Source organism: Cydia pomonella, chromosome 13 (genome assembly GCF_033807575.1).
Source record: "Cydia pomonella isolate Wapato2018A chromosome 13, ilCydPomo1, whole genome shotgun sequence".
NCBI classification, from domain to species: Eukaryota; Metazoa; Arthropoda; class Insecta; order Lepidoptera; family Tortricidae; genus Cydia; species Cydia pomonella.
This window is the reverse complement of record NC_084715.1, coordinates 9,686,568-9,942,137: the sequence shown is the minus strand read 5'-3', so window position 1 is coordinate 9,942,137 and position 255,570 is coordinate 9,686,568. Positions and strand designations below refer to the sequence as shown.

Sequence of the window (255,570 nt, the reverse complement as noted above, 5' to 3'; positions counted from 1 at the left end):
CCCCAGCATTTTCCTCCAGCACCATATTTCTAGGGCGTCTATCGTCTTTTCCTCTGTCTTTCGGATAGTCCAGGTCTCCGCAGCGTGTAAGAATATAGGAAAAACGACGGCCCGTACAAGCCGAACCTTCGTGGTGTTTGTGACGTTTCGGTGATACGTAGCCTATACGTAAAAACTAGCCAAGACAAATCTTTTATAATTTCAGGATTTTCTACACAGCACAGAACATGGGACCCATATAGATCTCAATTCCGTTGTCGGCGAATCAACAACGACTCATATTCTTAATATTGAACTTAACTGGCTCTCATTTCACATTTATGTTTTAAATTAATTATAGGCATAGACATACCATATCATATTATAAGTACAAAGTTTCAGAGCAATCTAGCAAGTCATTTTAAAATGAGAGCGTAACTACATTTGTATGGAGAACCGAATTTGCTGCGGACGCACTATGTAGCATAATCGGATTAGGACCAACCTCGAAATCTCTGTAACAGTCATGAAATTTATTATGTATATAAATTAAAGGCCCCTTTTTCATGCCCAAACCATTTAACATTTGGGGATCTCGAGGAATCCGTGCCATCTTGGAAAATGTGTACCATCAACACAACAGTCAACATTAAAACTTATTAAATTCTACACAAAAAAGTCCTCGATATCTTTGCAGAACAATACATCTTGTTATAGAGAATACTTGCTGAATCTAAGTTTAACGCTTATACACTTCCAGGGGACATTCTCTTAAAAGGAAACTCGGAGGAATATGAATTCTATTTTTAACTATACATTTGTACGTGGTCTACCCCAATATTAACATTTTACTCTACTGTGACTATACCAGAAAGAAGGGTTATGGGTGTACGTACTGATGATTCAGTACACCCAGTAGCTAGGTATTAGGATACTGGACGGATTTTTTTAAATGACGTATCGTTAGATTTCTCTTGCCATTCACAACCTACTTTTACTTGTTCTATTAAAGAAAAATCAATACAGCCGCCTTGAGAGGACTCCGAATATTAAATCATATTTTTTCTTCTAGCGCCTAAACTATTGAGCGGAGTACAGTAAAACAGACATCAGTAGATCCACAGTTAGTATACAAGTGCTATGCAATACAAAGTTACTAAAATTAACGGAAGAAAAAAGTTTAGGGCTAAATAATACGTCATTTAAAAAATCCGTCCAGTATCCTAAGGTACAGGGTGTCCTGAATCCTCAGTACTTATACCCATAACCCTACTTTCTGGTTAAGTTGCAGTCAAGTAAAATATTGATATTGGGGTAGATTATGTACAAATGTATAGTTAAAAGTGGAATTTTTATTGTTCCAAGTTTCCTATTAAGAGAATATCCCATGAAAGGGTATAAGGGCTAAATCTGGGTTTAGCAAGTATTTTTTACAACAAGATCATTTTTTTTCGCAAAGATGTCTAAAACTATTTTATGTAGAATTTTATAAGCTTGAATGTTGCCTTACACGATTATTGAATAAAGAACGTAGATTTAGAGTAAAACGCGAATTTCTCCTGGATGGTCCACATTTTCCAAGATGGCTGCGGTTCCTCGAGGTCCCCAAATGTCAAATGGTGTGGGCATGAAAAAGGGGTCTTTAAGGGGCGTATATACATACCAAATTTCATGACTGTTCAGACATTTCGAGTTTGGTCCTAATCCGACTGTGCTAATGCCACTATGTACGTAAACTGTAACTGTACTGCGGACTCAACCTTCACGTTATAATTTTTTAAGTATTAACGTTGACATAGTAATAATAATAACAGGCCTTTTCATCTGCGTGAGATGTTTTAAGCAGCATCCTGGTAACGACACTTGCGTTCGTGGCTGTATAGCCCTATGCGAGAGAGGATCCCACGTCCACACACGCGGCAGGTGTATGCTTGCCCAGGTGGGCGAGGGTTGGAGGCCTGCTCGTGGCGCCTCATACGTTTCTCTCTTAAAGAGGTAAACCAGGCATCGTCGTGTGTGGCTTGACCATCGTGAATAGCACGACGCCATACGGGTCGGTCTTCGGCCAGTTTTTGCCATTGGTTACATGTGATATTAAAAGTAACCATATCACGCTTGACGCAATCTTTGAAGCGCAGCATTGGCCGCCCGACCAGTCTTTTTGCGTCTGCAACCTCCCCTAGCAGAATTTGACGTGGCAAACGAGTCCGTTCCATTCGATACACATGCCCAAGCCACCTCAGTCGTCTCTTCTTTAGTATGGCTGTGATACTATGGAGCTGTGCCTCGCTTAGAACAGACTCATTTGTCACGCGATCCTTCCATGTGAAGCCAAGTATGCTCCGCAGACAGCGCATATGAAAGGAGTTCAGCCGGCGTTCTTGTTTTGCGTAAGTTGTCCAGGATTCCGCTCCATACAGAAGAGTGCTTAGGACACACGCTTGGTAAATAAGCATTTTCGTTTTTACCGTAAGATGTTTGTTGTCCCAAGCCCTTGCACGGAGTCTTCCGAACGTAGTGGCCGCTTTGCCGATGCGGGAGTCGATCTCCACGTCGAGCGAGAGATTGCTCGACACAAGCGAACCAAGGTAGCAAAACTTGCTGACCACCTCGAGAGGTGCGCCGTTAAGTATAATCGTTGGCTGTTCTGAACATCCTTGCGCTAGTATCACGGTTTTTCTGGCGTTAATGGACATGGAAAAGAGGTCACATGCTCTTGCAAATTTGTCCAAGATGGTCTGCAGCTGAGTCTGACTGTGAGCGACGAGAGCAGCGTCGTCAGCAAAGAGAAGGCTGTCTACAAATAAGTCCTCCCTATGACGTTTGGACTTGAGTCTCGTAAGATTATACATCTGACCATCGGATCTTGTGTACAGGTGAACGCCCTGTAGATCGTCTCCAAAAGCAACCTTCAAGAGTACAGAAAAGAAAATTCCAAAGAGAGTAGGTGCCAATACACAACCTTGTCGAACGCCTCGGCGTACGTCAAAGGGGGCAGATGTTTCTCCGTTGTGGAGGATTGTGGCTTCCATACCCTCGTGGAATGATCGTACTATCTTCAGGAGCTTAGGAGGACAACCAATACTGACAAGAACCGAGTATAGCCCCGCTCTGCTCACAGTATCCTAAGGTACAGGGTGTCCTGAATCCTCAGTACTTATACCCATAACCCTACTTTCTGGTTAAGTTGCAGTCAAGTAAAATATTGATATTGGGGTAGATTATGTACAAATGTATAGTTAAAAGTGGAATTTTTATTGTTCCAAGTTTCCTATTAAGAGAATATCCCATGAAAGGGTATAAGGGCTAAATCTGGGTTTAGCAAGTATTTTTTACAGCAAGATCATTTTTTTCGCAAAGATATTTTATGTAGAATTTTATAAGCTTGAATGTTGCCTTACACGATTATTGAATAAAGAACGTAGATTTAGAGTAAAACGCGAATTTCTCCTGGATGGTCCACATTTTCCAAGATGGCTGCGGTTCCTCGAGGTCCCCAAATGTCAAATGGTGTGGGCATGAAAAAGGGGTCTTTAAGGGGCGTATATACATACCAAATTTCATGACTGTTCAGACATTTCGAGTTTGGTCCTAATCCGACTGTGCTAATGCCACTATGTACGTAAACTGTAACTGTACTGCGGACTCAACCTTCACGTTATAATTTTTTAAGTATTAACGTTGACATAGTAACGAAAATAATAAACACGTCAATTGAAGTAAACAATATTATTATATGCAAGAAAATTTTGCAAAATAGGTACATTAAACATTAATGATTAATATGTAAAACACCATTAATTATTGAATTAAAATTATGATTTTGTGTTAAAAAATATGAGACCAATTATACAGCCCGATTACACGGGCTACATATTAAAAATGATTATCATGGAAACAGTAAATATACACAGGTGAACAAAGTTATAGTAAAATAGGTGCATAATTTCAGAGCTTGCCTGGCCCACCTGTACCACCTACCATGACCACGGCCGTCTCCTACTATTATTTTTTTCTAATACCTATGGCCTTACTAGCGAATAGTATTCCATGTTCTTGATCCAGAATTTAAACCCTTAACTACATATTTGTGGCACTTGGGGTTGAATTTGAAACTGTAGGGCACTAGCGTGGCTCTATGAGAGCGCCTTATTTAGGCTTCTGGTGACCAGAGGATCAGCATTGTTAACCAGCGCGGAAATGCACCCAGCCTTCTGGGCACCCTACCGAGCGACCAGAATATAGGGCAAATATTTTATGTATACGTTTTTGACTTAAGTGTTTTTATCATGTTTTATATTTAAACTTACAGATGTCGAACTACCAGCAAAGTTTTTGAAGAGGTGTAGTTTTTATATTTCCTGGTACCAAACTGATACAGGAAATTGGAACATCAGTAAATAATCTACACCGAAGACAATGAAATATAGTCACATAATACTTTAATGTTTTATTTTATTAAAGAAATCGGTAAAAAAATGTGTTAACTGAAAAAGATAAATTTTATTTTATTTGTAGTTGAATAACAAAATATGTATTTAATCTCCTTTTAACATAGGAATTCTCTTTGTGTAGGTACATATAAATAATAGGTACTTAGGTCTTGGTAAGTAATATAGACAGGACAGTAGGTCTTATCTTAATAATTTGAGATCTCATACATGCGTTCCGATATATCTGATGGCGACTGTACATACAATGGGGTCGCGTATACGAGTACAAAGAGCATTAAAATAGTTGTTGATAGACCAAGTGAGCGAGCTACTATGGTACCTATCTTTATATCAATTTTATGCATTATGTAATAGCGCAATACAGAATTTTTTTTTGACAAATGTAGTATTATTTTTATAGTAATAAAGGTTATTCATGAACCATCTCGTAATTTAAAAAAAACGGACTTTATCTCTAAATCATATGCCTTATATTTACAGATGTGTTAGGTTACAACTTGGTTCGTGAACGTGGTTTAGAAGCAACTTGAGACTGGGTGCGGAGTAAATTGCATCAATTTTTTTTACAATTTTGAGCGTTTCTAGGAGAATATGTGGAGCGAGCATTATTCGACGTGTAGGTGTGGGTTCAACAAAAAGATCGCATGTCAATAGTGCTTTATTGTCGTTAAAATTCAATTAATAATCGCCTTTATCGACCATCAACTGTGTGGTCACTTTTTAATTGATTGACATTGTCAGGTATAGTTTCACTACTCGCCGCCGCATTATTCATAGCGCATTACTTATACTATCGGATACAAGATGTCGCTGATTCTTGTAAAGTTATGTTTTAAAAAAAAAAGACGCCTTACTCTATGCCATATATTGTATGAAAGGAAGGGTATTCCCTGTCGTACGTCAAAAAATCCAAGATGGTGCCCAAGCCCATAGACAATAAAGTCTAGCAATAAAATCAACACTTGTCAAAATTTGACATTAGCAATCCACAGTCAGGTGACAATCAAATCAAACCGATCCACTTCGAGTTCAGAGCCATTACAAACTGTATAGTAGTAATAAACAAAGTTGATTTTAGTTTGATTATTTTTTCTATGAATGAGTTTTGATTGTTCCAAATGATAATATCCACAGTTGATAGAATCAACACTTGATACAATCAACATGCGATAGAATCAAGTGTTGATTTGATGTGGACGCGAAATTTGACAGTTGTGCATGTCGAATAAGGCCCCTGGTATCATTGACATATACAATTGACATTGACATATTACTTTGTAAAATCGGAGTCAAAAACATTTACTGCGAACATATTACAGTAGTGATTATATGCTACACAGACATTAAATGGGACAGCAATTTTATAAATAATAAATATAAACCGACGCAAAATACCTCGGATACTAACATAAAGCAATAACGGTTCTTTAAGTTCCACTTTAACCGTCGTAGTAGATTGTATTCATCTCCTCAAATTTAAAGAAGAAAGATTTACTCAGTATTTACTCAAAGCACCCGATAAATACTCGTATTTACTCATTTAGGTTAGTACCAGTAAAAACTATCAAACCGGTAAAGTGCGAGTTCGTCTTACTCGCGCACCGAGGGTTACGTACAAACTTTGTACGGTTTATATTTGCGCAAGCCAAATATAAACCTTATACAGAGATTCTGGAGGCGCTCAAGCTTATTCAGCTGATCCTGCGTAAGGTCGAAATGGCAAATGTCAGCATAATCTAATATGGGCAGTAAGAGACTTCCCTTATCCTGTTCTTGGTTTACATCAACGACCTCTGTGACATGGTCATCCCACATGCAAAAATATTTTCCTATGCAGATGACACAGCCGTCGTCTTCACTGCTAAATCATGGAATGAGGCTAAATCCAATGCTGAATCAGGAATGGCTCAAATCTCTACATGGTTAAGGATAAATTTGCTAACACTTAATGCCAATAAAACAAAATATATGTTTTTCCATCACAAATTCCACACAGCCAAATTTTGACATGATCCTTAAGATCCACTCTTGCAATCTGAATGATTCCACAACCTGCAGCTGCCCAATCATAGAAAAAGTTGTCCAAATAAAATATCTGGGAGTAATTCTTGACGAGCATCTAAATTGGTACTCTCACCTCGAGCAAGTTATCGGTAGAGTCAGGAAATTGGTTTGGATTTTCAGGGCGCTAAGACATATTGTACCAGGTAGAGATAACTTGACCCCTTCTAAACCACGGAACATTTTAAATGAAATTTACATATCCCTGGTACAGTCTGTATTGGCGTACTGCATATCTGTCTGGGGTGGTTCCGCTAAGAGTCGATTTATTGATCTTGAACGTGCACAGAGCCCACAGAGGGCGCTAGTGAAGGTCATGTATTTCAAAAAATTAAGATACTCGACGGAGAAACTATACCAGATTAGCGACCTCGATCAGTCAGAAAACTCTATACTGTGCAGACTATACTAAAGAAACACAAGACCCTTACCTACAATCCTAACTACAACACAAAACGAACTATAACGAATGTAGCGAGATCTTCTCATAATAGAACCATCCTTTGCGAATTCACAACTCAATGCAAAATCTGCTCACATATATAATAAAATCCTAAACATTTACCCTAAACAGTCCCAGGAATGTAAGTCTACTGTAATCAAATGGCTCACAAATAAAACATATGAGGAAACAGAGTGCCTATTACGATGAGTACCATTACACACACACACACACACACGCGCACACACGCGCGCACACACACACAGACACACACACACACACACACAGACACGCACACACACGCAGTCAGGCTTACTGGAAATTAAATGAAATTAAATTAATTAATTTTAATATAGTTTATGTCATTCTTGTATCGTTTATAATTAATGTATTGCTTGTTAGTAGTATATTTTGTTTGTAAATAGTACTTATAGGATGGCAACACTCAAAAAGCACTATTGCGTTGGTATTGCGCTAAGAAAAGCAGCAATGTACATCGAACCAAAACATGTAATTATCATAACCTATAATTTTACAAATATTTACGATCAACGAGCGTGATTGTATATTGTAGGTACCTTGACTTCGCTTAAGTTCATGCCTAAGCTTATTTAATATATTGGTATTTAATCGTGACGGCAGAAAATTATCTTGAAATAGCAACGATTCAGAATGTAAACAAAACATGATGGCTGTCATGCACTATCCACACAAAGAGCATATAATCACTACGTTTTAAGAGACGGGACTTCCATACTAGCGAGTGGAATCCCTTTGTTTCGCAAATCATTACCAAAATGTACGACAAAGAACTGTCAAAGAACCATAGTACCAACATAAGCAATTTAAATAGTGTAGTACGCTACACGCTTGCGTTTCTTATCGATATCGATAAAATGGGGAGGGTTGAAATATAGACTCTTGTCTACAAATTTTGTACTCGAAATCAAGTTAGGATCGAGTCCACATTTAAGTTGTATGTTATATAGTGGATAGTTCTATGAGTGGACTAATACGTGGTCGAGCTTAATGTGGACTCGATTTTTTTTTTAGAACACCTTGTTGTTCTTCGCCACTAGGAAGGATCAAAGTAGCACTTTTTTTCCCTACTAGGAGGGATCACTTTTTTCCTCTTTTTGCATACTTCTTAGGTTAAATTATTTAATTTAATTACCATTAATTAAATTTATTTATTTAATTGTACCATAATAATTTCCTCATAGGTGATGTGAAAAGCAGTATGTAAATTTATCACGTGGTAGCAAAAATATTTCCACCTTAGGGTGGTATTCCACCTATCCAATTTCTTGGTCCAATGTCATTGCGTTTCACTCTGTCATTAATCAAAATGTGAGATGCAATACACATTGGACAAAGAAATTGCATAGGTGGAATACCACCCATAGGCGTTAACAATTGAATCCCTCACTACGCTAGGATTCTATTTTAGAATACCTCGTTACACTCAGATTGTAATTATAAAATCCTTCACTATTTCATTTCTTAATTTTTTTTAATTAAAAGCACTATTTTCAAAATGATCTGCAGATACATGTTTCAATAAATGTAACTTTTCTATGGGAAGATGTATCAGGTCTTCGTTCCCAAACAAATTTAACCCACTGCCTGCATCTGAAAACATACAGCCTTGGTTATGTACAGTTTATATTCCAAGTGTTTGCTAATGAGATGATCAACTGATTATTTAGCGCTAATATGCATCTATAAATCAAATCAAATATGTTAAATAATGACCATTAATGCATAGATGATAGATAATTTTCCACTGAAAATCTTCGACGAATTAATTTTGTGTCATATTGCATGCAAGTTCTCAGGAAATTTCACATATTTTATTTAATTACTTACACTAATATACAAATAAACATACAATTATCGATAGTTTTAGTACATCCCTAGTTCACCCCTAAAAATAATATAAAATATCAAATTTTCGATGTGTTTAAAGCCTGCTGCACCAAAATAAGGTCAAAAGTATCTAAAGCAATACGTACCGGTCTTTATCCAAGGGAAATATCGCCATAAAATCCCTTTTTTCGTGATTTTCTCGAGTGGCTCGCTTGCCACATATTTCACACTTAGTAAACCGTTTTCTCGGTGGCATTGTAACAAACTCGTTCTTTACTCTGATCACGGTTCACTATTTTCGATATTTTCACTAAATAATAAAGAAATTGCACGAAATACCCGAACAAAACATTGAAGCCTTCATAACAAACAAAACAATTAGGCTGACAGTTGACTTGATGTAAACTTGACAGAATAAATAGCACTGACGTTTTATTTTTCTTCGTTGGCAAAGATTTGCGAAACAAGTTCCATACAAAACTTATTTTGTTCCTAGTTGCGTCAGCCTGTATCCACATTCCACAGATAAAACACATGACACGCGATTTTGGAATTATTCGAAAGCAGTGTTGCTAACCCGTGATTTTTTTAAATTTGCCGCCTTTTACTGCTGACAAGATTTGTTTGACCAAGTATATTTACTTTAATTTGCAATTAATCAAATAAAGACTTGGCTTAAAAATTTCGGAGCCAGGCCACACAAATAAAAAAAGTAGTATGGCAGTTCAGTGTCACTGTCATTTGTCACTAATAATACTTCAATTTAGTTTAGTTTTTGTACACAACAGAATCGTAATCTAGATCATTTCGAGGCTTATAATCAATTATGCAATTAAACAAACATATATGACAGCAATGACGAAAGTAGAAAGATCATTAAAATCTACTAATCACGTTCCATCGTGATAAGTCTTTAAAAATGGTAGTGCGCACGCTAAGTGTCAACACAGTTTCTTGTTTCAAATCTCATTTAGAAGATTTAAGATGTGGTACGCGGCTTTAGTTAGGTTTATCCGAAGACGGCTCGTCTTAGGGATAATATTTGTATCCTCACTGACTTACTGCATCGTCAGTTTTTGGAGAGAGGTTAGTTTTTGTCACTCCGTAATTGCACATAAATTCTTCACGTTTGTATAATTTTGTGTAATGCTGCTACTTTAGTTTTATCGTTGATTAGTCTATAAGCTTTGTGCCAGTTTCTAATTTACATTTGATATTTTTAAGTTTTCCTAATGAAGAAAAATACAATAAAAATACATGACTAAATTGACAACAAATTTGTGAGTTACTTGTAGCCTAACACTCACACTCGTGTTTTTAAATAGTTGAAACCACCATTGAAACGGATCCTAATTTTTTGCAGGGAGGAAGCAGGAACATGGCATACCAGGACATCATGATTGAGAGGAAGCCATTTGTGTGGCGAACGCTACAGGAGCACAATGATACAGTAGATAATATTGTGTGCAGGAACTCTGTGCAGGGGAAAACCTTCATAGTTGATGATAGAGGTAAGCATATTATGATAAAATTTAAAATAAACTTTTTACCTTTTTTTATGTTAGTATAGTCAGCAAATGAGCAGACGAGCCACCTGATGGGAAGTGGTCATCGTCGCCCATGGACATAAGCAACACTATAGGAGCCATTTAAGCGTTGCCGACCCTTGAGAACCCTAAATCATCAAAACCTCTGGGCCATTCTATCTGATTCCAACAAATTTGAAATAAACAGTGTGCCGCATGAATTTTGATATAACGTCGGGGATAGTGCAATACCGCGTAACTAACAAATGCAGTAAAGTCCAATTACCTTGTACATTGTTTGAATTTCGAACTCTTACGACTTTGTTAGTTACGCGGTATTGCACTATCCCCGACGATAACTGAAAACTTCAGGATAACCTTTATGATACCAGGGCTGTAACCGCGAAAATCGAAGTTCGTCAATTGCGGGCATTTTTCTCTGTCACTCTAATTATGTCTTAGTGAGAATAAAAGAGAAAGATCCCCGCAATTTGCGAATTTCGGTTTTCGCGGTAGGCCCACAGAAGTGTTAAACTACCCCCTTTTTTTTCATTCCCGAGTGCCCATTTGAAGGAAAAAATTTGAGTCAAATTCCTGCTTGTACATAATGTGCTCTAACTTTTAATTTAGAATAGGTAACCAAATAAATTTTTATTTATTTGATTAGGTATGAAATTAGCATTTTATATTGTATGACAAAAGTTAGCTAAAATAAACAAAATGGTGGCCATCTAAAATGTTCATGTTTTACAGTCAATCTTTACAATTTTTAAACATTTTCTGTGGCAACCCTATTGCACATCAGGGGTTATGTTTTCATAAAAGCAACCATCTTTTTAATCCCCTTTATTAAAGGAAACTAAATTAATACCACAAACATCATCTAAATCCACAGCTCAGGCTTTGTAATAACATAAGAACTAAACAGAATCCGCAACAAACTTCCTGGTTGTAGTGGAAACTGTTGGGCCCTGGAATTCTGAGGCAAAAACTTTTATTAAAAATCTGGGGCGGTGGTTCAGAGAGGTTTGTGGATTCAGATGATGGTTGTGGTTTTAATTTAGTTTCATTTAATAAAGGGGATTAAAAAGATGGTTGCTTTTATGACAAAATAACCCTTGATGTGCAATAGGGTTGCCACAGAAAATGTTCGAAAATCGTAAAAATTTACCGAAAGTGTGAACAATTTAGATGGCCACCACTTTGTACTTTTGTTATGCAGTATAAAATGCTAATTTCGTACCTAATCAAATAAATAATATTTATTTGGTTACCTACTCTAAATCAAAAGTTAGAGCACATTATGTACAAGGCCGTCCCCTATCTTCCCTATCGTCCCCTTCCTCGTTTGTCACCTTAACAACTTGAATCTGCACAAGCAAAGAAATTATAGCGTCCCTTCGCTCACTTAAAACTCACTCACTCACTTTAAACTTAAACAAACAGTATCCTGTCACTCAAAATTGTAGGCGCGTCGCATCGAGTGACACAGGTTACCCGTCCAAAGGCCAAGCGGTGACTGCCCCTTGTCGCCCGCGCAGAAACACGTGCACCGCGGCAATGCACGAAGTTGAATAGTATAGATTTTTCGAAAACTATTGATATCATTGAAAAATCGGTAGACAAAATTGAAATGTACATCATTATTTACTATTGATTAAAGTTTCATGTCTAAGCCTTGTATAATAAGGGAGTTTATACGGATTTTAACTCGAGAAAAGGGTTCACGGAAAAAATATTTACTTGTGGTATGGTTTTTTTTTTTAACTATCAGTATACATGATTAAAGAAATTGTTCTTTAATAACCAAACTAAAATATTGTGTTTATACAACGTGCAAGCATGCTATAGCGTCGTAAAAACAGCGCATTTGACCTGATACCTAGCCCATTAAATTAAAAGATAAAAAAATAATGGTGGCTTGTCTTTCCTGACAACGTAAGGATAGTTCTCAATTAGAGTATATCTTATTTCATCGATTCCATATTTGTAATTGTATTTGTAATTTTTATAGTTTGTAAAAAATTACAGGTAAAAGTGCCCCTGGGCCTATTTGCTGAATAAATATTTGATATTTGAGAATGAAATGTCAATAAAAAAAACAAACCTTGATTTTTCCTTCCTTGTTTTTACATTGTAAATATCTTGTAAATTCCAGGCTATGTTTGCAAAAGAAACCACATGAACAAGAATGGCTGCTGTGACCCAGATGCAGAGTCGACCAAGAGATATGGCTGTGACAGCTGCAAAGAGAACCACTGCTGTGCTATCTACGAATTCTGTGTCTCATGTTGCTTAGACCCGGGCAAGGTAATGTGCCTACCAATTAATTGTTACCAAACAGCTATTTGTAATAAGTATGATGACACATGTTGAATTTGAATTGCGGCAGAAATGCTGCAGCACATGCTGAGTCGGCGCCTTTTCTCAACTACACAGTCGTGACAAAAAATCCTAGTACTACTTAGTAGTTAGTTTCTACCTTAGTTTTAGTTTTATTTTTATTATAAGTTTTTTTTTTTGTGACGAAAAGTTTTAGAAATAAAGTATTTATCTATCTATAGCGTCGCTCGTGAGGTCTTTGAAATCCATTGGTGACCCGTCATACTTGGTTATGGGGCATTCGAAAACAATGTGGTGCACATTTTGTTTTGGGTCTCCGCAGTCGCATTTCTCAGCGTCAGTCTATTATAGTCCCATTAACAGTGCCGGATTAAGACATTTTGATGCCCTAAGCATTTTTAGACCATGGTGCCCCCTCAACCCCTCATCAAGATTACATTGAATTTTCTTGGTAAATTGAGTGACGTTTATTGCCGCATTACTGCTGAGAATAGAATTTTCAATCCAACACATCATTTTATCACGTAAATTGACAGTACTGCAGCAGTAATATTCCAACAGTATGTAAGGTCAAGTGTTAGCAAATTGAAGATCGTGCTTCGCATAAGGCCGGAGGCGAGCCAACCAATGTCCAAGTGTGAGAAGACATAAAAGGCATAGGCCGTACTCCGCACAGGGTTTTGCAACCTCTACAGCTTTCCTGCGAAGCTCATTCATGTGAGGGCAAAGGCAGAGCTTCAGTAGGAGCTTCTTGTTCTGACAAGAACCAATGGCCGCAAGTGTCTAAAATAGCAAATTATTGTTTACGAAAACGGGACTTAATAGGGTAAGTTTTAAAATTACCACTGACCCGACGTTTCAAAAACGGCGTTTTCCCCATGGTCTCGGAGAAGACTGTGTAAAGTCGACATCATTATCTTGACGTTGGAGGTAATTTTAGAACTTAATCAAACGCGATTAAGTCCCGTTTTCTTAAATAATAATGTGTCACAATTAGGCCCATAAAATTAGATTTTTTCGAATTTGGTCCTAAAAATGCGTGTAATCCGAGTTTGCTCCATTCCAGGAGGTATGCATAAATGTTTCCTCTTTTTCAGTTTTTTTTGCTTGAAAATCGAAAATGGTACGTCCGGCGGAAAATTTGTTCTAATTATGATTAAAACTGATATCTGAGGATCCAAAATGTAATTTAATTATGTTCTTGCAATAAAACATATTGATTTATTGAAGGTACCCTAATATGTATTCCTAGTCTAAATTGTATAAAAAGGTCGACATTTTTTTATTTTTGGTAAAATCATGTTAAAAATCCAAAAACGCCTTCTTACCAGTGTATAATCCACGAACTGTCCTATGTCCTTCAAAATCAAGTGGTTTCGAAAGGAAAAAAATATCTCCAAAGGATCCCAAAATGTATGCATACCCCCCGGGATGGAGCAAACTTGGATTACACGCATTTAGAATGAAATGAAAGTATCAAAACATTTTCCAGCTTTCTGGGAATTAATTCCTCAAAACGCTATTTTTGGATCTAATTTGATTGGCCTAAATCGTGAAAGTTTAAATCAGTGTTTTTAAAGACAAAGTCTAAGGCTGAGCTTTTCATAAGGCTGAACGCGCGGAGCGTTCGATCGGCGCTTACGGATGAGGCATGGATGAGGCCAAAGGTCGAGATGGAAGAAAGCATTTGAATTTGACCACTGGCGAGGTATGAATGGCTGAACGTCCAGAGCGTCCGATCGCGGTGGGTTATCATACAATACAACTGATGGCGAGGTGTGAGCAAGGCAGAAGGCCCAGCTTCGAGAGAGGACAGCTTAGATTTGGATCCATGTTAAGTGAAAGTAAGGCAGTTTGCACAAAGTAGAAGGCCTAGCGTCGCATAAGACCTAACGCCGAACTGCAATAGAGTGGCTTGAAATCGAACCTATGTAATCACGGTTCTCCTACTGCTCGGCCTTTGGCTTAAGTGGAAACCGAAACTTAATAAGTTGCTTTTGGTTTTGTGCTTTCGCGGGGCCCTTTATAACAGTTTGACAATTAGGTCGCAGGATCGTGGTTCTGCAGCAACTCGGCCAGGCCGACACATCTGGCGTGCAAGAGAACAAAATTCGCTACAAAATCGGTAATCTACGTCGAGAAAATCGGTTGGCCACAAGCCCGACGGTAAGATATTTTGGCTATGAGCTTTGAGGGCCTCCGCGAAGGGTTGGAGATGTGCTTACGTGCCCTCACTCTATTACGACCCTTTCGTTATTAGATGGGTACTTGCACACGTCAAAGTCGACAAAAAGTTTCGTGTACATAAGTACTACGACTGCGATGCAGTGCAGCCTGCGCGTTTTTTTCCTACGATTTTGGTGCCCCCCTAAACGTGGTGCCCTAAGCAAGTGCTTATTTTGCTTAATGGTTAATCCGGCACTGCCCATTAAAGAGTGGCAAGACTATAAGCAGCTAAAATAACACTACAAATACCAATATGTACCGTTATCCGGGGTGAATATGGATATTAAGGATGGGGGGGGGTGAATTATCAGGTAAATGTCATACCCCGTTTTTATAACTATTCACCCGGTTGATGCTGTGTAAGTGTGTATATTGTTTTCTTATGGATTGACATTTGACCCTTGATCATTTAATGTTTTTTTTTTTTCAGAGAGACATGTTAGAATTGGTGCTATCAAAACTATCAGCAGAAGAAAATGTTTTATTCCGCTCACTATCAGATGACTATGAATTGTGCTTGACCAAATGCCGCACCAGCTCGCACAGCGTGCAGCACGAGAACTCTTACAAGGACCCAACACACAAACACTGCTTTGGGGATGAACCTCCGGGGACGAGAAGCCCTGATTAACAGTTGCTTACTTTTCCGGTAGTGGTTCCTTTTGCTGTATTTTACTCATAAAGATTTTTTGACTCGGTTTTCTATGACAGTATCAAAAGCTACAAAGTTCAGTAACTAAGAGAAGTTCAAAATGAGCTTTGAGCTATAGCTATGGGGATAACTTGACCCTCAATCTAGGTGGCAACACCAATATGCCTAGTCTTTACATCGGTTAGAGGTGACAAGTTCTTGAAAAACCTCAGGAGATGCCTGGAATGTGTTTAGAAACGTCTAAGATAATATATATGAACTTAGAATCTGCATTTTTTTTTCTAAGTGCAGCAATACAATGAGCGACACTAATAAGAGTATTTATAGAGTTACCATTAATCAGAATGTGTTGTGTCAGTGCTGGAATTTTGCAATAGATATTACGCTGAAACGTTATATGCATATTGGTTAAATATATATAAATATGTGTGGTACCAATATATAGCGACATTAGCGGCTTAACGCACGCCGCTGCCGCGCGTACTTATTAGGCGGGCCAGGCGGGGCCTCTAACATCTTTACAGTTTGACTTGACGTTATGCCTGATGTTGCTTATACCCTCCACTTGTGCATATCTCTTTTACTATAAATTGTAAAATGATACTGCTGCTTTCATGGCGTAAACGCAACGTGAGGGTTAACACAATGAATTTATAATAATTATAGTACTAAGAGACATAGTTAATAACGTTTAACACTTAAATGTCCTTGCCAAAGTTAGACTGCGGGGTGGTTTTCACTGGTAAAAATGCAGTTTAAAATACTTAAAGCATTAGTAACTAAGAGATTATTTACTTATTAAGCTTAACTAAGACAATTTAACAATAAAGACAGTACAATTCTGTACAAAGTCGCGGTCTGTGCAATTGTTGTAGATGGCGCCACTACATATTTTGTCATTAGATATTCATTGATTGCACTTGTAAAGTCGCAAGACAAATTCTTGCGTAGAATTTGGCACCTAATTTACTAACATTATTCGGTAATTCTGGTTGTCAAACGTTGGTTTTTGACATCTGACGCACCACAGAACATATGGTGCCGTTGATACATCTTCCTCAGCTGTCAAAAACTTTACCCGTGAAATTAATGAATCTTTGTTTGTAATACATGTATGGAACTGAGACTGAGACGTGGCTGAGATGTCACACCTACCACTTTTTGCATTGAAAACAATTGTTTTGTCTTTATTATCAATTTGTCTCTGGTAAGAGTATGTATACGTAATGTCCATTAAATTAGTTATTTTTTTATACATGAAAGTTAGTATGTCGTAAATTATAAGCAAGAGCAAAAAACAAGAGGCAAACGTGAATATATAAATATGGACATTACATCTGTTTCGATATTTCAGGGATTCTTTGCTTGATAGAATTTTTAAAAGGTGCAATATGTAATAACACACATGTATAGTCACTGTAATAACTGATATTGACGAATAACACTCCACCAGTGAAATAAAACAAGAGATGTAGTTAAGTATTTCTTATAAATTACAGAATACAGTCTATCTTAGGAACTACTTACCCTATGCCTTATCGACGCGCTAGATTCAGTTTAGCGACCAGAGATTCCAACTAGATATATTATTAGATATTCAGCTGTTATAAATCAATTTGTTAAAGAGAATAGAGTTATATATTAAAAAATAATCCTTCATTTGGTAGTAACCTGCACAAGTACATATACTGCTTTTACAATTATTGACAAAACCTTATTAACTTTTACAATTCGGACTACGGATTCTTAAAGTGACAATCTACTTACACTCGTAGATATGAACAACCTAATGATCATATTTAAAAAAAAAACGTTTAGACCACATGAATTTAATTAGGTACCAATTGACAAAATAATTTACGAATTATTTTTTGTACGACAGGCCACAAACAACCTGTATATCTATTTAGCCAAATACCTACCCAGACCAATAAAATTATGTACATACATAAGTAGGTAAATGACTAGGCGCACGTGTTAAGTTTTTCCCGGTAATTACAGGGTGGACAAATAAGAAGTATACATTTTGTTTTTAAATTTTAACTGTATTAAGTTCAAAAATTATTAATTATTGTTTTAAAAATATATTCTTCAGGGTTGGCAAATTCATGCGAAACATAATGTCTGACATATGTCCACCTCTAACAGCAGGCAAATGTAAGCCCTTATCATCCCAATGTTTAGCATCTATTCGCACATTTTTGGCATTATCTTAGTACATTTGTGTCGAATACTCGGTTTTAACTGTTTAAATTTCATCAGCTCGTTAGCATAGACACGTAATTTTAGATAGCCCCACAGAAATAAGTCAAGAGCTGCAACATTTGGGGAATTTGGGTGCCAATCACTGTCACTTTTTTTCAAAATTAATCGAGCAAACAACGTGTTTTAAACAACAGAAACATTTGAGATAAAATTGCTTGCTGCTAGTGGTAGACATTTGGCAGAAATTATCTTCCGTATACAATTGCCAACCCTGAATAATATATTTATGAAAAAAATATTTAATAAAATTTCCACTTCTTGTAATTAAAATTTAAAAACAAAGTGTATCATTCTTATTTGTCCACCCTGTATATTTATTTCGACAGTAGTTTGTATAGCACAATTACTATTTTAATGTTAGGTATTTGTTACGTTTAAAACATGTGAGAAATAAGGTAGATGTCAAAATGGTGGTCCTGACGCGTAGCGACCAAGTGATGTTGTAATTTCGCACAACTTGCGGTTTTTCACTATTATTCGCTAAATGGCAAGTAATTTCACCATTTTTCAAATGGCTTTTTTCATAATTCATATGGATAATATTTTGGTATCTTATTCTACTTTTGCAAAGACAAAGGAACATATTATCCAAATATCAAGGATTTCATTGCAGATAATCGATACACCTACGGACGGAGAATGAAGGCCAAGAAAGTTGTGTGAAATTCAGACAAATACATCCACCTTAAGGACGTTAAAGAAATTACAATAAATGAGAACACCAAAATATTTTAGTATTTAAGTAAGTGTGGGATTATCGTTTTTAGGCAAAAGCAAATGTCTTTATAAAAGCGATTATAAAGTGTATTTAAATAGAGAGTATACCAGGTTAATTGCAATAAAAATGTACATTGTGAAGGCCTTTTGAGTCTTAATTCATCCATATTAAATTCATTATAATGTATCGAAAATTACTCATATAAATTGTAATGTCAGTCATACCAAAGAGAATTTGAAATAGAGGTGGATTGTCGAAAAAATTTTGTAGCCGCAGTAAATTTACTGCTATCTTTTGACACACGACATGATTAAAACTTTTAGAACGCCATTTGACTTTGATCCTTATTCTTTCACTGATATGTGTTAAATTTGTTAAATATCAAAAAGTGGCGCCTTCTAATAAAACAAAGGCCAAAGGTATCGTTTCGAGCGATGGCGCCACAACCTTCAGCCGATGCCCGGTAACAATCCACCTCTATTTCAAATTCTCTTTAGTCATACACAAGTTTAAAGCGCGCGCGTTTAGTAGCGTAAAAACAATACTAGTTTTCGTAACAATCGAATCAATTAAATTAAGACTAATTGCAAAAAATGTCATAGTTAAGTTCTTAACTGTGAATTTTTTTGCAATTCACCTACCGACTTGCTTTATGCTACAAAGTCTTACAGTAAAGTACCTCCTTAAAATTGAAGAGTGAACTGTAAATATAGCACTAGCTGATCGAAGATATAGATTGTAAGTTTGACCTAGAATAGTATTTTTTTACTATAAAATTAAGTTTAAGAAATCTATTTGAAACACATCACAAATCGTGCATGTTTATATGCAGTTTGAGTTTCTATGTAATGTAATGAATGATCTTTAAGGGCTTATTTAGAGTGTAACAGAACTCGCGAATGCGAGTTTCATTACATTGCGGTATTTGATAGGTCGGCTGAAATGGATGTAACCTCAATAGTCCGCAACGTAACTAAAATTGCATGTCAGTTCGCGCGCCGTCTAAATGAGCCCTAAATCAGAACAATGATTGATGGATCTTCGAAGTGACATGTACATATGTAATTTGAAAATAAATCCTCTTCAATCGTTTATCAATTTATTTTCATTTAGGAGTCCTAATATATATTGGCTAATACAATTAATAATTCAAGGATAGGCTACGTTGATAAAAGGAAAGGCAGCCTCGATACTAACTATAAGTTAACCCTTTTCCAGGCATAACTTAGTACGATTTATCGACCACATACGCGCCATTAGAATTTCAACTTTAGCATTCCGATTTAAGGTTCAAATTAGATTACTTTCAGGAAATGTTACTTGTCTTCAAATGAATCATCAAAGCTTGATTAATTGGAATGCATTTGGATTTTTTGTGAAAACCTTGTAGATTTGTGCGGCCTGGAAAAGGGTTAAGCTAGTAGTGACAAGCTAAACCTACGGAACTTCTTGAAATATATGTAGGAAAGAATGGGGTACAGTGGATCGTGGGTCACATCTATTCCAATAACCTAGCTAATATTACTTGTAACAGAGGTAAGCCCTAGCGACGTTACACACTTTTGTTTGTGTTTGTCATTCATTCACCGTTACTTCTGTTTTACTCATTTCCTCAAAGGTTAACTGGAAGAGATCCCATACAGGGATAAGTTCGCCTTTGTTGTATTTAATTTACTCTGTAACTGTGTTTTTCGTGTTTTTATTTCTATGTACAATAAAGTATATACATACATACATACGTTACCTCTTTTCCGCTCCTTCATGCGCCTACTGCAAGTTACTGTCTCAGATTCAGAACAAAAGTTTCAGTGGTGAGCATCAGCCATCAAAAAACGGTAATAAAAATTACATGATTAAAAAACGGTTTCTTCATGCCTTGTGATTAGAAAATCTTTCATTATTCAAAGATTTTTAAATGTATGAAACATTGATTAATTGTCATTCATTTCATTGATTAATTTGTTTAATAATGTCCTATTTGAAGATTTATGTAATAATAAATTTATTCATTCAATTCAATGTTCACTAAAGATGCACCATTTGCGTTAAGTTTATTACCATACCTATGTTATTTTATAACTCGGGATCCATTGGCGATGTCAACAGCGATTTTTAACCAAATATTTGTAAACTCAATAATGTAAATAGCCTTGGATCTTTTTTTATACTACGTCGGTGGCAAACAAACATACGACCCGCCTCATCAGGCAAGTAGTCTACGTATCCTATGGACGTCTGCAACTCCAGAGGTGTTACATGCGCGTTGCCGACCCTAACATTCGCACTCTCTTTGAGCTCTGGCAACCTTACTCGCCGGCAGGAACACAACAATTGATTTATCAAGAATTCCTAAGTACCTATGTATCTACATACCTTATATAACTGTTTACCCGTAACCCCGATAGATGTAGGTTAGGTTACGTAAAAAATAGCTACCCATGGGATATCGACTGGTTCCGGCTCGCATTAAGCGGCTGTGATTATAGTTTTCAGTTCAAGTTGATTATTTTGGTCCTGATAGGTTAACTACCTATAGGTGCCTATGCTACTGCTTTAATATGCTACTCATAGAAATACATTAGTAGTTTGTAAGTAGCGTCCTGGGAACTTAACACATTCAATGCCAGGAACCCACCTGGTGGGCGGTCGTGAACATTGTTCAGATGCCGGACAACCCGCTGGGCGGATTGTTTTGTACGCAGCTATAGACCACCGGTTTCTGGGGTAGTGCGCCGTTTTTTGTCTGGCAGTGCAACAATAGCAACTGAACTATCATCTGACAAATCTGATTTTTTTACGTGTTTCGGTGGCTGCCTCCTCCTCTTCCTTTTCTCTATTCCTCAATCCACCAATGGAGCAGCAATTAACATCGCCGGTAACCACTAAGTATACGAGTTTTCGCACGGGACGCGATTGGTCATGGAAATCTGTTCCTGGCTCGCGGTCTATAAGCGGTAACTGACCAGGGTATCTAGCCAAGGTGACAATCGCTTTGTGTCTCTATCACTCTTCCATATTAGTGCGGCAGCGACAGTTGCGTTTGGTTCGCTACGGAGCGTAAACGATCGGCATGTTGGCTAGGCACCCTGCTAAAACTGTATTAACTTAAGTACCTTAATAATTACGTATTGATGCAAACTCAATTGTTCATTTACAGTACATATCAGTCAGTAGTATGTACAGTATGATATCGGCACTCTTTTGCAATTTATAATAAAATTCTAGGAATATCAAGTCCAAAACACCATTTTATTTGTTTAGGCAATCCTATTTATATGCCTACGTTCAGGAACATATTTTATTTCATAAGATATAAGTTTCATCTAGTAGGCAGATCGATGAATGTCGGCTTTTAATTTCGACTGTATTTTTTTATACTACTATAATACCTATTGCTAATCCTTAGTGGCACCCAGTTACAAAATGACTCACAATTTAATGATATAATTGTTATTTTTTTAGATCGGGGATTGCTAATACAACATTAGGTTATATACAGCGTGGGCCAATTAAGCCCGACAGATTTTAAAGGTGCATTCATGACCGCACTTAGAGACAAAAATGTCATACAAAGTTTCCTGAAATCGATCTTGTTTTAGAGACAATGTTTTGTGAAAATTTGTTTCTGTTATAACTTAGTGAAAAACGCCTTTTTAGCTGTGACCGTGCCATTATATAACTTGGTTTAGACATACCTACTTTGAAACAAGTTTAAAAGTAAACTTATCAATTTTTATCTGTAAAAAAAAGAAAACTTACTTATTCTTTGTAATGATTTTTATCACTAAAGAGTAAAAATAAATAACGCCTCGTGTGCAGAAAATGCAAAAAAAATTGTGTTCGACGAAAAAAAATGTTTTTTGGTAATTTGGCCAAAACTCGTATAACATTTTTTGCTCCTTATGACCTCAGGAATGCGTGGTTAAAATCTGTGGGGTTTCATTGGCCCACGGTGTATTAATACTTAGTACTTTTCAAGATATAAATGATGCACTTTCAAACAAATCAAAGTCGCCCTTCTCTTTTTTTATAAAAATCTTGCTAATACGTTTGCGTTAGTATTACATTCTAGAGATCTTGGTCAATTACGATAGAGATATCCTTGTATCGCGATCTACCATTCAGTCAGTCGGCACGACCGCGGTACACCTGACGCATTATTTGCAAACCACTATGCTTAGGTGAGATTACAATTTGTGTGTTTTCAATTGTTTTGTGCATGTGGTGTGTCCAGGAAAATTGTGAATAAGAGAAGTATTTTTTGGCAACATTAATTTAATTAATCATTAAATATATCAGTGTTCGCTAGCGTTAAAATTGAAAAATTAGTACTGTAATTGGTATTATAAAGAGTGATTGGTTGCTTTAAAATCTCACTGTATGATAACATTAAATAAATAAATGCATTTATGTGAGTATTAGGACTTCATTATTATTAAGCAGCTATCATTACAATATAAAGTCAATAAATTTAGACTTTATCTTGTCGAATTTAATGAGAAAAGGCGAATGAGGTATTTAAAAAGATTTGATCAAAAAACTACATACTTTCGTCTCGTAGGCTTTAATGTTATAGGTGTACTGCCTATAACAATTATCTCTGCAAAAACTGCTGAACCGACTTTCGTCATTTGACACATCTTTCGAACTTTTCCTCGTTTTCAATAACACAGGCACGATTTTCAAAATTATTATTTATTTTAAACTTTATTGCACATAACAAAGTACAACAGGTAGACTTATCTAATGCTTAAGCAAATTGCAAATTGCTTTCTTTAAATAGTTTGAAATATTAGGCAACTGTATGACTTAGTTTTCCTTATGTAACTAGTAGGGGGAGTCCAAGAGAATTGCCCAGGTGGGAGATTTTAAGCATACCTATCATCAAAAGTGCCAATATATACTCGGGCATGACACTTGCATGCCAAAAAATAAATATTTTTCGTTTGGCACTTTTTTAAATAAAATGTTTCAGTCTCCCACGTAGGCAAGTCTTCCGGACTCCCCCAGCTATCTACGGTTAGTTTATGGCGAATGTCGATTGCTTTGTAATGAGCCCATAACAGTTTTTTTGCCACTTAGAGCGTGACCGTCAGCGAATTTATCGGCCACAGGAAGTTTATTGGTGGCTTAATTTAATATGCTGTCGCATCGTTAGAGATTATTATGTCTATGATATAACTATGGAAATTAAACTGCGGTTCCGCTAACTTTCGGGAGATTAGGTGATGATTAATGTGTGATTTCATCGATTTACATAAATAGAAGTTTGGAGGGCAAAAATGGTAGTCGCTTTTGTAAAAAAAAAATATTTAGCGCATGGTTCAATATTTATAATTAGCCCAGTGGACCTCAGGCACCTTTAGCGAGTCTAGGCTCACTTTGTAAAGATAAATATCGTTTATTCTTCAATTTAGACATATAGGTACAATGCACTTTTGAATGTCAAAAAGGAAAACTACCACCGGTTCTAATTCGAACTCTACACGTCTGACCCAAGAAGATACTGGCGCAATGAAACTTTACGGTTTTTTTAAACACTTATACTTAAGTAATGAACATGTATTACACTATATGGATTCAGATTCAGATATTATAATAGGAAGTCGACATCTTAACTAACGTATTTACTATTCTATAGCATTTACGTCGTTAGCGGAAGGAAATACGGCACCTTTATTATGATTTTATGGTGCTGGTGTTTAGCCATGACGACGTAAGCTGGCCTTAGTCGAATCCTTGATGTTACGTCTTATGAGATGAATCTCCCAAACTACGCCCAATCAGTGTTCACTGATGCACTGAAACATAATTAGTGGTTGTGATGTTTACCTTCGCGGTTCGCTGTCATACATATAGAGAATGCCGAAAATGTCACGTTTCTTGTTTAGGTAGGTACAGTCAGCGTCAAATACTTTGTAGCAACCAAAGTACCTAGCCAAATAGTTCGGTACACCATATATTTAGTATGGTGTACCGAACTATTTGGCCACTTTGACTGCTACGAAGTATTTGACGCTGACTGTACAGTCAGCGTCAAATACTTCGTAGATCGATAATAAGACCCGTAAATACAGCCCGTTGACAGTGAGAGACAAATGGACGGCAGGATAGGTCTTGTAATAGAAACCTAAGAAATGGTATTTAAGGAGCTTTTGATCGTGGACAGAAATGGAATCGATTGGCATCAACTTTTTTGGCATAACAATTTTGTCTCTGGCTGTAATTTTTCAAAATCATCGGTGATTAAAAAGTTAGGGAAACTAATTTCGATTAGCAGCACGAGATCAGATAGCTTAGCTGTCCTCAGTGTCTCTAACTATAAAGGCGAAAAACTTTTGATCAGTAGTACCTATACAAAGTATATTTGTGTGCAGCGCCATCTATCGGCAAATTGTCTAACTAATTCGCGCGATGTAAAGCACGTATGTTAGTTTCTCGAGGATAATTTCTTTATCAAGTGAACCGATTTCAAAAATTGTAATTTTTCTTTGGTTAACTTCGGAGTTAAGGGGGGAATGGTTTTTTTTTCACATTTTCCTCCAATAATCAATTTCAGAAAAAAAAGAAAAAGCTCTTTCAAATAATACCCCACTTGACCTAGTCACTAGACTTTGAAATTTTGCCCCCTCTGCATATTGGACATTTCCCATATTTAATAAAAATTAAATAAATAAAAAAATACTTTCAATGTGTCCGGGTTAGCGTTGTTCATAACAGTACCCCTAGTGTAAATAAATTCGATTTCGAAACGTGACGTACGCGTTTGCGTTTATTCTCATTTTGTACCTATTGGATTTAGAAAGAGCGCGCCAAGCGGGACGTTTTGGAAACTCAAAATCCTATACAAAATGAGACTTAACGCAAACGCGTTCGTCACGTTATGATGTCGATCAAATTTACACTAGGGGTACAGTTTCAAATTTCAAATTGATAGCTTAAGTGGTTCTCGAGATATTTAGTGTTGTGACAGAGAGTCGGACAGAGTCGCACCATAAGGGTTCCTTTTGAAGCTTTTCGGTACGAAACCCTAAAAATCGACTGTGTATAAAATAAATAGGATCTCAGTACTCTCAGTGCTCTGCAGCGCAGTGTGCAACTCTCGCTGGACATCAGGCATAATCAAATCAGTAATACTGATAATAGAGTACCATTTTGTACCATTTGGTGTTTGGTCCATGGGGTCCCAGCGCGCACAAGTTTTTTGACGTTGACGTAACTGGTGACCGAAGAGCTGGCGGCTTCCTCGCACAACATATCAGTATTGCGATATAACGAGGAAATGCCGCCAGCGTCCTTGGTACAATGCCTCAAGGGCCTATTTTAGATATAAGCTAGTTATAGTAATCATCTGTATATATCCATTATGTATAGTAATACTTAGAGTAAATGCAAACAAATTGTTCATACTTAAGGACCTGTATAATTAGACTAAAGTTATTGATTCCATTGTGTTCCAACGCGAGGAAAATACTTTCACACCACGCGAGGAAAATACTAACTATGAAATACCCAAAAAAATTAAACCAAAAAAATCCAAATGAACGTAATAAGAAATGTATTATTCAAAATCGTCATTAAAAAGTCAATTCTACCAGCTAACATAAGGAAACCACTCAAAAATAGCATCTGATTACTTTGCTTCACATGTGGATAAAATGAAACATTCTCATTCGTTTTTGAACAATCAAGACTATCAAGAGGGCCTTTATCAGTAGGTGTAGTGAAAAATTAATTACAAATACCCCACCATCTTCATTTAGATATGTACTAACCTAAATTTTAATATCCTAATTTACATAAGTAATAGATATATATCTACAGAGGTATTACTATAACTTACTTAGCTTACTCGTAATTCTAAAAGAGGCCCTTGAGGCATTGTACCAAGGATGCTGGAGATATTTCCTCGTTTTATCCCAATGCTATTACGTTGTGCGAGGAAGCCGCCAGCTCTTCGGTCACCAATTACGTCAACCAGACCAGACGATTCACGATTTTTGCAAAGAACTTGTGCGCGCTGGGAGCTGGGACTCCATGAACCTAGAACCCCTGACCTAAATTACATAGGTACATATACCAAAACGGTATCACTTATCTCGGCAATATTAGGCATAACGTTAGCGCAGTCTGCCAAGAATGCACATTTTTGTACCGACCATCTATCGATTACCTATTGATTAGAACTTTATAACAGAAGTGATATCGCTTTGGTATTAATAAATATTTAAAAGGAAAAATGATTAACTTCTTCTACCCTCCTTCTTATCTTCTTTACGGTTTTCTTGAAAACTAAAAAAACCCTCGACTTCTATATGAAATTATGACGTATAGAATAACACTTGCACAGTCAGTGTTATCAAAATCGCTGCAAAGTTAGCTTAGCCTGACTCTACTTCGCTCTAGTCCGTATACCTACATACATGTATAACATATGAGTTCTACATTAATATTTGTTTAAAATTCCTGGATCATATTATAATCAAGACGCGATAACACTCATATCGCATAATTATAACGCAGGCGGCATCTAGATAGAGATTTACGCAATAAAACTAAAACTCGGTAACTCCTATAACAATAAACCGTATATTTGCTCTTTTTAATGCAATACAATATATATTGTACTGTAAAGATTAGGTAGGTAGCTACTCAGCTCTCAGGAAACAACATATATTGTGGATACTTATATTAAGGTCAGGTGGGGTAAGAGAAACATACTTTATTTCGCTCGGGATAAGGGAAACAGTATGAGAAAAGTCCTTCTAGGTAAGTATTTTTAAGTAACGCATAAATCACATTGACTGGATTTTTGATAATATAACATTTCATTTATTTTTTAATACTTTAAGTAGGTACCTCTGCTTATTTTCCCTGCACGTGTCCCTCTTGCCCCATAGTTCTTCTTATCCCACCTAACCTTAAGTATGTATTTACATCCCTAGTAAATAATTACGAAAGTAACACTGTCTGTCTGTTTCCTACCTCTTCACGCTTATAGCGCTGAACCAATTTAGATAGATTTTGCTATGGAAATAGTTTGAGGGTCGAGGCATGACATAGGATAATTTTATTAATCATCATCACGAAGTCGCGGGCAGAAGCTAGTAGTGTAGCGCTGTAGTCAACTATATTTAAAAAAAAAACCAATCACGTGCCGCCGCGCTCCCATAGAAAAGACTAAACGGGCGCGGGGCGCGGAGTCGCGCATTTATGTCTTTTCTACTACATTTTTGTCTAATGAGATACTTACTCGTACTAATTTTCAGTATTTAGGTTTTATAGTAAAAAAAGTATTATTTTAGAAAACTAGTTGTAAAAGTAATGTATACAATAGTGATATAATCAAGCTTTTCAAGCTTCACTCAGCAAGCTTCGTTGCCTAACATGGTACTCAAATGAAAAGCTGTCTATTATATCACGATTGAATAAAATACTATTAACAAACTTCACTCGATATGAAATAACACAAGTTGATTATGTAATAGCATCAGAGAACAATACCTTACCAAGACCTATAAAACAAAGATACATTGATTGAGTAAGATTTATCGCACGTTCGTGCTTTTAATTTGAGAGCTAAACAATGAGATGGCGCTGTACGGTTCCGTACATTATACCTAGTCATACGCTGATTGTCAAAAGTTGCCCTTTCACAATTTCAATGACCACAAAACATTACATTTAACTCAACTAAACACTTGAAAACTGAGACATATCAATGTCATTTCGAACAACGATCGTCCGAGATAATACTTATCTTATCTTATCTTATCTTATCTTCTAATTACCGGGGGCCCTTGCGGATACACTTCGACCCATAGGGATCTTTTGTGTAGTTGCCCCCTAAGGAAAGATCCATTAGCTACTCAAGAGCCTTTTTGATCATTTCCATGTGTCGGATGATGGAGCTTATGGGTAGCCTTTTGAATTCCTTTGGTTCCAGATAGCCTGCTCCAAAGTCCTTCATTCTTTGTCTGGCGAGGGCGTGACATTCACACATTAGGTGTGTTACTGTCTCTTCCTCTTCACCACACATTCGACAATCGGTGTTGTCAGAGTGTCCCATCCTGGCCAAAACCCCTTTGACCCCATAATGGCCCGTAAACACCCCTGTTATAATTTGGAGTTGTCTCCTGCTAAGTTTCCATAGCTTTTTGCTCCAACCGGAGTCTACTTCTTGTATGAAGAGGTTTGAGTGCTTTAGACTGCTTTAGACTGTCCCATTCTTTTTGGTGTCTGGTCCTAGTGTGGTCTTTGATAGCCGTTATAATGGTTCCCTGTGAGAGCCCCACGAATGGTTCCGGACCTATGTGGTTACTTGCGGATCCGGCTCTGGCAAGTTCATCTGCATTTTCATTGCCTATGAATCCCTCGTGCCCTGGAATCCATACCAGTTGCACTCTATTTTGTCTTCCAAGCTTGTTCAGAGCTTGGACACCATTGTACACCAGTCTAGAGTCCACTCTGGGCGCCCTGAGCGCCTTGAGTGCAGCCTGACTGTCACTGAGTATATAGATATTCTTCCCTTGGGTTTGCCTAACTATATTCTCATGCACACAGGCAATTATAGCGTACGTTTCAGCTTGGAAGACAGTAGCGTAATTACCCATGCTTATGCTACAACTAAAGTCATTTGCATATATGCCTGCCCCCGTACCAGATACTGTCTTGGACCCGTCTGTGTACCATATGATGTCGTTTTCATCCGAATTTGGTGCTTGAGGACCTTCGGTCCATTCAGCCCTTGTTGGAACTTTAACTTCAAAATTCTTACGGAACACAAACTTGGGTTGCATCTTATCGCAGCCCATATTCGTTATCCTTTCCATGAAATTGTCACATTCCATGTTTGTGTGTTTAGTCTTTGGCTTGCTATCGCTCCATAGGCCTGTTAGAGCCAGCCTGTGTAGCGATTTCCGCGCCTCAGATTGTATCACCAGATGTAGCGGCGGGAGGTCTAGCAGTACCTCCATCGCCGCTGTTGGCGTTGTTCTAAACGCCCCGGTAATAGCCATGCATGCTGTTCTCTGTATTTTCATAAGGGTCTCCCTGCATGTGCTCTGTGCTCGTTAGTGTAGATAATACTTACGTTTAGTAGCAAATGTATTAACTCGTACACACTAATCAATATGTAAACAGGCCCTAAGGCAATAGTACACGCTCGTAAGGGCCTTATGAGATAAAATAAAATTACTGATTATCTCCGAAATGGAGTTATTTAGAATACCCGTGTCTTTGAGAAAGTTAATTTAAGCTCAGTGATGCACCCTTGAAATTAACGGAAATAAAAAAATACGGTTTATAATAAAGACACGCCTCCGAGAGGATAAAGTAGATGACGTTGCAACAGACTTTAATTGTTGAGCCATTTAGGGTTCACTTTACATTGGAGATGTCATAACTCATAGCTTTATTGTCAGTTAATTCTTGTTGGATATGGAAGGTGGAGGTAAGGAATAGAATCTCCATATAAGACACGCCTCCTAGAGGATAAAGTAGATGACGTTGCAACAGACTTTAATTGTTGAGCCATTTAGGGTTCACTTTACATTGGAGATGTCATAACTCATAGCTTTATTGTCAGTTAATTCTTGTTGGATATGGAAGGTGGAGGTAAGGAATATAATCTCCATATACCAAAAAGTGTCCGTCAAAAAACCTTAAATAGGTGGCGCTACAATACCTAGAATACATACATACATACATATAATCACGCCTATTTCCCGAAGGGGTAGGCAGAGACCACCTAAAAAAATACCTACCTAGAATATTTGAAGAAAAAATTCAAATCATAGACAGCACAGCGCACTTCACTCCGTCAATAACGCCTAGGTTCTACTACTCTACTCGGTAGCTACTCTAGCGCTACTCTGGAGAGATTTGGAACTATTATTTATAGCTGATAACTGGGCACTTTTGCAACAGTTCTGCCTATGGAGATTGTATTCCTTACCTCCACCTTCCATAATATTCCATATTGTTGGAATTAGGTATGTCAGCCAGGAGACAGTTTGTAAGAAGAAATGTTACGCATTCTCTATTGTCGTCCAGCATACAGTGTCCGCGTATGAAGGCGTAATTTTACCTAAAAGCATTATTCCACTTAAGTATCTGTATCTGATTTTTTGATTTTTTTTTTTTTGATTTTCTGTTTTTTTGATTTTGTGATTTGGCATATCATTTATCAGAATATATTTATAAATTTATTCTATATTTAATAGAATTGTTCCGTGACAATGCGACATTATGATGACTTCGCTGAACTGATCTGATGATGGAGATCGAAGGCAACGTGGAACTCAATGAAATCTCAAATAACGAAAACTTTATAATTATCTGGATAAGTAGAACATGATTTTTTTGATTTTAGAGATTTTAAAGATAATCACAGTCGGTGATAAAAGATTGTATCGAAAATTAAATTTCAAAAAATCTGCGAAGGCTTTCGACGACTGCCGTCATCAGTCTCCTGTCTAGGGTGCGCAGTCAACGTGCCAACGAAACGCAACTGTCACTGTCGCACTAATATGGAAGAAAGATCGAGAGAGACGACAACGCTACGCTACGGGGCGTTAACGAATGGCACCTTGGCTAAGCACCCAGAAGTTATCTACTCAGTTTTGTAGACCACAAAGAAATACGATCTCTAGAAATACGATCCACACTTGCTTACTTGGCCAGTGATTCACAGATTTCGTAATCGACTTCTAGAAAGGTTCCGGGATATTAGTTAATAGGATTACATGAGGTTATATTATTCGTTTGAGAAACTCTGGGCTATGGAATACCATACCTACTAACTACTATTTTTTCAAATAACCTAAATGGCGTCGCTAAAAACAAGCTAGCTATTCAGTGTGTAACAAAAGCAACTGAAAATAATGTCTAGCTTCTAATCCAGGTGATACAAAAATGCACGACATGGACATTGTTGTAGAAATGAATTCATTTATCCTATTTATCGTCAGCAAAAAAAATTGGTGATAAGTCACCACACACACATAGGTTTTGTCACACAAAATGTTTCTGTTTACCTGCCGTTACGCTTAACTTGATACCATGAAAAACTTCAAGCGTCTGGACGGTAAAACTAATTTTACTTCGTGATGTCTTCAGCAAGTAAATGTGTACTTTAGGATGACATCTATCATCTATTATTCCTTTAAGTTTGTCACCGCTGAAAACAGTATAAAAAACATACTTATTATTATTACTTAGCTAAACAATCCTCATTGCGGAGTTGAGAACGAAATAAGGAAAGTTAGTAGGTACTTGTTTACACCGTTGTATATTATATAATAAGATATTCTGTCATATCATGACAATGAAACGATAAATTAACTAATTAATATCTTCAACGTTCAGGTTGACAATACCTACTAGGTACTTTGCCTGCTCTTCCCGCGTAATTAACTTACAACGTAGTTTGGCGGGGGATTTGCTTGATATCCCATCCTCGTCGCCAGTGAGGAGTACGAGGACACGAGTGAAACCACGGGCTGCTCTAATCGCACTGGTTTATTGTAGCGGTAACTGTTAAGGTGGGCGCAGCCACACACACAAACATGCATACATAACATTATGAGCTACTTATCTAAGGTATGAGAATTACGATAACGTACTTCAAAACATAGCACGTGCGAGACAATTAATATTCTCATTGTTAGCGCGGGCTATTTTCTTATTCGACATCTAGCGTCAAGTAGCGAATTTATCAGAACTGCTAGGTACTTGAAAATAGATGTCGCGACGAACGAAAAGTCTAATGCTCAACAATTAGCTAATATTATAACCGAATTAACCGAAACTCTATTTTCAACTCCTACAACCCAATACTAATATTAGTTGTAAATTGTTTTAGCAATACATTTTTCGTCAGTCGCATCGCAACTCTTGTGACATCTGCGGGCTAAACACGGTCACATTTTTATCGTCTGTCACCATGCCTGTCACGTTCTAACAAGTATGTAAGTGTGAAAGTGACAGGGATAGTGACAAGTAATAAAAATACAACCATGCCGCCACCGCTGGTGTCAAGTAGCGGTACTGATAAATCCACTACTTGACGCTAGATGCTACGCTAGATGTCGACTACGAAATAACCCGCGTTTTGGTAAGAGAACTGATGTATGGAGTTAGCTCTCTATGCTTACATATTTCTCAATGATTGAAACAGAGGCCGCTGGGTGACTGTCATTGTACCTACTTGGGCTACTTGTTCACTTGTCTTGGTAGGTGTACATTTAGCACTCATCTAGGGAAAGTGTGCTGTAGAGTAATCGTTTCAAATATTAGTATGTAGTGTAGTTACGCCTAATAATATCGATTCGATACCGACAAAGTGCCAAAAATATGTATACATGACCTTATTGCCCATATATTAAGGTAGTGTATTTATGGCACTTTGTCCGTATCGATATTTTTAGATGGGACTGTAAGGACTGTACTTACCCGATTAGTGATTTATAATGTGGGGCAGATACACTTATTATAACTGACCTTAGAAATCTTTGGAGGTACCTAGGATTCCCTAGTATCGATGGCAAAACAAACGAATTTATTTTAGGTGGCTTGCCATCGGAGAAGGGTCCTTAGGCTTTTTGTTCTCTGACGGAAAGAGTACATAGAGTTAACTAATGTATTAGCACACATAAAACATACCTACCTACAGATTAAACAGTTGTAATGGTACTTACATATTTATACTTATGTCACGTCTCCGACATTCTTAAATTGATATTAGTAAACATCGCTTCGGAACAAAGTACCTTTCTAAGTATATTAGTATACAATACAATAAGGAAAATGACGACAACACCAGAATACCGCACGTGCCTGAGGGCGCTCCCGTACCTACTAATTTAGTGTATTAGCACCACCGCTTACAACCTGCAAACACTGTATTATAACTGACCTTAGAAAAAAATGTTGTCATATCTTTTTTATTGAACGTTCACGGTAGGACAACTCCCGCCTTCCCTTGCTCATTAATGCATCCTGTATGGTTAGGAAAAAAGGTAGTATGTACACATCGTCTCTCTAATTCAAAATTGCAGCAGCAGCCTAATCAATTTATAAACTTACCGAAAATATGTACTTACCCGATTTATGAATGATGATTAGATTAAATTACTTATCACGTGCCAATACCAATACCTTATCTTATACACATCATCATGTGTAGGTAAGACAGTGGCATTAATAATCGGATCAATTGTATGAAAATGTTATCTATAAACTACTTAAGTCTCCCAACGAACATAAATAAAATATTCATTAAACAAACTTAACTAGAAAATAAATAATACCTACTCTCTTTACAATCATTCGTTGCAAATCAAGTCATTGTTCATAGGCGGTTTTTAATTTAACCCTTATTCATAAAACTTTACGAGCCTGAATTAGTTAAATTATGTTTTATCCCTTTCTTATAAATACATACTAAAGTTAAAATGACTTCGGGCTTGTAATGTGTTTATGAATAACGCCATCATTGTCAGTGCTTGCTATTTAGTATTGAATCAAGGGGTAAAGTTGAAAAAGCATACAATACTTAACTGGCAACTTGACGCCACGAAGAGGCGCCTGTGCACGTAGCTTAACAAGAATAAAAAACAAATATATTTTTCGAAGGTATATAAAATATACCAAAAGGTATTTAGCGCCAAAATTACAAACATATTGGTTTCCGTGCTCCAACCTATAGAACACGAACTGCATCCCTGTTCGCGGTGCCTGCTGCGTCGAGTAACGCCGGAGTCCGTGCCCCGCTTCGCAGAATGTGTCAAATGTACAATAACGACCTAGTCTCGGTTGACATTTTTAACAATAGTCGTGCAAATTTCAAACTTAAAGTAAATTTACTGTTATGAAGCATTACGTACTTCCGAAGTTCATCTTAATTTAAGTAGGAACTTTTGGCCTAATATAAACTTAGTCTTATATTTAACATTGTATATGTGTAGTCCCTCGTTTTGCTTTTTAATGTTATATATGTTTGAATCTTGTCAGCACTGTAACTACTAATATTATCGTCAGTGTAATAATATTAGTTTAGTACCTATTTTACTAACATTTTATACCTCAATCCGAAGGCAATGCCACTTATAAATTATTAGTTTATAAATCCTAGTGGGAATTGTCTCAGGATGTAGGTTGCACTTTTATAATGTAAAAACCAATATCCTCTTTTCTGTATCATCTGCCTATGTCTGTTTTTTTCCCCAATAAAGAAAATAAAATAAAATAAAAGCCGCCGGCTGGAAAAGTTTCGCGATGACAATTATATAAAAGCGTCAATATGCTAACCTTTTTTAGCAACTGTCAGAAATAGCCATTTAGTTTGACATATATATATTTTCGGTTATGTCAGTTGTATATAAATAAAATAGCTAGTTTATATTATCGATAAACCAGCAACACGAAATTGAAACCAAATTTGCAGTTAATAGTGTAAGGCCACAAGGCGATGCTGTCAAATTTCTTGAACAGCTGACGCCACAATCACTTGCTAAACTACAATTTATAGTAAACGTAAGTATGATGATATCAAGGTCGATGTGGTGAATACCCGCTTCTAAGAAAGAACGTCGTAGGACTCGCAGGGCAAGAACTCACGTATTTGTATAGTAGGTCGCTCAGACATAGTCAGAAAGGAACAGCTTCCCTCTATCTGCTGTACCGACATCCTGAACGGGAGTGTTGTACGTATTATAAGTAATATAAGTAATAGTAAGCAAAGTGTGATATTGTGAACTACTTACCTTTTATTTTGCTACACCCTTCCCAGGGTCCATGTATGTAACATATATTGGTATGCAAATAAAAATCTCTATCTCTCTATCTATCTAATAAATATGGGAACAAAGTACAAAGGAAAAGCGATGAGCTTGTACACGGTCTTCCTTACATTGACCTTGGAAATTATTGTAGTCTACCCAGCTTCTAGCTCAGCGGTTCCTAACCTGGGGATAATTACCCCCGAAGGGGTAAAACTGGTATTTACGGGGGTAATAAGCTCAATTAAATATAACAGAAATTAGACCTGTAAGAAAGAATATAGGTATTGATATATATTGGGAGTAGGGGTAAAATCGGGTTTCCTAGTTAGTCATAGGGGTGGCAGAACTGAAAAGGTTAGGAACCACTGTCTAGCTCTATTGATATATTTTTAAAATGCACACTACACTACTACTGATGGGTTTAAATTAGGCCGAAAAGTAGTATTCGGGGTATAAAAATGTGTTTAAAAGTGCTGAAATTCATGAATCAGCTTAACAGCATTTTAGTTTTAAAACCTGATCTTTATGTAAGTATTTTTTTTTTTTTTAAGTATTATATTAATAATCTCGTCGTTATATATCGATACTCAAATATAAATTCAAGTCAAATGTAGGTAACGTAAATTCAAATCGGAATTTCTTCACAACCTTTCATTTCAAAAATGGCCTTCTATCGAGTTGAATTGCTATTTGTTCCCTCTCCTAATTTTTCAGGTGTATTAAAGTTTTAGCAATTTGTAAAACAGTTTGTATATTAAGACACCTCACGGGACTAGTCATATCCGTATTAGCCATAGATGATTGGACAAAACCATTACGTTACTGCTGAAAACTACACGATATCGTCCCCTATGTGTATGACAAAGGCATAACAATGTAAAAAAACCCTAGAATTGACGCATTTACCTTAGTCAGCTCCTAAGGTAAAGAAATATGAAGACAATAAATTCAGCCACCTACAGTGCATACAACCAGTTTGATGTCACGTTTTCGAGCGAACTCTCGTTTTTTTTTGTACCTCAGGGTATTTCCCATACAATTATGTGTTTTATTAAGTTTTTAATTTGCGTTTAGCCAAATACAAGGCGGATTTTATTTTTGTCTAAAAGTTTTCCATTGTAGCAAATTGTTTGTGTAGTAATTAAGTGAAGATTTATCCGACACAATGTTAATAAACAGGTAAACTTGCACTTTAACACTGCGGCCTTGGCCTCCATTACTTTTTGTCCGATGTTAAGTCACAAAGATCATACTTATAAAACCTAATAAAATACTTGTGCGTTGTAGTCAACTAAATACATCATTATGCTGAGACAAGCTGCTATTTAATATTTTTTGTTTCTAAAAACATATTCAAATATTGTATTTTTTTTATTCATCAAGATTACTTTCTATTTTTTACATTACCTAGGTATTTGATGATTTTCTAATAATGTGTTTCTAATTGATGGTGAATAAAACTTTTGTTATTTATAATGTCTATTTTAAATTATCGTCAAGTAGTCGAGTTGGTAAAGCTCTACAATTTCTAGTGAATTAATGAAATTATTTAAGATACATTAGTTATGCACAGTGCTGGACAGCGGACAGCTTCCTAGCGAAAAATACTTATTCAGATCCGTAACATCCAATCTAAACGCCGTTTTGCCTACACAAAATTCATAACTTGGCAAGTGTGCTGCGTCTTACACAATGCAAAATTAATGGTTCCATAAAAAATAGAGTCGTAAATTATTGTGCATCCATAAACAGTAAGTTGCTTGTTGCACAGTTGTCGAAATCAGCGCTGTTGGATTGGCGTCGTGATCGCGGCGGTGGTCGTGGCCGCGCTGGTGGCCGTGCTAGTGGTGCAGCCGTGGGCAGAGGACGGCAGCCACGCACGGTTCGCGCGCGCCGCCGTCGCCGCCAATGGACACGAGTGCGCCGCTATCGGACGGTGAGACCTGCTTGTGGGCTTATGTGGTAGTGATGCAGAAGACGGGAGCCACACACGGTTCGCGAACGCCGCCGTCGCCGCCAACGAACACGCACGAGTGCGCCGCTATCGGACGGTGAGACCTGTTTGTGAGCTGCTTATGTGTTAATGATGCAGAAGACGGGAGCCACGCACGGTTCATGCGCGCCGCCGTCGCCGCCAATGGACATGAGTGCGTTGCTATCGGACGGTGAGACCTGTTTGAGGGCTTGTGTGCTAATGATGCAGAAGACGGGAGCCACGCACGGTTCACGCGCGCCGCCGTCGCCGCCAATGGACACGAGTGCGCCACACTCGGACGGTGAGTTACTGCTTGTAAAAAAAAAACAGCCAAGAGCATGGCGGGCCATGCTCAATGTCCCTACATTGAGGCCATTGAGGTATATGATACCTACTTAATAATAGCCCCCGTTTATTGGCTATTATTAAGTAGGTATCATATTATACATTACAAGTTTACAAGCATAAGGGACAAAATGACTAAGGGAATACCTTCGCAGCGCTTCGCTTTGTACGTCTTTTGCCTAAGAAGAGAAGATTGACCGATCTAGATGGACCGATATGTTCGCTGTAGTTTTAATTGAATGTATTTATTAAGCTTTTGTTTCACGACTTTTTTCATATTTTTTGGACTCATGGTTCAAAAGTTAGAGGAGGTTAAATTTTTTTCGGAGCGATTATATCCGAAAGTTTTTACTTTATCGGAAAATGGTTTTTGGAGACCTTTATTTTAAAATACCTATATCCAAGATGCCCCACACTATTGGAACAATTTTTTTTTATGAGAGGTACCCTAAAATGAAACTAAGGGTTTCTAGGTGACTACCTTGGGTGTCTAGGTGGGTTTCTTGCGAGCCAAATATCATCCTCGTCGAAATAGAAATATAAACCAAACAGTTACCAATAGGCAATAATTTGCGTTATATCACTCGTAAACATACAAACACAGCTAAACATAGGTACAATCAGCACCTCTGTTTATCTCATGGAGCATCTGTACCTAAATAGGTATGTGTCTAGCCTTCGAATGTCTTCTCTAAAATTACAATGCCAGTAACGCGATCATGTTTATGTCGGATTAATAGCAATCGTAGTCTTATGTACCGAAAGATAAATATATGCCAGCAAATAACGACCGCTTCATGTACTATTTAGAACATTACAACTCGCCACGGTACCAGCCTCTTTAAACCATTTTTCCAGCTCGATACTTGAGAAGAACGGGAGCGCCGTCGACGCAGCAATCGCAACACTCTTCTGCGAGGGTCTAGGCTGCGCACAATGTATGGGCTTGGGCGGTGGCTTCTTGGCCACTGTGTACGACGCGAACACGCGACGGGTGCGGGTCATCAACGCGCGCGAGCGGGCGCCGCTCGCCACTACGCTCAACATGTACGACAACGCGTCCTCCACAGTCGGCGGTCTCGCGATCGCCGTTCCGGGAGAGCTGCGAGGGTAAGCATAAGCTGTGATCTTATACCTTAGTTATGTGATCTTATACGTCGCAAATTAGATACGTAACGTAGTACTTACGGAGTAGATACGTAAGCTAGCTATAGGGAGCGCATGAACTGTAGGAGGCAGCACAGGAGCCGTCAGATTTTTGGCGCGAGGCGTAAATTTGATGTTTATTGTTCCGATGTAGCCCACAAGATGGCAGAGCCTACTATGCACAAGAAAACACGTGACGTGTAAATGTACATGTTTATGATTCCGATTCAGGCCACAAGATGGCAGACCCTCCAACGCGCACGGTCCCTATCCTCCGATAAGCGACAACTTTGATGAGATGGGTTTGTTGCTTTGTCTTGTTGAACTGGTCCGACTAACATAACAATAAAAAAGTTATATTCTAGTGTGCGTTTACCTACATAGTGGTCAAACAATGCCGTGCAAGGCTACATATTTTCATTGCATGTCACACTCTGATTGAAGCAAACATTAGCGAACAAACTATATCAATTATGTCGTGTTGTCACAATTCTGTACAAAAGGGAAAATGCAACTATAGGCATCCTCCTCATCGTAGCGCTTTTCTCGGTTGCATCCTAAAGAAGCCCATGTTTTATAAGAATTCGCACAAGCACAACTTTTTACGAACCTAGAGGAACAACTAGTCCTTATTGCAATTTATTCTTGTTTCCTCACAATGTTTAACTTTACCGATAAAGTTCCAAAAAACTCATTGTTGGTACGTCCCTAGGTTTGACTCACGACAACATCCTATTGGGAAGCCTTGTCACGAAGAGGCTCACTTTACAGCTCAGCTAACAACACTTTAAATACGCCTTGGCATATACATATAACTGGGATAAACAATTACGTTTAGGTGTGTCCGTAAAATCCGTCCATGTTGATTCAAATTAGAATGAACACCCACGTTAAGACATTTAAAACGGCATTGACCTGTCGAACGTCTTCATCTGATTTGTGATTTAGATTCCTACAAATATATAGTAAGTAGGTAACACAGGTAACAAAATTAAGATTAAATTGCCGTAAGTACTAACGAGAACCTGGTATTTCAAGAACACCAAAGAAATAAATAATCATAGGTTTTAATTTTTCATCCACATTAGATTATTCCAATTAATATTTCTCGTTGGTCTCTCTTATTTATTTATATAAACATTATTGCACAAAATACGAAAAATAACATTATTTTTCGTATTTTGTGCATACAAATGGCGGACTTAATTATTAACTTATATGTAACTATGGTTAAGCCTTGTCATAGATACTAGATAAAACAGTTGAAGATGAGACGTTAAATCAAAGCGCGGCGCGGTCACTGTAAATAGACTTGGACTTTTACTTATGAAGTGTATTTTTTCAGCTACGGCGAATTATATCGAGTATACGGCCGCTTGCCTTGGGCGGAGCTGGTCCGTCCAACAGCCGAGCTTTGCCGGAAGGGCCACCGCGTGACCGAATACATGGGCCGAGTGCTGGGGACCTACAGCGACAGGATCAAGGCGCAGCCGTCCATGAGGTGAGACAACAGAACTTGCCGTGCTGGCACGTCCACAGCCGAACTCATCGGCAGGGTAATGGAGCGAGTGCTAACCTACAGCGACAATTCCGTATGAAGGGCCACTGAGTGACTGAATACATGGGCTGCGTGCTGGGGACCTACAGCGACAACGCGTAGCCAGCCATACATACCTATAAGTCGAGACAATTGAATAGGCAATATACCGTCTACATGAGCTCTTAAGTTATCTTACACGCAATCGATCTCTCAATCGCATTAAAAAAGCATGGTACTTTATTTACCTATAATGAATATCTCCCAATTATTTATTTTAGCATGTGTAGGTAATATATAAGTATTATAACAATAAAATACCGCGGTGTATCTGTACCACTATCAAGGGAACTCTGAACTACGCTGCGGACGGACCGACAATCAAACATAGAACTATAATGGTTCCTTATTGACTATAGAGGATACAATTAAAAAAAACCGGGTAAGTGCGAGTCGGACTCACGCACCGAGGGTTTCGTACAAACCTGTAGGTATATATTATTATATGATTTAACTAAAAATTTACGGTTTTAGCAATTTTGCCTTTATCTGGGCTATAAGACGTTGCTTCGTACCAAATTTCAAGATTCTGAGTTCACGGGAAGTACTCTGTAGGTTTTGATTCCCTTGAGAGTGTCGAAAATCTGCGGAAATTTGCGGTGCGGCATAAACGGCTGTATCTTTTGATTGCGTTGCCTTAGAAGTTTCATTTTTTCACATTTCCAAGGGACAGTGGACCTGAGTATTTGATATAAATTCCAGCTTGATACCTCTACGCGTTCTTGAGAAAAAGGGTCTTGACAGACAGACAGACGGACGGACGGACAACAAAGTGATCCTATAAGGGTTCCGTTTTTTTCCTTTTGAGGTACGGAACCTTAAAAAGTAGCCAGCTTGTTATGACCTAAACATTTTCGTCTCGCAGCGAATTGTACGTGAATCCAGCGACGAACGAAGTATACAAGGAGGGCGACACGATCGTGGAGCCGACGCTGGCGCGGACGCTAGACGTGATCGCGGCGGAGGGTCCGGAGGCGATGCACAACGGCTCGCTCACCGCCGCGCTCGTCCGCGACATCGAGCGCTTCGGCGGCATTATCACGGAGGAGGACATGAGGGAATACAGGTACCAGTTTGTAATTTAACCTCCTCTCTTCTCTCCTTATATTGTTGTTACAGTCCTTATTCTCAAGCGAAATGTACCTGCATGAGAATTGACCACGAAAATTGAAAATCGAAATTTCGTTATCTACATTTCTTTCATACTTGTGTATTCGTGCGATAGAGAGGCAAACAGATGAACAAACGAAATACACGAAGAACGAAGTGTACAAAGAGCGACACGCTGGCGCGGACGCTAAGCGTGATCGCGGAGGAGGGTCCAGCCAGAGGCGATTCACTAAGATAAAAAGATAATATTTACTTCATTTAAAAATATCCAAAATGATGACAATCATAATTCATAATACACTTTAATAGTACTTAAATACAGTAAATATACAAATATATACATATGGTTTTAAAAACCAAACTATGTTTAGGTAGGTACGTAACATTACATATAAAAATCTTGTAAGCAATAATTGTAACTCTAACAAATTTTACTTAACTTAATACTTGTATCTTAGGCATTTCGTGTTATTAGGTTAATGTATTATAACTTAGGTGCTCATTGGGCAAAAACAATAAAGATTATATTAGTAACAAAAACGTATGTCATTATTTAAATACCTAACTTTGTAGCTCAAGCAATAAGCGGGACAACCAAATGCTACCCTAAGTAACAGAATGATTATTTATAACAAACAATAGGTAGGTAAAGTGAGTGAACTATGTTATACAAATAGCATCTGGTGACATAACTATTTTTAGGGAAAAAGTGACTTCAAATATTTTTTAATACTATTGCTATACTTACCGCTCTAGGCACCTTCATAAGTTCATAGTCTATAGAACTTAAATATCTATATAGTTTACACATTTTTCCTCGCTTAGCAGTGCTCGTCTCCGGTTTTATGGTTGGGCGGTTTCTTAAAGCGCTGACATGAGGCTCACTCCTTGCACACTCCTTGATGCTGTGCCCTCTGCCCTGACGATCCACGATATCCACATGTGGGCTCTGTATCTCTGCAGAACTTTGCCGAATGTCCATATTGCTGACAAAAATAGCATAAAGTCAAAAGGGTAAAGTCTAGTACAGGGCAGCAAGGCCAATTGATTATACACGCTGTAGCTATATAAGCATTCTCCTGATTCATTGTCGCTTTCATACCGCGAACATGTAGTTTGCGGGCTTCGGGCTTGATTAGGTTTTGGACCAATTTTATAGCACAATTAACGGCTCTGAGGCCAATCCAAAAAAGTTACATTGTGACATCATACGAGTAGCATTTCGCCTGTGTCCGTACATGCATTGGCGCGAGCGTGACGCACGGGCGATTGACATCATTTTGATATCACAATGTTAGTTTGAGTTGGCCTCTCGCTCTCTGCTGCGCTCGTCCGCAACATCGATCGCTACGGCGGCATCATCAGAAGGACATGAGGAGACAGGTAAAGTTAAAACAATTTCGAACTTAAATTTCTTAATCCCTCCTTAATTTCTTAGAATCGAAATTAACTCTGATACTGAAATTCGAGTCCTTGTTTTATCGTGGTATGCAACTGCATAATTGAGAATGGTGTACGAGAAGTACCTAAGATGTAAACTGGAGTTGTATACTTACTATGGATACGATGGGTCCACGGAAGAACCAAAAAGTAAATTTTTGACTAGGGTTTCTGCTCGAGAATGTGAGGCGAGAAATCTCGAGAAATTTGTCCTTTGTCGAGACGGGAAGAAAAACTCAATTTCTCGAGAATGCTCGAGAAATGAATCTCTTGCAATAAGTAAAATAAAAACATCTCATTTGTCTGTCCGTCCGTTCGTCCGTTTGTCTGTCAAGACCCTTTACCTCGGGAACGCGCATGGAGGTATCGAGTTTAAATTAAAATCATATTCTCAGGTCTACAGTTCCTTAAACCTGTGAAAAAATCTTACTTCCAAGTTACAATGTAAAAAAAGATACGGACGCGATTGTGATTTGATTGTGAGCGGTGCTACAATTACAACAGCAAAAAAAAACAAACATAAACATGCTATACTATGTCTAAAATAAAATTAAAAAAAAAAGACGATACATACATATTTTATGAAGCTAATAAATAAATACATTAAGAATCTTTCATTCTGCTAGTAAAGAAAGCACGTAATGATTTTTTGAAAGCGAACTTATTTGGCGCATTTTTGATGTTAAAAGGCTATCCACCACATATTTCCAAAGAATTTTGGTCTTACTTTAAGATAAGATAAAATAAAATGTATTATTTTAAACTTATGCCGCTAAAATTTATTCTTTTAAACTTTGGCACAGTCGCCGTCAGGTATACTGGAGCTGCCTCCAGTGCCTTGATAATAGAGGCGTGTTCAGATATTTCTGAGCACCTTGGCCGCTCCGATGTATCTGTCGGTGATTGTACATATTTTGTAAATAATCCCGAAAAGTTATATTTGATCGGCCTAGACGAAACTCGAAATAAGTTAACCGCCCCTTAGTTCCACACTGTTCTTCGTATTCGCCTCGAAGACTATATGTATTCAATAAAGTAGCGTAAACTTCTCATAACAGTTCGTCAGTCATTAAGCATTGAAGAATAACGAGGAAGAAAATAATTGGCATTGAAATATGTGTCGTTTCCAAGCAAAAAGTCCCACTTTGTCGCTTGCCATAAGGACGCGTTGACAGTTTATTCGTATAAAGATTCTCGTCCTTATTGTAAGCGAAAAAGTGGCACCTTAATACATAATTTTTTCACGTTAGGAAACATTGTGGGACCTTTAACTAGACTTCAACACATATAGCTGATTAAAATGATTAATGAAAACAACCATGGTGGCATTTGACAACAACCATTAAACCTTGTCAAACGATCATGCAATCTAATCTATATTTATTAGGTCAGCTTTCAATTCTAGTATTTATCACAATTTAATTAACAATGGTCTGTCCATAGGGTGCAGTGGCAAGAGCCAATATCGGTGAAGCTGTCCGATCAGCACACGCTGTATTCGGTGCCGCTGCCCGGCTCCGGCTCCGTGCTAGCGTTCATCCTCAACATGCTGGCCGGGTGGGTCGGTGGCGAGGCCGCGCCGCAGGCCTCCGGCCTCTACTACCATCGCGTCATCGAGGCCTTCAAGTACGCGTACGCCAAGCGCACTGGCCTCGGGGACGCTTCACGATCCGACCTCACCTATTCCGTCACTGAGGTAACATACAAAAAACATATTTGACAGAGAAAATGACGTAGTAGGTTAAAACGTAGTGATTATATGCTCTTTGTAGTAGGTCTTTGTTTTCTGCCTACAGTATTTATATCTCCAGCCTTCGAGAATTCTTCGATTAATTTTGTATGATTTTCACGCGCTGGTATTTCTACGTGGATAATACCTACTTAGATCTGCTGATTTTTGACATATTACCTGATGTACCTACCTGGGGTACCTATGTATAAAAGAACGACTATATAAATTATTTAATTATTCACTGAGAATCCAAACTTTTGGATATTTTGGATATAACCTCAAATGAAGTACCTATGTCTGACCGAATATGTAGCATGTACTTAAAGATGTTTATTATTCTTACCTGCATCATGCAAAAAATGCCAGGAACCGTGTGAGACTTCATTAAAACATTAAGTTCGAACGTCAGAGATATGAATGACATAAAATAAACTGGTATCTATTTCATTTCAGCTGGAACGCAACCTGTCCGATGCCGACTGGGCCCGCGCCTTCCGCGACCAAGTGAACGACGATCACACTTTCAACGACTGGAGGCACTACGGTGCGCTGTTCGAGGGCGCCGACGACCACGGCACTGCGCAGATCGTCGTTATAGCTCCGGATGGCAGCGCCGTCGCTGCCACAAGCACCATCAACTACATGTGAGTTATATGAATGACACACGTTCTTTCGACTTGAGACACTATGGCGCGCTGTTCGATGGCGCGAACAATAGCACTCTTAATTACATGTGAGCTAGAACTGATAAATAAGATTAACTTGCATATCAAAAGCAAAAAGACAGGAGGGAGCTCGGCATGGTGTAGATCTGCATACTGCCCGATGTTAGAGCAATGTCTAGAATAGAATAAGTTTAGAAAAATTGAATATTGTGGAAAGAAGTAAGTATTACCACAAATATTCTTATGACTATGGCTGGCAGACAAGCAGACACAGAGTTAATCCCATAAGTGTTCTAATATAACTAATTTTCCGAACAGAGAAGAAATATCAAACTGTCCTAATAATGCATTTCTCCTGCACAGTTGGGGCAGCCAGCGCCGATCAACAAGCCTCGGCATAATGCTGAACAATGAGATGGACGACTTCGCGATCCCAAGCCACGAGTCGGCGTACGGCATGCCGCCGTCGCCCGCCAACATGTTAGCGCCGGGTCTGCAGCCCCTGAGTTCCATGGTGCCCAGCATCGTGCTCAATCAGCGAGGTGAAGTCGATCTGATACTGGGGGCCGCAGGTGGAACCAAGATAACTACCCAAGTTGCGATGGTAAGTGACTTAATAGCTAATGCCACGTTAACGCCGGGGCTACATCCCCTGCATTGTGCTGAAACAGCGAGGGGAAATTGATTTGGTATTGGGGCTGCCGGTGGAAGCAAGATCACGACCCAAGTTGCGATGGTAAATAACTATTAGCTACGTTAGCGCCGGGGCTACAGCCCCTGAGTTCCATGGTGCCCAGTATCGTGCTGAAATAGCCAGGGGAGTTGATTTGGTACTGGGGGCCGCCGGCGGAAGTAGTGATTTTCTACTATACGCAAGTTGCTTTAGAGCCAAACTTCGCGTACGGCATGCCGCCGTCCCCTGCCAACGTTAGTTGCCAAGCGGACCCCAGGATCCCATGAGCCTTGGCAAAACGCCGGGACAACGCGAGGAAGATGTACCTACTCTCTCTCATCTTAGCGTTTATACGGTACATCTAGACATTTGAATAACTTTCCTTCCATATTGATAAACCACCGGACATATTTAGCACGCTACATCAAACAAGGTTATTCACCTACTTACAATAACTACCATTGCATGAATGGAGATCTCACCATGAAATTTGTAAATAAAGCGTGAAGCAAAATGTATTCTTATATTCGGTAACATCGGATTACGTGTACGACGTAAATGAAATACTTAACATTTGAATTGTTCGGATTTAGTATGTTATGAATTTCATGCTGCTATTGTGACTTGTGTATCCACTAGTACTTATTATGTGTTACAATAATAATTATTGTTCCTAATTTAAGACGTACTATTCTCGACCATAGTTATATAAACTAGTCAATGATACTTAGTTTGCTAAGCCTGAGTATAATACCTATATCACGTAGTAATAATGGGAACTATGATATCTAATGATCTTACTTTTTCCTATTTCAGACAGTGATAAACACCATCCTCGAGGGCAGCTCTCTCCCTGAAGTCATGAACCGGCCGCGCCTTCATCATCAGCTCATGCCCATGGAAGTTGAGCATGAACATGATTTCAATGCGGTAACTGTCTAATTTATTTACCTTATCCGACAGACAATATTATTAGGCTGTAGGTATATCGCGATAAAGGACTCAACCAGGGCTCGGAACCGGTATTGAAATACCTGTTAATATCGTTCCAAAACAGTTATATTTTATCTTTCATTAAAAACCAGTTAATTGATGGAACGCGAACTAAAAAAATCGTTTAAGGCCCTAACCGGTAAAAAGAGAGAACGAAATTTTATGGTGGCGATATAATATCGGTTACTCTCATCTCTCGGAGACTCTCGGTTAAACTCATTGCCATAGATGAAAGAGACAGCAATACTTACTCGTTCTATCTTGCTACGATAAATTGAATAGGTACAGCCAGCATCAAAAGTAGCGGATCAAACAAGGTCTCAAAAGTATCTACCATTCTGTAATAACTTAACAAACAGTGATGGTTTTATATCTAGAACAATCAAGACTGTAAAATATATACTTTTGAATGAAAATTTTAGGGATTTATCTATATTTGGAAAAGTTATCCGGGATGTCAGATACTTTTGGCGCGTTATTTCATCCCCTAATATTGATTAAATTGAATATGAATTGAATTAAATTTAACGAAATGAGAACATGTTTGTCATAAACCGTTATCACAAAAGCTCCTTAACCGGAAACCGAAAACGAAATCCTTGTCGGGAGCGAAAAAAAAACGGGGTTGAATGAACGAAACCCGTTTTTTTTTTTTTTTACTCTCATCTGCCATCGGCTTTCTTACCCATAATCAGGTTGTATGTATGTGTCTATAAATGTCTTTTTCCAGGTGGTGGTCCATTAACCACCATTCCTTTATGTGAAGACAGGGGGTGGGTTATTTTCTCTGGTCTAGTTCCAAGATCTGCCATCTTTTGAGTCTTGTGATGTTACTGTTGTCGTTTTCATAGGTCTCTGGCAAGTTCGTTCTCATGATTTGTGAGCCTTTCCTTATATTTCTTTGAGCTATTTACTTCCTCTTTGATGGTTGGTATATGTAGGTATTCATGTATTTTTTTATTACGGATAAACCAAGGTGCACAAGATATTGTTCTGAGAGCAATATTCTGGAATCTTTGCAGGATCTCGAGGTTAGAATTGCTCGCTGAACCCCAGAGTTGTATACCATACGTCCATGATAGGTTTTATAATACATTTGTATACCAAAAGTTTGTTACTGAGCGTCAGAGGGGACTGTCTTCCTATTAGCCATAGTAAGCGCTTAAATTGTATGCTAGCTTCATTTTTCTATACTTTGGTGTGATTGGCCCAAGTGAGCCTCCTATCTAGGTGGAGTCTCGTTTTCGTAAGGTAAATGTTATTTGGAGTAACTTTGATGTGCTAGCCTTGATTCTCCATTTTTCAAGGCACTGGTCGATTTTTTGCAGGTGTCTTTGCTGTCTTTATATATAACATTTACATTTACATTAACACTGTCATAGGCACAAAAGTAAGATGCAAGGCACGTGGCGTTATATAGTATCGAGTTTAATTCTCTTAAAATAGCATGCATTTTCATTGTATTTCATTAGAACTATTACAAAACAAAGCTATCCGAGCAAAACAACGTATCTGTATATCTTACCTAAGATCGCAGTCGACTCTACTATGCCAACGATCAAGGTTAGGCGTCGTGACATTAATTCTTTTTTTAACAAGTAGGCCTAGGTCGGGACCTTTTAAACAGACACGGTTCACCTATGTGTCGCGCGTCCCCATTGCAATTGCTCTAACAATAGCAGTCATCTACATACCTACAAACCTATGTAAACCTACATATTATATGTACCTCAGACGTCAGAATCCGAAAAGAGAAGTATACCACGATTACCACGTGATCGTCCATGCAAAAAGAGAAAACATGTTTCCACTTTTAAATATTTTCCATTCTCCATGATTTGTAGTATGTTATTGATACAATGGTTTATAGGATTTTTCTTTTTTTAAGTTTGAAACCATAAACTGATTTCATCAAAGTGATTTGTTAAGATTTAGTTAGTGGATACCGTCGTAGAAAAATTATTGTTATTTCGTTACGTTAAAAACGCCATTCTTCCCTCTTAAATTCTACCAATTTAAGAGGGAATGTCTACTTCTGTTAATGCAATTTTCATCACACTTGCTCGAAAAAGATCTTATTTCAAGCAGGTGTACTGAAGGACAAAGGCCTATATTGTGGATTGTGAAAAAAAAAAGCTATAACTCCCTAGGGAGTTAGATAGATAGATAGAAGATAGAATACTCTTTATTGGCACACCTCAGTAAAAATATACAAGAAAAATAAACAATTGATTAAATTTAGAGGCAGACAACAGGCGGTCTTATCGCTATAACTTTATAGCTAGTTATAACTTTTTTTTTAATTATGTCACGAATTCATAGAAACCACATAGTGTAAATGAGTTTTACTTTAAAAATACTGCCGTTAATAATTTAATATGTTTGTTTATGTTTAAAAATATTTAATTTGATTAATTTAACAGCAGTTTAAAATATTTTTTCAATCGTGGCTGAATGCCAAATAGGTCTGTGCCTTCGATACCTAACCAGTCAAAGAATGACAATATGGCGGACGAATGTTTGGAATGTCACCGTATTTAAGAATTATTTCGCTTTAAATTTAGTTTTTTCTTCGCAAGTGTGATGAAAAACATTGTGTGTAACTCCGGGGGTAAGAATATTGCATCCAAAATATCACTTACCTCCCTCGTTGCACAATTTACTATTGTATGACCTAGTCCACGGGTGCGGATCCGAACCGCCGACCTATTTTGTGCGGGCCTTGAGTAAATAATGTAATTAACTTGTAGGTATTACTGAAACTGAGTACATAAATTAAGAAATGTAGCGCTGTGTCTTTGCTGTCGTCAATTCAACAACGAACGAGCGAAGTAACGTGCGAGAGACACGCAGTTGTCGCAGTTCGCGGAGTACGAATTCGTCAGTCGTTGCGGTACAGTCTGTCCGGAAAGAGTCCTGAGGTGTATGGAGACCAATACATTCCAAGACTCTTCTCTTTCCGAACAGACTCTAAACTCAAGTAGAAGCGGACCGCGATGGTCATTTTATTGTAGAAGCCGGACCTCTGAAGAAATTAATTGGTGATCCCTGATCTTTTCCCTCGGACCCCTAGGCAACATAAATAATACGCCGTATCGCTTTGTAATAAAGGCGAAAAATGCATATATTATGTCACTTGTACTGTCATGTGGGACTTATACAGTTGGTGTCAGAGACGAGTTAGTAATAAGTAAATATGCACCACAACAGAAAACAAATAAACAAATTACAATGTACCTAAATAAACTTAAAAAATAAAGGTAGCAACAGGCGGTCTTATCGCTGTAAGCAATCTCTTCCAGAAAACCTTAGGGTAGGGGTAACGAGTAGTATACTACAGCTTATTTTAATATAATTGAGTGTACTTATTGAATGGAGGGAGAATAAAGTACTCTATCTAGAGATTTCTGGGTTTCAAAGCACCTAAGCTCTAATAAAAAGCTAGGTACCTAGTTATTGAGATTTCATTACCTATACAGTAACTTTTTATTTTTTGGATAGCCTCAAGCAATCTAACACAGTGCATTGGATATTATTAGCAGTCTTTACTTATCTGTGGTTAACCAATCCTACTTGCAAATAAATAATAGTGTATTCGCATGTCATGTGTGACGACTATTGCGATGAGGCTACGACCAACAATAAGGCATTGTTATAATATGAATAGGAAAATCGCATTGTAATTGCTGAGTAATAATAAGTGATAAAATGTTCATGTTATGACACTTCTTCCGAGGATAATTGCGCATGAAAATGAGAAGGTTATTACATGACCGAGTATAACTTATCATCTTTTTCATTCAGTAAACAATAATATGTAAAAAAAAAACGATATAATATCCTGTCAGCAAACCACCTAACTACTATTTTATAGCGCTTTCTGCAAAGTTAGGACTTATATGTTCTTTTTACATTAGCGGCACCTGTAACTATACTTTAAAGTTATGCCATTGATGATTAACGGTCATCGACAGGTCAATTTCGTTTGTCTTTATTCGTTATATATTTATTAGGAATAATCAAAATGCACGTTTTCACATTGTCCGATCTTTGTAGAAAAACATCTGCTATAAAATGCCCTATGACATCAAGTCCTTTTGGTTTTGCATTAACTTTTTTTTGTAGACCAACAAATTAAAAGTACCTGCGTAAGCGATGGAATGAGACAATATCTGGCGGTGGTGATCGACGGGAATACCATATATCTATTATACGTATATACAATAAAAATTCTGCACGAGGAAGCGCGCAAACATATGTATAGTTCAAATGGCTGCACAAATAAGATATTGTCCCATGTTTTTGCTTTTTTGTTATCAAATGTACGATTCCCACCGACCGGCTGGAGCCAGGCTGCGCCGGTGCCTACTGCCTATACATTATGTATGGCAGAAGCGATGGAATCTGTCCGGGGCCGTCTGCATCCGCGAACGGACGGCTGCTCAAATGTGAAATGTGAAATACGCTCCGACTACCCCCGTTTGGTGGGAATCATATGTAAGATTTTCTTGCAGGGGTGTAGGTACATACTTCTTAATGTCAGAGATTGAACGTACCTAATCAATTATTTTCCGCAGGACATAATAAAAGCGCTCCGATCGAAGAATCACTCGACGACGGAGCTCGGCCGGACAGCCGGCTTTGCCGCCATGGTAGGCGCCCAGCGAGACGGAGACGGCTACTTCGTGCCCAACACAGACAGGCGGAGAGTTGGCAGCATCGACGGTTTCTAATACCTACTATAATTGATTCAACTAATCATAATAAAACTTGTGGCTATTTATGCGCTGTAAACCTCGCGAACCCCCATGGCTCAAAAACTTAATCGACATAAAATTCATATATTTATCGATACTGCTCACAAAATTTCACGTGAATCGGTTAAGAAGTGTTGAGGAAAACCAGACAGCTGGACAGGCATACAAAAGCATTTTTGCCCAAGCTAATAACGGAGGCTTTGCGCTCGCTCGTTCAAAAATAAACACCCATAAATACCCTTATAGAAAGGTAGGTCTCCGACCAAATGCTTGGTAGGTGTAACTGGTGTGTGGCTTTCATTTGTGCCGCTAGCGGTTAATATTGGATAGAAGACGAGACGGATGCCAAACTTAGACAAGCGAAGTCAAACACGCTACAAGCTTTCAGTCCCTGGCGTCACCAAACTTTGAAGAAGAACCAACCGCAATAGAAGTAACCTTTTCCAGTATTTTAAGGAGCCACTAAATGTTCAAGCCCACCTCTGTACCTACTCGTTAAGTACCTACCTCCAAGGTAATGTGTAAACACTTGCTATGCCTTGGGTCTTTGTCGCTCTATTCTAATATGGAAAAGTGATAGAAAGAGATGACAGAGCGTAAACGATTGGTTTGTTGGCTGGGCACCCTGGGCTTGCCCTTTGTGATGTAAATCAAAATAGGATAAGTTTCTTATTATTACCAAGTCCTTTGCAAATCTTTGGATTCGTAGAAATTCGTATTGAAGTTTCTTTAACACGCGAAATGTTTTATTATACGTTTCGCACACCCATGCCTAATTCATATGTTAGGTATTTCATATGATATTAATTAAACTACCTATAGGTACAAAGCTATTAGAAAACCGTTAATTTAAAACAAAGCTCGCAAATATGTTATTCTGGTATCAACTTAAGAGTTTACTTAGGTAGTTTACCTTCCACAGAAATAATATATGCGTAAGATCTCAAATAGATACCTAAAAGATATACTTGTTTCTATAAATATTTCAAAAATAGCCAATGTTAATAATATAACAAAATAATATTGTTGTAAATAAAACCTCTTAAAATACTGAGTTGTATTATAAGCTGGTAAGCGTATGTAATTTGCATGTGTACTTACACGTACAGTATTTTTTTTGAAATACATATGTACAAAAATGTACTCAGAAATGCTAAGATAATACTTTTGCAGCAGGTACAGTCAGCGTCAAATACTTTGTAGCAACCAAAGTAGCCAAATAGTTCGGTACACCATATATTTAGTATGGTGTACCGAACTATTTGGCAACTTTAACTGCTACAAAGTATTTGACGCTGACTGTACATACATAGCCAAAGGAATAATAAAACGTACAGTGGTACATTATATTGTAGGCGGAATTTGGTTCGCTACGTTGGTTTCATAAACGTATAGTTTGTGTCATCCACGATGACGCGCAGATTTGTCAAATCTAACCTTTAATTACATGACAATACGAGTCAAGGCACGCGTAGTCGTGAATGACACGATCTGGTAACTTGTTTTTTAATTCTTAGAAGTTGACCGCATAATAGGCATTTTATTCGGCTGTCTAATACGTGTAAGTACAATATTTTGCACCTCTTTGTTCAACTCTTTTTATTTGTCTCTTGCATGTATAAATTATGAAGTTTATATTTATGCATGTTATCTCATAATGTTCGTATAACTTTATTATTGGTTTTGTATTGCATAGACAGAGTGGTTTGTCAAATACGCCCTTATATTATGAGGTGCATTTTTTCGATAAAGTACGAGTAAGTATCGATAAAGTTTCGATAAATTTCTTGAATTGTATCCGGGTGTACCTCTTATACTTTATCATTCAAATATATGCATGCTTACGTAATGGCCCCATATTTGAGGAAATTTATGTAATACTCGCTTTATGTAATAGTATTATTAAAAGCGGCTGATTATGCAAACTCTCTACGCAAAGTGTTGTAGATATTTCTTGGAGGCCTAAAATTCTTGTTATAATAACGACGGGTTGACTATAACGTAAACGCTCGATTCCACTGTAGGTAACCTTTTCTAAAGTCAGTCACCCTCCCTCCATAATATTTGCTTTAGTTACTTGGTAATAAGTTACTTGGCACTTTGGTAGATTTTATGGTGACCGAATTTAGGGTAGTCTACCCTACAAAAACTACCGCCCATGATAATTATTTATAAGGGTATCCACCTTTTCTTCGTTTGCAAGCAAAACATGTGATGTGATGTTAATTTAGTTACCTGCCTATGTAATATACTGTGATGTGATATTAATTGTTGCTTATAAAATAATAATGGAATAATATGTTATGTTAATAAAAATAATTATGAATAAACTATAAAACTTTTCATTTTTCTCAATAGGTAAGGTATATATAACCTTTTATACCTCTTAGAGGCAACTTAAAGGTAAACTGGTGAATTCCTTTCTCTTTGGCATAAAGCATTTGTGATTCCACTGCCTAAAATTAGTAATCCCACCACTCTCAGTAAGTTTCGGCCCATTTCAATTCTCCCTTTCCTTTCGAAAATCGCTGAGGCAGTTGTTCATGAACAACTCCCGGTCTTCGTTTACTCGTTTTTAGCCCTTTGCAGTCAGGTTTCCGACCTTTTAAGCCCTTTGCAGTCACGTTTCCGACCAACTCATAACACCAGTACTGCGCTTCTCAAGGTAACAGAAGACATCAGGCGAGGCATGGAGAGGCAAATGGTGACGGTGCTTATTCTTATTGACTTTTCTAAAGCGTTTAATACCGTTGACCATGACATTCTCCTTCCCTTGCTCAAACATATATATGAGTGTCTCTGAAACAGCCCTTAATTGGTTTGCTACCTACTTGCGAGGCCGCCAGCAGACATTCCGATTTGACCGATCTTTGTCTGACTGGTGTGATCTGGCGACTGGCGTGCCTCAAGGAGGTATCTTATCTCCACTTCTTTTTTCTACCTTTATTAATTTTAACTCACCTGACCTTCGCTGTTCCTACCATCTGTATGCTGACGACTTGCAACTTTACGACCAGTGCTTCGTGACTGACGTTCCAACTTGCATTGGTCAACTAAACTTGGACCTTTTACATATCCATCAGTGGTCCGAGAGGTTTGGCCTCTTTGTAAATCGGTCAAGTGCCAAGCTATTATTGTTATAGGTAATTCCAGACAGCTTACAAAACTAGACTTGGAAGCACTTGCACCAGTAAACTTTAACGGCTCCCCAATAATATTTAGTCAAATTGTTAAAGACCTGGGTGTTCTTTTAGACAGTACCTTGAGTTGGAAAGCACAGGTCACTGAAATCAGCCGTAAGGTCATGGGCTCACATCATTCTCTCAACAAACTGTAGCACTTCTTACCGATCAAAACTAAAGTTGCATTAATTAACACCCGTATACTGCCCATTCGATTATGGCAATGTGTGTTATCCGGACTTAAACAAAGAGCTTCTCAATAAATTGGACCGCCTGCTTATAATGAATGCATTCGCTTCGTTTTTTGCCTCCGCAAATATGATCACGTTTCTTCTTTTCGCTCACAACTGCCAGCCCGGCTTCCCATTCGTCAACGACGCAATATTCGCTTGCTTTCCACTCCTTTTCTGTGCTTAGCGATCCACATTCTCCTGAATACCTCAAATCCTTCTTTCAATATTATGGCGTTACCCGCGACCGTCAACTTCGCTCTTCTGGTAATATGTCTATGTCCATTCCTCTTCACCGAACCGGGTTCATATCAAATTTTTTCACCGTGCAGTTCTTTGGAATGGACTTCCTTTTAACATCAAAAATGCGCCACATATGTTCGCTTTCAAAAAACTATTACGTGTTTTCTTTGCTAGCAGAATGAAAGATTCTTAATGTATTTATTAAGAAATAAATATTTATGTATGTATGTATGTATACACTCTTTATTGTACAAAAGACAAAATATAAATATGGCACAGGATAAGCAGTACAAAGGCGAACTTATCCCTTTAAGGGATTTCTTCCAGTTAACCTTTGAGTAAATGAGAATTGATGAAGAATGGTAGACAAATATAGCACTGAGTACAATAGACTAGAGGAAAATCAATAAAATTATAAAAGAGGGCGAAAAAAAAAACAATTAAATGAAAAAAAAAATAGAAGTAATAGTATAACAAATAAAATATGTATCGTCTGTTTTAAAATTTTATTTGATATATAGTTTATGTGTATATTATATTTGTATGTATATGTTATTACATGTATTTTTGTTTGATTTGCTTTTGCTGTTTTGTATTGTTGTGTTGATTTTGTAATTGTAGCACCGCTCACAATCTCTCTGCTTAGCCTTAAGGTTGACTCGCCTCGTGGCATTAAGTCCGCCTTTTGTACTGTAAGATTTTTTTTCTTTTGTGCAATAAAGATTAAATAAATAAATAAATGGTTGAATTAATGTGAAAATGCAAATCAAAAGGGACCTTATGGCGGTCGGCGCTTGCGCCATTATTAGCGGCGCGCCAATACTATAATGCAACGTAAGCGCCAACCGCTTTAAGGTCCCTTTTGATATGGATTATGACAAATACTTAAGACTTAAGTAAGCAAGTGTTGTTTAAGTTCCCGATTTTGGCCACAAGGTGCCAGAACTACGACTGGCAACAGAACGTGTGTGAAGTTTAAAGAGAAAGAGCAATAAGAAGGTATAGTATAGAGGGAAATGCTTGGAACACAATTTTTGACTCCGAAACTGGAAGGGATGACTTTTGAGATATTATTTATCTTATGTCCTGTCTCGGGATTCAAAATATCTTTATACAAAATTTCAACTAAATTGGTTCACCGGTTTAAGCGTGAAGAAGAGTTTTAAAAAGTGGTATTTACCTATTGTTTAAAGTTTATATAATGATATGAAACACGGCCTAGCAGCTACACTGATGTAGATATCAAGATAAAATTGAGAGCCCTAAATAAACTTTCAAGTCATATCTGAAAAACTATATAATTTATTGAAAAACTTGACAAATAACACTTGTAACAAATTTAATTAACATTCATTCTGTAAAAGTGCTCATGTCGCTAACGTCTGAGTCCGGGGAAATTTCACCGGAATGTTTATAAAATTCCTAAACGAATCACCAACGAACAAAGGCATGCGGTGACAGTGACAGCTGTCAAATTTACCAAAATCGCGCGAAGTATTGTAGAAATTGTAGATTACCCAAAGCTGCGGTGGATGTTTTTCGATTAAAATTATTATTACGCTTTCTTTTGTTTGATACTGGTACTAAGTTGTTTTAAAATTGATCAATGATTGGTGATATCTCTGTCAGACTTTAACTTTATTGTGCAACATTGTAGGAGTGATTAATACAATTGTTCAAAAATGAATCCACTCTCGCAAGGATCCCTTGAGGTACATATTTACCATAGAATCAAGATTTTGGTTACTAAATTCCGTAATTCAAATGTTTGACTATATATTTATTGTATTTGTAGGTTATTATGAATGGCGGTCACTATGACAAGCCAATAATGCAAGTGCTAGGTAGCAAGAAGATTCAAGGCAGTGGTGCGAACGAAAGGTTCCGGCTGCTGGTGTCGGATGGCAAGCATTCGCACAGCTTCGCCATGCTGGCGACGCAGCTCAACGACAAGTTGATCACTGGGGAACTGTCAGACTATTCAGTTGTTCAGATTGACCGGTTTGTCACGTCTTTGCTGAAGAATACGGGGAAGGGAGAGAAGTAAGCTAATTCTTTGGTTTCACTGTACTGTTTGAGTATCTAAACTTTTGGTGCACAATGATTTTGTTTATATTATGATCATATGATGTAATTTGAAAAGTATTGAAACTGGTTGTGACAGGTTTGCAGTATACTTATCTATTAGGCCGCGGGCTGAACGCAGGTGGCGCGCGGCGCGGTGAGAGGCAAATCAAAGCCATTCATTCTTACATCACACTCAATCAAATATATAAATGGCCTTAATATCCTGCTGGTCATGTGCATCCAATCAGCAGCCTCTAACTTGCAATTAAAATATACATGCTAGGCGATTTATTGATAAAGATATTTACTTAGGATACAATCAATACAATGATATCAAGATTCTAGCCACATTATCTTAATGACTGCCATACATTCATAACATTAAACCATTGACATATATCTAAGGATGGGCCTTCTAGACACTAAGAATGTTCAGCTGTGTCACTCACGAATTCGAGCCAATCATGTTGTGGTGTTAGACTGCATGATTGGCTCAAATTCGTGTGCATGACACCACTATACTAGCCCCATTCTTATTGCCCGTAAGGCCCGTCCTTAGATATATGTCAATGCATTGAACATACACAAATCAAGGTAGAATGTAACTTGCGATTTACATTGTTTATATTCTTTAAGGTTTTAAATTTGATTGTTTAGGTAACTTATAATTTTTCTGCCACAAGGTAATCTTTGTAGATGTGGGATTCAATCTGTACCTTTTATCCTTAACAAAATGGAAGGATTTTATACACTCAACAGATATATTTCTATAAGGCTAAGGGTTAATAAAGTTAATTCTACCTGCCAAATGTTGTAAAAAGATAATAGGAAAGTTTCCTTCTGTATAATAAATCCTATTCCTCATACTTAATTTATTTTTAGCTGATATTTTGCAACTTTCTGTAACTTTCCCTGTACAAATTTCAGGAGAGTCATGATTATCCTAGACTTGACTATACTAACCCCAGGCTCAGAAGTAGGCAAGAAGCTGGGTAACCCTCAAACCTGGACAGAAGACAGTGCAGTATCTGCCCCACAGTCGACTATGCAGCCTGTGCCTCGACCAGCACCTGCCCCGGCTCCCATGGCCGTGTCTAAGCCAATGGCTGCTCCTTCCATGGACTCTAGCATGCTGTCTTCACAGATGACACATCCTATTTCAAGTCTCAGCCCTTATCAAAACAAGTAAATATGTATTACATTCTATTAAATCATGATAGTTTTCTGTTTAAGAAGTAATCTATTGCCATATATGTAATGACCGGTTTGGCCTAGTGGGTAGTGACCCTTCCTACGAAGCTGATGGTCCCGGGTTCAAATCCTGGTAAGGGCATTTATTAGTGTGATGAGCATGGATATTTGTTCCTGAGTTATGCGTGTTTCCTATGTATTTAAGTATTTCTAAATATTTATATATTATTTAAATCATTGTCTAAGTACCCTCAACACAGGCCTTATTGAGCTTACTGTGGGACTTAGTCAATTTGTGTAATAATGTCCTATAATATTTTAAAAAATATGTATATATATTTAAAAAAAAATATGTATATATATTAAAAAAAAAATATGTATTATATATTTCTTCCTTAAACCACATACAAAGTACATTTGCAAAGTGCCGCCTTTCCACCCTGTACTTAGCAGAAAAGTGTGTATCGTCAGGTGACAAGTAAAACTCACTAGTTACCACCACAAGTTCATAGCCATAATGAACCATATAACTACTAAAATAAGGTTGACTTTTGTATAATAATTTTTGGTAATTAGGCGGGTCCGCACAGCGAGCAGCCTCGCGTGGAAAGTTCCTGGCGCGGCAAACGACGGGCCTCGCGCGGCCGCGTGCTCGTGTAACTTTTGCCTCAGCCGAGCCAATTTGCTCGGCAAGATGGCGTCCCTCAGTAAGCTGTTCAAAATGGTGCTGCACATATTTGCTTTTCAAAGCAATCCAAAAGAAAAAACGAAAACGAACAAGTTGCAGAAGATTTTTGGTACAACAAATCTATAAATATCAATCACGATACGGAAATCGGCTCTTTCGAGGTTAGAAAATGGAGTCAAGACTAATTTTAAACGCATTTAAAAAAAGGAGTGATTTGACTTGCTGTGTTACGTAAAAATTAAATGGCAAGACACAAATTGAAGAAAGGTATCACTTTTAGGGAGATGGTGTTTCCCACGCAGCTATATTTAGCGATAGAAGACACGTACACCAATCTCCGGCTATTATTTAATTTACAATCAAATTAAACATCAATCCTCTCTAATTCCCCTTTTCATATAGTTGGGATCTCAAGCATCCCATATCATGTATTTGATACGTAAAACGATATTCATTTACAACATTGGTCTTTATTCAATTTTCCAATTTGATGTACAGAACAAAATAACCACGCGCACCAAAGAAACACGTCCCGACCGGCGCGCGGCAAACGACTGAGGCGCCTTTGAGCATACCGAAAAACCGACTCGGCCAAGGTCGCGCTCGCCCATGGAAAACGTGCGCTCTACCTCGGCCGAGGCACGTCTACATTGGCCGTTTTGTGCGCGAGGAAATTGCCTCGCGCGTATGCTCGCTCAGTGTGGACCCGCCTAATAATTGTGGACGTGTAACCTTAGGACAAAGCTTTTTTACAATTTACAGTACAAGAATATTTCTACATAATATTACATTCCTATTTTATAAAAAAAAATAGGATATACTGGAAAGGATTGGAGGAGGCCTATACCCAAAAGGGGTCCTTAAATTAGAAAAAAAAAACGTAGTTTATATATTTAAGGAATAAAAGGCTTAATAAAAAAATATTATATTACTTTTAGATGGGTGATAAAAGCGCGCGTGATGAGCAAGTCTCCTATCCGCACATGGAGCAATGCCAAAGGTGAAGGCAAACTCTTCAGCATGGATCTGTGCGATGAGAGTGGCGAGATTCGCGCCACTGCCTTCCGGAATGAAGTCGACCGGTTCTATGACATGCTGCAGGTAGATTTGGTACCCCAAACTAAAGCAAACAAGCTTACTTGAGCTCGCCTGATCATAATCATACTTTTTAAAATGGAAACTTCCAATACTGCAGTTTTCTCGGATTTTTTGAAATTGTAATTTTTGCATGTGAGAGTAGGTTGTGAGAGATTATCCTCATTCTAAATTGTCCTCTACCCAAAACTTGCCTGGAAGAGATCGCTCTTTAGAGACAAGAACCCACCGGTTGAGTTACCTATCTCTACTTTAAGTTTAGTCGTAAGATTTATACCATTTTCTTTTATTGAGATGTGCAATAAAGAGTACTTATTGTTATTTTGAAGAGACATTTTACAATATTTATAACCGATTGTTTTAGGTCGACAAAGTGTATTACATCAGCCGCTGCCAATTAAAGACCGCCAACAAGCAATACACGAGCCTGAAGAACGACTACGAGATGACCTTCTCCGCCGACACAGTCATCTCCGAGTGCATGGAGGACGCGTCTTCAGTGCCAACCATCAAATACGACTTCGTTCCCATCAATGAGATTGGAAACAAGAATACGGATTCCTTACTCGGTAACTGAATAAAGAACATATTTGTCCATTGTTATACTTTATGTCGTTGCAATAAGGTTTACAATGTTTACATATATATATATATATATATATATATATATATACACGCCTAAAGAATGTACTACAAAATGACGGTCTCTGCCGACATTGTCATCTCTCATGGAGGACGGGTCCTTGATGGAATCATGAAAAGCGACTCCCATCAATGAGATCGGAAACCAGAAGTGAGGATTCCTCACTTGGTTGGTAGCAAAACAACACACTTATCTGAACGGGCAGATACTGCAATCATATATCGTTGTCTGTACCCACAACACAAGCCTTCTTGAGCTTACCATGGGACTTATTGTTAGTCAATTTGTGTAAGAATGTCCCTATAATAATATTTATTTACAATAATTTATTTATCTGATCATGGATGGACCTTGTGATATTGGAGTAAAGTCTACAAATGGTCCTTTTCATAAACACTTAGTTGTATGCGGTAATCACACTGATGCGGTTCCCGAGGTATGAGCAAGGTAGCGCTATGCACGCATATTGCGGTGTCCTGCTCGCACAGCGGAGAGGCATAACGGATCCGTGTCCAATCTGAAGGCTGCCTTTCCTGTTTTTTTTTTTAGGTTTGGCAACAGTTGTTATCATGTATTGTATTGTTGTAGACGTGATCGGCGTATGCCGCGCTGCCTCGGATGTGCAAGAACTCACAGCTAGAAGCACAGGCAAGCTTCTCAAGAAAAGAGAAGTTACCCTCGTTGATTCCACCGGTGGCGCAGTAAGTACAATACTACAGTAAAATCAACAAATATTAGATTACTAAATTACAAAAATGAAACAAAAAGCACTTTTATGATATATAGGATGCTTGAATAGGATCTATCTGACTAACTAGTCAGATACCTGCATGTATTCATAGAATCTTTTTTATCTTTACCATTTGTTCCTAATTTATTATCGAATCCCCTTATTCATAAACGTCTACTAAAGTTAACAAGCCGCTAATAATCGTTTGTCCCTTTCCATCCTACCAATACGTTGGAAAGGGACAAACAATTATTAGCGGCTTGTCAACTTTAGTAGACGTTTATGAATAAGGGGTGAATTGGTATTTATTTAAATTCTCCCGGAACTCACCTGCCAGTGGGATCCTATTGCAGCGCCATCTGCACGCGAGATGATAGACTACCAGTCCCACTCCATTTAGTATAGTTAGAAAAGACGGGTAGTTTATATCGCGCGCAAGATTATGTCGCGGCGTTCCTGTGCTAAGCCCACTGATGTTACACTATTATGCGAACTAAAAAAAAAAACTGGTTTATCTTCTATTTCAGGTGGTCCTGACGTTGTGGGGTGGCGAAGCGGAAAGCTTTGATGGCAGCTCTAACCCTGTCGTGTCTGCTAAGGTAAAACAATTATTTTTCACAACACCAGCTTATAAAGGCTCTGTTTGTACTTCAGAAACTAATAAGATGCATTTTATCCACATGTGAGGCAAAGTAATTTCATGCAAATTTTGAGTTGTTTGGTCATGTTGGCTGATAGAATTGACTTTTAAATGATGATTTTGATTGATAATGTTTAATAACGTTCATTTAAAAAATATGAATCGTAATGTTTTACAGTTAGTATTTTCCTCGGTATTAACATCATCATTCAAAATCATCATTTAAAAGTTGCGAGTTGCGAGTTGTCGCGAGCGTTGTCGTGGTGTTTAACTCTTGTGCCTTATTAAAACTCTCGCAACGCTCAAGATTCCACTTTTCGAACTACTCGCTACGTTCATGGTTCAATTTTGGAATCTTTCGTTGGCTCAGGTATTAATATTAGCAAGAGGGTTAACCCCTTTCCCAGGTATAGTACGAGTCCGATTTATCGACAACATACGCGCCATTAGAATTTCAACTTTAGCATTCCGATTTAAGGTTCAACTGATTACACTTTCAGGAAATGTTACTTGTCTTCAAATGAATCATCAAAGCTGGATTAATTGGAATATATTTTTCTTTTTTGGGAAAACCTTGTAGATTGGTGCGGCCTGGAAAAGGGTTAAACAACAACTTTGCCCGCTTGTAAAACCAATAACTATTTCACCACGCTTATTCGTAAATAATCTTTCATGCAGACACACTTACAAACAACTAAATTTTCAACATTGACCACGCGCTCTGCTGTAAAACTGGAGGTCTAATCACAAGGCGGCATAAATGAGATTAGAGACTTATTCTGTGAACTCTGCCAACACGCGTGGGGCAACGTAACAAAAGAACCAATCATTGCTGCTTACGTGCAGATTTATCCTGTCGCGGCGTTTGGGACGCACATAGGGAAGCGTTGTTTGATATCCGTGTCGCCGACACTGACGCTCCTTCTTACCTCTCACGGCCCGTCACATCTGTACTAAAATCAGCCGAAGACGAAAAGCAGAGAAAATATTCCAAGGCCTGCGAAATGCGACATGCAACTTTCACCCCAGTTGTAACTTCTGTTGACATCGTCTATGCTCCCCAAATGTGCTCCTTTATCAAACATATGGTAGAAACAATATCTCAACTATGAAACCGCGCACTAAGCACCATACTGGGCTGGCCGAGATGAGGATCAGATCATACTACAAAGAGTGGGGAAGTAGGTTATCTTCATACAAACGCACCGCGTGCGGCTTGTATGTGTGCGCCATAGTATTATGGCGCACTGAGAAACGGGTCGAGATTTTGTTTGAGTGTGCGTGCGGCGACGCTTAGATACTATAGCGCACACATACAAGCCGCGCGCGGTGCGTTTGTTTGTATGAATAAATCTTATACCTTTAAACGAGCAATTCTTGTATATACCGGGTGTTTCCTGTAACACGAGCAATAAATTAAACTGTAGGCTGTACTCCTCAAACTCACCAACATTTGTTCAGCAACTTTTAAAAATAACTTATGTTTTAATTTTTATTACACATTCAAGTTAATTCTAAGACGCAATGTATTGCGAATTTTGTTACGTTTAAAGCGTGACAAGCAACGTCAAACACACTGATGTCAGCGTACATTGAAAATAATATTAAATTTGTATGAAAAAGATAAAATCTTAAGATTTCATAATTTTAAAAAGTTGTTAGTCAAAAGTTATATCGTTTTAGGAGTACAATATATGGTTTAATTATTTGCTCGTGTTACAGGAAACACCCGGTATATATATATTTATTTTTGTGATCTCGGAAACGGCTCTAACGATTTCGCTGAAATTTGGTATATGGGGGTTTTTGGGGGTATACAATCTATCTAGATTAGTCTTATGTTTGGGAAAACGCGTGTTTTCGAGTTTTCATGCGTTTTTCTTTCGACGCAGAATATGGTCGCTAATTTCGTATTGCCGGCTACTGTCCGTCTGGTCCAGCGGGTTAAGACGCGGACTGCTAAACGAGTGTTACGGGTTCGAATCTCGCCCGGTGACTAACTTTTGTATTTTTTTATATGTTCAAGTTTATATATATATATTTTTAATTTTTATTGTTTTAGACAAGTTTAATTTAGCAAAAAAATGTAATTAAGATTATCACCTATATACCACCATATTGCAATAAATAGTTATAACCGAGCAAAGCTTGGTCGCCCAGGTACTAAATAAATATTATAGGACATTATTACACAAATTGACTAAGTCCCACAGTAAGCTCAATAAGGCTTGTATTGAGGGTACTTAGACAACGATATATATAATATTTATAAATACTTAAATACATAGAAGAATGAAGATAACCTACTTCCTTCCCCACTCTTTGTACTATGTCGGTATCGCCGTTATACACGCCACCAGCATGTGCATCCGAGGCACGCGCCACCATTTAAGTCCGCTGCCAGGTGGCTTGGGTTCGACGACGGTGCCGCCCTTCCACAAATGGATTGAAACCCCCCTTTCTACCCTAAAATTTTTCAATTTGTATTTTAACCTTATTGATTATAATGTAAAATTTATGCCAATTAAAAGTAAAAAAACTAAATTTTGAATCTCTAATTTTTTTTGTACGTAGAAGTAGTTTGTGAGATGGCACACACTGCTGCAGTCAGTTGTAAGATCCAGCAATTGGCAGGCAGTTTCGTAATGATTTATATTGTAAAACGTTACAGGGGGCTCGCTTGGCGGAGTTCAATGGCAGCAAATCCCTATCTTGTCTAGCGAGCACCATGATTCGGCTCAACCCAGATTTGCCCGAAGCGCATAAGCTGCGCGGCTGGTACGACAACGGCGGCGCGAACATGGACATCGTCAACATCTCTGCCAGGTAAATAGGGGGCTTGTCTACGGCCTCTATATTTCATTTCAACTATGAGGAAAGTCAAACACAAGATATGTAGTTTTATTATACGTATGTTTCTTAAGAACAAATTATTAAAAGTTTATTTAGTACCGATACCTATTCTCGCCTTTTCCTAATTCGTTTTATGTTTGTCATAAAAATAAAAATGTAGCTACTGACAATTTTTTTTTGTGTAAGTATAAAAATTATTCTACTAGTATGAAATAAACATAAATATGTGTTAATAAATCAATATAAATGACGATGAATGTTTAAAATATTATCATTTCATTACATTCATTCATTTAGTTTTACTTTTTTTAAGGCCCGTATACATTAAGACCGTTTCAGACACACCAATTTAAGATCGGACTGTCTATGGGTTTAATTTTTTTTAGGCTCAAAATGAACTAATGGAAAAATAATTCCCTCTACGGTTACTGAGTGCCGGCGAGTCGAACGCTACAGAACGAGTCTAAAAGGTGTCCTCGAGATGCGTAACAAAGGCGCGTTATTGGAGAGCACACCTACACTGGTTTTTTGAGCGTTGGACTAGCCGTTAGAATTATACCCTTTTTTTGCAAGTAGTGGCACGTGTCGTTTTACTTAACAATAGACAAAGGATTAGCTCGCCAGCTACAAATCGAACGACTATAAGTCGTTGGACAGGCGTTCAACCTGATCCGGTTTCTAACCAATACGTGCACCATACTTGATATAACTCCCGTTCGGCACAGGTCCGGCGCTTACGGCGGCGGCAGCGGCGAATGGATCACGTTCTCCGAAGCCGAGGCCAAGCAGCTGGGCTCTGGCGATAAGGGCGACTACTACAGGTATGATTCAAGCGTAAATTGAGGCCACCTGGTATGTGGCCAGTTCGAACGAACATTGACATCAGAATGGAATTTAATTGTCGTGCGTCTCGCTCTCGCACGATAACTAAAAGACATTAGTGAGATGTAATTTTGATATCAGTGTACGTTCGATTGGGCCTGCAAGTGGTTAACCCTAAGACCGCCAAAACCGGCCACAGACGGGCAAGGTTACGGTTGAATATTAACCTTTGTGCAAAAGCTCAAATATCACGACAACTTCGTTTTTTTGCTCTGGGGTGTGGGTAGACAAAGGAACTATGATTAAATTAAAGCAAAATATTGTAGCCGCAAAATTTACTGCTGAAATAAATGTAAAATGTGTTTCGCTTTATCTAGATTGTTAAAAGTTATTACTGCTTCATCTGCTTCAGCTGCAATAGGCTGATAAATCATTACTAATTAAGGCCAGGCCACACCGGTTGCGTGTGCGTAGACGTGCACGTGCGCGTGCGCGTCCCGTTGCGTTGTAAACTAAGAATTCTCATAAGATATGACACACCGCTTGCGTGACGTACGCGTGCGCGTGAGCTGCACGCATTGCAGCTCCGACGAGACAAACCGGCTGCGTGCTGCGTGCACGCATGCACGCAGCGGAGCGGCAACGTCGCTTCGTTGCGTGCAGTGATGACGTTGTATTTACCGGCGTTCCCTATGAGAGGGCGAACCGAGCAGGTTCGGACACGCACAGCTCAGTGCTGCATCGGTGCTGCGCGTGTACACGCGCAGCTCCCTTGTATTTATTTACAAGTCGGCCGGTGCCTGTGGTGGATTTTATAATGGATTAAGAAAGAATGGTCGCATTAAGAATGTTTGCAGGGCAAAACCTTCGTCGCCGATCAAAATATCTTTTTCCATTGATTTCGTGAACTCACACCCTTTTAGATTTCGCAGTAGTATTTTGTGATAAAAAGTAAGAGGAGTGCTTCCTCTTCATCCGACTAACTACTATCGAACATTGTTAGTTGTCTAGAGGCTAGGGCATCATAGTACGCAAATGGCGGCGGATCTGCACGCAGAGCTGCAGCGTGCGCTTGCGTGACGTGTACAGCACCCTGCGTGGCGTGCGCTGCGTGACGTGCGCGTTACCCGGTGTGACAGGGGTGCTGTGCACGTCTACGCTTACGTCGACGCACACGTGCTGCGCACGCAAGCGGTGTGGCTCGGCCTTTTTATTGTCAATAACAAACATGTATTTTCTTGTACCACTTACCGGGCACCAGCATTGGTGCTGGTCATGCGGCTTCAACGGCCGAGGATAGCAAACGTCGCAAATGCAGTACGCTCGGCAGTGGCTACATGTTTGAGCCTTTTGGGGTCGAAACGTTAGGGCCATGGGGGCCCAGCGCTCGATGTTTATATAAGGATTTAGCGTCGTGTTTGGTGGATGCCGCGGGTGACCAATGGGCTGGTCAGTATTTTGCCCAAAGAATTCAACGGGGAAATGCGGCTAGGCACACTGCATGCTGGTTGTGAGTTAGAGGTGTTTTTATTTGTAGTGTTTTAAATGTATACTCTTAGTGTAAGTAAATTGAGGAAGCCTGTAGCTGATTGTGAGTTTGTGATCACCTGAAGAAGCCTGCATTGCGGATATAAAACTGGTCCCTGAATAAAATTTAATATTATTATTTTGTTCATATAGCCTTCTCGGCGTCCTAACGTTCACGTTCGCTGACAACGCCGTGTACAAGGCCTGTCCTCAGGAACAGTGCAACAAGAAGCTGGTGGACCAAGAAAATGGACTGTTCAGATGCGAAAAGTGTAACAGAGAATATCCTAACTACAAGTACCGGCTGCTTTTGGGGGTAAGTTAATACAAGACGACGATAGAGTAATTACGATTAAGGAGAAGCATGACCGGACCGGATTTGTAATTTTCTATTATAATCGAATAATTATCGCGTAACCATCTAGTATTGTCCCTAGTTGAAGTTCCAAAAGACTACCAAATCCCTACATGACTAAGCAAAATAATCAGGTAGATCGATAGAGAATCGTAATATAATTAAACTAATTGGCCTGGACATACTTCTCCCTATGTTCTGACAACAGTAATAGGTAATTTATACGCAAATGGTTTCAAACGAGTATATCTATGTAAAGTTGATGAGAGAGGTCATCTGTATACGAGCATTGGTAGTCGGTCAAACAAGTTTGTCAGTAGAAAAAGGGGCGAATTTAAAATTTTCTATGAGACGATAACGCCTACATTTTTTAAATTTGCCGCTTTTTTTCTACTGACGGAAATGGCTTGAACTATAAAAACTTAAGGCGGCTTTTACATGGGATCCTCACCCCGCTCCGGTGTGCCAGTGGGACATCTATATACACGCGGCGCTGTTTCGCTCACATTGAAAATCAGTGTGATAACCGTATACAACGGGTAAAACTGCTATTCACATTCACACACGGTCGTGTTACGACAAAACAGTGTATTTATTCTTATTTTAAAAATGGAACAATTTTCGAAACTAAACGCAATGACTTTGCAGGCCAACGTGTCCGACCCGACCGGCGACCAGCGCATCACAGCCTTCAACGAGGCGGCGGAAGCCATGATAGGCAAAAGCGCCGCTGACGTCGGACGTATGTTCGAGTACGACAAGGCTGGCTATACGGCCGTGTTTGAGGACATCAAGTTTAAGACCTTTGTCTTCAAGTTCAGGACTAAGATGGAGACTTACAGCGTAAGTATAAGTGGTTATATGATAGGCAGGAGCGCCGTCGACGTCGGACGCATGTTCGAGTACGATAAAGCCGGCTACTCGGACGTGTTTGAGACATAAAATTTATGGCTGGAAAGACCGACACAGGGCAAGAACTCTCATATTAAAGGTTCACTCCTACTGCTCTACCGATCTTCTGTAAGTGCAGCAAGTGTAAAAGGTCTTGTCCACATTGAGCTTATTTTAATTGTCCGAGTCTCACGACAATGTTGTTGAACATACTTGAGCAATTACCATAACCTTCACAGGACGAAGCCCGTCTCAAGACCACGGTGATGAACGCCGCGCCCGTGGACTATAAGGACGCGAACGCCCGACTCATCAAAAGCATTAAGGCCGTCACGGGCGTCGAAGTTTAGGACTCTTACTTTAGGCTAGTTTTAACACTAATTTTAATAGTATTAGAATTACTTTTTGATCGACATGACCTTGTCTAACATAAATTGTTTTTTTTTTTAATTAATGCTTTGAGACAATATAAAAAAAAGATTATAAAATATATACATTTACAGTCGACATCAAATATATCAGAGCGGCCGAAGTGCTCAAAAATATCTGAACACTAGCGCCTTGACAATAGAGGCGTGTTCGGATATTTGAGAGCACCTTGGCCGCTCCGATATATCTGTTGGCAATTGTACTATTAAATTAGGATGTTGTTTTTAAAATATGTTCCATTTCCTTGAGAAAATGCTCATAAATATATTTTTTGGAAGAACCATATTTATATATATGAAGGGACTCATGTTGTTGGGTAAGTTCACGTCGACTGAAAAGTATAAATTGTTGCAAATCCCGTTTGTTAAGTCGAGAATTCCTACTCATCAAGTTTTAATTGAAATACATTTAAATTTAAATTGTCATTAGATCCCAATGACACACGAATGATCGTCATAATGTTACTGTTTCGTTTTAATTTGTGTAACACGAAAGACTGTTGTGGTATTAAATAATGTTACAAGTATTTTTAAACCAATGCTGGCATTGTTATTGTAATAAAATTATGCGATTCCAATCTTACAATTCCACTAAGTGTATCTATTAAACTATTTTGATAATAAATTTTGTTTTATTTTTTGATGTGCTATAATAGTAGTTTATGTAACTGCTACATAATAAAAGGCATTAAAATACACGAGTGTGGGTTTAAGAAACGAACGAAGTGAGTTTCATAAAAAGATCACACGAGTGTTTTAATGCCTAATTATATACAGTTACATACACTATTTTATCTACACACATATTATAAACTTTCCATGAAATATTCACTAACTAAATTACAGCCTCCGTTTGGGCATCGTTGCCAAATCGTTGCTCTCTTGGCGGAATTCGCGGATATGTGGTGGCGTCACTGAAATATTTTTATCGCTTATTTTACACGAAATTTTTGCTATAGTTACCTTAAAAACAACAAAACATATTCATTTTATACTTAAAACTAATTAAAAGATAAACTGTACGTCAAATGGCGGTAAATGAAAACTTTTTTCACGCATCTAGTTTTTTTTAATTCAGAGACGAACTATAGTCGGGGGCCTATTTCCGTATTATTAGATCCAAACTAGCATGCGCGATATGTCAAAATTGTATGCGATTAACATTTTTCATTTCGAACAAAAAGGCATCTCGACTGATATTAGAATAGAGGTCAAATCGAATTGCTTTTTTTTTCAGAGATGTTCCAAATTGGAATGCATAACCAAATCGATTTTGATGTAGTTATGAAGCTATAACTACATTATCACAGATAAGAAATTTATTGTAACAAAACAGTTTATGAAGGCATCATAGAGGGTTTATGATATGTGTGTAGATAAAACTATTTAGCTTTCATTTATTGAAAAACAACAGTGAAGTATAATATATTTCTGAACTATGCTATACTACAAATGTTTTTTTTTATATATTTACATAATCGTAGGCTAGTACATTTTTTTATACCACGTCGGTGGCAAACAAGCATACGGCCCGCCTGATGGTAAGCAGTCACCGTAGCCTATGAACGCCTGCAACACCAGAGGTAATACATGCACGTTGCCGACACTTTGAAAACCTGTACACTCCTTTTTTGAAGAACCCCATACTGTAGCCACACGGGAAAACCTCGGCAGGGAGCTCATTCCACAGCCGAAGCGTTCGCGGGAGGCAATTCCTCTTAAACCGCACAGTAAGCGACCATTTAGGTTCTAAGGTGTGAGGATGAACACCCTACCGACGGCGAGCGGTGCGGTGATAGAAAGCGGCCGTTGGTATCTTGTCAAACAATTCTTCAGAGCACAGCCCTTTAAGTACCTACATATTCAAGACGGACAACTTCCATATAACTCCGCGTTCCTCGCCGCCTGCCTTTGTTTTCATTTTTAGGTCTTCCTATATAGGGAGCGTGCATGAACTGTAGACGGCAGCACAGAAGCCCCCTATTAATTGGCGCAGAGCATTATGTCATGTTTCCATTCCTAGATTTAACACATTAAATGCCAGACAAAAAACGGCGCACTACCCCAGAAACCGGTGGTCTATAGCTGCGTACAAAACAACCCGCCCAGCGGGTTGTCCGGCATCTGAACAAAGTTCACGAGCGCCCATCAGGTGGGTTCCCGGCAGTGAATGTGTTAAGCCACTAGATGGCAGACCCTACTATGCGAAATAGACCCAGCATGAAGTTTAGGGCAGGGCCTGCATCTAAACGCGAGTTGTTTTCACTTTCGATTCAGCGGTGGCAGCACTAAGCCCGTCACTTTCGCACTTACATACTTGTTAGACACGTGAAAGACCATAAAAATGTGGTCGTGCTACAGCCGCTGGTCACGAGGTGGCAGACCCTCCAAAATTCACGGTCTCTATACGTATAAAGTGTCACCTACTGTTATAATGACTTCCAAACGTAAAATATGACTTCGCCGCATGGACAAAAGTAGAATTAAACTAATAAAAGCATTTTAGGCATATTACTTAATGGCGCCAACTATTTATTTAAATCTTTTGCTGTCAGGCTAGTCCAATTTTACGTTTTTAATGATGAATAGCAGTAAGGTGGCAGTTTTCAATTTTTGATACGCAAATAATAAAAATTTAAAAACAATATTAAGTGTCGCCTACTATATTGACGATTCTCGCGGCGTTGTATGGGGGTTGTCACTCTTCTTTACTTGTCAGTCTACTCTGATATAATATCATATTATGATACATGATACCACTTTCAGTAAATTGCGTGCGGTCTGGGGCATGCTGGACTGTACGAGTATATATTGTAAGTACATAAATGAAAACATTTTATTCTTCACTAGGTACTTTATTCAATCTCATTGATATGACTTGTAATTTGGCTAAGAAAATGGACATTGTAATATGGTCATACATGGGCAATTTCGTAGAGTAGGTACAATATGTACCTTAAACACGTCAAGATATCTGTAAAAGAACAACAGAATTCTAGTTCATCTTATTATTGGCTTTCCTTCGACCATCACTTGTTATCATTCAGTACCTACATTTGCGTGTTCTTTTACAGTAATTTGTTTTGATATAAGTCTACATTGTTGTACTCATAAGCCAGGTATTCACTAGGGGACACAGATTCTCTCGACTTCGCTTTTCGAATATAAATATAGTTCGTGTCATCCACGATGACGCGCAGATTTGTCAATCTATCCTGTAATAACATGACAATACGAGTCAAGTTACGCGTCGTCGTGAATGACACGATCTATATCTATATTTCGTGACTTGTGTCCACAGCGATATTAAGGCGGGATTCCACAAGTATGCGGCACAAGCATTTTTGTACTGAATATGCTTGTGCCGCACACTGGTGCTGCCTTTAGGAGCACTTGACCAACATGACGTCGTGATACATCGCCTAACATACTGTGCCGCGCCGCGCGCATGCCTTTTCGAGGGAAATCTGGCAATGTTTGCGAGATATCACCTGACGTTGCTGGCGGCGTGCCTCGGGATGTATCGTTTGTCCCCTAATGAATTATTGTCTTTAGCACTGGATAACTACAAACACAACAACAAAGGAACAAGTAAAATTACATAATAGAGATTACAAAGACTTAATACCAAGATTTTCGTAAGATAAAGTTAACATACAGAATTTTTAAACAATTATTCGTCAAAACCTTTTGAAGTCCTTACAGTTACCCACTTCTGACTCAGATGCCTGCCAAGTTTCATATGCACACTTATAGGTTAGGTACTGGTACAATGTATACTTAAACTTTGTTTTTGCCGGGTAGGCTAATTAAACCAAGCTGTAATATAAAAAAATCTTGGACGCGTAAAACATGTTTTCTTCATGTGTTACATATTATTTTAAGTATTAACATCGTGCGAATATGTAACCAAGCAAGCATGCTGCATGGGCACTTTAAGAGAACTGCTCTAGCAAATTGCCCAAGTACAAGTTACGAAAATAACTGGTTAGTTACTTGACGTTAAAAGGGATTAGGGATACCATATTATGTAAAATGTACACTTACAGTAAATACAATAATTTATCACACTAATATAATTAAAATGACTCGGGAAAGAAAAATAATTTAAGTTAAATGGCAGTGTGGATATAAAACATTTCGATAGTATCGAGTGAGTGTTAGAACAGATCTTATTTAATCTAAGTTAAAAAATATGATTAAATTTTATTGGCCTTATACAAAATAGAAGATCATCCTACAAAACTACTTAAATAAAATGTAAATTGACAATTTTTCAACGGGCCATCTGTTACGTCATGTGTTCCGTTAAGGCCTCAAGAAAAGCTACCAAATTATCACAAAATAAATGTTATTTTATGGAATTAAAGCCACAACCAAGGACTACAAATCAGCGTAGATGGCGACACAGTCGCCTGTTAACTAGTAAATTCATCGCCAGACCGAACGACAGCACTGAGTAAATGCTCTAACAATGCTCTTACAATATCTTAATCTTAACAGCTAGATTACACTTATACGTAACCGTTATGCTTAATACAAACAACACTTTAGTAAGATGTATTTGATAATTATTTCGTTAAACATTCCTTTTATATAAACATTAATAAAAAAATATTATGATTTTTAAAATAATATTCAATTCCAAAAAAGCTTTAGTAAATATTGCAAATTCAGATCAAAAGTAATCGAATGAGATTCTAAATTTTATAAGGTCGAAACTAATTCGAGAGAAAAAAACCGGTACATCGTTTTCGGGACAAACATTAAATGTATAAATATTAATAAAATAGATTTTACACAACAGCGAGTATATCGTACTAAAAGGTAACTATAATCAAAACATACATTTAATTCCTTTAGATATCTCAGTAGTATCATAGCCGGTCACCGGATCCCGTCCAGGGAAGTTTACAGCATCGCACGCTGTACATTGCGTCCGTTATAAATACACTAACATATACGAATGTCAGAAGAACCGGGGCTCGCTACTTTACGGCGTAGCTCGCCGCCGCCACGGCCCGTCCGCGTCACTAGTGCACGTCACTACACTACCGAGCACTAGCACTGGGCTGTCCGTGTCGCGTCCCGGTGGCGCTCCTGTCGCCTGTCGGCGCCTGTCGCCTGTCGCCAGTCGGCGCCTGTCGCCTGTCGCCTGTCGGCGCCTGCCCTGTCGCCGCCCCGCGCTCGCCAGCGGTGAGACACTCGAGCGCGCGCCACTAACTAAACCTAACTCAACGTCTACCAACGTAGGACGAATAAATTAAAGCCAATAAATAAGGGAACGCTCTTTGGAACAGATTACGTTCTAGGTACGGCGTCCGCCCGGCGCGTCAGCGCGGGACTTCCTAACGAAACTTACAACTAAAAACTTACCAATAAAGTATGGCTAAAATAAAACGCGTTAATAACACGTAGCGAATCACAAAGTAAAAAAAAGTTTGATAAATTTGATTGTTTGTCAAACATGTTATAAGCTATGTGTAGCTTGAGATTTATCAAAAAATATACTTCAAAAACAAATAAATACAAATGATTAAAAAATAAGTATAATCATAGCACTCACACTGACTATGGTCCAAAATAGCCTAAGCTAACATTTGAGTTTCTTTGCAATATCATTATTATTTCAATAATTGAGATTCGATACAGATCCTAATCTTATATATAATTTAGTATCAGCGCAAGTACTACGAAATGAGCCTAAGAAAATATGACGCGAGTCATCGAGGGCTATCGATGCTAAGTAGACCTTGTCACCACACTGTAAGGTCTACATCGGCATGACAGATTTACTCGGGTAAACACTTCCGTACCGATTAAATATATTGAAGCACATAACGTCATCATTTCTTTAAAATGCCATCATCAAAGAACTTTACATAAATTAGATCAATAAGAGATTCCAACACGTATTTCACAACAGACGTTTTAATATGCTCAATATGTTTAACACCTTTCCGTAAATATTACATAGATAAAAATATATTACGTAAGTTACGTCTCCATAGGTTTTATTTAGGAAATCAAATATATTTCGTTCCTTACGCAATTAATATTTTGTTTATAATTACGGAATTGACAATGCGATATAACAATTGAAAAACTGCACGACATATTCAAAGTGAAAGAGAGCGTTTCTGAACAAATCTGTTCCAAAATAGAACTAGATTTAATTTTTTTTATTAAAACCGGCGGTTGACCCTAGTCATACCCGATGGAAAGTGAAGACAGAGTCTAAGATGGAGCTCACCGGTTCAGTAATATAGTTACTAATTGTCTCATGTGTACCAAAAACCCACCAGGTAAAAGTAGTAAAAAAGGTTTTTGTTTATAGATGTCATTTATGCAACATTTAATAGCTGGTTTTGGACGGTAAGCATATCCATGTTCAGATTTTCTTTTTGTTAAAAATTATAAAAATATTCATTTTATGCAAATGAGGAATATTTAAACGGAGGGCGCAATTTTAGGTTAAATGTTTGGTGCCGTTTAAAAATATATTGTTTGTATTGTAATGATGTAGGTACAGTCAGCGCCAAAGTTGCACAGTGGTAAAACAAGCCTCAAGTATTTAAAAATATGCTATAAATTGTTAGTAAAATTAGGCCTCAGAACTGGAAGAAGTATGAACATAACAAATCATTTTTTAATGGAAGATCTATGATGTTAAATAGAGAACATGTCAAAACTCATATTCACCTTTCTTGTTCTACCGTAAAATAATGGCTGTTCTATTTAATGTTAACATGCTTAAGTTGAATGTCGGGATGCACTCATCAGTGCTTATTGCTAAAGCATACAAAAGGCTTAACAAAACATGTTAAACGAAGCGAAAATCTGCGAGAACAAGTTACTGTCAAAAATGTTTGTAACGCACTTTTTTGTTGACCGTATTCCTTCCTTTTTGCATTTCTATCACTTAATAGTACTTCTCAAGACTTTTCTAATGAGCCTAAACTCAACGTTTTTGTTTTCCATCGAGAAATTCCTTTAGTTACCTTCCGATTGCATCATCAGATCAGCTCCATGTTAGTATATTATTGCATTGTCATCGGACTTCGAAATTTCAACCGAGTAAGACATCGGTAGGGGTTCAACTTTAAGTTATAAGATTTGAGGCACACATATATACATGTATAGGGAATGAAGCCAACTGTGAAACAATAGAATATGTCGTGTGTCGTTATGTTATAACCGCATGGTCGGGTGAGTCAGGCACCGGCACGGGATGTTACCTCGGTGTCACACCCAGCGGGCGTGCGCGTCGGTGCTAGCGAGGCGGTGCTCACGGCACCAGGTCGGGCAGGCGCGGGCGGCCCTAGGGGCGCCCCGGGCGCTCCGTGTGGACCACCTGCAACGGGGACGTGGGTTACAGGGGATACTCGTTACATTTGTAGCTGGCCCTCAACGGCTTATCCAGTGTCTATTGTTAACTAAAACGGCGCGTAGGCTTATTTTACGAAATTTTTGCTATAGTTGCCTTAAAAACCACAAAACATATTTATTTTATACTTAAAACTAATTAAACGATAAACTGTACGTCAAATGGCGGTAAATGAAAACTTTTTTCACGCATGTTGTTTTTTTTTTTAATTCAGAGACAAACTAGAGTCGGGGGCCTATTTCCGTATTATTCGATACAAACTAACATGCGAGATATGTCAAAATTGTATGCAATTGACATTTCATTTCAAACAAAAAGGCATCTCGACCGATATTAGATAGAGGTCAACTCGAATTGCTTTTTTTTCAGAGATGTCCCAAATGTGAATGCATAACCAAATCGATTTTGATGTAGTTATGAAGCTATAACTACATTATCACAGATAAGAAATTTGTTGTAACAAAACAGTTTATCGTAATGCTGGCCAATATTTTCAGATTTTGAATGCATCATAGAGGGTTTATGATATGTGTGTAGATAAATAATTAGATGCCTAAACTCAACCGACGCATTAGATCCAACCGATCGATACGAAAGGCAACTTTACAGCAAGACACAAGGATAATATTGAACCGACACATACTTTTCGTTCCTTTGTTGTAGAGCTCCTCGCACAATAAGAACACGATAGCACCGAAAAGCAAGACGGCAACGCCTCAAACTCGACGAGGTAGGCCCAGCCGGTCGGTGTGAAAGGAAAATCTACAGCCATGCCACAAAGTTCCTTGTATTGTATTAGGGTTAGTTCGCTTTGTCCAACAACAAGAGCACGACACCATGGGTCCAGTCGAACTCCCACGCCGATCTGTAGAAAGCAACCTTAGCAACATAAAGTTTACATTACATCGACACATACTTTTCGTTCCTTGTAGTAGAGCTCCTCGCTCTCCTTGTCGCAGAGCAGGAGCACGACGGCGCCGAACAGGAAGATGGCGGCGCCCCATCCGACGCCATAGGCCCAGCCGAACTCCCAAACAGATCGGTTGCCTGCAAAAGTTACCAATATGTCATTCTATAAACTGAAATAGATGTCATATACAAAATAAACAGTGACCAAGACCTAAGCAATGCCCCCTGGAATGAATGCCTGGATGCGGGACGCTTAAGGGCTGGAATCGAACCAGCGTCCTCTGCATTCGCGGCAGAGGGCTGAAACAGGTCGGCCACCCGGGACACGGAGGCATGGGTCGAATTTTCTCGAGTATATGCAAATTCTTACGGACTTACGGTGCCCTCTAGTGTTTATTGTTGAAATAATAATTGTCAGTCACTGAAGAGGGGCCAAACACGGGATTATGGTTAAAAAATCTGTTAGAATTTGATGCATAATACAATCACTCACGCTGATTGGTGCGCGACAAATGTGCTCATAGTCGCATCCCCGGGCCTCTCGCGCGCGTCAATAATTGCGAACGATAGTAACACGGAGTATCTGAAGGTCGTATTTAAGGGAGTTTTCAGAAAATTGTGTACCCATTTAGCGTGCATGCATGGCAATTACCGGAGCGTTTACAACAACGCCAACAGCGGCGATGGAGGTACTGCTAAACCTCCCGCCGCTACATCTGGTGATACAATCTGAGGCGCGGATATCGCTACACAGGCTGGCTTTAACAGGCCTATGGAGCGGTAGCAAGCCAAATACTAAACACACAAACATGGAATGTGACAATTTCATGGAAAGGATAACGAATATGGGCTGCGATAAGATGCAACCCAAGTTTGTGTTCCGTAAGAATTTTGAAGTTAAAGTTCCAACAACGGCTGAATGGACCGAAGATCTTAAATCAGCAATCTCTGATGAAAAGGACATCATATATATATGTATGGTACACAGAAGGGTCCAAGACAGTATCTACTGTCTTCCAGGCCGAGACATACGCTATAATTGCCTGTGTGCATGAGAATATAGTTAGGCAAACCCAAGGGAAGAATATCTATATACTCAGCGACAGTCAGGCTGCACTCAAAGCGCTCACAGCGCCCTGAGTGGACTCTAGACTGGTATACAATGGTCTCCAAGCTCTGTACAAGCTTGGAACACAAAACAAAGTGCAACTGGTATGGATCACAGGGCTCGAGGGATTCATAGGCAATGAAAATGCAGATGAAGTGGCCAGAGCCGGATATGTAAGTAACCGTATAGATCCGGAACCATTCGTAGGGCTCTCACAGGGAACCATTATAACGGCTATCAAAGACCACACTAAGACCAGACACCAAAAAGAATGGGACAGTCTGACGGGTCTAAACCACTCAAAGCTCTTCATACAAGGAGTAGACTCCGGTTGGAGCAAAAAGCTATGGAAACTTAGCAGAAGACAACTCCAAATTATAACAGGGGTGTTTACGGGATCAAAGGAGTTTGGCCAGGATGGGACACTCCGACAACACCGATTGTCGAATGTGTGGCGAAGAGGAAGAGACAGTAACACACCTAATGTGTGAATGTCACGCCCTCGCCAGACAAAGAATGAAGGACTTTGGAGCAGGCTATCTGGAACCAAAGGAATTCAAAAGGCCACCCATAAGCTTCATCATCCGGCACATAGAGATGGTCAAAAAAGCTCTTGAGTAGAGGCAAAAAGTTAACACGCATAAAGATTTCATGCTTAATTGTCGTTACATACATAACTGACAGCAATTAACTTTTCTTAACAACATATGCTAACTAGATACACTATTTTCTGAAAACTCCCATAACATACGTAGGTATCATAAGTTTAACGAATTGTAAAAACAAAATACCGAAAATCACATGAATTAAGTACCGCGGTTGAAAAAGCTTATAAAAAGAGAGCAAAGAGATACCGACAAAGTAATTGATATTATTAAATATTTAAAGATAGATGTATATCAATTTCGTAGAATAACCTTCATAGAATAATTTCCCAGTATTTTCATTTCGTAGAAAACGTTTTTCCCTAGAATCATAAATTATTTCTTTGTGTTGGAAATGTTAGTGAATTATGTTTAAATAGATTTGTTTTACAACAGTTACAAGTTAAACTGACTTGACATTGATAAATGTTACTAGTTTAGTTATGGGTTAAATATCAGAATTTTCGATAACAGTTACTATCTGTGCTTCCATCTAATTAGCAAATTTGTTTAATTATGGGTGGAACAACTATTACCATTTGTACTGCAATACAACTTGTAGAACAGTAGCTTAGTAAGAAGAAATATACCATACTTACAGGATTCTTCAATCAGCTTGGGTAGGTAGGTAGGTAGGTAGGTATAGGTCATATAGTCTTAAATGCAAAATTGTATTGAGATGACATATTTCGCCGTACCCAAGCTGTTTGATAAATATTATATATTCACCCGTTATGGAAAAATGGAAAGGGTTTATAACTGCCACAAAAAATGGCCCAGGGGAACATAACCATGGCAACGAGGGACAAGAAAAAGTTGATAGACCTATGTATATCTCACCTAAATTCAGTTCTGCGGCGAAGCACACCGGGTAGATGACTAGCGCTATTAAGATGCACATCACTGCAAAAAAAGTAAACATATTAATTACAACACGTCATTGACGAGATACAAACTTTTAACTTCTACGAGTAAACCTAGATTCAGCAAGTATTTTCTATAACAAGCTGTATTTTTTTCGCAAAGATATCGGGGACTTTTTTGTGTAGAATTTAATAGACTTTAATGTTGTCTTACATCATATTTTCCTAGATACCGTAGATTTTGAGTAAAACGCGAATTTCTCCAGGATGGTACACGATTTCCAAGATCGCTGCGATTTCTCGAGGCCCCTAAATGTCAAATGGTATGGACATGAATAAGGGGCATTTAATTTACATACATACCAAATTTCAGGATTGTTCAAGAAATTTCGAGGTTCTAAAATTCTGACTGTGCTAAAAGCAATATATCAGCGCCAGTGCCTTAGTGACTGGAAGCGCCCGGTTATGTAGGCAAGTTTTCTTATGCGGGAAATTAACTAATTGTTACGTGCTTCAATTTTTGAGAAGCGTTCAAATATTGTGACGTCACAACATCAGACCGATTTTTATACGACATTGTACCCTATTATTTCTAAGAAACCGACGTCAGAATATTCATTTTCCAAGACAACGGACATTCATAAAAACAAAGTAACAAAAAGCAGACAGTAGTAGTTTACATATGTAATCGGCTATAAAATATGAATGTAAATTATACACAAAAATAAAAATCAATACTGTAATTGGACGTAATAATGAGGTGAGGGGCAGTTAATTCAAGGTGTATTTGTTTTAATTGCTTGAGACCTTTAAAAACAAAAATAATATGTTTAATGTTTCCAGATTTAGATCACCTACGTGGCGGTACAATTTCATCCAATGGATATTCCATAAATTATTAAAATGTTTTTTTTTTTTCAGCTGATAGCGACTGCCTACTTGTACGAGCTACAGCTGACCAATAGGTCATATAGTTATATTTTTATGTTATCGACAAGTATATTTTTATGACATTATGTAGCCAAGTTAAGGTGGATTTTAGAATTGTATAATGACAAAATTAAGTTAACAGATTAAATTACAAGTAAGAGTAATAATAAAAATATATACAAACACACCGCACTCTGCCATTCTCGGTGCGAAGGTGCCGATGATGCTAGCAGCATTACCACGCTGGATAACTATAGACTCGACAGCCTTTGCACCAGCAATGACTCTCCCTTCTGTCTGAGTCGACGGCCTAACTCGCGTGTTTAGCTAAGCGCTTCGCGTTTTTAGGTAGTTTATACTAAATTAAGTTATTTTTTCTCGCAGTTTGAATTAAATATGAGCAAAAACTGGACATAGACGTAAATAATAAAGTTTCTGAAAGACGTAAATAATAACAAGGCACTTTTTCATAGAACGAACGCCCAGGGGAACAGAGGACAGATGATCTCCTTCTTCCAACTACACGGAGATCCTTCTCCCGATTATGATCCCGAAAGGCTTCCTAAAGGTGCCTCCATATATAACAAAAGCGCCTCCAGCGCTTCATCTGCATATAGCTCGCGCTTACATTCTGCACACGCGCTGCAAATACAAGTACCTACTAAGTAATGCACGTGAGCTCTTCGCAGACACGCAAACACACATTCGCGACGCATTTGCCAGATCTTGATCTTGGTGTCAATGACAACTTCTGGCTGAACAATGAAGACTATGAAGAGTCCGCCGCCTGCGTCGTCGCGCACAGTCCCGCCGGAGAGTCCTTTGTGACTTTTTCCTGATAGATGAATGTAAAGCGCGGGTACATACGTGCGAGCGACATGGCGAGTACCGCGAACCGGTAGTAGCGGAACTTAGTGCGGTGGTCGGCGGCGCGCAGCCCCAGCCCCGTGAGCAGCGCGCCGCACACGTCCGCCGCCAGCGTCGCCACGCACAGCCCCGCCGACGCCCTGCGAATATAATTTACACACTTAATACCCGTTCATTGTCATTGACATCGTTCTCATTTCTCTTTTTGTAGAAAGACAAAATGAAGTCAAGACGGCCTGAAGGCCTTGAAAGGTTGAATATAAAAGAATCATTTTTACAAGCCCTATTCGACCGCAACGACAGCTTTCTTTCTAGAGTTTAGAGTTCGCCCGTGCGCTCTTAGGTAACTGATGTCCATATGCTGATTGTATGCAGGGGGGGTCACTACAATCGCTGCAAGTCCGCACTCCTCCAAAATAATAATATGGTAACCGCACATCGCTGGTGGCAGCACTGGGCGGACACATCATACTAGCTAAATGTGTAGTTACTCGAGCGTCGTAGAGTCGCAAGATTTGACTTTTTTTCTTAGATAGGAAGAAAAAAAGGTTATGAAGTTTACTTTTCTAGCGAGCAGGAAAGCATCTACAGATTGTTAAAAATTCGGGGGGTTGGTGGATAGTTAAAAAAATCTTTAAGTAGATTGTGGATTTGGTCGTTATGGTCCAAGTTGATGCTTAGATTTTTCTAACGTAATCGGACAATTACTTGTACGCATTTCCTTAATCTGCCGATCAGAAATTTGACCCCCGATTTTCACATTGTAACCGTCGGATTAAGGAAATGCATACAAATAATTGTTACATTTAGGAATTGAAATTCTGTCAGTCTGCTGCCCCGGGGTGAGATAAGTCCTGCTCCGAATAGCAGTCGTTTTTGTTTGAATATAGATATTACTCATTCTGTATTGGTCTGACCTCAGCGTCGAGCCGTGTGCGGCGTCTGAGTTATAAGTCATGCAACTGTGTGTGAACTGTATGCATCGATTACAATCGACCCTCGACCTCGAGGTTAACTCGTTCGATGACACGAGAGCTTTATTAATTTTAGTAATAATTAAAGACGTCTTGCAGACGATGTTACAAATTTATAATTACTTAATGAAAAAAACATACATATTTGTCCAATATGTATGTTTTTTTCCTGGATTCGGTAAGCTCAGTTGATCTGATGCTTCGAAGGTCGGAAGTTGGAATCCTACCCAAAGCAGTATTGTTTTTTTTTTTTCAAAAAAAAACATGCTTTTGTTCGGGAGTCTGACGATTTTAAATAAAATGTTCTATTTTAGGCGACCGTTGCAACTCAAAATTTAACATTTCAAAGGCACTAAAAAGATTGATCCTTTGAGCCCACGAATTGAGTTACCAGATACATATTTTGAATAACCCGACAAAAAAAAACCGGGGTGACCGGTTGCAGCAACTAGAATTGATATCGCTAAACGAAACATCGACAGAGAACTGTGAAACTTTCTATAAAATAAAAATTTTACGAGCATAAAATCGAAATGCAATTCGCTGTGATTGAACCATAACAACTATTTCATTGCTATCTTCGGCAAATGCAATAAAATTATCGAACACGGAGTCAGTTTGAGACGTGACAAGAATTGTCGAAAAAAGTAATGTCAAGTCAATGCGCCGTTTACTACAATAGCTTTTAATAATGTTTTTTGTAATGTCATATTTAATGTACTTCAATGTACCATGTAGAGTCTAATAGCATATTTAAGTAAATGCTTTTCACGCAGTATAAGGAATAGTTGAGACGAGTATATACTGGAAAACATACTTGTATAACTGTAGTTTGGCTTTGAGAATCTGAGTGGCCGTTGGATGGCAACAAATCAACCGCTGTAGAGCTCTTGAAACAGTCAACCACAATATACTGCTCTGTGTTAGTGAACCAGGACCTTTGCTGAAGCTATACTCCACTCTATGTACATACAAGATAAGTGTGTAGTAGACAGTGGCATTTGTTCAACTGTTTATTCTTTAGCTACTAGTATCGTATGTTTACAATACAAATATTATCAAACATTTAATGAAATGTCACTAAAATTATGGTCACTGATTTTATTCTCGAGTATTTATATTTCAATGTTCAACAATTTGCTACGATTGTAACAGAAGAGTTTGCAACGCAGCTGTCATCCTATGAGAACTATTTAACTTTCTATACAATGAAACTTCACCGAACCGACAGTTGGTGCAACTGTTCGCGGTCCCGATCATATTATAATAGTTATTGAATGGATGGACAAACTTTTGACAAAACATCTCGATAGATTTAAGATTTCCCCTGAGGGCTTCCCATCTGGCACCCTCGCCAAGGTCGTACAATTTAATTTTCGGAATATGGCGCCCCTCCGTACCGTTTGTGGGGTTATACGCTTTTACGCCTTGAACCCACACAGGTCGTGTATGCAAACGTATACTTAAAATGAAAACACTGAATATAAGAGGCGCGACGGGGGTCTCGCAGACTGCGTAGTAATAGCTATTTTGTTACGCTTGAATTTATTTCAGTAAGTTGCGTCAATGCATGATAAAATAATTATGAACCTGTCGTGCCGTAAGCGAGGCTGAAACATGTCGACTCAAGCGTAGCTTAATTACAAACACACTCACTTAATATAAGAGGTAGGCCTGGCAGCGTAGCAGCCGGGCTGTGCCGTGATGTCAAATGGCAGCGGCGTGGGAGCCTCGGGGTCTATGCAGTGCATGAAGAGCCCCTGCCGCCAGCCCGCCGCCATCAGCCAGTCCGCCGACGCCAGCCCCAGCACCATGAGGATCACAACTAGCAGACCACATATTAGGGCGATGACCTGCAAAGAGAAATTGAAACTCAGTATTGCGGAAAGAATATGTTAACAGATAACGACGATTCAGACGCCATTTATCAGACCTATTAACTTATTATATAGTGTACTAAAAGTCTTCCTAAATCATACGTCTCTAGAATAATTTAGACCCCTAAACAAAGAATTAGCATATTTGTTACATACAATATGTCCACGATGCTTCTTTGTGTATATTCATAAATGGATGAAAGACGTGCCAGAGCTGAGAGTATCTACTGCACAGGCGGGAAAAGATTAGATACCTACATATACATAAGAAACTAAAGAAATAGTAACCAAAGTCTTCGAGTTTGCTAGGACGGATTCGAAATGGCGTTAAACTTTCGCGTCTAAATAATTACTAGTTAAAACAACACAAAAATATATAATAAAATAATTGATTTGTTTCTTAGTTGCACCAATCTATGTAACAATAATCTTGTAACGATAATATCGTAATAACTAGTGAAAACATTGTTATGGCAGGTGTCTGGACGACTTTGCAATAGTTTCATTGTCCACCCCTTCAATCCATAGACCGTTTTACTGTTAACTTTTTCTACAATAGTTCCAATGGCTGCTGTGACCGGTTCATGGGTGTCTATTGTCGCGCCTGTGAACGGGTTCCAGCAGGCGTTCTACATGACATTAAAGCTCTCCAAGGGGCATCTACGTGTTGGATCTATATCCCCACGCAAGCCTAGAGATCTCGTAATATATGTAAATTATATAGATAATATATATAGAGGGAGACCCGAGCTTTGCTTGGAAAACATAAAAAACTGAAAAGCGCCCGTTTTCCCAGAGATAAGACTAGCTAAATCGATTATTGGCCCCCGAAAACCCCCCTATAGCAAATTTCATCGAAATCGTTAGAGCTGTTTCCGAGATCTCCGAATATTTATATATACGAGAATTGCTCGCACACACGATAGCCACACACTTTTACACTGTGTGCGATTTTGCAATTAAAGATGATTCTCATTACAATTTCCTAGAAAGATAACAAAGAAAGATAAGAAAGAAAGGTATTAATTGGATTGGTATATACCGGCTGTAACTATTGGCATGCGTTATTCTGAGACCACAAAATCAAACAGCGAGCTTTGAAGCCGATAACAGGATTCTGATTGTTCCAGTAGGGCAGATTGATACGACGGATCTATTGTTTTCATCAGACAGAAGTGCAGAAGAGAATATGAACCATGGAGGAATTTTCAAACAAAAAAAAAATCAACTCCATTCACTACCCTAAAACGATATTCACTGGTATATATTGGTTTTTCGTCTTGTACGGCTGGGCCTTAGGAGGATATATCCTTTAAAATATTTCTAATTTGTAACGTTCGTATAGCAAATAATTTAAACTTAGACTAAGGAAAATTTGTACTGTAATTTGATTCATGAAATAAATCTAATCGAATTCTTTAGTCTTGCTTGGCCGACACTTATTGAAAATTCTTGGAAAGGACGAATCAATACAAGCAATAGGAGGACAAGAATGTTTAAGCAATTGGTGAATTTGAAACGATGTGAAATTAAAAATTCTTCGAAACCAATGAAATTAAATACAACTAATTTCTATAAAACGAGTTATATTATTCTATTCTATTTCTACAACATTTGTCAGGTCAACTGTCATATATGTACCTAACGGGTGATAACAAAAAAATAGAATTACTTCAGAGGTGTGAAAAAATACTCATATAATTTTTTTTCGATACTTTGTTATTATTAGGCAATATATACATGATAATTATTTACAATAACATTAATGGATGTTTGAATAGGGTCCGTGGTCAGCTTTTTGACGTAGTTTAGATATACAGTTCGAATAAGACCTTTGGACATCGTTTTTGTTTATCGGACATTATTTTAGTCATTTTTATTAGCTGGGCACAATTTTCAGCTCTCCAATTATTTTTATACACTCAACTACTTATACTTAAACAGCCAAAAAAACTATCAATCTGCCGACATTGTGGAAGGTTTGTGGGATTTCGGACTTTCTTACATACAAATGGTATGTTATTGGAGTCCAAGAATTGTAATGTCCATAATATTCAAACTGCTCAAACTTGTCCATAATACTCGTTTTTGATGTTGCCTGGTATTGTAGAATTATTGCTAGTATGGTATCAACCATTTCCTGGTATATCAGTTTTGCTAAAAGGAACATAACTTTCATCATCCAAACTGAATGATTTCTCTTTGTAATTTCGAGTCATTTAGCGACACTACACATAATTGTCAATTTTTACTGATCAGTGTATTCGAGGGGTCTTACCTTCTTAGCAGCATTCCAGACCTATATGTTTTAATGATCGACAAATGTACGGTTGGTAACATTTAAAAATTTTGGCGGCATCTCGATGGCTCATGGAAATTCATATAATTAAGTGCTTTGGAGTCAATTCATTTGCCTTGGTTATTATCTTCGCTGGCCCACCACTACCACTTTTGCGATTTATAGTCAAGGATGTAAGACTTCTATATATATAAAGGTACATTTTTTGTACTAAAATTACCCACTGTGTCCCTTTTCCCATGTTTAAGTTAGAATTTAAAAAATGTTGAACACGTTTTTACAGAGTTTCTTGTTTTGACTCCATTCAAACAAAAACAAATGTTTAAAAAAATAAAACACTTGACATTCAAGAATATCAAAAGACCTAGCAAGAACTTTTTGTTTATGTAGATAGTTTTGTTTATAGTTTATGTAGATAGTCTTTTTTTTGTTATAACCCGCTAATTAGTCTAATTACATACGGAGAAGATATCTAATTATATCTGATCTGAAAATCGCAAGAACCATTTACTTTCTTCTTACCAGGATATATTACATTTACAAGGTTATAATTCATTTCTTATTAAACTTAGAATTTGTTAAAAAATTGGTGAGCAGTCGATGAAGATGATCCAAGGTACTTATAGGTTTTAGAAAAAAAAAACTTTTGTTTGATAACAGTTATAATAAAATACCCAAAATTTAATTTAAAAAATAGAACACTTCAAAACATACAGAAAATATTCCTAAAATCATAATTGTGGGTATAATTATATCATATTATATTAATTGCCAAACCTTAACCATATTTAGACAAGTGCTTTTTAATCCTCCGGCTGCCTCATAGCGTGACGTCCGTACAATCGATTATAGAGCGTTCAAAGTTCCACGTAAAACGGCGTTCTATGCACGTGGACAAACATGTTAAACTGAAACGATTCATTTAGTTGCTCAAGTAGAGCTCTCCCGTGATTATACCATACGTTTTAATACTAAGTTAAGCTCACGTTTTCTGATTGTGAACGGCATGTATTTTTTTGAAAAGTTATAGATTAAAAGTAATATAATTTTCAGTCTGTAAGCCACTGGCGCTAAGACAAAATATATATGTGCTCGTATAGTCCTAATCATATACGCTTCGACAAGTGTCATCACTCGTGTGTGATGCCACGTGCCAATCTTCTTTATATTATATCTAATATCAACCCTAAACGCTTTCCGAAAGCTCGTAATTGAATTCATTATGTTATTGGAAAAGCAGCCTTTTCACGTAGCAAATACGGTTGAAAACGCTGGAGCTGACTATATTTAACGATGGCAATTTCCACCTATAACAGCACATTGTAATCAGTTAATCACTTGCGTTTGGTATCCAGTCAGTGCCACCCCTGTTTGTATAGGAACTATAACAACTCCCTTTTGGGTGTAACTTAACTGAGGCGTACACAAACTCATTACGACACTGATTTAGCTGAACAAAACGTTCTGCCTGGGAAAAGTCCTACCTATTGGTAGTTTTTACAGTACATGAAACATTTTTTAGTTCTATGAATACAGTATTTTTCGTGTATTTTCAGTAATAGTACAGAAAACATTTATAACAATTAAATTAAAAAACGCGGCTCTGGTTACGCAAGGATGATAATCATATCAAATAACTTACTTAATACCTACATACCACGGAACTTCGTCATTTAAACCGTTTAAATAAATTAAATTAAATTAATTATCATTTATTTCGACCATCTGGGATCATACAACAAACATAATACATTACAAAAAATTAAATAAATAAATAAGTTAATTAATACAATTTAACAATATTCTGTTTGATTGATTAAAAAAAGCTTTTATTTCTTTAAAAGTAGTACTAAACTCCCTAAATAGTTCCATGATAATCGTTAGTTGCCAATATTTTACGTATTTACCAAAAATATGTTAAAATAAACGACAGTTTTAGGTTTATGTTAACATATTTTAACGGCAATTTAATCAATGGGTGTTTTAATTATCGTCGACAAAATTTCATCCTATTATGAATGGTTGTTAAAGATTTGACCAAAGTCCAAAACCAACAATAACGACAATTTTTGCGTGCTATTTACAAGCCCACAAATGACATAAATGCAATAAAGCCCTTAACAGCCTTTCCTTTAGTGTTATTTCATTTTTACGGCCACGCGTGCCTCCGACGTAGGACGTTAAACAGAAAATATGAAATAATTATTGCTCAGACACACACAGCATACTCATAGGTTATTAATATGGTGAGAGTTCCTCTTCCTCGTGTCAACTACAACACCAGTACTTTTTGAATTTGTATCTTTTGTTCGTTTCTAATTTCCTGGCTTTACGCCCCCTCTGAAGTCTTTGTGCAAACAAATTGAATGCGAGAATCGTTAACGAAATAAATGTCATAACTTACAATACAAAGGAAAAAATGACCAAGGCATCCAGTGCCCGGGGCTGGAATCGAACCAGCGTCCTTCGTTAAGCGACAGATGCATTGAATTGACACTTATATGTTATATCGTTTATAGTTTAAATAGTGGTCTACTTGTAACAAACACAAATTATAATATTTTCATATAAAGTTGGTAATTTAATTTGTTCTTAGAGTGCGTCGTATTTAACACCTACGAGTATTGTATGACGTAGGGGAGGTAGGGGAGCTTTGGGCACTTTTTACAAGTCTTAATAAAACCGTTAGTTTTTTACATAACCAAATTTTTGTTTTATACATCATTAGCATTAGCCCATATACAATATTTGGCTAAAAGTATAACCCAGAACACTTACACAAATATAATCAGTCTTAACATTGCAAGGGATTTTGTAAAAGTCTGTCAAAACTGTCCAAATCTCCCCATGGGTCGGGTGGTTAGGGTACCATGGTAAATTATATCAATAGTAAATAATAAAACTATAAGAACTTGCTATACAATTGAGAAAAAAAAACCCACTGTTTCAAACTATAAGCCGTGATGGGTACGACTCTGCATAGTGCATGAATGATAATAGGTTGACACCTTATTTCAACAACTTCCTGATTACAGACTTGAATGTTTCTATTTTTGTATAAAATTGCGGTGTTGTGAATTGTGATGGATTAAGGTTCGACATAATACTGGCGAAAAAACGAAACGAAGACATTAAATACAAGATTGTAGGGTATTCAAAGTGAATTGCTCATCTTCATTCCTCGTCTCACTTTACTTATTCATAAAAATATTTTTTTGTAGTCTAATATTTTACCTCAATTAATATGTTAGTATTAGCTTTCGAAAACATAACTAGATATAAATAATAGTACATTGTGCAACGAGGGAGGTAAGATAAATTTTGCAAACGAGGGGGGTCACATCATTCACAAAAGCCGCAGGCTGGAGTTCAAAGACTCGAGTTCGCAATATTCTTACCCCCGGAGTTACACACAATATTTTTCATTAGACTTGCGAAGAAAAAACTAAATTAAAGCGAAATAATTATTAAATGCGGTGGCACTTCACACATTCGTCCGTCATTTTGTACATTTTTGACAGGTTAGGTACAAAGGCACAGACCCATCCGGCGTACAGCCAAGATTGAAAATTGTGTAAACATATTTTAAACGGCTATTAAATTAATAAAATTAAATGCTTGTAAATGGAAACTCATGTATATGATGACGTTGTTATATCGTTTGAAATCACATAAATTAGTTACTGTTGCCTTTTGCACGTGCAAAACGGTCAAACAGCATGTGATGCTGACAAGTAACAAAATGATACTTAGATGATATTTGTCTGAGTGGTCAGGGCCAGATTTAGGGGAGGGCAACCGAGGCTACAGCCCCGGAGCCCCCACAATAGACTTCGGAAAATTTACCATTTTATTTGGAACATAATTTGGGGCCAGGGGGCCTCCACTCCTTTATTGCCCGAGGCCTCCAGACCTCTAAATCCGGCATTGTGAGTGGTGTTGCTAGTTAGTAAGCCAAACTACCACAGGATACAAAATTAGGTATCAACAACAAGTATCGAGTTATGATCGAAGAGTGATATAATATATTATGCAAAATAAAGATATTTTGATTTGATTTGATTTATGTTATGAGGCGGTGCACGAACCTCCCGACTGCCCAATGCTCACCTACCTCCCCTAATCGCAGGCGAATTGTGTATATCAAATTATATAAAAAGGGCAATAACGACGATTTATACGACAATATAAGGGCAATGACGTTTAATACGCGTATACCGTTAACGGCTTCTGTTACAATTATAAACAATAAACACCAGTACAATTGGACATATTTCATACTTGTAGTATATAATGGCGCTTTGTAACGCCCGTATTAAACTAGGAGTAGTGGCACGCTCGGATAACGCCGGCTCCATTTATAACAATGCTTTGACGTGAAATGTGGACTGGAATCGAGTAATGATGCATATTCTGCTCTCGTCCGCCAAAACTTGGGGTTAGATATGGTAGAATAATAATAGCTAACAGGTATATTAGGTATTAAGAATATTAACATTCATACTTTAGAACTACTATTCTTAGAAACAATTGCTATGTAATGCCGAGATGGGTCAAGAACGTTCCGGAAAATGGGCATTTTCCTGTGGTGTAGTGGAACATTTTACTAAGGCTTTTATCCTACAGGTTATAAGAATTAGGTTTGAAGTAGTTTGAACAAGCACATAAGGGTCCAGCACAAGAAAATTGGGCTTTTAAAGTCCATTATCTGAATTGTTCCCAATTTTACAGATTTCTTTTACAGATGTCTACAGGATCCCAATTCTATAAAATCATGATTCTACGGATTCCCAATTCAACAGAATCCCAACCTTGCAGGTGTTACAGGAATGTGAAAACGAGTTTTTTCATACGGGTTCCCATCTCCGTAGAGTCCCAACTATACAGATTTCCAGCACAATAGATTCCCAATCCATCTTAACAGATTTTTTATTTTAAGTGATGAAAAATTATTAAGATAAACTAAAAAAGGGATGATCGACCCTCCCCAGTCTCCCCTACTGCGTTTACATTTGTGTATGTGTACAGAACATCATTAAATACGTAAATAAATTATATTTTTTTTCAATTGTTTATACAGGATGGCAAACAAGCACACAAGCCACATGATGGTAATAGCGGTTCAAATATTTTCAAGCCATTTTTGAGGAACCCGATATATATGCGGTAGAATACACAAAGGGAGGCAAAGAAGAAATTGGGTGATAAAGAGGGATGTATATGTGGAATCTGTAGTACTGATAATCTGGTAGAAATGGGAAGCCGTAGAAATGAAAATTTGTAAGTAGTACTGATATGTTCGTCTACTTTTTTCTGAGACTACTTTTGGCTAGGCTACGTAAAGATAAGCGTGCACAGCTCCGCAGGCCAGCATCGCACGCATCGCATTAATCGGATTTTTGTATTCTTTGTATAGGCAATCACACAAGTGCGTCCACTGATTCGCACCGTACGGATCGCTTAACGGCAAGGACAACACCGATGCTCCCAGAGGCAACTTCTGCGATGCGTGCCGATGACGTCATTAAAAATTATTTATTCAGTTTCGTAATTAAATTACATAGTCTGATCTGGTGCCTCTATTTAAGTATTGTAAATACTTTTGTCATACGCATATATGTATATTCTTACTCTTCTGTAGGCAATAACGACAAATAGTTCTTCTTCGCTTTCCTCCATTCTGACAAACATATTCTACACGTACATATTCTAATCGCTACGAAAAAACGAAGTGGCATCAGCAATCCGAGGGTAAGGTCGGCAAGTGCCAACTTGCGTCGGCAAATCCATGGATGCATTATGAAACATTAATCCGTTTAATGCGATACGTCCGAGGCCTGCGATGCGGGCTTGTGGACGCTTACCTTAAGAGCCCTTAATCCTTGGAGCGTTCTCCGATTTCACGAAATAACGCTCGATAGATGGCGTTGGCGCTCGGTACGCGAGCGCCGGCAACGCGACGCGCGTTTCAATGCAGACTAGAATAATCTTGATAGTTTTCAATATAATTTCAAGCAACATTAATTTTAGTGTCATATGATATCATATGGGCACTCTTTATTTTATTGTATATGCACAGTAGTTTTTTTTTATGTACACTACTACTAAGTGTACAGACTACAGAGTGTACTATAACCCTTGCTCTTTATTCTGTCTCTTTCACACCAATGGAAAATGAAGAAGTTACTAAATGACTGCAGGTATAAATAAAGTATATTAGTGCGATAGAGAGACAGATAGTGTTTCGTTGTCGTATCGTAAACGATTGGCATGTTGGCCACACACTTGCTTAGTGCCTAGCCAAAATACCAATCGTTTGCGTATATTAGTGCGATAGAGAGAGAGTAGTGTTTCGTTGTCGTATCGTAAACGATTGGCATGTTGGCTACGCACCCATGATACCTAGCCAAGAAGCCAATCGATTGCGCATATTAGTGCGATAGATAGACAGATAGTGTTTCCTTGTCGTATCGTAAACGTTTGGCATGTTGGCTACGCACCCATGCTGCCCAGCCAAGATGCCAATCGTTTGTGCATATTAGTACGAGAGAGAGACAAATGTTTCGTTGTCGTATCGATTGGCATGGTGGCTACGCACCCATGCTGCGTAGTCAAGATGCCAATCGTTTGCGCACATTAGTGCTATAGAGTTTCAGTGTTATTTGAAATCACGTTAGGGTTTGTATTATTATTTTTGACCCGAATGAAGTCCATCCAGGTTCTTATGATGGAGTCAGGAGTTGGTCACCAGAACTCCTAATCTACTCATTATAATTCCATCGTGCTTGGGCTCAAAAGATTTGCCCTGACGAACACCATCGATCTAGATGAGGTCCAGGGTCTCATGACGGAGTCAGGAGTTGGTCACCAGAACTCCCCAGAACTCCTAATCTACTCATCATAACTCCATCGAGTTTGGGCTCAATAGATTTACCCTGATGAGCACCATCAATCTAGATGAAGTCCAGGGTCTCATGATGGAGTCAGGAGTAGGTCACTAGAACTCCTAATCTACTCATTATAATTCCATCGTATTCGAGCTCAATAGATTTGCCCTGACGAGTACCATCGATCTAAATGAAGTCCAGGGTCTCATGATGGAGTCAGGAGTTGGTCACCAGAACTCCTAATCTACTCATTATAATTCCATCGTGTTTGGGCTCAAAAGATTTGCCCTGACGAGTACCATCGATCTAGATGAAGTCCAGGGTCTCATGATGGAGTCAGGAGTTGGTCACCATAATTCCTAATCTACTCATCATAACTCCATCGTGTTTGGGCTCAATAGATTTGCCCTCACGAGCACCATCAATCTAGATGATGTTCAGGGTCTCATGATGGAGTCAGGAGTTGGTCACTAGAAATCCTAATCTACTCATTATAATTCCATCGTGTTTGGGCTCAAAAGATTTGCCCTGACGAGTACCATCGATCTAGATGAAGTCCAGGGTCTCATGATGGAGTCAGGAGTTGGTCACCAGAACTCCTAATCTACTCATTATAATTCCATCGTGTTTGGGCTCAAAAGATTTGCCCTGACGAGTACCATCGATCTAGATGAAGTCCAGGGTCCCATGATGGAGTCAGGAGTTGGTCACCATAATTCCTAATCTACTCATCATAACTCCATCGTGTTTGGGCTCAATAGATTTGCCCTCACGACCACCATCAATCTAGATGATGTTCAGGGTCTCATGATGGAGTCAGGAGTTGGTCACTAGAACTCCTAATCTACTCATTAAAATTCCATCGTGTTTGGGCTCAAAAGATTTGCCCTGACGAGTACCATCGATCTAGATGAAGTCCAGGGTCTCATGATGGAGTCAGGAGTTGGTCACCAGAACTCGTAATCTATTTATCATAACTCCATCGTGTTTGGGCTCAATAGATATACTCCGACAAGCACCATCAAATTACCATTATGATGAATAGATTAGGAGTTCTGGTGACCAACTACTGAGTCCATCATGAGACCCTCGACTTAATCTAGATCGATGGTACTCGTCAGGGCAAATCTTTTGAGCCCAAACACGATGGAGTTATGATGAATAGACTAGGAGTTCTGGTGATCAACTCCTGAGTCCATCATGAGACCCTGGACCTGATCTAGATTGATGGTGCTCGTTAGGGCAACTCTATTGAGCCCATACACGATGGAGTTATGATGAGTAGATTAGGAGTTCTGGTGACCAACTCCTGACTCCATCATGAGACCCTGGACCTCATCTAGATCGATGGTGCTCGTCAGGGCAAATCTTTTGAGCCCAAACACGTTGAAATTATAATGAGTAGATTAGGAGTTCTAGTGACCAACTCCTGACTCCATCATGAGACCCTGGACTTTATCTAGATTGATGATGCTCGTCAGGGCAAATCTATTGAGCCCAAACACGATGAGGTTATGATGAGTAGTTTAGGAGTTCTGGTGACCAACTCCTGACTCCATCATGAGACCCTGGACCTCATCTAGATCGATGGTGTTCATCAGGGCAAATCTATTGAGCCCAAACACGATGGAGTTATGATGAGTAGATTAGGAGTTCTGGTGACCAACTCCTGACTCCATCATGAGACCCTGGACCTCATCTAGATCGATGGTGCTCATCAGGGCAAATCTTTTGAGCCCAAACACGTTGGAATTATAATGAGTAGATTAGGAGTTCTAGTGACCAACTCCTGACTCCATCATGAGACCCTGGACTTTATCTAGATTGATGATGCTCGTCAGGGCAAATCTATTGAGCCCGAACACGATGAGGTTATGATGAGTAGATTAGGAGTTCTGGTGACCAACTCCTGACTCCATCATGAGACCCTGGGCCTCATCAAGATCGATGGTGTTCATCAGGGCAAATCTATTGAGCCCAAACACGATGGAGTTATGATGAGTAGATTAGGAGTTCTGGTAACCAGCTCCTGACTCCATCATGAGACCCTGGACCTCATCTAGATTGATGGTGCTCGTCAGGGCAACTCTATTGAACCCAAACACGATGGAGTTATGATGAGTAGATTAGGAGTTCTGGTGACCAGCTCCTGACTCCATCATGAGACCCTGGACCTCATCTAGATTGAAGGTGCTCGTCAGGGCAACTCTATTGAGCCCAAACACGATGGAGTTATGATGAGTAGAGTAGGAGTTCTGGTGACCAACTCCTGACTCCATCATGAGACCCTGGACCTCATCTAGATCGATGGTGCTCATCAGGGCAAATCTTTTGAGCCCAAACACGTTGGAATTATAATGAGTAGATTAGGAGTTCTAGTGACCAACTCCTGACTCCATCATGAGACCCTGGACTTTATCTAGATTGATGATTCTCGTCAGGGCAAATCTATTGAGCCCGAACACGATGAGGTTATGATGAGTAGTTTAGGAGTTCTGGTGACCAACTCCTGACTCCATCATGAGACCCTGGGCCTCATCTAGATCGATGGTGTTCATCAGGGCAAATCTATTGAGCCCAAACACGATGGAGTTATGATGAGTAGATTAGGAGTTCTGGTGACCAGCTCCTGACTCCATCATGAGACCCTGGACCTCATCTAGATTGATGGTGCTCGTCAGGGCAACTCTATTGAACCCAAACACGATGGAGTTATGATGAGTAGATTAGGAGTTCTGGTGACCAGCTCCTGACTCCATCATGAGACCCTGGACCTCATCTAGATTGAAGGTGCTCATCAGGGCAACTCTGTTGAGCCCAAACACGATGGAATTATAATGAGTAGATTAGGAGCTCTAGTGACCAACTCCTGACTCCATCATGAGACCCTGGACCTCATCTAGATCGATGGTGTTCGTCAGGGCAAATCTTTTGAGCCCAAACACGATGGGATTATAATTAGTAGATTAGGAGTTCTGGTGACCAACTCCTGACTCCATCATGAGAACTTGGACTTCATCCGGGTCAAAAATAATAATGCAAACCCTAACGTAATTTCAAGTGAAAATGCGTTTTTCAGAAAATCGCAGCCAAATAACACTAGACCTTACTCATAGTGTTGTGTTCCTGCCGGTGAGTAAGGTTGCCAGAGCTCAACGAGGGGTGGGAGGGGGTTAGGGTCGGCAACGCGCATGTAACTCCTCTGGAGTTGCAGGCGTACATATGCGGGCCGTATGCTTGTTTGCCACCGACTTAGTATTAAAAAAAAAGTAACACTGAAAATCCATCAATAAGCGAGTCTGTTAGGCATACTGTAAAAAATGAACTTTTATTAAGATTTTCTAATCGCAGTATATAGCACTTCTCGGAACTCCGTAGCTGATTACGATCGCAACGAATGCCTGACAATCGAGCACAGGTCCGTCCTCTAAGCGCGCTCCGCGCGGACTGAGAGCGGGGCGTCGCTGCTGCGTGATTTATACGTGTTTTAAAAAAATATAAATTTACGGCAATGTAGGTCCCATAGTTACGATTTTTTTTTTATAGGTTAACATAAAGTTACAGTTTGCTATAATATTATTTTTAAAGCAAAATATGCGTACAATTTGCGGAAAAAATATATAATAAAACCCTGTTTTCGCCAAAAAAATGAAGAAAACTCGGAAGGTATTTTATCAGTTTTTTCAAATGAATCTTCGATTGTTAATCATTCCAGCCCCTCGTACGAGATATGTTGAATCAAATTGTAGTCATTCATGTACCAAATGATTCTTGTTTATAGCAAAATTGAGAACCGAAACGCCACATCTCACTGCAAAATTTGGAAAAGACTCCCAAAAAACCTCATTAAAAAAGAGGTTTAAAAGAGAAAATGAAAATTTGAACTGTTGGAGCCCCTAGTTTAGGAAACGATTATTTAAGTACGTTATCAGTTTTTGAATAAATACTAATAGTTACGTCGTAATCTTGAATGAAAAAGGAAGCATTTTACAAAATACGCTCGTCTGTAGGAATAAGGACTCTTAAATCGCTAAAATACCCGCAGTGACGCAGCGCACGTACCTACCGGCAAGCCGTACGTTTTGTAATTGGAAAGGTAGACAGATATTTCAGAATCCAATTTTAAAGCCCGCTTGGGCGATAGGCGCGTGTTAAAGTTTGAGGTAGGTCACACAGAGCATCGAGAATACTATGGGAACTTTCCAAATACTCTAGTTATCATCATGAAGATAATATTAATAACACAGAACATGTCAAAATAAAATGCAGAGAGCCTCCAGATTAGTTACACGCGAAAAATACGATAATATAAACATTAAACAACAATATAAACATTCCAACAACTTAGAGAAATAAACTATAAAACAGATCCAAGTGATACAACCATTCATTAATATTATTAATCGTTAGATAGGACAGATAATACGTCTTAGTACCATCACTACAAACATCAATACTATTAGATGTCCATTTGTCAAATGTAAGCAATCAAACAAACCTACTACCAACTTGAGTACGTTATGTGTTTATTTCACCTCATAGGTACAGTTTGGGTTTTGCAAATGGCTATACATACATATGATATGTTACATATACTGTTTTCAGGCATTAAATAAGTAGACCGTTTATCTGCAAAACCCATCAATTTGCGTTTTGAAACAGATAAACATTTACATAATAAATTTAGTAGATTTTAGTATTCGTGAAAACTACGCTTTAGTGGTGCAAATAAAATTATGCAGCGCAAGCTTTCAATTCCATGCAATCTAGAAAAGTAATGTAATTCCGAATCTTATACCCAGGGAACAAACCGGTAGATGTCTACAGCTATCACAATTTAATCCACTAGTTTTAAGTAAACGAGTCAGGATTTGCCTTTGCCTTTTCTGCAGACTCCTTTGATGGCTGTTTCCATTTTAAATCTGGGAAACATCCACAGACTATCAGGATTGAAGTTTAATTGCAAAGCTCTCTTCCTACTGTAATGCGGCTGGATATTAAAAAGGCAAAGCACTCACGGCTTGGTTATTGACTAGAATAACTTATTAGTCGAATTTACGAAGGTGTTCAGCTACATCTAAAACATATCTACGGGGTACGTAATAAAAGCTTAATCCCTACTAAGAGTTTTAAAAATAGTATCTACTCTACGAGTACCTATGTTATATTTTCCGAGCGAAAGCGGGAAAAAAATCTACAGACGAAAAAAATGTTCCTTTCGCTTTGTTCCTGAAAAACTCACTAACTTCAAAGGCGTTAATTTTAATTACTTATCTTATAAGGCACTTCACACCCACTGGTCAATTTCCACTGGTTATTTGCAGGCTTTCCTAATATTTTCACTATTTTCAGTCTTCTGCCTATCTTCTCTCATAAAAACAATTATTTTTAGGTGTCAGTAAGTAGAACAAGGGCAGCTTTATTGAATAAGGCGCCACGCAGAAATAGTGCCTATCCGCGATGAATGATTACTCAAATATGAAAAGGAGACGGAGACAAAAGGAAACCTCCATCGCAAAGTAATGAACGTCATCAAAGAGAAAGGAGTAGTGTTTCTGTGACGTCGCATAAGACTCGTCATCCATCATGGCTGGGGTGCAAATAAGAAGCAAGTACAAATCCGAACACGAGTCCGTGTATTTCCATTTCTTTAAGAATCCAACGCACAAGCAAACCAGTGTGACTGTGCTTCGTAACGTTGCGTAATGGGAGGGCAAGTTAAGGCTGGTTCGTGTCAAATGTCTCACTTGGTAAGCGATTGTGGTGTAATTCGCCAGCACGTACTGAGGGAAAGAAAGCGGGAAAGTGAGGTGGGTGTCTCGGGGTGAGGGGAGCGGTCATCGATCGAGCGTCGGGCCGGGAGTCGCGGCATCAGCTGTTAGCGCCCCGCCGCTCTTGAGCCCGACGTCTCCGAAAAGGGTGTCTGTCTCACGTAAAGTGATCCGTAACACTTCAACAAAGTTTACAATGATGTGATAACTGCATTTGCGTTCACTCGTGCTTACTGCAGCTTCCTGAAATCTTATTTATTATATAACGTTTTTCTCAGAATAGATGGTTCATTGCTAGAAGGGTGATACATTAGGCTGTTCATAAAGAGCAATCACAATAGAGAATCGACCGGAAACGTGTGTCAGCGAGAGGGATTTCATTCATTGGATTATAAAGGAACCGTCCACGTGCAGACTTCCTGGCAAATGGGAAGGGTCACTCGGAGCGACAAATAAAGTCTGGATTACGCTATGATTTATAAAACTAATATTGGGTTAGATTAAGGTATATTTCTAGTCTATTTCAATTGAGAATGTTCTTCTCATAGACATACTCGTACATCCTCAATTGACGGATATATCAAATCGAACATACCGTGTGAACTTTTAGAAAGTGTTCGTGGAAAATGGGTAACCTGAAGAAGTATTATTGTTGTTACTTCCAAGAACAACATGAACAATGGATATCGCGTCGCGAGTAATGTATCCGTACGTATACTTACATAGGTAAACTTATGTACCAAGACTATTCTAAATATCTTCAGTAAATTCAATTCGACTATACCGACTGGGTAACTTCGTGCTGCAAGGCTCGATTCAAAGGTGGCATATTATATACATTATTTCATCGTCTAAAATTAAATGTATTGAAACCATTTCTCATCTCGAACTAGAAGTAAGTACTTCTGAAGCTTAGAGCTTAGGTACATTCTGACTACCTATATACCGATCTAACCTAGTCGGTAGTAGTGATAGTGACCATGCCTACGGAGCAGGGGGTCCCGGGTTCAAAACCTGGTAAGGGCATTTGTGTGTTAATTGGGTACTTGACACATGTTGAATATTATAACAAAATTTAGTTAAATGGATAGAAAATGAGCTATCCATTATAAAAAAGTGGAATTTAAAAAAATTATACTGAGATTATAAAAAAATACAAGGCTCCAAAGTGTCAAAAAAAAATTTTTTTGTCGTTCAAATATAGAAAAAAAAATGGTACCATTCGATTCCATACATTTTATTGAAAAATAAATTGTATGACAGCTATACAAATAAACGCAATATTTTAGGGTCAAAATGGCAATTTTCTTTGATCTTCCATACATTTAGGACAGACTTATATGTATAATGTCACGTCATGTTATCATTTTGTTAGAGGCGTTTCAATCTTCGAGTGCGAGCGTCAGACTTTAACTCTAATTTCTGACCTTTGTGTTGCTTAAATGACATGAGTCCGATATAGACATTTGATCCTCAGGAAAATCAAGATCGTTTGACATTATTTACAAAAAACTGTCAAGTAGCCAATTGCAAATATTTATTCCTGAATTATGGATGTTTTCTATGTAAGTATTTGTATATACCTATGCTATGTATTATATTTAGTATTGTCGTCTTAGTACCCACAACACAAGCCTTATTTTATTACTGTAGAACTAGGTCGATCTGTGTAAAATTGCCCTATAATATTTATTATTCTCATTACCGACGACCGGTCTGGTCCTGGCCTAGTGGATAGTGACTCTGCCTATGAAACCTATGTTCCTGGGTTCTAATCCCGGTAAGGGCATTTATTGTGCGATAAGCACAGATACCCAGATCGTCGCCTGTGTACCCACAACACAAGCCTTCTTAGCTTACCGTGGGACTTAGTCAATTTGTGTAAGAATGTCCCTATTATATTTGTTTATTTATTACTTACCACTTATTTTAGTTATTTCCCGCTTTCTTATTACCATGCTGGTCACATGCTAATTGGACTTGTATATTTACAGGCAGTTCGTAAAGCGCCTAATGGAACGCTATGGATATTAAAAGAACATACAACTTAGAAAAATGCTTATTAAGTAATATACCGTGTTAACCGTGTTTATGTTCGCATTACCATCACAGCATGTTAGTTACCGCTCCTAATTACCATGCTGCTCACACGCTAGTTGAACTTCCATGTTCCATGTTACGTACGAGTAACTAGCAGTTCGTAAATCCGAGCCGAATGAAGCGCTTTTGAATTTTATGAGAATACATTAACCTAGAAAAATGGGGCTCCGCCCGCCAACCTGCAGAATTTGCATCAATAATGGAACAAAGCACGGAATATTCAACGCTTGATTTGAACTTCAAATGAAGTCGGACTTTTGGTTGTGCCCCTCATTAACACTGGATGGATAATGGAAACAAATTGGCCATTTAAAGAGTGTTGTTTTCATTGTGTATTCAAAATTCAGTAGGTAACCACTCGTGTCAATACCAAGCGAAAGATTCTTGATCGTTGCGATGGTTCAAGGCACGAGGGTTAAACAAATTTTGCCACTGAGTGAAACAAAATTTTTCACCACACCAACGCAAGGAAAATTCTAACTGTAAAATATCAAATCAAATCAAATCCAAATAAACGTTATTAAATATTTATCATTGAAAATCATCATTTAAAAGTTAATTCTACCCGTTCAATAGCGAGAGAGTGGACTGTAATTCGAAAAAGGGGGGCGATAGGGAATGAAATTTAGGGGCTGGTTGAGCAAGAAAGTTGTGATATATTAAAAGTAGATTATTAAATTTAACTAAAGTGCAAAATAGTGTAGGGCGAAGTTGCCTTTCAGTCCGGGAGTTGTGAGGCTGAATCGTTGGTCACCGTTGAAGACCGCTGGTGGTGATTCTGGCTGTCCTTGTCGCCAGCTAAGCTCAGAACCGTTACCTTGAGTCGTCCAACTTAGACTTAGGATTTTTCCACTTCGCACGGTGTTCTTCGTCCACACAACACTGATACTAGATACTAGAGATGTGATTGGCAGTAGTGCTTTCAATAAGTTGTGAAAATTAGCGAGAACGGCGAAATATGATGTTAACTAGTGATATGTTTATGACACCCTGACTCTGACATGTCTATGACAGAGCACTATTCAAATATCAACTGTGAGCTGGTGATGCCACAGTAAATACGAAAAAATCTTATAAAATACAAAGCCAAAGCTGGACACTACCAGCAAACACAAGGAAACAACTCAAAATTCACATCCGATTACTTTGCCACACATGTGGATAAAATTAAACTTTCTCATCCGTTTTTTTTATATCAATCAATAGAGCGTTTACCGGCTGGTATGGTGAAAAATAATTAATGAGTCCTTTTATAACATAGCCGAAAAACAAATTCTAAATTAAATACTAATAGCATGACGTTACCGATGATGGTAAGTGATGCGAGGAAATTCAAAACTATCTAAGGAAGATACACGACGCGACGCGTCTCAAAATGTGAGGCGTTAGAAACGCGATGTCCAATGTAGTCTATAAGAGCAGTAACATAAAAAGTGATATTTCTGCGTACCTGTGATAAATTACATTTTATCATGTTCAAATGGATAGGTACTAGGTATAGTTAGTATCGATATACGTGTTTATTTAAAGCCTCTAACATCAATAAAACCTATTTCAACATCAAAAGGTTCAAAAGCTTGCCTAATATCCGCTTTGTAATTCGACCTGCGAAATAAATTGGATCACGTGTGGCAAAACGTACAGGGCCGAAACAAAGTAAAATTATACACAGTAGTCCACAGCAGTGTATTTTCATTTTATCTTTTCATTCGACCTAATTTGAAGATAAATAGTATTGTATAGAGCAAATCTTGTTTAATACTTGCTATTTTGAAGTGCCGAGTGAAGATTTATGTTTAACGACACCGAGAAAAATATGTAGTAGATATTTTTAAAGTATGTAGTGATTACATTAATTAAGTAGTTAATAAGAGACGAGCAGTCATTTTATCCAAGGTTTGAACATGGAACGTAAATATTAGAATATAACTTACTGTCTTTAGTCCTTATACTGTGTGACCCTTAGATCGATGAGCTTCAAATGAAAGAGCAAATTGGATGTAACTTTATATTTTTTGCAAACCAAATATTTACATGCTGATGCGGATGGTTTGATGTATCTATTTGAAAGCAGTAAGCACCTATACATTTTTCATACCTTAGATATAAAGTGGTTTGTGGCAATACAGAAAGAGTGACATTTCCAAAAATAGACTGATGAAAAAAAAATATAGCAGTAATGGGTGATGAGCGGATATGATGACATATTAGATTTAAGTATAGTATTTTGATCACTAGGCAATGCCTTTTCATTTACATTTTCTTTTCCAGATTAACGAAAGTATTTTATGCAACATTCTGAAGCACCTGACGTACTTATTGTACATAAGCATGTAGTATATTATAAAACTAATAATCGCCACAAAAAATAGATAGTAGACACTAGACACTCTGTCCACATTAAAAAAGATTCCGTCTGTAGTAATATAAGTAAATAACTAGGATCGGACTTCAAAGAGTACCTACTACTTTTTTTTTGACCGTTACGTCATTGTTTTGACCGTTCGAAAAATGAAACTGTTTTCACATGTCCGTCAACACAACTTCAGAGCGTGCCAAGGAAATACATAACTAGTAAGAGACTTAAGTATGTACATATTGCAAACACACAATAGAAGTACGAAAGAATAGAGATCACAATAGATAAAACAACACAAAGCCAGAAATAAACAAAGCTTCTTCATGAAGCTTGGAAAAATCCAATTCCGCCTCGGCCGCAGTGGCTTGAAACAGTTGAAACAATGTCAGAAGTTATACTACAGTCGCTTTGGAGTGAAGGACGGAGAGTCAAACATCCAAAAAAGCCAGTCTTCACACTCAGTTTCAGTACTGTGTGTAAAACTTTGGTGGCTATGGAACACATGAAACATTATAACTAATGTTAGAATGTGTCGTCTGTTGACAGTTGTCAAACAGCGTGAAAATTTGGGCCCACGAATCACCGCTTTTAGTTTCCCCACGACGCACTTCACATAACTAATACAACCAAGTAGAAAATGAGACTAAATACCTGACTCCACAGTCAAACTAAATGTATTGTGGAGCTTTGTTAACTTGTAATTGTACATTTAATTATATAAAATAATAAAACCGTTTTTCGTTTGCGTATATGCTTGCTACTAGTGCAGTTGGTAAAGGGACTGCAGTGTTTTAAAATTTAAAGTGCACATCGTATGTACATTTCGTCGTGTATTTAATACTCTAATCAGTTTTACGATGTGCACTTTAAACTTAAAAGTCTTGCTAATTATGTTGAGTGGTGAGTTGAAAACCTTTTTCGAATCTTAAATCGATCACATCAATCTTTAGATACATATCTACGAGTAACACAATACATACATAAATATACATATACATATGTAAACATTACATAAGCGATGAAAACGGTTGCTAATGTTGCTATTCGTGCTTCTTTAATTTCGTCTCTAGAGATTTCTTGTCTTTATCACGTTTCTAAGCTTCGATGCAACATGAGCAACGGATTTCCGTCTTAAGTAGTTCCTTGCCTCTAACACTCAATTTCCTCAATGTAGAACCGATGTAGAACCTCAGCTTACACATCTATTACAGACCACCTTACAATATTTCTGGCCCTGTCAAAGATAGTTAAAAATAAACACCCTAGCCTAGCGTAGCCATTTCAACTCAAACTGACAGTACACAAGTGTGACCAGACTGCAATGCACCTCAATGTAAAAGGTAGCCACTGTCAAATACCTTGGTATAGTCCTGGACCAAAGCCGTATAGGTAATCTACTGCTGAACTATACAATGAATGCGGTCTTCTCTCAATGCGTAAACTGTATACAGTAAGCTCTGTTGTCAAAGTGCATAAGACTCTGAATTATAACCCAGCCATTGCGGGACGTAGAAGACGAAACAGTGTGGCGCCTAGACTTTCAACTAAATCTAAATTTGCTCAGACAATTCGCTGCACAATCTGCCTATTAACACAACACTATAAATAAAATCACTAATATATATCCGCTACAACTATTTGATTTATTTTGATTGCAAAAAAGCAACCATAGACTGGCTAAAAACTCAATCCTATGAAATTACTGAGGCGTTACTTCCCTACACTACCTAGTTGCTCAGAACTGAATCATAATATGACAAACTATTTAATATCGTATTGCATTCAAGCTTTTGCTTTCTCGCGCACGCATACACATATACACGCGCGCACACACACACACACACACACACACGCACGCACGCACGCACGCACGCACGCACGCACGCACGCACGCAAACGCGCACACACACACACACACACACACACACGCACGCACGCACGCACGCACGCACGCACGCACGCACGCACGCACGCACGCACGCACGCACGCACGCACGCACGCACGCACGCACGCACGCACGCACGCACGCACGCACGCAGGTTTCGAGAACACACTGACATAGACTAGAAGGACCATTCGACTCAAGCTCAGTGCACAATGGGAATACTCGGCCTGCACTTCTCTAAGGCGGCAACCGCAGCATTAAATTCAAGTTAGTGCGCTCTAAATCTCAGTAAATAATAGCGAGTACATTTGGGTCACACTACCCTGGAACACAAAGGTAAGTCGGAATAGGCACAAACTCCGACGGTAAGCTACCCTCGGCAAACTTTCGTGTATTGGAAATTGCAACTTCCTACAATGACATGCTCGCCACCATTATCACAGACATGTGAACTGCTAGATGTCGCAAACGCACCTGCTCGTAAGAGAACCTGATCGATCAGTGATTCAATAATTATATTTTTTCCGACCTTTAAATAAATAAATATCTTATAATCTCCACTCAACAACTACTTATAAAGGTTTTTAATTAGATATTTATTAACAAATATTTAGGGCCTCTGCAAACTTTACAGATAATTTCATACGATGCGTAACATTGCGGTATTTGGTAGATCGATTTAATTCGTTGCACCTACTTAACCGGCAATTATCAAAACCAGATGCAATATGTTGGAAGATCTATAGAGGCCCTACATGTGTTCAGTGAACTTAAGCAATAGAATTACAAGGTCTTGTAGGTACGGTACATTTAACGTATTCTTTATTACTTGTATGTATCTGCTAAACATTCGATATAACAATGTCATTATTTCTCTGTTTCATCTACTTTACAGACGTCAGTATTTTCCTTTGTGAAAATCATAAAAGGCGATTTAAGGCGCGTGTGTTTTAACGAAGAGATAGAATGCAATTTCTCACATGTCAGTACCTACTGTTAGAAAAGCCAGAGAAACATATTAAACGAGGCAACGTAAGAAATTAATTAAAGTTATTAAGCCGACAATGAATTCCATGACATTATAAGACTTTAACAATTAATAAGAATACAAATAGAATAGAGAACCCCTAAAGTTAATTAAGAAGTCATTACACGTAATTTCAATGGAGTCATCCAACCATCCATGCAATGCACCTATTCAAACATCGACGCGATGCGATATCGCGCAAAAACTACAAAAGTATAGGTTGGCAACCCCAAAATTATATATATAAATACTCCTTATATTGTTATTGTATCATTCCTTATATTGTTATGTTTATGTGCATTTTACCATACAATCTCCAATCTCAAATACATATAGGTAAGTATACCCAAACAACCCTCACCCCTACTCCAATCATTTCTCCGCTGAACTCGTCAAGCAAATACACAAGCTATTTTTCCCTTGGTTGAGTAATGTGCAGACTGACTAAATACTGGATTAATAATACGCCTTTCCGTTCATATGTTGTCCCCTCTACCAAATCTCAGCTAAGGGTACCTATAACTACCTATACCTAACCGTTTATAAGAAAAACTATTAAACGGTTGTTCGCAGTCTTGAAATCGTTTTTGGCGCGTGATGAGAAAATCATTGGTGGGATGGGAGATTTTGACGTTTTACATATAAGATATTATTATATTACGCCTATATCTATTATACTCGTAGAGTATGTGCGGAACCAATACATTCTAGGACTGTTCTCTTTCCGCAACTTATTTATGCATTTTCGATTTTCGTCTTAAAATATGTTACTGTTAATGATATGTTATTTCGTCACTTTTCTGTCGCAAAGTGCAAATTAATTAATTCAATTAACATAATTTCCTGCTATTTATTCTTTTAATACTTTTTAAATTTTAGTTACATTTTATTTATTAATAGCTTAAGTCTAAATGTCTTACTGTAAGTACCTATATTGTTTGTCCTAAGATACTGGAATAAGCTGTGATTACCTATAATTGTACAAACATATACCCTTAATGTTATGTAAGCTACAGATTATTTTTTCATAATGTATTGTCTGTTGGTGATCCTAAAGAAATAAATAAATAAATGTTATTGACAGACATACTTTTTACATCACTTTTTTGAATTTAGTGTTTTTGTATGGTTTTAGTATGGATGTGTACCTAATAATGAGAGTAATTTTAGTATTCGTGCGTATTTTCTTTTTTTTATACCTATGTGTGCTGCATTGTCCTTCTCGTAAAACCGTTATTTGGAAAGATGTACTGATGACGTGTACTCCTGTAGTATTTCCTCCGTGTGTGCAGAACATCAAACATTCACCGCAGATCAGATTTTCGGTGGAAATATTATCCGCGGATTATTCTTTGTAACGTCTGTCTAAACAAATCAAATAATAATAAGACTGCTAAAATCCCGGGTGGATTAGTTACGAGGTAACTTCCTTTCTTTTTGCCTTGTTCAATTAATCACACGACCATTTTCGCACGTTTTCGCAGTTCAGTTACCGTGAAAAATACCTATTTTTACATATCTACGTACGTTTTGGCACGTGCAATAGTACAGTGAGCTGCAGAGATAGTTCACCCTCCTGCAACTTTTTTTTATGCAGGAGAGGTCAGTTATCTCTACAGCTAACTGTACACCTTACAAGGATATAACCTAATACAGCAAAGGATTATTATATCGTATGGCTTTTCCTGAATAAGGATTTACAATGTAATTTACACAAAAAAAAAAAAAATATATATATATATATATATACACCGTGTTTTTATTGAATTCCGTTCGGGGCATGAGTAAGTTCGTTTAAGGAAACTAAATGGCAGAGGTAATTTTGTAATGTGTTTGTTTTTTTTTATATAAAAAGTAATTAAATGTTGCATATAGCGTTGTTGTAACACGGGCATTACATGTAACTCAACCAAACAATTGAAAACTATGACATATCAATGACATTTCAAACATCGACCGTCCGAGATAGTACTTACGTTTAGTAGCAAATGTATTAACTCGTACTAAACACTAATCAATATGTAAACAGACCCTAAGGCAAAGGTACACGATCGTAGGGGCCTTATAAGCAGCAGGGTGGAAAAAAATCTAATGGCATAGGAGTTGCGCTTCATGAAAAGTTTGGAAAATCACAGCCATATGGGATGATTTCCGGGATAAAAATACTATTTCATTCAGGATATAAAGTAAATATACGTATAGTACATATGTCGTAAATTTAATAAGTACAAATCTATTTAGCCGTCTCTGAGAGTGATTAAATAACTAATATCCATCCGAAGACAAAATAATGAACTGTTTAGCTTTTAAATGTTTTAGTGTAAGAACACTTCTCGATGTGTATTATTGAGCGGCATCGTCTTTTAGACTAAGCTCGTTAAATAAAGATAAAAAAAAAACATATTTATATTATTATATTATTAGGTACATGCTTTGTAGGATTAACAATCATGGTCATGAAAACCCATGAAATATATGCAATATTCCGCTTATACCGTTTTAATATCTGGCGCACTATTTCATAACAGCATGAGAGATAACAAAGCGTTGGCAGTTCGCGCGAATATTCTCGTTTATCGGTTTTTTGTCTGTGAAGCTACGGTAATAATCCTGCTAACGCAAAATAATGCTTTTTGGAGAATACTGGACGACCCGAGTATTCACTCTCAGATATATAGGAATGGCCAAGGCGCTCACGAGAACGAGCACATTTCTTTTGTCAAGGCGTTAGAATGCATGTTCAGACGACAGACATATTTGTGGCATTATCTATGAAAAGGGACCTAATTGTCGATAGCGCTTACGCCGCATTGCGTCGCGCAGCGTTGTATTTGTATCGGAACATCGTTTATGACGGCGGAAGCGCCATCGACAATAAGGTCCCTTTTCATAGATAACGTCACATTTGATCACCTTGGTCATTTCAATATATCCTTATGATGACTGTACTCTGACGTTTACTGGACTGAAGTGACTTCTTGTGGTGTGATTGAGGTCGAGCTTCTCGCAGATGAAGACCCGTGCAACAATAGGTATCACTCTTGAGACGGATGAAACAGTATATAAAATGAAATCCTCATCCACTTTGAAATAAAAAAAGAAAACCCATTCAGTGATTTTAACGGAATTGTGTCAAGTGTAAGCCCGGTAAGTACCACAAGGTAAACTTTCGGAGCTTTTGTCTTCCACGTGGCCCTACACAACCTGACAAACCAGTGTGAGATAGTTATTTTTGGTGTTTAATACTGATGATCCCCCAAATACCCCATGTAATCTCAAAGTTGACATCAGGAAACTGACTTACAACAGTCAAAGCAATACGTTTTCAAAGAAGTGTCTAAATGTTGTCAAATAATAAACACCCAATTCGACGTTTCAGTTTCTTAGTGTGGCACCTGGGCTATCTGGTTGGCCGGCATCGCTTCCTGGTCGCTCGCGAACTGGGGCGGCGGCGGCAGCACCGGCGGAAGGGCGCGCGGGTTGGAGCGGAGCCCGCCCGGGCCTGCGGCCGCGCGCCCCTGCATGAAGCGCTACCGACCCGCCACTCCGCTACACCCAACCGTTCACGGTCAGCTCAACACATTACACAAACACTTGCTAATCACAACACTTTGGACACAACTGTTTGGGGTTTATTTTTCAATCACAGAAATCGAGCTGAGCGAGTCTGCAAATAAGCGGATTATGACAGTATGGTCTACGCAACGCCCAGCTCTAAAAGTTAACTTAAATTCAGGGATCGGAAAAGGGGAAAGGTTAAAACGATAAGATTGAAACAATTTGTAATCGATTATCTGACAAAGGAAGGAACTGAACAGATGGAGGCGAGAAGAAAGGCGGGCGTGTCTAATAAACTCATTCTTACAGGCCTGTCTAATGTAAGGATAACATTACCTATATTAGACAAATACGGAATTTGTCCCTTCGGGTACGGATTACGGATCTCGAGTAGGGCCCGAGGGATAGCTTATGTTTCACGTTACGTCACCCATGTCTAGCGATTACAGTTAAGTACATATTGGTTCTGAGCTAGTCGCCTTACGCTGTCTGTAATTGCGAGCTTGTGTACAGTTTGCACTAAGAATATTGAGCGAAGGGATCATCGTTAAATGGCATCGGCAGCTGCCATCCAATACAAATAGTTACGTCAAAATTTCCATATTTACAATTGGACCATATATAAGATTGCTGCGGGTTTAAGATAAGATAAGATAAAGATATTTTATTTTATTATTCAAGTAGGCATATTACAATGCGATTATGAACGTCAAATAAAGCTACACCGGTTCTAACCCTACACCCGACCCGAGTCTGACCCGAGTAGATTTAAATCCCCCCTCAATTGGAGGAGGTTACCCCAATATGGACCGACAAGAAACTCGACGGGACACATCTTTTCAAAACATTTGAAACAACCCGCCCCAAAACAAGAACAACTCAACTCGTGTCCAATATATCAAAGCAAAGTTTAGCCTCCTAATCGAATATCCAACAAACTTATTTACTTCTAAATTCAAAGCCATAATTTAGGATTATGCAAAACGAAGGGACAATAAAGTCCATTAGTATATTTCCCTATCACAGCCGAAGTGGCCCACGAAAGCCGTTGAGCGATAGAACTTAATTTGTCACTGTCGATTGAGCCAGGCACAACAGAAAAATGCGGCCTGAGTTAAGTAAATCACTGATTGAAAGGTGATTGATGACACCAATAAAAAGAAAGCCCAGGAAGCTTTGAAAACATTGCTAATAGATGTTGACACCGGCGCAGTCAGTTTTATGTCGACAACCCTTTAATGAAGTTAAATGGTCTGACATTTTTACCAAAACATTTCATTTCGATCCTTAATTCTTTTGATATAAATGCGATTTTATTTAAACATACTTTGTGTACAAGTTTTACCTTTTTATATTCACACGAACTAATAACATCGCGCATATATTTTACTTCAGTCAATTATAGTAAGACGATTACAGTACATTTTCTATCTTCATTTTCCAAATTATGTGAAACCTGCACGCTTTACACGCATTAAAATATGAAATTATAAACCATTTTTTCTGCCATGCTAAATATTATTTATAACATATAACGCATGTTGAATCGCTATTAGTGTGAGTGGAGACTCTGGGGACTAATATCAAAATCAGCTTTCATTATACCTGTATAAAACAGAGAAGTCAGAAACTATGAGAGATTGCCATACTGACCGTTTTGGATTGATCAGCCTGTATATGTGGCATTATCTATGAAAAGGGACCTAATTGTCGATGGCGCTTACGCCGCATTGCGTCGCAGCGTTATATTTGTATCGGAGCATCGTTTATGACGGCGGAAGCGCCCTCGACAATAAGGTCCCTTTTCATAGATAACATCACATATCACTCCTATAATTGAGTATCATTTCATTGTACTAGGTGTACGAGGATTGCTTCGATAGCTGCTCCGGCTTTACTCATGCGATTAAAATATTATTTATACCATTGAGAGAGATATTTCAATGCTAATTATGGCCATGGTTTTTTTTAACTAATGCGTATATTTTTTATATTATATATTTTATACTGAAAGCTGTTTTGTATTATTAGAAATGACTAAGAAAATAAAAACCGGTCAAGTGCGAGTTCGTTTTACTCGCGCACCGAGGGTTCCGTACAAACTCTGATTATTTATTTCCTGTAAAAATTATAGTAATGTTAATATTATGTAAACTTCGGAGATAAGGGGGAGAATGACATTTTTTTCACACTTTCCTTGATAAATCATTTTTATCACTATAAGAAACAAGAAAAAAACAGTTTTGGAATGTCCAATTTGAGTTCTTTCAAATGATACCCCACTTGACCTAGTCACTATACTTTGAAATTTTGCCCCCTCTTCATATTGGGCATTTTCCATAGTTAATAAAAAATAGAAATACTTTTAATGTGTCTGGGTTAGCGTTGTTCACAATTATTCTAAATTTCAAATCGATAACTTAAGTGGCTCTCGTGATATTTAGCGATGAACCTTAAAAACGGAAATTTCGTCATTAATGAATTTCGTATTGAAATCTTTGAAAATCGAACTTAAATTTATCCGGCACTAATTATTCGGTTCGTTTTGCTATTCCTAATGTATAATTGATAAATAGTTTTATATGGTAAAGCAATTTTTTTTTCATATCTGAAAAGATACTTTGATGAAATGACTCATAGTCATAATTATGTTTACTCAATCAAAATGATTTATACGTAAAAACGGTCGAGATACGCAATTAGAAGCACAAAAAATCTAATATGTTTATACTCGTAAAATGATAACATATAATGGAGTCTCAATTACTGATGATTTAGGCTTCGGCACGTCGAAGTAAAAAATAAATAAATAAATCTATGCGTTTTTAGGGTTCCGTAGCCAAATGGCAAAAAACGGAACCCTTATGGATTCGTCATGTCTGTCTGTCTGTCCGTCCGTATGTCACAGCCACTTTTTTTCTAAAACTATACTGTTGAAACTTGGTAAGTAGATGTATTCTGTGAACCGCATTAAGATTTTCATACAAAAATAGATAAAAAAAAAAACAAAAACTTTTGGGGGTTCCCCATACTTTGAACTGAAACTCAATTTTTAAGTGGTAAAATGTCTCCCCCCTCCCCCCCTGTAACTTCTAAAATAAGAGAATGATAAAACTAAAAAGAATATATGATGTACATTACCATGCAAACTTCCACCGAAAATTGGTTTGAACGAGATCTAGTAAGTAGTTTTTTGAATACGTCATAAATGGTACGGAACCCTTAATGGGCGAGTCCGACTCGCACTAGGCCGCTTTTTTTTTAATATGATCGCATGAGCATAGAGCCGGAGCAGCAGTAAAATACGGTGGAGGCACTGTGATAAACATGTGAAACTACATATTTTCACCTTATTCCAAAGCCACAAAAAGTGTGTGAGTTGGACCGTAACTGTAACACAGGTTAAATTACTGACAGCTTAGCCACCCTTTCCGCACGACTTTCCTAGAAATTTAGGTCACAGAAAGGAGCACACGTGTTGTGGGGGAAGGCTGGTCACCGAATGAGGTCGCCCGTGGCGTCACAACGCCGCGGCGCTGGACAAAAATTACCCTAGCGATACCAATATTGGAATAAAACACGAACGCGCGATGAAAAAATACGAATGTCGTGACAAAAAGACTTAACGTTGATAGAGTTGCGTTGCCAAACTGTTGTAGAAGCGTTGTTGTAAATTTCATGACTATTATTTCAGTTACGACGAATTGTGTCGTGCTAATGTTTTGCTTTTTTTATTGTTTTTTGTATGTCTGTTAAGCACGCAAACTAATCACTATGTAAGGTTAACTGGAAGTAATACTATTTCTATCGTTTTATTGATATTTCGACAAAAGAACCATCCGCTCGGTAGTCAGCTAAGTAAACAAACGATTTTACTATTCTAAGCATTCATTTCATTTGTTTGAACTGATACTACTAAACGATTTCTTTAAGCAAACTGTTTACATAGCAGCGTTTATGTATGTAGCGCGCTTCCGAACATCCGGACGACTATACAGCTCGTACGAATATACAACTTAGACGTCTACGTTTGTGTTTTGTTACTTTCTTGTTATTAAGTATGTTCGACTAGCAAGTCTAAATCGTGTATTTCTAGCAACGAATAGGTACAGTGTTCACATAAAAATTTGTTCGATAGTTATTGGCCTGGTCCTAAATAATCCTTATAAATTCGGTAAAGTTGTAGTGTACAAGTAAATTACTAGTAGTTTCTGATGGATAGTTGGTTTTTATATATACTTAACCAAATAGGTACCTATTTCAAGTCGCGAGTGTGTCAAGAATGTCAAGATAGACAAGTCTCAGCTAACCGCGGCCCGCGAGCCGCATGCGGCTCATTCGGGTTACATTAGCGGCTTCTCTTTTAGTACCCCGAAAATGACAATTTAGACAGACCAATTAGTAGTACAGTCAGCAACCAAGTAGCGGATCAAACGACGCTTTAAAAGTATCTGTAACCGTAAAAGATATACTTTTGAAGTAACTGCTTTATTGTATAATCAGTCCATGCAGGAGGGGTGGGGGGGGAGGGTCACCTGTCTCTGCAGCTGACTGTACATAAAACGGGCTAAAGGCATTAAGACCGCCATTTGTACTTATTTTTAATGTACAATAAAGTATAGGTAAATAAATAAACAGGTTCATATAAAATTTACAGAAATTGAGGTACAAAGGCGAACTTATCCCTATTCGTAATCTTTTTCAGCTAACCTAATTCCAATGAATATTTGAGCCTCTTTGAATTTTTTCCTGTTGCTGGCTCTTTTTTTTAACTTTTGCTGGCCCATGAGATTAGTGACTGCATCGGTAAAGTTCTCACTGAATCAGACAAAATGTCTAATAGGTAAGCTCGTTCTTGGCGATTCGATGGAAAAGATTCAGGTAGGCAACTATCGAGCATATAGTAATATACAGATTGATTCACAAAAACTCACACTGAATTTCTATGCACGTAATTGAACGTATTAAATCTTACGCCAGCTCGTAGACACGTATGTACGTGAGAAAGTATATATTATTACAAATACGGAGCACAAGCATATGAGAGAAAGCTTCAGACGGTGTGAATGACGCGGGGCATGACTGCCGGCCATTATATTTTTGTATGTATAAGCACTGTCTCAGAACGTCCGTCGATGAAAGTGAAACGATCGCGATGCTGTCTCACGTGTATCAACCGTTTCGCTTTCTTTGCTTATGAACGCTATCAGGTAACTGTATTAGCTGTTCATTCTTGAGGTATCGCCGTAATCTCTGGGCTTATTTGCAAACTTTTTATCTAACGCTGTAAAACTTTGAACCTACGCTTTATAACAGATTATTTCATACCGCTACAATAGTTGGAACCAAAGTTTACAAGCACCGTAATATTATAGAACCTGTGTACCAACAATTGTGCCATCAATTTCAGAGTCAAATTCTGTGGGTATAAATATACAGCCCTTCTACATAGACCCACCACCTAACGGAAAATTACGATCCTCAATATTTATTAAGAAAAGGTAAAAATAATATGAATAATCTTATGCCGTTATAGTTTTCTTCTTTTAACAAACAGGCAGCAAGCTAGTCATCCAGGAGTACCTTAAAATATAGACAAAGAAATAGAGAAACCCTGCTCTATTAGAAACGTGCTACGACTACAACTTCTTGCAATGCTACTATAAAAGCTTTAGTAAACTTTAAGTTCAAGTTCTAAATACATAATTGTTTACTAAAACCAGGTCACGCCTTGAATTAATTAGCGATTGATTTTAGTCAAACGATTAGTGATGACTGATGAGACGATCACTGCTATAATATATCTTAACTATGTGATTACGGTAAATAATCTTAAAGGATTAATAAATTAATTAGGTGTATTAAATTCGACTTCATGTATGTCGCTACAGTATTTTTTCAGCTTGATGCTGAATTTCAACAAACAAGCCAATCAGCCTGAATTTTTTACGATTTAATTGCACAAAACTACAAGAAACTTCTATTCCGTCGTGAAAATTAAATATTTTAAAGCGAAAACTCTCGTTTCACAAAATAACGAAGTCCAATTCGATAAAAAAAATTGAACATATTATTGTAGATGAAAAAATCTACCAGAAAATTCCGAGTTCTGTCGTCTGATTTGCGCATTGGATCGCGTCGGTTCAGTGATTCTATACTTAAATCACATTTACCACAAAGAGAACTTAACAATAACGCTACCGTGCAGTTTCCTATGCAGTATGTTTATGACGGGAGAGATAAGGAAGGGGTGTCTGGGACTCGGCTTTGTGTGGGTACGCAGGGCGGGCCTCGGCGCTGGGCGGGCGGACCGGGCGACTCGACGCCTGACACGGGACTGCCGCCCGCCCTGCCGCCGCGGCCCGCGCCCCGCCCGCCCCGAGCCCCACCCGCGCCAACAAAACACAGTTTACTGAGACACATTTATTAGCCAAAACGCTACTAAACTTCAATCATACTACAACACAAACATTGTTTAGCCATAAGCAATAAGCCATGGTAACATGACAAGTAGTAGCAGCAACTTTTACTTCACACTTCTGACTGGAAAGTTCCAAGGCGATTTCTATCTTCTGCTCATCAGACCTGGGTAATCTGTAGCCGAGGTGGATGCGACTGTCTTCGTGGCGGACGGCGCGGTCTACGGGAACACCAGTCTCCTATAGTACGGAGTCGCCGCTGACACTCAGCTCCCGAAAGCAGCTTACACCAACTCCTTGACTCTCTAGCTCCAAAGGTCGTGGTCATTCTATCTCCCGGTTTCGGCATCTCGTATGATATTTTAGGGCTATCTACAGTCTCCGATCCTGGAGCTATTTTGTACTTTGCACCGGAGAGTGCCTTTTTGAGACCGTTGAACGCTTTTATAGCTGGATTTTCTTCTTCTTTTCCGTCTATAGCGGTTTCTCGGACGGCGGTTAGGCGGCCAGTAGAGTGAGCGACAACGACATCGTCCTGTTTACGTTTGAGCAATATCCACATCCTGTCGAGTAAATTCGGCGCGGGTTCGGTATTAGTGCCCACATTGCATACTCGAGGTCCGTGCTCGTACTCAACAGGGATTGTGGTTGGTACGTATGGTTGTGGGGGGAGTGTCGAAGCCCGTCTCGCGTAGGGCTCATCTTGGAGATAAGCGACGTGTAGAGTGCTGATGCTGATGGGCTGCTGCGGCGGAGGCCAGAGCTCTCTTGTCGGAGGTACAGGGGAAGGTCGCTCGCCCAGCATCCGCCTGGCGAACTCCCCCGGTTGCCACAAATAGCTCGCAGTCAAGTTGCCGTGTGTCTGCATCACACCTCCTAGCTCCACTAACGTCGTTCCCGCGTTACTAATCCAATAGCTACTCGGCTTCGCACTTGACGGTTTTCTCGCAGATTGCACACGTAAAAGGCTTTTTAAATTGGATCAAGGAGAGGCAATATTAAATAAATAAGCCCTCGCAACTAATCCATTTGTTATCTAAGTAGCTGCTCGCTACAGAAGGTACTTTAGTGCGCCATGAATAATACTACGACGCGTGTGAGACGTGACATAATAAACTGATAAGGGGAGTAATAAAATACGAAGCATAGGTAGTTAAATTAATTATGCTCTCAAGTAACAATGTTTCTGTTCTGCGTTGGTTCTATACCATAATATAATAAGCTGCTCATCTAAATACTAGTTAAGCACCTGTACCTAACACAACTGGCAAACATTTTAGTTAATCAGTAAATAATCAAAGTAAACTGGGTTAGTCAATTAGGTTAGGTCACAGTTAAATTAAGGTTTCAACTAGCAATATCTGGTACTTTGGGTATAATAGGGATGTTGAAAAATGTAGAATGTTCATAATATCACATTATTTAGTCAAAAAACAACTAATATGAAAATAAAAATAACAATATATTTATTTTTAATATTTAAAAAAAACGAAAGTTTGATTCAAAAACATCAACAGTACCATTAGATTCTCAACATTAAAATGAAAAATAAATAGTAGGCATAAACTTATTAAAGTAACCAAAAACCTTACCTTGAGCGGTCTTGTAATAGTCACAGTCTCGATCATTGTAGTTGAAGCCATTTTCGTATCCTATACAAAAATATAAATATTTGTTATTTTGCAAATAAATACCAAGTGGGATGATAAAAAAGTTCAGATTATGTCTTTGACGCATTATTAACTGATACTCGCAAATGATTAGCATTAATTTTGACAGACAAGGTTTTTGACAGAGGAGTGCGCTCTTAAAGGCAACTGCAGTTGTTAAATACTCCAAGCATTTGCAGACATATCTACTCCATTTACAACTTTCATTTGCCTTTGCACTATTATTAAACCTAAATTGCCCCTGTCTGTCCACAGTAGGATGATGAGGTTTTTATTTCTTCCTATAGTATTGAAATGGTGGTTGTACAAACAAAAACAATGCATGTACAATATGTAGTGGGAATTGTGGGGTATTACCAAAATTTATTGTTTTAATAAATATAAATTGACTTTCAAAATAAAATTAAATGTTATCAATATCCTATTCAGTGTTAATAGTTGCATTTATCTACTTATAGACCCTTGGGTACTGTTGTAACCAATGATTTATTTAGGAATTTTTAAAGAATACAATCAATAAGTACCAGCAGCATTAGCAATTTTATCATAAATAAATAATGCAATCTAAATTCATTCCTTACCTCAAAATAATAAATAATTCATAAATAACATACCCATAACTTTCAAAATTAAAGACTAAAATATTACTCAAATCATATAGTTTTTAATGCAACATTTAATTGTATATTAAGGTTAACACTGACACAGAATTGAAGGTTTTAGTGACCATGACAATGTTTGTTGTGGTAACTGAATAATGAAAATGCATACATAATGTTGTTAAACTAGGTATTAAGCTTTGAACCGTTATTTGAAGCCTAACATAAATGAATAATTTGAGAGTAGCGAACTTGATTTCCTGTAACAGATCGGTCAAACCACGAATACGCCCCACTCCATCCCTACCTTGTGACGTCAGGTCCTGTGCACCAGGTGGGGCAACGAGGCAGGTAGCGCTCGGAGCCCTCGTCATTGGCGTCTTGTTTGCCGTAGCAATCGGTCGTTTTATAAAAACTTAAATTATTGAGTGGTTTTTAAAATATTCAAAACGGTGTTACCGTTCGGTATTTAATTAATTATTTCCAAAATGGACCACGATACAGGTGAGTCATCTGATTCATCAGATTCTACCAGTAGTTCTTCCACGGATACTGCCCCTATGGAAAATACCCCGAGGCCACCCGCGGAGGCACGGGAGCCCGGACCTTCGCAAGTTGGAGGCAAGAGGAAGGCTGCGAAACGCACAAAGCGACGCAAGAATAAGCGCCGTCGCATGGAGTCTACAATAAGGTATTTAAGTGAGCAAGTAAGTGGAATATCAAATTTCATCACGAATAGCACTACCTTTCAGCCTACCCACCAACCTGTGTTTCACTCCACACCTACTGTAGAGGAATTTTATGATTCTGACGGCGTTAGTGCAAATGTTAGCGGAGATCTTTTTGATAATGGTACTGCGGGCACAGCGCCCGCGCCCCCGCCCCCGGCTCGCACCGAGCAGCCTGCACCAGGGTGCTCATTTCAATTACCGCTTAATACTGTTTTGAAAGAACCGACTATTCCTAAGTCGAGGCCAGACTTAGTTAACTTAATTAACAACATTCAGCGATTTAATTCGGAGGACTGGGATAGTGTGCGCTATGCAGACGTACAAAAACAATACTGTTCTTCGCCAGGTTTCACTTATCTAGAAACGAATGATGAGCTCAAGCCATTTGATAAGTCTAACTCGCTAGCACTTATTGAACGTGGGTTTGCTACTATTACGCAAGCCCTTATTAGACAAAATGAAGCGGCTCAGAGCGGTTTTAAAGATTTAGTTGATTGGTCGAATTCAGGGGCCCAGATTACTCCCAAATTACTGGAGGAGAAATTAAACGACATTTTTGTGCAAGGTAGCTTTCAGAAAATTAGTAACGATGTTTTGCAAATAGCTTGTGGCCATAGGGCCGAATTAATACAACAAAGGCGCGATAATATGTTACGATCAGTCAAGGACAATTTTCTGAAATCTAGCTTGAAGAAAATTCCACCCACTTGCGAGAATTTATTTCATAAAGAACAGTTGGCCAACGCAATTGAAAAGGCCGGTGGGTCCTCTAAAATATTTTGGCCGCCCAGGGCGCCTTCCAGTCATAAGGCTGCTGCGCAAGCTCAGCCACAACAGCAAGCTCAGGCCATGCCTAGTTATGCTAATACCTATCCAAACAAAGCACCTCCTTTGTTTAATACTAATTACGCATACCCTGATTACACAAATCGGATGCCATTGCCCAATCCATTTGTGAACTATCAATCACAACCTCGCGGCTACCCTCGCTTTAACCAAAAATATAACCAACAGACAAAGCCGTCTCGACAAAGGGCTAATAAAGGTTTTCAAAGTAACGACGCCTTTACCAATAGCTACCGCGGAGGTAGGTTCTCAGGCCCATCCTCATCGCGAGGGCAAGGTAGACGGAAGTTGTGACTCGAGCAATTTTCGGGCTGGCCGTTTAATGGATTTTGTAAAACATTGGAAGGATTTACAGGCTCCAAATACCTTAATCCAAATAATTCAAAATTTTCGGATCCCTTTTATAGCCAAACCCCCTTTAATGGTGCCAAATGTAGTCACTCATCCCTTGATGACTCCCAAAAGTTGCGAAATGGATCTCATTATAAATCAAATGTTGCAAATGAGCGTGTTGGAACCTGTAGATCCCAGCCCCAGCTTCGTATCCCCAATGTTCATAATACCGAAGAGCGACGGGTCGGCCCGCCCGATATTCAATTTAAGAAATCTAAACGAGTACGTTTTAGTGAAACCTTTTCGCTTAATGAACATGCACAAAATACCAACTTTCTTGCAACCGCGCGACTGGCTTGTAAAAATCGATTTATCAAATGCATATTTCCATCTGCCGGTTGCCAAAGCACATCGATGTTTCCTACGGTTACTTTACGACAATCAATTAATGCAAATGACCTGTTTACCTTTCGGCATAGCCTGTGCCCCAAAAGTCTTTGCATCCCTTACAAATTGGGTGGCTCAGTTACTCAGAGAAAAAGGTTTTCGAATAGTTGTTTACTTGGACGATTTCCTAATGGCCAATCAGGACCCCCGAACTTTAGCCAACCAAGCTTTAGAAGCAACCCGCCTATTGGAATACCTAGGCTGGCAAGTCAACTATGCCAAATCGATACTGACCCCCCAAAAGAGCCTCCAGTACTTGGGCGTGATTTGGGATACGCACAGAAACGAAAAGTCTCTACCGCTTCAAAAAATGCAAAGCTTTCTACAAAAAGCACAAAGCTTGCTAAATCGAAAAACAGGCAATCTAGTCGAAATTCAGAGTCTAGTAGGAATGGTAAATTTTGCCAGCTTTATGGTACCCAGGGGTCGTTTGAATCACAGAGCGCTATTAAATCATTGCCAAAGTCTATTGCTCAAAAATCCACGCCATCTATACCCAATTCCATCACATGCATTAAGCGAGTTAAAATGGTGGTGCGCAAATCTAATGAAGACTTCCCCAATTCATTACCCCCCTACAACCAGTTATCTAGTAACGGACGCATCGGGGCAAGCGTGGGGAGCCCAGTTAGACAATCTCAAGATGTGGGGCCTCTGGACTCCAGAGGAAGCGAAACTTCACTCGAATCAGCGCGAGATGTTGGCAATCTACTACGTTCTAAAAGGTCACGGTCGGCACCTAGCCGGTGCCTCTCTTTTAATTCAATCAGACAACAAAACGGTAGTTGCTTATTTAAGAAACGAAGGGGGCACAAAGTCACCTTATCTGATGGAGATTTCGCATCAGATATTCAGAATCCTAGACCTGTTCAAGATTCACATAGGAATCCATTATTTACCAGGCCGGTACAACGGCGAAGCCGATCACTTGTCTCGCCTTACGAGGCCTCCCGAGTGGCACCTGTGCCCCAAAATAATGAATCAGATTTTTGCAAAATTCGGCCGTCCGTCAATAGACCTATTTGCGTCGTCAGTAGCCCATGTCCTCCCAATATACGGCACTCTGGACCTGACGGACAGACAGGCCAGCCTTTACGATGCCTTCAGCCAAACGTGGGATTATCCCCTAGCGTGGGTATTCCCACCCCCGTTTCTGATACCCCGCGTGCTACAACACCTCAACAATGCGAGAGGGATATATTTGTTGGTAGCCCCACGTTGGTTGAAAGTGTTCTGGAGACCAGACCTCAAGAACAGGGCCCTGAGTCCTCCGTTCACAATTTACAACTTAGACCAAGTTCTGGTGGACGCGACAACCGGCCTTCCTCCTCCCATGATACAGGACATGACTCTGGAGGTCTGGAAATGTGGGGGTGGTCAGCCAGCTTGAAGGGGTGGTCACAGGAACATATACATTTTTTACATAAGAGTTGGCGGGATTCTTCCATTAAAACTTACAAAAATTCCTGGCAAAAGTGGTGCGTTTGGGCTAATACAAATTCTGTTAGTATGTCAAATCCACAGGGGGCCGATTTAGCTAAATTTTTAATTGATCTTCACCTTAAGCAGGGTCTGGCCTATAATACTATATTAGTATACAAATCAGCAGTTTCAACTCTATGTGATCCAAACTTAAATACCCCTCTTAGCTCACATATACTGGTACGCCAGGCATTAAAATCTATACGAAATTCGAGCATTAAAAATAACAAGGCTCCTATATGGGATACAGACGTCCTTGTACATTGGTTAAAGAACAATAATTGCAATAAGGATAGTTTATACGAATGTTCTGCTCGCGCTGCTATTTTATTATTATTATGCTCTGGTCGTCGGGTACATGACTTGACATTATTGGCTGTAGGTGATGATAGCTGTATTGAGGCTGATAATTCCATGACTTTCTGGCCAAAATATGGATCTAAAACTGATACTGTAGTAAATCGTCAATCTGGATGGCAAATTTTTCAAAATAAAGATAGTAAAGTCTTGGATCCATTATTTTGGGTAAAAAGAGTCATTTTACTATCGCAACCTAGACGTAGAGCTTGCGGTGTTGACAACTTATTTTTGACAACGTGTGGACAGCCAAAGGCTGCTTCACGTACAAATATATCTGGATGGATAAAAAAGATCCTACTGCAAGCCGGTATTAAAGCTAGTGCTGGCAGCGTCCGGCCCGCAGTAGCATCTAAAAGTTGGGTTGATAATATTCCACTAGATGAAATTCTGGCCAGAGGAAATTGGAGGTCAGAAAATACATTTCTTAAATATTATTGTCGACCAGTTCAACTTGCTAATTTGCCGTCACAATTATGTGCTAATTTATTTACACCGGTGGGTGAATGATAAATATAATTGATATTGATATGATCAATAAGTTTATTTAAAAATAATTATATCTAAATGTTAGAATGAAAACTGTGTATTTTATCTTGACAGTAAATGTACTTGCATTAAACTTGCTCACTTGGTGATTACTGTGTATTTTATCTTGACAGTAAATGTACTTGCATTAAACTTGCTCATTTGGTGATTAAAGTGTTTTTGTGTACATACATATAATTTAATTTCTTAAAGTAATACTATGATTCTATAATTTATGGTGATTCTCTTGTATACATAGTACATGATACTTCAAAGATACTTATGTAAAGAGTAATTAATTAATTTTAAGTTATGGTATAATTACATATACCTAATTAGCATTATTTTTGCTTTCATATACTTATTTGTGCTTGTCTGTAATTATTGCAAATGAATATCATTTAAATAAAAGATACAATATACATAATGTCTTTTAAAATTCTAATGTTCCCTATATTCCTAATCACATTGGCGCCATACAGTGCACCAGGCGATATCAAACAGATCTCAAATTATTCATTTATGTTAGGCTTCAAATAACGGTTCAAAGCTTAATAGCAGCGTTTTACCTACCATTAAAACGCTTATTAAGCGATAACCTTATTTGAAGCCTAACATTTAAATCCTGCCTGGTACATTCATATTTGAGAGCCAATGACGAGGGCTCCGAGCGCTACCTGCCTCGTTGCCCCACCTGGTGCACAGGACCTGACGTCACAAGGTAGGGATGGAGTGGGGCGTATTCGTGGTTTGACCGATCTGTTACAGGAAATCAAGTTCGCTACTCTCAAATTATTCATTTATGTTAGGCTTCAAATAAGGTTATCGCTTAATAAGCGTTTTAATGGTAGGTAAAACGCTGCTATTGTTAGTCATAGTAATACAAAACAATGCTACTAGTTAAAGAATGCCGATCAATGATGCACATCAAAAATTGATGTTTTGTATCACTTTTGTATGCAAAAAATGTATTGTAAAAGTACAAGCACACATTATGAATCACTTGCTTGCCTTGGCAGATGATGCATAGAAGCAAAATACAATATATCTTATACATGGTATAATCGAGCTGTGTAAGTAATAACAACGGAATGCTACACATAAATCAAAAGATAAATAAAATATTGGTCACCTACAGAAAATAATATGGTTAGTACATCGCAAATATGTATAATTACTAATTACCAAACACTTTAGTTCAAGCAAAAAATAACTCACATCGATTTGCTATTTTAAAACTTGCAATATAGATTTAACGCAGGTATTCACAATGTTTGTTTCTTCAAAAAAATGTATCAAACAATACACAAATCTCTTCTCGCGAGATGCAGCATCCGTCCAATCCGAAATCACTTCACTGTCAATCATTAGAGCTGAGCACAGACACAGACAATATAAACAAAGCAGTTTTGCCAACCTTCCGAAACAAATTCTATAGTCCAAATCAAGGCCAAGTATCCAAATTCCTTTTTAACTGCCTTGCGCTTATGGTCCGAATCGTACAAAAGCATTCAATTATAGCAAATTTAAAAAAAGAAAATACACGGAAAATACTACTAGTGTAGACATTCTATTATATTTTCTAGATTGTTTATGATCAAAGTTTTGAAAAAAAAACATTGTTCATTTGGATTTGTTGTCTGTCGGTGCCATTTCGTTGAATTTCGGTCTCTTGTGGCGCGAAAACAATATTCATTTGTATTTATTATCACGTGTAGATTATACTATTATTTTTCTTCTATTCATGGCAGGAATCAAATCGTTAGCTGTTAGAGGCATACGAAGTTTTGGGCCCGATGATGCTGATGAACAACGGATATCATTCGATAAACCGCTGACTCTTATCCTTGGACAAAATGGTTGTGGAAAAACTACAATAATTGAAAGTATTCGATATGCCATCACGGGTCAGATGCCACCAGGCAGCCGAAACGAATGTTTTGTCCACGACACGAAAATTAACAGAACAACTGAAGTTCAGGGTCAAGTTAAGCTTAAGGTAAGGTTAGAATTGTTTTCGTATAAGTACCGGTACGAAATCCACAAAACATATGAAATAGAAATAGAAAATGTTTATTAGTAACACAAAAAATTAAATTACATATATAAATAATGGAAAAAACCTAGGAAGGAAATGACACGAAATGGTCACATATCGGCATGATGATGGTGATATGTCGTTGAGACTGCACAAGATCCTTCCAAGAAACTGCACTACAAATCTTTTTAATTACTCAAAATCTCTACTTGTATGTACTTGTTGAGTTAGCGACATCATAACTCTTATTATGTACATACAAGTTAAGTCTTATATTAGATATTAATTAAAGTATTTGGTTTTTTCACTACTAATTTCAGATAGTAAATGCCAATGATAAACAACTAGAGGTGTCAAGATCTATGAGAGTAACATGTATGGCTAAAAAGAAACCAGTATTTAAAACTTTGGATTCATTTCTCTCAGTCATTGATGAACAGGGAAAAGTAAAAGATATATCGTCCAGATGCGCCGACTTGGATTCTGTTATGCATCTAGAACTTGGTAAGCCTAGCACCTACCTAGCAGTGTCTTCAGGTTGCTTACTGCCTCCTTTAGTGTGTACGGAGTCCCAAGGTATTTGTTCCTGTATACTTCTACCTGTTTACAGTCTAGGAGAATATGTTTCGCTGTTTCCTCTGCTTCCATGCATGTGCACTGTGGATGTTACTCTGTTGACAAACAATACTAATGATGATTTTTCAACTGTCGATATTTGTTTTCGCTTACTTATACTAATTACTGGATTACATGTGGATGAAATCCCCAAACCCTCTTTCCTATTGAAATTACAATGTTTTCGATTTCAATGGCTTCCCACACTTTTCTGCTGTAGAAATGGTGATTCATGGAAAGGATTTTAGGGTTTTGCAGCTTGACTCCAGTAAATGCTCAGCCACAGCAGACTTGTTCACCTGATGATTTTGGACAGCTGTGATATGTTCCTTAACTCTCTCTGCTATGGTGTGCTTTGTTTCCCCAATATAAGAACTACCGCAACTGCAATCAATTTTATAAAGGCCAGGTGACTGTAAAGGAATAACATCCTTTGGCGACCTTAGGCTCCCTGCGACTATATCATTTTAAGTTCTATTTTCAGGTGTCTCAAAAGCAATTCTAAATTCAGTAATATTCTGTCACCAAGAAGATGCCAGCTGGCCCCTGGATGAGGGCAAGAAGGTCAAGGAAAGATTTGATGAAATATTTGATGCAGACAAATACAGTGCTTGCTTTGATCGACTGAGAAAGATCCGGAAGGAGTATGCCACATCTATTAAATTACTAGGTGAGTTAAATTCTAAAAGTTATTTTATTTTTTATTTTATTTTATAAGACACACCAACAGTACATAAACAAAGCTAGCAAAGTAACAAGTATAGTGGCCACGTATAATATCTATGCACCAATAACAGGTGTGCAACAACGCTCAAACAGTTCGAGGCTTTTTACACTACATTATTAACTACAACTATACATTAATAGATTAAGTGATTGAAACATGCATAGGAAAATACTAACTACTACTAATAGTACTAATATAATACCACAAGCATTTTAAGTTTTTTTAAACATTCTGCGCTTTAAATTTTGAATAGAATCACTAAATATGTCTATTTCGAAGTTTTGTTGAAGTGACAGATTATTCCAAGTTACTTGCATTCTATGGACCGGAAGTGACTTGCCCAGTTTAGTCCTGGTAGAACCGGGGCGAAAAATAGTGCGAAGTTATAATTTGGCATATAATTATAAATCGAGGAACTATGTATTTTTTATTTTACATTTTCTCAGCTTAACGCGAGGTCTACAGCTCAGAGACACTTTTATTACTTATGTTTGATACTTACATATGACTGTATTAATAATAATGACAACAACTGATAGTAATAGTAAATCATCTCATGAGGTAAAATACACTTTATTTATCTCTGCTATTAATACATGACAATAATTTATTTTTACTTTGATTTAGAACAAAGTGTAGCCCACCTGACTGAACAAAAGGAGGAACTAGACAAGAAAAAATTAAATGTTGTCAATGATGAAAGCCGTATCTCTGATGCTGAGCTAAAGGTGTCCAAGATAACTCAGGAGCTTAACCCAATCACGGAAAAACTGAAAGCAATAGAGATACTACAGAAGAATTTAGTAGCATTTGAATCTAAGAGAGAAAAAATTAAAGCAAGGTACACAATACATTTTTTAAAACTATTCTTAAAATTAGGTTGTCAAGCGCATCTTAGGCTCCCCAAGTGAGCCATGGCAAAAAATGTTGGAATAGCACTCTGTGATTGGTTGAGTTATGCATGTGGTCTGCCTCTCCACTTGTACAGACAAACCCTCAAACCTCAATGTAATTACTAATTACTTTATGAACTTGGTAATCTTGGTATTTGTTTAAATAAAAATTAAAATAAAATACAGTCAATATTTGTTTGCAGATTGGAGCATTGCCAAACTCAAGAACAAGAGCTAAAGAAAGCTATCAAGAATATTTTTGAAGGATCAATTACAGAGTTACAGGAAAATATAAGTATGGTCTCTTAAATTTATTTTATTTTATATTCAGCTAATGAAAATGCTAATCAGTTTAGTAGTCAGCATCAAAAAAATAAAGAGAACGTTATTTCTATAGCAATAAAGGCGTGTTACGATATATTTGGCCACTTTGGCCGACACTACCTGTTTGATGCTTCTCTCGTGTCAAGGTTCCCTTAAACAGGATGCCAAGAAAGCAGCGAAGCTGACAGCCCCGACCGTGGCGTCTCTCAGGTCAGATACAGGGCTATAATCGCGAAAATCGAAGTTCGTCAATTGGGGGCATTTTTCTCTGTCACTCTAATTATGTCTTACTGAGAGTAAAAGAGAAAGATCCCCGCAATTTGCGAATTTCGGTTTTCGCGCTAGGCCCCCAGAGCACGAGTGCGGGCACGCAGGGCAATCCAGCAGGTGCGCCATGGTTAGCGGTGCTGTGTCGCAAGCACATTGGATAGAGTGACCACAAAAGCAATCTGTTTGATGCCGAATGCCGACTACTGTAGGCTGTAGGGCAGTTTTCATTTCAAAATGCCATATGTTCTAAGTGTGCTCCTTTGTTGGAAGAACTTGATGTGATTGAAATTTGGTTTTGTCTTATTACCAGGCAGTTACGGCACAACAGCTAAAGCAAAGCAAAAAGAACTGGAAGAGTCCTATAAAAAGAACTTCTCATTCAATAAGGATGAGGAGAAGATTGCCAATGAAAAAACGTCCAACGAGGTGAAGTTTAACAAGCTCATTCTGTTGGAAAGCCAAAACCAGGACCGGATTGATAGAAAGAACAACATGATTGTGGAAACAGCGAAATTGGCTGGTAAGTATTTATTTTCTTGGTATTGAAAGTTTGAAATGGTAATTATTTATTTTGGCTTGACCAGTGGTTCCCAAAGTTGACTGGGCTCCGACCCATGTAAGAAAAACCGCCAAAGTCGAGAACCACCTCCTGGCTGTCTTAAAAAAGGGGGCATAAAATGTTGTTAGGCGGGTTCACACAGAGCGATAATACGCGCGAGGCAATGGGGAAGGCGGGCTGCCAAAATTTGCTACTAAGTGGCGCCACTAGAGTTTGTGACATCATTAGTTTGGCCGCACCTTTTTTCTTTGAATAAATAAATTACCATAATAGTTAATGGAAATGCGAGTTACCACAATCAAATAAGTTTTGTATTAATTTAATGAGATATTTAGGTACCGGTCTAAATAGTATTTAATATTAGACATGATCAGAGGTGGGAGCTCTGAATCTGCATTGATATCTCTGTAAGAATTTACATCACAGGTGAATTCTGTTGGTGCCTCATAATCGACGTTTAATGCTGGATTCAATTGAAAATTATTATTTTGGTCGTAAAATATTAACTTGTTGATATTGTACATTTTCCTTGATATTTTAAGCATAATATTTTTGAGTGAAAACAGTACATAGTCTATACACTTAACCTTTCTATGGGGTCTTTTTTTTTTCTTTTAAAGTGCTTTTAACTGTGTTACAGTCAGACGTCCATTTTATTCCATTTTATTGCGTTAAACAGACGTTTATTACGTACATGAAAATATCCTACATGCTCCTGTCAAAACAAAACTTTATTTGAATGGCTTTGAAACTTTATCCGACAGTTTCTCGGCCTCAGATACAAAGTTTAATACTTATACGGAGAGTTTAATTATGAGGTTTTATTAAACATTGTTTTATTAAATACAAATATTTTTTAAAGTTACAAATTTCATACAACGAGTTGGTCGAGTTGTCTCAAACTGTAGTGGCGCCATCTACAATTAGCTTTCAGCCGCCTTCCCCATTTCGTACACTAGCCGTTTTGTGCGCGGGGAAATTGCTTCGCGCATATGCTCGCTTAGTGTGGACCCGCCTATTGATAACGTGCAGATTCCCTAGTAGTTTCAAGGCCCACTCAATATTCGCAATATTATGGTTTGGGAAATGGTGAACTAAACTATAATGATTTTATTTTCTTATATGTAACAAAATGTGACACTTTTGCACTTAGGATTTTCAAATTTTTATTTCAAACTGATAGGGTTCAATTCTAATACTTTTATACCAGTTATATGGTTAAGGTTGGGTTAAGAAACAACACATTTATTTATACCCTCTGCCAACAAACTGTCTTACAGTTTGGCAGAAGAAAATAAAATTGTAAAAACAGGGTTTTTTTTTACCAGAATAAATGATTTTTTTTTTTTTTTTTTTATATGTCAATTGCAGAAATTGAAATCCAACCTATAGAAACGAATGAGGAAGCAGATGCAGCAATTAGTACAGTAACAGATAGAATCAAATCTCTGCAGAAGGATCTTGAAGAGTTGAAGTCTATGGCTGACGCAGAAGAGAACAAACTCCAGTCACTAGTCAATGCTAGTAGAGATGCCCTTGTAAGTCATTCTTATACCTATTACCTGTATTAAGGTACCTGGGCCAAAGAAGGCTTCTTAAGCTCACCTGCTTTCAAGATTTCATAGTTTTATAAGTGCGAATGGGACAATGATATAACTATAGATAGTTTAAACCCATACATAAGGAGCATAAACAATACTTCCATATTTATTTCTATACCTACGAAGAAAACTGTTATTTTTGATTAATTTTCAATTTTCGCATTGCATTCATTCTTGTCATACTCGTTGCTACACATAAACTTATCTCTTTCTCCTTCTGTGTGCGGGAGCTCATTATCATTATATCCTTAAAATTCTCAAAATCAATTAAATATAATCAATATTATTAAGTTAAAGTTAGAGTATGGTGCCTAAGTGATAACTTTATTTCTTCTGTGCTTGGAAATCTTAAGGATTAAATATTATAATCTATAGCTGCAATGATTTATTGGGCAAGAATGTTAACTAAATGATAAATCAGTATATTATTTTAATTTAGCATCATTTTTAGTCTCGCCATGAACAAAAAATATCAAATAAAGAATCAGAAATTAAGTCTCTAAGGAATAATATTGTCAAGATTGAAAGAGAGATAATGGACGCAAATGAATCAAAGCTACGATTGGAAACGGTGGAAAAAAAAGTCAAAGCTGCAGAAGAGTAAGTTAACATTTTATTATTATGTTAATATATCCTTTAGCCCCCAGATGCTTACAAATGCATTGCAATTTGAATCTTGTTTCAAGACATTTCAAAGTTGCATTTGTCTTGGTAGCTTTTCGTTGGGCGGCATATTGTTTATTTTTTCTTACACAATCATTGTTGCAAATTTCACACTTACATATCATCAGGTGACAAGCAAAACTCACAATTTACCACCACAAGTTCATAGCCATAAAGTATTACAAATATTAAATATTTTGGGTTAACAAGATTGGTTGAGTTGAATTCATAACTTATAAAGTAATAGTTTTAACTTTATTAATCAAATACAATTATCAAACCACAAAGAGTAAAAGCCCATTTTGCAAGTGATTCACCGCCAACGCTACCGATAGTACCTCAATTATTTGCCAGAATACTTTCATAATAATCCAATAAATTATTTATATTTATAGTGAATATGAATCAGCAGTACGAGAATTAAACACAGAAGAATGTCAAAGAGAAATTAATGATGATGAAAAAGTTATAGAGCAACATGAACATGAATTAGAACAACTCAATGAAAAGGTACGTGAGCGATACAATGTATTTTGAACATTAATGCATTGAAAATAAAGTTCATATAAAACAAATTACAAATATTTCAGGTAACGAAGCTTCAAAAACAAAGCGCAAAATTAAAAGAACGAGATTTAATCGAAGAGTCGTTGAAGCAAAAGGAAAAACAACTGATGCTTTTAAAGAATAAACACAGAACTGCTATCACAGAATTGTTGGGGCGAATGCCAGAGAATGGTTTCACTATGGCGATACATAAATTTGATTTGGAACTATCGGCGGAGGTTGAATCTATGAAAAAGAAGTTGAAGGAAAAACATATTGAGGTAAGTTGATTAAAACATATGTTTAATAAAAACGTAAAATAAATGATTAATGAAATGTATAACTTTTTCGATTTAGGCCACTAGATGGCAAACCCTGTATGGCTCAATTGAGCGTACGTAAACAGTAGGGAAGAGCACCTACTTAGGGCTCATTTAGGAGGTGCTAGAACTCCTAAGAGTAAAACTAATTTCATCACATTACGGTATTTGATCGGTTACTGACTGACGGTCACGACGTGGCAGACTCTATCGACTCCATTATTTGAAAAAAAAAACCTAATAAGTTTAGTTAGAGGCATAACTGTATTTTGTTCCTTGAAAAAAAAAACTTTGCATTGGATTAAAGACAAGTGTTTTTTTTTCTTGCCAAAAACTTACCACTCCTCCATGTTTTCGGCAAAGGCGGTACTTAGTATTTTTTGTATAATCAGGTGACCAGTCAAGAAGCCGAGCGCAAGCATGTTAGAGAGATGCTAAACGACCGTCGCAGCGAATTGACTAAGGCTGAAGACCAGATGTACCAGGCTTGCGGTACCCAGTCCTATGAAGCAACCCTTGCTAAATTAAATAGTACTGTGGAGAAATTACAGGTACGTGATATTGTGATATAGCTATAGAAAAATCAATTTCGGTCGTAGTAACATTTGGCGCCCAACGTGTGACTCCGAACTTGGTAAAGCTTATTTTTGTTACAGGAAGATCAAAATTTGGCGCAATCATCAATGTACATAATCACCAAATACAAAGGACAGCTCAAAGACAACAACTGTTGTCCTTTGTGTAACCGTGGATTTGATGCGGAATCTGAAGTAAGCTATATTTTATTGCATCAAAACTGTACTATATAAAATACTATTTATGCTTATTGTTCGATCAACTTAACTTGACGTAACTTTATTACCAGGTGACCGACTTAATATCCCAATTGACAACTCAAGTAATGAATGTTCCTGCAAAATTGGAGAAAATTACAGAGGAATTACAAAGAGCCTCTGCCAAGAAAGATGAACTGCTTGGTATGCGATCCTTGAATGAAAAAATACAGTCTTTAAAAGAGAAAGAAATACCCCAATTGGAGAAAAGACTTGGTGACGTGGACAAGGTATAATTCACCATTTGTTATTTTGATGTCTATAAAAATTGTGCACCTGCTTCCCGATGCATAGATATTTGTGAATTTATTATATCTGAAACATGAATTGACATAATATAATCCCAAATATCTTCCTTGTTACGGTTAGGGTGCGTTCAAATCTGACCAATACGCTGCTAAACTCAGACCAAGATAACTTGGCAGCGATTTTGATAGCAACATCAACTTCTATTGAATTATAAAGTTTAAAACAACACTTGCACAGTGTGTGCTATGAAAATCGCTGTCGAATTAGTTTGCTCATTATTCGCGGTTCGCTCACAAACAAGTGTATTCACCAAATTCGTACTTGTAGCTTCAGAAATGCAACCTCAGACTAAAATTACAATTCTCCCTATGTAATGTCCCCATCCCAATCCCATTTCGTGGCACTTTCGATGTATTTTGTTTCGTTTATATTTACGAATAAACAATATTTCTATTCTATGTTCAAATCTGTATTTTTAGAATATTTCAACAATATCGGAGTCTGTCGAAGAAATATCGATGTCCCTGATGGAACCAGAGCAGAAGTTGCAAACAGCGAAGCAGGTCGCGGGCCACATGCCGCTCATGGACCAGATGATAACTGAAGTCAACAGTATCACTAAAAACGTAATGTAGCTTTAATATTATAGAATCCTTCTTTCGTTTTACTACTCATAGCAGTCACGGAGGGGGTGCAGCCCTCGCTCGTCGGGTGGAAACGAATGTGCGAAGCCATATGAGGCTAAAGCGATAAATTCGCGAACCTTATCTTCATACATTGTAATAGTCTAATTGTATAAGCCTTATACAAGCCTTATACTATAAGGGTAAACACCCTTGAACCTTTTATTTTTGTTTACAGTTAGAAGCCATAAAAGCTCAATGCGGCGGCCTAGAATCCGATCTCACGCTGGATGAAGCGACAGCAAAACAAACTGACTTGAGACAAAAGATCAGCACGCTTCGGTCTCGAGTGAAGAGTGCTCAGGTGAAGCTTAACGCGCACGCGAAGAAACTTCAGGCCAAGGCCGAGGCCAAAAATAAGTTGAAAGAGGAGTATCTCAACATACAGAAAAAGGTAGGCTGTCAATTCCGTTATTTTGAAATGCGGGGGAGGGAGAATCGAAGGAGGGGTAATTAAAAAAAAAGCGAATATGTACAGTCTGGTGATAAATATTACACAGTCAAGTATAAAAATATGGGTGCATACTCAAATAAGTGTTAGGCAAAAATTCCATATTTGGTACAAGCTTTTATCACTGACTAAGTCTATTACTCAGACACAGACACAGACACAGGCAACTATTACTCATCGAGCTAATTCAAAAAAACCCCAAACATAACTAGGTTGTGTTGTTTTATCACAGAGTTCCTATGGCCACCTCCTGTCTTCATCATCAGATCAGCTCGATCGTACCATAGTATTGGATTGTCACCTAACATACATATGAACGCAAATTTCCAGCTTCATCGGAAACCGGGAAGTGGGTCAAATTTAACATGCAAGATTTGACCCATACATAGGTACATTGCAAGTTAACAAAAAGCTTGTAAAATATGTTGCCTAGCTCTTATGTTAGCGAATTAAGAACTATGGGATATATTATTGAGTAAATTATATGCACCCATATTTTTTACACTTGACTGGTCATCAGTCTTTAGAAATATGCCTTGGGTGTTGCTAAAGTATGAAATGCTTCTAGTTTTATAGATATTTACCATTTTCAAAATTACCCCACTTTTGGAGTTAACCCAATGCACCTGCTGCAACCATACAAAAAAAAATGTTGAAGTGAAGAATTTTCATGTTTTTACTTTAGGTACAAGAGTTACATAATTTGCAAGAAACTCTTAAGCAATTACAAGCAAACAGCGAGAAGTGTGCCCTAGAACTGAAGCAGCTTCAGGATGCTACCGGAGCACTTAAAGCAGAACTGAAAGAGAAGGAAAATGCCAAGACTGAGACGGTAAAAAGGAATAGGTATGTTTAAGCCAGCATTTTTGTACAATATTGAATTTTATTCCCTGGAAATAAGGTCTAAAAACATGTAAATGTGCTGTATGTTTACTACCAAATGCTATAACATGAAGTTATAGAAGAAATAAAACTGGGAAAGTGTAAATTAGCAAATTTACGTTTTACCGTTTTACAATGCTTATAGATACACTTTATGTTTCGCGGTAATACTCGCACTATTTCTTTTTTAGACCATTAATCATCTTATTTACCTACCAACAACTATAGTAGATAAAATAGTTAGACCAAGACCAATATTCCAACCAAGTTATGAATTAAAGTTACTTCCGATAAGTTTAATTGTTTTATAAATTAGTAATTCTCGTTTACAGAACCGCAATCGACACTAAGCGAAGCTTTATCACGAAAATCTTAAACTCATTTGATAAAGTGAAGACCATTATAATAGAGATAAAACAACACGAAGAGAAGAACGTTCAACGCGAAATGGATAAAATAAAAGAGGCGAATGAGCGGCTGATGGAACGGCAGAAACAGATAATGACAGACAGAAATACTCTTACTAAAAGAATAGACTGTTTGAAGGATGAATTGGCAAAACAAGAGGTAACCACTGCGACCCAATTTGTAACATTTCACGGGTGAAGGTACCTTATGGCGGTTGGCGCTTAGGCTAGTATAATAACGATGCTCCAATACTAATGCGGCGCTACTTGGCATGAACGCCGACCGCTCTAATGTACCTTTTGACCATGGTATGTCACATTTTAGACTGTATTAAGATTAGGACACAATTGTGTATAAGGTTGGATCAACTATTTCTTGATGTAATTCTCACAAAAGATGGACTTATGGTTAACGTAATTTTTTTTTGTTGTATTTAAATCTATTAAAAACGGAAACCGGGTGGCCAATTCCTCTGGTACATAGATGTGCTTAAGCGGCACATGAAAAAGTGTCGTATGGGAGCAGCAGGCAGCCATACGATCGGAGTGGCAGGCTACAATAATTGCCAAAGTAGCTCAATTTGAATCGCACCGGCGCTTAGAGATGGATGCCAAGCGCGACGATATAAAAGACAGACCACCTGCGGCAATACACTATAATTACACAAATGGTGTGCTCACATGCCCGCAATGTTCACGAACTTTTGGTAACAAGGTCGGCTACGTCAGTCACTTGCGAGCACACCAGAGACAGCAACAGAGTTGATAGCAGTCGCCGTGGCCGAATCGGCCGTGGAGTTTTTTTTTATATAAAAAGTGATCGGTGATTGGCTCTAGTCACACCTGATGGAAAGTGAAGACGGAAATAAGATGGAGCTCACCGGTTCAGTAGTAGCCTATTCACTCTTGTTTTAAAGAGACCGAGGTCATATTTATCAGGGAATACAGAATGAGTTATTATTATGTTCCTATCTACTTTATCCACAAAGCTGTGAAGATATTTTAAAGTTTACTTATTGGGCATTGGTAGTTTGTGGTTTTGTGGTACCGTCAACCGGGGTGAATATGGATGGCTAGGGTGAATTGGGACAAAACTTAAAATTAGATTTACCTGTCAATTTCTTAAGATCTGTCCACACAAATTGTATCAAACAAGATCTACTATTATTTTGAATCGATTGATATAATTTGTGTGGGTGGATATTAAGAAATTGTCGGGTAAATCTCATTTTAAGTTTTGCCCCACCCCAGGCGTCCATATTCATCCCGGTTAACGGTACTAATTTCCACTTAAAAACTTAAACTAACTTTTACGCGAATAAGTGGCGTTTTAGTAAATAATAACTAATTTGACCTATTCCACAGATTTACAAACGCGACTTAGACGATAATCTCAAGCTGAGGAAAGCCCAAACGGAAATTGCTAGCTGTGATAAAGAATTAGCGGAAATCAATGAGAAGATGAGTGGCGTTAATATGGATATGATCACGGAAAAGGGACCTTTAATTAATAAACATACACAGCTGTTGAGAGAAAAGGCTCATACAGAAGGCGAATTAAACGAAATTAAGGTATGTATGATAACAGAATATGTGTAGATTACATAATCTGGTAAAATGTCGACTTGTCGTGGCGGTGGTGCCTATTCTCTGAAACCGTCACTTATTTTGTTGGTCGTTTAACCTTTCGTTGCTCATCGACACGACATCGAACCAGCAAATATCACAATTAAATTCCCAATTTAAAACATGGAATTAAGGGATCAGCGAATGCGACGTGACAGTAACTCGCGCGCGAAATTGACTACCTGCGAAACTGATCCTTTCGGGCATCCTCGGCTCCATTCGGCTAAGCATTGCCGCGAGCAATTATTAGGGTTGGCAAAACTTATCGTCCCTTTGCGTGCACAACCACAGATTAGGTAATGACTTGAATTTTGACAACCCTAAATAACCGAAAGCGCCCGTGTCATAAATTAGAAAGAGGCAACTTGATTCGCCCCTGAATCGCTGTCAGACTTCGGTTTTGTAGGAAGTTTCTTTTCTGTACGGTGTCTCTTTGTAATTATTAACACATCTTGAAACTAACATGCCGCTGGAGTGCCTTATTAATAAGTTACTGTCAAAAAAGTTTTTGTGACACATTTTTATTCCTATCAAGTTCTTCTCGAGACCTTCCTAATGAGCCTAAACTCGATGTCTTTGTGTTCCTCCATTGAGGAGTTCCTTTGGCTACCTTCCGACAGCATCATCAGATCAGCGCCATGTTAGCATATTGTTGCATTGACTTCGGAATTACAGAAGTACTCCAAATTTCAACTGGACCAGATATCAGGAAGTGGTTAACATTTAAGTTACAAGATTTGAATCAAATAAAAAAAAAGAAAAAGAAAAAAAAAAGAAAAGTGTGTAAAATAAAAACCAACAAACTCGTTGGAACAATTGGATTATCAGTTACATAATCATCTTGATTTTTACAGAAAAGACTGCAACAAAATAGGTTAGAATTAAAGAAAGCTCAGAATAAGGACGTCGAGAAGAAATACAGGGAAAAGTTCTACGAGATGAAAGTGACACAAGCATTAGACAAAGATATCAAAGAGTATTCTGTGGCTTTAGAAAAGTGTCTCATGGAGTTCCACAGAGAGAAAATGGAGAACATCAATCTTATCATAAGGTATGGAAACCATCTGTATTTTTTTATAGCCAAAAATTTCATTTTTGATACCAGCACTGACTGTATTGTTTCAACAAACAAAATTAGGTTGGGTTGTTTTATCATAGAATCCTGTGTGTCCATCATCTCCATGTAATATAAAGTTTCAGCTCAATCGAGTAATGGAAAGTGTTTTTTTTAGCTTGCAAGATTTGACCCAAATAACAAACCTTGAAAGTTAAATAAAAGCTTGTAAAAAGGGGATTTGTGTGTGGCAAATTGTCCAATCCAACAGTCATTTTAATATCTAGGATATGAAAAAAGTGCTTAGACTAGACCTTAACATCATTGCAATAAGGTTCACAATTGAACACTCGTGATTTTTTATCGATATTAAAATTAAAGTTAACTTTCAGGGAAATGTGGCGGAAGATATACAGAGGAAACGACATTGACTATATAGAGATAAAGACTGAATCAAGCATGTCCGCTGATATGGAAAGACGGAAATACGATTATAGGTAAGCAATAACCATTTTCTATTTTTTAAATATCAAATAATAAAATAATTTATGTAGTGCACGCTGCACGCTGATTGCACGCCAACTGCAACGTCAGGTCCCAAAACCAATAGAGTTGAGAATTAGGTCATTAGATAGGTATTTCTATGTACTTCATTTCGTTCTATAGGCACCAAGCGGAATTCCATTGCGGAACTGAGATATTTGTATTTTAGTCAAAATGTCATCACCCTTATTACCTAAGGCAATAGAGTCCACCGCTGGGCGAGCGCGGCGAATGGTTTGCCGCGCTCGCAGCGGTACGCGAACATCTACCCTGCAGTCATTAATTTACTTAATTGGACTCTATTGCCTAAGAAATAAGGGTGATGACATTTTGACTAAATTACAAATATCTCAGTACTGCAATGGAATTCCGCTTGGCGCCCACAGTTCTGCAATGGAAGTCCGCTTGGTGCCCAATAAGAACGAAATGAAGTATATAGAAATACCTATCTAATGACCTAACTCTCATTTCCGTTAGTTTTTAGTCCAGGCTCCATATAAAGTTTCCCATGGGCATTTTACGAAAAGTTTCATAGTTCACTGCTGAGTGACGTTGACCGGTTCACTAATGGTTAGTGCAACTGGCCCTTAGAAGAGTTGAGTAATGCAAAATATAAGGCCGCGGATGCACACGACCGGCGGCGCGGTACCGAGCGCCTCGATTAAAACGTAACTTGAATGAATCTGTTTTGTACTCGAGCATGCGTCCCGGCCGCGGCCCTTTATAGCCGCAATTCTGTCCGCAAACCACGTTCGATGTGTTGCTTCTCTGTCGCACTTGTAAATTCGTAGGTAAGTGTGACAGGGAGACGTCGAACGTGGTTCACGGTGGCCCTCTGGAGTAGTTCATGCTGTACATATGTTGTGCCGTAACTGGATGAACCTAACGTAACGCACAGGGCCGTGCAGCGTTTATCAGCTGTCAAATTTAAAATATTAAAGAATCTGTATTTTCCTTATTATGAATTACTGTTTCAGAGTTGTACAAAGTAAGAACAACGTTGAGATTGATATGAGGGGGCGCTGCAGTGCTGGGCAAAAAGTACTAGCCTGCCTCATCATAAGACTGGCTCTCGCAGAAACGTTTAGTTCTAGGTGAGTAAACTTTTAAGCAGTCAAGTCGTAGAGTAACGAAAGTGAACATGGACGAAGCGTAGCAGTAAAGCTCTCAACAAGGTGGATGGACAACGTCGTAGTCATAGCTCATGAAAATTTGGAAAAGCTAATTGTATGTAGGTAAGTTAAACTTCTCTTTACGATATAAAGAACTAATACTTAAGCCGCCGATTGTACTTTTCTTTCGACAGTCAACCCAATAAAGTTGTATTATATTAAATTTTATATGGCTACCTCTCCATCCGGCCTCTCATCAGGTGAGGTGGTAATATTATATTGGATTGTCACCGAAATTTCGTAGGTATGTTTAATTCCAACTCAATGGACATTGGGAGCCTAGCCAAACTAACAAATAAGTTATATGTAATATAGGCCGTGCGCGTTGGAGGGTCTGCTATCTTGTGACCCGAATCGAAAACATAAACTGTAAATATACTTCAAGCCAAAGCAAGTGTTGCCTTTTGGAAGGTAGAGGTAAGGAATGAAATCTCCATAGGCAGAACTGTTGCGAAAGTGTCCAGCTGTCAGCTATAGTTCCAAAACTCTCCTTAGTAGCGCTAGAGTAGCTAAGAACCTAGACGTTATTGACGGTGTAAAGTGCCCTGTCTATGAATTGTTTTTTTTTTTTTTCAAATATTCTAGGTATTCTAGCGCCATTTATTTAAGGTTTTTTGATGGACACTTTTTGGTACATGGAGATTTCATTCCTTACCTCTACTTTAGTTGGCTTCTACAGTTCTGCTTTTTCTTGTGCATTGTAGGTTCTGCCATCTTGTGGGTTACATTGTAAGCTTAAACTTGACATTTACACTTCGCGCCAATAAACAGGGGGCTCCTGTACTGCCCCTGTTCAGTCATGCACGTTCCTTATTTTAATCAAAAACATTATTTCAGATTCGGCATCCTAGCCCTAGATGAACCCACAACAAATCTAGACCAAGAAAACGTACGGAGCCTGTGCGCCGCGCTCGGTGAGATAGTTCAAGAGCGCATGAAGCAAAAGAACTTCATGTTCATCATCATCACTCACGACAGGGAGTTCATCGAGTCCCTTGGCAATGTGGACAAAGTCACGCATTACTACGAGGTCTCCAGGAACGACGAGGGGAAATCACGAATCAAAAAGATTAGGTTCACTTAAGCTTAGCTTTGTTATACCATTCCATTTATTAACTTGTTGTTGAAGGCAGTGCCTTACAAGCATTTATTTAATCTACTTAAAAGTATAAATTTATGTTACCTTTTTTCAATAAAAAGCTTTTTTATTCTTTTTTATCGTTTTATTTGCTTAGTTAAGGGCTGACTACGCCAAACTTCATGTCTTATGTGATCGCTTTATATATGTATATGTTTAGCTTAAAATGGTGCGTTCAATGCATTCAAGTTAGGGCGTGATCGATTCCTTATAATTACATTATAATACACTGTGTTATATACACATACAATTCACATTTCAATTGATAGTAAGCCCAGTAATACTATTCAAAGGCTCGCAAATACCAACTTGGTCAATATGCAGAAGCTTGCTTTCTTGCAAAACCGTCAAAGTAACACCAAGCAGCTCCGCAATCTGAGTGGACGGGAACGACAACGACAAGCATTTCGATATATACGGCACAAAATCTTCAGTAAAACAAATGCATAACGAAACAAAATTCTGCCTCTCGATATCTGTAAAAGCCTGTTGTTCTCTGTGGTAAAATGCCGTTAACACTTGAACAGCCTGGTTTAAAGAATTCCTATATGCGTTGTAAACCTCTTTCACAATATTTAACGGAGCCGTGTTTCTCAACATGTTCAGTACTATCAACATTCCATTGCAGTATTCAGCCAACGGATAATAGTCTAAAAGACTTTCAGGCGGTCCTGCAGAAGCATTTTCATTTACTGGTCGTGGTACGTTCTTTATAGTAGGCACTTTGTAGGACTTCATCTGGTTCTCGAAGTGATTTTCTGCTTTTTCTAATCCTTTATAGAATTGTGCCAAAAGATTTTTTCTGAAGAGCGGGGTCAGAGTGCATCTCATGTCCGCACCGACTCTTCCAAATGATAGAGAGAGATACATGCACTGGTTAAATAGGGATTCAAAGTTGGATTCGTCTTCGTTTTGTAAGTCTCGGTTTAGGATTTGGGCCAAAACTTCTACCTGCAAAAAAACTCAAATTATAATAGTTGACACATGATGAAATTTATAACTAAATGTAGTTAAATAGATAAAAATGAGGAATTTATTACAACAAATTGGAAACTAAAAAGTATATGGGAATAAAAAATTCAAGACCTCAATGTTTTGAAAACAATTTTTTTTAAACATCCTAAAAGTATAAACATACATAATTGTATCATTCGATTCCTTACATTTTATTTTTAAAAATATTGTATTGCAACTATACATAAACCCAATATTTCGCCTACAAAATCGCAATTTCCTTGTTTTCCATACATCGAAAGGGCTTCTAAGCTAAGCAATAGTGACGTCACGATGTATTGCCATTTTGTTTGGAGCGTTTCGTCAGTGAAGTGCGATTGTCAAACTTAAAAAAAACGCATTTAGACATTTGATCCTCAAAACAAACCTAATCGATTGATACCAATTTGTCAACTAGCCTATTGTAGAGCCTCGATAAAATTTGTCTGTGCTGTTCATGGTCCTCAACTGTTTCCAAGAACAAAACAATCCTCTTAAGTTCTAAATCCTTATGTTAAGCATGTGACAACCAAGTTGACCCTTTGAACGCCACGCCTATCGTTGTGCGTTACGTCATCGTTAACCTTATCGGAATGCAGGAAGGTTGATATTGGGCTGTATCCGAGCGCGTCATTTGACGTATTTGGCGTGCTAAGGCCGCGTCACACTGCAGCACATCCCGTGCTTGGACGCAGCCGCAACGTACCGCCGCTGATCGAAAGCGCCCCGCTACAATGTGACGAAGCCTTTACGAGCAAGATAGCTGACTAGAAAGGAGTAGGTATTAAGATATACCATGTACCTTTTGCTTCAACCAACAAGACAAGGCACTAGTTCCATTCAGTTCGTCTTCTCTCGCCCTAGACTCGTGGGCGTCGGGCAAAAATATAGATTTGTGCTGCGTCAGAACGTTGAACAGGTGAATACGGTGCAACTCCACTATTCTCCTCAACAATCTTTCACTGGCTGCAATGAGAATGCAGTTTAAGTCAAAGTATGGTACTAGTTAGCACGACAACGGAAGATTTTGTTCCTCTTGGATTGTAAATATATAAAATCAAAATGTATGTATGTACATTTTCGAGTACCATGAATTTCTTTTTACAAGCTTTTATTTAACTTGCCCTGTTAGTATGTATGGGGCAAATCTTGCAAGTCAAATTTGACCCACTTCCTGGTTTCCGATGAAGCTAAAAATTTGCATACATATGTGAGTCGGGTGACAATGCAATATTATGGTACCATCAAGCTGATCTGATGATGGAGACAGGAGGAAGCCGTAGGAACTCTGTGATAAAACACCGCAACCTAATTTTGTTTCGGGGTTTTTAGAATTGTCTCGATGAGTATTAGTTGCCTGTGGAAAAAAAGTACAGTCAGTGATAAAAGCTTGTACCAAAAATGAAAGTTTTGCCAAAAACTTATTTAAATTTATGAGTGGCGGCGTAATTGTGTAACAAACAAAAAAATACAGACAAATTCATAATCTCCTCTATTTGTTTTTTTAGTTAAAAAATACATACATTCGGTATTTTTGGCATCCTCCAGAGCTTTTTCGAACCAAGCGTTTCTTGCTTTCAAAAAATGTAAATGAAGACCATCAGATGTGTTAGTTTTGCATCCTGTGTATTGAATGCTACCATCATCATCCGTCGATCGGTATACGGTGTTGGCTCTTCGGAGATATCCAAGTATCTAAAAAAATATAATTCAATAATTAGTCAGTATCCCATTTTCTATTTTGAACTTTAATTTCATAGCAAAAAAACTACCTGAAGACATTGCGGCAGCGGCAAATCATAGCGGAGCTGATTGAACAAATGATATAGAGTCTCAAACCAAAGTGTCATGATCTCGGATGTGGTGTTCTGCAAATAAAAATATATTACTTAGATTAAATTATAATTACCTATATTAGTTTTAGATGCTGTGTGTAAGACTGCGGACTGGATGTCGTCCAAAACAGTACCTACTATCAATTACACACTTGGCAAATATCGACAAGCATCCACAAGCACAAGCATGTCTTCGTTCACATGCTTGTGTTTGGCTTGGCTTGAGTGAGCTTGCAAGAGCTAGTCGCCAATCCGGGCCAGTGTCGGTTTTTGTACACAGATCAAAAGACCCTTTGTTTGCCTGTCCCAATACAATAACGCACTTGCAAGCGTGTAAATGACATTCAAGTGTTTGTACTGTACATGGAGCTTGCAGCAGACGTTTGCTAAGACTCGGCAAGCGTGTAAATGTAGCATAATGTTATAAAGGTGTGTGTGTGTGTGTGTGCGTGAGTGCGTGCGTGCGTGTGTGTGTGTGTGTGTGTGTGTGTGTGTGTGTGTGTGTGTGTGTGTGTGTTATTGTGTGTGAGCAACTGCAGTTGGAAAAAAATCTGGGCGCAAAAAGAAATTTTGAAAGGGGATTACCACCTAAAACTAAAGAAAACTGTAATGGATATATGCATTTTGCCCAGCCTCACTTATGGAAGCCAAACATGGACTTTCACCAACAAAATAAAACATAAAATTGCAGTTTGTCAGCGCTCGATGGAAAGAAGTCTATTACATTTTATTTTTATTTTTTTCGTTTTTACTTTCATCTGCCATCGGCTTTCTTAGCCATAATCAGATTGTATGTATTTCTTTTTCCAGGTGGTGGTCCATTAACCACCATTCCTTTATGTGAAGACAGGGGGTGGGTTATTTTCTCTGGTCTAGTTCCAAGATCTGCCACCTTTTGAGTCTTGTGATGTTACTGTTGTCGTTTAATAGGTCTCTGGCAAGTTCGTTCTCATGATTTGTGAGCCTTTCCTTATATTTCTTTGAGAAGCTATTTACTTCCTCTTTGATGGTTGGTATTACATATACCAATATAAAATCTATCTGGACGTATGGTATACAACTCTGGGGTTCAGCCAGCAATTCTAACCTCGAGATCATTCCCTAATCTTTCCCTAATCCCCTAATCTTTCCCTAATCTTTGAATGATCTCGAGGTTAGAATTGCTGGCTGAACCCCAGAGTTGTATACCATACGTCCAGATAGGTTTTATAATACATTTGTATACCAAAAGTTTGTTACTGAGCATCAGAGGGGACTGACTTTTGGTGAAATGTTTGGTTTTCATGATGCTTTATCATTGCTTTTAGACCTTTTAGTTCTCTGGCAGCTCTGTTAAATGCAATTTTATCTTCTCTATACCTACTTGTTTGCCATCTTCTTCTTAGTTGTCTTTTCTCTTTAACCTTGTCTCTTATTTCCAGGGATATATTTTTTGTGGAGCTTCTAGTCTTAATGCATGGAGTTGACTGCCAGGCAGCTTCTTGTATCTTGTTTGTTATGTAGAAGGTTGCCTCATCAATATCTTCCTCAGTCTTTAGCTTAACCCTCAAATTATGTTTTTCTAGATGTTCTGTGAAAGCAGTCCAGTTTGTTCTATGATTACATAATGCTAATGGCTGTTCTCTTTGCATTACATATGCACTAAATGTCCCTATGACGGGTGAGTGATCAGAGGAACTATCAAAACAACTCCCAATATCAAAATATGTATCAGAAAAGCCTTTGATTATGAAGAAGTCCAGCCGGTCAGGAACTTTATTTGTATCAGTAGGCCAATATGTAGGTTCTCCGGTTGATAAGGTCATCAGTTTCAGGTTGTCAATACATTTTTTCAATTCACAAACCCTGGTTGTTACCAGACGGGAGCCCCAGTGAGTATGTTTACTGTTCCAGTCGCCTCCACTGATGAACCTTTTGCCTAGACTCATAAAATAGTTCTGAAACATTTCTTCCTTAATAGAAAATCTGGGAGGGCAATACACAGCACTTATATTTATTTCTCCAATTCTATCCTGCACTGTTATAGTGGTACTTTGGAGATAGTTTTCTTTGTGTTCACTATGTGGATAGTGTTTTATACTGCTCTTGATTATTATTGCTGTTCCTCCATGGGAGGTCCCATCAGGGTGAATCTGTATTATAAACATTATAGTTTTGTAATTTGAATTGTTTTTTGTTGTTCTATTTTATTTGTTTCAAGTATGATTTCTAATTCCTTTTTATTGGACAATAGCCCGTTTATGTTCCAGTCTACATTTAAGGAAAATACACAAAGTAAGAAACGAAGATATAAGAAAGAGAACCAAACTCACAGATTCCCTACAGCATGCACTGAGACTCAAATGGAAATGGGCAGGCCATATTGCTAGACTTAATGATAAAAGATGGACACTTAAAACAACAACATGATCAGGGCCTATAGCACAAGGAAAAAGGAAATCAAGCAAGCCATGAAGGCGTTGGGTAGAAGACATTCATAAGGTCGCAGGTGCAAGCTGGATGGAGTCAGCCAAAGACCGTGAAAAGTGGCATAAGTTGGAGGAGGCTTTTACCCAAACGGGGTCCATATAAAACTATCATTCATGTCAAATAATATATATAAAACTGTTAAAAAAATATGGAATAAATAAAGCTTTAATAATAATATATATTATATCCCATTTTACCCTTTAGGTACGGAACCCTAAAAATGGTTGTTGGAGACCCGTTTTCATTTCATAAAACCTATCCAATGATACCCCACACCAATGGGTTAAAGCGTAAAAATTAAAAAAATTAAATTATATGGGAGGTTAAATTTTTTTTTTTACTTTACCATTTTATTGCCGTGCATGATTTATATATCTTTGCTAAATTGTTAGTGAGGTTAGTTGGAATGGATGCATAGATACAAGCAAAGAAGGATAATTTAATAGTTCATATTTTAAGTAGTAGTAGTAGTAAACTCTTTATTATACAAAAACATAATAAAAGGAACTTACAATTAGGAAAAGCTAGCTAAGTACAAAGGTGAACTTATCCCTTCAACATAACCATTCATTTCATTCATTTTATAACCTATTGGAATGAAACACCAGATCTAGTTTATCCTGGAAATCATGTGATTGTTGTTGTTTCAAGGACTTGCAAATTTCCAATGCGCGTTTTATTAAAGGGCCATCCAAATTCAAAAACACAAAAACTGGCCCGGAATTTATGAGGTTAAAATAAGTGTTTTATTGTGTACAAACCTGAACTAAAGGTATCTCGGAATACCGCTTAGATAAGTTCCGAATGAATGTGAAGATGTCCAAAGCACTCTCATAGTCCTCGGCAGAGAGGGCTTCACGCATCAATGCAGGCAATTCTAATAGTTCCAGCAACTTCTCACTCTGGTTGCGTATGGAACTGTAGCGACTGGAATTTAAAATGTGAATGTTAAAATAAATGGTGTCTCATGTTAATACTGGAGTACTGGCTGGAATATTTATGGTATAAGGAATATTTCAAGATTTACCATTACTATTTTTGTACCTACCTTTTCTCCTTAACAATATTTCCAGCCATTTGCGAAAAATTCTCACATTCCTGTATAAAGTCAGGAGTAGCCTCAAGGAATTTTGTTAATGATTCTTTAGAATTCCCAAGGTCCTTCATGATGGTCCGTGAGATCTCTGCCGTCTCCACAAATGTCTTGTAATTTGTAAATGCCAGGTCTTGAGTTTGTTCTGTCAGTTGGTTCATTTCTTCAGTCAATCTTTCTGGCTCTTTTCTTATGTGATCCCAATTTTGTGAACCCACTTTTTTTATGTATTCATTGATTTCACTGAAGTATTCTGCATTTTCTGAAATAAATATATTATTAACGGATATTATTTCGTAAATAATAATGCATGGAAAATAGTATAGGTACGCTTAGTATTATAATCAATGGTCAAGTCACAAGGGTTATTGTAGCATCGCCCTACTATATATGATACCGTAACAGTAGCGAACAATTCCCTGGAATAGTAAGTGGAGAATAGATTCTTACCGCTGATGGAATCAGGGAACAACAACTGGCACAGTTCGGTTAGTTCTTGAGCCATGGTTGAATATAAATTTAATTAATAGGAATGAACCAAGCCCAGTTAAAGATTATACTCGGTGGTTATAAAGATTTTTTGAGCATAATATTATATTTTATCTTAGCACTTTCAGATAATAAATTTTTCAGCACAGCACAGTACATAAGTCTGACAAGTATTGTATTCAAAGAGCATATAATCACTACGTTCTATGATTGTATTGTTTTGACAGTTCTTTTTGACATTGACAACGTCCACGTAAATATTTATCTAAATTTTGATTATCACGCCCTCTATTGAAATAAAAAGAAATGATTACGCTAGAGGCATTTGTAGCCATTTCTTAACTATAAGCATGTACCTTACTATTCATGACGATGCATGCTTAGGTTTACTTTGAAATATGAAAACGCCTCAAGAAGTAAAACGCTTCGTACTACGCAGATATATATTAATAATTTTGGAACTTAAAATATAAAAAAATACGTATTTACTCAGAAATCAAATAAATATAAATTATTTGTATGAACCAATTAATGATTTTAGTGTATCTATCATCAAACAACGAAAAGCGTAGAGAATATAAATAGAAATTTGTGTTTATTTAATCGTTTAAGGTATAACGAAACATAAAATGGATGGATTGTGGAAATGGAAGAAAGAAGATTGCCATTCCTTTATTAACCAAATTGTTACAAATTTAACCAAATAAACAGCTAAATACGTTTTAAAATATTATTATTTAGTTTAATGACTGGTTAGTACTCTAAATGTTTTGGCGACATTTTAATATAACCAATTTTCAAGTATTGTCAGTATTGATACGTTCTTTGATTGCGTCATGTAAACGTATAGTTATATGTTATAGCTTCGATTATCTCGAAATTCATTGCGATTCATGATTTAGAAGCTTTGTTCATCCAAATGTTGGTAAAAATCGGTAAGAAAATCAATGTTTATTAACCTATTCGTTTGACAAGGATAACCTAAGCGTTTATGTCTATAGCTGTTGACACCATTTTTGTTCAGTTTTTCTGTTTGATTATGCCATGTTTCAATAGGGAAGTGGCTTTTCCTTTATTAGAATTTTCCATCTTTAGTTCGTCGTCCGCTTATAGATCCTTGTCAGGGAAAATAATATGTTGTTAAATAAGGTTATGTTGATGTTTTGGTTTAGGAATTATATAGGATGTATAGAATATTGTTGACAAGATTGTGGTATCCATAAGGGTCCCGTGCTTGTTGCTTACTGTGCCTGTTTTAGTTAAATGATGGGTCTAATTGAACTCATTATTTTATTTGTTTACTTTAGTTATGGATGGTACATAACAGAAAACCAAAATGGATGGTGAAGGTGAAGATTTCAATCTCCACTGGGAGGAGGAAGAAGTGGAGTCAAAGGTAAATAATAGTCTTATCTTTTAAATAAATTAAATGATTCTAATATTTATATTAAAAATGTATATTATACTTTTAGCACATCCCTGGTGTAGTGGCTTCAGAGGTCATCTGTGGCTTGGATAATGTGCAAGCTAGTTCTTACTCCAATATGGTAAATACAAGTTTTTTGTAATATTGGTACAGTGAGCTGTGAAATTGCATGGACAAATTATGAACGAATTCATTGATAAAGTCGCCATGCACTTTTGTGGCTGATGGTACATGAAAATTTACTTTATAATTCAATTTAAGTCTTATGTTACAAAAGAGTGCCCATTGACATCATACGATGTCAGTATTGAATCATGTATTGTTGTCATAAGATATATACCAATAGAGTATACATGTCTGGGTTCTAACGGGTTAATATCTTCATGTAGATAAGTTTAACATGGACATATGAAAACAAATATTTTTTATTACATCAGGTTGATGAGTAGCACAATAAAACTAATTATTTTCATTTTTTGTAATTGGAAAATGTATTAATTAAAAACCTCTAACTTCAAAATGATTTTTTATCATAATGTTTCACTTGCTAGAACATTTTAGATATGACTTGCGATAACTAAATACGACTTAATATAACTAAATCAGGGTCACTAAATGGAATATGGTTTGTATCCAGACAGCTAATCTATGTATTTACATTTGCTTATTTAATAAACAAACAAGTAGAATTGGATCTAATTGCTGATGCCTGGATTACATTATACATATTATGAAAAACTATTACAATCAAAATATAAAACTAAAATTAAAGTAAGCAAAACTAAAATAGAGATGCACATGGCATTTCCTCACAGGATTATTAAACATCCATCTCATGAATTTTTACATTTGCAGAGCTCAGAAGTAATTATACAAGACACAGATCAGATAGCAGCAGAGAATCTGATGTTCTTGTCTCAGGATGTAGTCAGTTACACGGATGCTGCCGAATTGGCTGTGGATCCCAGTGTGGAATGTGTTACGGAGGAGGTGATCACGGATGACTGGACTGAGGGGCAGGACAGGTCAGTTGTTTGGTTTTATTATTATTTCTAATTATTAACCCTACAACAGTGGTTCCCAAAGTTGATTGGGCTCCGACCCACCTAACAAAAACTGTCATTTTTAGGGCCCAACTCTTGGATGTCTTAAAAAGAGGGCAAAATCGCAAAAGCTATTGTTGAAAGCATTTTGCTATCCATATTTAACATGTTTCTTTATTTTAAATAATGAATAAATCAGTTTGTAATATTTTTTATGGGATAAAATAAATAAAAAACTATTACAAAAAGTCAAAATTTAACAAAGTCATCATCTTGAGTCATGTTGACTGGAAGATATTCCTTATAGGGATAATTTTGCCTTTGTACATTGCCAACATTATTATTTTTTATTGTATCCTTTTATTACCTGTCCCTTATGTACAGTCAGCCAAGAAAGTGGTTTACCACTTTTCAACTATTACTTGACAAATAGAGTCGAAAAGTGGTAAACCACTTTCTTGGCTGACTGTACAATAAAGTGTTTACAAACATACATACATTCTTCCTTGCGCCTGGAGTCCGCTTGGCTACTAATCCCCAGAGAATTGGCGTAGGCACTAGTTTTTACGAAAGCAACTGCCATCTGACCTTCCAACCCAGAAGGTAAACTAGGCCTTATTGGGATTAGTCAGGTTTCCTCACGATGTTTTCCTTAACTGAAAAGCGACTGGTAAATATCAAATGATATTTCGTATATATTTTCCGAAAAACTCATTGGTATGAGCGGGGTTTGAACCCGCGACCTCCGGATTGCGAGCCGCACGCTCTTACCGCTAGGCCACCTGCACTCTCACAACAATTTGGAGTTTCCTAAGGAGGAAATAAAAATAATTCAAAAAATAATGTATTTTTCTACTTTTCAATTCTAAATTACAAAATAATTGTAAATGCCAAGTACATCATGTTAGGCTGATTTATAGAAAATTTCTAGGAGTACTTAATGTATTAATCATGTGCCCCTCCCCTTCTACAACATCAACTTTTCCACATTCTACTAAGATGCTAGTATTGGGACAATTTTGCACCTAAAGTGTATATGCATATATATACTTTATGGTGGTAAAGTATATAAGTATGCAGGTCAAACAACTTTGTCAGTAGAAAAAGGCGCAAAATTTATATTTTCTATGGGATGATAACCCCTTCCTGCCAATTTTTTATTATTCGCCGCTTTTTTCTACTGACGGAAATGGCTTGACAGACTTTTTACAAGTTTTTATTTACTTTCACCTGACTGTTGTCTGTATGTAATCAAATCTTGCAAGTTAAATTTGACCCACTTCCCGGTTTCTGAAGAAGCTGAAAATTTGCATACATATGTAAGTTGGGTGACAATGCAATATTATGGTACCATCGAGATGATCTGATGATGGAGACATGAGGTGGCCATAGAAACTCTGTGATAAAACAACGTAACCTAATTGTGTTTGGGGTTTTTAGAATTGTCTCGATGAGTATTAGTTGTGGAAAGAAAAGTACAGTCAGCGATAAAACCTTATACCAAAAATGAAATTTTTGCCAAAGACTTATTTTAACTATCAACATTTAACATATTTTCTTTAGCTATCTCTAGCCATAAACTTTAAATGGAAATAGACAAACATAAACCTAGATGGAGATGAAACAGGCTGCATGCATTTACACAATAAATGCAATGTTCCTGCAGGATCTACAAAGAAATATACTTATTGTATCTATTACAAATTGTAATTAATATTTGATTGTTAGTTTGTATAATTTCAGAGTCGAGGTACCCTTGGAACACTTCACAAACCCGGTATTAGACATAAAAGAGGAAAATGACATTGATGTACCACTTCCCACAGATCAGGTAAGTGCTGTTTAGATGATTGTAATATTTGCGTTAACATTATTTTTGTATGTTTTAACTTTATTAAACATTTTTGTTAACAGTTTGTTTACTTCCATACCATTTTAATGTCGAAATTAATACATCATCATGTGTCTGACATTATTTTTATAGCTAGACTAGAAGATAAAGTTGTTTTAATTTATGTTAAATGCTCCACAGTAAGGATTACTTCATAATCATTATTTTGTTAGTGATAATGGTCAGTGTTTTGGTTGAAGATTATAGTTGTACCTATCTTACATAATAAAATAACAGTGTTGCATGATAATACATTTTAATACATAGATTGGTAAATGCTAAGTTAATTTTTTGGAGTGTATTATTGCTTTTGTGGAAAAACTTGTTCAAAGTCATGTAGGCTGACAAGAAGTAAAATTAATAATGTGGCCTGTGAGATGCTTTAGAGACAACAACTACCGAATGGATTTTCTTAAACATTATTGGTGAGACCATGTTTTATTTAACTACCTAGCACTGATAATAAGATACAAATTTACTCTTACACACGTATATCACGCACCGGTTTACAACCATGGGCATATATACCTAAAGACGGGCCTTCCGGGTAATAAGAATGGGGCCAGTACACAGCGCTGTCACGCGCACGAATTCGAGCCAATCGTGCAGTCTAACACCACAACGCGATTGTTTGATGAGTTCGCACCACGCGCGCGATTGGTCGCAACTAGTTGCGTTAGACTGCACGATTGGCTCGAATTCGTGAGTGACACTGCTGAACTAGCACCATTCTTAGTGCCCGTAAGGCCGGTCCTTAGATATATATGTCAATGCTTACAACATATTATGAGATGATTACAAAAATATTGAAAACAATGTTACTAAATTATTTTTATAGTCGTTTGTCCAAGTAAAGCCGCGCGTGCTACTATATTCAAAAAATAATTCTAATTGGCACCTGAGCGCGGGCTATAGTCCAACGCTCAAAAAACCAGTGTAAGTGCGCTCTCCGATAAAGCGCCCTTGTTACGCATCTCGATGACACATTTTAGACTGGTTTTATCGACTCGCCGGCACTCAGTAACTGAAGAAGGACCACATCAGGGCCCGTACATTTCATGCCGTTGACGCAAAAATAGCCGGGTCCACACAAGGCGAGCATACGCACGAGGCAATTTACTCACGTACAAACCGGCCAGTGTAGACGTGCCTCGGCCGAGGCGGCGCGTGCGTTTTCCTCGCCCGAGCACGCCGCCTCGGCCGAGGCACGTCTACACTGGCCGGTTTGTGCGTGAGGAAATTGCCTCGCACGTGCGTGCTCGCTCGCTCGCTCTGTGTGGACCCGCCTAATTTTGATTTTTAACAGTGTATTTTACGTGACAAGTATTTATTTTTCTACGCGTCAACAGGTAAGTTATCTAAATTTGTAGTGTTGTAAAAAAACTCCCTGTATGTTAAATTACGTCATTGGGCGGGCCCACACAGAGCGAGCGAGCGAGCACGTACGCGCGAGGCTATTTCCTCACGCACAAACCGGCCAGTGTAGACGTGCCTCGGCCGAGGCGGCGCGTGCGTTTTCCTCGCCCGATCGCGCCGACATATGCCGTATGCTCGCTCTGTGTGGACCCGGCTAATATCAAAATTATATATTAATTTTAATAAATAATAATCTCTTATTTAGTAGAGTGATAAGATGATAAATAAATAAATAATAAATTACCGAAAGAGGTTGAAAAATGATTAAATATTACGAAAATACTAATTAGAATCATGCTCTATGTAGCGTGATGTCATTTTTCCATCTACGGTACGAAAAGTACGGACGCTGGACCACACAGCCTCGCAACATGTTCTTCTATTAGCTCATTTTGAATCTTATTGCAGTACCCATAGAGTCGTAGTTCAATAACCGGTTAAAGCGAACGAAACTTTTTTTTATGTAGGTAAGTAGCGCGTGCGGTTTTACTTTCAATAGTCACAGGATTAGCCGTTCGGGGCCAGCTACAAAACGAACGACTATACCTATATGTGCAGGAACTAGTAATGGAGATTACTATGCAAGCATTTATGGATCCATGTAAGGAAGCAGTTGTCAAGCGTGCATTGCAGATGCAATAAAGAAGTGTCTTTTCTACAGGATCAGTACACAGCAATGCGACCATGGCCATGCGACTTCTGTTCACGGCGGTTCCGCAAGAAAGCCGCCCTGATGAACCACATGGTGGCCCACCAGAACGACCGCCCCCACGCCTGCAACCTTTGTGGAGTGCGCTACGTGCGCAAGTGCGATCTGATGAACCATCTCAAGGTGCACGCTATGGTGCCCGACAACGCGGACCCGGTCGACTACGGTTAGTAGTAGTAGGCTACGAAACTAGAGGCGCTATAAAATAAAACGGTCGGAACGATGTTCAATGTTTATCAAATATCAACCCTATATTGTTAGCCAGTAGATTCATAATGAACGATCGGATGTAGCCGGTGGTCGACATGCGTTGAAAAGGCACGTGGTACTACACATTACACACACACACACACACACACACAAACACACACTAGACACCGTTTGATAAATTATAAATCTTATTGTGAATACATAAGGTTCACTGATGGTCAACTAAGACTGTAGCTGTGATTCCTTGCATTAATGGTTTTAGAAGTTCATGCTATGTGGCAACTGACTAAACTGACTTGTCAGTTCTCTCAGAAATAGGACTTTGACCCAGAAATTTAAACAAACTTTTATTTAAAGATGGTATTATTATTATCGTATGGCTTTATTGGAAAAATAAAATACAAATCAAGTTTACAAAAGTAACGTTATAGTCAAAGTTTAAGGTCTAAGTTTGATAGCCATTCCCTGGCATCCGCAGTTATCGCGTGCAGCTCTTTCATGCCTCCAGAAAAACATCTCATGGGGCATTCCTCCACGATGTGCGTGGTTGTCTGGTCTGGCGCGCCACAGTCGCAGTTTGGTGAGGGCTTATAGCCCCATTTATGGAGATTATGGTTGCAGCAGCTGACATCGGTCCTTATTCTATTCAGTGTAACCCATATTTTTCGTGTCTCATCAAGCCCGGGTGGTTCTTTTGTTGGGAGTATATCGGCGATGGAAATTTGTGACTGTGTATTATACGTGTTCCAGCTCTTCGTCCATTGTAAGTTAACGCAGAAGCGTTCTGGGCCTATGATTTGGGAATCTGACCAGATAGGTCTGCGAGATCTGAGACGTGCATTGGGAAGGTGATCAAGTGTTTTGCTGATGGGAAGCATGCCTTTCTTAGATTTCTCCCATTCCCTCGAGGCAGCGTGTGTTCTGCGTATTTCTGGCGGCGCAATATGAGAAAGAACAGGAAGCCAATGTGTAGGCGTTGGTAATAGGCAGCCCGTTATTGTACGCATAGCTCGATTAAGTTGGACATCGACTTTACTTGTGTGTGCGCTTTTGTACCACACTGCGGCACAGTACTCTGCTGTTGGGTAGACAAGGGCCAGGCTAGTGGTGCGCAGGATACGGCCTCGTGCTCCCCAGGTTGTTCCCGTGAGTTTATTAATAAGGTTAACCCTAGTTTTTAATTTCTGACCTAGATTCTCCAGGTGGGGCTTGTAAGTCAGAGATCGGTCGAGGGTTACCCCCAGGTACTTCGGGTAGAAATTATGTTGGAGCCTTTTCCCGCAAAAAGTAACGTCTACTTCTCTTCGTGCTTGGCTGTTAGAAAGGTGGAAGGCAGCTACTTCGGTTTTTGTGGGGTTTGGGCAGAGTCTCCATTTTGTGTAATACTCGTTAAGAGTTTGTAAGTCAGTACCATTTCCCCATTTTCGAAGTTCTTAGTTTGAACTGTGAGAGCCAAGTCGTCAGCATACAAAAATTTGTCGCATTTTGTAGCAGGTATATCACGGGTATATATATTAAACAGGAGAGGAGCCAAGACCGACCCTTGAGGAAGTCCATTCTTCAAAAGTCTAAATCGACTTTCCCTGTCTCCAAGAAGAACCTTAATTTTACGTGGGCCCAGCATGCTTTTGAGAAGGCGAAGGATTTTTGCCGATGGAATTATATCGCTAAACTTGTGTAAAAGGCCATCTGTCCAGACCGTGTCGTACGCCGCGCTCAGGTCCACGAACGCTGCAAGGGTTTTCTGGTTTCTCTGGAAACCCGCTTCTATATGGCTGGTGAGTGCGAGAACCTGATCTGCACAGCTGCGACCAGCCCGGAAACCCGCCTGTTCGATAGGTATTTCTTGGTCAACTATATGCTTCAAACGATTGTATAAAAGGCGTTCTAGGATTTTATATGCAACGCTTAGTAGAGATATGGGTCGATAATTTGCTGCATCATCAGGAGTTTTCCCGGGCTTGAGAATCGCTATAACTTTAGACTTCATAAAAACAGGGGGCAACGTGGTGGAGTTATAGATATCGTTAAAGAAATCAGCCAGCCATCGAATGGCCCTTTTACCCAAGTGGGTGAAAAATTCGGGGTAGATATTGTCGAACCCGGCTGATTTTCCGCATTTTGTTTGCCTCAGAGCGATGGAAACTTCTTCGGATGTGAAGGAGGAATCCAAAAGGTCACTTTTTTCATTGGCGCGTACTGTGGTTTGGTTTTTGCGTCGGATGGTTCTCGCGAAATCTTTGTCAACAGAGGCGCTTTTTGTGACTCGTTTTAGACGCTCCGCCACCGCATCCGGGTGGACAGTGGATTCCTTTTTTTCTGGTTCCGAAGCGCCACCGAGTTTTCGTAGCATTGCCCAGCTTTTTCTGCTCGAATGGGTGAAGTCCATGCTCTCGACATTTTCCAGCCATTTCTGTCGGCGGCATTCGTCCAGCTTGGTTATCAGTTCGTTAACTGTATCGGTGTTCTGTGTAGCAAGATACGAGCGGTACGCGTCTTCGGTCTCAGAGGACCATCCGGGGATGTATTCCTTACGGAAACCTCTTGGGATGAATTTCTTTGCTGTGCTTAACACAAGCCCACAGAACCTATTATAGTTGGATGCGACAGGTTTAATCCATCTGATGTTAGCGTCCATCTGCTGTTTGTATGAATCCCAGTCAGCTTTGCTAAAGTTCCATCTCGGTTTGGGTACAGAATTCACCAACGGTACCTCCAAACCTATCTTGATAAGCGCAGGGCGGTGTTGACTTCTTGGAAAATCGTGCAGGATGGTGCGGTTGATAGGTAGTATGTTACCATGTTCATCTCGGGAGACAAAGCAAAGATCAGGGTTTGTATCACGATGCCATCTTGCCGATCGGAAAGAGCCCCTCTGTTTTGCATCGAATACGTGATGAAGGTTTTCTTTCAGACTACACTCATTTAGAGATTCTCCGTTTGAATCGCTCGATGAGTACCCCCATGCAGAGTGCCGACAGTTAAAGTCACCTATGTAGATGGCGGGGTGAGGATAGATTTTAAAGGGTGGGTCTGGTAAGATGTTATTCGGAGGCTTGTATATGGAAGTAATTGTAATGTTTGAAACTCAAACAGTTATAGACTCTAGGTTACTTGCAAAAGATGTTTCCAAAGGCTGCACGTCTGAGAGTGATGATCTAGTGTATATTGCGGAACCGTAAATAGGCGACAGGGTATAGGCTACCATATCAAAGCCCGCGATTGTACCGCGGGTGTTAAACTTATTTACATTGTTTATGTGATGTTCCTGCACGGCAATCACGTCAGCATTAATATCTTTAGCTAATCTAGAGAGGTAGTCGCATTTAGACTGCGACATACCTTCAATATTTAATTGTAGTATTAGGACAGAAGGTCCTAAACTTTTCGTCGTAGAGCCCTTAAAAGGACTATTTGAGCGCATTGTAAGGGAATATTGATGCATATAAAATAGCTGGGAGGCTCAGAGGGAGCGAGTTCAGCTAGCCAGGAACAGTCGGAATCTTTTAGCCGTCTTCTGCGAAGCCGTTGCCCGTAAATTTGGTGTTTCCAGTAGTGTAACTGTTTAATTACTATTAAAATCAATTTCTTTGCTTTATCTTTTTGTCTTTGTTGAAATGTATATTTTTATTCTGTGTTTATTACGCATTTTTTGTTACAGAGGACGTGTTAGATAACAGTCAAGCACTAAAACCAAAGAAAAAGCGAGGGAGACGAAAAAAGAATCCCGAGCCAGAGCCTGAAGAGGTAAGTCAATTAAATAATAGTGATAAATATTATTTTCATCACACTTGCTCGAAAAAGATCTTATTTCATGAAGGTGTGCTGAAGGACAAAGGCCTATTTTGTTGCCGCGGGAGATATGGATTGTGAAAAAAAATGCTATAATTCCCTAGGGTGCTATAGCTTTTTTTTTCTAGTAATATACAGAACAAAATAGCTTCTTTGTTTAATTATGTCACTTATTCATACAAACCAAGTAGCATAAATGATTTTTACTTTTAAAATACTAACCCTTATAATTTAATATTTTTGATTATCTTTACAATGATTTAATTTGAATAATTTAACAGCCGATTAAAATATTTTTACATAATTTTCAATCATGCGCCTGTGCCCAAATGCCAGCAAGACAGAGGTCTGTTGTTTCCACCTATCAAACAGGTTAGCGAACAAAAAGTTGAAGGTGAGATTTAGAGGTACAATCTTATGTCATAATTTTTGTCCAAAGTATCTCGGCGTAACCCTCGACAGGAGTTTGACGTTCAAGACCCACCTTGATAAGCTGTCTGGAAAACTGAAAACTCGGAACAACATAGTCCAGAAGCTTACGGGAACAACATGGGGTGCTAGCGCTGCCTGCCTAAAAACTACGGCCATGGCCCTCGTTTACTCGACGGCGGAATACTGTGCACCCGTATGGATGAATAGTGCACACGTCGCCAAAGTAGACGTTGAGCTGAATCACACAATGAGGATTATTACGGGCTGCATCATACCAACACCCACCTGCTGGTTACCGGCCCTCAGCAACATTGCACCACCGGACATCCGCCGTCAAAAATGTCTAGCACGGGAATTCACTAAAATGTCCGATAATACTCGGCTGCCCATCCATGAAGACCTTAGCAACCTCAAAAACACCCGACTTAAGTCCCGAAACCCACCCGCTAAAACCTTTCACTTACTTAGCACGACATGGAAAGAAAGCCAAGCGTGGTTGCAAGAATGGGAAGCCCACCAACACAAACTAAACAACACCCTCTATGAATTTAGCACAGATGAGCGGCCTAAAGGGTTTAGTGAAACCCGGCAAATATGGTGCAAACTGAACCGCCTGAGGACTGGGTTCGGTAACTGTTCGTACCTTTGGCACAAGTGGGGATGGAGCGAATCGGCGGCGTGCGAGTGTGGACATCCAGAACAGACTATACACCACATGGTGTTCGAGTGCCCCATTACCAAATACAATGGACCTGCCGAAGATTTCAAAAACCTAACGAAGAATGCCAGTTTATATCTGTATAATTGTACATTTTGAATTCTTACTGTACTATTTTTTTTAACCAGTGTGTAACCGCCATACGATAAATAAATAAATAATCATGGCTGAATGCCGAATAGGTCTGTGCCTTCGATGCCTCACCTGCCAAGAAATTATAAAATGGCGGACGAATGATTGATATGTCACCGTACTTAAGAATTATTTCGCTTAAAATTTAGTTTTTTCTTCGCAACTGTGATGAAAACCATTGCTTGTTACTCCGGGGGTAAGAATATTGCAAACTTGGGTCTTAAATTCCCTCGTATCCAAAATTTCACTTACCCCCCTCGTTGCACAATGTACTATTATTACTTATTATGTTGTGTATATTATAGTAATGTAACCATTTTCAGCATACTATTACTATGGAGCCTAAATAAATTGGCTGATGGGATAGCAAAACAGAGCTGCTACAAGTGGTCCAATAAAAAACTATCAATACCAATATTTTCTCCCCACAATAATTATTAACAATTATATATTCAATTAATCTCGTTTTGCAGAACGGAGACATATGGGAGAACATGACCTCAGCGCGCACCATGCAATGGTCCCGCCGGGCGCGTTCCCCAGCGAGACCCCCACGGTCCCCATCACCGCTACCCCCGCCGTCGCCACCATCAGAGCCTGAACCCTGCCCGCCGCCAGCTGATCCAAGCCGACCCTTCGTCTGTAGGCATTGTGGAGTCGGCTTCGCTAGGGAGAAGGCGTTACAGTCACACTCTAGGGTGAGTCGTTTCAGCGAGACCCCCACGGTCCCCATCACCGCTACCCCCGCCGTCGCCACCATCAGAGCCTGAACCCTGCCCGCCGCCAGCTGATCCAAGCCGACCCTTCGTCTGTAGGCATTGTGGGGTCGGCTTCGCTAGGGAGAAGGCGTTACAGTCACACTCTAGGGTGAGTCGTTTCACCGAGACCCCCACGGTCCCCATCACCGCTACCCCCGCCGTCGCCACCATCAGAGCCTGAACCCTGCCCGCCGCCAGCTGATCCAAGCCGACCCTTCGTCTGTAGGCATTGTGGGGTCGGCTTAGCTAGGGAGAAGGCGTTACAGTCACACTCTAGGGTGAGTCGTTTCAGCGAGATCCTGTCGATCCCCACCACCGCTGCCCCCGCCGCCACCTCCATCGGAGCCTGAACTCTGCCCGCCGCCAGCTGATCGAAGCTGACCCTTTGGCTGTAGGCATTGTGGGGTCTGCAGGCTACACATGTTAAAGTGCACTATAAATTAGGACTTCTATGCGTACCCCTCACTGCCGTCGCTAGCTAGATCCTCCGTGCATTAAAATTAATATTCATAAGATTCAGAGAAGAATAGTCGCAGAATGAAGGAGCGACCAATATGGATGTTAAGGTGGAAGTACTAGTGCTCGATGCTGCACTAGTACTCGACATGGGCACTTTATGTCAAAGTGACAAGGATTAAGTTCGAATACAGAAAAATCTTCGTTGTTCAAATTTAACCTATATTTCCATGAAATAAAGTGCCCATGTCGGTGACTAGTTCAGAGCTAGTACTTCTACCTTACCTGTATTTAAAATTAAATTATTTCACACCAAGTACGAAATAAAGCACCGGGTAATTATTAGAAAAATATAGCCAGGAGATAAATTTTGACACAATATATATAACTAAAATGAAGTAGGTGACGTGACGTCACCATAGCAATTGTCATATAAATTCAGGACTAAATAAACTGCTTTAGAGACAAAAAACGAAGTTCGGCTTTCAGCACCCTCCCGTTGCCACGGCAGGCGTTAAACCTGCTAAACTTGCTAAACGAATATTTCATGCTCTACCGTCTGTACAATGGGGAATGCTCCGAAGAACTTTTTCAATTAGTGCCATCGTCACATATTTATCACCGCACCTGCCGCCAAAGGTGCTCGTCCTCACTTCTTAGAGACATGGCACACCAAGAATAAGCGGGCATCTCGCTCGTTTCTTCCTAGACCGTGCAGAGTGTGGAATAAGTTGCCTCATGAGGTATTTCCTTTGCGCTACGACGTGGGATTCTTCAAGAAGCGGGTATTTAGGGTTCTCAAGGGTCAGCAACGCTTAAGTGGCTCCTATTATGTTGGTTATGTCCATGGGCGACGATGACCGCTTCCCGTCAGGCTCGTCTGCTCGTTTGCTGACTATGCTATGACACAAAAAAATTGTTTTGGCAGATACACGGAGGAGACTCGCCGATAGAGTGCGGCACGTGCGGCGAGCTGTGCTGGTCGCGCGAGGCGCTGGCCACGCACGCGCGCCAGCGGCACCCGCACCAGCCGCCGCAGCAGCCCGCTAGGGAGCCCTACGACTCCAACTCCGGTCAGTGTTGTACATGTAGATAATGTGTAGAGACGCCCGGCCAGAAACAGGCAGGCTGTTGATCGCTTGGTGCATTCTTTCATCCCATTCGCTGGAGTTGGAGCTCCAGATGCCTGTTCCGGCGGCATTCCCACATAATCCCCTCAAATCTTCTCGTTTTTCTATAGAACAAAAGGATATCTTTAAGTTCGCCATTTTTCAGTTCGTTCTCTACCTATCTCTGTATTTATCTCTACCGAATAAATTATATGTAGTATCCAACCGAAGTTTCAAAACCAAAATCATGTTTCGGCTGAAGGTTCGTGTCCGCCAAAAATTTGCCGAAACTTTCGTTCGCGCCGAAACTGTATTGTAGGCAGGGCGGTTTCGGCATAATAATCATGTTTCAGCTGAAGGTTCGCTTTCGGCCGAAAATAGACCAAAACTGAACCTTCGATACGGCACTCGCCACGTGCGTGCTATGCCTGTCGTCAAAGTCCATTCGATCGAGCCACCAAATTCTTTGGCGATTTAAAGACCACCAGCCAAAATTGCATAATATACCTACGAGTATATATCTTTCAAGCAACTACCTAATTATTTTTAAGAGTTCAAATAACTGGTAAGAAATGTTGTTTCACCCGGCCAATAATTAAAGTATGGGTTCATCGCAGGTGACGACGATATGGAATATCAGCTGTCGCCACTAGCCGACAGCGGGAGCGAGCGAGCCGTGTACGACACGCAGCGAGGCCCCGAACTGTTCTGTCAAGACTGCGGCGTCGCCTTCCAGCGGGCCGACTTACTGCGTCGGCATCAGGCTGCTGCACACAGGTACGATGAAACGAGGGTTTATCCTGGGGAAGATATCATGGAATACCCGCTGTCGCCACTAGCCGACGACTACCTACTGTGTAATTATTTACTGAAGGTTTCTTCATAGTACTAAAAAGAACAAAAAATATAATTTCTCTTTGGTATTACTTAATGAAGATTGCGTTCGGTTTTGTCATTCGAACGGTTTCAAATAATGCACGACGTTATTGTCGACAGTCACAAACGGCACGACAGCTCGTCGTCGACGTGGGCGGAGCACTCGTGCGACGTGTGCGGCGAGACGTGCGCGGACGCGCTGCAGCTGCTCGCGCACGCCGAGCGCCACGCCGACCGCCCCGCGCCCTCCAGGTACGGCCGCCGGCGCCGGCATGGCTACCCTCCCCATGCCGACTGCACAGTTCCTCGTTGTATGTTTGTGGCGTCAGCGTCGAGATCCTGACGGTGCTGAGCTGCTGGGCTAAACAGCCGCACCGCATACACAGTGTGCGGCACCCCTGAGTACTATACTCGGCCGAGCCAATCAAAGCCGTCTGATTTACACCTGACCCCGTATGCCCCGCATATTAACTGTTTAAAAAAGTCATTGGTTAAGGGGGTCGAACGCAAAATTTTAGTTTTAATACTTATTCAATTATTACATGTTTTAATCAAGAGCAAATGCCACGAAACACAATCACACGGAAACTGGACTATATTGGCAAAACTCCAACCAATACCTGAAAAAGTTAAAGTTAGATACGTGTCATATCAATATAATTTTAGTATAAAATAGCTGGTGATATAGCCGAGGGGTCTGACGACCCAAGTTTTAAATGAAGGTATATTTTCAGAGTAATTGAGACAAAAGAAGAAACCCGCAGGGCCACCATATCTTACTTGGCAATTTTCGCCCGGCGTGCCATATCTTTTGGTTCCTTCTCTTAAGTACACAAAATTATCCAGTCAATTATCCAATATTTTATTGATATGTTGTATTTCAGGTTCAAGAAAATGTCACGAGGAAGAAATAACACGTCTTCAAGCGGTGCACGGCAATTCCCCTGCAGAGAGTGCGGTACGATATTCTTTTAACGATTGTCTTAATAGTATATTAAATAAAAGGTCCATCCGTGTGCGCCCAAGTAAGACCTAAGAACGTTTGATTGCCACAGTTGAAAAAAAATTAACCTTCATTATGTTCCATTAAAGTTTACTATTGCGCGTATAAATAAATAGACGTTGTGATTACAAAGTAATAATGATAATAATGTCCTAAAAAAAAACTTGTGCATTTAACAGGCAAAGTATTCGGGTCGCGCAGCTCCCAACAAATCCACATCCGAATACATACCGGCGAGCGGCCCTACGCCTGCCGGTTCTGCTGGAAGGCCTTCGCGGACGGCGGCACGCTGAGGAAACACGAGCGCATACACACCGGTGAGTTCTGTACCTTATGTAGACGGGATTAGGTTCACATCAGCACATCACACTGGCAATCCCTACGCCGGGTCGGCCGGTTCTGATGGATACGCCGGTGAGCCATGTACCTTATGTAGACGAGATAGGTTTCGCATCACACTGGCAAGCCCTACGCCGTGCTGGCCGGTTCTGATGGATACGCCGGTGAACCATGTACCTTATGTAGACAGGATGAGGTTTACATCCCACTGGCGAGCCCTACGCCGTGCCGGCCGGTACTGCTAGATCCGCCGGTGAGCCATGTATCTTATGTAGACGAGATAAGGTTCACATTAAAGTGGCGAGCCCTCCGCCGTGCCGGCCGGTTCTGATAGATACGCCGGTGAGCCATGTACCTTATGTAGACGAGATACATTTTATCTGTTATCAGAGTAGGTGGCATGCTGCGCCTACCGATTAGGTTGTAGATATGAGCTGCACCTTATCTTAAATGTCATTAGGTTCAATTTAATTTGTACCTTCGAATGTTGTTACAGGCGAGAAGCCGTACGCGTGCGCGGTGTGCCCGCGCGCGTTCAACCAGCGCGTGGTGCTGCGCGAGCACGTGCGCAGCCACCACTCCGCGCCCGACCGCCGCGCCAACGGTACCTGCTTTTGTATCACTAATCTGATCCTGAGTTGACGTGTGACCGAACTGCGGTTACATCAGCGATGGTACTTAGTTAGGTTTTAACTCATTAGCAGAGAAAATTTGAAGTAGAGGTGGACTGTCAAAGAAAACTTTGTAGCCACAGAAAATTTACTGCCATCTCTCGAGTCTTTCACTTAAACACCATATGATATTAGTTAAATATCAAAAAATTATACATAATCACTAACAATCTGTTATGTTTGTTTAGGAGGCCCTTCGTTTTGCTGTGTGGTTTGCGGTCGTACGCTACACTCCAGTGCGGAGCTGGTACAGCACCTGATTCAACACTGCGACGCCAACACGGCGCTCAAGCGACAGCCGCAGGTAATAGTGATTGCCTATTGTAAAAGAAATCACCAATATGATTACTTAAGTTTTATTCACTGTAGACTTTCATGAAGAATACGAAATAGCATGTCAGTTTTATTATTTTAATTATTTAAATTCTTGCACATGAATTTATTCAATACATTTTCTAGTGAATTTGTTTTTTTTTTTTGTCTAATGATATATCGGGTTTCATATCCGTGTCATGTGGTAATGCTAAAGGACAGAATCATAATCAATATCCTTCCTAACAGACCGGCCCCCGAAAATACAAGCGGCGGCGGAAAATAAAATCGGAGCTGTCCCCGCGGCGCTCTTGGGAGCGCGGCTCCCCGTCCCCCGCGCGCTCGGCGTCCCCCTCCCCGCCGCGCCCACGCCACTCCCCGTCCCCCCGCCCCTCCCCGCCGCCCCGGCCCGCTCCCGCGCGCTCCCCGCCGCGCCGCCGCCGCCGCGCGCCGCCGCCGCCGCGCCCCAAGATGATACACACCCAGGAGCGCCGCGCCAAACCCAAGCAGGTATACTAACTAACTTAGCTTTCTTATTGGGGGCGCCTATGCCTCTGTTTCACTGCCACCATTTCTGATCCATTGTGATCGCCACCTCGGTCCTGGTCCTTTTGATCTCGAGAAACTTAACCTCTGGCTAGGGAATGCATCGGTTATAACCGATTATTTTGTTAAAATTTCATAATCAATTATTGGATACTCGAATAACAAGTTAGGTACTGTTGTTTTCGGTTATTTATTTGTAACTTAAATTCTGTGAATTGATCTTCTAATTACTACAAAATCCTGCCTTTTTTAGCTGTAACGCCTGTGAATATAATTTTTTTCAATCGTGTACTTTAATAACGAAAATATACCAAGTTTCCTTCCCTTATTTATGAAATATTTTTATTGAATATTGTATCACGTCCAAGGTCATATTTTCACTTTTACTGTATTTTGTGTGTTTTATTAAAAAACTAAGACTTAGACTCACATTCGCTAATACTGTACCTTTGTTTTCATATTTTTTTAAATTCCATGATTTTAAATTTATAATCTTTTGACGAAAATAACCGTAACCGGTTATGAAGTTTGGCCCTTTATTGCATTCTCCGCCTCTGGCGTCCCACCGTCCGAATACGAGTATTAATTAACTACTATAAAATGTAAATCATTATGAAATGGAACAGAGCTGCTGTTATTTTATTGCGTTCGATTTTAAAACAAAACCAATTCAGTTCCATTTTCTAATACCACTGATACAAATTTGAATGTTTCTTCTATGATGAGCCGCTAGAAAATAAGACTAGACGGCCGGATATCTGATATAAGTCTAATCCAAGGCCGTAAAGTTAACCCGAGATTTTACGATTATTGCGAATCTAGAGATAGGGTAAAAAACAATGTCCGCCAACTGTCCGCAAAATTTGATTTCCTATATTTATAATCATATAGCAACTAAAAATTTGAGTATTTATAGTTCAAAAAAATGTCTGTATGCTTATTATACAAGTTTTCATCAACAGGTACGAGGACGACGGCCGCCGCGGCACCCGGCCGACGACCTGCGCGCCATCGCGCCGCCCGCCCCGCCCTCCCCCGGCCCCTCCCCCGCGCCGCCCACACCCTCCCCGCCCCCCCGACAATCCCCACCCTCCTCCCCGCTAGCCTCACCCCAGGAAGGCGGCCCCTTTAAGTGCGAGATGTGCGCCGAAGAATTCCCCCGCCGCGATGCGTTACTACTGCATGTTCCGGTACATATATGACACAGTCGACCGAAGCGGCAGAGGCCGCGGCTATCGCGCGAGAAACGAGCCTGAAGAGACAACTGAGCGACCCATGAGCTGTGTGTCTCTGAAATGTGTAAATTTTAGTTTAGCATTCATCTGTGATGGTTGCGCGATGGAGGCGAAAAGCGTTCTCGTTCAGATATCAACAGACAGATGAAAATAGCGACTTGTCTTTGTTGGTTGATTAACGCGACCATAAGCCATGGTCAGTTTCCGTAACGACCTTCATATTATAAGAAGATTCAAACTTGATTCACCCAAAAACCGGATGTGACTAGTTAACGGGTCTTGAATAATGTTGCCCCTATACATGCTCACTGAGTTTGATTAGCCCTTCCTTGGTAATCCTCTTACCATCCTATAAAGAACTCGAGTAGTCGAAGACTGATATCGCTTCGCAATAATTTAGCGGTAAACCCTGTAATATAATAGCTACATGTTTGTGATTGGATTGCCATCTGGACGCACGTGACAATGATAGTTCACTTTGCACGCGTAAAATGAGATAGGATCAGAACGTCTTGGCAATCCAGTCATGACTGTGTTCTAGTAAAAATATTCGTCTTTCATACAAAAAGTACTCTTTGTGGACGAAGCATAGGCGAAGCATTGGATAATATAGATATAAGTGCCTGTTTCACAAGAGTCTTTTTTTCCTATGATCGACGCAAACAGCCATCTATGTATATAAACCGTATTAAATCTATATTTCAGCCGCGATCGGTTGCAGTAAATTAGGGTTATTTAACAATAATTGAAAATTAGTTATACATATGATGCACTTATATTCTGAATAAGTAGTTGAAAACGTGATGTGAACGTATATTTTCTATCTCACTTGCATTTTCAATTTTATGCCTAAATTACTGTCAGTCTTATGGAAAAATTGTAATTATAAGTCACCGTCAATTCATAAAATAATAATATGTAAATAAATAGCTGAAATAAAGTAAAGTGAATCTCCTTTATTTCCAAAATATGGTCGTCTTATACAAATTGTGAAGAAATTTGATAAAAGCTGGGCTTAATGTGTGACATATCTATTTAAGCAACTTCAAAAAATGCATATAGGACCACAACTTTACAATATTCTTAATCTTAATCTCATGTTTCGCCTCTGATTTCACGGGCCTATAAATCCCGGTCTTTTCATAGGCTTGAGGATGCATAAGGATATAGTTCCAACATGTAAAGGCCACTTGGAGAGCTTTAATGTGTTTATCATTATTATTTCTTCACGGACACCGGTTCCGCGGTTTTTTTTTTGACATCTAAGATGTCTTAGTATTAAAGCCCTTGGTCCGCCAAAGGTGTAGTACTCTACGGTGAGACCACGGAGGATTTTGTTTTATCTCTTGAGGTAAAAAAATCATGTACTGTATTGTAAAACGCCACTACAGCCTACACTAATAAAATGTTCAATCATCCACCATGATAAACAAATGTGTGCGCAAACTGCACCCTTGCGGCAATCTAACGTATAATTCTATAAAAGGAAAATTGGTGTCTTATCATTATCATAATTTCTTTACCAGCAGTTAATGGTATCGGTTGGCTCAGAAACAAGTTAATATTAAAGGCTGCCATTTTCCATGTAAAATCGTGTTTCTTCAAAATTGCAGCAAGGTCTCAGGCCTCGGACTATAGTTCGTTTTTTGCTATAGATTTATAATTATTTCATATATTCTGTGACATATTTTCCAGTAGTGTTTTTTAATAAAAAGACACGTCAAAACCGCTTACCTTTTTTCTAATTACGTGAATCTTTGTTTTGGAAGGACACTGGCAGCCTTAAAAAATATAGTACGAGTACACATGCATGATTTCATGTAAGTGCCTATCGCCTTGTGGTATTGAGATTAAGTAGTCCAAAAGTTCGAGACTCCTGGGAACTTTATTATAAATGCCTAACAAAATGAAAAAAGTACTTCGCGTATATTACAGGCGTTCATGAAATGATCCCATACTGCCTTTATGATATTTGTTTGAGCATTTGTGAGTTGATCGTTGTGTAGTGCGTGATTCTAGCCTTTTCTACCTATCTAATTTTAAGGTATGAAATAGGAATCAATACATATACAGTGGTTTTCGATTATTGCCGTTAGTTGGTAGAATATGACATGACTCAGCCAAAATACAATTTATAAGTCATATTAGAACTCTCCTTTACACCCCTTGAAAGTATTGTGCCCAACCAAAAGGATCATATGTAAACAGCGGTGCTGGAGTCATTGAAGTTTTTATTGACACCAGTCAATGTTCCTTTTGCTTTGGAATGACACAACTAGGAAATGTTTATAATAAACTGTCAATTGTTGTAAATAATAGCTTTTTTGGAACTAATAGTTCTGGGACATTTACTTATTGTGACATTGAATGATTGTTTGTCTGTTTGTAATACTGTTGCCTATATTAGTAAGACTCCATATTATGTTGTCGTATTGATTGTATTGTTGTATTTTATTAATGGACTGATTTATAGATTAGACAAAACTGTACATAAGTGTGTAGTTAGTTTGCAATACAATACTTTATTTAGTACAAATGGTGTATGTTTTGGGGTTCTTTAACAGTTTATATTTGCATTTTTTTTGTGATATAGACATAAATAACTGGTGGTTTTATGTATGTGCCATAGAAGGTTGGCGTCAGATACCTAAAATGTAATATTATCAAGAATCAATAAATAATGGTGCAATACATTCCCCAAAAATGTTTCGCAACCAATGTGTTAGCATTGTTTTAATTTCTTTTAATACACAAAAAAAGTTTATTCGTATTTTCTTCAAAATTTTAAGAACTTGTTTCAATCGTTTTTAATACAGAATATTTTATATCACAAACGATACATATTTAGTAAATAAAGCCGTTGCAATTTTGCTTAGATTTCTAAAATGTTTTTATATAAGTTTCACCCATTTATTGCAACGTTCATAATAATTTTAATGTTATTGTGCAATTATACATAAGGGCCAATGGGGCCAATTAGATCCACACGTTGCAACGGGCCTGAGCTAGTTGTTTCCCGTTGCACGATATATCAGCACATCTTTAACAATATTTGACATGTAAAAAAAATACTGTGTCTCTAATTGCCAAAAATGTGATTGATATAATAATATCAATCACATTTTTGACATTTCAAGTGCAATAGCACTTGAACAATTTCTTCAGATTTCAAATATTGTTCATCATGTGCTGATATTTCGTAAAACGGGAAACAACTGTAGCTCGAGCCTGACGTTAGGCCCATTGCAACGTGTGGATCTAATTGGCCCTCCTGATTGGCATCACTGATTGTCATGAACATAACCAAATGTAACTATTGACTTAATGTTGTATACCTAAGCAATAAAATATAACAGTCCACACTATTTGTTTTCCTATAATTTCTCTGTTTAGGGTTCCGTAGTTTAATAGTACCCCTTAAAGTTACGCCATGTCCATCCGTCCGCCCGTAGATAATCCCAGTATCCCAGTGATCGACGTGATCGTTGGTTGTATGGAAGGCAGAGGCAAGGAACAGAATCTCTATATACCAAAGTGTCCGACAACAAACCATAAATGGGTGGCGCTACAATACCTAGAATACTTGAGAAAAAAATCTAATCATAGACGGCGCACTTCACTCCGTCAATAACGCCTAGGTTCTTAGCTACTCTAGCGCTACTCTGGAGAGATTTGGAACTATTATTTATAGCTGACAGCTGGACACTTTTGCAACAGTTCTGCATAAGGAGATTCTGTTTCTTGCCTCTACCTTCCATGGTTGGATTGGGTCTAGCTATACTTACGCAGTGGTGTATTCCCATACCTCTATGACCTGAACCACAGAAATATGAATATAAGGGCTCCTCTACATGATGGCCCAGCGTAGGCCAGCCTAAGGGACGCAGCTATGCGGTGGAAGGAAATAGCAATGGTGGGCAACAAATAACCCAACCAAATTACGTAGGTTGCTTTTAGTATTTTGTTAGGAATGTTAAAACGTGTTTTTAATTTTGTCGCATTGCGTATGTCCCTCACCGGAGCACTCATATGGCATATCTAAGTCTATGACCCGAAACGATTGCAGCGCCACCTATGCTTAGTTTTAACCGGTTTGATTGAGGTTTATCCTCGCTATATCACTTGATTTCTGAACGAACGATATTTGTCATTTAGCGTTTAGCTTTGGCTTCATGATCATGAGTCTTTTGCTGTTCAAAAATTATGCATCTAATTAATTAATATTGTGATTTAAACTGTGTCGCCAAATCAAACGATTATAAGCGAAGTAAAAAACATTTTATATAATCACCTCAAGTTGGAAGGTACTTTTTGTTATCCTAAAAATAACAAAACGCAATGATGATTTGTCAAGAAATTGTCATTCATAAATGCCTAGTCTAGTTGTTGCCTAAAAAATATTGTTGTTGAATCACATACATAGTATCTAAAAGTTTATTTTCTACACTGAAAATGCTAAATTATTAATTAGGAAATCATTCAACTCAATACCAGCATCAGTGACGTTCTTCGATACTCAAGCGAAGAAGAGTACGCTGTCGTAATTTAATTTGACTTTGTTTTGAAGAAAACAATCCAGCAAGACGGCGGGCCGAAGCAGTATGAGACGCGCTAGAGACGGGTACGCGTACCAGCCTATCCCCAGGGTGGCTACGGAAGATGCAGTCGCTCACGAGAACGATCAAATGGCGGAGGAGCTCAGCGGAAAAATCAGCACTCTCAAGCATATGTCGATTGAAATCGGCAACGAAGTCCGATATCAAGACAAGATCTTGCGTGGACTCGATGATGATGTCGACAGAAGCTCTGGTTTTCTTGGGAAAACCATGGGCCGAGTATTAAGACTAGGCAAAGGCAATCATAATTACTATATATTTTATCTGTTTCTTTTCTCGATTTTTGTGTTCTTCCTACTTTATATTGTTTTGAAATTCAGGTGATCTGGCGAAACAATTACATGACTGAATTCCAAATTGAACCTTGTTCTTATTTATATGTATTTATTTATTAAGATAGACCTGTAATATAAAATATTATGTAAATAAATAGTTTGCAAAACACAGTCTTTGCTACTTAGTACATAGAGTCAGACCAAGATAAGTTGGCAACGATTTTGACAGCCCAGTGACAGTGTGTGTTATTTTAATCATCAAACTTCTATGCAATTATGATGTTCACCTAATGCTTGCACAGGCTGGGCTATCAAAATCGCTGCCAACTTAGCTTGGTCTGACTCTATGCTTTTTTTAATAATTGTAATTAAATAAAATACATATTTTTTAAATACACTACTCAATCTTCAAGCATTTGTCTGGACCATTCGGGATATTCCTACTAGTTACCACCAAGTAATAACCTATGGGATTTTTTTTTTGCCACTGTCTACCAATGGTAACTACTGGGAAAAAAATCCAGGTACTTAGCACCAATTTGGTTCAGTTGGCATTTGTCTGGACCATTTGGGTTATTCCCACTATACCACTAGTTACCACCAAATTGTTATCAGTGGTAACTATTGAGAATTTTTTTCCACCTTTTACCAATGGTAACTACTGGGAAACAAAATCCCAGTAGCCACCACCAAGCGGAGTTGGGTGTAACTACTGGGAATAACCAGACTATTCTATCTGGCTTCATGAGTTCTGGTTTTGTGGCCTGTAAGCTGTACTCCAATGTACTTTTACTGTGTAAATCTATTGCAATTGTAAGAAATTACATACTGTACAACCACCCAATTATATAGTCCTAAAGCTCCTAACTATGGTCCAAAACTATATTAATAATCTTCATTCAGGTGTAAATATTATTTGAATGTTGTAATTTTGATGCATAATAGCTTCATTTTCAAAAAAGGAAGAAAGCTCAAGCAACACCAAAAAGAAGATTAATATTGATACTTAATTATGTGCTTAACACGTGGACTATAGTTTAGTGTTTTAATGGTATCTATTTTATATTGCAGATAGATTTAAGGGATTCCCAACCTTTTGTCTGTTGAGTCTGACATAGCAATAATAATGTCTTGTGGTAAAAAACACCATTTATTTCTTAGTGAAACCTGAGAAAGTCTTATGTCTTCTTCTCAAGGGCTTACTAGTTACAGTAGGGCCTCAATAATCCATACTTTAAAAAAAAGACCCCTGTTTGGACTCACAAAGCATTCGGATTATAGTATTAATGATATAAAACATACATATATATTTGAAAAAATATATTTAATAGAACTACAAAATTACAATATCAATGAAACTTAACAAAGTTATTTAACACTACACAATTGTGATGTGAAATGATTTGAAAAACTCATCCAATTTAGTCTGCCAGGTTCTATTTATTAGGTGGGTCCACACAGATCTAGCATACACGTGAGGAAATTCCCTCAAAGAAAGGTGTCACTCGGCAGTTTAGATTACAGTGACATTTTGATTAGCCTGTGTATGACTGTGTGAGGCTGTTTTATCATGGCCCTACTATAATACTGAATATACTGATAGCCAAATAGACTCAGACATGATCTTTTAAAGGTGTGAAGTGATAGGTTATGTATGAAAAAGAAAAAACATTGTAATATATACAATTTACTAGTCAAGTCCTAAAAATATAAATCACTCAAAGTATTACAGTATTCATCCCCGACAGAGTCCTTTGTCACCGATATTAGCAATCTGCATTTCTGCTTCAGAAACATTTCACAAGTGCAGATAGAGTCTATGAGAAATGCAACTATACCACAAGCATTTTGAATCTTATCAACCCCACAATAAAGGCTCAAATCATCCAGGATTATCGTAGCAGGTACATTTTGCCAATTAGGCAAGAATGAAATGCTCTCAATTAAAGATTCCAAGCTTTTTGCATATAAGAAACTAATCATTTTCATATAGTGCCGATCCACAGAGCCCAAATCTTGGGACAATTCTGGTAGCTCCTCTAATTCTTCCTTCATAATGTAGAGCACTCTTCCTGATCTGGAAGACGTTATTGCTTCTTCAAAAAGTTTTTTTACGGTTGGTCATACGGTCTTCATTAAAGAATAGGCAGTCAATGTTACCGTTCATTTTTAGTGTTATTATTTTCAGTACATATTTATTATTGAAATCTACTAGGATATTTAAAGTTCTGTATTCTTGGAACTCAAAATCTATACCGTGTTGGAACTTAAAAGGCATAATACAAATAACATTAATTTAACCCAACTTAACTTCAGTTCCAACATGGTTCCAACATTTTCAAAACAAAGATTACAATGACATTGACATTTCACGGACATCTTTCGTTTCGGGTACGTTCAGATAAGAAGATTAAAGTTTTGTTCCCAAAGTGATTTAACTCTTAAAGGCATATAATGGTAGGATCAACTAGATGCGCTATACGCAATTACGCATGCGCCTGTGAGGGTTAGAACATACGCAATGTACCAAATTAAAAAACACGTTTTAACATTCCTGACAACATACCAAAAAAAATCAAAAGGGAATGTAAAAAAAGCGGCCAAGTGCGAGTCGGACTCGCCCATGAAGGGTTCCGTGCCAGTTATGACGTATTAAAAAAAAACTACTTACTAGATCTCGTTCAAACCTATTTTCGATGGAAGTTTGCATGGTAATGTACATAATATATATATTTTTTTAGATTTATCATTCTCTTCTTTTAGAAGTTACAGGGGGGGGGACATTTTTCCACTTTGTGTAAACAAGTGTCTCTCGCGCAAACTATTCAGATTAATAAAATTATATTAGAAACCTCAATATCATTTTTGAAGACCTATCCATAGATACCCCACACGTATGGGTTTGATGAAAAAAATGTTTTGAGTTTCAGTTCTAAGTATGGGGAACCCCCAAAATTTATTGTCTTTTTTAGGGTTCCGTAGCCAAATGGCAAAAAACGGAACCCTTATAGATTCGTCATGTCCGTCTGTCTGTCCGATTCTGTCACAGCCACTTTTTTCCGAAACTATAAAAGCTATACTGTTCAAACTTGGTAAGTAGATGTATTCTATGAACCGCATTATGATGTTCACACAAAAATAGAAAAAAAACAATAAATTTTGGGGGTTCCCCATACTTAGAACTGAAACTCAAAAAATCTTTTTTCATCAAACTCATACGTGTGGGGTTTCTATGGATAGGTCTTTAAAAATGATATTGAGGTTTCATATATAATTTTTTTCTAAACTGAAAAGTTTGCGCGAGAGACACTTCCAAAGTGGTAAAAAGTGTGTCCCCCCCCCCGTAACTTCTAAAATAACAGAATGAAAAATCTAAAAAAAATATATGATATACATTGCCATGCAAACTTCCACCGAAAATTGGTTCGAACGAGATCTAGTAAGTAGTTTTTTTTTAATACGTCATAAAAATTAAAAAAAAATTTTTTTTCATCAAACCCATACGTGTGGGGTATCTATGGATAGCTCTTCAAAAATGATATTTAGGTTTCTAATATCATTTTTTTCTAAACTGAATAGTTTGCGCGAGAGACACTTCCAAAGTGAAAAAATGTGTGTCCCCCCCCCCCCCTGTAACTTCTAAAATAACAGAATGAAAAATCTAAAAAAAATATATGATATACATTGCCATGCAAACTTCCACCGAAAATTGGTTCGAACGAGATCTAGTAAGTAGTTTTTTTTTTAATACGTCATAAAAATTTAAAAAAAAAATTTTTTTCATCAAACCCATACGTGTGGGGTATCTATGGATAGGTCTTCAAAAATTATATTTAGGTTTCTAATATAATTTTTTTCTAAACTGAATAGTTTGCGCGAGAGACACTTCCAAAGTGAAAAAATGTGTGTCCCCCCCCCTGTAACTTCTAAAATAACAGAATGAAAAATCTAAAAAAAATATATGATATACATTACCATGCAAACTTCCACCGAAAATTGGTTTGAACGAGATCTAGTGAATAGTTTTTTTTTTAATACGTCAATAAATTAAAAAAAATTTTTTTTCATCAAACCCATACGTGTGGGGTATCTATGGATAGGTCTTCAAAAATGATATTTAGGTTCCTAACATCATTTTTTTCTAAACTGAATAGTTTGCGCGAGAGACAGTTCCAAAGTGGTAAAATGTGTGTCCAAAGTGGTAAAATGTTGAACAAGATCTAGCAAGTAGATTTTTTTTAATACGTCTTAAATGGTACGGAACCCTTCATGCGCGAGTCCGACTCGCACTTGGCCGCTTTTTTTTCTATTTTTGTTTGAAAATCTTAATGCGGTTCACAGAATAAATCTACTACGGAAGTTGGAGGTAAGGAAATAAATCTCCATGTACCAAAAAGTGTCATCAAAAAACCTTAAATAGGTGGCGCTACAATACCTAGAATACTTGAACAAAAATCAAATCATAGACAGCGCACTTCACTCCGTCAATAGCGCCTAGGTTCTTAGCTACTCTAGCGCTACTCTAGAGAGATTTGGAACTATTATTTATAGCTAACAGCTGGACACTTTTGCAACAGCTCTACCAAAGAGATGTCACTCCTCTTAATTCCACACTCCATAACATCTACTTACCAAGTTTCAACAGTATAGTTCTTATAGTTTCGGAAAAAAGTGGCTGTGACATATGGACGGACAGACAGAGACAAACATGACGAATCCATAAGGGTTCCGTTTTTTGCCATTTGGCTACGGAACCCTAAAAACACGAAACTGTGTGACAAGGACAAACATTTAAAGCGCTTTCTCTGCTACTCCTACTGAAAGTTACATAAGAGCATCTCGTTCGGTCATCTGCCGGCTCTACCATTCTTAAAGGCCAGTGCAGACCAAATGCAGACGGTATAAATTTTCGCCTGGACGGTTTATATAATAGTTTCTAGAGCATTTATCAAACCTAATAATTTATTTTGTGTCGTCATAGGTATTTGCTTAGGTAGAAATTTACGTATTTCTTTTTTGAAACAGTATTCATTGAAAAAAAAAAGAGACAAAATTCTTTGTTTCTCTGAGTGACTGCCGACGTACATACGCATTTTGTGTAATTTCACGGAACTACTAACGTTAACATTTAATAAAATAAAATGTCTTGCGATGCTTTAAATAAGACACAAATTCATTTTATTGGCATATTTAAACGATTTAAAGCGACGTAATCATTTTTTTAATTCTAATTATTTTATTTGTCGTTTAGGCTAGTATGGCATAGTATTATTTTGTGCCCCGTATTTGAACTTACGTACGAAGATTACCGGTCTTTATACCCGCAGTCAAAAAGTAGTTTTATTTTAATCAAAATAAAGCTGCTTTTAGACTGCGAATTTGTGCAAAAAAAATCCACATTAACAAATCTGGGATGGGGAGCGCGATTACGGGGGCAACAAACAATTGGGCGGTCATCTCCAGCCTCGGTAGATAAAGAGGTGCTTCTTTTGAGTTTCAGGGTTGTTACATTTTACCGCGGCTACCTTGGGGCGCCTAGAGACCGCTCGTCAACCTAATCGCAAGAACTAAACTAGTGGCACAAGCACTAGTTTTTACGAAAAGATTGCAATCTGAACTATTCAGAGGGAAAACATTGAATTAGTCCGGTTTCCTTAAGATGTTTTCCATCTCCGAAAAGCGATTGGTATATGTATGTCATTATGATATTTTGTAGGCACGAAGATTTAAACTGATAAGTAGCATTATTATAATGAGTAATTAAAACACGATAGTGGCAAATAATGTTTATTTGAAATAGTTACAGATATATAAAACCAAAAATACTTTACATACTATACTATATTATACATCTAATATGATCAAATATTATTGAACAATTTCAATTAGACGAGCCTTACCTTCAACGAGTCTTCAAATTAAGTAACTAATATAATCTTGGCTCAGATCGGAAATAAATGTCATTTTATACAATGCATGAAAATAAAGAGAGATGTGGAATACTACAGATTAAGGAGTTAAATTATTTAAAAACTACCAGTCTATTACCTTGAATCCATACTCTCTATAATGAATGCTTCTTGTCCAATATTTGGTATTCATAAAAGAAACTACATTATTTATAGTGATCGTAAAATACTTCACCAGGTGCTCATTTCATAAATATAAGTCAGTGTGTAGCCATAGAATACAGAGTATATGCTATTCTGTCTATTATAATATTTTATCCAATGCATTTAGACAAATGTTTTAATGTAGATGTTGTTAATATAATTAAGTAATAAAGGCAACTTTAAATTTACAAAATCAAGCTTACGTGTCTGACCGGCGGTGATCAGTGAGTAATTTTTTTTTAGCCAGGCAAAGTGGACAGCTAGCGACCAACAACTAATTTATGCATCTCTTTGCAAGAAAATAGAGCACACCAGCCGCGTGAGCGTAGACTGCAGTTGACTGCACGTGCGCGTAAAGGGTTGGAGTCGTGCACGCACACGTCACGCAAGCGGTGTGCCGTCTCTCATAAGGATCTGTATATAACAAAGCGCACGTCACGGTGTGCCTTTAAACGCTTATCTGCCGCCAATCGTACAACCGCCTAAGAAAGATACTTGTTCGAGTTAAAAAAGAAAATGATTATAAAGAAAATATTGATATGTTTTATTACTGCTCTCTTATTTATGAACGTAGTGTAATTGAATGTTGTATTTCACCGTGTTTATTTTAATTTTACCTACATTAAATTGCAAATGCTTCTGTTTTAATTCAGTTCAAGGTAATACATATACGAATTTATTAAATTACTGCAGATTATCTTCATGTAAATCTATTGAATTAGCAAAACGAAATATTTTTTTTTAAATAAATTAAGGCATAATTATTTCTCTGCCTTGAATTGCATACATTTCCTGGTCTAATAAATTATACCTAAACATTAACTAAATGAGCTTACACATCCAACCATGTACCATCTGTACAAATAGCCGATCATACTCTATTTACATAATATTTCTCCTCAGTTCACTTAAATCGCATCTTTATAAAACTAAGAATACGCTCCTGAGTTTTATCTTACATCAACTACGGACAAATAAAAGCAGTTAATATTTCAGTACCTTGTTGCAATGTATGGTATCTAAGAGCAGATTATACTTTGTTTGTTTGGCATTAGAAAAAGGGTCAACAATTTAGGTGTGCCTTTTTATTGAAAAACACTTTTGAAAAATAAGTCGCAGCAAATATGTAACAATTATGGTATTATTTTGGTGTCACTTATTAAGTGACTATTTTTTTAAAGGGGTTTTCAATAAAAAGACACATCAAGATTGATTATTCTTTTTCTAATGTTAAAAAAACGAAGTATAGGCATAGGAAATAAGATTTCAAAACGTCGAAATACATAAAGCTAGAAACACATAATAACATTGAGCTTCGGGCATTATGTGTTTTATTGGATTGAAACGACCACGTTACTACTGTAATTGATGACCCCATTCCCATAAATTGTATTTTGATGACGTGGCAAGCACCACATGACGATAATATTTACTAGGATAGCACATTGTTTTGACAAGAGTTTATATCGGTATTTGATAAGTAAGCTTGTTGTATATCGCCAACATTACGATCTGCCGTGCCAGCAACGCCACCAAACACACGCCACCCAGAAGATTTCAAGTAAAGCTCCGCTTTACTTACTGATAGAAAAGTTAAGGTGGCCATGGGGTCTAACCAAGAAACATGTAATCGTTTGAAAACGTCGATACTCTTAAATGACGTATGGAAATGGTCAAGTGACTTTTCTATTGACCTTTATCGATATACAATTGTCAACTTGGCTATAGCCCCGACACATACTCAGCACTCCTAACCCGAGGACCATGGAACGTGCGCTCTGAGCGTGCACGCTTGACGCTGATGCCGACCGTTATACAAATGCTTTTATGTATATTATCCGACCGAAACATAATGTTTGTATCGAAACCTACCGAAACCGAAGATTCGGTCGAGCACTACAAATGTATGGCGCTCGGCATCAGAGGTTTAGGTGTGAATGATGCGTTGTATGCCATAGTCAGTTTCAGGCCGCCGGGGCTCACTCCTGCGCTTTGCCGGCCTCTGTGATGGACTCGTACTGTTCTTTGTCCAGCTCCGTCATCGTGAAGCTTCCGTCTGGCAGTAGTAGGACTACGCGCCGCGTGCCGCCTGACAATCAAGACAATAGTAGTCGATTTAAAACTTTTTGTTAAAAAAAATTAGCTATAATTATTAGTTTGAATAAAGTGATGATAAATATTTTAATAGTAAATTTGAAAATGAAATATTGTTTGTGTGGACATTTATTACGAATTGATAAAAAACGTAATAAAACGTGGAGCCTCTTCCAAACTGGATCAAATGAAAAATGTTGCTATAATTAGGGTTGCCATTTTCTGGTCTGAGGCCCTATCCGATGAGCGTCCAGGAAAGGTTTTAAGTTGGCAAAGACTGAACACTTTTTGTGTCTGGAATACGGGGCATTAAATCAGATTTTCAACATTGGCCGACGCCGACGTCAACAACGTAGATGTGGAACCCACCTGGCGAGGGCAGGTCGGCCTGCACGAGCTGCGCGATGACCTGCGTGGCGTCCTCGCCGGGCTCGCCCTCCACCTGCACGGCCACCTGCTGCAGCGCCGGCGCCTCGCCGCCCGGCATCAGCTGCGCCAGCTGCGACGGGTCGATCGCGAGCACGTCCTGACAGATTACATTAACGACAACTTTAACCTCAGTCAACTCATAATGAGACAAAGACAACCCATTCAATAAAAAAAAAATTGAGTATGTTTTCACACTTATGGTTGGGGAGCCCAAGAGGGCATTTTTGGAGTCACCCGAGCGCGTCAGATTAAGATAGGGGGGATACCTTGCATCCTGTTGAGTAACTCCACCAAGTATGAGTTCTCGAAACCCAGCCGGTAGTCCAAGACAGCCCGTCATAATAATTTAAAAACATCCGGCACCATGAAATACTCGAGCGCGTCAGATTAAAATAGGGGGGAAAACCTTGCATCCTGTTGAGTACCTCTACCAAGTATGAGTCCTTGACACCGAGCCGGTTGTTCAGGATAGTAAAAAAAATCTGCCACCTTGAAATACTCGAGCGCGTCAGATTAAGATATGATGGATTAATTACTTGTTAAATAGTGCCCATTTCAATAATCTGACGATTTTAGCGATCGGTAAGCGCGTGGCAGGGTCACGAACTTGCAAAAAAAAGTTTCATTCACATTTCCCTTTAACTTTTTCGCTATCTCTGGCTCGTATTTGTAAATTAAGCACACTTTTGGATATTGTCTAGGTTAAGTATAGCTAATATGTAATTGTAATTTATATTTTTAGTTGTTGGAATATTTTTTTATTTCTTTCTCTCTCACACCGTCCCCATATAGTATTCAGTTGCCATTATTTTAATAATACACTTTTAACAAAATAATCAAACTATTGTTAACAGTAAGGGAGCGCAAGATGATAAATTCGACGTTACTCGAAAAAAATTGATGATAAAAAACATTCATTCAGAAATCTTGGAACTGAACCGGTTGGTCGATTTTGGTGTACTTGACGGCATTCTAAGCTGTTTACTCTGCGCAATTTTTTTTTTTTCAAATCGTCAGAATAAAGATACTGCTCCACATTATCGTCAGATTAAGGTTTCACACAACTGTGACATCCTCCAGACCTTTCTAATAATAATCTGATTCTGACACGCTTGAGTATTTCAAGATGGCGGTTTTTTTTTTGCAACTTTGTGAACCTGCCATTTGCATACGGATCGCGGAAATCGTCAGATTTTTTAAATAGACATTTGTATAGGGTCCACTTAAGATCTCCTTTGAATATCTGACACCCTCGAGTAATTTTTTTTCCTAATTTTCTACCCTTCCGTATGACCACCCTGACCATGTAAATAAATAAATAAATAATTTGAATAATAATTTCTTCCTATCATCTAATCCTTTGAATCAAATAGGTCTCTCTCTACGACGCTAGAGTAACTACACATAGTACACATTTACCCCCTTATTCATAAACGTTTATAAATAAGGGGGTTATTACTCTCGCGTAACACATGACGCCGTCGCCCTCGACGCCCACCATGCTCTCGGCGGCCAGCAGTACAGTAATGTCTGCCCAGCTTTGTTGCCCCGCCACCTGTGATGGTATATCGTGACTGACCTGTCCGTCCTCGCGCGTGACGTACATGACGCCGTCGCCGTCGGCGCCGCCCTCGACGCCCTCCACGGCGCCCTCCATGCCCTCGGCGGCCACTAGTAGCGTCTGCCCAGCTTCGTTCTCGCCTGCCACCTGTCAAAATCAAGCTGATTTAATTCAACTCAGACGACTTGTAGTGCTCAGTGTCCTTACCAGCTTTCAACTATTAGTCAATATTAAATTCGAATAGGCACTCATACCCATACTCATACTCATTTTTTTATCGGACGGTCTTCTTTGTAGTCATATGACTACAAACAAGACCATCCGATACCATCCAGATTATTCCGTGGTTGCTTCATTAAAGGAGGGCTTCTGGTAGGGTAAAATGGCCTAGCAAGCATCTTCATTCATTAATTCCATTTCAACTCTACTCACAGACACCAATATGTCATTTAAGTTAAGTCTGTTTACACTTGAACAGATCGGACAAAATCAATCAAATCATAGTTTGAATGAAATAAATTATTATAAAAAATATCAAAAAATTATTATAAAAAATACTCGACGCTGACGCCTACCGCGAAAAACAAAATTTGAAATTCATCTGACCATCTATCGCTCGAAGACGCAAGAGCGACAGAGAGACATATAACGTTTTAGTGGTAGCCCTCTGTTTCGTGGCTCAGAGTGTGACACTGACCTGGTACAGCACGCCGTCTTCGCCGCGGATCATGATGGGCGGGTGGCCGGCTTGCAGCAGCCCCACCTCTTCACCCTCGCCCTCTCCGCCGTCCTCTAACAGTTGCTTCACCGCATGTGCTTCCATTTTAACCTCCGTCTGTTTCATACAATTGTTTCACATACATAACAAAACTTTACAAACAAAGTTATTATTTCTATACTCCTCTTCACACTAGCTTCATTACATTCTTTACACAAGAACACAGCAAGTATTAACTTAAGTACAAACAGACCCGAAATAAGCATTGAATTGATTTTTAAGCTTAAATGTAACTGTCAAAAACTTGCTACTAAATTGAGCTATTGTAAAAAAAAACCTTGAGCCTGCTCGCAAAATCTTTCTTGGATTATGAGCTTCGTTATTTGTCAACAAAGTTGCAATACTTACGCCGTCGTCGTCTGTCAATACTGGCAAAGACTGCTGCGTTCCATCGCCTTGTACTAACATACCGGTTGTGCCTCCTGGGGACATCTCGACCTGTATGACAGATCACACACATATTCATCAGTTGAACAATATATTTTTTTAATAAATTACATGAACTCATATATTTAAAGTGATATTCAGCAAGAGAGATTAATTTGACATTTTTGCTGCGAAACTTGTGATTGAGGCCTATTTTCGAAAAAAAAGTAAATGCAAAGAGCAACGAAAACAAAAAGTGAGTTTTGCAGAAGGTACTAGAGTCAGAACAAGTTGGCAGCGTTTTTGATAGCCCAGACGGTGCAAGTGTCAAGTAAACGTCATAATTTTATAGACGTTTAAAATAACCCGTGCATCGTCTGGGCTATCAAAATCGCTGCTAAGTTTTCTTGGTTTGACTCTGCAGTTTTACGATAACGCGGTAATCTTAATAAAAAATATTTAACCACAACCGTCAATTCTTTTTAGCTCTGAATACCTTCGTAGTCGACTTGGCAAGTTGGCATTTAGCAAACGCAAGACACGTAACTCATGAATTGATATACAACAGGAGTTTCTATAACCAGTGCGGCGCATTTACCTAAATGACCGCAGCAAGATGGTAAAAGGATAGATCCTTCCATTTCGTAGACGAAATGCTTTATTCACCATGAATGATAATTCTTTCGAAATTTTCTCCATTTTCTGGTGTAGCTAAAGTTTTTATACGCCTCAGCTTTTCGTGTGTTCATAAACACCTGCTGCGGCATCGTTGCTTAGGAACATACACAGTTCCCAACCAGTGAAGCGTGTTATCCAGCCTAGAGGAGCGCAGCGCAACACTAAAAGGATCCCCGAATGCACTGAATTGAATATTTTCGCACGAAAGGGCGCATGATGCGGGAAAAGTTGGAAGCCTGTACTCACGCCTTTATATCTGGCTGCATTCTCTCTTGTCTTTCAAGATCCTAGGAATGACAAAACACTATACCTTCATGAGCATCTGCTGGGGTATGGTCTGCGGGCTGGGCGAGGGCGGCGAGGGCGGCGTGGGCGGCGGGCTGGGCGTGGGCGGCGGCGTGGGCTCGCCCTCGGCGCGCGCCAGGCGCCGCCCCGTCAGCGGGCACAGCGTCAGCTCGCGCTCCGGCGACGGCGGCGGCAGCGGGCCCGGCTCCAGCGGGAACGGGTCCGTGATGCCGTCCGACGTGTCCGACGACGCGTCCGACTGCCCGAACAAAACACTCTATTTTTGTCGCCCATTTCATATCAATTTAGTCCGATCCCATTTTGTCACTGTAGTAGTAGTACATAATGACAAATACACATTCTTTGCATTTCAAAGAGTAAAGCAGCCCTGTGTGCAAAGTGACTGGACGATTGAGCGGAGCAACTGGCAGGGCGTATAACGTGGCGTCCATGTTAAATAAATACAAATGTATACGAGCGGCCTCAATGTTACGCCGCTTAAATTTCTCGGAAGCTCGACGCCATGCAGCTCATCCCGCTTAATGCGTCGCTGGACGTCAAACACTGAGACCATACACTAAAGAGTCGGTTTGTGGTTAACGCGCATGGAAAATGTACAGCGCTGTATAGAAAAACGGCATCATTTCTATAGAATCGCAGCATAGGCCGTTAAACGAAAACCTGATGGGGATTCTAATCATGCTGAACAGTAGCCCATTAGTGTAATGATCGTAAAGGAGACCAGGACAGCATGTACACACCTGGTCGAAGTCGAAGGGCAGCGCGGCGGACTTGTCGCGGATGCGCACGATGTTGCCGGCCGCCGTGGCCACCTGCATGCCGCCGCGCCCGCGCCCGCGCCCCGCGCCGCGCCGCAGCAGGCTGTCGCCCTGCAAGTGCAACACACGCACTCAACGCAACTCCGACACCGAGGCCACGGAACTCACGCTCCAACCTTACACGCTGACGCCGATCGCTATACAATGTCTAAGGCTTAGAACGCCCTGAGATTAATTTCTCGCGGTTTCAGAACCGCATAAAAGTGAAACGTACGGCGTGCTTCGTAAGCGCACGCACTTGCAACACTGAAACCGCAAGAAATTCATCGCAGTGCGTTCGTGCGAACTTAAAGAGCCAAGAGGGGACGTAAGCCCTGGAAATTAGAAGGGAACAAAAGATATGGCGCGCGCGTAAATTACGACGGAAGTTACCAATCCCAAGATTATATCACTAGCTATTTTTTACTAAAATTATACTGCTGTGGTATGCAGGGTATATCTTTACCCACATACAAATAAAATTAAATGAAAGTTAGACATTTTTTCGTAATTTTTTTCTACCAAGCGAACTTTCGCCTCGTTAAGACTGTCCGATGGGCCGGTGTATCGAGGGCTAGATGATCTGTCCGGAAGGTGTGATGATCCCGGAATGGGCTGGTCATATAACACGAAAGACCGATTCGTGGAGTAAACGACTACTCGAGTGGCGACCATGGGGGAAGGAACATCCTCAAACTAGACCCTAGATGGGTTGGGGCGACGACATCAAAATGACTGTGGGGAAGAAGTGGCTCCAGGTGTGGAGGTGTGGCGTAAAATGAAGGAGGCCTACACCCGAAGGGTAGAGATGGGCTAAAGAGACATGGTGACTGGAGACTTGCCCTCGGCCCTGCGACTGCTTCGACAAACAGGTGTATCGTGCGCTGAATGATCTGTCTGAACGCGATGATGATCGCCTTCTCCGTAATTTATGCTGTTTCCAAAAATCAACCGACCTGTGCTAGTTTTTTGTTAAGGATGGTGACCGGAGACTTGCCCTCTGGCGATTGTCCAACGGGCCGGTGTATTGTGCGCTGGATAATCTTCTGTCCAGAAGGTGTGATGATCGTCTTCTCTGTCACCTGTTGGCCGCCGGAGCCGATTGTCTTCTTTACCTGTATAATATTAGATTCAGATTTTAGATGTGTGATGCATATTCAAAAATATAAATAAAAAAACGGTGAAAATCTTAATGCGGTTCATAGAATACATCTACTTACCAAGTTTCAACAGTATAGTTCTTATAGTTTCGGAAAAAAGTGGCTGTGACATACGGACGGACAGACAGAGACAGACATGACGAATCCATAAGGGTTCCGTTTTTTGCCATTTGGCTACGGAACCCTAAAAATGAAGCTGCATTTGCTATTTTCAGTTCTCAAATAAATTGAGCAAAAACTAAAATGGTGGAACATTTACAAAAGTTACAGAAGTTGCAAGTCTCTAATGATTACTTTAAACCCTTTAAAGTGAAGATAAAATTAAACAAAGAAATTACCTATGCAATAAATAACGAACATTGAACACAAACCAGCTGTTTTTCTTTATGGATGAATGGATGACATTACTGTAGTAATACTTAAAGAATTATATAATGTTTTACCTGCGTGGGTGTTGCCTTCTTTTCCTCTTGTTTTTTCTGCAAAATAAAAATAGTATTTAATACCCCATCATTCGGATAAAGGTAAATTTGTAATAATTGTAAATATTTACCTGTTTGGCAGCTAAGATTTGTTTCCTAATAACATCTTGGTCTATATTCAGACCCGGGCCAAGTTTGCCGGGCGAGTCAATCTTCATTATCCCAGAGCTCTTAGACATAATGTAGACACCTGTAGGCAACAAAGTTTATGTTACATTCATGCAAAACTGGGAATATCAAGGGCGCCAAGCTAAGGAAAGCTAATTTGGGGTCAGGGGATCAAGCACAAGTACAAGCATGTCACAAACACAAAATCACAAGCATTTTTACTATTGCAAAGTACAAGTTGAGGTCCAGTAATATTTTCTAAGAAAAAGGGAGATTTTGTATGTCTAAATATAATATACATTATGCGAGTGCTGTGAATTAATTTAAGGGATTTTTCTTTTTACAAACCAACGATCTTAAAATTATTAATAACTTGCATATCGAAAGTTTCTTCAACAGCAATTGAGTGACTTAATGAGATGTATTATTGTTTTTTTTTTTTTAATGAATGCTATTTGACCATTTAGAAAACTATCTTAATTAACACAACTAGTCATTGTCTACAAATCTACTGCAATTATTCTAAAATAAATTTTGTAAATACAATAGCAAAGCTTGTGACACAGATCCCAAAGCGATGCACAGTGAACAAAGCCATACTGTGGTTGGACGTAAGAATTTTCTATTTTTTGGCGATAACTTTTTACTATCCTAACAAAAATCTCATTAGTAAGGATCTTGGGAATCTGTTCAGAGGGCTTAGCCAAAACACCAACCTTTTTGCGCCGTAACGAACGAAACGGCAATCTCTGTTCATCACTTCTATATATTAGTGCGACAGAGATACATTAACGTATCGGAGCGAACGATTGGCATCTTGGCTAAGCCCCCAGGACTATCCCACCAGAATTTTACGATTCTTTGTCAATACCATAAAAAGTTATTATTGAAAAACAGAAAATTCTCATCTCCAAGCACAAGCATGGCGCCGTCCCACAGTGCGATGGGCTACAGCTACAACTTACCAGTGGTAAGATTAGGCATGTGCTTGGGATCGACTTTGATGACGCCCTTGATATTCGGCATGCCCTTGCCGCCGAGCCCCAGCGACTTGACCAGCTCCGGGTCCACGTTACCTTTTGGAGACGACTGTCCGTTTAGTATCCGAGCGTCAACTGAAAGTTTTATTACCTTCAGTTATGCGGTAATAAAAGTGTGCATATTTGGAACTAAGTTCCTTATCGGACGGTTGGCGGACGGGGGCTAGGCGAAAGAAAGTGTAAGACTCGTCCAAAAAATCATCACGACCTTTCTTATTTCATCGACTTACATATATCTTATAGTGGCGCAGTTGGCGTACAGCCGCTTTGTATCAATAATAATAACATACTTCGTTCCAACCGAGTGTTCCACGACACTGACGCTTTTTTTTAGTGATTGACGCTCACACGTTTGTCAACCTTCTTGCATTTAAAGAAGATTCACAATGTCACGCCGCACGCGACAGGCGTGGCGGTTAGAGGTTTACAACAGGACTGTTTTGCAACAGGCGATTTTATACTTTATCAGAATTAATGAAGGGCGTTTTCCTGTCGGAGCGCATTGTCGTGTTAGCCGTCGGGTTTCATCATGCTTTATAGTTACTGGTATTTTGCGCTTCTAATCATATAGCGTGCACAATAAATAAATTATTATGAGTTAACAGCTCTTTCGTAATTCGTCATCTTAAAACGAACTAACTACAATGAAGTATTTAATGAAGGTTGTCTGGAAGAGATCTCTCTTTAGCGATAAGGCCGCCTGTTGTTCACCTTTGTCCTGATGCATTGTGTGTTCCATGTACATTTATTCTGAGGTTGTGCAATAAAGAGGATTTGTCTTGTATTGTAACTATACCTACATAGGTAAGTATGTCTGTAAGTGAATGTGAGCTACTCGTACCTTTAGCGTCCCCATCGGAGTAATCCTCGTCCTCGCTGGAGGCTTCCTTCTTGACGCGCTTGGCGGCCGGCTCGTCTTCGGCGCCGCACCACGCCTTCACTTGGTCGAGAGCGCGCACTTTAGAAGACCGCTGGAGGCGGCTGTATCACAGACAATGTCAAAATTATTAACGAGAGATAAGAGGCTCGGTGTGTACGATTTCAAGGGCTAAAGTTGGGGCATATCTTCGAGTCAAAGAAATTTGATCCTTTAATACAGTAATAAAAAAAAAGCCAAGTGTGTGTGTCAGCAAATCTATTAGCGTAGCACCCCTGCATACAAATATGTATGCTAGACCTCTAGGGGGTGTAGCTAATAGTCTTGCTGACTGTACGAGTGTCAAAATCGTTATGGCGAAGGTTACGACCGATTAGCCCAGGTTTGCCTCAAAATAAAGTTCAATCATAAAATATGTAATAATATTTAATTACAAACCCCGGACCCGGGTATGTCCTTAAACTACGGGCAAAAAAGAGGTATGGGCTCTGTGAATGTCATCACGCTTTGAAATAACACTAGACCCTACTCAGTGTTGTGTTCCTGCCGGTAAGGTAAGAAAAGGTAAAGAAGAGTGTTAGGATCGGTAACGCGCATGTATCACCTCTGGAGTTGCAGGCTTCCATAGGGCTTTACCATCTGGGGGGCCATATGCTTGTTTGCCACCAACGTAGTATAAAAAAAATCAGTAATTTAATACAGATTAGGTCAGAGAGTTTTACATACCCAGTAGGAGTCAAAGCGGGACTTTCCGTTTTCTTAACCATTTGTTTCACTATTTGTGGAAGTGGTGTGCTGATTTGTTTCACCTGTAGCAAGACCAAAAATTATTCAATACTTTTTTTTTAGGGTTCCGTACCCAAAGGGTAAAACGGGTCCTTATTAGTAAGAGTCTGCTGTCCGTCCATCCGTCCGTCCGTCTGTCACCAGGCTGTATCTCATGAACCGTGATAGTTAGACAGTTGAAATTTTCACAGATGATGTATTTCTGTTGCCGCTTTAATAAGAAATACAAAAAAATAGAATAATATAAATATTTAAATCCGACTCGCACTTAGCCGGTTTTTTTATTGCAATTCAACATTAGACTAAAAATTTAATGTGCATCTTAGTGTAGGCACTTATGAACATCAGATAATCTTTTAACCATTTAGTACAAGTCAAGTTATTTTTTCCTTGACTTGTACTAAATGGTTAAAAGATTATCTGAGACCCGCGGAGGCGCGCGGCAACAGCCCAACATCATCTGTGGTGCATTCCGACAAGGTTCAGGACGACGCGCTGCACACGCGTGGGTGGCATTCAAAGGGTTAAAGGCGATCTTCACATTGGATTCAAATTCGTATGTTGCTCGGGATATCACTATACACGAACAAAGTGCTGCCACGCTCATACCCCAGAGGAGCGTGCGAATTCGCACGAACTACATCACACACGCAATTTCATATAAAATGCCAAAACCGCCAAACACCTTTGTGTGGTAGGGCACAGCCAGTGGATGTCATTCCAGATCTAGAGCAAAGCCCAACTGGAGAAGTACCTCCACCTTACAGAAAACAGCAGCCAACTAACACTAGACCCTACTCATAGTGTTGTGTTCCTGCCGGTGAGTAAGGTTGCCAGAGCTCAACGAGGGGGGGCGGGTTTAGGGTCGGCCACGCGCATGTAACTCCTCTGGAGTTGCAGGCGTACATAGGCTACGGAGACTGCTTACTATCAGGCGGGCCGTATACTTGTTTGCCACCGACGTAGTATTTAAAAAAAAAACACGAACCGCAAAACCGCCTCTAAGCGGTTTTTGAAATTTATAATTCAAATTCGCCAGTTTTAAAACTGGTTCTAAGTATTCTTACCTGCACAGGATGCTGTTGCTGCTGCTGCGCGCGCAGGGCCTTCAGCTCCTTCTGCCGCGCCAACTGCTTCTCAAATGCTTCTAGAAGATGCTTACAGGTCTCCATGTTCTCTATCGGCTCCCATGTGTTTTGTTCACTGCAAAATATTACACGGTTACGGTTTTGTTGTTAATTGTAATACGAGCAGTTTTCCGCAACTCTACGACTAGCGTCTATTTTGCGTGAGACATTGTTGTCCATTAAACTTAATATTGACGTATTTACCCTCAGTGGCTGGGTCCCATTTTACTTTTCGAATAGTTTGTAACGAACGAATGTTGCTATCTGTAGTAGATATCCCTAATTCTTAAGCTTTCCCTCGTCTTGTTTCCGTCTGGGGCTGAAGTTCTTGGCGAAGATCGTCGGCACAGTCGCCTTGTAACCTTCCAAAACACTTTTTCCTGTTTGTGGAAACCTGTGATTGGCTTCTCTGATACATATTTATGTTAACACATTGAGTGCCGGGAACCCGCTCGGCGGGCGCTCTGTTCGTAGTCGCTTTCCTCTACAAAGCGGGAAAACGCTAGAATCGGCTACGCGTGTAGCGCTACGAAAACGTTGGCAGTGAATGCGTTAACCTAGTTTTAGTTTACTTAAGCTGTTGGTTTTCCGAATAAACAAAAATCAAACGATATAATGACCTTACTGCAGATATCCTTCCCACTTCAGCAAGTAATTCTACTGATTCCCCAAGAGTTGAACCTCATTGGCAAGGATCTTCTCGGCAACATACTCCCTTGCATTGGCAGGGTCTTCCTGTAACCTACTATCAAAACAGTGTAAAATATATCTTACTGCGGATATCCCTCCCACTTGAGCAGGTACTCGTACTGCTTCCTCCTGGGGTTGAACCTCTTGGCGAGGATCTTCTCCACCACATACTCGCCGGCGTCGGCGGGGTCGCCCTCGCGCTCGGTGCGGCGCGCGATGCGCTCCTCCGGCGGCACGCGCTCCTGGGCGTTACGGACGGACTCCTTGTCCGCTAGTTCCTGTCGATTCATTATAGATCAATAAATAATAGTACATTACGATACAAGTGCGAAAAATAGGAAATTCGAAACGAGTGGCGATAAATTAAAACACGACCGAAGGGAGTGTTTTAAATCGACACGAGTTGCGAATTACCTATTCGCACATGTATCGTACAACGTTTTACAGTACATATGGCCCTTTAAATGTTCGACACAGTAACGTAATATGCTACTTCTCGCACTAGTGCTATAAAGTAGCCCCATATGTACTGTAAATAAATATTATAGGACATTATTACACAAATTGACTAAGTCCCACAGTAAGCTCAATAAGGCTTGTATAGATAAATATTTATATCATGGCCTGAGGCGAAGCACGCAGCCCGAGACAGAACGAGATGGCGGCGCACTGTGGACGCCCTCTGCCCCACCTAGGGGACGTAGGACTTTAAGTCAGTACGCCATTTATATACAAGAATTTACTTATACATAAAATATATAGGCCATGATTCATTGTACTGAGGATTTATAATAGATAGTTTCACACATTTTCTTTAGATGACGCTTTCCGCTTCGGAATCATTTTCGGCGTAATTTTGTGAAAATTATTCAGACACGATTTAATTAGCGATAAAAACACTTTAGATTACATACGTACAAAGTATCTAAATACTTAAGATACATAGAAAACATTCAAGAGTCAAAAACAAATATTCGTGCACTTAAACTTTCTTCGTAGGCAGGCTCGATACCTCCGAATTATGGCGTAAACCAATACAAATAAAATGAATGCATTCCACACAAAACACCATTCATTTTTGTCTAACGCTTGCACTTTCAGCACGCACGGGACACACTACATAAAGCATAAGTTTTCGTACATGTGAAAGTGGGAGTACGTAATATGCTGTATCTAGATGATATGATATCTATACATCAACGAATAACTAGTCCTTTATTCATGCAGAAGGCAAACTGAAAGCAAAGCCAGGCACATAATTAACTTTACTAGACGCAGCATATGTCATAACAGTTGGTACATTCATCACATGCTTCTAAAAATTACATGCGATCCCGATTGCTGACGTTAATTTTAACGTAACATTCAGGTCGATCATTGAATACATAGATACATACAAGGGAACTTTAAAAGTGTACCTTGGCTTTTATCGCACTAAGTGGCGTTTTGTTGAAAACGTTCTTCTGCGCAGGACTAGCTCTAACCATACCATCGCTTTCTTCACCTGAGGGCTGAGTCTCGGAATCCTCCTACGAGCAACAAGTTGTAGGATATAGAATCCCTCAACGGTGACGCAGCATTAATGTCACGTTACCATTTCTTAAGCCTCTTAAGCCCTTAAGCCATAATTTAAAGATATAAATTAGTATTTACAAAAGCGCTGGTGGCCTTGCGGTAAGAGCGTGCGACTTGCAATCCGGAAGTCGCGGGTTCAAACCCCGGCTCGTACCAATGAGTTTTTCAGAACTCGTGTACGAAATATCATTTGATATTTACCAGTCGCGTTTCGGTGAAGTAAAACATCGTGAGAAAACCGGACTAATCCCAACAAGGCCTAGTTTACTCTCTGGGTTGGAAGGTCAGATGGCAGTCGCTTTCGTAAAAACTAGTGCCTACGCCAAATCTTGGGATTAGTTGTCAAGCGGACCCCAGGCTCCCATGAGCCGTGGCAAAATGCCGGGACAACGCGGGGAAGAATAATGTAGTATTTACTCATTGCCATTGGTGACAAAGCATGGTATAGACCATGCTTTGATGTTAAAATGAAAGATCTAAGTGACAAAATTAATCAGTTATTTAAATTTACAAAATACAATCCGTAGATCGCAGGCTTGTACTAATAAGTCTTTCTTTTTCTAAATTTTGTATGATATATTATTTTTTTGGTGAAGACAAACATCATGAGGAATCCGGACTAATCCCAATACGGCCTAGAATACCCATTAAGTGGGAAGTACATTCGTCATCTTGGATTAGTTTCCAAGCGGCAAAAAACCGGGACAATGCCTGGAAGATGATATGATAATCCTTCTTCAAGATAATATAAAATGGAAATTTTTAAATAAAAAATGAGATCATGTAGATAGATATATTTGGGTACTGACCTTGAGAACCTTTCTTGGTCGTCCACGTTTCTTGACCTCTGTTACTTGTGTTACGGTTTGTACAGGCACGAGCTGGTCATCAGTCTTCAATTCCATCTGGAAAATGTGTCATTTTGAAATCCAGGTATCACATCAGGCAGGGAATTGACAATAAATATATGATATTTAGATTAAGATGATATTTGTACAATTTGACGATTTAAAAGTGCTTGTTGCTAGGCCTATTTGAATAAAGAATATATTGACTTGACTAAATAATAATAGTTCTAAGTAAAAATATCTGGACACGCACTCTAATGCCACAATACATATATGCATGTTTAGATATTTATGAGCATCTTGGCCACAACTATATATCTGATGGCGATTGTGTCCACATGCCATGCTCTGCACATGGAGGAGTTGTAACCAAATTATCATATGAAAAAGTGACTTTATTACTAAAGCCAGATGATTCAAATTAGAACACCAGTTTTTCAATATTTGTCAGTAAAATTGAGCGTTTCATACTGTTTATTAATGGTTTTGGTTTCTTAATTAAGTGTTATAATACTTACAACTTTAGCATGAGCAAACTTGGATAAAGCTTGCACATTGGAGCCAGCTGTGATCCAGGCGGTCCTCTGAGACTCCGGCATGCGGCACCACTGCTGGTACAGCTTCCAACTGTTGTCTGAGTTGATGTTGGTCCCGTCCCGTGCTGATGAACACTTCCATAGGAGGAATGCCCATACTTGGGCTTTGCTTTCATTCTAAAAAAATATTGCACATGTTAAATTAATAAAATTCAATTTACATTTTTATAGAAATTCCCGGAAATTTCGGGAAACTTTCATTTTCCCTTAGCCGGGTCCACACATAGCGAGCATACACGCGAGGCAGACGTGCCTCGGCCGAGGTGGGGCGCTCGGGCGAGGAAAACACGCGAGTCGCCTCGGCCGAGGCACGTCTACACTGGCCGTTTCGTGCGTGAGAAAATTGCCTCGTGCGTATGCTCACTCTGTGTGGACCCGCCTATATCTGTACAGAAATATGAGCTATGGATCTTGTGGCAGTGGCCAATAGGCGGGTCCACACAGAGCGAGCGAGCGAGCACGTATGAGCGAGGCAATTTCCTCACGCACAAACCGGCCAGTGTAGACGTGCCTCGGCCGAGGCGGCTCGTGCGTTTTCCTCGCCCGCGCGCGCCGCCTCGGCCGAGGCAAGTCTACACTGGCCGGCTTGTGCGTGAGGAAATTGCCTCGCGCGTTATCGAACTCTGTGTGGACCCGGCTAATGACACATAAGTGTTTAAAACAGATTATTCATTTGAATAAATAGATTACAAATAGGTATCTGTTTTTGGGTTGCTGCTTTAGGAATGATGTCCTACAGGTAGCCAAAATACAATTTGTTTGTCCACATGTGGTGTGTGCGTGTCCTGACTGTATCTGGGAATGTATCAGTGTTTATGTTATTAGCTTTCTATCAAAGGGACCCCAACCAGGATTGGTAATCATGGTCATACAAAAATCTTATTTTTAAGTTTATGTTGCATGGACTGATTATAATAACTTTCATAACACCAATTGGTTAATCTGATTTAAAGCTCAAAGTGAACTTAAATCAACTTATTGACCTATATTATACTAATAGTTTCAGTTTTCATGCTTGAAATGTTTTATTTTATTTTATCTATTCACCTTAGCACACCACAATACTTGATTAATTACTAGTAGAAACTCATTACTACAGCTAAGATGTTAATAAATCATAACTGATACTGAGGAAATCACCAATATTTGTATTTTTTTTTAACTGACACTATACAATACTTTTGATATGGTTATAATATAATATTTGTAAAGGATGCATCATGTTAGTGAAAGTGTGGAACAGTTTGCCCGAATCTGTAATAAGTGCACCCTCAGTGAAATCTTTTTAAAAACAGACTCGACAAACATTTTATAAATGGAAAACACAAGTGCAGGACATTTATTTATTTAAAACTTTATTGCACAAAAGACAAACTTAATGTACAAAAGGCGAACTTAATGCCATGAGGCATTCTCTACCAGTCAACCTTAGGGCAAAGCAGAAAAGATTGTAGGCATTGACATTGATGTGCATGTATCAGCTATAAGCTGCCTGTGCATTCATAATAGTTATTTACGATACAAGTGCGAAAAACAGGAAAATCGTAATGAGTGGTGATAAATTAAAACACGACCGAAGGGAGTGTTTTAAATCAACACGAGTCACGAATTACCTATTGGCACATGTATCATACAATGTTTTACAGGACATAGGAGCATTTAAATTTTCGACATAGATACATAATGTGCTAATTTACGCACTAGTGCAGAAAAGTAGCACCATATGTACTGTAAATAAAAATAACAAATCACAAAAATAATATGAAACACAGACCCAGAATACTTACACTATCTCTTACTGGAGACTTTGAAGAACAACTATTGGCTGATTTGTGGTCATTGAACTCTTCAATAAAGTGGAATGCAGAGTGGCACTGGCCACACACAAGCACATCTAAGGTTGCCATCTGCTCATGAGCCTCTGCAAAAGACAAGTATTGACATGAACATTAGTAAGTTTTTATTTTATTTATTTTGGTTAAAAGTATACATAATTCTATTAGACTATGTAATTATATTACAGTAAATTAAAGGTTTACCTTTCAATGCACTAGGGTTTTTGGCTAATTCATCCGGGTTTCCCGCTGGTACGTCCTCAGACGCGTGCGTCTCACCATCCTCTATGGAAGTCATCGTGCTTAAAGGATCTGGGGATAATTTTAATCACTTAAACACGCAGCATCGCACCAAAAGAAAAGTTATTGAAATATGTTATGATTTATAACCTGCCAAAATCTAGGCCGGCGGCTTCCCGCCAACTCACTGTGTGCCTTAAAATATAATGTCAACAAACATAATTGTTATGAAAAAATCTTGGCAATAAAAATTTAAACTTCACCTTCCTTAACAATGTATTTAATAACAAATATATGTCACTAATTTCTTAAAATTAAGAAATGCACTAAAATGTAAAGGCCACACGACACGATAGTAGAACAACGCTCATTGGCGCTGCGCTGATTGAGTCGAGATAAAATTAGAATGTCCACGACGCTTAAGAAGACTATTCATTTAAATTTAAATCATACTCGCTTATAAATTATCAACACTTACCAAAACAATGTCAAATTAATTATTTTTTTCTAAAATGAAAACCTTTCACACTACTCACGCAAAACGGAACAAATTACGGCAAGAATCAAATATTTTATGAGGAAAAAAAACAACGTCGGCCGACGCCTCAGAGCGCCCTCTTGCGATAACCGACAGTATACGTTTTCTATGCTTACAAAAACGATTCGGTCCAATAGTATTCAAGATATGACATATGGTTGACCAATAACAAATACACCAAAAAAAACCCTAGCTATAACAAACTTACCGTCACTTTGTCGGCGTAAGCTTTTGCCGACATTTAATTTCGCCGTCACTTTATACCGAAATCATTCAGCCTACAATAAGATTTTTACTAAATTAGGAATATTTTAACCATATTTCAACAGTTCATCGATTGAAAGAGATATCTTGAAGCATGATATTTAAGTACTTTTTAGTTTCTCTTTTTTAAAACTATATGGAATTATTGAATTGATTTATCATGACTTTTTTATGATTTTGAATTTAAATTAACATGTATTTACGAGCAAAATATAGTATATGTGACATGATATCAAGATAAGACGAGATAATATATTATAACATTTGATATATATAGAAAAACTTAATTTTTATTATATAAAAACACGTGTAACACATGATGTAGTGTTAATTTTCACATTTTTTTTCAATATAATGGTTGTGAAAGATAACTGTCGTTTGATGATGTCCTTGGCATAAATGTTCAATTATTTATGTAAATAAATATCATTGCTTTGTTATTTTTAAAATCCATTATAAATATTATTTCTTGACAATATCTATAGAACACATCACTATCTATTCTTTGCGCATCACTACAGATGGTAGTAATTTGTTCGTTCTCTATGTTTTTTCTGCATCATGTTTTGTAAGTTCAAGACGATTGGTTAAGTCTTCAACAGATAGTCAAATTTAACCAATGAATGAAGCGTAGTTTGCTTGTTATTGGTGAATTCTATATTTTACCTACGTGAACAAATAAAAAAATATTAATTGTCTGCTTGACGCATCGTGGGACGCTTTTATTCGCGCCGTGCAATTTTTATTTAATTTAAAATTATAAAGTGAGTACATCGATATCATTACTAATTTATTGATAATCATATTTTATGTTCATAAGGTGCAAAATGTTAACGTTCCATTAGTATATATTCCAGATGTCGGGAATAGCCAGTGCACGTTTAGCGGAGGAGAGAAAAGCTTGGCGCAGAGACCATCCTTTCGTATGTAGGATTTGGATTACCGTTTTTTTGCAAACAACAATTGTTTGGTGTTTTAACGGGTCTGTCTTATTTTTTTCAGGGATTTGTAGCCAGACCAATGAAAAACCCCGATGGATCACTCAATTTGATGACATGGGAGTGTGCGATTCCTGGAAAGAAGGGGGTTAGTATAGTTCTAGATTTTTCAGTAGTTATCTTCTTCTCACCTTTTTAGATTATTCATTATTCTTCGCCAATTAAGATATTTTGCTGATTGTATGTAATTATTTGACGGAACATTGTACGACGGAGCATTATTACGTGTTACCTTCGTCGTTTACGTGTTTCTTTCGTGTTCTTAGAATGGAATCCAAAACAATGCACATTTTTTAAATATCATCGTCGTACTTACTTAAATAACATTTGTTTATTAATTTCAGACACCATGGGAGGGAGGCTTATACAAACTGCGTATGATCTTCAAAGATGACTACCCATCAAGCCCCCCAAAATGCAAATTCGAGCCTCCTCTGTTCCATCCCAATGTGTACCCATCCGGAACAGTGTGCCTGTCTCTGCTGGATGAGGAGAAAGACTGGCGTCCCGCCATTACAATCAAACAGATTCTACTTGGCATCCAAGATCTACTGAATGAGCCCAATGTGAAGGACCCTGCACAAGCTGAAGCTTACACAATTTACTGGTTAGTATTGCCTTAATCCTTTAATAGTCCAAGAGAAAAAAAAAATATGCCATTCAAGCCTAATTTTTTATAAAATGATGTATAGGATGGTCATTTTGCTTTGTAATATCTAAGTGTGCCCTATATAGGGTTAATAAATTTTTCATCTACACCAGTGGTTCTTGGAAGGACCTGGAATGGTCCAGGAACTTATAAACAGAATAGCCCTTAGCTGACTTGTTTGTCAGTTATAGTCCTCTGATCCTCAATCCTCGGCAAAAAAAACTTTGTCAAGTGGCTACTTATCAGTTATCGCATCAGTGAATTCTTTCTAATACTTAATTAACCTATAATTGACTTTTTAGTGGTAAAGATAATGTATAATGTAATCATAATTAAAAACTTCTTTTTATTACAGCCAAAATCGACTAGAGTATGACAAGCGAGTCCGTGCGCAAGCACGCGCCATGGCCGCCACCGAGTGAACACACAACATCCTGGAATGTTTCAAAAGCTCAACTACCACCATCTCAAAGTATAGCTGCAACTGTAAAATGTCATAGATAAAACGGGCATTTGATTCTTTTGAAAATCAGTTCAGTTGCAGTACAACAGGCATGTTTTACAGTTGCACCTATGTTATCTTGTCTGTTGCAGCCAAATGCATTCCACAAAAGAATCTATAAAGAACTTCAATTGGTATTGTATACTTACTCTGTTGATTCCGGGGCTACCCCACAAGTCTCTGAAACTGGCTAATAGATGTTTAATTAGGGTAAGGTATAATCTTGTCTAAGCTCTATCTCAAGTATTATTTTGTTTATATATTACTCAAGATTGTACCTAAGGTTGCATCAACACAAAGAACTTGTAAAAAATATATGGGGTAACATTAGATACTGAGCTGACAAATATTCAATGTGTAAACCTCTTTACTCAGAAATGTTCTTAGTGTTAATATAACTTTATAACCAAATTAATTCAAATATTTTGTAATTAAATAGGTTTTTATTTTAAATAGTTTTCAGATCAGTGGGGTTCTTTCTCATCTTACATTTATGACTAGAAATAATTGAAATCAGCTGATGTATTTTAGTGTAGGGCTGCAGAATGTAGCCCTTTTGTAGTATCTAAATCAAGTAACATTGTAAAATAACACTCCATAATAGACCTGGCAATTATTGTTTACATTAGAATATTGTTAACTATTAAGGACCTAATTTATTGGTAAACGACAGCATTAGGGAGGCAGTATTGGTCCCAAACATTTGTATATTAAATATGGTCTTATTTCTGCAGCTTTTATGTCGTGGCACCGTGGCGCGCATAAACATGTCTGCGAAAATAATACCTTACATACTGTCGAGATGTTCAAAATGTTCGTTATTTTAAGAATCTGCGTCATTATTTTAACTATTTTTGTATCTTATGTCCGTCTTATCGAACAATAAAATTAGTAAAAATTATTCTAGTATTCTTCCCTATGATCCCTATCCTAAGTATCCTATCTTTTCCATAAATCCTGCTTTTAGCATAAAGATACATAATACATAGACGCCATTTCCATTGGGTCCTGTAAGAAAATTGGCCTAAGTCAAGCGTAAATGCATAGACATGATACTTTTTGGACATGGGGATAAACGCAATGAGAAAATTAAATTACATGATAAACTGTTCGCGAAGGAAGTCAGGGCGCCTACCGCGAAAACCGAAATTTGCAGGGATCTTTCTCTTTTACTTTCACTAAAACGTAATTAGAGTGACAGAGAAAAATGTTGAAATATGAAAAAAAATCGGTTTTCGCGGTAGGCCCCCTGGCACCACCTAACCTAGGCCTCTATTCACCTTGCAATAAATCGTGTGCGATTATTGACACATTGCGGCTTTTCACTGAAGATTGAATTTGTGAAACCTACTAAGCGAGCAATGTATTTAAAATCCCATGCGTTTTGTTGCAAGGTGAGTAGAGGTCTTAAATGTAATCGATTAGTACACCTTGGTCCATGACCTCAATATCAGTTTTAATGCTGAAATTCAATATTCTCGATCGGTATATATAGTCTGGCAAGTACAACTTGTCAGCAGTAAGATCAAGGAAAATTATTATAATTAATTATTACTCATTCCTTTTTTCATTCTTTTGGGTGCTAGTATTAGCGTCAAAACAAAGACAGAACGATTCTCTCTATCTATTCTTGAAATGAGACAGTTTTGAATTTGGCTCTAAACTTTTGCCAAATCAAAGCCGAATTATATGTGCAAATTATATGTTATACTTACATTGCTAAAACCATTACACTTGATTTTAACTTTGTCGTAATTGGGTAAAATATATTAACTGTGGCTGTATACACTATAGCCCAAGGCAGTAATAAAAAAAGCCGTTTGTCAAGTTGACACTGACAGTTCTAAAATAAATTGCTATTCCTACGATGGAGCCATAACACGAAAAATTTATTGATGTTACTTGAATACTGGGCATTCATTAGTATTGTATATTCATTTCAATTAAATTTTGTTGAAGTATATAAAGGAGAACCTGTTTTATGTGTACTTTTTTGATACATGTTAGATTCCTACTCAATGCTGGTTTAAATTCAGATAACCTAATTCATTGTTGTTAAACACTTGCATAAATCTTATTAAAAACCTCAGACAATAACAATGGCAGACGACGAAGTGGATCCCAAAGAGTATCGATGGGAAACCGGCTATGAGAAAACTTGGTTAGTAGCTGTCCTAGCTTTCTATATCTTATTTTTATCATAGTTTTATTGAATTGAGGTTATGTTTGGTTTGCACTACAACTTTCGTAATTTTTTTAAGCTTAGTATAATTTTTGGTTTCTGAATTGTAATAATCGACCAAATTCTTTAATATAGGGAGGCAATCAAAGAAGATGAGGATGGTTTGGTGGAAGGCCTGGTGGCGGAGTTCGCCCAAAAGGCGGCTCGGAAGGCAGCGGCGCCGCGCAAAGGGCCCGTGAGGCTGGGCATGATGCGGCATCTTCTGGTAGCCGTGGACTGCTCCGAGGCGATGAGCTGCCAGGATATAAAACCTACTAGATTCCTTTGCACACTAAAGGTTTGACATATCTTTTTCTATTTTGATCTTATTTGTATGTATACACAATTACTTCTACATAAAACACACAGACGTTCTTATGTATGCTCTGCTGCGTAACTGACATTATCAATTTTGTATTATTTTCATAAATATATAATAATGATCTGATACAGGTAGCAATTTTAGAATGAAAGTATAACATAACATAACATGGATATGACTTAATTTACATTTTGTGTATAGTTTAACCCTTTACCAGGCTGACAGTTCAAAAATGACAATGGAATGTCAGTCTTACTCATCGAAAATAGAACACATGTTTGAAGTGCTTCATGTGGGAAATATATATCCCTTAGCCTGGTAAAGGGTTATATATTAAGTATGCATGGTTTTTTATAAGAAACTGGAATGATTTATAACTTAGCACAGCTAACATCTGTTGATGTAGAGAGGTCTCTATTACAAGCGGGTCATCAATAATAAACAAAAACAATTGAAAATTTCAAACAAAAAAAATTACTACAATGATAAAATTTAGTAGTCTTTTACAGCATAAGTTTTGTTTCATTTTTAATAACAGGCTTATCCATGTTAGCTATTTCTGGACCGATACTACCTTCGAACCTTCAAGAAAAGAGTGTACTCCCATCTTAAAGACTGGCAACACACTTACAACCCCTCTGGTGTTGCAGGTGTCCATGGGCGGCGGTAATCGCTTACCATCAGGTGATCCATCTGCTTGTTTGCCTCCTCTATCATAAAAAAAAAGTTATTATTTTCGACATCAAAGTGACATAAATTGCTACTTGTCTCTGATCATTGCTCATAAACCATTATTACATTAATTTATAATTTTTTATATGTATAATTTTGGACAGATTAATGTAACATTTGCACATTTTTTAAGTTGTTTGTGATAGAAATAATCTGTGCCTTTTTCAGTTGTTAGAGAGATTTATAGAAGAATTCTTTGATCAAAACCCCTTGAGCCAACTGGGCCTGGTGCTCATGAAGAACAAGAGAGCAGAAAGGCTCACAGAAATGTCAGGAAATCTTAGAAAACACATAAAGGCTGTACAAGGGTAAGATTTAAGATATACTTATTGAAAACCTTTCTACAAGTGGTCTTTAAATGGAACACCCTCGTCTGACTAGGCTAAAATTGCTCCAATGTGGCATTGAGAGTGCCATACTTAACATTGCACTTAGTAGCCAAACATGGCACACTGATGTGTGAGTGGGATGCCGCTATAATATGTGCATAGCGCTGTATCAGTCTAACATCAGAGTAACATGCCATATTCCCAATCCAATGCCATTTAAGCATTTGGATCTCCTTGTGTACGGGTGCTTATCTGGTTTTTCGCCATAAGTATCCGTTTCACAAACACTTGGAAAAATTGTTACTGTTCCAAAATCACATTCTTTTTTCCCCAGCTTGTCAAATATAGCCCTGATTGGTGAGCCATCACTGCAGAACACATTGGAGTTTGCAAGTCGAGTCCTCAAGCCCCTTCCTGGACATGCTTCAAGAGAACTTCTAGTGTTATTTGCCTCACTCACTACTTGTGACCCGGGGGACATAACTACAACTATACAGGTATGCAACTATATGTCCCAGGAAAAGGTGGACAGATGATATAAAAGCGATAGTATGAGAGAAATGGAGAAAGAGTGCAATGGACAGAGAGGCCTGGCATAAGCTGGAGGAGGCCCATACCCAAGAATATATAGTTATAAACTAAATAAATGCAGGCTAATAGAAAAGAAGCTGATTGGAAAAAAAAGGGCTTTAATAAAAAAATAATTAATAATAAAATACAGGTATGTTGGGAATATAATAAGTTCCATTTTTTGGTGTTCAAAGTACTAGGTGTTACATGTAATAGACAAGGAAGATCCATGCAAACCACACAATCACAAACCGGGTGAACTTTTCTCCAGTAACAAGTCAACATATACATATCGAAGACCACAGTTTTGTTCCTCATCATTCATAATTGCTGTCCCTATGGCAGCTAGTTTTTTGGGGAAGTAGTAGTATTTTGATGTACTTACATCTAGATCAGATTCCTAAACTGTGCCTAAATTCTAAAAATAAGTACTTATTTCTTTTAAATGATATTTTGTTAAATGTTAATTATTGCAGAGTCTTAAGACCGACGGTATCAGGTGTAGTGTAATAGGGCTGGCAGCTGAAGTTAGGATCTGTAAGAAGTTATGTCAAGATACTGGTGGCGAATATGGGGTAAGTAAAAATATAGGATTTCAAGCTAACATGGTCAATTTGTAAATTACATTCTAACCTTTTTATTAACTGGTAAGCACAAAGAATTTCTGACATTGGCCTGCCAAGCCTATGACCCTATTATATCCTTTACCGTTTCGAGTGAACGTCGACATCTGCACTATCTCCCGAGAACGATACGATATAGCGGCACCAAGAGCTTCCCACGCAACTAAAAGCTGTACTAAATTACACAAATATAAAATAAACAATATTCACTTGACTCTGCCTATAGTGCCTATATTCGGCAGAGCGGTAAAACACAGAGCTAGACCCTACTAAACTAATATAATAACACTACAGGAACTTAACGGGTACTTAAACAATAGTCGACCTTAGAAGCTTTTTGAATGAGATTAAATTTAGTTTTTCCCACAGTAAATGTTATATACAACTAAAAAGAAATGCAATGTCACTCGTCTTTTTTTATTTATTTGATAATATACAGAAATACACATGTGACAGAGTGGTCCAAAACAATACAACGAAAAGAATTATAGCATACCAAGGCAAACGTTCCGTGCTGGAAAAAAGCGGCCCAAAACCCTCTTGTGAGAGATGGCCTCTGGGACGTAGCCTGATAATGAATAATAAATGGTATTTAGGTGATACTAGACGACGTCCACTACCGCACCCTCCTGCTGGACTGCACGGCGCCGCCGGCGCGCGCGCGCAGCCTGGACGCGGGGCTCGTGAAGATGGGCTTCCCGCACGCGCCGCCCTCCGAGCAGGACAACAGCGCGCCCCCGCCCGTCACGCAGTGCATGTGGTCAGTACCTGTGTAGTACGGTCGCCAAGCCGCTCCGAGGCCAGATTTAATTGACTCAGCTCGGCCTTACCCACAACCGGTATCAATGTGTTCGGACAGTTCTCCTGATCACCGTACATGCGGTAGTAAAGCGGAAAAATGGTGGAGGGGATAGTAATGACGTCACAAAGATGGCGGCCGGACCTATTCTTTTTGGCGGTGTATCTCGAAAACCACTTAACCGATTTTAATCATCGAGGTGTCAAATAATAGCTTATATTATGGAGATTATTTCCTTTTCTACAAACATTTACGTGAAACCTATAGGAAAAAAAATAATCACAAAAAACAGTTTTTTTATTAAATTATTATTTTTTATTTTGTAAAAATCTCCGTAAATATTAGCATTTCGCAAATTTTGTTTAATATAAAACATATTGCTTCATTATCAAGGAATATAATGAGCCTTAAAACATACAGATCGAGTAATAAACAATGAAGCTACACTCATTTATTTGCGCATGGGTAACGATAACTGGCTTTTACCGGTCGAAACTGTGGTGACTGTTACGATACGTATTGAATGGAATTTATAGAGTATCGGTTTTAATTACTGAAATTATAATTAAAATTATAAAAACCAGACACAATAATGTTACCTTACTTCGACGTTTAGTCTCTTTTTTCGTCTTAATCATAGGTAGGTACATATTTCTTTTTACTTAAAAATTTTATACAGGGTGAACTTTTAACCACCAGTCATACTCTGCGCAGCGACTTTATAGGTCATACTTAACAACTTTTACTATGGGACCAATTCCGAAATCGCGAAAAAAATTTTGACTGTCCCATATAAAGGTGCGACCAACTTTACCAGACCAACACTTTTCCAAACTGAGCTACAGCTGTCCGATGAAGTTAAGTACTTAGGACTAACTCTCGACAATAAACTCAATTGGAACAACCACATCAACAAACGGATAGACAAGGCGGGAGTTGTCTTCTGGCAGTGCAGAAGGATGATTGGTAAGAGGTGGGGACTCAACCCGAAAATTACCCTCTGGCTCTATAAGACGATAATCCGCCCCTTACTCTGTTACGGTGCTCTGGTTTGGTGGCCAAGAACAAACCTAGGCAACGTACGAGACAAACTACAAAGACTTCAAAGGCTCGCATGCGCGGCCACCACTGGCTGCACGAGGTCTACCCCGACTGCAGCCATGGAGGTCATGCTAAACCTTCCACCGCTGCACCTACACATACAGCAAGAGGCCAGTCTCTCAGCGGTAAGGTTGCGAACCCTCAAGATATGGTCTAACATCACAGGAGCTCTTCACACAAAATGCCTGGAAAAGGTGTATGACGAATTTCCAGTGCTTAGGTCAGGCACGGACCGGATTCACAAACAAGCTATCTTCGATAAAAGGTACAAAATACAGTTATATGAGGACGACAATCATGAAGGACTCAATCCCCGGGAGCTGAGATTCTTCACTGATGGGTCCAAAACAGACAGCGGATCGGGCTCTGGAACCTTCTCAGAAGACCTGAACATGTCAATCACCACTCCGCTAGGAGCCTATAACTCGGTATTCCAAGCTGAGTGCATGGGCATCATAAACGCGGCGACTGCCATCACTGCAAGGAAGGTAGTAGGATCCTCCATCCGCATACTCTCCGACAGTAGAGCAGTCTTAATGGCTCTAAATAGCCATATAGTTACATCCAAACTTATACACGAATGCCACGAACGACTAATGGAGGTATGTCATAATAACAAGATCACCCTACAGTGGATCAAGGGACACAGTGGATCCCGAGGTAACGATGCTGCGGATGAGCTTGCCAGGCAAGGATCGAATGCGGGGGCGATTGGTCCGGAACCGATTCTTCCGATACCATTTAGCAAGGTACGCTCAATGCTGCTGGCACGTACAGGGAAACTACACACAGAACACTGGCTGAACCAGACTGGATGCAGACAGGCAAAAGAAGCCATGCCTGGCATCAACGGAAAACTCACAAGGGCGCTCCTGCAACTAGGGAAGGTCCGACTGAGTATGGTAACCAGTGTCATAACAGGTCATGGACTATTTAACAAACATCTTTTCACAACAGGTGTCACAGACAGTCCCCTGTGCCGAGGTTGCATGGAGACAGAAGAAACAGCCTCTCACGTGGTGCTGGAATGCAGCGGAGTGACTCCATACAGGGCTAAACATCTCGGATCTCCGAGAGACCTCCCCGAGGTCCTACTCAACATCAAAGGTTTGATAGGATTCCTCGAGGAGCTGGGCTGGCAGGACTAGCCCACCCCCAACATATCACGCAAAATAGGCGCAAGTCGTCGAGTTGCGGAAAAATCGCCCGAATACAATACAATACAATACAATACAAGGTGCGACCAGACCGCAGCTTAAAAAACGGTCACGATACGGAATCGCAGTGACGCGTCGTATGCGTACCGTTTTTGACGCATGCTCCCCACACCGCTGTTTAAAAAACGGTGACGGTACGGAATCGCAGTGACGTGCTTCACGCGAATCTTTTTTGTTCGCAAAACAGTTGCGTCTTTTACGTCACCGGTACGGTGTCTGCCATAAGATCTCCGTGTAATATTTTTTGCGATTTTTACGCAGTTCAATTTACGGTGCGTCAGCTTATTTTAAGCAGCGGTGTGGCGAGCATGCGTCATGGACCCGGGTACGTCCTTAAACTACGTCCAAAAGAGAGGTATGGGCATTGTGAATGTCATCTCGCTTTGTGTGGTAGGGCACAGCCAGTGGGTGTCATTCCAGATCCAAATTTTCTTGCGTGATTCGGCATTGGTCCCATAATAAAAGTTGTTCAGTATGACCTGTAAAGTCACTGCGCAGAGTATGGCTGGTGGTTAAAATTTCATCTTATACCTATATTCGACACAAGTAGTAAGTACTTACAGACCAACTATGATACACATTTTGCCTGTGTAGTGATACATAGTGAATAAATTAATACCTGATTTAAAAAATAAAACAAAAATAACAAATAGCATGTTATTTAATTCAGTAATCACTAATCAGTCTTAAACAATGAACATCATACTTTTAGATTAGACAACAAAATGTATATTTATACTGTGTTTCGACTTGAAAGATTTTACTGCTTTAAAACATAAGACAAACCTACCAACCAAATGTATAAAAAAAAAATGTTTTTTGTGATTATTATTTTCCTATAGGTTTCACGTAAATGTTTGTAAAAAGGAAATAATCTCCATAATATAAGCTATTAGTTGACACCTCGATGAATACAATCGGTTAAGTGGTTTTCGAGATACACCGCCAAAAAGAATAGGTCCGGACGCCATCTTTGTGACGTCATTACTATCCCCTCCCACCATTTTTCCGCTTTACTACCGCATGTACGGTGATCAGGAGAAACGCCCGAACACATTGATACCGGTTGTGGGTAAGGCCGAGCTGAGTCAATTAAATCTGGCCTCGGAGCGGCTTGGGGACTACTAATAGTAAAAGTTGTTCAGTATGACCTATAAAGTCGCTGCGCAGAGTATGACTGGTGGTTAAAAGTTCACCCTGTATAAAATTTTTAAGTAAAAAGAAATATGTACCTACCTATGATTAAGACGAAAAAAGAGACTAAACGTCGAAGTAAGGTAACATTATCAAGTCTGGTTTTTATAATTGTCATTATAATTTCAGTAATTAAAACCGATACTCTATAAATTCCATTCAATACGTATCGTAACAGTCACCACAGTTTCGACCGGTAAAAGCCAGTTATCGTTACCCATGCGCAAATAAATGAGTGTAGCTTCATTGTTTATTACTCGATCTGTATGTTTTAAGGCTCATTATATTCCTTGATAATGAAGCAATATGTTTTATATTAAACAAAATTTGCGAAATGCTAATATTTACGGAGATTTTTACAAAATAAAAAATAATAATTTAATAAAAAAACTGTTTTTTGTGATTATTTTTTTTCCTATAGGTTTCACGTCAATGTTTGTAGAAAAGGAAATAATCTCCATAATATAAGCTATTATTTGACACCTCGATGATTAAAATCGGTTAAGTGGTTTTCGAGATACACCGCCAAAAAGAATAGGTCCGGCCGCCATCTTTGTGACGTCATTACTATCCCCTCCACCATTTTTCCGCTTTACTACCGCATGTACGGTGATCAGGAGAACTGTCCGAACACATTGATACCGGTTGTGGGTAAGGCCGAGCCGAGTCAATTAAATCGTGTTTCTAGAGGGCTTTTGAGATTTGGCGACCGTACTAGTGTGGAGGCACACAAATAGTAACAATGACAACAGTTCATTTAAAAAATTTGGAGTCGTAAAGGTCGGTTGCACTAAACAGTCTGTCAGCCTTAAAACTTTCGCAAAGTTTTCTTGTATGGAATGTTTTGGAATTAATAGCAATGGGACATCAATCAGTCCTTCAAATGTCGTTGATGCAACTGGTCCTCAGTGAAGCTGGCTGTCTTACATAGTCGTCGCTCAGTCTAAATTACATAACAATACTCGAAAAAAGTCTCGGTTCCTCGCAAATTCGCGTAATCTGTGACACCAATTAATAAGCTAAGTTTTAGGGCTTAGTATGGGTAGCACTTTACAAAACTTGACCCAACTTTGTATCTAGTTTGGCTCTTACCTACCTGAATAGAATAATTAGATAAGTAATTGTGTTTCTTTTCAGTCACTTGGAAGAGGGTGAAGGCGTAGGCACGGAGGGCCACCTCTGCCCGCAATGTCGCAGCAAATACTGCTCCCTGCCCGCTCAGTGTCGGACTTGCGGCCTCACGTTGGCGTCAGCGCCACATCTAGCCAGGTAGGGTGTGTAATGTTTAATAGAATCATTAAAAAAAAAACTATCATACACTTGCCATAATGCCATTTCTTATATTATTACTTGTTATAATATAATTATTATTATACGTTGATTTTTCTTATATTATGATTTAATCTAAACCTTAATTGACATATTTTGATTATGGTATAAATTTTGTGATGTTAAGTATTGTAGAGTTAGAAGCTTGGCTCTACATGAGATCTGATAACTTTTTGACTGTGCGAACCTTTGCAACATTTTACATGAAAATGTTTTTGGTCGGATTTCACTTCCTTTTGTAAGTTGCTTATAACAATCTTCCAACCCCTAATTTGGGTGTAAATTATAATTTATAACAAGGAGTCCATATATCAATTTTCAGACCTCTAGCATCAGCAATTGCGGAACCCTCATACAAATTTTCCTCCCCTAGTTTAAGGGGTTGGGGGGTAAAAGTTCCAAGTTTTAGAATTTTTGTTGTTTGTGTACTAATACTAGCTTACATACCAAATTTCAGCTTTCTAGGACTTCAGGAACTACCTTAAGTGTTTTGATGATCATCAGGGAGTGTACCAGTGACGAAATCGGTGTTTTCTAGACATTAATAAAATCTTAAGTATAAGAGCTATGCAATTGAAACTTTTTATGTTTAATAGGTCCACCATTGACATCATATACCGAGAACTTTGTTTATCTGGGATAATCCAAACCCACGTTATGAGTGTCCAAAAAAAGAAAAGGTGCTCTTTTGCTTCGCTTGGCTCGTCTTGGCGGTCAGATAATGTTAGGTAATCGGCGCTAGTCCATGGAGCCTAGCTGGACTAAACTAATAAAATAACTTAAATGGCAATATTTATTTCAGATCTTACCATCACCTGTTCCCTGTGGAGCCGTATGAAGAAATACCAAATGAAGGCCAAGCTCAGTACTGTTTTGGGTGTTTAAGGCCTTTTGTGGATCTAGATAAAGAAGTAAGTATACGACTGACCTTCAAATTAAAACTTACAAATTAAAACTAGTTATAATACTGGTTTTAGTTTGTAGCTACAACGAATATTGAAAAAACGTGAAATAACTATAGTCTGTTTTTCTTTCCTATAAATTACGTTACTATACATTTTACAGTACATGTGGTGTCCGCACTCTATGATGACCAGTTTACGTGCATATATCGAAACTTTAAAGAGCCATATGTACTGTAAACCGTTGTACGATACACGTGCGAATAGGCTAAGTGGGAATATAGCTTCGGTCGTGTTTTAATTTATCCCCACTCGCTGCGATTTTCCTATTTTCTACACTTGTATCGTAAATAATTATTATTTACATTCCTACGAGTAATGGCACGTGGAAAAATATTATTAGATTGATGGAATAATCTGTATTGCACACCTTAATAAATAAAAACTACAGGATATACAATTCATTAAAGGATATACAATTCATTAAAGGCTACGAATAGCTCTAGCAAATTGACATTTGTTTATATGTACACCGTGTTTTTATTAAATTCCGGTACCTTCGGGGCATGTCTTTTAAAAAAGTTATTAATTTCTGCATATAGCGTTGTTGTAACACGGGCATTATGTTTAACTCTCCTAAACAATTGACAACGATGACATAACATAATAAATCCGAGATATTACATACTTGCGTTTAGTAGCAAATGTATAAACCCGTACTAAACACTAATCGACATGAAAGCAGGCAATAACGCAAGTATACACGCTCGTAGGGGCCTTATTAAATATATTTTTTATTAATTATCTCCAAAATGGAGTTAATTAGAATATTAATGTCTTTGAGAAAGTAACTAAATATTATTATTATTATAGTACATTATTACACAAATTGACTAAGTCCCACAGTAAGCTCAATAAGGCTTGTGTTGAGGGTACTTAGACAACGATATACATATATAATATATAAATATTTATAAATACTTAAATACATAGAAAACACCCATGACTCAGGAAGAAATATCCATGCTCATCACACAAATACATGCCCTTACCAGGATTTAAACCCGGGACCATCAGCTTCGTAGGCAGGGTCACTACCCACTAGGCCAAACCGGTCGTCTTAACTTAATTGAAGCTCAGGAATGCACCCTTGAAATTAACGGAGTTTCAAAAAACCATGATTTAGAAAATGCCCATCGGATCTTAAATTATAATGTATGGAAATGATGACGTGACTCACGTGAAGTGAAGTCGCTTTTGTCATCCCGATATATTTCCGTCCAGATCCTCGTTATCGGTAATCCGACATTATGTCAGTTAAGTCCAATTGCAGCTCATTTATTGTCTATCCTGATGTTTTAATGTTAGAAGCAGTCAATGCACCAGCTAACAGTCGTCAGCTAGCGATTATTGGCCCTGCTATTTAAATATGAAATGTAACTTCTGCATAGAAGGTCCATATTCCTTTCATTCTCCTAACACGCAACACAAATCCCGGCTCCAGCGCTTTGATGTGTAGTGCTGTAGCGTAGAATCAAAGGAATATGAACCTTCTTTGCAGTAGTGGGAGGGAGTAATTTAACGCCAAAGGGCGCCGTAAGACTTTAAAAATGATTGCATATATTCAAAAAGAAATTTCGTCCAATACCTCCGCCTCCGTGACCGGGTGGTCTAGTAGGTGAATAGTAGTTATGGCACCTGCCGCGAATGCAGAAGACGTTGCTTCGATCGCAGCCCAGGTGACAATCGCTTGCACTACGACAATGAAACGCTTTGCCTCTATCATTATTCCATATTAGTGCGACTGTGACAGTTGAGTTTAGTTCGTTACGGAGCGTAAATGATTGGCACGTTGCTTCCTACCCTGGGTACTGGAGGCTTTAGTCACTTTTTCTTTCGTATATTATAATATTACATCCATTTCAGTGTATAGTTAGTAATTTCTCCTGTTTTTTGTTCAGTTGCACCGCTGCCCACGTTGCCGCGAGCATTACTGCTGGGAATGTGCAAGTGCGGTCGCGGCGACACTGCATGTGTGTCCGGCTTGCGCCTCGCGTCCACACCTGTACCAGCGGCTGCCGGACCACGAGTGAAGCGAAGACATGTGTGTATGTCACTTGTACTGTGCCCGCTCGGGTCGCCAACTATTGAAGTTCTCATTCACGGCCACAGATATTTATAGTGTTAAGTAGGTACTACTGCTGGGAATGCGCAAGCGCAGTCACGGCCACACTGCATGTGTGTCCGGTGTGCGCCTTGCTTCCACACCGGTACCAGCGGCCGGACCACGGATGAAACGAGTACATGTGTGTATATCTAACATCGGCTCGCTGTAATTGAAGTATTCATTCGAGACCACCGAAAAGATAATAATAGTACTATTCGTACAGTTCGTACTACTGCTTCTCAGCAACCATTCTCATGCTTGAGCGCCGTAGCCACACCTGATGTGATTCACTTCCACACCTGTACCAGCAGCTTCAAGACCACGAGTGAAGTGAGGACTGACTAGGTAAGGTTTTAGTGTGTAGCTTACTTATGTATAAAATGTTCTAGCGCTTTACCCTAATATACACTAAAATCAATAAAACACGGCTTTCTTGAGTAGCGCTGAATTATATTCAACATTGAAATAAAACAGTATATTTTTGTAAAGTGTTTATTTATATCACAATTTCCCTTCCACTGAACATGTTGTTTAAAAGTTTTTTTGCCAAACATACACAATATGTTTATTTCGGTATAATTTATTGAGTTTTTGACAGTAAATATATACCTGCGGTGGCATCATGGTTCCATTTTTATCACTTGTCACTATGCCCGTCACTTTCGCACTTACATACTTGTTAGAACGTGACAGGCATGGTGACAAATGATAAAGAGCCGACCATCATAGCCCTACTAGAAGATTATACCGACATAAACATGTTAGTTAGATCATGGTATTGATAATCGCTTATGATTTGTATTTTATTGTTGCTTAGGACTGGGCTATAGTTAAGTAGTCTTTTTAACCTTAACCTTAACCTTTTGGACGGATAATAATTATAACCGCGCCGAAATATATATAAGAATAAGAATCGTTTATTGCCACATCCAAGTACACAAGAAAATAAAGTTACATAATAGTTTTTTTTAATATACATTAATAATTTATACAGATGGAAAGAGTATTGTATTTAAAAGAGTGTATTGTATATATTATGTATATTAACATTTCTAGCAAGTACATTTTTGACGTGAGTACAAAAGATTAAATGCATTCACAATCAACAAGTATATAATATATAAATGTACATACAACATTAAACGGTTAAGCGACGATAGAGCAGCTTATATTATTAAATTGTTTAACAAACAACAATTCAGTTTAAATCACAGATAAAAAATCTCGCAATGAGGAAACGTAGTGCAGCACTGCACACGGCCTTCGTCGTCTAGTTTTAAATTAAAAAAAAAACTAACGCTAAACGTCCACTGATACTGGTATGTACAATCAACCACACAGATTTCCTATTCCCCGATAGATGTTTGTGTTTAGGTATGTAGGGTCAGAAATCACTGCAGCTGACTATACATATGTACTTCGTATAAGCTGTATTTCCTTGATGAATTAATAGTTATTAACATTATACAACTATTGGAAATATGTTGTTGCGGCAAACTCATTTGAACAGATTGAATGACATAAGTGCCGATGCAAATTAAGATTGCTTCCACTTAAAATGTTACCATTATTTAAAATCGAATAAATGTGAAAATATTTCAATAAGTAACATCAATAGCTTGAAATTTGAGACCTACTATAAAATTAACTACGTTATATCACAAAGCAGCACTTAGTTTATTATTCGAGTTTTATTTACCTACGTATTATAATATAAAAGGCAATGTATCTCCCTTACGAGCCGAGAGTCGTATTATATAAGATACCGAGTGGCTGCCTTACTTTGTATATAAAACTAACAAGTGTTTGACAATATGGTTATCAAAATATTTCTGTTTCATAAAATATACAAGTACAAAATGCACGATATTTGCATTTTTTATACATGTGTTAGGAAGTAGTTAAGGACCTGCCTATCTACTATTATATGATCATGTGATGATATTTTAAAACCGGCATTCAGAGATCAGTTTCGTTAAATATATATTAAATAACTTACTAATATGTAATCAGAATAAATATTAGGTACCTTCGATACATATGTTTACATAATACATATGTTTGTGTCAACAAAAATCGTGCTCCCAGTATATACTTACCTAGGTAAAATGCTTGTATAAATAAGTTATACATATTTTCATTGTCTGTGGTCCAACGTTTTACTTAAGTACATTTCACACTACAATTATTCTACTGCAACTCAAACCTTTTGGTTATTCGTAGCTTTTTTCCTCGTCACCCACAATAAGTTAGGCTTCTGATAATACTGTTCAATTTGCAACAGAGACTTGCCTTTCGTCTCTGGTAGTAAAAGGTATAGTGCTACAGTAGCGAGGGATGATGACGCACCGAAAAGTCCGAAAACACCCGTCATACCAATTTTGTCTTTCATGACCGGGTAAAGTTTAGTGAATCCGAATAAAACTGAATTGAAAAGACAGAATATGTAGCCGCCGCATAGACCGCGTACTTTGGTAGGGAGGAGTTCGCCTATCATTAAGCCAGGGAGGAGGAAAAAGCCTAAGGTGTTGAAGCCGACGTATGCTAGTATGAGGATGGGTGCGGCGTAGCCGGCGTCACCCTGGTACAGGACGAAGGCGAGGGAGAGGGTGCAGACGGCGGTGCCGACGCCCGAGATCATGACGAGCCCGCGCCGCGTCAGGCGCATGAGCAGCGCGCACGCCACGACGGTGACGCAGAGGCGGACCAGGGCGCTCGCGTTGGCGACCACCTGTTCAAGGGAATGGGTTTAACAAAACAGTTGTAACTGGTGTGTATGGAGTAGCGGTTTAGACACCCGCAATAATATCTTATACGGACCAGACACTACCACTAGTAATGACATTACTTTTAAGGGCCACTTGCACCATCGCACTAACCCGGGTTTAACCGGTTAAACATGGAGTTACCATGATTACCTGTACAATTTGACACTGGGTTAACGGTTTAACAGGTTAACCCCGGGTTAGTGGGATGGTGCAAGTGGCGCTAAGTAATGTTATAATAATTATAACTTGATTAATTATTAATCATAGTAATTGGAAGGAAGGATGACAAATAATGAAGTTAGTTTAAAATTTTGCTTTACACGCTGAAGCCATCCATCCAACCACCAAAGCTCGGTAAAGCAAAATCGCTCGTGCCAATAATGGGGAAGGCAATTGAATTATTTATTTTAAATATTTGATTATTTTTCTAGACATTGCCGAATTTCCTACCAATAAAAAAATGACGCAATATTTTGCACTTCTTTATGCGTCAGTCGCGGTGATTAACTTTTGATTAAACGATGAAAACAAGACACGTTTGTTTGTGCTAGCTTGCAACATCGATAATATCAGCTGATGTCTGCCTGACGCAAAACGTGAGAGTGAATTGATAATCTTAAAGGTCGCGATATGCCTCGATCTCGATACGTAGTAATGTATGATAAATGACAGACGTTTGACTGACTGACGGGCAATTTTTGGAATGTCATTGACATTGACACATGCAGTATTTATTTATTTTTACTGAGCAAGGCATTGGTTCACGTCGCACTTAGGTATTTCTATTAGATACCGACTAATTAAAGATGTAGGTAGGTACGAGTATATTGCGCACTCCGCTCGCTTCGTCTTTTTTGATCAAGCCTTCCCTCTGTAATTTTCCAAAGTGCAAAACTATTAGTTTTGATTTGGTTCACGTGTTTAGTCAGTACACAGTACCATTCATAAAGATGTTTTTGCGCGCGACAACATCATCGCGACAACATGAAAGTCATCTAATTTTACTAACTTGAGGATCGAGCGCACCGCCCGAGTCCCTGACCATGTCCACCGCGTAGAATATGACCACATAGCTGCCGGACAGGATCTGCAGCATGTTGAACAAGTTGATCAGCAGTAGGGGTTTCAGCACCGGCGCGCGCGTTACTGTTGCGAAGAATCGGATGCTGTGCTCTCCCCTGGCCTTTTCCTTCTCCCGAGCCGATATCAGCTCGTGGAGTTCGCGCTGAGCCTGAAAAAAGTAGTTCATTTATAAACTCAACCAAGTTCTTCTAATATAGTGGGTACCTTACTTTAATTAGAACAGAGCATTTGCTATCATTTGATTTTAAAACAAAAGAATAATACTTTTGTTTCGGAATTCACTGGCTTTTTTCTATGGTGGGCCGCTGCGCTAGAGGATAAATAATGGTAAGTAAGTAATAGTACATTACTATAGAGGACGGGAAACGAAGGGTTGCAGGCCAAGTAGATACAGGCGGCCGATATAGACGGCCGAGCGTAGCGAGGTCGATAGGGATACGCGGCCGGCAACCCCGTTTCTCGCCGAGATATGTATAGTGCTTTTCTCAAACTTGCAATGAAATAATAATAAAAAAATAGGATGATGATGATATGGGACATGCGCTCGCATCGACGGCCGGACGCAACTGAGGCGCGCGCAGGCGGCGCGCACGTATTTATGCAGCGGTTGGAGCGAGATGGAAGACAGGGCGTGCTACTCTCGCAAGCGACATTCTCTGCGGTAGTCCTGAATTGCTGTATTTTCTACTACCCACTTCATGCAACCGGCGATTGTGAGCGGGATAGAAGATATGCCATCGCACTCTAGAGAGGTGCGATTTACGTCAAAGGGTAGATTGGATTCTGTAGTTCTAAGATACCTACCTTTCTATTTTTTCGTAGGTTTAGGAATAGTATATAAGACGACGATACGTTTTAATAAATGTTCATTATTTAACTGACTACACCGCTGTTTACACTTGACTCCTCCTACATGGACCCCCATATTTGGTGACCCCGACGTGATGTACAAGTACGCACAGTTCTTTCTGTCAACAACGAGTCATCGCTAGATATTCTCGCCGCCATGGCCGACAAGATGTTAGAGCACGCCGAGCCAGTCACCGTTGCTGCAGTCACACGAGCCACAGATTTTCAAGCCCCGCAAAGCAGCGAAAACACAGAGAGAGAAGTTAGTTTTTTTGAGAAGTTATCCCAGAAGCTCGACAATTTAACACTCGAAATTGCAGCCCTTCGGTCCGGCGGCCGGCAACGCTATCGCCGTCCCTTTCGCTCTCGCAGCCGTTCCCGTTCGAGATCTATGTCGGCGCATGGAACTTCACGCAAGCCCGGTGATCCTGGATGGCTGTGCAGATATCACTTCAGATTCGGAGACAAAGCACGAAGATGTGAATCGCCGTGTAGCAAGAAGACTAGCTCATCGGAAAACTAATGCCTACACCGACTCTGGCGGGCCTCGGTGTACCTCCAGTCAGCAACCGCCTTTGTGTCATCGATCGCAACTCTCGAGAACGTTACCTCGTCGACACTGGCGCCGAAATATCAGTACTATCGTCGCATCACAAGAAGAACCAGTTATCAAGCACCTACAAGCTTTACGCCGCAAACGACACGCCGATTAAGACCTATGGAGAGAAAACAATCACTCTTAACTTGGGGCTACGGCGCGACTACCGTTGGACGTTTATCGTGGCTGCCATCAAGACCTCAATCCTCGGAGCTGATTTCCTTCGGCACTACAAGCTGCTACCTGACCTAGATCAAAAGAAGCTCATCGACAAAACCACTAAACTCCAAGTCAACGCATTAACAGTTCGAAGTACTCAAGAAACCGTCTATTTGATCAGCAGCAATCAAGCCTACTACGAGGTTCTCAAACAGTATCCTAATGTACTACGACCAATGTCTTTGAAAACGCCGGCCAAGCATAACGTGCAGCATTTCATCGAGACTACGGGCCCCCCACTCTTCGCCAGGCCACGCCCACTGCCGCCCGACAAATATGCAGCGGCGAAGGCCGAATTCGAACGCTTGATGGAAATGGGCATCTGTCAACCCTCAAACAGCCCCTGGGCAAGTCCGCTGCACGTTGTCGCAACCCGGACGCACGCCACGCAATGGAGACCTTTCGTGCATAAGGACCTTGCGTCGTGCACTCACGTATTCGTGCGTAATGACACCGTGCGACCCCCGCTCACACCACCATATGATGGCCCGTTCGAAGTCCTCAAACGCTACGACAAGTATTTCAAGATACAAATGCCACAACGAACTACTGTCGTCACTATAGAGCGTCTGAAGCCAGCCTACATCTACAATGAAGACGTCACAAGCGACAGCCAGACTCCTGCATCTAGCCCAGACACTCAGACGTATGTGACGAGATCGGGCAGAGTCACGAAACGTATTCGCTTCGCTTGAGAGGGAGTGCTATGGGACATGCGCTCGCATCGACGGCCGGACGCAACTGAGGCGCGCGCAGGCGGCGCGCACGTATTTATGCAGCGGTTGGAGCGAGATGGAAGACAGGGCGTGCTACTCTCGCAAGCGACATTCTCTGCGGTAGTCCTGAATTGCTGTATTTTCTACTACCCACTTCATGCAACCGGCGATTGTGAGCGGGATAGAAGATATGCCATCGCACTCTAGAGAGGTGCGATTTACGTCAAAGGGTAGATTGGATTCTGTAGTTCTAAGATACCTACCTTTCTATTTTTTCGTAGGTTTAGGAATAGTATATAAGACGACGATACGTTTTAATAAATGTTCATTATTTAACTGACTACACCGCTGTTTACACTTGACTCCTCCTACATGGACCCCCATAATGATGATGATTGTTATTATGACTTTCGGGGTATTGTAAGGGGAACGAAAATTTGATTAGTTTTACACTACGACGCACGCTTTAGGAGATACAGCCCTATAAAGATGACTGAAAAAAAAGAATTTATGGGGCTGTATCTCCTAAACCGTGCGTCGTAGCGCAAAAATAATGATTTTTTTGTTTCCCCTTGAACCCCTGCAAATAATATTTAACAAACACAAAAAAGAAAAAAAAAAAGAAAAAATGAAAAAAAAAAAAACATACCTAATGGCAGAAATTTGCTTATAGGTTTTTTAAGGTTGAATACCAAGACGTGCCCTAATTTGACGTTTAAAAACAAAAGAAGGTTGCCTTACAGGCCTAGGTGTGTAAGGCTGTATGAAATTCCTTTATATATCATCTTCACTCATCGCACCTCATATGTGGTATTTCCGGACCTAAGTTGAAGTAAGTCATTGACGTTGGTTGTCAAATTATGGCACGTCTTGGCATTCAACCATAAAAAACCTATAAGCTAAATTCTGCCATTAAGCTTTTTTTCTTTTTTTTGTCTTTTTTGGTTTTTCTTTTTTGTGTTTGTTAAATATTATTTCTGGGATTCGAAGGGGAACGAAAATTTGATTATTTTTGTGCTACGACGCACGGTTTAGGAGATACAGCCCTACAAAGTTTTTTTTTCAGTCATGCAGAAATCTTTATAGGGCTGTATCTCCTAAACCGTGCGTCGTAGCGCAAAAATAATCAAATTTTCTTTCCCCTTTGAAACTCGACGCACTGAATAACTTATCACATTAGGACATGAAACAGTCATCATCATCATCCTATTTTTTTTATGTTTATTTCATTGCAAGTTTGAGAAAAGCACTATTCAAATCTCGGCGAGAAACGGGGTTGCCGGCCGCGTATCCCTATCCGTTCTCGCTACGCTCGGCCGTCTATATCTACTTGGCCTGCAACCCTTCGTTTCCCGTCCTCTATAGTACATAATGTACTATTATTTATTTGGGTGAATAGGTGGGTGTAGTTAAGAAGCTTAAGTTAATTGATTCATTTTCTGCCAAGAAAATTAACCATGTAAATTGTATTGTTTTGTATTTATTGTACCTAATTGATATATATACCTTATATTATAAGTCTATAGCATACGCTTATACACACGTTCATGCATATAACTTAAATAGAAAATAGAAACTTATTAACTGTCGTAAAACAATGGAATCACTTAATTTTTGACAAATACATTTTTGATTATTTTTTTATTACTATGTACAAATGTTTTGCAATTTACTGATTTCCTGACTCCTTATTGCGTTACGCTCAGTCACGCACACAAGTAAAAAGAAAAATTGGGTGGTGCCTAAATATCATATACTCGTATGTTGGTTGTCAGAACCTGAATAATCATCAAGTTCTTGAGTCACGAGTTAGTTGCCATGCAACATCTTGGCCAAATATCGATACCCTAGTTCACAATCGTACCAAATTACGGAGAAAATTTTGTTGTAATTAGTACCATAATAGCGTACAAACAAAGTTGATATTACAACCAAATTTTTTGCGTAATTAGTACGACCATGAACTAGGGTATCGGTATAAGTTGCTTAAAACATTGGCCATGCTGTTGTCGAAGATGATGCGGTGTGACGAACAAATTCGTTTCAGTGGACGTTTGCTTCGTCGTTTTGTGATAATAAGTATTTTACTCAGGAGTTCGGTCTAGCATTCAATGCTAATCTAAATACTTAGAACTTACCTATTGAAATATTTTTCAGAAAACTGTTAGCTAATTGCATTTGATGAAAATCATAGACGAACAAACTTGATTATGAATTCATTTTACTAGTTATCATATCACTGGTACTGGGGGTATTTGTTTTATATATGTAGCTATTTAATCCATTTATTTCCGATCCTTGGGTACAACGTTGTTTAATTAGTATATATATTTTTTTTTTGTAAACTAGAGAATGTCCCGCAGTTCGGTGTGCCTTTTGGCATAGGCCATCTCCAACATTCTCCACTGAACTCTGTCCTCTGCAACTCTAGACCAGTAAGGTCCCAAGGTCAAGTGGATATCATCTACCCATTTAAACCTATTAGATTAGATTAGACTACGCGTGGGTCGTTGTTTTGTATGGGTTGCTATGACAATTTGTTAATATCGTCCCCTGAAACCTAGAGTAAGCAGGTGAAGTAATCAGAAAAATCGAGTCAAAACATAATAAGTGCTCATATGAGTCATATGAACAGTAAGTGCACTGTTTGTTTAATTGAAATGTTTTGAAACTGATCATATGAGCTAAATTGACTTTGATTCTATGATGTAAATACCTTATAAACAGACGTTAATAGGCACATTTATGCCCAAGTTCTCAAAGATAGGGAACAACAGATCTCTGTGAATCATAAGCACCAGTGATTAAAATACAAGTGCGTTTGTATCAGTATGGTTGCATCAACGTACGTTCGAGAAACGAAACATCAATTGTGATTGTCGCGTTGTTGAGCTCATTACAACCATTTGTACCGGTTGATGGAATCACATGACAAACAATGGAATATTGTGAACGTGCCTGCTCAATTATGCAAGGGACTTTTACACGTGTCCGGAACGCCCGTCTTTCTAATGCATGTGATATTTCAAATGTTTGTGGAGATAATAAGATCGTTTGTTATTTTTCGGGGGATAAGATTCGGTTAATTAATGATTCTAATATCCTGCTACGTATTGTCAACCTTAAGATGTCCGCGCGAAATCGTCTTTTCAGACAAACATACTTAGTCCTCATTTTCCTCTCTGGATATTAAGTTATTAACATTAGGTACGTATCATAGTTTGATTTATATCAACCACAGCTATGCTTCTTTGTTTGATTTTTTTTCGAATTTTTAATTATTATAAGAGTTAAAAAATTATATGGAATTCGTTTACCGCTCCTAAATTTTAAATTAAATCAAAAATCGTAGTCACACGACTCGGGCATGGCCATGGTTAACCTACACCAAATTATGTAAAAATATTTTCCATAATATCAATATCCACAGAGGAGAATGGGGACTACGTTACGTTTGTATGGAGAAGCGGAGAAAACTAACATGAGTTTGGAGTTTATTACGCAAGAATACGGTAAGGAGTAAATAACATCATCGGTCCATAAATTACATCACACAAATTTCATGATTTTTTGAAGCCTCTCCTCCTTCGTCATACCTGGTCACATTTGACAACCCCCTCTCTCCTCGTGTGACGTTACATATTTCACATATTTGGCAATTTTGTTGACAAGAATTTGAATTAAGTATTATTGTTTGGCGAGGAAAAAGTATTAGGTATAGGTACGGTAGAAGGACTAGTGCTCGACGCTGCACTAGTACTCGACATGGGCACTTTATGTCAAAGTGACAAGGATTAAGTTCGAATACAGAAAAATCTTCGTTGTTCAAATTTAACCTATATTTCCATGAAATAAAGTGCCCATGTCGGTGACTAGTGCAGCGTCGAGCACTAGTACTTCTACCTTACCTAGCAAAAATTGTGTGCGTACCTACTGCGTAAATGTAAGGAGCGTTCAATCCATGATTTGTGGGAGATTAGTAAATATCAAATGATTCCATAAAGTTTAGATAAAAACAAATCTTACGGTAAATATAGAAATGAATTGTATTTAGCCAAAAGGTAAATTATAAGTAAATGTAGGTAGGTGCCTACCGCTAAATAAGGGTAACTGTTAAAATAAACGTTAAATGCAAATTACATAAAGTCACCTACATCATGTTGCTAACTGTCATTATTGTAGAGTACAAACCTACTACCTACTGTAGAACCATTGTCTTTGGTCGTTACATGTACAAATGGGTAGGTAGTACATACATACACTTCGCAGTTAAAGGTCGTTCTTTACATCGACCACATCGTTGGCGGGTGCACATGAATATGTTATATTAGTACTGACTAGTGTTGTGCATTAGGTTCTTTCATAGGAGTTAATCATTGTAAAGTTTTTACGTCTTTGTAGATTGCCAGTAAACACCATTTGTGACCTAGATAAACTTAATTTAAATGATTATTTTTGGAATTGTTTTCTTTAGTGGTTCAATAAAGAAAATTGAACTGCTTACTTTTACTTAGGTAGTATTTCTTATTGACTTAATTCCATTTGCCTTACTGTCTAGGTACCTACCTACCTCGACAAAATATAGTAAGGAACGGGTTATTCCCACTAGTTACCACCAAGTTGTTACCAGTGGTAACTACTGGGAATTTTTTCCCACCTTTTACCACTGATAACTACTGGGAAAAAAATCCAACTAGTTACCATCAACTCGGTTTGGTTACAACAACTTGGTGGTAACTAGTGGGAATAACCCGAAGGAACAATTTGTAGGTACCTACAGTGTGAGCCAGTTGGATCAATAAGTACCAAAGATACATTGATTGAGTAAGATGCGTAAAATATAAGACAATTTCTTGCTTCGAATTTGACAGGCAAACGAGGTGGCGCTGTACAGCTCCATACATTTTGCGGTAACTCTGATTGTCAAAAGTTGACGTTTGACAATGCAGTGATCGCAAAACATATGGCGTAGTACACGTTTTTTTCGTAGACTTTACCTCTCTATATATACAATCAATTCTCTTATTCTCTATTAACTAACAAATAACACAACGCTACTCGTATTTACACATAACGATGCAAGTTATGTTAGTATCGTAGTTAGACCATTCTTTTAGATACCTAGAAATAGCATGGCAGTTAAACCATTATTTAAGAACCATCTTGAAAGGCTAAACAAGGCATAGTGGTCCCTTCATTTGAAACCGCAATACCATGAGCAAGTAAATGGCGAATAGATTTCAAGTTACGAGCCAACATAAAGCGGAACAGCGCCGTTTAAAATATTTAGGTAAGGACAATTCAGACAGTCGGTAATACCTACTTATGTTCTGTCAAATGTCTACTCTTAAGAAAAATTGGCACTTCTTCGTAGATTGAAATTACTATAATTGGCTAGCAGAGTGAAAAATAATAGTGATCTCTTGTGTTGGACGCTAAGATGACTATTGAAACAATGAAATATGTTTAGTTGTTAGTTGAGTACCTATTTATTTAGAATGTTATGTTTCCAAAAAGGACTTACAATATCAGGATCACCGCGCAGGCGAGCCATAGCAGCCATGGCATCGTGGAACCGGCCCCGCCTGGCCAGCCATGTAGGACTCTCGGGTGAAAAGCAGAGCGCCACAACTGCTAACCCTGGCAGCACTATTGATAGCAGAGCGACAGACCGCCATGACAGTACCCCGCCCAGGGCGTATACGTAGAGAACGCCCAAGGAGTACGCCACGAATGGCGCTCCGATCAGCAGACCTCGCAGCCGCGGTTCGGCTATCTCGCCTAAGTAAACCTGGTGACAATGAAGACAGTTACCTATATAAGTTTACTTTCGCAGTTTCAAGCTCAGTATGTAATAAGTTCAAAACAAATAAAGTTACCTATGAGGAATGTAAAAAAGATAAGGATTTAATTTGCTAGCTTAGTTTTACAACCTATTCTGCTAACACGAAACGCAATATCAAAGAATTCCCTGTTGAACAGCTGCATTGCCGTTGGGAGTGGACCCTATCCGGCTAGCATTAATGAGAAAATCTGTGGGTATTATAAAGGGAATCTTACCTGTGAAGGCGCTGCCATGACTCCAACAGCAAAGCCACAGAACACTCTCCCAAACAGGAGCATTCCGTTGTGAATAGACGTGCCTATGATGATCCACCCTATGATGAGGGGCAGTGTGCAGCTCTGAAGCGTGCGCTTCCGGCCGATGAACTCCATTATGGGACCGGAGACCATTGAACCAAGGGGCGTGGCGGCGGAGTGAATGCTGGCTGCAAAAAAATGTTATGTTTAGAGAACAAAGGCTTTACAAATATCAATACTTAACTTGAAATTTCAACAAAGCTGGTTCCTTGCATAGCGAAGCGAAATTAGTGACGATATGACAACGCGCCGACTTCAACTTCGATATGTTAAGATGTAGCCTTTTGCTTATGAAAGCATTCACCTCTTTTTACCCGTCGACGGGAAGGGTTAGCAGATTATGTAGGTATGTTTGTGTCTTGTGTTAAACCGAGCTTCAAAACAATTACAACTATACAGCCCATTTGGCGATCTAAAATTCGGGGACTGTTTATGACACACCACCTGCCAGTACCACTGCATGTCCCATCCCTTCCGCTTGACAGCGCGCCATATTTGGAATCGCACCGCTGTTAGCACCCGTCTCGCCCCTTACCTTTAGCTCTTCCGCACAGTTTGGTGACTTGCGCCAGGAACAAAATCGCCAATATTATTTGGCTCTACAGACGGTTTTCTGTGGCTGATGAAGAGTGCAGGAATAAATCTGCGATTGGTTTCCATTGTCATTACAGCTTACTCGTACTTACCTAAGAATACTAATATGTCGTTACGTACTTACTCTATACTATACCTACTTATGTCTTTCAAATCGGTGTACAAGAGAGATAATAATGGATGGGAGCTGGACGATGATGTAGTTTGCCATTGTAGTAAAATAACGCCATGCTTTTACCTTTGTCAACTAATGCCCGGCCATATCCGGAGCGGCAAATGATCGCATCCATCGTTACAAATGAGAACGTGGTCTAGGTAAATGCTACATAGTCACGAGACGACTCGTGTAGTCATAACTTAAATGACAGAATTATCATGTCAAAGAATAATTTTAATTTAATCGTTTAATTATGCGAGCAGTAAATCGTTTGAGCTTCTTTTAAATATATCATAAAATAATCATTCAATATGTTTTTTTTTATAAAATATGCTTTTTTATACGCGTTCGATCTATAGAGTGCCACAAAGGAACAAACATACATACCTACATACATGGACTGATAAACACGTTACCCTCCTTTGCGTCGCGCTGTCGAGTAATAAATATGCATATACACTTACCTATATCTATCCGGTTCAAAGTTCACTGCATGCCATGAGTAGGTATATAGTCTCGTCTATGATTTAGGTGTTTAGGAACTCATAATTTTGTTACTAAGCGTAAAAAATAGTTATAACTAGTGGCTTTGTGAGCTGTAGACCTGGCGATAAGATTCATAAGCTCAAAAAAAATGTTTAAACAAAAAAAATACTTCGGTACTTTGTTCAGTCATTACCACAGCGTACTAACTATGGTTGCCATACGTCCCGTATATACGGGAATGTCTCCGTATGTAACTATCGCGTCCCGTATTTATTCCCGTCCCGTTTTTGTCCCGTATATAAATACCGCTTCAGATTACCTATATAAATGGTCACACAATCATTTATATTTAACCACTTTGTTTCCTCACCTGCGTGAGCTAAAGCTATGTGAACATGTATCCCCCCACCCCTGTAACGCCGTTACTACCCCATTATCCCGTATGTTCCGAATAATTATGGCAACCCTAGTCTTAAGTAGGTATCCTAGTGGCCATGCCAATTTCTACCATTCTGAACATTTCCCAGAAAACGAAACGTTACGACAATAAAGTTCTGGACTTGATCACAAAATTTCACGAGAATCATCGGAACATACGAAAGCAGTTTGTCCGAGTCAAAACGGAACCTCCGATAACGGTTCGATCAAATATTAGCTACAAATCTTCGCCAAACTTCGCATATTCGAAGAGGCGTTCAATTTACGCTAGAGTAACGGTTATACGCGTCTTTTCAGTATTTCACCGTTCTTATGTCATTGAAAAAAGGTGAATGTGTATTCTTGTACCTAACTATGGCTGTAGGAGTACACAAGAATAGTAGAGCAATATAAAAACGATTTCATTCGGGAATAGGTAATTGTTGTTTGCCAATATTTTCCTAAACACTGACGTAATTCGTTAGGTTGATATTTGTTTTTGCAGTATCATCGTGCGATGGCGCGGCGGAGTTCTTTAATAACAGTTATTACTAGCACAGATTTTTTTAGGTATAAGTGCTTAATAGATACAAAACTGTCATCTCATTAAATTAATAATTCGTTTAAGTAGTTTAGCGAACCGCAAGTTAACCTAGCTAGAGCATAATAAGTATTAGACGTTGAGATTTTTGACTTTCCAAAACGTCCCGCTTGGCGCGCTGTTCAAAAACCTATACAAAATGAGACTTAACGCAAACGCGTACGTCACGTTTCGCTATCGACTAAATTTACACTAGGGGCACTGGTATGTCCATGTCCCATAGGAAAATAATAGGAAAAATGTTTCCTTCTTAGACGCTAGTTCGCTTTGTACCTAATGCATAATGATGCATACATGAATGTTTTGAAAGATGTCAATACTTTTATTTATACCACATCGCCTCAGCTTGATCTGAAACGTGCCTCATGCTTATGCCTCAGAGCGAGCAGCTTCAAACTGAGGCTGTTTGCCTCAAGGCGAGGCTGCTCAGCCGGAAGCCTGAGGCTGCTCTAATGGATACGCGGCTATATTATATATGAAAGTGGTTCGGTTTGGCCCATTTCGGCCGCAGGTTTGCGCTTTATTGTATGACATGTGTATTGTATGACGCTTGCGTTTTATTGTAAGTGTGTGGCTTTAGGGCCACTTAGTAAAGTAGGTAGGTAATAATTTGGACCATGTAACTACACGACTACAACCCGAGCAACCCGGCTATTATCCGTGGTAATCTGCGGTCACGGCTACCGCCAGTGTTTACATACTTATCTAATATACAGCATATACATTTTATATGAGTAGTCGCTGATATTGTCGAACATAAAGCTTGACAGTCTATAATATGTACACTTCTACAGGGCTAGGGCCGTCCAGCGCTATCTAATTCAGCTATTATGCACTATTGTATGCATTTTAGTGCACGGCTGTACGGTTAGTAGCAGTAGTAGAGAAGCGGGTAATACAATTTTGATCGTCTACGCATCGCTACGTAAATCTACGCATTTTTACTCCCTTAACCGTAGTTGTCTTTAGATCAGTTTCAACATCTCGCCCGCCTAAAAAATCTGCTTTCGACTGTAACGTCTGTAAAATTATAGGGTTATAGCTTCCATATTGATGCTTACCGATCCACGATCCCATATCTTCGTCTATCCTCATGTTGGAGGTTTCGTTCCTGAGCTGCGGGAGCGCGACGGCGGAGAAGCCGATTGGATGTCCCGCCCCCGCGGCCAGTATTAAAACCGCGCACGTTACGAGGCACTGCAACAAAAAAAAAACCTTTAACTTTCGGCCCGATTCGAACCTGTAATATGTCAGTGTCAAAAGTGACGTTTTTGTTTGAAGAAACGTAAAATTAAGGTTCAAAATCGGGCCGAGTGGCTCTGTGCTGTGAGCTGTTAGATATCGCGAATTGCGAATCCGCAGGGCTCCGCCGTTTTTAAAATAATCCAAAAACTGAATCGACAAATATGCATGTAATTACAGCGAGGGCAAAAACCCGACGCGAAAGTTTTTATCGGGATGAAATTTTACATTTCCAAAATGGAAACTTCTTTTATTGCTAACTTTTCCAACATTTTGGAAACTTTACTACTTATAGAAACATACTAACCTATTTTTTTAAGCTACAGGCGGATTGCATAAGAATAAGATAACGAATTTACTTAAAATTAGGTAGGTAAGTACCTAAAATAAACATACCTAAACACAAAATGTGTTATATTTTTTGTCGCTTTCTCATTCATAAACTTGCTTAGCTGGTTTAGTGGTTATTAAAAGTTGCCATGATCCATGATTGAATATTACGACACGTTTTGCAATAGGTACGAGTATGTAGTATGTAACTACCTACACCTATGCTCGAGCTGGCAAAATATTTGACGAAAAGTAAATTTGACCACTATTCATGAACTTTGGTTACTACTTACGGTACGGTGACTGCTTATCATCGGGCCGGCCGTATGCTTGTTTGCCTCCGACGTGGTATAAAAAACTTATTTTGTGGTTTTTATTTTTACAACAAGCGCAGAAAGACAACTATAGCGAAATGTATGACCAAAATTTAAGTGACTAACGCTTCTTAAAAACAAAAAAAAACTGCCTTGATTATTCTTATTCTACATTACAAAAAAAAATGCAAATTACAAGTCGTGAGTAATTGTATTGCAGAATAAAGGACAACTTATAGATACACTAATACCTACATATAGCTGTAATTAGACTCGGCTCGCATGTAGGTACTCGTCATATGTCTGTTAGCGAGACACGAGGAAGCAATCTAGTTAATTGGGATCAAATGGTGTTTGCCAACTGAGACGTCCGCCGTGTGTGCTTAGCCATAGCCATTAACACGGGTTAAGACATCAGGTGTATCGTTTAAAACTGATGATTTGATGAAAGAAGTGTGAAGACACACAATCAAAGAGCGTCTTGCATATTATTGCATGTAACATGGCTGTATCTACGTAACAATCTCACCGTACATATTCGTATTATGTCATGTCATGTGACTTCATGACATATCCTCGTATTCGTCTTTATTTTGGACATATCGTAGATAGGATATTTTGCTGAAAGAAGACTTTATTTTATTTTTAAAAGTAAGTAATATTGCATTCAAAGAATTTCTAAAAAAATTTTTGCAATTGCTTACTTTATCTGGTAATTAAACCGAATCTTGAGATTTAAATCAAAAAATTTACTCTATTCATTTCTTTTGCGATATCATATTTCTGAGATGACTAATTTTTTATGCATTCTTTCGATTGGCATCATAAAAATACAGGTTGTTTTTTTTCACAATTGAGTCGGTTCGATTTCAAGACAAAGTAACTTTTTTTTTTTTAATCTTTGAATGCAGAATTACTCAGTTTTGAAAATAAAATAAAGTCTCCTTTTAGCAAAATATCCTGTCTTTTATTTAAGGTACTTTCTCTTGATGTCCTATAGTCTTGGGACGCCCTATATAGTGCAGGGTCTATAAAGAAGTGGGCGGCAAAACCGCGGTTTGCAAGGTTGTTTGTGTTTGTGGTTCTTCTAGCTTCCCGAAAATGAACGTGGCCTGAGTGGCTATTCATGAAGTGTATTTTGGACGTACAAAATATAGTTATATATTCCCTGCTAAATTCGTCACCCAACTAGCAAAAATATGTCATATAAAGGTTTATAAGGAAAAAAAAGTTATCCTAATACAAGTCACATAAACGTTTATAAGAGTGGAATTGGGCCCATTTTATAAGTAAGTAAACCTTATGATTACCATATTGTAGCTTTATTATTTGCTATTTTTTCTTATACTAGACATATAAAGGCTAGCAATAAGTATGATTCCCATATAACTGCCAATTTTAATTCCTTTATATGTTCAAAGTCCTTATAGTTGAATTTTATAAACCTTGCTTAAGTAGAATTAACTTATAATTGTTATATGAACTCCATTCGTAAGAAGCATGTTTTTATAACCGCTATGAAAGAATCGCTTTAAATGACTTAAAACTTAAAAACGTCGCAGCAATCCTACAACAAGAATAATTGCGCAAGTGTTTCTAATAAATGACATATTTTTTGATTCATCAACCATTTTGAAAAGGGTAAGTCTATTTCTATAATTCTAACTTTGATTCTGTCTCTTTAATATTTGAAACTAAGTGGCAACTCGTTTTAGTGAGGAAATGGGGTATGGTTTTCAATTCATTTTCAACGCCCCCATTAATTGACAATGTTTTGTGGTGAAAAAAAGTTTGAATCATTTTTCATTCCTTTGTTATTGCCTCAATAAGTCTTCAAGAAATTAACAAAACCTCTATAAGGTGTTTACAAGGGAAAAACGTTTAAAGTGGTTATGTTGCGAGCTAAGCGTTCTCCATCTTGATACATATTAGGGTTCAGTAATGACTAAATAAAACTCTTTTATCCTAGATCTGCCGAACGAACTACTATGGTTATTTTCATTGATGTGGACCGATTTCTAAGAAGAGAAGATTTATTTTTCGTTCATACTGCAAATTGGCTGTCATATTCCGAATTTTCACTAAAATGTTCCGAACTTTGAAAGCCGTCAACCGAACTCTCTAAGTTAATATTTTGTACGGAACCAATTGCACTTTCGGATGTATTGTCCTTGACAAAAGAAGTGTTGTTGACATAAGTAGAAGTCGTAGTTTTACTAATATCATTATTCATTTGGTCGTACATCCTTTTCACTTTCCTCTTGTAACTACCACTTTTTTTGAACTTTTTCCATTCATCCAAATTCATCTTTTATAATTTTATGTAAGCAAACTTAATTCGTGTAATGGCTGTCTTTGTCATATAAACAAAAGTTTTATGACAATAATAAGGACTACACGCTTATAATTACTATATACCTGACTAACCAAGACTTGAACTCTTTTGAAAGTCATATAAATGACATGTATTCCATTGCTGTATAGTCGTTTACTTTCTGACCTCTATAAGATAGAATGCTTTATAACGATCCTGTGTATTTCCTTTATAAGATAAAAAGCCTCCGTGATAGCCTTTATGTGTCTTTTAATAGTATTTGGCTAAAAGCCCGTATAATTAGCCATTATAAGATAATTAATATTTTTAGTCTTATAGTGGCCATATAATTTGGTGTTATTGACGATTACCGAACCCAATTATAAAGGTTGTAACCTTATAAGTAAAGGTTTTATTGTAGTCATATAATTTAGGTTTGTAAACGTTTACCTGACCTTATTATAAAGTCTGTAGCCGTATTAGCTTAATCCTCTTGTAAAAAGCTTTTATACGGTATGTTGACATAAACGATGCCTTTAAATGACGTTTATAAGAGTTTTCGCCATATAAGCCTTTGGTTATAAGGTTATTTTGCTAGTTGGGCATTGACCTTACAAATGCCGAATGCTTATTAAGTAAGTACATTGTTTGTAAACAATAACAACAAGTTCATTAGTCACAATTTGTTACAATTAAGCGTAACGGCCAACTAGAATTAAAATAGTACATTACGATACAAGTGCGAAAAATAGGAAATTCGAAACGAGTGGCGATAAATTAAAACACGACCGAAGGGAGTGTTTTAAATCGACACGAGTTGCGAATTACCTATTCGCACATGTATCGTACAACGTTTTACAGTAGGTACTTATGGCCCTTTAAATGTTCGACACAGTAACGTAATATGCTACTTCTCGCACTAGTGCTATAAAGTAGCCCCATATGTACTGTAATGGAATTTAAAAGATGAGGCAAGGCAAGATGGTCCAAGGTCAGATGGTAGTCGCTTTCGTAAAACCAAGTATCTAACTGACTACGCCATTTTTTGGGATTAGTTGCCAAGCGAACTCCACAGGCTCCTAAGAACCATGGCAAAAAGGAAGACGATGATAAGATTTCATATCAGATTCCGCCACTGGCAAAATTTCCGGTGAAGTTTCGTGTGTTTTTTACCTTTATTTATATAAATAACAGTCGAATCTTTTAAAGAAGTCTTTTCATCGTAATTTATTCTACCGATGAAACATAAATTGGCCTGTATTACCTATCTAATATTTCTATGAGTTTAAATGAATATTGATTTCTTGATTGAAGAAGGTGCAAGTAGGCACTTAGTTATGGTTGTTTGTAACAATTGAGATGATTGGTACAAGTAGCCGGCACGAAGTGAAACGTAGATTTTAATAATTTGTTCCATCTCATATAATAAGCCTGCACTGGGCATCACACATATGTACATGTATATAATACGGGCTATCATAGTATAAATTGAGAATTACTGAGACGGTACTAAACTCAAGAGTTTAAAAACATATAAACAACTGTAGACATACCCAAAAGTTAAGGGACAAAACTTTAATGTTCTCATTTAACCCCTTATCCACATAAAAGGGTACCTACTTACTCCTGTTATTTGGATAAGTAAGTATGATAAAATGATCACCTACGTGCCCACAAGCTGCTAACAGGAGCTGTTTTGATGAACACACAAGTTTGACCCACGATCACATCGTAATACGTGGTTAATTCCGCGCTCTACTATAGCTGTCCAATCACATTGTACCTATAAATCTCAGCTGGTCAGGGGGCCCTACCGCGAAAACAGAAATTCGCAAATTGCGGGGATCTTTCTCTTTTACTCTTCGTAAGACGTAATCAGAGTGACAGAGAAAAATGCCCGCAATTGACGAATTTCGATTTTCCCGGTAGTCGCCCAGATGTCGTTTTCTATGGCACAGGCAATTACGGGGTTGATCTATTTTATTCACTTCGCAGAGTATTTTGGCTATTGGATGAAGAAAACATCCTGTATTATAGATTTTCAAAAGGACAATGAGAAAAAAGTGTATACTATAAAAGTAATAATTAAAGAAGAACTATATCCTATTAAAGTAAAAATTAATTTTAATAGCTCTCCATGAAAATGGCCGCGGACTATTGTTTGATTATGCGAGCAATAAAACGTGACGGAAGTTTATAGGTTTTCTAATGGCTTAGCTTTGCTTTTTTCGTCTTGTCATATTTTTCTTTTTAGCACAGGCTAAATAGGTTTGAAATGATGTCTGGGCAGGTTGATTAAAAATTCTCAAACTTTCCCATTAAATTTTTCCGACCTTAAATTAATGAATTCATTTCGTGGGATAAAAAAAATTTAAGCCTCATTTTCTGACGTTGGTGCCACTTTAATTGAGTTCATGGAGAAAAGCAGCGCGTTGGCTAAAGTCGAAACTTCATAATACTCGTACAGTCAGCGTCAAATACTTCGTAGCAGTCAAAGTGGCCAAATAGTTCGGTACACCATACTAAATATATGGTGTACCGAACTATTTGGCTACTTTGGCTGCTACAAAGTATTTGACGCTGACTGTACCTACAGTTGCAAACGCCGTAACTACTCCGGAGGAGTTACAAGGTTTGCGACTTTAGCCGACGAGCGGCTTGCCTTCTGTATGGAATGTTAGTTACATAACTAATGAAGTACTAAGAATTTCCTTTACATTATTGCCACCATTTATCGCAATAAGTTGTACACAGAAAGCATATAACAATCCAATTCACTTTATGTCGGTCGGCAATGTCGGTCTGGGCCGCCAGGCGAGGCCCACTAGAAATTAAGGATTAACTGAAGTGGACTGGGTATTTATGTCCAAATTATGCTAGGAGGCCAAGGGCCACCCCACGCTAGTCTATAGCTGCGCAGTTGCACCAAGAGTAGCAGCCATAGAGTTGACTAGACACTGACGCTCTCAAGACGCTAATATAGTGCGTTCGCGTTATGGATGCAGTAAAACGTTATTGTCCACCGGCCTAGCGATGCTAGTAACCAATCAAATCGTTCCCTGATTAGAAAATATGACTGCAACTGATCACTGTGAACTTGATATTTTAATTAGGAATAATTTGATTGGTAACACGGGCGTGGCTACGCCGGCGGCCAGTGATGATTTTACTGCATTCTTAACGTGAACGAATTATAGTGTGAGGTGGCCTAACCGTGCGTGCGGATATTTAAAAAAAAGCAACACTTACCTGGTTAAAGACTCCTCGATACGAGGAGAACGTTTCTCCTTTAACATATGGCGGGAGGGTGGCGGTCGAGCTGATGCTGCGCAAGAAGCTCTGCAGAGCCTCGTACTCATCAGATTTCTCCGCCTCCTGGGTTTCTTTGGTCTTTGTGATTTTTGGTTTCTTGCCAGGGCCGAGCATAGCCTCGTGAGCGCCATCGCTGTACAAAATATTAATATACTAAATAACTCAAGCACGTAGGAAGGAAACATAATGGACGCCCGGTTTGGCCTAGTGGGTGGGTAGTGACCCTGCCTACGAAGCCGATGGTCCCGGGTTCAAATCCTGGTAAGGGCATTTATTCGTGCGATGAGCATGGATATTTGTTCTTGAGTCATGGGTGTTTTCTATGTATTTAAGTATTTATAAATTATATATATCGTTGTTTAAGTACCCTCAACACAAGCCTTATTGAGCTTACTGTGGGACTTAGCCAATTCGTGTAATAATGTCCTATAATATTTATTTATTTATAATGAGTTATAGTGGATAATAAAAAAAAACATCCGATAAAGTACCGAAAAACGTATTGTGTCCGTGATGTAGTATTATAGTGTGTTTAATTAAGGAAACCGTAGGTCTAACTTTAAAATGCAATGTTTAATTACTATAATTACATACATGACGCATATTTTAAAGGACGGTTTGTTTCTTCATGAAACAAAAAAAAACAGTGAGGTACATTTTAATTATTCTACCTAGGTAATATAAGCCTCTCTCTGGGATCATTGGGACCTTGTTATCGCCACGCATGTTTTAAAATGTCTGAAAATGGTCGCGTTATGAACGGAATTGGCGAATAAACACAAAAGTAAAAGAAACATCGGTGCATTTACATTGAGTACCTACCTAAGGTAATCGTAAGTCCACTGTAATCGAGAAAAAAAATTGGCTCTTTCATACATTATGCTGGTCTAACGAACTATGGGAGAGTCAATTTTTTTTTGCGAAATCGGGGTTGGTCCCATAATAAAAGTTGCTCAGTATGACCTAAACGTTAACGGGTTTGAGTGAAAGCAAAAGATGCAAATATATCGTTTTCTTTTACACAGCTGTTACTATGTAGATTCGTACCCATGTTTAGACAAGTGTAGAGTACGAGTATAACATTTGGCAGGCTCTACATTTTCCTCGTCGTACCTATAGACCTAGTTTTAAGACCAGATTATGCGGTCTCCAACGCATGATGTGGAGAAAAATTATTATAATTACAGGGCGAATGAATGGCAAAATTGCTCGGGGTGGGGCATGTATTAGATGGTTGAACCCACGTCGGAACTCGGAACGGAACTTATGAAGAGGTCAGCTGGCGGCAGTCTGTACTGCACCGTGCTGTCCACATGATCGCACAAAATGAGGACAAATTACTTCTTCTTCCTAGCGTTGTCCCGGCATATTGCCACGGCGCATGGGAGCCTGGGGTCCGCTTGACAACTAATCCCAAGATTTGGCGTAGGCACTAGTTTTAATGAAAGCAACTGCTATCTGACCTTCCAACCCAGAGGGTAAAACTAGGCCTTGTTGGGATTAGTCCAGTTTCCTCACGATGTTTTCCTTCACCGAAAAGCGACTGGTGAATATCAAATGATATTTCGTACATAAGTTTCGAAAAACCATAGATATCTTAGCAATGAGGAAACGAGGATGAAGTATTTTAAATTCGTTTAATTATAATATAAGAATTCGTTTACGAGTAAATAGTTTTATTTCAAGAAGAAGAGTATTCTTAAAATTTTCCTGCTTCAAAATAAGAAGGTTAGATAAAAACCTTGCAAGCATTATTTGTTCTTGTATCACGTTTACCTATACACGTGAAAATATTTTGTAATTGTCCATATTGTATCCATCGAACACATTCAAATCTATTGTTTCGTAGATACTTAGGTCAGATTAGACAGCTCGATCTGTAACCAGTGATCGCGGTGATTAATTTACGTTTTCCACTATCATTATCACATAATCGTATTTATTTATTTATGATAAACCAACCTTTGCTGCATTGCTAGAAATAGCGGTGGTTTATTCCCTGAGCCCTATATGACAGGTTTACCTAGTTTAGGGCTCAGCACACTATTCCTAGGCTATCTAACAAAATAATACTCCTAAAAATGTAATACTCTTCTACTAAGTAAAAAGCTGCAATTTTGCATTTTTCATTTTTTCATTTTCATTCTCAATGCTTATTTATTACTAGTTAATCTTCTAGTGTTCTTTTTAGGGTTCCGTACCCAAATGGTCAAACGGGACCCTATTACTGAGACTTCGCTGTCCGTCCGTCCGTCCTTCCGTCCGTCCGTCTGTCACCAGGCTGTATCTCATGAACCGTGATACAATTGAAATATTCACAGATGATGTATTTCTGTTGCCGCTATAACAACAAATACTAAAAACAGAATAAAATAAATATTTAAGGGGGGCTCCCATACAACAAACATATATTTTTTGCCGTTTTTATAAATTATGGTACGGAACCCTTCGTGCGCGAGTCCGACTCGCACTTAGCCATTCAAATCTCACTCATAATCATAATCAGCGGCTCTAGCACGGTTGCATTTTTATCACTTGTCTGCCTGTCACTCTCGCACTTATATACTTGTTAGAACGTGACAGGCATAGTGACAAAGTGCTGCACTCGCAGCAAAAACTAATTTTGAGCGTGCGACTTTCAATCCCGAGGTCCCGGTTCAACCCATTGCTCTTCGGAGGCGTAAGAGTGCGTGTTCAGATATTTTTGAGCACCTCGGCCGCTCCGATCTGTATCTGATGGCGACTTTAATATTTGCCATTCGCTTTTCGGTGAAGGAAAACACCGTGAGGAAACCGGACATGGACTAATCCCTTCGTAAAAACTAGTGCCTACGTCATTTCTTGGGATTAGTGGCCAAGCGGACCCCAGGCTACCATGAGCCGTGGCAAAAAGCCGGGACAGCGCGAGGAAGATGGTGCTTTCTTGTTTGACAAATAACTATTAAGTACTGTAGGTAAAAGTATTAGGTAAGTACTTACCTACTTAAAATACATAATTATTTTGACGTAGAGTAGTTTGGCAGATTTCACCACATTTCAATTTGGCATACATAAGACTAATAATAAATATCTACGTGTCTTGGCAGTTGGTAATGTTCTGGTCTAAATATACAGAACGCATTATTTTATTATTTATAGTAGTTTAAAAAGTAATGCTTTCGTAGTCATGTACGGCTACCACCAGTTTGACTTTGACATATTCGCTAGCGTGTACGTATACTCAGTATACTATACTGTACGAGTAACTTACTTTCTATGCATCTCGCTCGAACTCGCGTATTAGTACGAGCGAGATGTAAGTATAGAAAATAAGTTACGCAGATGTTAGCGGATATGTTAGTTTGTCACTGCTAAGGCAGTTGTGGTAAGGCTAATGTTCTGATTGTATTATTCCTAATATATTGCGCTTTCTGGTGAATATCTTCTTCCTCGCGTTGTCCCGGCATTTGCCACGGCTCATGGGAGCCTGGGGTCCGCTTGACAACTAATCCCAAGATTTGGCGTAGGCACTAGTTTTTACGAAAGCGACTGCCATCAGACCTTCCAACCCAGAGGATAAACTAGGCCTTGTTGGGATTAGTCCGGTTTCCTCACGATGTTTTCCTTCACCGAAAAGCGACTGCAGGTAAATATCAAATGATATTTCGTACATAATTGTTCCGAAAAACTCATTGGTACGAGCCGGGGTTTGAACCCGCGACCTCCGGATTGCAAGTCGCACGCTCTTACCGCTAGGCCACCAGCGCTTTCTGGTGAATATATCTACTTGTATGTGAATGTAAGAAAACATACATGCCGAGTAGGCATCTAGTCGGACGACCTGCAATTATTTAATAACAATATTAGGTAGGTTGTTATACATAATTTAATTGAAATAAACAACCGTTTTCTTTCATATACATTGTTTCAGCATTTTTAGTCTAAATTCACAGTCAAGATATAAACAGATATTTTGCACACTGATTTATAATAAGCAGGTAGGTACATGCCAAATTTCAGTTTTTTACTAAGAATCACGGAGCAAAATCGCGGACGGACAGACAGACAGACGGACATGACGAAACTATAAGGGTTCCTAGTTGACTACGAAACCCTATAAATGAACTTATAGGCTTATCCTGTAATATTCAAGGAGTTGCGTCGGTTTCTTATATATGACAGTTCAGACAAAAAATAGAACATTCAACATTTTCAATAATTCAACAAGTAATAAAGTTAGTGACAGAAATAGAATAAAACAGCTACCTATATTGCGAATTTGCATTTTTTGGTGGCCGGTTAAAACCAGGCCACCGATGCGATGTCAACTTGAATCTTGACCGTGAGTTGGCTGACCTGTAGGTTACGCAATGTTGTGCAATACCGCGATAAAAAATGTTATTTTCTAAGTTATTTTATCAGTAGTTGGTCAAAATAAGTAGGTAAGTTAAAATTGTGTAGGGTTCACTCACGTAAAACCGTCAATAACTGGCAATTTTTAGACGGAAATCGTCATGGATGCTGACGATGAAGTTAACAGCTTCTCGTGCTACATAATTCTTTGCTTTGTATAGTTTGTACATACTAACAAGGCAACGAGGAAAGAGAGATTATTGGGAGCTGGGCTACCTTATAAGTATATTATTTCTTCTTGCCTTTCTTACTTTGAATTTTTTGTCTCTTGTCCTGTGTATGTACAATGTACTTTATAGAATAAACGACTTTTTTTCTTTCCCCTTCTTTCTTTATTTACCTGATGTATTAAAATACATTGTAGGTATAACTTTTATAAATGATGATAGGTAAGCTGTAGGCTGGCTGTAGGTACCTACTCGTATATTTCATATAATATAAAATAATTTAAAGCATAGGTAATTTTATACTATATGATATTGACGTATTTGATCATTTACCATGTTAATAATGTATTTTGATTACTTGCCCCTCCCACCTAGTTCACTGGCTGGCTACGACTTAGGAAATAACGTTTTGAGCCCCTAGTGTAAATTTATTTAATAGCGAAACGTGACGTACGCGTTTGCGTTAAGTTTCATTTTGTATGGGATTTAAAAAACAGCGCGCCAAGCGGGACGTTTTGGAAACTCAAAATCCCATACAAAATGAGACTTAACGCAAACGCATACGTCACGTTTCGCTATCCAATAAATTTACACTAGGGGTACTGTTATTACTTTTCAATTAATTAACCTTGAACCTCCCAAGGTTTTCTGTATTTAAAATAAACTATTTCACACCAAGCGCAAAGTAAAGCATCAGTAATTATTAGAAAAACATAGATAGCACTTATTTTTTGACACAATTTCTTAAATTAAATAGGATAAAACTAAAAAAAAGTAGGTGACTTGACCGTGACGTCATCACTTGTGCAGTTTTTTATAAATTCCATATTGGCAAATCGTTTTGACAGTTTTAAAAAAGCTGTGTAGTAGGAAAGTACCCTATTCTGGTACAAGTAGTTTTAAAGGAATTAGTTACGTACTGTAAACTACGAGTATAATAATGTGGGTACCTACCTACAAGGACTGTTTAGTATACACATACACCTAGGTTGAATGGAATTAAATATATCAACAAATGAAATAGAAGTTTCTAGCTAAGTATTTATAACTAATTGTCATTTACATGTTTGTGACAGAACTCTAAGTCTAAGCCCGCAGTTACATACCTAAACTTGAGAGTGGCGAGACGAGAAATCCTATCCGTTCTGCGTTCACACATTTGCATTCGCTATTTTCCTCGTCACTCCGCTCACGATTCGCAGAACAGTGCAAAAAACCGGCCAACCGCGAGTCCGTTTAATTCGCGCACCGTGGGTTCTGTACAAACTTTCAATTATCTATTTAAAATTAACACGAAAAGCTTTTGACCAGAAGTATACTACATAATTGTGAACAGCGTCATCTATCGATAAATCCGCTAACTAATTTTAGTATGTGAACCGATTATTATTTTTTTTTATGAAGGTGTTTTTTTTATGTAATGTAGAAATTTAAAGTATAATAAACACCCCCGTAAAGGAAGTTGAATTTAGAAAATGTTTTTTCGTAATTAAAAAACAGTTCGAGGTGTGATTGTATTTTTCCTGTTATACCTATTTATGATAATGTTAAGAGAAAAGAGGACGATCGAATCCCCATACAAACGTAGTCCTCTTTTTCCGCCCTGGATATTGACGTTACAGAAAATATTTTTACAGAATTTTATGTATTTTAGTCATAGCTATGCTCGACCATTTGATTGTTTTAGTTTTTTTAATTATTGTAAAAGTTAGGAGTGAAAAACAGGTTTCATACAAATTTTTAAACGTTCCTAACTCTTATAATATTGAAAAAAAAAAACGGTCGGCCATAGCTAGGATTGAAACAAATCAAATTGTGTAAAAATGTTTTCAATAATGTTAATATCCAGAGAGGAAAATGGGGTCTACGTTTGTATGGAAAGGCGGTTTCGGGGCGGTCGTCCCTTTTCGTCTTAATGTTATATAAAAATGTGATAATTTTTCGTTGTTATAAACTTCGGATGCTTGACTTCAATCGTTGTAAGGAAATGTTTGTTAGTACACCTGTAGTCTTTGTGAGTCCATGTAAATTTTTTACAATAGTAATTACCGGCAATGTAACCCATTCACGAAGAAGAAGAAGAAAAAAAAGTTTGGAATATTCAATTTGAGCTCTTTCTAACGATACCACACTTGAACTTGACCAACTAGACTAGATTTAATCAACTAGACTTTGAAAATTTTCCCTTCTTTATATTGGGCACTTTCCATAGTGCATCTCATAACAATTATATAAGCTATAAGCTCCAGGGGTGGAAGTGTCTAAGACGCGAGTTGGCACAGTGGCTGCTGGGTAGAAAGCGGCTTACACCTCTCAACACCCCTGAGCCGCTCACACGCTTGAGCCATCCTAGATGTCGCTTTTTGTGGGGGCGAGTTACCGTCTGCCGGAAATAAAATTGAGTACCGTTTTATTAGGCAGGGGTCCGGGTTTTTTTATCCCACAGTCCAGTATTTAGGCCATTGTTTACTTTAACCCAATAGCCCAGTTAATTTTAAATTCCAACATTCATGGCGGGTGCTGCCTCTGCATGCGTCCGATAACACGGGCAAGGGCAACATCCGCTAGGTGTACCCCTTACATTTCATTAAAGTGTCACTCTACGTGTTGGCTTCGGCTCCGCGCACACCTCCCAAAGGTCCGGAACACCATTATTCCGTGATGCGAAAGACATATCCATTATAAATAGCCTCAAGAATTTAAAAATCTTTTGTCGTAGAGGAGTTTTAACTAAATACAAATGCATCGTTTTAGATAAAATCGAAAAACATCGCTATAACTATGCTTAAGAGGACTTAGATAGCTCCCGCTCCCGCCCACCGCAGCGCGACAGAAACATAGCTTCAAAAATTCGAGATTTGAAAAGTTGCTCAGCTAGGAATTGCTCTTAAAGGAGTTGAGGACTTCCCTTGATTCCTCCTGGAATCCATAATCAGAACTAGAGCTTGAGAAAAATGTTACGTGAAAACCTTATTTGCTAATCAAAAATTTGACGGCCGTTGCCTGCCTATGAAACCGATGGTTCTGGGTTGAAATCCCGGGAAGGGCGTATATTTTGTGTGATGAGCATGAGCACGGAGATTTGTTCCTGAGCCATAGGTGTTTTCTATGTGTTTATATATATATCGTTGTCTAAGTACCCACAACACTAAGCCTTATCGAGTTTACCATGGGGCTTAGTCAATTTGTATAATTAATGTTCTACAACATCTTTTTATTAGTATTATTTATTATTTATAAATAAAACGAAAACCAAAAAAGCCAAATGTGAAATATGCGTCGTAGAAAAGTTCCGATCTGATGATGATGATCATCATCATCAGCAGTTCCACTTTATCAAATGACACTTTTTTAAAAGTATATGTTTGATTTGTTGATGAAAATATATTGAGGAGTTCCCTCGATTCCTCATGGATCCCATCATCAGAACTGTTGCTAAAGAGCAACCACACTAGTTAAACTTAGGAAGAAAGTGCGCATTATCAATATTACAGAGTATTTAGAGTAGTTACAATTATTACGTGACCTTTTTACTTACCTCTGATGCCTAACAATCTTAAGCCGGCTCCGTAAGTATACAGAGAATCCACAACACGATACAATCATTATTCACAATATTTGATTAAATTTTAAGGCGTGTATTTAAAATAATATAATAGCACAATACAATTTCCTGGGAGTCTCGCGCATTGACTGCGCTCTTGGTGCAAGTCAGTTAACCCCACGGCCCTGTTCTGATTAATTACTTTACATTTAACTTGATAATTTACTATGTAAGTATTGGTTCGAGAGCTGGTACACATTTTAGACTAGGTATCACGAGTATGCGGTGTTTTGCCTAATAAAAGTCAACTAGGTGTTAACAAATACATATGTATATAGATATTTTAAAATGATTTGTTAGACAGCTTAGATACGTCGTAATTCCATCGAAATCAATTTACTGCATGCATTAGGTTTTGCTTTACGAAACCTAAAAACAAAATTTCATGTTTAAGTTAACTAGGTATGTCACGTATATACTCGGTTTTGGTTACAAATTATAAACATTAACTTATCACCAATGAACTGTAAACAAATAATGAAACCCGGCCAAGAGCATGTCGGGCCATGCTCGGTATAGGGTCCCGTAGTTGCCCTTCCGGCACAATAGGTTAAACGGGAGCTATTAGTATAGTGGATTGTTGACTAAGGGATAAAATCGTGTCTTTCAGCCGAGTTAAGCACTCTACTTTTCATATCGAATGCGAGAAAAACAAATAAAACAAGGCAAATTTGCATAATGAGCATACCTAATTAAAGTAATAGACGTATAGTAATGATTTTTTCCTTAGGACTTTCTTGCAATCTGATGAGATTTTGCATGTCTAGAGATAAATATTAAATAACCCAAAGCGAAAAACATTTACATTGCAATATTGATGAAAAAAAACACATACCTATTTTAGCAAACTACAGTAATTTTAAATGATTTGTTCATCAAAGTTTTCAAACTTCAGCGGGTATGCTTCTTACTTTTTCGTTCTAAAACTGCCAATAGTCAACGCATACAGCCAACATAACTGTGTCAGAATTTTTTTATATAAAATAACTATTAAATAAGTAAAATAAGCAATGTTTATCTTATATTTTACTTTATTTAAATGAATATGCCATCCTGCCATCAATTAATCTTACAGGTGTATTTCAATCTCCCTTTGTTCTTTGCTTTATTTCTTTATGCAAATTGTTTTGTGTTTAAAAATTGTTTTATTGTGTAATTAAGTGTAGTTAGTATAGTTGTCGTTTTCGCTCTTTAATGTGTATTACATGCTGCGCATACATGCTTTGGATGGCATTCCCAACCAAAATCTCAACTTAAAATAATTATTTCATGGAATAAACGTTATCTGTTTTGTGTGCCTAATAAAATAAAAATAATAATGCCAACGACCACCCCACTTAATGTCGTTATAACTTTTTTTAAGTGTGGCTTGGTAGTTGGTAGGTACGTGTTTTTACTATGAAAGGGAGACTTTTTGCAATAACTCAAAAATTACTTAATTGATCATAATTGCTATAGTTTTCATTTAATGTCTGTTAAGGCCTATCTCCATGATTTTTGTCATATTTTTTGTATCCATAGTTCAAAAGTTAGAAGGGAGGGGAAACATTTATTTTTCTTTTAAAGCGATTAATATCCAAATATTCACTTTATCAAAAAAAAAAATCTTTATTATATACTACATATAAAAAAAAATATTTCCGAATATTCACTTTATCAAAAAATATTTCTTTAAGATCCCTCTTCGTTTTTAGAGGCCTATCCAACAATACCCCACCCACACTATAGAGTTGAAGCGCAAAAAAATACATCCCCACTTTACGTGTAGACGCCCAAAAAAAAATCTTTTTACGACTTTGTCGGATTAATTGATTTATATATCCATGCCAATATACAGCTTTCTAGCACTAACGACCACGGAACAAAGCCTCGGACGGACAGACAGACATATAGACCGACATGGCGAAACTATAAGGGTTAGTTGACTACGGAACCCTAAAAACGAATCCAAAATGAATTAGGTAGATCAACAAAACGATGTCACATACATATTACATTTGCAATATCAACCGGTTAGGGGCATGGCAGACTGCGACCGATTCGCACATCTCTCCGACGTGCGAGCGGGATGTTGTTATAATACGCGCATAGCGCTGTCTCGCTCAAACTTCGGAGCGACTTTCGAATCGGACTTAAATCGGACGCGGCGTGCCATGCCCCTACTTAAATTCGAATTTGACTGCGTGGCTCGTATTCGATTGTATGCAAATTGTAGCTGTCTATCTAGTAAGTTCAAATACATCCGCTACGTTTTCAAATTTCGCCAAAGTAACATTGCAAATCAAAGTTTTTATTATAGGTATTGTTTCCACCCAGCATAAAATATTCTGAATTCGAAATTTTTAAATTTTAAATCTAGAATCCTGTGAAATATTAGAATAAATTTAAAAGTGGAAAAATTACTGTCTTAGGTGAGACTTGAACTCATGGCCTCTGGAGTTCAAGTCTCACCCAAGACAGTAATTTTTCCACTTTTACATAGAAAACATCCATAACTCACGAACAAATATTTTTGATAAATGCCATTACCAGGATGCGAACCCGGGACCTCCTGCTTCCTAAGTCACTATACTCACTATCGAATAGGCTAGGCGGCCGTCAAATTAAAAATTAGATAGATGTTTTCTTTCCACTGCCTAAACCAGTAGGTATTATGCAAGCACTAGCATTCTGTACTTACCTACATATTGTGAAAGTCTACCTACCAATAGTACCTATTTTAAATTCAACATTCGTTTGTTCTTTAGTTCATTTGATAAATAATTATCTTGCAACGAAATACGAGTAGATACACAATTTGAATATGGTGTAGTGTAATCTCCGATATTTCGTTTACATTTCCTAGATTTTGATTGCTTTGTCTAAAAAATCCATCGGCAACAATAATGCAACATGCTCATTAGGTTATGTCTAGGTGAATTATAAATGTGTTTACCAAATAAACAAATGGTTTTGACATTGCGTGTACCCAGTGTACCCACGTGTGTGATGACAGATGATGATCTTTGATCAGTATGAAGTTGGTTGTACATACTGCCGGTCTAATGCAGTTTTAGTACGTCAAGTTCAGCAGTATACAGGTTTTTATTCCATTCATACTTACGAGTATAATTCTTCAGGAATATAATATAATTAATTAATTATTTTCATAGTATTCACAATTCAAATCAACTTACCCGAGCTTTTTATCCTTCATTTCGGCGGTCTAATAGGTACGGAATGTGAAAAACTACATCAACTTTGAGAAGCGTCCCAAAAACCGTTTACCAACTTTCACAAACCGCTTTTCATTTTTAAGTGTAAACCATGCGGTCCATGCGCATTGCCAGTGATGAAAAAAATATTATCGCGATTTACACTGAGATTGTTAGACTGGACGCGATCGATATGGCGGATGGGTCGCGGCGCGTCCGTCGCGGCTACTATGGAGCGCTTACTGGCATACTGCCTGTCGATGCGATGCCGATGCGAGACCACACTAGGGGTGTTACTCCCATCGTCAGCCAAGCGTAGGCGATTCAAATGCTCGGACATCCAATATAATAAGCTTTCCGATTACTCATAGCTGTAATGGATCTCGGGGTCACAGATAAACAGACTTCCCTGAATATTCAATTTACTTGCGATCGGTAAGCAACGAATAACTCGGGCACCACGGCTGATGTGACGTCACCTGACGGCCATTGCTAATCAATGGGCCCGCGAAATACGGTGACCTTGAACTGTGTAGATAAACTTATAATATAAACTTTAGATCTTTAACTGTTTATTTTAAATATGCACTTAGAACGTTGTTTTGGCCCTTATGCAAATTGTCTCCTACCGCGGTGCTGCCGGTGCTGACAGTTATTGTACTCTGGTATTTTTTTTGTATAATTAGAAACTGAGTGACGGACTCGTAGCCGACTGGTGGGTCGGCACAGGTATCGCTCGCGCTGGTAAGACAGTGTGGCGGCGGATCTGTGCTTCAGCTTCGCGTCAGTATCTAACTGGCAGGAAGTTGCGCAGGATCGGGACAGGTGACACGCTCTCTTTTCGGAGGCCAAGATTCTTTTTGGATCACTGAACCAAAATACATAGTTAGTTTAGTTAGAAAAAAATACTTCTAATAGATATCCCGTATACAAGACTTCCCTGAATATTCAATTCACTTGCGATCGGTAAGCAACGTATAATAACTTATTTGCCGTTTTGCTACCATCACATGGGCGTAACGTGAAAAATGTATTCACTGTTCATTACTTTTCTGTGTAACGAAATAGCCAAGCCACATATTTTGACTAAAGTGTAGAATTTATGAAGTTAGGGCTTGTAGAGTTAGAAGCTTGGCTCTACATGAGATCTGATAACTTTTTGACGGGGCGAGCCTTATTATGGTTTCGTCTTGACAACATTTTACATGAAAATGTTTTGGTGGGATGTTATTATTATTATTTAAACTTTATTGCACATAAAAAAGAGTACAACAGGTGGACTTAATGCCAATAGGCATTCTCTACCAGTCAACCATAAGGCAAAACAGAGAAACTTCAAGGTGGGTGCAGTGAGAATTAAACAAAAAATACCGTAACTTTTAAGCGAAATAACATTTCTAAATAAATACTATAGTATGTTTCATTATACCTTATGACTTTGAGTACACAAATATATACATATATATGGATAAACAAGGATAGATACATATACATACAATTGCACGTGCGTTATGGGTTACTTACCGACTAATTCCCACTACGCCTGCCTTAGCAGGATTGGATGTTATCTTCAATGTACTCCGTCATCAATGTAATTGACGTTGCTTGTCAAGTTGTCACGCTATAAACATAACAAAATTTGTAATATATTGCGTCTTAGAATAAACTATAAAGTATGCTAAAAATCTAATACCAGTTATTTTTAAAAGTCGGTGGTCAAATGTTGGTTTATGTCAGTTTAAGGAGTACAGCGCACAGTTTAACTTTTTCCTCGTGTTAAAGGCCACACTCGGTATGATCATTACACAGTCATTACATGTGTATGTTACTATATAACTCTTATGCTAAACAATATTATGCTACTCGCTTGATATTTTTCAGTGAACTCTTCTGCCTAGGTAGGGTAACGTCTGGTAAGTTGAAATGTTACAATAAATAAAAAAATAAAAAGAAAAATAAAAATTTATATAAATAGGTACGTGGAACCATGTGATGTGGAGGGCTAAAAGAATAAGAATATACTTAGAATTTTTTAACTATTATTCTCAAGTAAAAAAAAATCAGATACTTTAAAGTATGCTAAATTGTATTCCATTGCAATAATCCTTATTTTAAGAATTCGCTTCACATTAATGTATACTTTTATTAAAAAGCGGCCAAGTGCGAGTCGGACTCGCGCATGAAGGGTTCCGTACCATTTAAGACGTATAAAAAAAATCTACTTACTAGATTTTGTTCAACATTTTACCACTTTGGAAGTGTCTCTCGCGCAAACTATTCAGTTTAGAAAAAAATGATATTAGGAACCTAAATATCATTTTTGAAGACCTACCCATAGATACCCCACACGTATGGGTTTGATGAAAAAATTATTTTTTTAATTATATGACGTTTTAAAAAAAAAAAACTACTCACTAGATCTCGTTCAAACCAATTTTCGTTGGAAGTTTGCATGGTAATGTATATCATATATTTTTTTTAGATTTTTCATTCTGTTATTTTAGAAGTTACGGGGGGGGGGGGGGGGGGGGGGGGACACATTTTTTCATTTTGGAAGTGTCTCTCGCGCAAACTATTCAGTTTAGAAAAAATGATATTAGAAACCTAAATATAATTTTTGAAGACCTATCCATAGATACCCCACACGTATGGGTTTGATGAAAAATTTTTTTTTTTAATTTTATGACGTATTAAAAAAAAAAACTACTTACTAGATCTCGTTCAAACCAATTTTCGGTGGAAGTTTGCATGACAATGTATATCATATATTTTTTTTAGTTTTTTCATTCTATTATTTTAGAAGTTACGGGGGGGGGGGACACATATTTTACCACTTTGGAAGTGTCTCTCGCGCAAACTATTCACTTTAGAAAAAAAATATATTAGAAACCTCAATATCATTTTTGAAGACCTATCCATACATACCCCACACGTATGGGTTTGACGAAAAAAGATTTTTTGAGTTTCAGTTCTAAGTATGGGGAACCCCCAAAATTTATTGTTTTTTTTCTATTTTTGTGTGAACATCTTAATGCGGTTCATAGAATACATCCACTTACTAAGTTTGAACAGTATAGCTCTTATAGTTTCGGAAAAAAGTGGCTGTGACAGAATCGGACAGACAGACGGACATGACGAATCTATAAGGGTTCCGTTTTTTGCCATTTGGCTACGGAACCCTAAAAAAGGTTCATGAGTAGTGTCTGATCTGATGGACCTTGTAAACTTAACCACCCTGAGAATTATTATTGTGAATGACCACGATTAGATTTCCATGTCTAGAATAGGTGTCAGGAACTAGGAAGTTACTCTTGGTTACTGTTAGCACTTACCGACATAGATATACGAGTATTAAATTAAGCATATAAGTACTTACTAAGTTGTAGGTGTTATTCCTGCGTTTTTAAACTGGGTTGTGTTTTGCGTTGATATATTAATGCCTAGGGGCTGTTTAAGATATTCAACGCGAGAAACAATTAAGGAAAAAGAGTTACAGTAAAAAATATAAGAAATATCAACTTAATCATAATTAGGTATAACCAATTCGTTGCGCTCTGGATAGTGGATAGGCTGCGCTTAAAATTGAAAAAAAATGAGAATGTTTTCTAATAGTACTGGATTATGTTCTATTGATCTCATTTTTATTTCAATATAAGAGATGAATATTAGTCCAGGAGCGGTATATGTAGACCGATTAATGTAAGCACGTTTTAGTTGGTTTTATACAGATTTCAATTTTTATGCTGTACAGCTGTAGTGTTTAAAGTATTTTTTTAGACCGTAATGTCAGAAAGATTCGAATCCACTACATTCCGTGACCATTTATTCTACATATGAGAATAAATTTAAAAGGAAATGATTGCATCCGACCTGACAATTGATATGTGAAAGGTGCTTTGTACCTGGTAACCTAATCCACTACCTGAGCGCAACTAAAGGTATTTTATTTATTAAAACCCGTAAGACCCGACTCACCGAGCAACATGGTGGAATTTACGCAGAGGATTTGAGACCTGATATGACATCACAGCATCATGAAGCATCACACTACTTATGCTACATACGAGTATATAGTGTGGAGGGAAAGTGCCTTAAAACCTTAAGTTACGAGTAGCTCATTTTAGTAAGGAAACTTTCTTTAATTTTAAAATGAAACAAAACTGTTTTTTTTTTTTTTATTTAATTCACTTGTCTCGCCTGGGAATGGAACTGACTAAAAATTCCAGAAAATAAACACTCGCTATTTTGTTCCACTAGTCGATACAGTTCATTTTATTGTTTAAATTTCTCCGCGAAATATTAGGTCTTAAACTCGTCTGTCGTACAAAATATCCATAAAATCGAATATTTAAATTATTTAGTACAACAAAAATATTTTTAGACAAGCAAATTGTACGAAAATCTTTGAATTCAGTTTTGTTTTTTGTTTAAAATAAGAAAATGTTTCCTTTAAGTAAAATGAGGTAGCTTAAGGTTTTAATTTAAGGCACTTTCCTTCCAGGGCCCATTATTTTTTTCGATCCTGTATAATGCACCTAGATACCTAAAAGTTAAATAGTACATTGTGCAACCGACAGCCGCTGGCTGGAGGGAATTAAATACCCGAGTTTGCAATATTCTTACCCCGGAGTTATTCGAGCTAAATAATTCTTAAATAGGGTGACATATCAAACATTCGTCCGCCATTTTGTAATTTCTTGGCAGGTGAGGCATCGAAGGTACAGACCTATTTGGCATTCAGCTACTATTGAAAATTATGTTAAAATATTTTAAACGGCTGTGAAATTAATCAAATTAAATCATTTTAAACAAACAAAAATATTAAATTATAAACGTCAGTTATATAGTTATTTTCTAAGTTTATCGCGAGGTCTACAACTCACGAGCCACTAATATAAACACTATACACGGATCATATCGCGTATAATGAATTAATGAAGTATAGAAGTGCTGGAAACGTCGGGATGTACATATTTTATATTCATTATACGCGATATAATCCGTTTGAATTATTTTATATCATAATTAACTATCGCGGTAACGGCAGACAATATTCAAAACAACTAGGTATATTGTGTTCAAGGCTAAATTATCCTAATGATGAGACTTATCACCCGCTAAATGAATTATTAAAATAATGAGGTGACTTGAAAAGTTTCATACATAAGCAGGTATACCTCTTGCTAATAATAACTGGATGTAACAAAAACTCCGTCGTGCCATTTGATTGCACGATGATACTGTAAAAAAGTCAAGCCAAGAGCGTCTCGGACCATGCATTTAATTTAATAAACTAAGCAGCGGCTGACGAAATTCACCTATTTTCAAAATTTTGCAAATACTATAGCTTACACAGATATGATTGTGACCATTTCTCTAGGAATTCTATAGCGGTATCGATATACGGGACAAAAACGGGACAGGTTCAAATAACGGACGCGATCCTTCAATACAGTGACAGTGGGCCGGGACGTATGGCAACCCTATATTAGTAATGTGCTTATTAGGGTTCCGTACCCAAAGGGTAAAAACGGAACCGTATTACTAAGACTCCGTCTGTCTGTCTGTTACCATTCCGTCTGTCTGTCTGTTACCAGGCTGTTTCTCATGAACCGTCATAGATAGTTGAAATTTTCACAGATAATGAATTTTTTTAGTTGGTTTGTTTCACAATGTCCAAGTAAAGTACTGAATAAGCTACTTGCTACTTATCTGATGAATAAAATCATTGTTGGCGTTTTACAATCTTCAAATAAGCTTGACTTTTACAACTTCAAGTAGTATTACCTGCCAGTTCATTTACTGACTTGTTAATTAGCTATCCAATATGGACAACATTGGACATTGTGAAACAGGCCCTTAGCGCCACTTGCACCATCCCACTAACCCGGGGTTAACCGGTTAAATCTGGGGTTACCATGGTTACCAGTACAATTTGATAGTGGGTTCACCGGTTAACCCCGGGTTAGTGGGATGGTGCAAGTGGCGCTTAGGGTCTTAGTTTGTATTTCTTTGTCTTTTTATACGTGTTTGTTTTAGATTTGAAGTTCATTTATTTTTAGTTTAAAGAGTGACATACGGACGGATATGACAAAACTATAAGAGTTCCGTTTTTGCTATGGACCCCTAAAAGGGGCGATCAAGTCGGTCTACTGTCAAACGCAGACAGAATTGAGGGTGTTTTTGAAGTTGATTATTAGCTTGCAAAGGATTTCTAAATATCCTCTGTCCGCTGTCCATCTCAGAATACGTTTATGATAACTTTGAATACTTTGATACCTAAGTCTAGCTTATCTCAAGTACGTGATTGTCAGATTACGTTGATTTCTATGCTTGCTGATATGTTTGCCGTGACCTAGCAGTGAGACGTGTTGCTTTCGAACCGAAGGTTTGGATTCGAAGTATTCGAACCCCGACTGGATTTTTCTAATGAGTTTTTAAAACCTTTGTTCAAAATATTGTTTTATAATGTTCTTTGATAAAGGAAACATCAAACAGAAATAGAAAATTAATTAAGTATTTTTCACCACACCAACTGGTAAAAGCTCTCTGGAATACTCTTGATTATTCAAAAATTAACGAGAAAGTTGCATTATCAGATGTAAATTTTGAGTTGTTTCCTTTATGTTAGCTAGTAGAATTGATTTTTAAATGATAAATGATAATTTTGAATGTTTTTTTTATTACGTTCATTTGGATTTGATTTCATTTGATTTTTTTGGTATTTCATAGAGTAGTTTCCCCGCATTGGTGTGGTGAAACATTTTATCCACATGTGAGGCAAAGTAATCAGATGCAAATTTTGAGTTTTTTCCTTATGCTAGCTAGTAGAATTGACTTTTAAATGATAATTTTGAATGATTTTTTTTATTACGTTCATTTGGATTTGATTTCATTTGATTTTTTTGGTATTTCGCAACGCTCAAGATTCTACTTCTCGAACCACTCGCTACGCTCGTGGATAAATTTTGTAGTCTTTTTCTTGCTCGTGTTTTATTAGTGTTTGAAATGTGTCGCTGACTGTGCATGACTGTTTTATACATAAATATCCATATACCTACATTTCATGCCCGGTAAACAAACCGAGATTAGCACCTATTCACAGAACTCCTGCTATGTTTCAGAGGTTTATTGCTGTTTATAGGTAAATATTGACATTGAGAAACTGAAGTGAATCATCTTTATCGGAGCCTTGACACTGGAAACATGTGAGGCATCGCATTCGGGCTTAATGCATAGTCCGGGCTTGGAACTCTAATTGGATTAACTAAACCAATATTTGTAAAGGTGTGACTTTTTTTTAAATGTTTGTTACTTCATAACTCCGTCATTTCTGAACCGATTATGAAAAATATTTTTTTGATTGAATCTACATACTACTACATACATACAGATTGGTCCCGTTTTTGTCAAAACTCAGTTCTGATGATGGTATCCATGAGAAATCGAGGGAACTCTTAAAATGTGAAGAGCATACATATAGTGATTTTTGTATTTTCATCAACAAATTTTTACAACAAGCATTTAGATTTAAAAAGTGACATTTGATGAAGTGGAACTGCTGATGATCATCAGAAAGGAACTCCTCAACGACGCTGGTTCTCGTTTGGCGATTTGTCCTCTTCGCTGTGTTTGTGAAACAAATTAGATTTTTAAGACAAATTTTTGTCAAGTTCGAGTTCTGACGATGGGTTCCATGAGGAATCGAGGGAACTCTTTAAATATTAAAGGCATATATATATATAGTGATCTTAGTATTTTCATCATCAAATCAAGCATTTACATTTATAGAAGTGACATTTGATGGAATGGCGGAACTGCTGATAATGAACAGAATGGAACTCATCAAGGCCGCATAGTTCACGTTTGGCAAGTTGTTCTCTTCGCATGTTTGTGAAGCAGTTGGGTTTTCAAGGCACATTTTTATCACGTCAGCAGCTCGAACAGGGATAATTTGCTGCTTAAAAACAGTGAGCAAAATCGCATTTTGCTCACCGAGTGAGACAAAATAACATTCAAGTGACCTTTAGATTCGAATGTCATTTCAACGTGCGGGGCCTAATACAAGTTCGAAATATTTGGATTCTATTGTCTTTATCCCTTTCACGTCATTAGCAAAAAGAAAGAGACAAAAAAAGTGCATACATAATTCAACGGTATATTGACGGTTTATAATAGACCCCCGAAATAAGTCAGACCGCATCTTTCCAAAATACCCTACGAGTCTTCATTCGTAAATTTCGTAATAATTTATTAATGTAATAAAAGTTTAAAATTTAATAAAAACACCATATTTTACGTATTTTATTATACAATCAAAACAATGAACTTATACAAATTTACGCAATTGTTACGCAGTAAATAATTCTACTTAACTACTTTTAACGATCTCTACTATAGTTGACAAATAGTAGTATCCGCAATTCGGACCGGATCTTACAAAGTTTTTTCTTACAAAAAAAAGTTGTCGATTGAACTGTCAATTGATGTTAATTC

General features: G+C 38.4%; 13 protein-coding genes across 25 annotated transcripts; 8 read left to right on the top strand and 5 right to left on the bottom strand.

Annotated features, from left to right (window-relative positions):
* The first annotated feature begins 9,544 nt into the window (after window positions 1-9,544).
* On the top strand, window positions 9,545-19,629 carry LOC133524173 (SREBP regulating gene protein). Its single transcript, XM_061860041.1, has 4 exons — window positions 9,545-9,891; window positions 10,169-10,316; window positions 12,490-12,641; window positions 15,331-19,629. Exons 1-4 carry the CDS (start codon window positions 9,790-9,792, stop codon window positions 15,529-15,531), a joined length of 603 nt encoding a protein of 200 aa, XP_061716025.1. The 5' UTR covers window positions 9,545-9,789; the 3' UTR covers window positions 15,532-19,629.
* A 2,991-nt stretch (window positions 19,630-22,620) lies between these two features.
* On the top strand, window positions 22,621-54,090 carry LOC133524169 (glutathione hydrolase 1 proenzyme-like). Of its 4 annotated transcripts, none has more exons than XM_061860036.1 (10): window positions 22,621-22,716; window positions 37,091-37,255; window positions 38,498-38,749; window positions 40,131-40,286; window positions 41,248-41,448; window positions 44,376-44,628; window positions 45,118-45,308; window positions 45,693-45,933; window positions 46,819-46,932; window positions 51,573-54,090. In XM_061860036.1, the coding sequence occupies exons 1-10, from the start codon at window positions 22,709-22,711 to the stop codon at window positions 51,726-51,728; spliced, it is 1,737 nt and encodes a 578-aa protein (XP_061716020.1). In that variant the 5' UTR covers window positions 22,621-22,708; the 3' UTR covers window positions 51,729-54,090. The 4 variants fall into 4 exon arrangements, with proteins under 4 accessions (XP_061716020.1, XP_061716021.1, XP_061716019.1 ...); XM_061860037.1 differs by lacking the exon at window positions 22,621-22,716 and adding an exon at window positions 34,883-35,071; XM_061860035.1 differs by lacking the exon at window positions 22,621-22,716 and adding an exon at window positions 35,896-36,498.
* Window positions 54,091-56,881: 2,791 nt separating this feature from the next.
* Window positions 56,882-69,962, top strand: LOC133524164 (replication protein A 70 kDa DNA-binding subunit). The gene is made up of 12 exons (XM_061860027.1): window positions 56,882-57,119; window positions 57,203-57,450; window positions 58,402-58,659; window positions 60,292-60,454; window positions 60,813-61,017; window positions 61,680-61,792; window positions 62,349-62,420; window positions 65,133-65,287; window positions 66,040-66,135; window positions 67,817-67,979; window positions 68,667-68,861; window positions 69,149-69,962. The coding sequence occupies exons 1-12, from the start codon at window positions 57,090-57,092 to the stop codon at window positions 69,257-69,259; spliced, it is 1,809 nt and encodes a 602-aa protein (XP_061716011.1). The 5' UTR covers window positions 56,882-57,089; the 3' UTR covers window positions 69,260-69,962.
* A 2,209-nt stretch (window positions 69,963-72,171) lies between these two features.
* LOC133524167 (transmembrane protein 47) lies at window positions 72,172-125,705 on the bottom strand. 2 transcript variants are annotated; one of them, XM_061860032.1, is made up of 7 exons: window positions 125,414-125,705; window positions 118,795-118,854; window positions 84,676-84,872; window positions 82,046-82,185; window positions 80,226-80,288; window positions 77,641-77,771; window positions 72,172-76,691 (listed from the first exon to the last, which is right to left on the bottom strand). In XM_061860032.1, exons 2-7 carry the CDS (start codon window positions 118,843-118,845, stop codon window positions 76,659-76,661), a joined length of 615 nt encoding a protein of 204 aa, XP_061716016.1. In that variant the 5' UTR covers window positions 118,846-118,854; window positions 125,414-125,705; the 3' UTR covers window positions 72,172-76,658. The 2 variants fall into 2 exon arrangements, with proteins under 2 accessions (XP_061716016.1, XP_061716014.1); XM_061860030.1 differs by lacking the exons at window positions 118,795-118,854; window positions 125,414-125,705 and adding exons at window positions 110,621-110,892; window positions 116,985-117,127.
* LOC133524166 (uncharacterized) lies at window positions 117,192-118,103 on the bottom strand. Its single transcript, XM_061860029.1, has one exon. The coding sequence runs from the start codon at window positions 118,068-118,070 to the stop codon at window positions 117,363-117,365; it is 708 nt and encodes a 235-aa protein (XP_061716013.1). The 5' UTR covers window positions 118,071-118,103; the 3' UTR covers window positions 117,192-117,362.
* Window positions 125,706-125,821: 116 nt separating the features above from the next.
* On the top strand, window positions 125,822-141,864 carry LOC133524162 (DNA repair protein RAD50). Its single transcript, XM_061860024.1, has 22 exons — window positions 125,822-126,194; window positions 126,554-126,737; window positions 127,333-127,518; window positions 128,203-128,416; window positions 128,672-128,763; window positions 129,373-129,582; window positions 130,993-131,159; window positions 131,674-131,822; window positions 132,281-132,395; window positions 132,476-132,712; window positions 133,144-133,302; window positions 133,408-133,521; window positions 133,617-133,814; window positions 134,313-134,459; window positions 134,695-134,910; window positions 135,653-135,813; window positions 136,182-136,416; window positions 137,622-137,828; window positions 138,737-138,933; window positions 139,329-139,433; window positions 140,457-140,573; window positions 141,489-141,864. Exons 1-22 carry the CDS (start codon window positions 125,940-125,942, stop codon window positions 141,733-141,735), a joined length of 3,912 nt encoding a protein of 1,303 aa, XP_061716008.1. The 5' UTR covers window positions 125,822-125,939; the 3' UTR covers window positions 141,736-141,864.
* On the bottom strand, window positions 141,853-148,861 carry LOC133524165 (conserved oligomeric Golgi complex subunit 8). The gene is made up of 7 exons (XM_061860028.1): window positions 148,630-148,861; window positions 148,135-148,441; window positions 147,848-148,013; window positions 144,555-144,650; window positions 144,306-144,477; window positions 143,585-143,748; window positions 141,853-142,740 (listed from the first exon to the last, which is right to left on the bottom strand). Exons 1-7 carry the CDS (start codon window positions 148,682-148,684, stop codon window positions 142,048-142,050), a joined length of 1,653 nt encoding a protein of 550 aa, XP_061716012.1. The 5' UTR covers window positions 148,685-148,861; the 3' UTR covers window positions 141,853-142,047.
* Window positions 148,862-149,258: 397 nt separating this feature from the next.
* LOC133524163 (zinc finger protein 358) lies at window positions 149,259-171,102 on the top strand. 2 transcript variants are annotated; one of them, XM_061860026.1, is made up of 17 exons: window positions 149,259-149,420; window positions 149,976-150,064; window positions 150,141-150,215; window positions 150,950-151,119; window positions 152,866-152,968; window positions 155,106-155,319; window positions 159,025-159,110; window positions 160,911-161,135; window positions 162,580-162,724; window positions 163,378-163,537; window positions 163,757-163,888; window positions 164,521-164,594; window positions 164,819-164,956; window positions 165,475-165,582; window positions 165,838-165,953; window positions 166,211-166,471; window positions 167,470-171,102. In XM_061860026.1, exons 2-17 carry the CDS (start codon window positions 150,005-150,007, stop codon window positions 167,707-167,709), a joined length of 2,307 nt encoding a protein of 768 aa, XP_061716010.1. In that variant the 5' UTR covers window positions 149,259-149,420; window positions 149,976-150,004; the 3' UTR covers window positions 167,710-171,102. The 2 variants fall into 2 exon arrangements, with proteins under 2 accessions (XP_061716010.1, XP_061716009.1); XM_061860025.1 differs by lacking the exon at window positions 149,259-149,420 and adding an exon at window positions 149,478-149,603.
* A 986-nt stretch (window positions 171,103-172,088) lies between these two features.
* Window positions 172,089-172,804, top strand: LOC133524155 (BET1 homolog). Its single transcript, XM_061860019.1, has one exon. It carries the CDS (start codon window positions 172,344-172,346, stop codon window positions 172,680-172,682), a length of 339 nt encoding a protein of 112 aa, XP_061716003.1. The 5' UTR covers window positions 172,089-172,343; the 3' UTR covers window positions 172,683-172,804.
* Window positions 172,805-178,407: 5,603 nt separating this feature from the next.
* Window positions 178,408-197,876, bottom strand: LOC133524151 (uncharacterized). 6 transcript variants are annotated; one of them, XM_061860008.1, is made up of 21 exons: window positions 197,598-197,875; window positions 197,084-197,191; window positions 196,832-196,965; window positions 194,967-195,161; window positions 194,410-194,505; window positions 193,444-193,554; window positions 192,110-192,303; window positions 191,276-191,411; window positions 190,149-190,231; window positions 189,387-189,526; window positions 188,471-188,620; window positions 187,469-187,587; window positions 187,359-187,394; window positions 186,712-186,870; window positions 185,699-185,827; window positions 184,963-185,196; window positions 183,957-184,046; window positions 183,528-183,665; window positions 182,849-182,977; window positions 181,210-181,366; window positions 178,408-180,835 (listed from the first exon to the last, which is right to left on the bottom strand). In XM_061860008.1, the coding sequence occupies exons 2-21, from the start codon at window positions 197,175-197,177 to the stop codon at window positions 180,726-180,728; spliced, it is 2,634 nt and encodes an 877-aa protein (XP_061715992.1). In that variant the 5' UTR covers window positions 197,178-197,191; window positions 197,598-197,875; the 3' UTR covers window positions 178,408-180,725. The 6 variants fall into 6 exon arrangements, with proteins under 6 accessions (XP_061715992.1, XP_061715995.1, XP_061715993.1 ...); XM_061860011.1 differs by having other exon boundaries at window positions 188,471-188,581; XM_061860009.1 differs by lacking the exon at window positions 197,598-197,875 and adding an exon at window positions 197,270-197,569.
* A 615-nt stretch (window positions 197,877-198,491) lies between these two features.
* LOC133524150 (SUMO-conjugating enzyme UBC9-A) lies at window positions 198,492-200,971 on the top strand. 2 transcript variants are annotated; one of them, XM_061860006.1, is made up of 5 exons: window positions 198,492-198,685; window positions 198,767-198,844; window positions 198,924-199,007; window positions 199,264-199,526; window positions 199,924-200,971. In XM_061860006.1, exons 2-5 carry the CDS (start codon window positions 198,779-198,781, stop codon window positions 199,988-199,990), a joined length of 480 nt encoding a protein of 159 aa, XP_061715990.1. In that variant the 5' UTR covers window positions 198,492-198,685; window positions 198,767-198,778; the 3' UTR covers window positions 199,991-200,971. The 2 variants fall into 2 exon arrangements, with proteins under 2 accessions (XP_061715990.1, XP_061715991.1); XM_061860007.1 differs by having other exon boundaries at window positions 198,593-198,685; window positions 198,779-198,844.
* A 952-nt stretch (window positions 200,972-201,923) lies between these two features.
* LOC133524154 (general transcription factor IIH subunit 2) lies at window positions 201,924-214,064 on the top strand. Its single transcript, XM_061860018.1, has 9 exons — window positions 201,924-202,231; window positions 202,388-202,589; window positions 203,514-203,653; window positions 204,009-204,171; window positions 204,721-204,819; window positions 205,464-205,627; window positions 210,316-210,447; window positions 211,310-211,418; window positions 213,371-214,064. The coding sequence occupies exons 1-9, from the start codon at window positions 202,170-202,172 to the stop codon at window positions 213,500-213,502; spliced, it is 1,203 nt and encodes a 400-aa protein (XP_061716002.1). The 5' UTR covers window positions 201,924-202,169; the 3' UTR covers window positions 213,503-214,064.
* LOC133524153 (facilitated trehalose transporter Tret1-like) lies at window positions 214,055-247,337 on the bottom strand. 2 transcript variants are annotated; one of them, XM_061860017.1, is made up of 7 exons: window positions 247,057-247,337; window positions 235,655-235,850; window positions 229,267-229,402; window positions 225,870-226,078; window positions 225,334-225,600; window positions 217,354-217,575; window positions 214,055-216,307 (listed from the first exon to the last, which is right to left on the bottom strand). In XM_061860017.1, exons 1-7 carry the CDS (start codon window positions 247,074-247,076, stop codon window positions 215,777-215,779), a joined length of 1,581 nt encoding a protein of 526 aa, XP_061716001.1. In that variant the 5' UTR covers window positions 247,077-247,337; the 3' UTR covers window positions 214,055-215,776. The 2 variants fall into 2 exon arrangements, with proteins under 2 accessions (XP_061716001.1, XP_061716000.1); XM_061860016.1 differs by lacking the exon at window positions 247,057-247,337 and adding an exon at window positions 243,815-244,197.
* Between the last annotated feature and the right edge of the window lie 8,233 nt (window positions 247,338-255,570).

Excerpts from the sequence above, each read along its gene's own strand:
- LOC133524173 (XM_061860041.1), top strand. The coding sequence starts at position 9,790 with ATGTGGTACGCGGCTTTAGTTAGGTTTATCCGAAGACGGCTCGTCTTA. Across the intron at positions 10,317-12,489 it reads CTTCATAGTTGATGATAGAG|GCTATGTTTGCAAAAGAAAC; the intron begins GTAAGCATATTA and ends TGTAAATTCCAG. Across the intron at positions 12,642-15,330 it reads GTTGCTTAGACCCGGGCAAG|AGAGACATGTTAGAATTGGT; the intron begins GTAATGTGCCTA and ends TTTTTTTTTCAG.
- LOC133524169 (XM_061860035.1), top strand. Across the intron at positions 41,449-44,375 it reads GAGGACATGAGGGAATACAG|GGTGCAGTGGCAAGAGCCAA; the intron begins GTACCAGTTTGT and ends GTCTGTCCATAG. Across the intron at positions 44,629-45,117 it reads TCACCTATTCCGTCACTGAG|CTGGAACGCAACCTGTCCGA; the intron begins GTAACATACAAA and ends ATTTCATTTCAG.
- LOC133524164 (XM_061860027.1), top strand. The coding sequence starts at position 57,090 with ATGAATCCACTCTCGCAAGGATCCCTTGAG. Across the intron at positions 57,120-57,202 it reads TCTCGCAAGGATCCCTTGAG|GTTATTATGAATGGCGGTCA; the intron begins GTACATATTTAC and ends TTGTATTTGTAG. Across the intron at positions 62,421-65,132 it reads ACCCTGTCGTGTCTGCTAAG|GGGGCTCGCTTGGCGGAGTT; the intron begins GTAAAACAATTA and ends AAAACGTTACAG.
- LOC133524167 (XM_061860030.1), bottom strand. The coding sequence starts at position 110,749 with ATGCAGGGGCGCGCGGCCGCAGGCCCGGGCGGGCTCCGCTCCAACCCG. Across the intron at positions 80,289-82,045 it reads ACTCGCCATGTCGCTCGCAC|TGATGTGCATCTTAATAGCG; the intron begins GTATGTACCCGC and ends CTTTTTTTGCAG. Across the intron at positions 77,772-80,225 it reads CGCCGCAGAACTGAATTTAG|GCAACCGATCTGTTTGGGAG; the intron begins GTGAGATATACA and ends TAACTTTTGCAG.
- LOC133524166 (XM_061860029.1), bottom strand. The coding sequence starts at position 118,070 with ATGCAGACACACGGCAACTTGACTGCGAGCTATTTGTGGCAACCGGGG.
- LOC133524162 (XM_061860024.1), top strand. The coding sequence starts at position 125,940 with ATGGCAGGAATCAAATCGTTAGCTGTTAGAGGCATACGAAGTTTTGGG. Across the intron at positions 127,519-128,202 it reads CACATCTATTAAATTACTAG|AACAAAGTGTAGCCCACCTG; the intron begins GTGAGTTAAATT and ends ACTTTGATTTAG. Across the intron at positions 128,764-129,372 it reads AGAGTTACAGGAAAATATAA|GCAGTTACGGCACAACAGCT; the intron begins GTATGGTCTCTT and ends TCTTATTACCAG.
- LOC133524165 (XM_061860028.1), bottom strand. The coding sequence starts at position 148,684 with ATGGCTCAAGAACTAACCGAACTGTGCCAGTTGTTGTTCCCTGATTCC. Across the intron at positions 148,014-148,134 it reads AATATTGTTAAGGAGAAAAG|TCGCTACAGTTCCATACGCA; the intron begins GTAGGTACAAAA and ends TTTAAATTCCAG. Across the intron at positions 144,478-144,554 it reads CGCTGCCGCAATGTCTTCAG|ATACTTGGATATCTCCGAAG; the intron begins GTAGTTTTTTTG and ends ATATTTTTTTAG.
- LOC133524163 (XM_061860026.1), top strand. The coding sequence starts at position 150,005 with ATGGATGGTGAAGGTGAAGATTTCAATCTCCACTGGGAGGAGGAAGAA. Across the intron at positions 150,065-150,140 it reads AGGAAGAAGTGGAGTCAAAG|CACATCCCTGGTGTAGTGGC; the intron begins GTAAATAATAGT and ends TTATACTTTTAG. Across the intron at positions 163,889-164,520 it reads GACCGCCCCGCGCCCTCCAG|GTTCAAGAAAATGTCACGAG; the intron begins GTACGGCCGCCG and ends GTTGTATTTCAG.
- LOC133524155 (XM_061860019.1), top strand. The coding sequence starts at position 172,344 with ATGAGACGCGCTAGAGACGGGTACGCGTACCAGCCTATCCCCAGGGTG.
- LOC133524151 (XM_061860008.1), bottom strand. The coding sequence starts at position 197,177 with ATGACTTCCATAGAGGATGGTGAGACGCACGCGTCTGAGGACGTACCA. Across the intron at positions 182,978-183,527 it reads AAGACGGCGTGCTGTACCAG|GTGGCAGGCGAGAACGAAGC; the intron begins GTCAGTGTCACA and ends TGATTTTGACAG. Across the intron at positions 180,836-181,209 it reads GGCCGACCTGCCCTCGCCAG|GCGGCACGCGGCGCGTAGTC; the intron begins GTGGGTTCCACA and ends CTTGATTGTCAG.
- LOC133524150 (XM_061860006.1), top strand. The coding sequence starts at position 198,779 with ATGTCGGGAATAGCCAGTGCACGTTTAGCGGAGGAGAGAAAAGCTTGG. Across the intron at positions 199,008-199,263 it reads CGATTCCTGGAAAGAAGGGG|ACACCATGGGAGGGAGGCTT; the intron begins GTTAGTATAGTT and ends TATTAATTTCAG. Across the intron at positions 199,527-199,923 it reads GAAGCTTACACAATTTACTG|CCAAAATCGACTAGAGTATG; the intron begins GTTAGTATTGCC and ends TTTTTATTACAG.
- LOC133524154 (XM_061860018.1), top strand. The coding sequence starts at position 202,170 with ATGGCAGACGACGAAGTGGATCCCAAAGAGTATCGATGGGAAACCGGC. Across the intron at positions 203,654-204,008 it reads CACATAAAGGCTGTACAAGG|CTTGTCAAATATAGCCCTGA; the intron begins GTAAGATTTAAG and ends TTTTTTCCCCAG. Across the intron at positions 205,628-210,315 it reads CCCGTCACGCAGTGCATGTG|TCACTTGGAAGAGGGTGAAG; the intron begins GTCAGTACCTGT and ends GTTTCTTTTCAG.
- LOC133524153 (XM_061860016.1), bottom strand. The coding sequence starts at position 243,882 with ATGATTGTATCGTGTTGTGGATTCTCTGTATACTTACGGAGCCGGCTT. Across the intron at positions 235,851-243,814 it reads AAGATTGTTAGGCATCAGAG|CGATGGCGCTCACGAGGCTA; the intron begins GTAAGTAAAAAG and ends TATTTTGTACAG. Across the intron at positions 229,403-235,654 it reads ATCGAGGAGTCTTTAACCAG|TGCCTCGTAACGTGCGCGGT; the intron begins GTAAGTGTTGCT and ends TTTTTGTTGCAG.